General features: G+C 34.9%; 18 protein-coding genes and 1 long non-coding RNA gene across 26 annotated transcripts in view; 8 read left to right on the top strand and 11 right to left on the bottom strand.

Annotated features, from left to right (window-relative positions):
• Positions 1 to 3,432: 3,432 nt before the first annotated feature.
• Positions 3,433 to 16,529, bottom strand: LOC120338171 (aminopeptidase N-like). The gene is made up of 23 exons (XM_039406107.2): positions 16,397 to 16,529; positions 16,096 to 16,211; positions 15,158 to 15,321; positions 14,326 to 14,556; positions 13,446 to 13,602; positions 13,084 to 13,218; positions 12,755 to 12,881; positions 11,961 to 12,112; positions 11,433 to 11,546; positions 11,158 to 11,292; positions 10,233 to 10,298; positions 10,022 to 10,087; positions 9,548 to 9,711; positions 9,218 to 9,309; positions 8,929 to 9,050; positions 8,705 to 8,760; positions 8,352 to 8,499; positions 6,180 to 6,268; positions 5,714 to 5,824; positions 5,118 to 5,246; positions 4,614 to 4,787; positions 3,730 to 3,799; positions 3,433 to 3,567 (listed from the first exon to the last, which is right to left on the bottom strand). The coding sequence occupies exons 1-23, from the start codon at positions 16,461 to 16,463 to the stop codon at positions 3,433 to 3,435; spliced, it is 2,820 nt and encodes a 939-aa protein (XP_039262041.2). The 5' UTR covers positions 16,464 to 16,529.
• A 1,717-nt stretch (positions 16,530 to 18,246) lies between these two features.
• Positions 18,247 to 24,886, bottom strand: LOC120338170 (uncharacterized). 2 transcript variants are annotated; one of them, XM_078117440.1, is made up of 8 exons: positions 24,590 to 24,886; positions 24,378 to 24,442; positions 24,119 to 24,134; positions 22,528 to 22,608; positions 21,745 to 21,906; positions 21,432 to 21,549; positions 20,626 to 20,851; positions 18,247 to 20,040 (listed from the first exon to the last, which is right to left on the bottom strand). In XM_078117440.1, exons 1-8 carry the CDS (start codon positions 24,651 to 24,653, stop codon positions 19,846 to 19,848), a joined length of 927 nt encoding a protein of 308 aa, XP_077973566.1. In that variant the 5' UTR covers positions 24,654 to 24,886; the 3' UTR covers positions 18,247 to 19,845. The 2 variants fall into 2 exon arrangements, with proteins under 2 accessions (XP_077973566.1, XP_077973565.1); XM_078117439.1 differs by having other exon boundaries at positions 20,626 to 20,858; positions 21,430 to 21,549; positions 24,590 to 24,885.
• Positions 24,887 to 25,146: 260 nt separating this feature from the next.
• Positions 25,147 to 28,795, bottom strand: LOC120337894 (asialoglycoprotein receptor 2-like). Its single transcript, XM_039405796.2, has 6 exons — positions 28,499 to 28,795; positions 27,845 to 27,924; positions 27,745 to 27,760; positions 26,858 to 26,929; positions 26,569 to 26,737; positions 25,147 to 26,492 (listed from the first exon to the last, which is right to left on the bottom strand). The coding sequence occupies exons 1-6, from the start codon at positions 28,554 to 28,556 to the stop codon at positions 26,267 to 26,269; spliced, it is 621 nt and encodes a 206-aa protein (XP_039261730.2). The 5' UTR covers positions 28,557 to 28,795; the 3' UTR covers positions 25,147 to 26,266.
• A 2,035-nt stretch (positions 28,796 to 30,830) lies between these two features.
• On the bottom strand, positions 30,831 to 33,995 carry LOC120337865 (uncharacterized). Its single transcript, XM_039405766.2, has 4 exons — positions 33,626 to 33,995; positions 32,978 to 33,085; positions 31,756 to 31,982; positions 30,831 to 31,423 (listed from the first exon to the last, which is right to left on the bottom strand). The coding sequence occupies exons 1-4, from the start codon at positions 33,978 to 33,980 to the stop codon at positions 31,232 to 31,234; spliced, it is 882 nt and encodes a 293-aa protein (XP_039261700.2). The 5' UTR covers positions 33,981 to 33,995; the 3' UTR covers positions 30,831 to 31,231.
• Positions 33,996 to 40,643: 6,648 nt separating this feature from the next.
• Positions 40,644 to 51,117, top strand: LOC120337477 (uncharacterized). Its single transcript, XM_039405259.2, has 7 exons — positions 40,644 to 40,960; positions 41,961 to 42,046; positions 44,236 to 44,251; positions 45,237 to 45,398; positions 47,540 to 48,031; positions 48,268 to 48,479; positions 48,827 to 51,117. The coding sequence occupies exons 1-7, from the start codon at positions 40,897 to 40,899 to the stop codon at positions 48,998 to 49,000; spliced, it is 1,206 nt and encodes a 401-aa protein (XP_039261193.2). The 5' UTR covers positions 40,644 to 40,896; the 3' UTR covers positions 49,001 to 51,117.
• LOC120337476 (N-acetylgalactosamine-6-sulfatase-like) lies at positions 49,328 to 60,068 on the bottom strand. The gene is made up of 14 exons (XM_039405258.2): positions 59,881 to 60,068; positions 59,418 to 59,541; positions 58,849 to 58,923; positions 58,249 to 58,351; positions 57,582 to 57,725; positions 56,908 to 56,974; positions 56,218 to 56,345; positions 55,579 to 55,715; positions 54,315 to 54,421; positions 53,728 to 53,864; positions 52,752 to 52,857; positions 52,549 to 52,670; positions 49,880 to 49,994; positions 49,328 to 49,467 (listed from the first exon to the last, which is right to left on the bottom strand). The coding sequence occupies exons 1-14, from the start codon at positions 59,977 to 59,979 to the stop codon at positions 49,381 to 49,383; spliced, it is 1,551 nt and encodes a 516-aa protein (XP_039261192.2). The 5' UTR covers positions 59,980 to 60,068; the 3' UTR covers positions 49,328 to 49,380.
• Positions 60,069 to 62,478: 2,410 nt separating this feature from the next.
• LOC120337475 (all-trans-retinol 13,14-reductase-like) lies at positions 62,479 to 73,735 on the top strand. 2 transcript variants are annotated; one of them, XM_039405255.2, is made up of 12 exons: positions 62,481 to 62,966; positions 63,197 to 63,325; positions 64,021 to 64,136; positions 65,200 to 65,303; positions 65,829 to 65,929; positions 66,290 to 66,484; positions 67,049 to 67,168; positions 68,414 to 68,549; positions 68,953 to 69,068; positions 69,636 to 69,802; positions 70,708 to 70,867; positions 72,005 to 73,735. In XM_039405255.2, exons 1-12 carry the CDS (start codon positions 62,615 to 62,617, stop codon positions 72,151 to 72,153), a joined length of 1,845 nt encoding a protein of 614 aa, XP_039261189.2. In that variant the 5' UTR covers positions 62,481 to 62,614; the 3' UTR covers positions 72,154 to 73,735. The 2 variants fall into 2 exon arrangements, with proteins under 2 accessions (XP_039261191.2, XP_039261189.2); XM_039405257.2 differs by lacking the exon at positions 63,197 to 63,325 and having other exon boundaries at positions 62,479 to 62,966.
• Positions 73,736 to 77,072: 3,337 nt separating this feature from the next.
• LOC120338092 (NFX1-type zinc finger-containing protein 1-like) lies at positions 77,073 to 106,564 on the top strand. Its single transcript, XM_039406027.2, has 35 exons — positions 77,073 to 77,278; positions 77,514 to 77,603; positions 77,820 to 77,933; positions 78,066 to 78,209; positions 79,459 to 79,604; positions 79,695 to 79,842; positions 82,027 to 82,123; positions 82,547 to 82,683; positions 82,992 to 83,147; positions 83,310 to 83,395; positions 84,024 to 84,110; positions 84,403 to 84,515; positions 85,383 to 85,521; positions 90,729 to 90,824; positions 91,488 to 91,607; positions 92,098 to 92,293; positions 92,800 to 93,062; positions 93,726 to 93,863; positions 93,954 to 94,034; positions 94,410 to 94,493; positions 94,835 to 94,927; positions 95,851 to 96,025; positions 97,515 to 98,322; positions 98,640 to 98,729; positions 98,865 to 99,018; positions 99,171 to 99,358; positions 99,478 to 99,556; positions 99,860 to 99,999; positions 100,081 to 100,469; positions 101,126 to 101,293; positions 102,176 to 102,326; positions 102,861 to 102,999; positions 103,712 to 103,871; positions 104,324 to 104,447; positions 105,298 to 106,564. The coding sequence occupies exons 1-35, from the start codon at positions 77,163 to 77,165 to the stop codon at positions 105,433 to 105,435; spliced, it is 5,547 nt and encodes a 1,848-aa protein (XP_039261961.2). The 5' UTR covers positions 77,073 to 77,162; the 3' UTR covers positions 105,436 to 106,564.
• Positions 106,565 to 108,041: 1,477 nt separating this feature from the next.
• LOC120338040 (glucose dehydrogenase [FAD, quinone]-like) lies at positions 108,042 to 118,236 on the top strand. 2 transcript variants are annotated; one of them, XM_078117342.1, is made up of 14 exons: positions 108,042 to 108,428; positions 108,789 to 108,995; positions 111,701 to 111,761; positions 112,138 to 112,279; positions 113,345 to 113,624; positions 113,986 to 114,106; positions 114,225 to 114,450; positions 114,565 to 114,663; positions 115,445 to 115,563; positions 116,331 to 116,379; positions 116,724 to 116,868; positions 117,069 to 117,177; positions 117,641 to 117,760; positions 117,968 to 118,236. In XM_078117342.1, the coding sequence occupies exons 2-14, from the start codon at positions 108,947 to 108,949 to the stop codon at positions 118,110 to 118,112; spliced, it is 1,665 nt and encodes a 554-aa protein (XP_077973468.1). In that variant the 5' UTR covers positions 108,042 to 108,428; positions 108,789 to 108,946; the 3' UTR covers positions 118,113 to 118,236. The 2 variants fall into 2 exon arrangements, with proteins under 2 accessions (XP_077973468.1, XP_077973467.1); XM_078117341.1 differs by lacking the exons at positions 108,042 to 108,428; positions 108,789 to 108,995 and adding an exon at positions 109,206 to 110,748.
• Positions 118,237 to 125,114: 6,878 nt separating this feature from the next.
• Positions 125,115 to 133,196, top strand: LOC120338041 (oxygen-dependent choline dehydrogenase-like). 2 transcript variants are annotated; one of them, XM_078117343.1, is made up of 13 exons: positions 125,115 to 125,239; positions 125,429 to 125,489; positions 125,656 to 125,799; positions 126,443 to 126,722; positions 127,529 to 127,649; positions 128,074 to 128,290; positions 128,565 to 128,663; positions 129,176 to 129,294; positions 130,100 to 130,148; positions 130,341 to 130,485; positions 131,568 to 131,676; positions 132,391 to 132,510; positions 132,934 to 133,196. In XM_078117343.1, exons 4-13 carry the CDS (start codon positions 126,452 to 126,454, stop codon positions 133,076 to 133,078), a joined length of 1,395 nt encoding a protein of 464 aa, XP_077973469.1. In that variant the 5' UTR covers positions 125,115 to 125,239; positions 125,429 to 125,489; positions 125,656 to 125,799; positions 126,443 to 126,451; the 3' UTR covers positions 133,079 to 133,196. The 2 variants fall into 2 exon arrangements, with proteins under 2 accessions (XP_077973469.1, XP_039261901.2); XM_039405967.2 differs by having other exon boundaries at positions 128,065 to 128,290; positions 132,934 to 133,195.
• Positions 133,197 to 137,353: 4,157 nt separating this feature from the next.
• LOC120338169 (oxygen-dependent choline dehydrogenase-like) lies at positions 137,354 to 160,716 on the bottom strand. Its single transcript, XM_078116834.1, has 2 exons — positions 160,642 to 160,716; positions 137,354 to 137,524 (listed from the first exon to the last, which is right to left on the bottom strand). Exons 1-2 carry the CDS (start codon positions 160,686 to 160,688, stop codon positions 137,380 to 137,382), a joined length of 192 nt encoding a protein of 63 aa, XP_077972960.1. The 5' UTR covers positions 160,689 to 160,716; the 3' UTR covers positions 137,354 to 137,379.
• Positions 137,756 to 142,605, bottom strand: LOC144428198 (choline dehydrogenase, mitochondrial-like). The gene is made up of 9 exons (XM_078117093.1): positions 142,473 to 142,605; positions 142,043 to 142,163; positions 141,414 to 141,639; positions 141,029 to 141,127; positions 140,416 to 140,534; positions 139,609 to 139,657; positions 139,269 to 139,413; positions 138,278 to 138,386; positions 137,756 to 137,870 (listed from the first exon to the last, which is right to left on the bottom strand). Exons 2-9 carry the CDS (start codon positions 142,153 to 142,155, stop codon positions 137,756 to 137,758), a joined length of 975 nt encoding a protein of 324 aa, XP_077973219.1. The 5' UTR covers positions 142,156 to 142,163; positions 142,473 to 142,605.
• On the bottom strand, positions 142,471 to 143,866 carry LOC144428287 (oxygen-dependent choline dehydrogenase-like). Its single transcript, XM_078117294.1, has 4 exons — positions 143,695 to 143,866; positions 143,432 to 143,492; positions 143,132 to 143,273; positions 142,471 to 142,752 (listed from the first exon to the last, which is right to left on the bottom strand). Exons 1-4 carry the CDS (start codon positions 143,801 to 143,803, stop codon positions 142,555 to 142,557), a joined length of 510 nt encoding a protein of 169 aa, XP_077973420.1. The 5' UTR covers positions 143,804 to 143,866; the 3' UTR covers positions 142,471 to 142,554.
• Positions 160,717 to 177,594: 16,878 nt separating the features above from the next.
• Positions 177,595 to 178,882, top strand: LOC120337630 (uncharacterized). The gene is made up of 2 exons (XM_078116651.1): positions 177,595 to 177,604; positions 178,032 to 178,882. The coding sequence occupies exons 1-2, from the start codon at positions 177,595 to 177,597 to the stop codon at positions 178,880 to 178,882; spliced, it is 861 nt and encodes a 286-aa protein (XP_077972777.1).
• A 13,807-nt stretch (positions 178,883 to 192,689) lies between these two features.
• Positions 192,690 to 200,076, top strand: LOC120337898 (glucose dehydrogenase [FAD, quinone]-like). Its single transcript, XM_039405801.2, has 13 exons — positions 192,690 to 192,892; positions 193,108 to 193,168; positions 193,540 to 193,681; positions 194,505 to 194,784; positions 195,080 to 195,200; positions 195,623 to 195,848; positions 196,361 to 196,459; positions 196,997 to 197,115; positions 197,767 to 197,815; positions 198,030 to 198,174; positions 199,209 to 199,317; positions 199,488 to 199,607; positions 199,839 to 200,076. The coding sequence occupies exons 1-13, from the start codon at positions 192,784 to 192,786 to the stop codon at positions 199,981 to 199,983; spliced, it is 1,725 nt and encodes a 574-aa protein (XP_039261735.2). The 5' UTR covers positions 192,690 to 192,783; the 3' UTR covers positions 199,984 to 200,076.
• Positions 200,077 to 207,277: 7,201 nt separating this feature from the next.
• LOC120338168 (uncharacterized) lies at positions 207,278 to 208,126 on the bottom strand. Its single transcript, XM_039406104.2, has one exon. The coding sequence runs from the start codon at positions 208,124 to 208,126 to the stop codon at positions 207,278 to 207,280; it is 849 nt and encodes a 282-aa protein (XP_039262038.2).
• A 4,959-nt stretch (positions 208,127 to 213,085) lies between these two features.
• On the bottom strand, positions 213,086 to 216,753 carry LOC120338199 (alcohol dehydrogenase [acceptor]-like). 4 transcript variants are annotated; one of them, XM_078117366.1, is made up of 5 exons: positions 215,558 to 216,753; positions 215,200 to 215,283; positions 214,971 to 215,112; positions 214,275 to 214,553; positions 213,086 to 213,665 (listed from the first exon to the last, which is right to left on the bottom strand). In XM_078117366.1, exons 3-4 carry the CDS (start codon positions 214,995 to 214,997, stop codon positions 214,344 to 214,346), a joined length of 237 nt encoding a protein of 78 aa, XP_077973492.1. In that variant the 5' UTR covers positions 214,998 to 215,112; positions 215,200 to 215,283; positions 215,558 to 216,753; the 3' UTR covers positions 213,086 to 213,665; positions 214,275 to 214,343. The 4 variants fall into 4 exon arrangements, with proteins under 4 accessions (XP_077973492.1, XP_077973495.1, XP_077973494.1 ...); XM_078117369.1 differs by having other exon boundaries at positions 215,006 to 215,112; XM_078117367.1 differs by lacking the exon at positions 213,086 to 213,665 and adding an exon at positions 213,679 to 213,855.
• Positions 216,754 to 217,509: 756 nt separating this feature from the next.
• On the bottom strand, positions 217,510 to 229,230 carry LOC120338198 (glucose dehydrogenase [FAD, quinone]-like). The gene is made up of 14 exons (XM_039406145.2): positions 229,212 to 229,230; positions 228,280 to 228,409; positions 227,962 to 228,022; positions 226,688 to 226,829; positions 225,789 to 226,068; positions 225,487 to 225,607; positions 223,955 to 224,180; positions 220,464 to 220,562; positions 220,029 to 220,150; positions 219,140 to 219,188; positions 218,716 to 218,860; positions 218,445 to 218,553; positions 218,089 to 218,208; positions 217,510 to 217,815 (listed from the first exon to the last, which is right to left on the bottom strand). The coding sequence occupies exons 2-14, from the start codon at positions 228,398 to 228,400 to the stop codon at positions 217,671 to 217,673; spliced, it is 1,740 nt and encodes a 579-aa protein (XP_039262079.2). The 5' UTR covers positions 228,401 to 228,409; positions 229,212 to 229,230; the 3' UTR covers positions 217,510 to 217,670.
• A 2,910-nt stretch (positions 229,231 to 232,140) lies between these two features.
• The window catches only part of LOC144428048 (uncharacterized), a 2,597-nt gene continuing 157 nt past the window's right edge, over positions 232,141 to 234,580 (top strand). Inside the window, exons 1-2 of the long non-coding RNA XR_013478021.1 lie at positions 232,141 to 232,262; positions 234,400 to 234,580. The exon at positions 234,400 to 234,580 is cut by the window's right edge and continues 157 nt beyond it. This is a non-coding gene — a long non-coding RNA (uncharacterized LOC144428048). The remainder of the gene's footprint in view (positions 232,263 to 234,399) is intronic.

Here is a 234,580-nt window from a genome sequence, read left to right as displayed (position 1 = left end):
TACATAGGAATCATTTGGTTATAATATTGTTGTCTTTGTTGCTGTTCTTGTTGGCTTGTTTCTTCTTATTGTTATGAAACAATCGCTTCTCTCATTAACTACTGGAACAATTGCTTTGAAGTTTTCAGTGATTAAAGATTGCAATTTTTGCTAAAAAGCTAATATTTATTTATATCAAAAATCTCTGTGGGCTCTATGAGATTCATTTTTTGTGTGTGCGATGACGTCATCAAAAATTGCGCACTCTGTGAAGATTGGCGTCGATTTGGCTTTCGTAGCCATATATTTGAGCATCGCCTTTTTGCTCATATGATCTTGCTTTCTATTATCTAAAATTACTGGTAATGAAAGTACCGACAACGAGAACAGTCAGTTCGGTACTTTGACGTCACTCCGTTACAAAAGTGCTCACAGGTAAAATAACACACATCGTCCTTTCTGAGTTCCCTCTGCATCTTAGTAATTTGAGAATTTCATTGAAGAACATTGCAAATCTCCAATTAAATAAATCCACAGTACTCATTTTTTAAAACCCCTTTCATATATCTTTGGAATATTTAGTTATACGTATTGGACATGTACCGATACCGCTCATTTCGGTGATACCGATACCAACGAAAAACGGCTGACGGCCGATTTGCCGAGAAGTCGATAATTTATAATTAACACCTCAAGTGTACGGGACAGACAGACGGGATAAAACAGTTGCCTGAAATCAATATTTTCAGTGCCTATTATTTCAGCTTGAATAGCTAATATTCTAGGGCAGCGGTCATCAAACTACGGCCCGCGGGCCAGATTCGGCCCTTGGCGTCATTTCATCTGGCCCGCGATAATACGAAAATAGGGCGAAATATTTTTCCGAAGGATTTTTCCCCGAGCATAGCCGTACTTGTTTATTTGTAACAATAGTCAATCAGCAAGATGCAAAATGTGACGTAACCATCCGCATCCGTTCAGACCTTTTTGTCACTCAGATCTACAATCGTGGTTTTAAACAATACCTGGTTTTCGCGATTTAGAATGCTATTTGTTAGCTTTTGGTTGTGTTTCGGAAATTGAAGTATGAATCAAATAAGTCAATCATCATTTTGCCTTCGTAGGAGTTGCTGTTTAATTGCAGAAATCAAAAATTAGTCTATAAATAGCTGTGATAAAATAGGCTAAAATTTTCTACTGGTACGCAACGTTTTCAGCGAAAGATGCACTCGCACACTCGTGGCTCATGCTTTCGGCGTAACTGTTGCTGTGTACGTTTCTCGTGCTAAAATGAACGTCGAACGTGCATTTTGTGCTTATAATACTGTAATTTCAGGTACTGCTCCAATTTCACAAGTCACATTAAATTTTGTACCGCTCAAATGCGAATATTTATTTTTTGCTAACAGCTAACCTCAAAATAGTTGTCTAAAAATCTTGTATATTTGGTTTGCTATGATGTTCTTGTTCTATATTCTGCGGTATATATATATATATATATATATATATACCGCAGAATATATATATATATATATATATATATATATATATATATATATATATAGAGAATTTAATATTTAAGACTTCAGAAATGTAGAATTTATATTTTTGAATAAAGTGAATGGATTTCCCAACTTTTGTAAATTCAATTTATTGTAATGCATTGACAAAAATATTTGTCTGGCGCGACAGTTTGAGACCTCTTTTCTAGGAGATGAGAAATTTATGTTCGTGATCCAGGTGCATTAATAGCATCACAACTATAAGAGTTTATTGAAATATCAATTGCATCGTAAACTGCTACGTAACATTTTATGGGTCTCAACACTGTCAAAAAAAATTAAAACTATGCTCATTTCAGCAGACGTTTCGTCGTGCACCGGCGATCAATTAGAAAACTCATAGCGGATTGGCTATACTAGTAAAATGAAAGATTTTTCTACTCGCGTTTCTACTTCCCGCTTCTACTCGCGAGCTCAGAGTTATCGAGGCAGATACTGCGAACATGATCCCACCACGCAAAATAGATTTCAACAGCCGTAGACTACTTATCTTTTGAAACATTATGGATACCTCTATTTGTACCTACATTTCCTCTGTCTTGCGGAAAACTCTTGGTCATGGTAAGGCTATGGATAAAAACAGCAAGGATATGGATATGGTATACATGAATAAAAACAGCAAGGGCGTTGCCAGAGTGAACTTCCTATGGTTGCATTTATATGCTTCGTCATACTCTTTGCTGTGCATGGTCTGTGGTTCCTCAACTGCCTAGCCCTAGATAGACGCATAAATATATCAGTAAAAAGCAGCTGCTTACGCACCTGCCAAGCGGAGGACACATGCCCAGAAGCATGCAGAAACCAAGGTTAGAAGTGATTGTAATGGATCTCCCATAACTCATCACATTTGTGCATATGCTTTAGGATTTAAATCCAATTACGAATGCACAAATTGAACACCGACCAAAGTGGTCGCTGAATCTTATCTATTACGATAGTCGGCCACGCACAATAATATATCAATATAATATTCCCCAAATTATGCCTTAATGAGCCATAGGTTGCCAATCCTTGGGATAAATATATGTTCTTCCTTGCGATAGAAATCTAGGCATCAACTGAAGAAGAAAAACATCTATCATTCTATATGACAGTGTTGGAAAAAAACTAGGAAGGAAAAAAGCAGCTAATCTCTCAATCTATACCAGACCCACCGTCAACTGTCATCAAATGTGTCGACGGTTTAACAAACCTGCCGGTACCGGAATAGAACAACTTCCAAGTAGGCCTGAGCATTCCGAATCGAATAATAATTTATTCGAATCAGTTGATTCGAAAATTTCGAATTGCTGCCATCTGTTTTTGTTCTCCAAAGATCGAGGCGAATCCCTCATTTTTTTGTTAAAGCCATATTTTTAAAATGCAAAGTGTCATGTGACTCCTTACTTCAGAATGATGTAGGCTATTGACATGTTTTTTGTTGTTTGTGAATACGAAGCGAACTGTCAAGGTGACGGATTCTATGATTTCAGTAATTTATGATTCCGGAGTACTATTATCAATCTTCCAAGTATTCAAGATTCGAATAAAATGTTTGATTTGATCCTGAAATCACCTGGTATTCGAGAATGCCTAGCCCTACTATAAACACAAAAATGCACTCACGTTAAACGCTCGTTGCGCAACATTGCTATACAAATATCACTAAAAATTCTCGACCGAAAAAAGGGATTCGCATTTGGGAGCAGCTTATCCGAACATCAAGCTAGTTAAAAAATTGCCAAAATTACCACGACATTGGCTTGGCTGTTGGATGTCAAACAGTGATAATTAAGAAATATACACATACACAAGGCTGTGACCAGTGATTTATTCGGCCCTGTTTTCACTCCTATATTTAAAATATACAACTTATTTGCAATCCAACAATTTATTTTATCACAAAAATGTTTCACATCAACCAGTTTTTCAAATCTTCTTCGTTTAGTTCCAACCATTTCAAACTTTTTTCTGCATTCTTGATTGCTCCTTTAACACCTGGCTGTCTTGATTTTCCATTTTCTCCACGCTTTTTCAGATCAGTCAGCTTGTGACAAAAATAGAAACATAAAAATTAATTTGCTAAAGTGAAAAAGCGTTTTTTTGTGAATTTCCAGATTGGAAAAAAACTAATAGATTTTTTGAGCTAAATCAGATCAACATTGAACAAGACCATTCGTTTTAATCGATAAGTTCAGGATTCACTCACCAACTTTATATCATCTTTGCTAGAAAAGGTATTTGTCAAATACTCAAAAAATGGATGAGAAAATTGAATCCTGAAACAATACAAACATATTGTTATGCAGGTTACTAATTTAAATAAAAAACAGCACAAGACAACAACAAGAGATTGTCGCGATCAAATTCCAAATCTGACGAGTGGTGATCGCTTTTTACAAAGCATGACTTTTAGCAAATTTTTTTTATATTATATGTTATATAATATATTACACTCATATATGCTCAAAATATCGTCGTTGCACTTCAGAGTAGTGTCTCAACCTAGAAGTCTAAGCTCGCGAGCGTTTTAAAGGTTAACTTGTAGAATATTGTTTTGATTCAACTTATATCTTTACGCATTTTATTCATAATTTAATCTGACCTTCAAATTTCTGCTTTTCTAGCGACCACCCTGTATAAATATATATATTCTGGACTGTTCATGAATAGGAGACAGGGCAATTGGTCGCATATTCTTGACATCAAAAAAGTGATTCCGATCCCCAACAAATATTCTCTGTTCGGTCTGGGAGATCCAACATCTCTCCACAATATGATGCAATTTTTATAAGTATTGGTCAAAAGAGCGAAGCATCAGCGTCGTACATAAATAAAGTTTCCACTCATTTCATTTTTTACTAATGCGACGGCCTGGCGCCTACTGCGTTAAAAAGTCAGCATCGATGAGTGGAAATCACGAGGGTTAAACTCCATCACTTCTTGCTAATAAGTTAAGTTTATCTATATGTAGAACCGCAAAACTTTACGCCATTTCTGTCGGCATTGTTTCTCCACCACTGCAAAGCAACTCTTAAAAGGTTTGTTCTAAACAAGCGTGAAGATTAAAAGTGATCTCTATTATTTAATTACCCCTTCATTTCTATTACATATTTCCATACAATACGTCTACCGTATTCGTTTTTCATGACAAATTCCACACATGTTGACCAAGCTTCATCACGTTCAACTATCGCATTTTCCGCCAAACATCTGGCAAGCAATATCCACAATTTTGTCTCATCTTCAACGCAAGACAATCCAAATCTAAGTAAATGGACGTTGATTGTCGTTTATTTTTTTATTGCTAAATTATTGGAATAATTTGTAGAATTCAGGATTTTTAATCAAATCCTTATCACTATTGTGCTTACAATATCCAGCAACAAAAATCACAGTTACAGTCCATAAAAGACTTTTATAGTGCAGTTTAGATTTTCATCAATTAATATCGATGTTGCGATATCTGTTACTAGGATATGAACTTCAAAATGGCCAATATTCAGTCGATTTTGGCTTGTATAAGTACACTAATTCTGTTAACAACTGTGATATAAATAGATGTTATAGCTCAATGCTCCAGAGTACATTCAATACCTTAATTTTCTTTGCTCTTCTTTATCCAGTGTGCTAATGTGTTCTTTCATTGCAAAATTCCATTCATCCCATCCCCCGTTTCGCAAAGCTGTGCAGTATACCTCTTCTCTGTTGTTCATTGAAATGGCCCTTTTTTCATTGTACCATAGTTACGGAAGATCATAAATACTTTGCTGTCCCGATGGACAGGCGAGCCTAGGTATGCCGGCGTCACGTTTCAGTGGCGCTTAGGCAGAGCTTTGATTGCAGTAAATTAATGAAAACACCTCACACGAAATTATGTAATAAAATCAGCGCGGAGAAGTTTGGGAAAAACAACACCCAATTCTACTTCATTTGAAATTGGATTCTAACTGCGACTCCAGATTTAAAAATTCGGTACTCCTGAAGTATGCGCACCAAGATGTCGCACAACCTGAACCCTAACCTGGTACACAACCTGAGTTCAGGTGTGCGCCATCTTGGTGCGCATACTTCAGGAAGTCCGAAAATTTGTACATATGCTTTTGAAACCATGCCATAAAGACTCACAAAGACTGATCTTATCAAATATATAGTTTAACTTGGTTTTACGACATACAACTTTACGAAGGTACCTTTTCTCCTCCGGATTCTTCATCCAAGATGCATAGAGTCGTTTTGCGTTTTCGATGCAGAATTCACTTCCATAGTAACACGCTGTATGAGTCGCAAGTTGAATGGTTAAACTGTTTAGAAACAAAATGAGAAATAATAAATTAAACAGTGATTACCTCGTTATGATTACGCCCTTTAACTTGAATTGGAATTCATAATTTGAATTGAGACCAGTTGATAAAAAAAAGGGCAATAAATATTTTTTAAATTAACCCCCCAAAAATCAGAACCCATAAATACTCTTCTCCGGTAGTCCCTACTTAAGCTTAGAATAGTCACAGTTGAGACACTTTTTGGATCCATTTTTATACCGTAAAGATAGTGTATAACAGCAGCCGCTACCGGACGAACAATTACTCAGATTAGCTATGTGTAAGTTACTATGGAAGTATTTTCAAATTATCAAGTCAATATCTTCCACCCTACCTGTCAAACAGATCGGAATCTTCCATAGAAGAATCATCCATAAAGCCATATTCTTTGTATAATGGCAATACCAACTTTGCCACATATTTCTGAATAAAAAATAAAAAATTGATATAAACAAATATGAATAAGGAATAAGGAACTTAAAATTATTGCTTGGATATCAAGGAAAGAACAACGCATGAACATACCGAAAAAAGGGTACTCCTGAAGTATGCGCACCAAGATGTCGCACAACCTGAACTCTAACATGGTACACACCCTGAGTTCAGGTTGTGCGCCATCTTGGTGCTAATACTTCAGGACATTGGTTCTCAAACTGGGGTCCGCGGTCGCTTAGGGGTCCGTGAAGCGGAGGGGACCGCGAGACAACTTTAACCTCGGCACAGGAGCACTTTGATTTAAGGAGAAATTTTGATGTCATGTTTTCACAGTGTTTCTACGCAGCACGTCACGTTATACTGACGACATTATTACGTAACAAACGTTGGTTAACGTGCCAAGTACGGCAACTAAGATCGTATTGTTTATGGAAGGCGTGTGCATCTGATTGTAAATTTTTTCAGGTTTATTTAAAAATGCCCTCCTGGCCGTAAAAAATAGATTTTGATATAATGATTCATATGTGAGATTAGGTTTTGCTGTGATAGTTCTGGAGGAAAAGAAAAACCACGGTGGCACCGTCCTATCCCGATGTCGCTAAAATGGTACTAAAATGCTCATTTCATTTGCACCAACTTACGAATGTGAGGCAGCTTTTTCCACGTTACTCGCTATTAATAAAATATGTTGAAACAGAATGGACGTGGGACATGATATGAGAGTTGCATTGTACAAAATAGAAAACCAAAGTAGAAGAACTAGTCGAAGCCAATCAGGCGCACCCTTCACATTGAACCGTTTTAATGTCATTCAATAGATGAATGCTTGATATACCGCGTTGGTATTTGCTTTCATTTCTTTAGTGGAGCGCGAGTCCTCAGAAAAATTGCAAGGGGACCGTTATGCATGATTTTTTGAAAAGTTTGAGAACCAGTAATTAATTTATCAAAATAAAATACAGCGCAACAGACGAAGGTATAAATGGACAGAATCAAAATTACTTCCATTTATTCCAAAAATATCTGTGGGCTCTATGTGATTCGTTTTCTACTTCGACGTTTTGTGTGATGACGTCATCAAAATTAATAATCGCGCGCCGTGGTTCCGTGATTATATCTCAATGATTGTTACATCGAGAATCGCATTCACTTGATTTTTGTATTGACTTAAACATTGCGTCTGTTTAACTTGTGTAGTAATTTATTTGTTATTGTTGACGCCGTAATTTCCCTTGATTGACAGTGTGCTTCTACACACTTTGTTACGAAACAATTGAGAGAGTCTTCGTGGCAATTGCTTGCCCAACCATGTCTCGCTTAGACATGGATAGTTTCGGTAATTTGCTTTAGATGGCGCTTTACTTTTGCAGAGAATGGCGCTCGTTTCGTTGTAATTTGTAAATAAGTTAAACTTGTTCAGCGACCTTGGCTTTCTGTTTTGACTGTAGGACGATTAAATAATGTAGATTATGGCTGCCCACATAGGCCTATCTTAGGGATATTTTATGAGCATTAAATGGCCTTTTGTGATTGATTTTACAGTTATAGTTTATTTAATTGATTTGTTCGGATTTCATTGACGAATGATTTCATGTTCAACTTATGATAATTTAAGCCTGGAATAGCAGACAAATTCGGTATGTTATAATTTGTAACTCTTTCTGATTTGAAGACTGCAAGTTATTCAATAGTAATTTGGTTCGACTTAATAATTAACTATGTTTGATAATTATGTTCATAAATTTGAGTAGGCTTTCTAAAGGCCGAATTGTGTATGATTAATTATTTATTGCAAGTATTTTGTATTGATTTGGTTTTACGTTTGTATTAAGATAACCGTGTCAACTGTATACTTCGAGTTGTGTGTTTTTCTGGATTGAGGATACGAACTTGGGGCTTGAAAGACCGCGTTATTGAACTGTTAATAAATATCTAGTGTGCAGTCGGTGTCGTCCAGGTCACAAAGAACGGCTGTTACAATGATCTTGTGGTCAGGTTATCGGTACTGTAATGGCCTTCGTGTACATTGAAGCATTGCGCCTATGTTTTTTATACAACAGTAAACACTGACCCTGAACTGTTGGTATAAAGAAGATTTGAACAATTTTTTGTCGAGGTGCTCTATACTTGAAGTAAATATTTTCCAAGGTAAATATTCTGTCTCGTTCAGCAAGTACTCAGATAATTTGAGAGGTATCGTTACATTCAATCGTCCGCTTCTGCAAATGAAAGAATTCGTAAGTTGAAACAGCAATATAATTCTATCTAATTTACAAGTAAAATTTGTACGAAGACGCAGAATACGATATCATATTTGAACAATAGCATTTTCACTCTCTATTGTTACATCAACATGTATTTTAGGCGACAATGATGAAAAACAATTAAAAATGTTTTTGAGAAAATTAAAAAAAAATATACCACCTTGCCATTGCAAATGAATCGCTGATGAGCTGTCCACGATTTTCCACTGGTATTTCCTGAAAACAATTGAAAATAACTGCTTTGTAAGGATCTTCTCAAAGAAAGGCCACGTACAATCATTGTGAAGTAAGCGAATTAAACCCACCTCAGAGCAAAGTTTAGAAAGACCATAGACGTGTCATGAGCTACTTAAACGAATAAGGCTGACAATTCTTGTTCCTTACCTCGAATTTGTCAGACTTGAGATATTGTATAATTTTGTTCCAGGTGTCTTCGTCATAATTAACTCTGTAAAATCCAGTTGCATCAGCGTTCACCAATATTAAATCTTTTTCGTTGATTGTAACTGAAAGGCATTAATATTTATGAAAACCAGTTTTGGGTTTTGAAGTTATTTAATTACTTCTAAAATAATGACATTGTAAACTCAAATTGAACCTCGCATCTTTACTGAACCAACCAGTTTAAAGCCAATTATAAAGTATATATATAAAAAAGAAGTAGTTAACTTACATTTATCGTTAGGTAACATCCACGACAATTTGTTGGACTTAGAATTATTACCATTCATAACTTTGTACATGACAGGAACATACCAACTGTTTCTGAAACAAAAAGTGAATGCTAAATGAATATATATACAACAATTAACAACGATAAGTCCTCATGTAGTAGATTATCGTAGATATTTCCAGTAGTCAGAGAAATCAAGTGAAATTCAGTCATGACGCAGGTAAAGACTTTGGGATATTTCCGCAAATATTGGTGAAACGTTTAGGTTTATTTTCTTTTTAAGTTATTTTGACTTGTTGCTACTTTTGTCATATTAATTCAATTCTATACTTATCGTATGAAGATTCCTCATCTCTCAAGAATCTTTCTTGCGTTATTGAATACACATCGTTTTCCCTTTTAACATTCAAAACGGGATATCCAGCTTGTGTAGTCCACGGTGTCAACATTTCTGATATGGATGCCGGATACGAATTTTCTGTTTTGTTAATAGCCTGATAAAATAATTCCAATAAACTGAATTCAAATTTCACGAAACTGATGTCGGTCATAAATGAAAATATAACTTATAATATTTAGAATAATTAACAAAGAAGTTAGGAATCTGGTATTTTTCAACGCGGCTTTAATTAAACGGAAAAAGTATATATATTGAACCTTCAAATTGCTTAATACTTGAATTTTCTTCGCAATTATTTCTACAGGTTTTCAGGTCTCAGTCTCAATTAATTTGAAAATCAAACCTGACGAAATCAATATTCATTGTTAGAATACGTTATAGATTTTAACTCGAAACGATCTTACATTCTCCCAATATTTGAACAGTGTGTCTGTCGTAGTTGTGTTGTAAGAAAGATCTTTCAAGTACGCCTGCCAGAAAAAAAAGAAAATTTCACGCTATTTCAACTTTAAATTATGAAAACAATATTATGTGATAAAAACTTATCGCCATATGCAAACTTTGAATTTTTTTTCAAAAAGTGCTAGAAACTCGAGTGGAAATTGCTAGGCTTACTTTAAGTCCATTCATAAATACTTCATCGCCGAGAAAAGCGTTGATCATGCGTAACATACACCCACCCTGAAAAGTAGAAGGATAATTTAAGCGAAAGCAACAGTGTATTTGACAATTACCACTGTATTATACATGAACTTCTAATAACTCGAAAGTCTCCAAACCAGCTATCGATGAGTGCTTCTAAAGCTTTATGCAACTCTTATTCATCAATTAAATACTAATGAAAATAATATTTGTTCCAATTTTTATTCACGTATAAAAAGCAAAAGGTTTGCCAATACCATTTATAAATTTGGAAAATATGAGTGGTATAGATAGCTATGATTTAGTGTCTTCAATATAAAAATTAGTATTTTGCACTACGCTCTGGTGAGGACATTTAACTTTGTATAATTCTATATATATATCAATGAGAGTAACAGTTAAGGTTAACTCTATCTTGAGATTCTGGTGAGTCACAGGTATAACAAGATTACATGTAACTATATATAATCAAAATTCCCTATTCCGCATAAAAGATTAACATCACACTTTCACAAATTTTATTCTGCAACGTTTCGTCCGCCCAAAATCAGACAAAGAGTTCGTGAATATTCTTTTCTTATCTTTGTTAAAAACGGCTTGGGTTAGAAAGTCTGACTTTGGTTAGACGAAAACATTACAGAATGTAACGTTAGTTTATGGAAGTGTGATGCAAAACCTTTCAACCATTCAATATAGCAGTTTTAATTCTTTCTGCAGTAACCTTGCAATCAGAACGTACAACCCCACCAGATCCTGATCATACAGCACATGAGAACTGTTTTAATTTAACAATTTTGGGACTTTCGATAAAAATTAGGTTTTGTTTTTACGCAAAAAAACATCAGCTAAACAACATTCGCGAATTCGAATGGGCATGTAATAGTAACTGCATACAAACTTTTTTGTAAACAATGGAGTCAAACATATTGAATATTGCATCTGGTCTTTCTTCTTCATGTATTATAGGGTGTGACAAGTTAGTGTCATCCGCGTCCATTGCTTGATAAAAAATTTCCAGGAAAAATAATTGTTTCTTGAAATGAAAAAAAAATATTATTTGATGAAAGTACAAAAGTAGTTATATAGGTTGCGTCAAAAATCCAACTAGGTTTAATGAAAAAAATAAAAAGACGTTTATTGCTAGTTTTTCTAATTTTTTAATCACAAACTCACCGAGTTCCATGTTGGATAAACAGATTCTGCCCCAGAATATGAAAAATATGTTGCAAATCCTTCGTTCAACCAAATATCGTTCCAGAACGTCGGGGTGACCAAGTTGCCAAACCACTTTATATAAATATAATTTGTATTATTGAAAAACTTTTCGGGTAGTTGTTTCCATCTAGCTCTTTTCTTTATAACCTCAAGTCTCATTGCCTCGAGTCGGGACAAATGTATTACATCTGCATCTTGTTTATGTGATACATTACTCGGAATTGAACTAATATCATTTAAAAAATAAGTCAGTTACACATGTTAGTGTATCCGCTGTTGGTCGCGTTTTGAAAGTGCTGTAACCAATGTACATGTGCAATTACGGGTTGCGTCAACAATCAAAAAACTTCTTTTAAGTAGGCCTTGCTTATTAACAAACTGTAATTCTGCATTATCGTCCACTTTTTTGTATTTGTGACTATAATTTATTTATAACTATACCTTATATAGTACAAACATTACATACGAAAAAAAACATATACTTACCATGTGTACGAGTTCATGTGAAATAGTATTGACACTTTCAAGTTTATCACGAATAGTCGAATTGTCGTCAACCAAAAGGAACTTCTTTTTATACATTACCAATCCCCAATTTTCCATCGCCCCAAATACAAGTTGTGGCACGACGATTTGATCTGAAATATAATTTAAACCTGGTTGTATTTTGACTTGGATGCAAATAATCTGAAGATGACAGGAGGCGATGAGAGTCTCTAAGATAGTGACTTCTCTCTAACCTTTAAATATTTATTCCAACCTTATATGGCTCGTGACTCCCTGCTCATCAATCCAAAATACGAGCGAAGCACGCTTTGTACATTCTGAACATTTCCGATTCTTGGTAATTTTGGAAATTTAGATATATTTATTGCGTCTACAATACGTTTATGACAACTATCTCGCATATTACCGCTATAAGTAGACTAGGTTCGACAGTTGTCCGCAGGCGAGATGGCTCAATTAGAATCGGATGGCCTGACAACCAAACATAGTGGACAAAATTCGGTAATGAGAATAGGAAGACGCGGAAATTGTTCATGAAGAGAAAAGTATGCAAATGGGTTTGCATTAAAAGAAATTTTGTTGCGCCTAGTATTGTGGCCCCCTAACACTGCTCTGTAGCCTCTTTAAACTTCACAGAGCAATTATAAAATCATCACAAACAAAATTTCAGATCTTATGACTCTAGACTGCTCATGTACTCATGTATATTACAACATTGGTGTTCACAATGTAATGTATATGATAATGCAACTTTTTAATCAACATAAGGTAACCTGCTTTGGTTAATGGATATTTAACACCGAAGAAATCTTGGAAATGGTCTAATATAATTGGTGCAGTCTTGGTGGCGTAATCTGCTGTGCCATTTGCAATCCACTCTTTTGGTGCGAAGGTGCGTACCTTTGTGTAAATAAATGCGGAATTGAGAAATTTACAAAAGTATCACTCGGTCGGTTTGTAAACACTGTAGAAAACTATGAACTATGAACCGGCCAATAATGAATGCACTTTTCATCCTACTTGCAGATGCTATACCTTATTTTAATTGCAACAACCCCAAAATAGATAACAACATATCATACACACATGAAAAATTATGTACCTTAATCCCTGTTGCGCTGGAGCTTTCCGCAAATGAGTAATCATCACATATCGCAAATGCCAAAATGTAAGTAGCCATCGGGAAAGTCTCTTCAAATGTTGTTGAATTCCATAACACGCCATCAATTTCTTTAGTCTTGTTAAAATGAGATGAGAAATTACGGATAAAAATATAAAAAATAAGACTATCAATTTTAGTTTAGCAATAAAAGCATATCAAGGGTATAAGGGTATATATTGCGTGTTATGCTTGTGCATAAAAACAATTCACTAATTTTTTTTTTTATTTTTCTGAAAAATTAGATGCTATGCTTATGTTCTGCAGCTTTTGTGTTATTTTAACTTGAAATAAATTCATTTTACCGTGTGTTTCTTCGCCGGCATGTTTGAGATTGCGAGACGATTTTCAACAGGTCTAAACCATATTGTTATTGTAAAATTGGCTTTAAATCCAGGTTCATCAAAACAAGGAAATACTTTTCTTGCACCAGTTGGCTGCATGTGACTTGAAAGTATTGTCCTGTTTAAATAAACATAGTTGTAACGACCCTCAAGTTATCTTATTGCTGTTCATAAGGGACAACCATGTGAGAATGTTTTCTCAACTTGCATACCAATATGCTATTTCTTTCTAATACCCTCACTCAATATTCCATACTGGTAGCCCAATAGGCTTTTTTGGTTTAGGCCAGTGGTTCCCAAAAAGGGGGGGGGGGGGGGGGGTTAGCTAAGTGCGTCTTGAAAATTAACAGAATTGTGTTAAACATGACTAATATATAATTGAATATTTTACACATTTCATGTAGTATTGATGCATTATTATTTCTTAAATGCTGTGCACATGAACACTACTAGTTGCAATTTAGCCATCTGCAGTTTATTTATTCATTGAACCTAGTTGAACGCGTATTTGAGTGTAAGAAAAATCAGGCAAAGATTAAGAAAAAGAAGTTGACATTGCTTTTATTCGTTAGGTTTACATGTTTACAAACTTTAATGACATACATATTAACGATCACAAAATTGAGTTTAATTTAAAAGCCGCATTTTTTCTCGTGCGCCATGAGTTTTCCCTTTCCCCAAAAAGTTTGGAACCGCTGGTAGTAGGCTATGGTATTACGCAAAATTTGGTTTTCCAATTTTGACTTCCAATGACTTCCAATTTTCTGGTTCCAAATTAAATTGGAAAAATCGGGAAAAAATGATTTGCACACAGTGATATTTAATGGATAAGTCTTCTCACCTGGTTTCTCCTGTTTCCATTTCAAAAGTGCTTCGATATAATCCCCATAAATTATGTGACAGGGACGTGACATATTGTAAAATAGAAAGTGTGTAATATTTTCCTCCATCGCACTTCTCTTTTGATTCAAATATAACATATTCATGTAATTCATAAAATGTCACGTTGGTTATTTCGACATCGCAATTTCCAGTCTTCAACGATACTTTTGATGAGTCGAATTTGATATATCTTGAAAATTAGAAGCACACGACTTCAAGGAATAACAGAAAATTCAGTCCAGTGACAGCATTCAGAAATGTTAGCAATTCAATAAAAATAGCATCTGCCGTTCAGCGTTAAATGCGTTATCTCAGTAAAAAATTCTTTAATTTTAAATTAGCAGAAATTAATTCAGTCCACCTACCACTTAATATCATTTGTCATAAATGTTTTCTATTGAGTTAATGAAAGACGTAACAAATTTATGTTATTTTGATTTATTCTTTAGGTCAAACATGCTTACATTTATGCGCAACGAGGTCGAGGTCATACACATGTGTGTGAGTGGGATGTAAAAAAAACTTAAAAAATAAAATAAAAAATATATAAAGTAATAGTGACATCTTTCAGTTGCTGAAATAAACAATTATATTCTAATAGCAACAGCAACTTTCGGAAGCGATTCGTCTCAACACACCGGGTCCCATAAGATATTATAAAAAAAAAAGAAACCTGATCGAGTAGCGAAAAAGGTTTTAAAAGTAGCCGATTTTTTTCGATTTTGAATATCTGATAATCAGTTCCCCATAAACCCTGGCAGAAATGAAAGTAAATATTAAGCATAACTCACTTGGAATGCAACAAAGTATACTTCGTTGGGATTTTGCAGAGGTAAGTAACGTCCATTGATCCATACAAAGCATTGCTTGTTGCATCATCCAGAATCGGTCTCAAGTTGATATCGTAAGAATTTGGAATAAGATTATTAGGAAGGCGGATATCTGTCCACGGTTTCTGTTGTTACATACAAAGCGAAGTGTTAAATAAAGCATTTTATAATGTATTGAAATTACCGTTTAACCGACTGATATTAATGAGGAATAAATTTGTTTTCAATTGGGGAAGAGGAAATATTGCTACGTTTCTCAGGTGGGACCAGAAGCTTTTTGAGATTTTAGTAAATAATATTACACATTGGCATGCATGCAACGAGCATCCGCACCATCCATTATTAGACTGATATTAATATTGCATTTGTCTTTCGTTGTATTGAGGGTGATTGTCACGTTATATTTGTCTTGGTATTTTATAATGTATTTGTAAACAAGACGTCCACCTCTCACGATGTTGACTTGCTCGCTTAGTTGGGCTAACAAGAAAGCAATTTTGGGTGAGTTTTGGATATCTGCTTACAAATTATATCCAATCATCCCATGCAAGAGCCACAAAAAACCTAGCCATTTCCATGGCTCTATGAACACGGATTTTCCGCTCCGACTGAAATTAAAATCAAAAAAGAGAGCGACGGAACCTTGTTACCATTATTCTCAAAACAGACACACACATCGCATTAACATTTGCAGAATAAACTTGTTTAAAGCTAACTTCAGTTTTTTACAAGCGTGCCGCAAAATGTTATTTTTATTTGCCTAATATACCGAGAGCAAAAAAAGTTTGAGGACCACTGAAATATTGTTTACATATATAATTTATATAATTATAAGATAGCCCTATAGGTAACTGCGTGAAATATTGAAAGCAGGTGAAACCTTAAAAGTAAGATATCACCTTTGGTTCATCCTCGCGTGGCCTTTCTTCATCGATTACCTTAGAGTTGTTTGAGCCACCAGACGGAACACTTGCATTATCACATATATACCACATCAGCATACCTATGAGTAAGCCTTTTGACAAAAGAAAGAGAGATTACGGAAAACCATGAGACATTAGCGTTAAAAAGACAATGTTTGTTAACTGAGCGTTTTTTTTATACAAAAGTCTGTGTATTTATTTAACATTTACATTGGATATAGATCATAAATGAATATTTAATTATATAAACGTAATATTTTTCTCAAAATATACCTACCTTGTATAATGAAGAGAAACAAAACAAAGGTACAAAGCAGAGCTGCTGAACATCGACTAATATGCATTTTGATATTATAACAATATCAGTCAAACACCGAACAGAACAATTATAACTTAAATTGTTTCTAAACTATTTGTAAAATAAAACCGACGTCATCATAAAACTAACGAATAAGTAAAAAGGCCGATTGTCTAACGAAATGTTTCAATATGTCATATAATATAAGTATCCTATGAAATAAATTATCTTTATAATGAAATACTGAGCCTTATAGTTTCTGAAGAAATTTTGAAGTATCAAAAAATAGCATCTTGGGAAGCTTGAAATCGATCAGTACAATATTCAAACAGCACAACAACGGATACATAACAATTTCACAACACTGTATGTACATTTCGTACCCAACAACATTCTCTATCTGCCGAGGTCGTTCCAAATACCCGGCAGATTACGGTATATCAGGAGATCTCACGTCGAAAGTGTAATTGTTTCCACCCTGATCATTTGTGATCACGACTAGGATGCCTTTTAATGCTACAATACGACAAACTTGGTATACGCTTTGTATTTCATTTACGCTCATATTTCCCTTGATATGATGGATAATGTAAATTCGAAGAAAACAATTGTATCTTGAATACTGTATTTCCATTCCTAATTAATACATGATTTTACTGCTAATATATTATTTGTCTATGATCACAATCTCTATAAATTACACTTTTCTTTACTAAAATATAAGCATACAACGGGTACAATTCGTCTTTCAATCAAGACCAGCTGTCTGCATACGATGTCAATTAGCATCTGACGTAACCTCACAAAAGCTGTGAATATTATGCATACAGTCGTGAAACTATTTCATTTAATCTGAAAGTAATTCGATAAATAATTCCAAAAGATATTTTTACAAATTATGAATATGAATTCATATTTAATTTGCAATTTGAAACTTTAACAAAATTTACGTTTTTTGTCATGTTATCAAAAAGTTACATCGCCTTTACTACTCATTTGTAACAGTGATATACAGTTAGGAGATTTGTCAAAATCAAAAATGATTGTATCCGACAATACTCCCACACGCGTGAAAGCTATTTATGCTTAGTGTTCGCATTCATTGAGTTTGACACATTGATATCAGTCTGAACAAGCCCATCTTCTATCTGAATCAAAACCTGAATCAATACTAATTACGCTTGGATAATTGTAAGCGAAAGGGTGACTAGGCCCGGTTCAGCTGGGCCAGTACCGATTTTGACACGCTGTCCCGCCGTAACGTCATGCCCCGGTCATGCAGTATGGCCGTCATGAGTTTTTTGTTTATTATTACTATACAATTACGAGCACTTTTCCTTGATTTGAGTTTTACCAATATTCATATAAGTTGAATATTACTAATCCTCTGAATCGAACCAAGGTTTATCCAATCCGCACTGTCCCGATTTTTTGTTTCATATGGTAAGCCTAAACTATGAATATTTATTTCAATTATTTTTTGAAATCTTAAAACGCCTTGCCTAGTGTATAACGCCGGTATAAATAATATCAATCACAATTACATTCCTTTCAAAGTTGGGCCAGCTCGTTTACATAGATGCTTTGTCCCTAGAGAAAATCTTCACGTGTGAATTCCTGATAGGCAAAGTGACGTAAGTACCACGGAATTTGATACTGACCGCCTATCTAGGATTAATATGTATATTGAAGCGCATATGAACTATTAGCATACTGCATTATCTTCTCACAATTAAAGTTTTGATTTGTTTTCTCTCAAAAAAATTCTGAAAATATTCAATAAATGATTATCGCGTCTTCTATCGAGCAAAAGAAAAATCATTCAAACGTTGTTTGTTTATTGGTTTATTAAATAACACAAAGAAAATCTGTAGTAGTGGAGTCATTTCTAAGACAAAAAAGCTTTGACGTTGTGATAATTGACTGTAGGAGTATTTTTGCAACAATATCAGTTATTGCAGAGCAAGTTGCTAACCAGTCAAAAAATTTATGTTGACTTAAGAATGTGGTGTATTTATTCGGGAAGACATTCTATGTATAAGCGTTAAATGTTTGTTTTGCATCTCGTTTTTTTCCAAATTCAGTTCGTCGACATTGCCACAGGCTTATAGCCTCTTTGCTGGCTTTGTGTCACAGTCAGAAATAGAGGACTCTAATCGAGGGATAGAATGCAAGACAGTTTTCTAGCGGTAATTTACAGCATAGTTTATGTAAGGTCTCTTTACAAATTTGCGTTCAGAGTCTAGTCTAGGTTCCAAAATTATTATAATAAGTATTATAAATATAACAAGTACTATTTATTATTGTTATTCGAGCAAAGAACGTTTCACATATTTGCAAACATAAAGTCTTGTGTAATAACTAAATCAAGCAAAACTGCTATTTCTTAATTAAACATAAATAATTTAATTAAATTACAATATATAAGAACAATCAAATATGGAATAAAATCGTCTTGAATTTCAGTCAGTAGCCAAATTACTGTGAAAGCTGCAACAGAATGAACAAAAATTGAGAAACAAAAAATTGTTGCATAATTTTAATGTTACAAATTTAATTTGTTATATTGATTTAAAAGTCTACTAAAATTAGGATATTATTTATTTGATATCAAGAAACGCAATAAGCTATTTTGATTCAGATTTATAGAAATACACTAAAAATTATAGCTAAGCGCTCAAAATAAAACGTGTTAATTTTTGTTGCGGTAGTCCCGCTTCCCATTGTACCAATCAAATAGTAAGTTGCTACCGATTCCCTGGTAGTTTGATAAAGTGCAACAAAGGCGTGTAAGCTCTACAAATACTTTTGAAATTTTAAACAAATATTGTGAAAATAAATGAAAGCAACAAAATTGATAGGTAAAAATAATATACAATTACTCGTTTTAATACAATGTATTGATATAAATTTAACAAACAATTACAAACATATTGATATTATATACCATCCGTCATTGACCGAATAAGAATTGGTTTGGACCACTCGTTGAATGTAGCTGGAACTAGTATACTCATAAAAGTTAAAAATATAATGATTGAGTTTGTACATCATATAAAAAAGAATATTGTTTTCAAAAACAGACAACAGATGAGTCAAATAGGTTTGTTTATACTATTGTAATATATGTATCTAACATATATATTCAACTCTTATTTGTATATTTATTTGGAAACGTTAATTCGTACTTTGTCCTTGAATGTCTATGAATTTTATAAAATTTGAAGTAAATTTTGCACTCATGATAAGATTTAGCAACATTCCAAAATCTTTCACTGTTTGATTCTGTATATACTCAGTCCAAGTTATTTAAAAGTTCCACTACCACTGCATTGAGGATACCTTATATCACGAGAAAAACAAGCGTTTTCCCCGTGTGGTTGTTAAAATGGTACTGTTTTTAATAACAACGTCCATTTCTATTTTTCTTAATTCTGCTTCTCACAAAGAGCTCCATCATAATTGTGGTCTGGTTGTATGTTCACAAGGCCGTCGTATTTCCAGATACCGCTGTATCGAAAAGCCAAGTTGGTAAATACGTTTTCATTGTTAGGATAATCATTTGGATACCAAGTTATCGACCAACTTGTGATCTCACCCGAACGAAAGTATGCTGTTGAATTCTATAAAAAGAATAACAGTTTTTCTGATCGGAGCACGAAATCGGTGTGACTGAGATAAACGGTTGCTATTGCGACATCGCCCGGGGACATTTTTGAGTCCGACCCTAGGTGTTTTCTATATAATGATTGTACGTGGTAAGTAGCCTAGATTTGATGGGATATCAGTGACTGCTTGTACAGGGCCTTGTTTGGAGCGAAATACGCAAATAATATATATATATGTTTATTAATTTTACTCTTTTACTAGTCAATTGATATCCAATAAAAATGGATGATATGGATGTTATATGATACCTGTCTACCGTCATGTTCAAAAAACATTTGAAATGTCATCTCAATGAAAAGAGATACTTTATGCAGTGTCAGTCAGGTTTAACGCGTGAACATAAGTAAAGCGACCAAGTTTCAATTTTTTCGTGTATCTTTAAATATGGAATCTTCAGTAATACTATTTAATGATAAATAAATAACTAGTTATGAAGGAGCATTGTTGAATGTATTATTGATATTTCACCCCCATTATTGACAAAATATTATGTGAACAATTGGATCAACTAAACAAGCTGTAAGATAAAGTTTAAAAACCTCTGGTGTTATAGTCATCCCAGTCCATAGGTTAAATTCTTTTTTGTCCTGCGTTTTTGAATAATTTTTGATAAGTTCAAAATAGCATTCATCGTAAATATTTGCAAGACTCCAATTCGATTCGAGCTGTTGACACATTACCCCTGCATGGTCATATGTTATATTTTGACGTTCAGAAATAATCGCTCGGAAACATGTTCCGTTTAAACATGCATCGCCTGAACTGAAATCGCCTGTAAATGTATAAAAATAGAACGAAGTTTGGAATGAAGTTTAAAATGTGACCGAGAAACAATATCATATTAAAGTTTACTGTTGTCGAGTTTCTAAAAAACAAAGCGTGTTTGATAACGTATACGTTTGCGCAGGTGATCGAATATGCAAGCAAACATACAGGAAAGAGGGGATTTATAACGCTTAGAATAAACTAATGCAGAAGATAATTTAGTTTTGCGAAAACCCACTTTTTGCAAAAATACAATTTTGAGAGAAATGGCTTTTGTGGGATTAGGCTTGTAGGATATTAAACAAAATGAATTTGCATCGGCCAAACATATATAATTATGCTTCGTTGCAAAGTAGGTTCTCGCGAAAACAGAATTTCCGAATTTCCTTTTTTATAGTTATCCCACATTTTTGTTTCGGTAAATGGCAATTAGCAAGATTGGTAATCAAGCAAGTTGGTAATCAACACCAACTGTTTTATTACGTCAAAATTTAAATTTATAGAGCAATGACAAGATGTAATACCGTATGAATTGCCTTTCAAAAAAAAAAAGTTATTGTAACTGAATGTAATCTTACTGGTTGTGGGTGAGGGTGAAGACAGTTCGGGATATTTTTCAGCACATGAAAGTGTTTTAGTAGTTTGTGTAGAAGGCGTCGTTGTTTCAGCACGAGTTGTTACACCATATGTTGTGGAATCTAAATGCAGAGTTTGATGCATAGATTGTGACTCCACAAAACAAATACATTTTTTTCAAAAAGGAAATAATTTTAGCTTTGAAATCAAAACTACATTGATTTCTCTATCAAATTGACTCAATGGTTATAAGCATTATATTGAATACATCCGAATATATACATTTCTTATGCTACAGAAAACAAAAGGATAGTTACCTTGATTGGTTTCACTAGACGTAAGCGTTTGAGTAGATTGGGTGGCACTACTACCAGCTTGTGTGCGTGTGTTGTGAGTAGGAACTACTGTTGATTGTTTAGTGACCATATTTCCTTCTGACATTAGACTATTGATGACGGTTGTAGCAATTGATACAGTACCTGTATTGAAGTGAGAGAAACGTTAAAATTATGCAATAGACGTATACATATTTTTGCACAATCAAAATGCAAGCAGCAATCAATTGATAACGGAACAACAACCTTTTTTTATTTATTTATCGAGGATATAGAACCTGATCATGTGCAAACATATTTGGGCGGTTTTTCTCGGAAACGACAATCTACTGTAGAATCGACCAAAATTTAGTTCTCAATTTGATGAATGCATGCTATAAAGTTGTATAAACCATTATATATGAGAAATTTTGAAATCCATTTAATTCGTTCATTACTCCAGACAGCTAAGATCCATATCAAATAACCCAAAAAATAAATAAATTCGAGCGCTAGCAAAGGCAAAATGAAAATAGCACAGTAAACATAAATATCACAGTAAAACACCGCAATATCGGCAAAATAATTATTAATTAGAATAATATTTAAATTAATTTAATACTCTTGGGCAAAGGTCGAAAGCCACCGACTTGGAGTATAGTATAGTATTCTACAGGTTTCCATTGATTGATTTTATCGCGCCAAAATCAAAACCAAACAACTACATCTTTCCAATTTTAGTTGATTTCACAGTGTTTTATATACTATAAATAACAATATAATTACTCGTAGAATCACAACCGGTTGCTTCTTTAGATAACTGTTTCAACAAAAGCTCTTGTAACTCCGCATTGTCTCGTATTTTCTCTGAAAGTTAACAACAGATCAATGCTCAAATATATGGACACGAAAGCCAAAACTAAGTAGTAAGGGCATGGAATCTGTTATAGTAGACTACAGGTGCTGACTGACCATCAGATCGCTAACGAGAAGGCGGAACCGCCACAATTAGCGCAATTTCGAATTTTGATGACGTAATCGCACAAAAAAAATATAAACAAATCCCTTAGACCAGGGGTCGATAAACTGCGGCCCGAAAACTATTTTTTTGCGGTCCTCGAACGACCCAACTTTTAATGCATAAAACAAAAATGAATCCTAAAATTATAATTGCCTTCGCACGAATTTATGGGGTATCAAGTACTGCTGTACGACGCTTGTTTTGTAGTGAGGAGCGTCAGTTCTCTGCCTTTTCCTGGTGAACGCCCCATCGTTCGTTTTACTATAAGGTAAGTTTATGTTGATTTTTGAAATATAAAAATGAATGGGAGATGGAGGAGAGTTTGCGACCAGGGCCGAACATTCGAAAGTGCTTGGACGGAATGATATTTTTCATTCTTGCGCATTTCAAAACCAGTTTGCCATGTCAGCATCGCAGTTATTAGGGGATTAAACGTCATTATGGAACGTGTCTTGCGAATACGAAATTCGACCACGAGACCCGGGGTTGCGCCAATACTCATCCGTGCTACAGTAGAAAACGTGTGATGTGCTCGTTCGGAGACACATATTTCTGTGAGCAGTTTTATATAAAGTACGTTACACAAAAATAAATTTTGTACTCGCTTGTCAGATCGTCATTTGGTCGACGTATTCGGGGCCAACAAAAGTACCATTTGATTTTAACGCTTTGGCCATGACACAGAAACAACATCATCCTTCACATTGATAAGAAGTGAATAAAAAAAGTAATGTTTGATGATATATCGAAAAAGACCACATACACGTCGCATTGCGGAAGGGTTTTAACACAGCAAAGAAGGTGCGACTGCGGCGATTGTTCGTAGGCGGAAATTAATGCGGCCCGCAAGTACATGAAATTTTTCGACCATTGCTTCAGACACTTAAACCCACAAAAATTTTTGAAATTAAAAAAAATACCCTTATATCAAAAATACAATCTTTAAACCTCTGAAAATTCCAATGCAATTGGTCAAGTAAATAATGAGAAAAGCGATTTTTTCATAACAACAATAAAAATAAAAAAAATTTAACAACAACAACATAATAACAAAATGATTCGTATGTCCCAAAAGTCTCAAAAGTCTAATCATTTTTATTTGAAACGCATTCACAAGTTTTAATTTCAAAAACGCAAATAAATCTATCTCCATCCATCGGCATCCTCAGATTGAAGCGGTACGTGGTATTTGATTCGGATTTGATGCTTTCAATATCCAAGCATATATGATTATTTTCATTTCCCTACCTTGAACTTGTACTGTTTGATCGCGCGAGTAGACTACATGCTATCAATATTAATAGTATATTTTAAACCAAAATTTATTCAACATAATCTACTCACACATATACTTACGTTCTAATTCCTCAGGCTGTAAAACAAATGTAAAATATCTTTTATCAAAAATAGAAAATAAAAGAACATAATTTCTGCTACAAATTTAATTGAGATTTTTTGGGGGTTCCCATTTATTCATATTATTCAAGATATTCTGCAAACTTGTTTATCAAAGTGTCAGTCATTGATGTTATTAGAAATATAGAATATCGGAAGACCTTGATCTATTTAAGAATTGATATCTTTATATTCGTTACATCTAAAATTATTAACACACCGATGAAAAGTTGATTTCAAACGTCTTGCTGTCTTCTTCCTCAATGGATAATTCAGTGCTGCCGTCTAAAAAAACATATATAATGTTTGTTTTAACATAATTCTAATTTTGAGAAGTATTGTCAGTTGTTGAAGGCTGCCTTGCTACACAATACAGTGAGACCGAGCATTGATATTTTTAAGAAAGGAGAAATTAATAAAAGGGGTTCTTACCATCGCAGCTTTTTGTAAGTTGTAAAACTAGGAAAAACAACGATAGTTCGATGGCTATCTTCATGATGTTTTCCGTTTTCTACATCTTCAATTCAACGACAACATCAAAAATATACTAACATCGTCAAAAGTCTGTATTGATTTGCAGTTAGCGATGACAAAGTTGGAACTAGACTGCTGTTTCGACCTGATAAACAAACTGCCTTGTGCCTAAATTGCGCTAATACATTCATTCAAGTCGGAACAACAATATGGCATCAACAACGCCAGTCTCTACCTGATTGACTATTCACAGTATCTCACTTATGGATATTTAAATGTATGGTGTATTGGTCTGAGTAGTGGCCAGGGATAAATTACATTCTCATTCTTGATATATGCATGGCCATGGTTAGCTTTAAAACGCTCAAAATGCTCAAAATAGTTCAATGAGGAAGCTATGACGAATCTCTACCTACGCCTGCTCGTTAAGCGAACGTCCGCATTGTCCTGCATTGACTGCCATAAACTTCCGCATGACTTGGAAGTATTTAGAAGAACTCGAACAAAATACTAAATTTACGATAATTAAATATTAGTTTATTTATTTTTTATAATTGATAAAAGTGAAATTACAATTGAATACGATGTAAACACAGACAATAAAATGATAGCAAAGTTTTATAAAAGCTTGATAAAACATAAAGGCAACGTGGGCTTAAAAATAATTGTAGAATCAATTTTTGTGCGCGACTCGGTAAACGAAATAAAGTATAATAACATTTACAGCGTCGTCCACTCACGTCTTCATTGATTTTCCTCAGCATAGCAGAATCTACGTTTAGTTATTTTGTTAAAATCACCAATCATTCATAATTCAAAAAGAAAACTGCTAACGATCTTTAAAATTACGATTTGCTGTTACACAGATTACAACCAATACAGACTTGGTCCAGATTTTATTGAAGCGAGTATGCGACGAATTCGAGCTTTGAATAAAATGAAAAACTAGCCCAACTAAGATTAATACCGAGATAATAGGCGGGAACGAAAAGTATTCTAACTTTACGATAATTTACTCCAAATCTGATATTTTGTTTTATGACCGAACATATAACATATTGTTTGTGTTATGATTGTTTTTATAAATATTAAGATTGAGAATGACGCTTGATTTCTTTACTGTAGTCTTATTAAAATGATATAGAATAGTTTTAATAGTGTCATGTAATTCAGCGTACCAACAGATGTCACCAAGACACTTTTGTAACCCCCCCAAAGTTGCAAAAACAATACCCTATTGTGAGTATTTTAGCCTCTGGCGTAGCATTTTGATCCTAAACAGGGCATGCTTTTCCGGGTTCAAGCATCGATGTGCATCGATTTTGCATTCTAATTTGTGTACATGAGTCAATCAAGGAACAAAGCCATTATCGTTGGATATATAGAGTCATTTCATCAGATAAATGTGTTATGCATTGACAAAATACGTTCAGACAAAAATACCTATTTAAAATATATCAAATGAAACTCTTCTGAAAACCGTTAGAACCAAAAATTAATTTCACAAAAATTAAGAATGAAAGCAGAATCAAAACATTCATATTTGAAATGTAAATTGGTAATTTCTTTAGTTATAACGTAACAATAAAATACAACAAAATTGCATTCATGTGTTTTCTCGGTCATTTGTAAATGTTAGCATTGATCAGTTATCTTCTTTTCGCATATAAAAGAAAAATTATGCGGAGGATTATCAGAAGGATAATCATGAATTGTCCAATTGTTTTTAGGGAAAACAACCGCACATTTCTCGTTATTATTCTCTGGCTGGTTTGTACCCCAATTAGTGTTATTAGCAGTAGAATTGACTCCATCCGCCCAACGCCAAAATCCATTCAATTCGTCTAAACCAATCCACAAGCTAAAAGTAATAAAATATTTATTCTCTTCCATTAGGATTTTATCTAAATATTTTTTCAATTTATTTCTACACTTACGAATGTGCATCTCCAATCTTTGTAAAATTGAGCACAGTTTTATTGCGAATGTAACCAGATACTAAATTTCGGCTCATATTATGGCAGTACTCTTTCGATTGTTTGTACGTCATGCTTTTATTGATGAAAAGAAGTTGGCCAACATTTTCCTCTGGTGACGTTGGTTTCTCTGAAACGGTTGTAATATAGCTGGAATTTCGGTGGAAAACACAATATTCTAATCATATAGACTTAGTTGGCTCATTACTATTACAATATCCCTATTCCTTTTTATCTGAAAAATGATTACCTGCTTCGTTCAATAGCTGTCTTTTAATCTGCTCAGCAAGACGGTCTTGGAAATTTTTGTCCTCAAGTTTGTCTGCGAATGCAAAATCACAAACAAAAAATGATCAAAAATGTTGACAGCATTTATATGTATACGAGCTAATTTAAATATTCAAAGATACTTTATTACGATATAACCGTTATTACGTCACAATGGTTATAAAGCAATTTCGCGTGATCTTATCCCGGTATCGCTCAAAATTATTCACGAATCGAGATAGTACATGATTGCTCTTTTGCGAGAGATATGCGCAGCGTGGTTAGGACATGTGGAAGTATTGTAGAAAACCCGATTCCGTTACCAAACGTCATCTATGTGACAAATTTTCAGTGATCGATGTACAAATTCTACTCCGAAATATCATAAAGAAAAACGGCATCATCTGTGCACTTGTTGGATGACATTGAATATATATACGATTTTGCAATAAAATCGTGAACAATATATTTCGATTGTAGACTGATTCTGAATTTATCATTGTAAATTTTTATAATCAGCAATCATTGTACTTAATTATTTAAATTACAGATTTTCGGGTCCTTACCAATACAGTTAGTGATATTCTTCTGAAACAAACGCCACAGGAGATAAATTTGCGATGACGTAATCATTTTTGAAGAAATTGTACAGTATAAAAATGATTTGTACCCGAGATGTCAGTTAACGGTTAAAATAAATCGTAACCGTTAACCATCTAAAATCGGTTAACCGGTTAACAATTTCCAGCCTTATCAGTAATATTTCTGCAACGAAATAAGCGTCATTTTCTAGTTGATTGGTCACATATTAATTTATAGTCAACATTCAAAACGATTCGATATCCAGTTATCTAAAAAGTTGTTACTCACTTTTCAAATCTTGTACCTGCAAAAATAAAATAAAAATATTCACATTTTTTATGATATTTTTGTTGCAATTTTAACCGTAAATGCTGAGTGATATACACACCGAGTTGAATGACAGAGAGATGCATTCGTCTTTTTCCGAGGAACATTGAGATTTGCTTGAAATGCTTGATCGAATTTCAACTGATATATAATCCAAAAATCAATACATTTAATCATTCACATTTAATTTATTAATGACAAAAATAAATCCAGATTGTATTAATATATTATACGTAATCGTACAGAAAGTGGGCATTATCGATCGATTCGCTAAATGTTGTTGAAGTTGTTTTTTTTTTGGAAAAAATCGTACCGGATAAAAATCGGTTTGAGAGTTTCAGTAAATAACAGTGGAAGAAGTAGTTAAATGGTTATTATATTTATTTAATATTTTACAAATCATTTCGGAGTTATACGGGTTTGATATTTCTTCAAAAATATTGTTTATTTTGAACATATTGCCCCACCACGCGGCAGTACGTCAAAATAGTACAACAAAGCCGGTGCTTGCCGCTACGGCTTCAGCGGTATCGATGCAAATTGTCACGGAGTGATCGTGAATTTTTATTCGAAGAAGTCGAATTATCAGATTTCTGTGTATGCCACGTAGACTAGTGCGGTTATTTAGCAGCATGACATGCAGTCAAATGGATGCAAATCTCTATAATGAAAGCTAGCTTGAATGCTGAAAATGATTAAATTTTAAATTACTCACTTTGACATATTCCTATTCCAAAGAAAAGCAGCAAAATATAAAGTAACACAGTCGCCATTGTGCAGATATGGTTACTTCACCTTGAGAGTACGATTTATAGCTGCTCTAATTCTAATTCCATACGACCAAAAAACATCTGTCTTTGTTTTCTTGTAAAGTTGACCGTTTACATTTTATAATATACTGTCTTTGTTTTTCTGTAAAGTTGATTATTTACATTTCAGTATATACAAAATCGTAAATACTGGGTATAATTCTGAAATATCAAACTATACTAATATTGCAATCCTTCGTAATAGTACTGAAAATGTTTAATTTTAACATTGAAATGCCAGTTTGCAGCTAATCAATTTTTCAAAACGCCCACCAGGCACGTCTACCGCCTCACATTACAAAATAAGCACTAGAAACAGCGGTTTTATACAAAGCTAAATCAGTAATGATACAATGCAATTCAATGACTACAACGAATGACATCCTGAATGCTAACGTAAGGATAATTGGTCATTCTTCAAGAGACAAATACGCGTTTGTGTGCTGCGTTGCATACATAACAGTGATCAATCATGTATAGGCGGAAAATTTTCCCCGCAATGCATTTCCATATTGCACTCTACATATTTAAAATGCCTTCAATGAGTGTTGTGATATTTTGATCACACACTAATATCATTTCACAACTAGAATAATTGTAATGATATTTATAGTGTGAGTCTTTACACAATTTAATTGTCTGGTTTAATTAGGCTGCCTATCAAATGCTAATTAATGGATACTTGCTACTATTAAAAGCACTGTTTTATTGACGAAAATCTTGCCGGATAAAAGCCATCCGATATGACTTTTTCTGATTATTATCTGATGAAGCTATCTTCCAAATATCAGTTCGCCAACTCTCCGGCCCGCGGAGCAATATAATCCGGCCCGCGACGCTTCACTGAATTATATTAACAAAACAGCTGTATTGACGATTATATTCTTTACTTCACAGAATTCGTTTTGAGACACTAAATTATACTATAACCTAATAGGTATATAATTCACAATCCCTCGTTTAATAAACCTATAATTGATTATAGTTAGAGAAATGGCAACAGACTGAAAAAAGTTGATACTGAGTGCAAATCGTTTAACGACGCAGAAAATATTCAAATGATCAGTCTTCGCACACTGCTTAAAATTCAACTGAAATCTGTGTGAAAAAATGTGATTCAATAGCCATTTCTTCGGTTTTTAATTTTCTAAAAATATGTGCGGCCCGCCAATGACTTGCAACCTTTAATTTTGGCCCGCGAATGACAAAAGTTTGCCGACCCCTGCGCTAGACTATATTATTCATTATCGATGTATATTTTGATTTAATGGACAGTTCGATATTTCGAAAAGTTTCAATAGTGTATAAATTAAGATGACAAATATAGTACTTCGAATAAACAAGCTGATACTTTGTCAAATCAATGTCATCACCCCAATAATTCCATGCGATTACAAAAATCTCTGTTGTTCTGAAATATCGAGTATATATCGGCAATCCGGCGCTCCAGAAGTGTGTGTACCAATATGGAGGTAACTAATCTTGTTCGCCTACATTTTTTCCTGGAGATGGAGATTACGACAAATTACAACCAAATTGTAATGAAAGGCTAATGAAATCAAGGATTACCAGTGGATGGATTTAGCGGGTGCTCCCGAACCCATTCTTCGAATGTCTTAGTACCGGTTATTGTGTCTTAGGGTTTTGTCTTAAGGGTAGACATTAAAAGACCATATAGCAAATGGGCAAAGTGACCCGCAGCTAAGGACTTACGTTATATTTGGCCAAGTTATGCATTGTATGTATATATGTAAAGCGCGCGTTGGTAATGCATCTTACGTAATGAGATATATACGTACATTTTCTTGAATGAGGTAACTTGGCTTATCCGTCTACTCGTGAAACCAATCTATTCTACATTTTCTTCAATATATATATTTTACGGTTAGCCCCAATATTGAATTAATTTTGCCTCCCTGCAGGAGTAGGGACACGATATACAACCTTTATCACTCATCTATGACTGCCTGAATCTAACCCCATTAGCCTTTCAATTGATAACTTTCATTTTTGCCCCTTCTCATAGCTTTTGCAGCTGAGCTTACAAAAATCGGATCTGTTTTTGCTCAGTTTTCAGTATTCAGAACTATGTCTATTGTGAAATTCTTGATTTAACAGATATCCGACATTGATTTGACTCGATGAAGAAGATCATGTTTGAACTTAACTAAAACAACTAACAACACCTAAAAAGTTACACGTGCTAACATCCATAGACTACTATATTATGTGATTTGACTTATATTTTCCGAATATGATAATTTAAATTGGGAATTTGCTAAAAGAAATCGTATGAAATATAATTTTGCTTTATATCATTTGAGGTTTCTGGTCGAGATATAAAACATATTGAATATTAAACCAATAAAAGAAAGAGAGATGTTGATAATGGATAAACAGTTGTCGGACAGATATTCAACTGACAGTGAGATTACAAAAATTGATTTTAGTTTAATTCATTAGAAATTAAACCTGATATTTCTTTGGGTCATGTTATATAAATTGGTTCGATGGCACAAAAATCACGAATAAATTTACTGATTCCGATCATATACGAATTCATTTTCACACTACTGTAGGTTTGAATTTAGTTTTTTGATTTGAAGTTAATTATCTGTGCTTTGCAAAACCGTGTCAACCTATAGTTCGCATAAAGCACCGCTTAGGTGTGACCCAGCGTGAACGTTGATTATGCCTTGATCCTCTTCATTATTTCTTGCAATACGTAGAGCCATGCTTTCTTCATTCGATTCAGATGATGGGAAGGATGGATGCCAGGTTACTTCAGAAAAATCTATTGGCGCATTGGATTCAGATCGGACTTCATTTGTCTGCGTACATAAATTTTAACATTATGTGTCATGCAAATCAACACGTGATTATTCTGGTTGAATCGTCTATATTTTGTCTTCCAGATATATAGTGTAAAAAGCTAGAAATGGCCCTGTAAAAAATGCCTCTTGGAAAATATAAACGCTGTGTTTGCTTAAATCACACGGATTCAAAATTCCCTTTTATATGAACTAAATTTTGTGAATATAAACCTTATCACTTTAAAAGATTGATTCCCCAACAATATTGCTAGCTTTCGTATTGAGTATTATATCATAGAAGAACAGTCCTGAGTGGAAGTACCCAATCGCCCATGAAGTGCATATCATACCTTTGGATCAAACTTCATTCCCAGCCATACATCGCCGTCCATCTGGTTCAAAAACATTTGAAGCCGTAAATATTCTTCAATCTTGATGTAATGTTCTTCGGTATATATGTTTGCCAGATCCCAACCAATGTTTCCACAAATTGTTCTCGCATTAGCTTGTGTGATATCCTTGGATTCTTTCCAGACAACGTGGAAACATTTTCCAGAGTATTTAACGTCACATTTACCTGAATGTTTTATCAGTAAAAAGTTACGAGATAAGAATTGAAAATAGGAAATGAGAGCAAAAACAATTTTCGAAAGGTTTTTTAGAAAAGAAAGAAAACTACAAGTGTAATAATTTAATGAAGAATGATATGTAGTTTTCGCAAAATATAAGTTTTGGATTGTGTCACTTTGACATCGTGGTCGAAGTGATTACTTCAGCCCAACACCAATTATTTCTAATTGTCCAAGCAAACTAATTTTAAAACTTCATTTGTGTTAGTTCGTAGTATTGGGTATCAGTTTTCCCATTCATTTAGAAAATAATGACCCAACCCCAAGTTCGTTTTGTATAGCTTGCTCTGGAAACTTAAAAGAGTACAGTTAGGACAGTTACAAGCGACGCGTAAACGTATTAGATTTATAACAGTGGTGACCAACACGTCGATCGCGATCGTCTCGAGTAATCGATCGCGTTTGATGTTGAGTAAATTTATTAAAATACCACAAAAAAATTGCCTTGAACCAGTTTCATACAGCGCCTGTTGTGTGTTGTAAAACAGAAGGAATGCTGTACTGTACATGCGTAAACCATGATATTTTTTTTCTAATTCCATGGGAGCGAAAAATCGGACTTGACGGAAATTGTAAATTAGATAGGATATGCTACTGAAGTTTGATCAGTCATGTAACATTTATGGGTTGAAAATATTTATTTTCCGCTGTTTAAATAGTACACAGATACTTGGCAGAGTTTTATGAAGGAATTTTCTACGACCTAAAATTAGGCAGGCCTTAGATCTGAATTGTATGATTTGAATAAATCTAAAATGAATTATGAAAAACATATACTACGGGTACAATTACATTCGAATCGTTAAAACGTATAAAATAATCAAATGTTACAAAATGAGATGACGGCAAGATAGCTTTAGAAGCAAACGCCACAAGACGACGAAGATAATAGTAAATAGGACATATTCTGACATTTTATATATGTTTACAAGCAGCTACGAACCATCATGTGTAACTGATCGAAGAGTTTCCAACGATGATGAAAACGAATTCTTGATTTCTTCCAACTTAGAATCAAGTTCACACATTCTTGCGTTCAGTTGATCAAAAACTGTATAGAAAAGTTTATAGAAAAATTTACATATGGGCAAAGAAATAAGTTTCCGTAAAAGCGACGGGAATTAAGACATTGGTGATCGTCGATTCCCGCCATCTCATGTTCGTATTCGCTGTTCAACATGCAACCTAATAAATGGGCAGTCATCCTAATCTTTTGAAATTGTTACCTCTCAAATAGGTGAGTGAATATGACAGGTGAATATGACGAAATTAAATTTCGTTGTAAATAGGCAGTCAATTGATGCATAATATACTTTGCATTCAAGTTTTTATATTAAATACAAATTCTAATATTGGTTTAAAAACACATTCAACATTTAATGAGTATAAATGATAGATGCACTCGCACTCATTCATTTATTTAAACAGGACTGTACATTACATACGATTTATATTTTAGGTATTTAATGACTTTCAAATTCCCTACCCCAGTATAATACTGTATGAATATATATCCCAAAGGAGTTTAAATAGATGACATAGAAAATATTGCGTGTATTCTATACTCATGAATAGCCACATCTCTTCTTACAATTGTCAATATTAGTGCCCATTTCGCCGGCGTCATGCTCAGCTGTTTCAATGTCATCAAGGTCGCCTAGAACAGCAGGCAAATCATTAAGATCGGTGTTTGAAAGGTCTCCGAGATCATCTGAGAAATCATTCAGGTCCGGGAAAAGTACGTCTCCAGTATCTTGAAAATCGACTTCAAGATCGCCAAAGTCAATTTCTTCAAAGCTTGGGACATAATCAGTCACACAATCATCCCCAACACATGGCAACTCGTCATCTGTTTCAACAATATTTTCGCATTTACCTAGAGGAATAAAGCAGCCACAAACTATTAACAGGGTTAGCCACCTCATCATTAAACCTCTTACTTGCATCTGCAATTTTAGTAAGCAAATATTCATTAATAAACATGAAGTATATATATAAATAAATATGACTCAATGATGCTCCTGCCTATATTTGCCTCTTGTAATTTATTTCTTCGATTAATTATTTCAAGAACTATTTATTAGACCCATGAAACATTTGTAAAGAGATGAAGGAGGCAGAGCGGAGCGGAAGAATCTTAACTTGCGTCCACATAGTTGGAAGTCCAGTTCCGACGCACGTTTGGTTGCTACCTACGTTCACCGACTGACTCACAGTGTGATAAATGCAATCAAAACACGTCGCCAAAGTTCGTGTTGTATTTTTTTATAGCTTCCTTTCCTTTCCAGGTTTCTCACAGTTTATATTCACTACTTCTCTCTCTAATAGTATTAGCATTCGATCTTATCGTGAATTTATATAATTTATCTTTATCTTTAAGAGTTGTCTCTAAGCTGCATTGGGCTTTGAGAAATTGCAAATATTGAGAAACTTTTCTATTTCAGGTTTTTCGATCGACGCGCTCTATACTCCTATCTATATCCTGATCGCAGATTAGGTAAACAGGTCACATCTTACATATGAAGTAATACAATTCCAGTAAATTCACGTAAATATATCCGTTAATGTGGCAGTCTCAATGTATTAAAATAATATTTATTACTAAGCTTGGTCAGAAAATATATCGCCAGTCCGTGCTCAATTAGAATACACATAATAATAGATTAAATCGTTTTGATATGTCAGTGACCAAACTAAGTTTTTGACAGTATACCAACATGAAATGAACTATTTACTTATCAGTAACATAAATAACGGATTTGGATCGTCAGTCGCAAAATACAACCAATCAGTTGTTTCGATATAATTGTGCAAATATTTATTTAAATGTTTCGGATGTAACCGCACGGTCTGCAAAAATGTAAAATTTGTTTTATTATGTATGCGAAGTTGCTATTAATCTTACGACATGTTTTATAAAGAGGTATCAAATCTTTAAAGGAATGGGTATGCATCTTTGGAAAGCGTCCCGTATCAATGATACCTTATGAAAAACAGGTGAAAAAATTCGTCCGGTGATGTAATAAAATATCCACCATATCCGGAAAAAAATCATGGTAAATCGTACTTAACGTTGAACAAAGTAAAAACTTTTTTTTTCATAATTGTACCTTCGCTTGCAATAAATTACCGACTTAGTTTGGACACGTTTCTAATACCAATGTTTATCATATAAACATCGAGTTTTTATTATTATAAGGCCAAAATCTTTCAGTGCATCAAAAATGTCCAAAACTTGCCCACTTGTTCTGAGGTAAGGTAGAAATAGATTGTGTGAGCAAATGAAGTGGGATTTGTGTTCTGCACTAGCTTCGGGTAAATATAATACTTGAAGATCAGAAAAAAATGTGGGACACAACCTTTTTGAGAACCCAAAATCTCTGTCAGAGTGATCAAAAGAAAGGTGGCATATATTTTGTATTGCCATGGTAACACTTTATCTTGCTACCTATCGTAGGAAAATTAAAATAACCAAGTTTCTTACCGTGTTATACCTGAGCATTAACAATGGAATTGCGAAAATAGGCTATTTGCACAAACAGTGTGGAGCAAAAATCTGGAAAATAACACATTAGGTTGAATGATAACTGTTTACTACAAACTACGAATTTTGTTCGCACCACACCGCGTGTTTAGATTCGGCTTCGTATTGATTAACAAACTTCGCTGCAAAAGTATAGTTTCTTATGACTTAGGAATACGGGAGAGCAATGCTCAAATATATGGGACACAAGCGGCCAAAACGGAGTAGTATCAAATCTTTATGCAGGTAGTCTGGCCACTAGATCAATGTGATGTTATCACGGAACCACGTCACCGTGCGCAATTTTTAATTTTTATGACGTCGTCACAAGAAATTTCAAAATGAAAAAACGAATCCAATAGAGACCACAGATATATATGAAACAGGTAATAACCTTCTAACGACAACAACAAGCTTCGAACACGGAAATTTTCAAAGCAATTGGTTCAGTAGTTGAAGAGAAAAGCGATTTTTGCACAACAATAATATAATAACGAGAATATCGGTCGGAGACCGAAGACTTATCGATCGAAAGTTAGAGAACAGAAACAGAACAGAACAGAACAGAAAGTGCCAGAACAGAAACTGCGGTTTCGATTCATCCGCTCTTATTCCATAGCGACACCGTGTGCCCCATCACTAATTAATTAATAACTCGCTAGATATACGACATAATTCATCCAAAATCAATAGGCTTCGAGATATGATAAATGCACATGCAAAATTTGGAACAGATTCAACCTCGCTTTCGTGAGATATCGCGTGCATCTAACAGACAAACAGACAGACAGACAAATACTTATCAGCATACTTATCTGGATCGATAAGTAATAAACGATCCATAGGTCTACTTGTCCAGAAACGCCATCTTACCAAACTAAAATTGTGAGTAATATTATTGATACCTGTCGTATTTACATTTCTTTTGAAGAAAAAATATGTTACAGACAAAACTTCCAATGTATATTAACATGAGAATATTTTCAACTGAGTCGATATTTCCAACACCAGAAACTTTTAAGCAAGGTAATGAGATTTCAGCAATAATCCAAGCATGGATACATAAAACGAATGTTTGTCACCAAATATTTGTCACAGGCACCCTACAAACTGAAGTACATTTGAATTTGCTGTAACACGAAAAAATCACTATCAGAGATATAACAAATCAGATGGAAGAATGCAACCAGTCATTAGTCACTTTCAAATACGAAAGATGGAAGACACCGGGTAAAAAAAAAAGACTTTTCACATGTTAAGGTATATTATTAGCAATAAAAATAAAAACAGTGTTTATTATGAAATAAATTTGGTCACTGAGATGTAGGTAGCAGTGTACAGTTTGAAGTAAAACTTCTACAATGACATTAGTAATCATTGTCTGGGTAAACATACCACCCATCATGATTTTGAAAATTGGAATAACCAAATTTGAAGACCTCATAATAAAGAAAAGCGCTTAATTTTGGTTACAAATGAAACTAACCATCTTAGGCCATTTGGGATTACAAGAATTCAGCAAACCAGCATGATCAATCTGAAAGATTTGTCAGTCAAAATCTTGTCATATTCGCCCTAAAAACTTGGGCAAATTAAAATTTGTAAAACGCTTCATTCATCATCCAGATTCAAAGTTATAAGAGAAGGCACCGACATTCAACTATAATGTAAAATTCAGCTAGTTAAAATGAAAGAATGTTTTTAATTGATCACCTCATTACCGGATTACGTCACTATATTTTTTACCAGTATTAGTCAAACAAATATTGCCTAATAATGATTGCGATGCTGTGTTCTATCTCCCTTCCAGGGCCCAACCGATTCTCAGAACCCGCAACCCCCTCCCAACCCTTGTATGTGTGTTATGTTTCATGTTTCGATGAAGGTTGAAACTGCCAACGATGAAAAATCTGCAGAAAAGTAAAAAACGGGAGATGACATGAAGTGTATATAGAAGCATTGACAATCATAAATAAACAGCATCTGATTTGTACTCAATAAAGGTCAAATTCCAAATCACTTTATTTCGTTCTCAGAATCTTCAACTTAACAGAGTAATGGTAACAATAATTGGTAAATGAAAAACAATAAAGCGTTTTTGATGATGCTATATTTTCAATACCAAATCGTCATTAATTGAAACTCAAAACTAGTAGAATTTAGTTCTATAACAGAATGTTAACTAGCGTTGCTTTCTTTATGTCAAATTATTCAATTGAGTTATAGCACAGTGTAGACGGAAATTATTATGTCATTGGGTATGGTATGAACTATAAAAAAGTCTATATTTATGTGACTTTATATTAGACTTTGCTCTCATGGTTGCAAAGTTGGGACATTTATCGAGAACATCTTAGCTCTCATCGATTATTATTTTTGCTTTCATAGGGTCACGTTGAACAGAAACACCGACGGCACGGTATTTTCTTTTGCAAATGTATTTGAAACAGACGCCGACGGTACGGTATTCTCGTTTGCAAATGTATAATAAAGAGTTTCTCAAAATGATTGAAATCGCGGTGTCGTCATGGCGTTTTTAGAGCACAAAATATTATATTCCAGAAATTTTGAGAAAAAATATGACCTAACTTTACCGCAAACGCTTTTTGAAGAGCGATAAAATCGATGAGATGTTCGAGATGATAACAAATTCTCAATATGTGAAGAAACTTAATTCTAAATAGTCGGGTTCAAACGACTAAAATCTCACTGGCTCCGAAATTTAGTAAGGCATGGATAATATTCGAGTGCTAAAATACTATCTGCATTCGGAAATGGTAATTCAAGTAGTCTTATTGATAAAACAATTGCAACAACAATTGCAAACAATTTTCTCAAAATGATTGAAATCGCGGTGTCGTGATGGCATATTTAGAGCACAAAATATTTTATTCCAGAAACTCTAAGAAAAAATATGACCTAACTTTACCGCACACGCTTTTTGACGAGCGATAAAATCGATGAGATGTTCGAGATGATAACAAATTCTTAATATGTAAAGAAACTTAATTCTGGATAGTCGGGTTCAAACGACTGAAATCCCACTGGCTCCGAAATTTGGTAAGGCATGGATAATATTAGAGTGCTAAAATACTATCTGCAATCGGAAATGGTAATTCAAGTAGTCTTATTGATAAAACAATTGAATTCAATCATACCCCCTCAACAGTATATATAGAAGTTACGGCAAAATGCTACTCAAACATTTTTAACAGTATTGAAGTTAAACCTCGAAAACAAACGTTGTGGGAGTTATATGTTAATCAAGATCTTGAATATAACCTAAAGCAGGAATCTACAACCTCGGCACTCGTGCCAAGCACGAGAAGTGATTTTATACGTGAATGTCCTCAGGTCTGGTTTTATATAAATTTTTCATCGGCAGGCAAACGTATATCTTGACATTGAAATGAACAAATTGACACACTAGAAAACATAATTGCCAACCTTTTCCTTGAGCTAGAGCAGATTAACTGTGAAGATTGATGGATAAAATTATTCATTCATAATTAGAGTGGTTTATAAGCACCCAAGAAAAGGGAAACTATTTCAAATGTTTCAATTTCAAATTTGAACATGGACAAAAGATTTATTTTTTTTTCTTTTTAGAGCTTGGAACATTGACCCATTAAGTCACACAACAGATTCAGTCACTATGAAGAGAATCTGCACTTGGTATTTTTAATGCCATCACTGTATTATAGATATCATACTTTGAACATTCGCGTTTGATGTGAATTCAGACAACGAGCTCAGTTCATTCCCTAGATCTATTTTTCACATCACTTCCTCAAAATCATTGAATGTGATTCGATTGTTTTCAATGACATCATCTCGAAACAATATAAAATGGAGCGATTCTAACGGCTGTATCCTGTGAATCATGAGCCGCGAAAACATCAGAGGCTCATTACATTCAAAATCGGCACTTCCGTGATACGTAAAATTCCAGTACTTCGACTGCCTTTTACAATAAAAAAAATGAAGAAATCCTAATCATGAATTTTTTTGAATGTTGTTGCAAATATGATAGAACGTGTTTAAAAAATAATTCTGAATGATAAAAATATTAAAGTGTTTTTAATTGTGTACGGGCCATAGTGTCCGTGTTTATATAGAGTATGTATTTTTCATGTTTATGCTGTTTCATCGGGTCTGTGTATTGTGTTGACATCCGAATTTGTATCTGCTATCTGCGAAAGAAGATATATTTTGTGCTCCCTTCTTCTGAAGGTCGGCGTTTCCAGTTATGGCTCTTCTGCCATTGTATGTGTAGAGTTGCCTTGTCAATAAATGACCAACCCGGAATCTCTTCTGATTTAACAACCACAGTAGCAAAAATCTAGTTGAGACGATAGCATAAAATAAAACGAGGCGAGTCATATCGGCAGTAGTAATGGCAGGGTTTGTTCGGTTGTTGATTTGATATGATAACGTCATACACGGAAGCTGTAGATGAGCACTTCTACCCTCTCTACCTATGAGTGCATTGTTTCCCAAATCCAATTCCAGTACAAATAAATCAATGATATTGCGAAAAATATTGAAACCGTTTTACTCATTCTAGTGAGCGCCCGTCGATAATGAAATTAGATAAAATAAACTAATATTAAAAGTACCACGGGACCACGGGTCGAAAAAAAGATAGAAACCCTGCAGTGACTATTTTTTAAAAACTATGCGCACCACCAATCTGACAAAAGTTAAATAATGAGGTAAGGAGCAGCGTATTGAGGCAAATTTTGACAGCTTGAAATATATGTAAAACACTAAAGAGATAATCGAGATTTAACTCTTGTGTTCACCTAGCAAATCTGTAGGTCAGGACGGGGTTCTTGGTTCGTAAATTTCAAATGAGCAAACACACGATGTTTTGAGATATCATTTCTTAGTACAGCAGCTAGTTGCACGCCACCAAGTTAATTTTGTGTTTTAAGAATATTTACGAAACCTAATTTTGAATTATTGTATTGCTATATTATATTGCATACCCCATATAGTCTGCATATATGTGCGTATCAGACAGGATGCAGGATGACAAACTATGATGCACTTCCTTTTAGTGTTAATGGACCATACGATAGTCAACATGCCATTTACAAAGTTTCCGAGAAGCTATTCAAATTTATACTTTCAACACGCAACTACATTCTGTTGGTTACTAGCAACTCGTATTATTATTATGCTTCGCTGTATTAGTATGTGAATGGCAGTACTTTAAGTGGTCAGTGGGGTGACATTTCCAATGAAAATAGCTCAATTACATGTGTTATTTTCAATCTCTGTTACGCAGAACGTAGAAAGGTAAGATTACTGGGAAAGCTAAGGACGGTATCACCATGAAATTGTCTATTTCTTTGTGCTTGGTGATCGCATGTCTGGCTTGTTTAATCGAATTTCAAGGTATGTTATGCATTCTGTTTTGAGTAAATCTTTTCCAACTAGACAGTAAGCTTGTATTGAGCCAGCGAAATTTTGGTTCTGAGTATTATTCTAGAACATCAATTTCGTAACACAGAAATTCACATACCAAAGGTTATTCGAGCATTTATCTTGATTATTTATTTACCTTTAGTTCGGTATAACATTTGGTATAAATTAGTCGAGAAGCGTTAAACTAGGGTTTCAAAATTGGCAGATTCCAGCTCTTTTTTATTTTTTTCCACATGACAAGTTAATAAATGTTTGATATATCCGATTTATTTGGTTATGATATAAAACAGTGCCGTCAATTGTGAACTCGGCCTTGACACGAAAGATTAGCAAATGTATGCTAAATCTGGAAATAGTATAGTGAAATATATTCTACTATCAACATGTGTACTATTGTCAATACCATTTCTGAAAACACATCGTAATAACAAACATGCCATAGTCATCATACCCAAACGAGTAAATAGTAAAATTCCTAATTGTATAATTTAAATTAATTTATTACTGAATTCGGATTATTATAACCGCACATTTTGAAATGAACGTAGGTGATTCCAGAATACCAATTAGGTGTTATGGTAATCAAATTTGGCACGAATAAAAATTCGTACAGTGTTTGTAAAAACAGTGTTGATTGTAAAATAATATTTCTTTGTTGAAATTAATCGAAAATATACAAAAAATTTTTATAACTTTTTCATCACGAATCGATTCACTCTTTTCAGTGTCTTGAGTCATCTTCAAAAAAGAACTCGACTCGAAATGGACTCAATTACCGTCAGAAAGACTTCATCTGTAGATTCAAATGCTTGGACTAAGTCCCCTAACACGTTGATAATTTAACTAAATAAAATCATTTTTTTTTTGGCTTTCTTGGACCAGACAGATTTCAATTTATTTGTGAAGAAAGGTTCACGTTTACACTTATCAAGAACTTTGCACTTACCGTAATGTGTTTTATTTTAAATAGAAACGTCGTTATGCTTGGGAAATTCGTGTGCGGCTCAGAAAAAAGCAACTGAAAATGAATTAGAATTGGTCTTCAATTTCCATAACGTAAGTCGTAAGCAATCAACTTTATTTCACGTTCGCTATGGGAGGAGATTTAAAATAAAACAGCGTTTAATTTTGGCTTAAACACTAAATTTTTTTTTACTTTTTCATTCTTGCTTTTTTCTCTAATAACGAAAAATTACGATCATATTAAAAATTCCTTTGTAAATTTGTGAACATTTTACATAAAAAAATATCCACTTATTTATTTAATATTGAAAATTCAATAAAAAGCTAATAGAGCAGTGGTTCCCAACCACCGTGATTTCGGTGTGCCGCGGAGAGATTTTATTTTTTACTTTTTTTATCAATTCCCAATCCCTTGAATCCCGAAAGAATTACCCCACAGCTCTTGCTAACAAACAGAAACGACAAATTTGAGGAGTCGTATTTGGGTATTGTTTCAATTCCAAGTTTTGCGTAAAGCGCGCCAAAACCATTTTGTAAAATTGAAAATGTCAAACAAGATAACAAATTATTGTGCGAAATTTTACCCAAATTTTACCAAGGAATTAATATTTGACTAATAGCATTGCCATTATTGCCGATTTGTTGAACTATTATTGACACTCAAAAAAACATTCAGGATTCACGCAATGCCTTGTCGGTTTTTATTCACTATTCAATACGAAAATAAAACAGGCACAATAGAAAAGTAAAATAATAAGAGAGTCAACTACCTTCGTCATAGATATTCGCATTTCGGCGTCAGAATCGGTAATATTGTTAGCTTAAAATTGGTACAGGTAATTTACAAACGGTGGGGTGAAAGATCAAAGCTGTCGCAAAAGATAAAAATTGGAATTAAACCCTGAATTCACACCTTATTAGCTGTCTTTAACATAATATGTCGCCGATATTAATTAAAGCGTAGTTCTCTCAGAAATATAAAGCCAAACTTCGACGTTCGCCGTTGTGTAATAATTGGTCATTGTAAAAAAGAGGACGGGCGGAAATAGCTTTCCAATGTTAGAAAGTCTAGCGTTCTGGATGCTTGTTGTTTATATATACTAAAAATACCCGAAATACAAAAATTCGTTAAAAATATTCGAATTATTCGATTCGATAAAAATATTCTATTTTGCCCTTCCTTACGATCTTTAATCACGCCAGTAATCTGGCGAAACGCGTAGTATTCCAAACACTGTTGCAATGAAACTTAATAAAACCTTCATTAAATTTAATAAATCGCACTACTTTACGAAAGCGTGGTAGAATTACGATGACGATTATTTCATATTTCGAACATAAAAACGGTAACATTTTTAGAATAGTTTCTGCGGTCTAAAAAGTCGAATAAGCGTTTCGACATAGTAAATGCTATGACCATCGCCATAAATATATGCTGGGAGTCTGGGACTAGGGCTGGGCATTTTCGAATACCTTGTGATTTCAGAATCGAATCGAATAATATATTTCGAATCGAATCGAATCTCGAATACTTGAAAATATATAATTGTAAGCGATTTTATTATAGTAATTGGTCCTCTCAACAAATGAATTGCCGAAGACATAGAATAAATCACCCAAATAGATTACTGAGCGCTCACACAGAATAACAAACACGTTTTATCAATAACTCACTACAGAAAATAGTCATATGTCAGAATTTCGTTGAAAAAATACGACTTCAATGAAAAAAAAATTGGGGAATTCACCTCGACCATTAGCGGAAGGATAAAAACAAGATGGCGGCGATTCGAAATTTAGCTTTGAACCGATTCGAATAATTTACTATTCGATTCGATTCGAATATTCGATTCGAAATGCCCAGCCCTATCTGGGACCTTGCACAAAATTCATAACGTGGAAAAATACATCCAGCGGTTTATAACAACTTTAAACCTATAGTGCCTAGTCCTACTGACATTCACTATTATTACTCCATTCCTGTTCTTAAATGTTGTATTAACATGAATAAAATTGCCTTTATCTGATCTTCTTTGTACTATTTCAAAGCAAACTGTCTTTATGAGTAAAAATGTTCATGTTTTGTGATAGGTGTGCCGCGAATATTTGAAGCGCTCAATAGTGTACCGCGATTTAAAAAAAGTTGGGAACCACTGTAATAAAGAAAAGCGTATTCCCGATAATATTGGAAAATTATTTCTTTAACAAGCTAGAAGAAAGAATAGTGCACTGAATACAAGATTAATAGTTTTATATTTATTTTTATCTGTTCAACATTTCAGCTCGACGAACTAAGAAGTAAGTGACGCTAATATGCTGGGTAATTGGAAATGAACTAATAATGAATGTGCATGGAATGGTGCCTTGCTGTTTATAAGTTTTGCTGTGCAAACCAAATTCTATGGTTTTCTATACTTTATAGCAGGGTTGTGCAGCCTGCGGCCCGCGGACCAAATGCGGCCCTCAAAGAAAAATTGTGTGGCCCGCGAAACAAGTTATTAATTTAGTTCAATCTGGTAAGTGCGATTGATTTCAAGCCTATACCCGACTTCTATTTATTATCTATGCCCATTACGTTACAATGCCCTAACAGCTAGCTTGGACGAAGTGAACAACGTATATCACAAGATCAATTACCAAAATATTTGTTTCTGCAACTACTAGAAAGACACAGGTGCGCCCGCGGTTTCACCCAGTTATTTATATCTGGCCCTCCTGTATTAAAGGTATCTGTCTTGTATCACCCCTGCTTTATAGGACCAAGTAATTTCTTGGTTTATATCAAAAATTGTTTGTTTCAATTATGCTTGCTGGGCAGTTTCCTTTCAATTGTCTATGACGTATTCTTACTTTGTCGTTATATTTTGAAAGCCTCAGTTTCTCTTTTTGTCTATTATTTTATTCAAATTTCGTTCTAAATATTGGAGCCACAACCTTATGATGACTAGTTTAGGTTCCTTGGTTCCTATCGATTGCAATGAAATATAGTATAATAATGTATATAATGTACAGTATAATAAACTGTGTTTAAAATATTTATGATTTTTTGCACGAAGAAATGAGATTATTTTCATAGGTTTAACATTCTATTTGATAATCTATTTTCACAATATGAAAATTATTGGAATAATTCTGGAAAACATCAGATAATGTCTTAAGAACCTTCAGAGGTGCACTTCGAAAAACTTCCAAACTGATAAATTGATGATGTGTGTTATTATTTAATTTTCACGCACTTGTTTCACCTCGCCGACAATGCTATCTAATGTTTATATATTTGCAGAAGCACTAGAAGAAAGTCCTGATATTCGAAAACTTTTGGAGCAGCAAGAAATCAATAGCAACCAATTTGAAATACAATCGACAATAGTTGATGGGGATGCATGCTCATCTGAAACATCAATAGAGTCGACTTTATCCACTACCACTGTCGTGACTGACTTTGGTGAGTTTTGAATCTATTTGCAAGCGTAGGGTAACGCTCGCTATACTTCCAAATTCTTTATAATATCGCAGTGAATGGCGTCGAAGTTATTGTATATAGGCACGTTACAGAAATTAGCTTTCATTGGACCTCAAATGTACATATATATGTACTGTTTTGTTATTATGTTGGGGTTCGTATTTCTTTTCCTCTTGTTAGATATCCAAAATTCCACAACGTACCTTTTTTGTACCGAACGAAAGCTGTTATTGCTAATTGATAACGCATGTGACACATCCACTCCACCGCCCACCCATATTTCTACACCAATCAACATTTCATTATCGTTATTACCTTCATGCTATCAGCTATCAGTCATGAATGTGACCTGATCGCAGTGAGTTAATATGAATCAATTATTTTTATAAATTTCCGCTTAAGGGACAACGTGTGTAATCTCATACGTTAAATGTAGCTTTATTTTAGTGATAGGACGTGCCGTGCATGTGCAATCATAATAGAATCGTCTTTTTGCGAGCTGCATAAGTAACCCTCAGAAACAACATGGCAAAACGATTCATCAATTATATTATGGGGCAAGGGTGTCAAACTCATGGGTTTGCGAGGGTCGCATTGCATTTCGAGAATTGTGCAAAGGGCCGCAAACAGTATTTGATATATATTGATAATGTATACTTAAAAAATATTTTTAGATAAGGTGTAGTTTGTGACATATATTGTGATGCAATTAAACAGCCGAATGAAGTTTTGTTATTTTCTTCAATTTCAAATGCCATTTACATATTCATTTTTGCATTTCACTGTTATTGCAATTTACTGTATTTATTACAAAAAAATCATAAATTTTTATGTACAACTATCAAAAACATTTTTGGACAAACTTTTGATAAGGAAATAATAATACATACACTAAAATGACTAAATCTAAATATATAGACCTAAAATTTACAAAAATACTACAAAATAAACTCAACGTATTTTTATTACATATGTCCTGACGTTTGGCATCTATTTTATGCCACCAGCTTACTAATATCAGGCTGAAATGATTTTACAGTAACAACTCTAATTAACGAGGTCACATGATCAGTTAATCTGAATCGTTGAAAATGTTTGATTAATTTCAGTGAAGCAAAAATATTACGTTTATCATTCCATGTATAGATCAGTAAACAAACAAATGACTGACTTTTCGGACCAGACATTTCGTGACAGTTCCTACCATTACGTGGCATAGGACCGCTTGAGTTATCAATGATATATATTGATTTTTAGTAATTGGGTAGTTGTATAAATATATTAATATACAAACAAATAAAAATTTTCTGTTCGAAGTTGATCTTTAAATTTGTCATATATATTGACTGCTGAGCTTATTCTGATAATGTTTACTTATATTGTATTCTTTCATTGTACTGATGGAAATGTGACAAATTGAACAATGTGCTTAAGAATTTTGAATAGATGCACAAATTTTGCAACTCCCATTTTTCTTCCAAAATGCCACCCTCTTCATGTACTTTGCGTTTCATTTAATCACTAAACTTTTTTTTTAAGTATTCCTCTGCTAGCTTGAGGTGTATTCATAATTGGGTCAAAATACGAACAAAATTTTTTTTTTAAACCTTCAAAAGGTTTAATAAATGTATTACATTTAGATGAAAAAAAATATGACGACTATTGTTTAGCGTTCGAGGGCCGCATTGGAAGTTCTCTGAGGTCGCATGCGGCCGCGAGTTTGACAGCCCTGTTGAAGGGAGAGAATGACTCTATACGCGCATTCACTCACGTGTTATTGAGTTGACACACGTTTGATTGAGCATAACTCCGATCTGAACTACTCAAAAGTCAATGAGCACACAATGTAACCTACTGAACGCCAAATGTTCGCATGTTGTTAAGTTGCACAACCGAATTGATCCAAATACACTCAAAACCTCAACCCAGGTATATCTGATGAATCCAAATTTCTAACTAACAAAGAACGATGAAGACGAGCAACACTGAGTTACGAAGATTGTAGGTTATTATTATATAGACATTAGCCTTGCTATACGTATCGTCTTCTTTTGCTTAAATACGCCGGAAAGATGCAATCGACAATTAAGAATTGGTTTTAATAACATTGAATTATATTTTAGACCAATCGTCTGATGCAACTACAAAAGTTCAAACCACACAATTTGAACATACGCCAACTCCAAAAACACCACCGGAACATTCTGCTACTGAATCAACTAGAGATCCACAGCATGCATCAACAGACGAACCAACAATATCCACGGACTTAATAAATGCAACCCTCCACCTGGCGACAATGGCGGATAAAGCATCCCCAGAATCTCAGAGTCCCTCGGCTGCGCCTATTACTGCCCTAAACTTCCCTGTGACTGACGAATCCATGCAATTCTCAACGGCAGTCCAATCCGGGTCCAGCACAGAACATGCAATGGCTTCCAATCCCGACTATTCAAACGAGTTAACCCCCAATAAAGGATCAGGAATCACAACACAATATACAACAGCAGACATATCGACTACTATTGTTTCACCGAGAGATACTTCCACACCCATGGTGGAAACAACTTCAGACCCATGCACGGCACAGCAAACAACGGCTAACCCCACTAATGGTAAATCTATGTTCTAGCTTCAGTTATGATTTTATCAATTGGCAGAAAACATATATCAATTCGATTCAAGTTGAAAATTTTCTTGAGGGCAAAGAAGGGTTGGGCAATGGACAATAGCCAAAAATGTATAAGTTGTTCCCATACCATTCAAAATAATAGCAGATTGTCAGTTAATATAGTATATAATACATACTATGAAATTTTCCCTCATTATATTATTATAACATGCATTTCAGAAACATGTCCCATTTTTTATGGCGGAAAATGCTACACTGTTGTCACATGGAATGGAACAAAAAAAATTGAAGACGCAAAGACACAATGCACACCAGCAGATATATGCGACTACTGTCATTTCAAGGAAGTTACCCAATATTTAGGAAAAGATTTATACGAAAAGAATTCGAAAAGTATAGAAATATGGACTGGAATGACGGCAAACAGTTCAGTAAGTAACCAATATGTTCACATTAATTCCTTTGTGCTAAAAATGCACGGACTTAGAAATCCTTCACTGGTAGGGGAAAACCGTTCAAATTCTGCAGTGGTACAAAAAATGACAACAAACAACTGAAACAAGACAAAATTAGTCAGAAATTTCAATTGATGTTCAAACACGCTACTATTCAGCGTGACTGCCACTATGGCGAATCCACAAATGGAGCAAGTTGTCACTGCTTAACCAAAGGTTTAAAAGGATTTTATATTTTTTTCGCTTAGTTCCTGCCTGGAGAAAATTAAAATATGAAAATATGGAAAACAAATCCAATGATCTTTATTTAACTGCATTCTCAGGAGAAGAAAATGTATCTATCGTCGGGAGAGGAAGTCACATTACCATCTATCAAGCTGAAATGGTCTGGTGGTGAATATGTTGCTATAAGAGGTACAGTCGGTGGGGATAATTACCTTTTCGTCTCATTAGGACCCGCTGGAAAGAAGGGAGTTTTGTGTAACGCTACAGATTAATAAATCTTCACATGACACAAGTTTTTGAATTGGTTTGAATTGGAATTGCAAAACGAATAATTACAATGTCTATAGTTTCAAACAGAATATCAATAGAATAGAAATATCAATCTGAAAATAAATAGCTGTTGAGGGTGACAGGGTGGAGGGGATGTTCGAATGGCTAATGTGTTCAATCATATTGGAAGTATATTATACTTATAAATTAACAAAATAGCTTCAAAAAAACTAAGTCACTGTAATGAAAAAAAATTACCACTGATTGAGAAAACATATTTTCTAAATAAAAAAGAGACCTATGAAATAATTGTGTCTTTCAACATCAGTTGAAAAATTATTGCACTTGAATATATATTATGCTGATAATGTTTGATGTAGAGTTAATGATTCCAAACACATTTGAAAGGTTCAGAAGGAGGTCCTTCGAGACATTTATTCAACTTATCACATCCCTTCGGTGCCCAATTCTGAAAAAAAATGTCATCTGAATTTAAATCGTAATTTAGTATTCAACTTCAATATTTCTATAGCATTCGATTGCCTCATCATACATAACCTTTCTGAAAATCAAAAACACTTGACAATATTTGCAGATAGTGAATGAAAATGTTTTCATTTAAATTCATCTGGTTCCAAAACTTCCAAATTGAGATAGAGACGAGAAATACAAAATTGTTTATGAAATTGGGAGATGGCTGTACAGCCAAGAGCCATGCCGATTTTGGAACAACCTTATCTGTTACGTCAATTTTTATCAAATATTATATAAGTCACTATAAAATGACAAATTTTGAAACACTAGTAATAGTATTAATTTCGAATTTACTTTGAAATAAATTTGTTTCAAATATCAAAATTACCTGTGAATTATCCACTTACCATTATGCCATTATCGCACATATCTAATACAGCATCTCCTGGTATTAAATTTTGTTCATGTTTCATCACTTCATTTTTAATTAATTTCATTGCGGCTTCGTATTCAGAATTAAACCTGAATATATTCGGGAAAAAAAAAAAATTTATTAAAAAGATATGTTTGATGATTTTTTTCAAATAGTTTTGCGAATTCGCTGCCATGTTTTTTTATTACATTGAGGCCTGATCGCCCAGTATTTAATGATTTGGGACTAAATTTATAGTTGGTCGAGGTTTATGTCCCACACCATCTTCATCAGTGGTTCTGAAACAGTTGGGCGCGCCCCACAAGGGGGGCATAGACAATTTCTTGAGGGGCGTGAAGCTAATTAAAAATAAAAATATTTGTTAGACTTGGTCTTGCTCGCCTTATTATGGATATTTACATTTATTTATTGTTTAGAGATTACAATTCCATCCATATATTTTCAGCGTGTTTTTCAATACAACATAAATTTTTAGCTAGGTATTTTTGTGGTAGGGCGCAAGACTTGACAAATTCTAAAAAGGGGGCACGGCCTAATGAGCTTGAGGACCACTGATCTACATCTTACTCAAGAAAATAAATTGAATTGAGTTTACGAAAGAAAACATCTTGAAAAAAATTTCAATGAGATGAATCTTGATTTAAGATACAAAACTTTTTTTGACAATTACTTTCATTTTTTTTTTCCTAAAACATAACTATTTCAAAATGTATTTTTTTTACTTCCATTTTTTTCATTAATTTGCTTATTAATTATGTATATAAAGTAAGAGTAAGTATCTAAGGGTTATTTAAATGCTTTTTGATTGCTTCTTTGTTTTAATTTGTGTGTCCTAATAAAATTTGCCTAAGTGGATTCATAAGGTTTTCGAAGATTGAATCAGCGTCAGATACTTAAGATATCAAAATTTGAGCTCGGCAAACTATTAACTATTTTTTCATTCATCTGTCTGTTATTTAAGAAAGCCTAAATTCTGATTATGACTCCAACCTCAGAATGTTCAAATTTTATCCCAATTTACAAAAGTATGAAAAAAATGAGACTCCTGCACCAACAAAAAGCCAGACCTTTGCCTGACTGTGCAGCCGTACATTATTGTTAAACTGCAAGAATTATGCTGTAATCAGTTTTAAGCTGATGTTTTTGTGTTTTTTCACTGTATAATTAATTCTGTTCTCCACATGAAATAAAGCAGATATATATAAAAATCAGGGCAATAAATAATGGTGTAAAGTTAAGAGGGTGGGGCTATACACTGTAATCTTGATTAGTCTATTCCAGTGGTTCCCAACCGCCGGTCCGCGGACCGGTGCCGGTCCGCAAAGCTTTTTTGCTGGTCCGCGAGAAATTTCGTTGTTTTTATGCCGTCTCAATCGCTTTACCGAAGACGAGTTCACGTTAGTTTATTACGCAATTTCTCTTCCGCCGTCATATTGGCGACTTCTTTCACGACATCTTGGCGCCGAGTAGGCTAATCACACTTTTCGCTTTTTTGGCTCCGATTCATCGCGAATGCGCGGCATCAAATCTCGCAAGATTCAGAAACCTAAAAATCGGCACGCGTACTTTTTCTGTTCAGCATGCTTTTCCTAATTAACATTACCATCCATATAAAACGTTATGCATATTTCTTTGTTTAAACCCGAAAACAGTTAAACACAGTATAATATTCCAGTAAGATATGTAGGCCTACTTGTTCCGACCCTGTAGGTGGTCACAAGACGCGCAAAAAAGCACGGGCCGCTGGGATCTTTTCCAGTATTTTGAGCAGGCACAGTTGGATTTTGAGGCTGGTGCCAAGTTACCGACGACTTTGTCATTGTGATGTAAATTCAATTCGTTTGATGCGTCGATCAACTGCAGTGGCATTTACATGTTTTTCATGTGAGATGTTGTATGTGTGCCTTTCTTACATTCATAATGGGTGCCCAGCGCTGCATTTCATTACGCAAATATATTCATGTTTTACCCATTTCAATTTTTGGCCGGCACATTATATGATATTTTTAAGTGTGCCTTTTTTCATCTAAAAGCATACTGAGTGCCCGACATTGCATTATATTACGCAAATATATGTTATTCTTTTCTGTTCCGGTCTTTTCAATTATTTGCCGGTCCGCGAGTACATTTAATTCAATTTTACCGGTCCGCCAGGGTAGATAGGTTGGGAACCACTGGTCTATTCAATATCGATGTGGATATAAATAAACATTTGTTTGCACATGTAAGCCGTAAAATCAAATTTACATGCGAGGTATAAGCGATTCGCAACAGTTAGCGGCGCTCCAGAAATATATGTACCAATATGGAGGTAACTAATTTTGTTCGCTGATTTTACATCAAGTTGTGTAAAGGGACTGAAACCTGTGGACAGCGGGTATATTCACTTGGCTAACACAGACAGTCCCGAAATCGTAATAGAACTTAAATAAGGAAAATCAGAATTAAACTATGGCCTAATCCTAACCTGGTACATATACTTTGAGAGTACTCAGTTAGCGAATAGTAGGGCATGTGTAGGGAGGTATCAATTAAATATTGATTGGACACCATTGACAATGTTAGTGAATACACTAAAGGAATTTTACAGTGAATAATGGATGAGACATAGTCAAATTACATAAATTACCATATTCCACTTACTTCATTGGACATTTTTCACCAGGATCACGTCCCAAATGAAACATAACGGGCTGGGCTGTGTAATTCATTTGATCATGAGTTGTAATATTCGGTACATTTTCACCTCTGCAAAATTCATAACCCTGGAAATCCAGAAATAGATGAATCCATATCTAAGATAATCAACAAATTTACAAAGAAACAAGCTAATTTGAACCGCTTACATGCGTTTTGTACTCTTCCCATGAATTGGTCCAAGTCCAATAATGTGCTTTGTAAAGTCCAAACCTTACAGCAAACAATGTATTGCCACGGTAATGAAAGATAGGTCTGTGATAATAAAACTTAATTTTGTGATTTCTTATTGCATAGTTTTTAAAGTAGTAATGTCAAGGGTTTATTTTAGTATGATAAAATTGAATCAATCATTTGTAAATATGGTACTAATTTTCAATAAATAAAAAAGGGAATTTTGCTTTTATTCAATTTAAATTCATCAACATATATGTTATATTCCGAGTTTGTTCAGCTGACTGTTAATATGAAAAAATTTGGGCTTTGGGTTCGACAGGCTTCAAGTTTGATAATAATGTGCAAGAGAATTGCTGGACTCTTCGATGCTGTAGGGTTGATTCACGTAGTGGTTACGACTTCCCCCACCATCAAGTCCACGCATCAGAAACAATTAACTGGTCAACTATCCCCATATCTGACATGGGACCGGTAACAGGATGAGAGGATGTGGTTCGCCATATCATTAAACTTTCCTCTCCTGGGGATAAATATGAAATGTTATCCTATTCTGAAAAACCATATCTTGTGTACATTTTCAGTTAAATTATAGAAGTGATATAAATATCACTTTTCGACATATACCTATTTTAGTGAAATGTGTGGGAAAGCTCCTCAGCTCCTATCGTTGCACAACTATATCAACAAGAAAAAATATCAACAAACAATATCTGGGATTTTTAAAATTGAATATTTCAGCATAGTAGCATACAAAACGCATGCTTCAAATATTAGATATTTTTTATTGGTATGAATAAAAAGTCAAACATATTGAACAAATATTTAAACATTTGTGTACAAAGCTCACATGATCTAAATTTTCCAATCAAGACTTGTTAATATCTAAGTAAACCAATGAACAGATGGATAAATATTCACTTGAAATGATAATGTTTGTTCACAAGTTACCTGTTAAAAGGCTCGCCATTATACAAAACACTTCTTAGACTAATTCCATCATATAATCTATCCGTGGGAGGTGATACCCCAGCTAAATCAGCGGCTGTTGCAAACCAATCCATGAGACTACCAAGTTGGTGGCTAATCTGAAATACAAACAATCTTAACAATTAGTAGAAATAAAACAACGGAAAATCTTGGAAATGGATTGGAAAAACTTAACTTTTGCAGGGTAATTGTAATTCACTATTTTTTCCATGCTCCCGAACAAAGATGACAGACACTGTAACATAGTATGTATATAACAGGTTACGGTTAGGCCATGATTTTATTTAAATTTTCCTTATTTTAGTTCTATTACGAGTTAGGGGACTAGCCAAGTGACTCCCGTATTAGTTGTACCTGAAATTATGGCCTAACCCTAACCTGGTACAATACTACGTTCCGGTGTCCACTATCTTGGATCACACTCTTCGGGAGTACCCTTTTTTTCTAAGTGGTATGATAATACAACAATTAGCTTTACATTTATATATTAATGTTTGGATATAAAGTTCAGGCAATTTCCAGAGAATTTAAAAATATAGTTTACACACCTGTCCTGGCTTGACAAATCCTGGTCCCCATGCAATAGTTGGCTCTCTAACGCCTCCCTCAAATGTAGTTTGTTTTCCACATAAAAATGGTCCGTTGCTACCATCAACTGCAATTTTAAAATAGGTTTTTAATTTCCAATCATTGTATTAGTTATAGGAATAAATTATGGTCCTAACTTCAGTTTACATTGAATGGACATATAAAACAGGATTCTCAGTTCACTAAAAATTCTCCAGAAATTTTAAAACGAAAACCATAAATTATATTTAAGATTCTGATACCCATGGATTTTGCAGATGAGGGTTGTTTGTTGAAAAAGTGAATCAAATGAATATTGTAACAAATAATACTTCAGTTTTGTAAGTGAGATAACTGTAAGTTCAAACTTCTTTTCAAATTTTGTCAGGATAAAAAAATAGACAGGCAAGTCATAACGCTGTTGAGTGAAACAACATAAATATCCCATGTGTTGACCCATATTACGGTATGAATCCTCTCCATGCCATAGTTCTGAACGATACTCTGCACTGGCAAGGACTTTTATATAAAGTTTTAGAATTCTAGATTGATAAGTGATATACAGGATGACCAAAAAAAAAACCCTGTTCATTTAAAACGGTGGGACGCGCAGACAATTATTTTATAGGGCTGGTGAAGCTGATTGAAAATAAAAATATTTGATAGATTTGATCTTGCTCGCCTTATTTTGGATATTTACATTTCTTTATTGTTTATATTTGTTTACACGTATTTTCAACATTTTTTTTTTGAATAAAACATACTTCCGCCTTATTCCCTGGTATTTGTAGCTTATTGTTAGCTAGGTATTATTGAGGTGGGGCGCAACTCTTGACAAATTTTTAAAAGGGGACACGGTTTAAAAAGTGTGAGAACCAATGATTTAGAACAGGGGTGGGCAACATACGGCCCGCGGGCCGAGTCCGGCCCGCTGACTGTACATCAGTACATTATGATATTACATTAAACACACTTTCAGCACATTATGATAAATTCATTATGTGTTTTTTGGTCTCTATTTTTTGTAAAGTGTAAACTTCACTTTGAACGCGATTTATAACTTTTTTCTTGCATTAGCGAATAGATATGGGATTAAGATATTGGATACTACTCATGTTCTAATCTGGCCCACCGAGGACTTCATTTTCCCACATCCGGACCGCCAACTAGAGAAGTTGCCCACCCCTGATTTAGAACATTTAGTATGGTTTCCATTTTCTGGGTCACCCTGTGATATACTCTTACCACATGAGCTACTCAGCATTGCGGCACCATTATCGGATGAAAAAAAGACGAGAGTGTTTTGGTCCAAATTCAATTCTTTCAACAAATTAAGTATTGATCCTACACCATAATCCAGCTCCATAACTGCATCGCCATATCTTTAAAAAACAAAACTCGTTAAAATGAGTGATAGAATGCAGTGCGTACCATATTAGGATTGCCGGAATGATATATTATCCATTTTTAGTTTTTCTTTCCATATATGACAGTTTTCAAGGCTTCTACTCCAAGCAAGGCGCTATATAAGCAAAGACTGATATGTTAAAAAATTTTAGTTATTGATGAGACTCTAAACGTTTTGGTGCTACAACATAGGAATAGATGACCATGATGTCATGAAGTAAAATCCCTGTGCCTTTACAAAAAATACAAGCTTCAGTGATAGACATGGATCGAATGCCATAATTTATACTTCATGATGTTTCCCTAATCTGAGTCAGATTTGTCAACAGTTATTTATTGAAACAATAATCCTATATATGTTTCAAAAGGCAATGAAGCAAACTCAAGGGTATCTCAACATCATCGAAAAGAATTTGATTTCAATTTTTTGTGATTGAAATAGTATTATTCATATAGCCTGAAGTCAAAATAACTTACGCTCCTCTCTGACTTTTTCCACGAAACTTCTCAGATGAATATACTGGATCATGAGTTGAGTCAGGAGCCCAGTATAGAAAAAATGGAGAATCAGCTTGATGCATTCGAGAAATAAATTCTTTCGCTTTCTGTAAATGAGGAGAGAAAAATGTATAAAAGGTATAAATCGTAAGAGCATACCCATGTTGCATTATTTCCATTTGAAGCAGTGGTCCGCAAACTGCGGCCAGTGAACCCAACAACCACAATGTTATTGATTTTTTTTTATGAATAAAATTTGGCATTAAAACATCTGGGAAACATAGGAAAGTTGGCAAAAAATCCAAAGTGCGCCCCCTACCCTATCGAAAATATGTATATTTGGCCCACTAGTAACTAAAGTTTGCCGCCTGATTTAAAGGAATGATCCTTTTGTGATATGAGATATTCGCTTGATATCTGAAGAAAACTGAAGCAAAAGAATCCTATATACTTAGATATTTACATATGAATTGGTGATTGAAACACCAAGAGTAAGTTTCTCTTCCATTATATAAAATTACTAGTAGTATTTTACCTTTTATATTTCTATTGATAAATTTGTGAGAGAAATTGTATACATACAACAAAGCATTCCTGTTATTGACTATCACATCACATACTAAATATGTGACATTCTAAAATAACTTCGGCTGTGATAAAGATACTCACTTCAATCAAGAAATGAGTATAATTAGATAAATCTTTGTTTCTATCAATAACAAAATCTTCATAATATCTGTGAAATTAAAACATAAAGTAATGGTAAAAATCTATGCTAAATTCGCAATTGGTGTCTTCATTAGGTACACAAAATTCAATAGTGTGTCTCTCTTTAGTAAGAGGAATCATTGTATAAGTATACTTGATAATGATTTACAATATATACGGTATCTTTTCTTCACTGTTATGTTTATAAGAAGGAATCGCAAAACTCCCTCTGCCACAGTGTGCTTCTCATTTGTCATGAGAAAAGGCCTTCACTAGGTATCATTTTAGTGACTACATTAATCTAAAATTAATTAACTTTAATTTGTTTGATTCTTTGACTGTAATGCATTTAGTTTTTTACTTTTCTCTGTTGGTCCTTTATTATTAAATTAAGTGAATAAAAATAATTGACAAAAAACCATTGAAAGCGAACTATATTTCTTTTAATTGAAGAGCAGGGGATCGAAAATGTGGGTGGAGAGAGTCTTTGAAAGGTGACTACGTATTTTCGAATTTGAACCAGTGGTATTTACCGTATAACCAACATAAATATACTGAAGAAAAATAGGTAGATAGATGAAAAGGTTAACATTTTATGTCATATTTTAGATTTTGTGAGCTTTGCTGAAAACTACCTTCCAATCATGTCTTCATTGTCATATACAGGTATATTTGGAGTGGAAACATCATCATAGGGCCCAAAATGACAGTTTGGTGCCCCAAACCATTCATCAAATCCATGTTTCAACGGAAGATATTGTTCTTGATGACCCAAATGCCTGAACAGAATAAGATTTATAATAAATGTTCAAAAATCATATCAAAACTGCTTACGATCTAGTATTCAAGGTTATAATTATGACAAATTAGTTTACTTTTCAGGAAGATATGTAAATGAATGCAATTTGTTAGTATTACGGTATGAATGAAATCGGGATAACTCATGGATGAAGGACATTTATTTAACTATAAACCATCATATTCATAGTAAAAAACGGTGACCGTACATTTGAACCCACGTACATTTGAACACATGTGTATATCCACGGGTTCAATCTATATGCGGGTGCTAAAACCCATGGGTTAGGGTTAGTATGGGATTAACTATCCGTGAAACAAAAAAAATTCCATCGGTGCAATACCATACAGGTGCAATTGTCATGGGTTCAAATGTACGTGGGTTCAAATGTAATGGAACCTAAAAAACATTCATAACAAATAGCCAACCTGGCAAAAATCAATTTGAAGTTTACAAGTTGGGCATTCTATTCTAACCAATTTTCTGATATACTTCAGACTTACCATTTTCCAATTAGTTTGGTATAATATCCTGCTTGTTTTAATAATTCTGGCAACAATACTTCTGAATCTGAGATTCCACCAACTATGTTTTGAGGTGTATAACCTAAGTAAAGCAATAAAATAAGTAAATAAATAGTATGCTAGTCAAGAAATTGTAATCCATTCATCTGTACCAAATAATAACATGACATAAAATTTTTCACTTAGATATTCAAGTGTTTATACTTGGATGTAATAGAAAATTTTCTATAATTTTGAATGAGTTGAAAATGTGAAAATACACATAATTTATTTCTTGTCATATTGGCACTATTCAAGAGCCACACACTAACACAAATGTATTTCTGTAATGCTTCGGCAACTTTCTTGAATTCCCAATTTCCCATGCTGAGTGAATGTCTTGTAGGTTATTATATTTTTATTTTGCACTATGGTCGAGTTCAAAATAAATTATCTTTCTATCTGTAACTTCTCAGAAAATTGCCATAATTTTAAACTCTGAAACGAACAGAAAAATTTGTTTCAATCGAAATTCTATAATTCTACCGAAACATTTTTCACATCATGCCAAATGAATCAGAAAACCTTTTTCTCACTCACCGTTATGTCCATGATAAGTGCTTGTATAAAATCCATTTCTTATCGGCAACCTACCCGTCAACATTGCTGCTCTGGCTGAAATGGAATATACCTAATTCAAGTCACAAGACATGCAAAATAACACACTAAAACTGCATTTATCATCAGAAAAATGTAGGCTTAAAGTTTCATTAAAAAAATATTAGTAAGGTTACATATAACCAGGGATGGCCAAAACTGAACATTACAATGTGCCAATTACATTCTGAGGAAATATTTTTTGATATCGAATACATTCTGAACTGGGGGCGAGCGCATGTGAACAAAAATTCGTAAATCTCTATAGTTTTTTACCAGTTGAGATATTGTATGTTATTATCTGCATGTATGATGGCAAAAATCATTAATTTTTAAATAAGAATATTCTATATGAATCCTAAATTTAAAATTTCACTAGATCGAATATAATGAATTTTAAATGTATGCAAATATTCGAGTCGTTTTGGACAACATTTTGTTTTTAAATTTTGTGAGCATATGACAACAGCCGTAATCCAACAAAGTTATCATTTACGCAATGTTTTACTCACATGGTGAACATAGAGGATTAGCACTATAGAAATCAGTAAACAACATTCCTTCTGCAGACATTTTGTCTAAATTTGGAGTTTCTTTTGCTGGGTGTCCAAATATACCAAGATCGCCCCATCCCATCTGCAACAAAAAATAAGTTTATTTCGACTTGTACATAGATAACAGAAATGGAATTTCAAGTCCTGGAAATAAGAACCGAAACTCTGACAGATAAAGATGTACATACTTTCAATGTTAAAATCAATATCAGAGGTAATAATGACACAATATCACAAAGTATCATTTTCTCATAAGAACTCATAAATTCACAACAAAAGTGAAATTGACATAAAAAACTGCAATTTTTATTTGCTATTTGTATATAGAGAAATTATGAAAGCGACAAATTTGCTAATTTGAAAAATACTACAATTAACGGGTACTCAAATTTGATTACACTTGGACAACATGGAAACTCACATCATCCATTAACATGAATATAATATTAGGTTTCTGTTGGTTGAGAGCGAACACACTTTGGAATAAGACCAGCATCAGACAAAAAAAATTTGTCGCCATTTCCTTGAGAAGCCAGAATTCCAATTAAATTTTTATGAGTAATATAGTGTGGCCTATTTAAAAAGCAATTCACAATTTCAAACAGAGATATATCTGTATATACAAGAACATGATTTAGAAATATAATTTAAGCACTGCATAGACTTATCAAAAAAAAGTACTATCCTGTTAATATAAAACTGTTTTGGTATATTGATTAGCACAGTATTTATCAAACAAAATCAATCGAAGGAGATATAAATCGTAGTTGTTATATTATTACTAAGTACGGGGGGGGGGGGGGGGTACAGCAGTGTAAAAATGGTTGAAATGTGAAAATTAAAAATAATTGGCGAATATGGCGAAGTTGAAAATAAATTATTTTATCTAAATCTCAGCTATTCACAGAGTGCGTGGGAGAAAGAGTGTTTCTCTTTCTACCTGCATTAGGACACTCTTACATCAGTACATCCAGACATCTGTCTGTTAGTACATCGCAGCAGTCATTTACAAACTTTTTGACCTTCTACTCAACTCTATTTTTATAATCAAGTCCATTTCTCTACGCCTGTACGCTGTTCTGTTACCGTATGCCGTTTACATTTTCGCATTTGTTCAATCCTGCAATCACTAAATTTCAGAAATTCTGGAAACTTATTTTACAAACGACAAGGATTTTGACATGAGCAATCGTCAGATCCTATATTCCAGTATTCTGATTGAACTGATGAGATTTTCAGGATATTACTAATCTCTCTTGATTTTAATAAAACTTGTTTGAATGTAAGCTTGTCAGGCGTCTTCTGTGACTTCATGTTGGGCAGTTGGATGTAGACACGGTGCCTGCCGCATTCGTTGACCGACCTCCCATGTTATTGTAGATATCGGGGATTTACCAGTTTACCACCGTGAGTCAGCAAGTGCGAGGGATTTCCCCTTACTGCCATTGGGTGTTCGCACTTGACAAATCCATCCTGACATTAGGTACCGGTACTGCATTGCCATTGCTTGTATCTGTTTGTTAGTGATCGGCGGAGTACCGGTAGAGGACGCTAGCGTTCTGAAAATACACGCGATCAAAATTCAGTTTGCACGCCGGAAAATTCGTAATTATTCACGATCGAAAAGGAGTTATGACTGTCTATTACCACAAACAGATTTAAAAGACGAGCGCCTTTAGCCTTTGTGCTTGTCTCGATCACGCCAAAACCCAGATGCCAATTAACAGCTAAACACTTTTTTCTCAAAACGTGAAGATGTTTTTTAAAGAAAGAAAATTTCATCTATACTTGGTTATTGTTGTTCATTTATTATTTTATTAACTTTCTGATGGCGTAGTACCAAGGACAGAAGGATGTCCAAAACAATCTGAATACCAGAATACCGGTACATTCAGACATTCGAGATTCTTTATTTATATTTGATATAGTGAATATCTCAATTTAGGAATAATTGTGGCGTCTGACAGGTAGATCGAAACGTACGTTATCTCAATTAGTAAGAAACAACACAGAGGAAACTTTGACCTTTAGAATATATTTGCATTGTTTGAGATATGATGAAGATATAGTTTTTATGTAATTTCACACGTAAATTTGTCCGCAATTTAGAACGTATTCGATATTTCATAATCGATATTTCAAAAAAATATTTTTTCAGAATGTATTCAAAATGGTAAAATATTTGGTTTCGGCCATCCCTGCATAGTAAATATATTATTGTTCATCGAACTGTGTGGCTTCTGTAATGCTGTATTGTTTGATATAATTAATGTTTGTGTAGAATAGTCCAGCCATATTCCAAAACTTTTATTTCACATTACCCCAAAATGACCTTTGGTGTCGTTTCTACAGTTCTCAGTGAAAAATTGAATATTGACTCTGGTATTATTCAATTTTGGCCAACCTTTAGTGCACCTCAGCAGAAAGTACCCATTTTTAACAATGAATTGATTCTGAAATCTAAGTCAGGTGTGTGCAACCTGCAGGCCGTGGGCTAAATGTGTGCGGGCCGTGAAACGAGTTTTTAATTTAGTTTAACTTGGTATGTAAGAGTAATTCCAATTTCTTCTCGTTGCAAAGTCTACCTATACCCTATAGTGGTGGTAACATAAAAGTTATATTGGGGATATTGAAATAAGGATGGCGAAATATGGTCGATACAGTATATTAAAGGCTGCACACCCATGTTCTAAGTGCATTTAAAGAAGTAGCCAAATGCATCCTAGGTGTTTTGTGACGAATTGTCATGGAAATATAGCTATTTCAAAAATACATGGAAACGTTAATAAGTTGCGTTTGTTACATCATAGTAAAACATATATATATTGACAAATTATATTTATTGAAAGTTGGATGTATCGTCAAAAAGGTATAAACCACAGAAAGAATATTTTCATTCTCATTCTTGTCTGTGCGATTTATTTGCCAACAATGTTAATGATTACTCACAGAGTAGAGATGTGAAATATTCTATTTACTCACACTTCTGATTGCTTAATAGATAATTATATTCAATTATTTACAGGATTTTCTGTTTTGTCATGTTAGTTGTGCTTTCCTGCCCTATACTGTTGACAAGCTGCTAGTCATTTCATTGCTGATATAATCGAAACTTGAAACTTGCTTCTTAGTGTGGAATTACGGAATAAATTCAGATGGCATTTGGTATTGGAGAAACTATTATTGCTATCTTTGTAATTGCTTTTCTTTACTCATTGAAAGTATGGAAGAACTTCGCTAAAAATCCATTTTGTGATGACTCCGTTCGTTCCCCCAATCCAGTGGTTATTGATCAATCAAAAAGAGACAAGGTCCTGAAAGTTGGATTCAAAGTTGAAAAAATTCCCACGGATCCAGATGCAATCATTATTGGTAGCGGAATGGGAGGTCTGATGTGTGGTGCTTGTTTATCAAGGGCAGGAAAAAAGGTTTTGGTACTTGAACAACATGACAGAGCTGGTGGAAGCACTCATACTTATGAAGAAAAAGGATTTGAATTTGATGTTGGTAAGATGGTGATAATTTTAATGTGCATGTGATTCGAAAATTTTTTTTATTACATCAACGAACGGAGATGCAATGTAGAGTTGGTGTGATCAAAAAATTGATTTTGACAGAGTTCAATTTGAAATTCAGATAATCAAAACATGATATTGATATATTCTATATTTATATTTTATATCTTCCTGTATCTTTTTCCTTTTGTTCTTATGGTCATTCAATTTGTTGTTTATAAGGTCTTCATTATGTCGGAGAAATGTATGATGGATCGATGAATCATACTTTATTTGATGTAATGACAGATGGGCAGCTTGTATGGGAGATGACCGACAAAGAATTTGATACAATCATGTTGAAAATGAAAGGTGGTTGTATTTTATAAGTGGCCAATATTTTGTTGTGGCATGACTATTCTTGAGTACAAAAAAAAACATTCAAAAGATATTTCAGTGGAACACTGCTTTTTTTTACACGTCTTGGCTAGCTCAATGGTTCCCAAAACTTTTCAAACTTGATTTTTGAGCAAAGGATTGATTTTTTGCAATGCACTCAAAATCATCTTATTACGCACTGTGTTGTGACACACAATGTGATAACTCCTGGGGTAGCTATTTCTCATGTATGACAGTGTTAAATTAACGAAGTTCAATTTTTTTAATCATTTTTTTTTAATAGAGTTTACTTCTTTTTAAGAAAACCTAAAACTTAAATTAAGTATTACTACCATCCTGCCGTATGTCCGTTTTTTTATCTTTTATTTTCAAAAAACTATTCAAGTTATCCCCTATGAGTTTCCTTTTATTTTACACATTTATTTAATGATATCAAATAACTTTTGGCACTATATGTTTGGGTAGGGTCTTTTCAGTCTTTTCAGATACAATGATGCCATTACCTAATTAAATTAAGATATCAGTACATAACTGACGAAGCTATTTTTCTGCGCATTGTAGATCACAATATGTAGTTTTGCAGCATACCGAATTTTTACAAATTTTTTTGATTTTTCACAAATAATAGTATTACAGCACTATGTTTTATTTATTTATTTTTTTTACAGATGGGACGTCAAAAGCATTCAAGATGAAAGCCGGAGAAGGTGAATATGAACAAAATTTGATAAACCAATTTCCAAAAGAAGAAAAAGCAATTACTGAGTTTGTGAAATTGATTAATGTGAGATTTTACAACATTTGTATTCAATGTAATGCTGTTCAACCCCTAGTCAGAATAGAACTTTAGCTATAACCAGCTTTTTATTGAGGATGTACCCAGTAAGTTACGTTTAACTATAAAGATATGGCCATTTCAAAAGTTTTTTAATCTGAAATATTTTTTGCAGTCCTCATTGAGAAATTGACTGGGACACAGTCACAGTTACTATTCTCGTTTTGGTAGGATAGTGACGATTTAAAGGTGGCTGGCATAGTTGAAATGGAAATATGAAAATCATTAATAATATTTTGACAATTCCTAGTTAAGATGTCTAAATTTTGTAAGGAATATGTAATAAACTTGCACAATTTTTTCTAAGCGAAGTGGGTCTGCCGAAAATGCTCATGACTGTTTCAGTGCTTTTGTAGAGCTTCGTTTGATTCAAGCCTTATACAGGATTTATTCATTGTTATTGTTTTTTATTGATTCAAAACCAAATCAAAGAAAATCAAACAGAAAGCGTTTTACGATTGCTTTTATATATTGCATTATTGTTTGAATAATTATGATACTAAAACAAAGGATGGCTTTCATTACTGTTAGACAATTGTCACGAACATTTTTGGTTCATTAACGCCAGAAAATCTGTAATTACTCTCGATCGAAATGGAGTCCATTAGCGCCTTTAGCCTTTGGGCTTGTCTCGATCACGCCAAAACCCAGATGCCAATTAACAGCTAAACGTGCTTTCCTTAAAACGTTGGGATGTTTTTGAAATGAAGAAAATTTCATGTATATTTGATTATTGTTGTTCATTTATTATCTTATGAACTCTCTGATGGCGTAGTACCAAGGATGTCCAAAACAATCTGAATACCGGTACATTCAGACATTCAAGATTCATTATTTATATTCGATATACCGGTAGTAAATATCTCAATTTAGGAAAAATTGTGGCGTCTGGGAGGTAGATCGAAACATCCGTTATCTCAATTAGTAAGAAACAACACAGAGAAAACATTGCATTCAACATTTTTGGTTCTTTAATGAAAAATCATTAATTATTATAATTTTTTTTTACCAGCAAAGTTCTGATTCTGTTGTTGGATATGCTCTAATGAAAATGCTTCCCATATGGTTATTGAACTTTCTCATGAAAACAGGGCTGTATAATTTACTTTATAGTAGGTAAGTAACACATTGAACTGTAAAATATGTGCAAGAAATTGATATGACAGCATAATCATGCCATTTTGTATAGTAAACTTATAGTAAGTTTGGTGATCCAGTTACATGGAAAAGCTATGTCAAAAACTCTGAACCATTTTGTTGATTGGCTAGATAGGTCAGATTTAGTATTTTCTGAATCAAATGGACTTATGCTGTTAGAGGATACCAAAATACCTGGAGGACATTGACCTATCAAGTCCATTGACTAACTATTATTTTGTGGTTACAAGGAATTCAATAGTCATTTAAATCTAGATATTTACCCACAAAATTCGAACCAGCAATCCCCATTTTTTATCAAGGTGTGATGGTAAGATACTAGTCTTAACCCAAATAATGATTGATGAACTCTAGGATTTAGTAAAATCTCTCATGTATAGCCCTCATTTTCAGAAGATTAACTCCGAATCTTGAATCTGATATGCTCATGACCATTCCTAATACCAACTAATAGTATTAGGTTGTCAACATTATATTTTTCAGATATGACAAAATGACTAAAACCAGTGCCAAGCAAATATTGGATGAGTTGACTGACAATGAAGAATTGAAAGGAGTACTTGGATATGCATTTGGTGATTATGGTGAGTCAAAAAAAATCTGTTTTTTTATGTTTATTGTTGCTGCTTTGCATAGAAATTTTTTAATACAAAGATTAATTGTACTATACACTCTGAATGAGCCCCTGTACAAGTGGTAATCACTGATATGATATTTTGTGCAATTGCGAATTTTCCAATTTTTATGTTGCACGTGATCTGATCAAGAATAAATATTCAATGTTTAATAACTGAAAATATTATTTTAGAATAGTAAATTATTCGATGTCCAAAATAACTACCAACTTCAATAACTAGTACTACATGTTGTCTAGAAAATTCAGTTTTATAATGAGTTTCACACCTCACCTTGTATAAAGATTTATAACTTTAATCATTTTTCAGGTACATTTCCTTCTGATGCTCCATTTTTAATGCATGGAATATTGATGAAACATTTTTATAACGGTGCTTACTATCCAAGAGGTGGTTCCAGTGAATTAGCTTTCAATATGATACCTGGAATTGTACGGAGTGGTGGAGCAGTTTTGGTTCGTGCACCTGTCAGTAAAATTATATTCGAAAATGGACGAGCAACTGGTAAGACAAAATGAAAAGTCAATTTATTGTCAATTATATTTAAGTGTTTTATGATGTATAATATGTCACAGATTATGGGAGTTTAACAAATTCGCTAAGTCAACTGGTTATTTGTTTTTATGATGGAATAAGCCATAACTGGATAGGAGGATAGGATAGGATTCACATATTTATCTCGAGGAAGTCGATAAGACATCAAAAGATGAACCACGGCCTTTCGTCTGGTTACCAGTCCACGTTAAGTATGGGATTAGTTGGCCAGTTTGGTTCAGATGCATGGACGAAGTCGTAACAGACCAGTGGTAAAGTGAACCATCAATTCTCTCGTAAAAAATATTATCCCCACAGGATTCAAACCTGCGAACCCATGAAGGGTAATCAGAGATGCGGTGGCAAGCGTATTCCTAATGCTTAGCATGATGCGCCACACCGTCGATCCCAGTAATGTTCCGTATGATTACCACACATTCCCAACTGTTATTTGGTGATTTCTCTTGTTGTCATGAAAGAGGCTTTGTAGTGTTGACTAAGTTTATGATCATTCTGTCATTATTTTTCTAACAGGTGTTTGTGTGTCGAAGAATGGAATTGATCATGAAATTAAATCTCAAATTGTGGTTTCAACTGCTGGTGTTTTCAACACATATCAAAACCTGATACCGAAAGATATACTTGTGAAATATGGTTAGTTGAATTGGAGATATAGCTATTTAAATTCAAGGATGCCAAAATTGAAGAATTTATAAGGAATGTTTGAAATTTTATATTTATCACATTCTAAAGTAGCGTTTTCAAACTTTTTTCATCATGGCCAAATTTTTTTGTGACCCCTAGAAACTAAATTGAAAAGTTAGTTAAAATTTAATAGTACAAAGAATATTCAAAATAATAATAATGAAATTTACAATACCCATAATGAGACCGATATGCTTAATGAGACCGAATCTTAGCATAAGGTCTATTTTGACATTGTAACTGGTTCCAAATCTTTCAAATTTGATCGATATTTTGTTTCAACATAAGTCAGTATGGAAAAAGATTTTACCACGAACCGTAACTCACTGTGGGTCAGGCCCCCAGTTCGGAGAGGTCAATAGATATTAAACAAATAAATATCAGAAAGACATTATTGTACATACAATAGTTGCAATAGTAATGCAGAAACACTGAAAATAAATAAATAATTTTTTTCATGCGATGAATTTAAATGTATTTCACTCTAAACAATGCTTTGCACAAGCTGCAATGAGCTTCTTCAATTTGGAAGGACCGGAACTTTTCCAGTTTGTCATTGTCCCGTACTAATATGAAACTTATACTATGCGTGACTATGAGCGTCGAATGTCACAGATGGTAGATGCTCATGTACTTGCCACCTTTTCGAGCGACAATGAGGTGTCAACCAAATACCAGTGCTGGTTCGCGATTTTGGAAGATTCTGAAAGTTTTTTGAATCATCGTCCTCAAGATAAATCTGAGGGAAGTTTCTGCTTGGTCTGCACCCTGCTTACAGATCTGCTGTGGTTACACTATTTATATATATTGTCTTGTCTTATAAACTCCCCTGTATAAACAGTTTTGTATACTCCACCCTTACCACTTTCTCCACACCAAACGACCCATTGCCCCACCTTGCACAACTGTCTATATAAGGGACCATACTATACATATTTAATCTAATGTTTTTTGTTTTATATTTGTTAAAAAGGGTGCATGCCGCACATTTGTGTTTTAGGCCAGTACGGTCTTTTGCATGCATCCCGTCTTACATAATAGTAATCGTTCATTTATTTTTTTATCACTATTACGAGACGAATTAACATACATACATACATACTCTCTGCTATGATATTACAACAATGAATGAAATTCTAACTTTCCTCATAACAAACATAATAGTATTATCACTATTTTTCATGATATTTTAAGGTGTGGAAAACATATGTGATAAATTTGATAGAGGGTTGGCTTGCTTTCAAACACTCGTTGGATTGAAAGGAACGACAGAAGAATTGGGATTGAAACGTTGTAACTACTGGATGTATGGCGATGTGAATGGGGAAAAGTACGCTATTTTTTGATTGTTGAATAAGCAGATAAAATGGATTTATCAGACGCATAGACTTGATGGTGGAGGAAGCTGTAACAAACCAGCGGCTACGTGAACCACTCTACGATGGTGAGGGGTTCAGCATCCTCTTGTGCATAATTATCCACCACACAGGATTCGAACCCACGCAGTGTAATCAGATGTGCATTGGCAAGCATATTCCTAATGTGCAGTCAGCACTATGTCAATTTGAGTGAATCAATTCTGTAAAAGTTGCTATCTCATTGTACATCATTATTTATAGTTTCTCGTAGCCTAAAAAGTATTCTCTGATTACACTAGTTCAAAAAAACCTATTCATCTAGTATTTCACAGTTGCACTTGGTAAGCCCTGCAATTAATTGTCTTACTTCTAAAGGGCAATGAGAGAATACTTGTCTATGCCACGTGAAGATGCAGCAAATGCTGATTTACCAATCGCTTTTGTTTCATTTCCTTCTGCTAAAGATTCTACGTGGAAAATGAGGCATCCAGGTATTACAAGTTTACTACAAATGTTTGTTTTTGTTGTGCAATGAAGTTGAAAGAATGAATATTATTTATAGCAGATTTTGGCGATTTGTACTTTTGTACATTTTTTTTATGAGATATTTTGATGTTTGACTCAAGCAAGGCTGCAGGTACTGCGACTGTACAGGATATTGTAAAAATGTATTACTAATCTCAATAATCTGGTGAATACTTTAAAGAGAGAAAAAATTGGCAAAAAATAGATATCTGGAGCTTGAGTGGAAATAAGTGTAGCCGATTTCATTGTGTGTGTGCGTAAGAACATTTCCCCAAGCCTACAAACCACCTAGAAACAAAGCTGATATAGCGTTTTTCTGAGCTCTTTCTTTTTTTTCATGGGAACCTTGTGATTTTTTCTTTTGCTTTTTCCAACTTTTCGCTCTTTTCATTGAATATTTAACTCATGAAGGAATTTATACCATGGAATAAAGAACCAAAACTATTGGATAGTAGCAAATCTAATATTTTAACAAACACTAATATAATTTGCCATATCTAACTTGTTGTTTATTGGTTTCATTATTTTTTAAGGGAAATCTGTTTGTGTTATTGTTACACTTTTGAACTGGGAGTGGTTTGAAGAATGGGAAAATGAGAGAGTCATGAAACGAGGTAACGTTTATAATGATTTGAAAAAATCATTCCAAGATCAAGTTTGGAAAAAAGTTTTGGAGATCTATCCACAACTAGAAGATAAGGTAAGATTTGAATTTCTTTTGAAAAGTATTTTCAATCAAAAGTTTATACAAAATTGAAAACTTCCACGCATGTACTTTGGTGGTGGGTTAATCAATTTAAGGTTTTAAAAAAGGTTTTTTGCACAGTACATGTGACTGTGGTGTAAGAGTACTTTTTCTTTATTAAATTGATATTATTATATTATTCTACTCCCCTAGTCTTGTATGAGTAGTTAATGGTTCCATTACATTTGAACCCACGTACATTTGAACCCATGGCAATTGCACCTGTATGCTATTGCACCTATGGAATTTTTTTTATTTTTCGGATAGTTGAACCCACACTAACCCTAACCCATGGGTTTTAGCACCCGCATATAGATTGAACCCGTGGATATACACATGGGTTCCAATGTACGAGGGTTCAAATGTACGGTCACCGTAGTTAATACTCACTTTAGGCGCTGTATGGGCCAGATGAATAACGACTATTAGACTGGAGCAATGATTAGTTGCAAGCTGTTATTGCCCGACAAAGCTTGGGTGAGAGGATTCTTTTTCATGCAATGAAAGATAAAATCCTATCTCTCAAGAAACAGTTGCCATTTGTCTCATTTTTAAATGGGATAGACATTTTATATGTTAACTCTGAGAAGTCTTCGTGATGTTGAGAAAACCTTTGAGCAAATTAGTTTTCAGCTATTTACAGCAAATAATATATTTTAATTTTCTTTTCAAAGTTGAATAATGCAAACTATTCTGCCCAATGAATGTGATAAATTGACGAATGCTTGTTACAAAGAGTCAAATGTAGTAATTTATAAAGCCACAATATTGGAGAAAAGTTTAGAAGCAAAATTCTCTAACAATAAAGGCTGTATTTCAGCTGTTAACTATGTCCATAATGACTTTATTGATTGTTTTAGGTAGAATACATTGATAGTGGAACTCCACTCAGTCATAAATATTATCTTGGATCTCCTAAAGGTGATATTTACGGAATAGATCACACAATGAAAAGATTTCAGACAGAATTAGGAATAGGTTTACGTCCTGAGACAGAGATACCTGGATTGTATTTGTCAGGTAAGACAAACTAGGATAATGTATGATAACTCATAGTTACTTATTATTGCAGGACGTATAGGATTAACTATGACAATTATTCATTTTGTTACAAAAACTATACCTTTGGACGGTGTATTTTGGTCATTGTTTTGTGTTTCCCGATATGTTCCTATATTACCCTCACAGTTGTGGCAGTCTCAATAGCCAATCTCTATTTAATTTACTTTATATTAACAAAAATTTTAAGCAGAAATATTTATCCTAGTCATCATGCCCCCTTGATATTGACTTTGTTTATCTAAATAGAATTATTAGTTTCAAAACTTACTCAAATCATTCTCTCAGCTCGAGTTGGGCTCGAGCCGATAATTATTGAAGACTGGAGTCATCTAAATTAAATGAATCACCACCAGTAGACCTAACTCAGTGATTGACTCAGGTTAGACTCATACTTGGATGTGTTCATTCACAATTTGTTGCCAGGAACTCCCACTCAACACTGCTTTGTAAATTATGAATAACATGTATAAACAACAATCTGAATCATCAGACATTCTGGACATTCATTGAGCTTTAATTCATTAATACATGGTTATTTCTAGTCATGTATAAACAACAATCTGAATCATCAGACATTCTGGACATTCATTGAGCTTTAATTCATTAATACATGGTTATTTCTAGTAATATCCTATCTCCAATAATTCGATGTTAGTTGGCTGATTCGCAAAATTTGTATGATAGGCCTACTTCCTACCAATAACAGAAATTTTGAAAATCTAGAATTTTCAATCTGGTATTATTATAGAATCTTGGGCGTTACTGCTCAATAACCAGTTTTGGTGTGCCATGGCCTTCCCTTCCCCATTAAAACTGTAAATATCATTTTCTCGTAATTTGTGTGCGATTTTTTTTACCGGCTGGAAAAAATAAACTTGATGATGATCTGATTTTTAACAAGAAAAATGCCTTATTTTGTTTGTATTAAATTTTTCTGAATATTTTATGTTTTGATTCCCAATTTGATATGTAATGGACAAGCAGTGGTAGTTTGCCATATACCTTAACTTCATATTTAAATCTTTTATTCTCAATTTAATATATTAAGCTCTAGCTAGAGGGTAAAGGTTAAAGTATGATACAATTTGATAACAGGTCAAGATACATTTACTTGTGGAATAATGGGAGCTGCTACATCTGGTATTGTAACCTCTGGAGCAATACTCGGAAGAAATCATTTTCTAGATTTATATGGGTTAATGGCTCGGAGAAAAATAATCCAGTTTTTGAAGAAACTGAAGTAGTTTTGTATCTGTCTTTATAGTTGTAAATTAATACGTACTGTGTAATTCAGTTTCTATAATGTGAAAGAGATTTAGTCGTAAAAGTGCCAGACATTATTTTATGCAGGGTAGCTAACATTTCAATGTCAATCGTGGAAAAAACAAATTTCAACATTGCTATTTTTTATTTTGAACGTTGTGATTTGATGTGTAACATGGATAAAAAATATTGCTTCTGAATAAATGCATTACATACTTCATTTTTTTTATCTTACCTAATCTCTTACGGTACAGTGCATTGTATGTATTTTTGTCCCATTATTCTTTTACTGAATGTGCACAGCATATGACAGTGTACACTAGCCAAATTTGAATAAGTGTTCCTCAATTGAATTGTTATTTTTTATCTCGGTACATGCACCCTCATGTTTATGACGTGCATATTTCCCAAGGTGCTCATTAAACTGAATCATACTCCTTATTTCATCCCAATTTACTATAGATTAGGTAAGCATTTGTTTCGTTTCAAAAAGTTGTTCATAAACTGCAATTTATGAATTGCTATATTTTTTTGAACAAGGTCTTCATATATATAGAGAGAATTTTAATTTTGTACAAACTGTTGGAGGATTTCAATATTGAATAATTCCAATTGATCCGTTAAGCATTAAAGTGTTGTTCTGTGATTTGAAATATAGTAAGGTTTCAATGTCCAAATACCGTGTTTTTCACGAAAATAAGACCTAGCCTGAATTTTAAAAATGATTTTTTATAAGCCCTTTTCTTAAAATAAAACCTACCGTAGTCCATAGCGCGAAATTTTTTTTAATAAAAAAAGTTTATTTATAATTGAATGGATATCTTTTTCATCATTTGTATATTTGAAATTTCATAATTCTCTACTTTGCAATTTTGTTTTTAATAAATGAAAATAAAAGACAGCTCTCAAAATAAGCCCTACTGCTATTTTTCGAAATTTTTTTTAAATAAGACCCAGTCTCATTTCTGAGGAAACACGGTATTAAATATTGCCTGAAGTAGCTGAAAATCCTTCAATAAAACTTTTTATGCAATGTTAATTTTAAATTTTGCTTAAACCAATTGATTTGGAAATTCTTGTAAATCATATCAGTGCCAATATATTAATAATATGAATTATTATTTATTCCTCATATTTTAATTTATTTCTTTAGATATGTACTAAATTTATCATATGGAACAGTTACTACTAAAAGTGTTATATTATCATCATATTGCCATAAACTGCATGATTTGTTTTTTCCCTACTTAGTGATAGATACATAACATATTGCAAGTTAATAATATGCAATTACTCTTATTTCAAACATTTTTTGCAACATATAAATGGTACTTAGACTAGTCATATTAGCATAGTGTTTAACCTCGTTCTTCAACGCCAAATTTTATAGAAATTGGTACTGTTTTTGTATAATATTCTTTATTGGTATTGTTGTTTTGATTTTTCTCTTGATTTATGTGTTATTGGTTGTATTCATATCTTGATTATCGTGTTAACAATTCTGAATCTATAAGTACATTTATTAAAATCGTAGTGAATATAGCATGTCAAAATTTTGTTGTAATATAACATTGTGTATCTGTTCGAATTGTTACCTCTGAAATATTAGTTGCAGAGAGTAATGGATGTTTCCCCGGCCTTTGACCCCCGGACAATTCTTTTCATTCTGAAAATCTATGCCTGAAAATTTGTCTGAGTAACAAAGGTGTCTGAGCGACAGCTAAAACGTCTATTGTTAAGTCACATTTTGCACCTTGCTTATTAGACAATGTTACGGAGGTAAACAAGGAAGTCGATGCTCGAGGAAACAACCATAATGTGATAAACGCAGGACAAGAAATCTTGTCACGCGATATCCCAGCTTCGAGCCTGCTGATTAGTATACTTAGTGGCAAGCAATATTATTCAAAAAATTAATAATGTTAGTCAAATTGCCTCAATTAATGGTAGTATTCACCAAAATATAATATAGGGCGAATTTAATCACCTTGGCTAAGTGGTCGACCAACGTGGACACGATGGTATTAGAATAAGTTTATTTTAATTGCATGAAGGGGTGGGCCAGACCACGTCACACACCAAAACTAGGCCAAATTAGAGTCCAAATTATTTCCAATATTATTAATCAGTATAAGTAATTATATTAGAAATTAATCAATTGTGGATTGTAGGTTCTCGAAGGTTCAGGCAAGGTTTTCCCCAGTTATATTCATGGATTTTAGACAAGGAAGTATAATTGAGGTTGTCGATTAAGAGAGTCAGTTCGAATTCATCATGGATGATTCGTCTACTGTACGTCACCATAATATTAGTCAAAGGTGCTCCTACCGATGTGTGATTGAAACTGCATTACCTCATGTAATGAGACATTAGAGGTAGAATTCTGGTTTAATATTTTAGACCGCTTGGTTTTAGTCACATCGACTTATCACTGCGTCGCATATCAGTCCGTCATTTATGTGTTATCCAGATTTGAGTGTTACATAGATCGGATCAATCTTAGTTTGTCATCAATTTTTCACTTAAATAGAGTCAACTTTCGTATGAAGGTAACAAAACCACCGAATATAAGACAGCAATCGAAATAGATGTTATGGAATTGTGCCGATACATGCAATAACAGTATATTAAGTAGGGTTGCCTTAGTCCGCTGTGATCTGTATGGTCGCAGTGGGGCCCGCGCTAATTCTACGTATAAATTATTAGATAGCGTAAGGAAAATTCCAATCCAATATTTAAAAGTTAATACCGCTGTAGCAAAATTCATGAGCAGAGGCTTTTAAATTAAGCTATAATAAACATGAGAAAGAAGTAAATTGTGTCAACAAACATTTAATTTCGGTATACTCATACAAAAGTTAGAAGAGGTCCGTGGCTGATCAATAATAGTAGCCGATCATATTATATAGATTATGTGCACGCAAGGCTCGTAAAGTTACTTCGATCGATATTTTGCTCTTAGGCAAAAGGTAATAACACGAAAAAGCTTAATTGTTAGTTAATATGCGTTTCTCCACAAAAATGTACCCCGCGCAATCAGTTCCACATCGGGCCCCGAAACACGGAGGTCATGATGTGAAAATTATGGAATGTTGATGTTGTTCATTCATGTACATCTCATACACACTAGAATGCCCGTGAACATCAATCGTTACAATTGGTTTGAACGGCTTTTTTATGAGAAACGCTCTCTTGCAAGTGGCGATTATGTGTATAAGGGAGTGGCATAGTGATCGCTTTGCTCTTAGGATCAATGTTAAGGTGGAATATCGTGGGAATTTTTGACGAATTTGATCCATATACTTTTCAGGATTTTTGACGCCTACTATTCGCATAAAAACTGCTTCAACAAATGCCGGCCGAGTAAGTTATTTAGTTCTAGTTTCTCGTCGTGGTCCTAGTTTCATAAAGATTAAAACAATGTTGTAACGTAAAACAGAAATGCATAAGCATAGATGCCATCGACCGGTACACTTCGAACTGATCATTTGTGAAACGAGGTTGAATTGGAAAGAAGATGAAATTCCCAGTTCAATCCTGTGTAATTTCCAGGATGTAAGAAACGTTTAGACCCCTCCGAAAATATAAAGTTGGTCCTGGCATATTAGGGATGCCCTTACAGAGCCATGTTTGGAGTGGAATGTTGAAACTGCCCATTTAAGCTCAATCCAATGTTTATAACGTAGGACATATTGACATGAGTGATTTACATACAGATAGAAAATTGTAGACTCCACGCCGATAAATATCGAATAGATCACGGTGACAGAATAAAGAAGAAGAATTAAAGGATTAAAGGAGCTGGGGTAGATGCGAAAATCGCGGCTGTATTTTTCTAGACATTTTTAGACAATTTTGTCTCAGCTCAGAAAGAACCAAAACTAATAACAAACTTTCATGTTTACATAACTTTGTTCTGGACGGGTCATACTTAGCAACATTGTAACAACTAAGTTGCTATGTGGTCAATCGCTATAACGAATATATTTTATCGTATTTCATTGATTTCTGAAAAAGAAGGCAGAAAACAGAATAACCGATCAGCAGCAGACTCTATTTATGTTGTAGTATTAGGAGTTGATACAATATTATAATTTCGAGCACATGGTGAGTTTATAGCTTTTCGAATCCATATGCCGAGCTTGGTTAAACATTGAAAAGGTGTGTCGAAATCTATTACGTCATACAGCGATGCCCTGGCATCGAAACTTTGGTTTCACCTGCGTTGTTCTCCGATTTCAGTCAGACCTGGTCGATCGATGTCGTGTGTGGACACGCACAACTGAACTTGCACTAGTATGTTTCAGCAGACGCAGGGGAGATTTGTATTTATTGATTAGTGAGTCATCGATAAAGAGTCTTAGTAAGAATTTTAACGGAATTTATGTATATATTCATATGTATACGATATGTAATGGTCTTACGCTCTTTCTCTTTCCGCTTAGAGATCAATTTATGCCGAAAACAATTTCATATGACTTGAAAGATATTATTCCAGAAAGGGCGTACATTTTCAACTTCGACCATGCTAATTTTCATAATATATACCCACGGTATTTAAAATAAAGCGCGTACCGTATTTTACGGACTGTAAGGCTTATAAAGCAAGAATATGTCAATATATTTATTGGATTGAGTTTTTAGCTTACAAAGCACGCCAGGCTATAAGGCGCGATGTGCTTTATTACGTCAGACAGCAGTTTGTTTATTGAGCAATAATAACGGTTCTGGTTTGAAATGTGAGTATAGCTTAGTGATCTAGCTCTATACCACTACCTGACCCACACATTATGCTTAGAGGTACGATCGATTTTTTTGGGGGGGGGGGGGAAGAAGTAAATTTTAATAACTCATGTAGTTTTTTGATATGATATAATATGATATGAACAATTTGTTTTTATTTTTCTGTGATACTTAACGACTCCTAACAGTAAGAAGAGTAAAAGGAACCATACATTGTGTTATTGCAAGATAAGGAACCTTGTTTCAAATGGATGACTATGGATATTATGAACTAAATTATTCAACGGGTGTACAAGAATCGCACACTGTGCGGTCTTCTACTTCAAATAGGAGTAGAAATCGTACACGTCGTACACCGACCAGGTAAACGTTATTTCATATTTTAACACGACGTGTCACTTTCTGACTAACCGTGAACATTGTCGACGTGAACTACGTCTTGTGTGTGGAGCATTTAATAAGTTTAGCAAACAAGTATAAAACCAATGGTATACATAAAACCCGACGATGATCATATCGAATCCCACCGGGAAACAAAAAAAACTTTGAAATACAATTTTTTAATTGATCACAATTGAAGTTTAACTTCTCTTTCTAGAGTACCGACATCAGCTGTTCCTCGTGTAGGATTTCAAATACATAGTGGAGGGACTTCGCACAGGGCAGGTTCGGTACCACCTAACATGAGGTATATTTTGTGGCTCATTTGTTTAGCTAGATTTGAAAAAGGGGGCTTCCAAACACGATCACAAATGTATTCGACTAATACCTATCCATGATAAAACCATTTCCGGATTGCAACTTTATGCTAAAAACACCACCGCTGTATCATTTCATTGGTTTCATATATCGTTAAACTCACTTTAAACTAACATCCACACTACTCCATGTATATTCATTTCAGAATGTCGGGAATGAACAACCAGTTTGCAAAAAGCACAAGACAAACAAACGCAAATCCTTTCAGAGCAACTCACCATTATCCGGGCATGCAGACTGCAGGCAATTCGCGACCAAAGTTAGTACTTCCATATAAATTTTGTTGAAGAAGAATGAAGATGTGGTGTTTGTCTCAATATTAAATCGGAGATAATAAGTTCTTGTTAATGTTATTCCCAAAAACACCTTTGCCATTTGTTATTCAATTCAGTACATCGGATTTGAGTGGCAAATTTGCAAAGAGTGTCAGCATGGGACCAAGGACAAACCACCCTAGATCAAGAACACCTTCGGTTCCCAGACATCCACAAACACAGACGGCGTTCCGCAATCAAAATCAAAAATCAAGTACAAAGTTAGTACATAGGCGGTTTAATTTTTAATCACATGTGTGCGTGCCTTGAAATACGTTTGAAACTGATGTTTTATTATCGTTTTATCAACATTAATTAACCCCATAACTTAAGTAAATAACTTCTACCAAACGTCGTGTAGTCATATTAGAAAGATATTACATATCGTCACGCTAATAACCGAATTGTGTAGGTCATTTTTGGCGGTTTTGAGTTTATCATAAAATAGGTATTTATGTAATGCACCTGTCTGTTAGCTCAGATTTTATTTTAGGAATTCCGAAATCCATAAAAATAGAGATTTTGTATGATATGCAAATTTATTCAATTGTTTCGTCATAATGAATTATCATGGTTAACGCAGGACTATTGTGACGTCACAGAGGCAAAAATAACCTCGGCGAAGGATTTTCGAGTTTTCGCATCTCAGATTCTGACTTTGCGCTTATAAATTTCAATTTATACTACAGTATAGGAAGGCGTACACTTGTGATATTCACTGTCTGAGTCCAATTCACCTTGGTTGGCTTTTATACAAGGGTACATTGCTGTTTTATTCTTTATATTTAACTTTAGTCTTATTTCGGTGGATGTGCAAAGCGTGTTATATTGATGAAATATATATTTTTAAACATAAAAAATAATGTAATTGAAACAGATTAGCTATTTTGGGGATTAGACATCGTATATACTAAGAATTACATTCGTTTTTGGTTTGTTTGGTTTTTAGGACTGGTACATATAGTCAAGTTGCAAAATTGCGTATGTCCTCTAGTCATAGACACCTTTCTGCCTAAGTCACAGTGCGCCATTATGACGTGACATGACTGCGTCATACAAATTAACTTAAATCCGGCTACGATGAAAAAATTGAACTATGGCAAATTATTGACTCTCAATGGCATAGCAATATCATTAGGAATTTTTTTACGTTTTTATCAAAACTGCTAAAAATGACCTACGCAATTCGGTTATTAGCGTGACTATATAATAATAATTTTTTGATAAGAATTTTGCTAAAAGTGCTAGTTTGCATGCTCGTATTTGATGGGTCTATTTCGAACCCAAGAATGCAAGGCCCGATAAGCCAGCTAGACGTAATACAATTTTATATGCTATACGCTTCATTTTGGGATTAAGTATGCTAACTTAGCTTCACTACTTTTTAGGATCTTGTGTATATGTGTAAGTATATAAATTTATTAATATATTGCATAATAATCATTCTCTTTCATGATGAACTGACTATAGTCGAGATGGAAACGCCAGACCTCGTTTTATTGGTTATAAAAAGTTGGAGAGAATGCTCGAAACTTTTGAACCGCGGGAGATAGTTCTCTCTCTTGCCTTGGATTCTTCCGAATTAGAAGAATTACTCTCAAGTCAAATGGGGAATGGTAAGCTTTTACTTGCAAAAAGTGAATTTGTAATGAGTGCATTTGCAAATATTTTTACAGTGTCAAATACAAATTTTTTATGACTTTCAGGAATGATTCAAATGATATTAAAGGTTTGTGGGAAAATGTCGGAAACGGATGATCTTAGGGAGCACGTAACAAAAATATTGAATTTGTTGGCGAAACATCAATTTTTGACAAAAGCATACACGTTTATTCACGGATTTCTCAAAGAAAGGTAAAATAGCGTAGACTAGATTCACTAGATTACGCCGACTCAAATTTAAAAATTTCAGTATTTCCTCTTTCCTAAATCTCGTATTTCCCAGCGAACGACACCGAAACCTATTTCACGGTCGGTTGAACATATTTATTCAATGACATGGCTAACTTCATATGATTGTAATATAATTGTTTGAAATTGAATAATATTTAATTAGGAATTAGCTGAACCCCGTGACTAGTGCTAATTTCATCAGCAATTCTCGTATACTCGGTAAATATGTATAATTGACTAATTGTATGTGACTTTTTTAATGTAATGAATTCTCTCAACACATGAATTACTGGAACCATAGATTACATCATTCAGACAGTTTGCTGAGCATCCACGCAAAATAAACAAAAAACATGCTTTATCAATATCTTAGGAGGAAAACAGAATTGCATTAAAAAAGGGCTTCAATAAAAAAAAATGCGAAACTGGCCTTGACATGCCCAGTCATACCCGTGATATAGCATTCAATCCCTTTACGCATTTTCGGGTGGAAATTAAGGTTAGGGCATAATTTTATCCCGATTTACCTTATCTTGGTTCTATTACGAGTTCGAGGACTGTCTGTGTTAGCCAAGTAAATATACCTCATGCCCAGGTTTCAGTTCCTTTATACAACTTGATGTAAAGTGGGCGAACAAAATTAGTTACCTCCATATATTGATACACACATTTCTGGAGCCGAAATTAATATATATATATTAATATATCATACCTTGGCCGCGTGGGCAATTTATCGTTTTATAGATATTTGATATAAAAAAAAAGTAAATGTAATAATGTAAATATAATATAGTTGATGTAAATACCATTGTCGAATTTTAAAATCGGTTCGCGGCCGAGTTGAATATTTTGGAAATACCAGGATTGTTAACATACAAATAATGCAATGTAAAGGATTCATCATTCTGTTGCTGCCAATCATGCATGAATCGTAATACACACATTTGTTATTTGCAATACCAGTAATCCAGCTATTCCGATCAAAAGCTTTGTTTCACCATCGCGTTGGCCTATATGATTAATTCCCCAAATACTGTGATATTTGTTTTGAAATTACCCACTTAATTAGGCAACGTTAAGAACTGTATACACACGGTGAATCACTATGATTTGAACTTGATCGTGATGATGTATTATTATGTGAAGCAATATATCAATTTGAGATGAAAGTAAAGTCGCAATAATACGAGATTGATCGTCCGATGATAAAACGCTTTTAACCCTTACCTTCTTATGCCACACTTTGGGAATTTACATCAACTTCTAACAGAAAAAAATCATAGCTACTTTTTAACTGTTTGTTAGTAATAATATGTTTAAAAAATTTGCAGACAATTCCAATTTCGTTGACCGACATGAGTCGCAAGTTGGTCTTACATGATAATTCATTGTCTTGTATGACGAACATCATGACGCGGAGACTCGGTTGTCGGGCATCGTGCTGAGACTTATGGGCACGCCTGCTATCGCACCTCTATTAAACTCAGCCGGTTCACAAGGTTCAAAACCCGTAAATAATAATCGATTCTGGTTGCTGGTCTTCTCACAGTAGTAGTCTGGTTCGCATAACCGCTGTCAAATACGGCTTCCATCTCCATCAATTCTGAGTCTAAAATATATAACTGGATAACTATTCCCGTACCGGTACTTGATTGGTAACCGGTCGAGCGCCGATTTCTCATACTGACAATACAGAAATTTTTTATTTTTTGAAACATGAAAGGTAAAGGCTAAGAAATATTATTTGTTAGTGAATATTTGAGCTGGAAGTTTGTAAAAAATATTTTGGACGGTGTTGTCGACTTTTTTCAAAAATAGAATATCGTGTTGAATAAAATAACAGCCAATAAAACATATAATTATCCGTACGTGAGGATACCAGTATATTTTTGAGATTAATATCTTTCAAAATCAATTTATTTGTGAACCTGCGTCGGTATCCCAAATGGCTTTACCGCAAGAAAAACTTTAAAACTTTTACATGCCGGAGAGACCGCATGCGTTTTCTACGTTTTATAAATATTTCGAGTACGCAAAGAAATAACCTCGACCCATATAGATATTCTCGGCCCGGAATATTGAAATTGGTCTCACCTGACCTCATTAGAACATATTTTAATCAAATATGTACAATTAATATTACAGCAGCAGAGGTGAAGATAACAGAATGATACATTTGCAAAATTGTCTGCGTTTGATGGCAAATTTTTTGACTGTTTTACCAGCATCTACAGAGGATGAGGTGAGTGAATTTTAGTGGAGTAAATAATAAGAGTATGGAAAAAATAAATAAATTAAAGCCCATCTACTACTCTATTTGTGTGATGTGATAGTGGCTATTTTGGGAAAAATTGTAGGACTTCAAATAAATGGGCTGATATTTGTTACTATTTTTCACATTATTATTTGTATACCACTGCTAATTAGCGTATTGAACAGTGTAGCAATATTATAAAGCTTGCTTGCTTATAACTCGATTGGATAAGTTGAAGAATACATCTTTACCCTCCGGAACCATCATATTCCAACTTTCTTACCTCCGAGACCACTAACTTATAGTATAACCGTAACGGATGAGAGCCTACGATGTTTCATATCATTGCAACGCCTTGTCAACTTTCCTTTCTCAAAATGTAGCTGAATTTTTATTCGTATTTTTGTACAGGTCGGATTAGCTCTCACAATTCTTGACATAGTTATAGACAGATTGGGTTTGGCAGTTATTAAAGAAGATGAATATTATAAGGAAGTAAAAACTCTTCTCAAGAATATACAAGAAAAAGAAACTATCAAAGTAGAAAGGTTGATATTTACCGCAGATATCGGTTACTTGTAGTTTGCTCATGTTTTTTATCCGATTCTCAACTGTTAGTAATGAAGTACTATATTTTAAGAGGATCGGAGATTTTCCATTTCAGCATTGCCTACTCAATTTATTATCCCGGGTGGACACAAGATTTTCAATATGCGATGCCATCAGTTAAGCCAGACACTTTTATAACAACCACTAGGTTTAGGCAAGGCATTATTAGTATTAGACGACATTTTCTTTTTATTCCTACGTACGATAAAGGTTTTATATGTAAACAGCAATGCTTGATATTTTTTAGATCTACACGGAAACGGGAAATGCAATTGGACGATGCCCATTTATTGGCCCCGCCAGACGATTTTCGGCATATCCCTGTGATACCGAGACCGGAAGATTTGCGAGAAGATGCAGAACCTTTCGTCCGATGTAATTTGATTGGTGGAGCTTATCAAGAGTAAGTTAATGCAGGCTCATTTGAAAAATTGGGAAACTGGGGGACTGCATTGCCTTGTTTGGTGCTTTAAATCTTGTGTCAATTTGAATCTCAGTTTGAATGATTATTGAGATCCATTATGAGACTGTTAAAAAAGTTGTGAAACTCTTTGTATATATTTAGCATGGATCACTATTTGGATGTTCAATACAGACTTCTGCGAGAAGATTACATTAGACCACTTCGAGAAGGAATCGCACTGATATCGGGTAAAGGTTTTCATATGTAACTTCGTTGTGCTTCAAAATTCAGTTTTTGCGACCTGGAAATTTGTATAATGAGCAAAGCTAACATTCCATTTGGTTACTCTTTCAATGGTTCGTTCGACTTATACTGGATGGGTGGAATCTGGTATTCTTTGAACATTTTGACACATATGAACTGAAAGTACTTTAGTATATACAGTACTAAAGTAATAAATTCCAAGGTTTATTGAACGCAAAGTGTACCTATTGATCATCCTGATATCGTGTCGTTGTTGTTGTTGTTATTGCTTCTTTTCTTGTTGTTATGGAAATTTTTTAAGATCAATTTCTTTAAAATTTTCAGTTGTTAAAAGATTGTATATTTCGCTATAAGGCTATTACTTTTATTTATTTTAAATATTTCTCTGGGCCCTATGGGATTCATTTTTTGTGTGCGATGACTCCATCAAAATTGAGAACATTGGCACCCTGTGGCGATTCCGCCTTCATTTTGATTGTGCGGTTTAGTGTGAAAAATTGCATACCTGTACTACTTCGTTTTGGTCTTCGTGTTCATGTTCGTAAATAAAGTCATACCGATACATATCGTGACTCTGTGCAACTTATTAACATATTATTTGTTTTATTTCAGAAAATTTAGCTGTTGGAGGTGGTAGTAATCGTAACGTTAAAGTATACACCGACGTTAAAATTGAATTTGTGAAACCTTCAAGAAAAGGTAAGCTTAGTCTTCTTCAGTCTCATTAGTCTCTGTTGCAATGAACAAATAACTATCGTCATTTATTTACTGAGGAAAATATTTAATTTAGGACAACACCACGACATAAGGTCACATATTGGGGTTGGGTATGTCGAAAACTTTTGTAAGCTGTGATCCCATGCGTTACTTCCAAATAGCGCGCTATTCTCGGAAAGTGTGAAACTCCAAATGTAGAGCATAAAAGTCGATTCAGTCCATTGGAACCTCATGGAACGCTAAATTTTTTAAATTGTTACGTCATTTTATGTAGGAGTTCTTCATCGTCTCCACTTCAGTACAGAATCACTACAGAAAATAAGATGGAGAAACACAAAAAGGTTACTTCAGGGAAATTTACTGTGTCTTTCATACGATAATTTCAAGGTATTTTGTCCTTATTCATGGCGGTCGTATTTTTTTATGTTCGTACTTTGTTTTGTGAGATGTGTAAATATTACATAATCTATGTAACTATTTGTTCTACGACAAAAATGTATGAGAAATGATTAAACAAATCGTTGTATTAACCTAAATTCTGTTATAAACGCAATAGTCCGTTGTTGAGACTTTCAGTGTACTAGAGCTGTACGGTAGTCGAAATCCTATATTTCATTCTATTCATCGTACAACAACCAATCCATATTGCCATAAAATAACAAATTCGTTAAACGAAGTTCCAGTCAGATATGTTATGGATGTTTTGTGGATTTTAAACAAAGTGAAGCTACACCTATCTCGTTGTTAAAAAAATTCGTATTACGTTCTTTTTTCACAATGAACTACACCTAAAAAACCTATCTCAAACCTATCTTTCTTTCATTCATATTTATATGTTTTGGCAAATATTACTAATGTGTCTTTTGGTAGGTTAATACCAGTGGGCCTGTTCACGACTGTTTATAATATAGAGACATTTTTAGCTTTTTCTTTGTTTTTTTCGTTTTGCTATCAATTTTGGAATTGAATGATAAAGTATGAGCGTTTTATATAAACCTTGCTCAGTTTTACAATATTAAACTATCGTTAAGCAAATTATTATTAACATTAGGCGACCAGGGCAGAGTCTCTAGTTGGGTCAGCAGCTGGGTATGATGCTAAGCTTGGCTGCAAAAGTAACCCTTATTTGAAATTGAATTTTTAAAGCACTGGGGAAAAAGTCAAGAATAAAAGATCTAAAAGATGTCTCAATTTTATCCGTTTTTAAAAGCCGGAAGATACCAACACAAAACTACTTGTTATAACCGTTTTTAGGATCACATATTATTTGCCGTTGTGGCTGATAGAAATCCAGAAGATCTTGAACAAGGATATATATGGGTTGAATTTGTTCGAGAAGATAAAAAACAGGATGAAGCATCTCAACTAGATCATGGCTTGGAAATGGAATCAGGTTTCGATTGTGTATTTAAATCACGCATTCACAAAATATTAGGTCGAGTCATCCATCAGTATGCCATATCTTATATATACGTTCATCAAATAAATATTGTATTACAACCAGTGTTCACTATTAGCGCACTTTTTTGCGAAAATTGCGAAGCACTTTCGCAACTTTTTTTAGGGACTGCGAAATAGCACTTTTTTCCGATTTTGAAGAGAAATAGCACTTTTTTCCGATTTTGAATGGAATAAAAATTCAAAGTTAACAAATATTTTCGAGTATTAAGTTGACAAATAAGTAACATACTAGTACTTTTGTAACTCAGTTCTGCATATCATAACGATATTTACCGGAATTCTAACCTATGAGATGCAGACATAGCTTTTGCATTAACGGCAAAATTCTTGTTTATAATATGATTATTATACAAGCACACCCGATTCCGCTTCTCCGGCAAAAAACGCTCTCGGGGCATTTCTTTGAACAGAGTGGTCATGTGACTATCAATGATATCGATGAATTCAAAATGACTATAAAAGTGTTAGTAACGTGTTATAGTCACTTTGGATGAATTGTGACCGAACTGCACGATTTTCAAATCAGACGAAACTTTTAGCAGCATGTCACAGATTTGCAAATTCAACAAATTCACAAAATACCATTAAGTGTTGCCATTTTATTGTAATCACAATGTTGAAAGGACGTGGCATTTTCCGGAATTTTGCGATATTTACACAACTATTTCTCATTGATATGCGAGGACGGGTGGGCAAAATTCAATATTTTTTTGAATCGAATATTTTTAAGGAGTACCAAATAAACATGGTGAAAACATTAAAAAATCTGCAACAAAGCCTTTTTACTGGTTAATTCCGTTGTAATCGCTAAATGTTCTTGTCACCGATTGTTTTGGCGGCGATATCCAGGTTTTGGGTAATCTATATTCCCGCCCTCTCTTTTTTACAAATATGAATTCTTGTGGGTCGGCGGACATCGAAGTTTTATATTTCGGGTTTACCCGTTCGTTCACATCGGCAACAGATGTTGAAGACATTGAGGACTCAAATTAACATTTGCGTTGGCTTTAATATTACCTATCAAGATTTGTAAATTTACCGTCCCAATTTTATGCGAATGGTAATATTATTGTCCATACCGTGATGCAGAAATTTTATAAAGACGATAATTAACTTTCTCCTGTATTTCTATGGTGATAAACTTCGCAAATCTGAAATTGTGCCAATCCTGAATATTGGTTTGAAATAGTGATCGAATAATTCGGCTATAAAGGCATTTCTGCGTGGTCATAAGACGAGATGACGTTAATGAACAGCACTTCTTTTACAGGATATTTTACGTATGCGACTTAATGCTGAAAAGATTGGGCTCGAGTGCTTTTTTTTTCGAGTGCTCGAGTGCTTAATAGAGGTCAGGCGCTAATTGTAACTAATTCCCTCAAGTTTCAACGTGTTTTCAACGAAACAATACCCCGGCGACAATTATAGCTAAAATGTTACCGAGCAATTCACAATTTTATTTATGGAATTTGCAAATTCACCAGTTTCTTGACGATTTTGATATTGTCACGCCCTAATTATTAGTGCAAAAAATACTCCCCTTATTCCGCGGCGGTTTGACGGGTTCTTTGTTCCATTCTTCAGAAAGTTCTGGCACGGGGGATATAGAATACTGAATCCGGAGGGTTGAATCCCTGTCCACTTACTGGTGATTTTCCGTTTTAAAATGCGTGAAACATTCTTTTTTTTTTCAAATTAAATGACGTTTCGCGGGCTAGAGTTCTCCCCGAAAATGATGTGTTCCAGACGTTAGTTAGACGATAGATAAAACATTAGATTAATAATTTTTGTGACGCCCCGTTTTCGAAAATACAAAGTTATATCGCAAAAAATGCGTTATGATATATTTGGAATGAAACATTATTTACGGTTAATTCAGATCATATTTTACTCTCCATGACACCCGGTATCCGAAAATACAGTTGTATCTCGAAAAATGTGTTTTGTTACATTTAAAATAAAACATTTTTGCGATTAATTTAGATCATATTTTACTTTTCACTACACCCGTTTCCGAAAATACAAGGTTATATCGCGAAAATGTGTTTTGTTGCATTTAAAGTAAAACATTTTTGCGATTAATTTAGATCAAATTTTACCGTTCACGGCAACCCGTTTCCGAAAATACAGAGTTATATCACAAAATAATGCGTTTTGTTTCATTTATTTTGCATTCCCAATAAAATACATATTTTCCCTAATTAAGGTCGTCGATGAATCTGTTCCTGTCGTTCAAGCTCGACACACGTTTGGAATAGTGTGGGGGACGTTATTTGTATAACGATAATAACTGAAAATTAAGATTTTATAATAGAAGTGAATTTGTCTCAAGATGGTATTTTACGATTCCTGCCCACAGAAAATAAACACGCTGACAGGCTTGGTTATAATTGATATTCGTTTAATTTATTTTACACTATTAATAAACGCGCCACACCAATTGCGACCATATAAATTGCAGTCGCATCGGTATGGACTGTATGTTTTTGGCGCTCTCACATTAATAATAATTTTCAACAAAACAATACCCCGACGGTCATTAAAGCTGAATTCGTTACCGAATAATTCACAATTTTATTTACGGAATTTGCAATTTCAAGATCTCACTTGACGATTTTGATGATGTGACTGATTAAATGCCTCAAAATACAACAAATGTAATCATTTTCGACGATAACAGGCGCAACAATTCGTAAACGAGCCGTTATAACGAAATTCGCGATTGATTTTACCTCTCTCTTGTTTACAATTTTAACATCCTGCCGGCCATGTATGGTCGAATAAAATGTTCACATATTCGAAACATGACTTGGCCAAGGATGGAAGGGATCACTAAAGAGCTAATAGAAAGTACATACGCGAGGGTATGATATTAATATCGAGAATATTTGTGAGCATATCACAGGACGGAAATATTTTGCACCCGGCTGTTTGTTGACAGAACAACGATACGCTAAAGTTAATTGATCGAATACAGGGAAGTATTTATTTATCATTTCACTTGCGAACATCGAGGTTTTGGCGGAATTGTACGATCATGTTGTCTTTCTTAAATAATAACTTTTTCAATAAATGTTCATTTTACTATTGCGTCTTTATTATATGTCGGGTTTTCATTTATTTTAAATTCGAAATTGTCCGAAATACTCCAACAGGTGTTTAGGTACAATAATAATAGTACTTACCAGGGAAGTTTAATACACACGATGTGTAAAGGGCGTCGTAACTCCCGTTTATTAATTATAATTTTTTTTACATTTTGCTTAAAAAACAACGGCAGTCATCTCACGTAACTCTTGCGACCAAATCTTTTTTGTTTTGTATGGCATCGTCATGGCGACGAATTTATTGCCGACTGAATTTTAATTGTGTTTTAGGATAAGTTATTTTCTGTTTGTTGGTTTCTAAACTTTACAAACTTGGGTAGCAATTACTATTAATGTGAGATTTGTGCATATGAAGATTGAATATCGTGACTGGATGTCCGATATCTGAGAATGCGTAATTTTCTTTCAACATTAATTTTCAGGATATCAGCGTTCATGTGGTCAAATAAAAATTATTTATCAAATGGATTGGCACTTCGAGACACTCTCAAAATTATTTGGGATTCACTATCATATCATTCGTTTATTTTTTATATTCATGTTTTTCTCAAGAATCACCCTTGTTATATTTAGTGTACCTTCGCAAAAGAAAACTCTTTGGTGTCATCGTTCCTATTAGTGTAATTGAAATATATGGAAACCTCACAAGTGGCGTTGTGATGCGAATATTTAATACTAGGTCAGCAGCATTACAAAGAGTGCTATTTATGAATGCTGAAAGTACATGACATTACTAAACATTTTGCCAATATATGATGTTTTCTGCTCGATTCAAACTAACTCGCACGCAAACCAAGGCATTTTGACATTTAAAAATTACTTGTCTTTGGGTAAGCTCTGAAATAGTATAATATAAATGTAAATGAGAAATTAGGTCACGCTAGCTCATGAAACGGGAGGATTTTCAAAGTGATCTTGTGTAATATTTGGGAGAAAAAAGTTTGAAAAGAAAGTAGGTCAACCTATCTCCTAAAACAGGGGAGTATCCTGCGTAATATTTCGGAGGGAAGATAGGTTAACCTATCTTTTAAAACAGCGGTTGGCGGCGACTTTCAAAGTGGTTCAAAATCACAAATTAATAATTATCAGATTAAGTTTAGGGATAAATCGAAAAGTTGAATTTCCAGCGCACCTAACCCTAATTAGTTGATTGCTATTTATATTTGGGGGGGGGGGGGATTATTTTGCACGGGATTTGTATAAACGATCCACCCTGTAACTAATATGGTTTCCAGCCTGCCTCGTGTCTGTTAGATGGAAGGAGTAACAAATGTGAAAGTCTTTGCTGTTTACGCGAGTAAGCAACTGACACGGTGATACATTGCATGAGAGTTTTGTCCGCGGCAGGTGTTAGCAGATGTCAGCAGATGTCATTTCGTTGCCGATTCGCTTGTTTTAATTAAACATGAATTCGCTTAAAGGAAACTCGGTTAACGAAAAGGCTCTTCTCTTTAATTCATAATATTAACCGGAGGAGCGCTTTTTCGAGTATCTATGCCGTTTTAAATGGGTTATATGAAAGGCTAGGGCACCTAACTTGTTAAAATCGGCAAAAGCACTTTCGCACTTTTTTTTTCGACTGCGAAGCACTTTCGCACTCATAATTTGCTTAGAGTTAACACTGATTACAACTTACCAGACCATCTTGAGAAGCGTGGCCACTCGAATTTACTCGAAGTCATAGGCAGGCTTTACATGCATGAACATCCTATGGGATGGGACAGCACACAGCAGTATTTCAGATGGGATAGTAGTCTTTTCCGTGGTATCTAACTCTAGTCTTCATACTATTTTTGGCCTTTAAATGTATTTTAGTCTCATTTTTCACATACCTACATCAATTATTTATTTTGTGGTAAGACACCGGCATGGTTGTCTATGGGAATTGGATTTCCGTGGAAATTCCTGGGCCTGTCCATGTGAAACGTCCCATGAGATGGTATGGGACGGGTATAAATTGCTATTGGATGAGATGGGCCAGAAAAAGCCTGCTTTCACGTCATCGTGTTTTTCATCGAACTTTTAATTTCAGAGATTGGATCTCGCATTGATTTTCATCTGCATCATACAATGGTCGAGTCCGAAGCTTATTTTGAGGCATATAAGCATGTTCTTGAAGCTTTAAAAGGTATTTGCTTTTACTTGTAGGTCAAGGTTTTCCAGTCGGGTTTGCTTAGTGTAGTGTAGCAATTGTTACACTACAAACACACACACACTTTCAACAAGCACGGGGTTTTCTAAACGATTTGTAACAATTTATAAACAGGAAGGTTGTTTTTTTATATTTCAACGAATTTTTCTCATTGTTTGTTTATGTGGTACGTTTCGAGAAATACTCTTTTCCTGTATTGTGTTTCCTGTTTCAATAATACCAGGGATGGCAAACCGCTACCCGGCAGTGAAGTCAAACACATTCAAATTTTAGTGTCTACACATTATCTCGGATCGCTGACAGAAATAAAAAAAAGTATTTTTAGTTGAATAAAATTACGTTATATATTAACGCTCAGGACACAGCGCAATTATTGGACACGTAGTGGACATAACGATCGTTTCAAAATTTTGTTGTTATTGTTATTATTTGTCTCCGTCAACACGTTTTAAAGAAATCGCTTTTCTCTTCGAATACTGAACCAATTGCTTTGAAATTTTCAGTGGTTAAAGATAAAATTTTTCTCCAGAAGGCTATTCCTTTTTTTCTCGCTATGACGTCATCAAAATTATGTGACTCTACGTGTCCATATATTTGAGCATAGCTCTCTTGTTAACAACACCATTAAAATTTTAACAGAAATGCGTCGCATTCCACTGGAGAGATACATAGTCAAGTGCTCAAGCGATGTACACGCTCCAGAATATTTAAGACCATCAGTAGCTGGAAAAAACGTTTCATATGGAATACAAGTGACAGGTGCATTACATAACGATTTATTTGGAGAAAACGAACATTGCTTGGTTTAATATTTTGTACAAATATACTGCCGTAAGATTTAGGGAGAATGAGAAAAAGAAGCGCCAGAAGCTTCAACTATTTTTATTAATCACAACACTAGATCGTCATTACTTATCGATCTCGATCGGTAAGTATAGGTTGATAGGTATTTGTCTGTTGAACACTTTCGTATGTTACGCGATATCTCACGAAAGCGAAGTCCAAATTTTGCATGTGCATTCATCATATCTCGGACCAGAAGCCTATTGATATTGGATGAATTATGTCGTATAATTAGCGAGTTAATATTTATTTATTGATGAGACACACGGTGTCGCTATTGAGTCAGAGCGAAGGGAACATGTGGAAGATCGATATGTCGGCGGTCTCCAATCGCTATCTAGTTTCTATTCCTTACAATTTATTGACATAGCTGACTACAATTAGTTTTGAATTTTTTAATACTCAGCTGGTACAGCTAGTGTAAGAGTTTTGGACGAGAAATGGCCAACATCTGAACAATTGTCACTTGACGGAACACAAAAGGAGGCATTAAAACTCGCTCTGACAAAAGAACTCGCAATTATTCAAGGACCTCCGGGTACAGGAAAAACCCACGTTGGTCTGGAAATTATGAAAGTCCTGTTGACAAACAAATCAAAATGGTAAGATGAGTATATTTTATATTTATATGAGTTAGATAAATCGATTGGAACTCATGATTTCAAAACTCATAGAATGATTTTGGCAGTTCGTTATATTTTTACACCTAACCCTAACCGGAAGGATTGCATCGTACTGATATAGCCAGTAATGACGGATAATTATTAAAATAAATAAAAGAGCAATGCGCAAATATATGGACACGAAAGCCAAAAAGAAGGAGTAGTTCTCACAGCACCTTACCTATTCCACTGTACGGTACGGTCAAATATATTTATTAATTTTGAAGAGGTCATCACACAAAATTTCGAAGTGAAAAAAAAATCACATATATAGTTTCGACATAAATAAAAATAATAAACTTTTATTGAAAAATAAAATGTTCAATCCTGAAATTTTCAAAGCAATTGGTAGTAAATGAGAAAGAAAAGGGCAAATTAACAAATGCACATTCCAGAAGTAATCCATCTGGTAATTAAAGCGACTTCTCTCTTTTTTATCATGAAAGGTGTCACGGTCGTTCTATGTTGAGAAAACCAAAAGAGTCAAAAATAAACTCACCAATATTAGTTGTCTGTTACACAAACCATGCGCTTGATCAATTTGTGGAAGGAATTGCTAAGTTCTGTGGTGGAACGAAGAGTATCATTCGCGTTGGAGGAAGATGTGCAAACGAAGCTATAAAGCAATTCTCCCTAAGAAGTGCAAGAGATAGAAAAAAAGCAAAAGGGAGGAAGGGGATGGTAGGCGCTGCCATAGGAAAAGTATTCAGTAAGTGGAATATCTTAGACTTAGAGTGTCTATCATTCTTATTTATGTATCACAATAGACTAGAGGATTATTATTATTTTGTAATATTCATTGTCATCGTCTACTCTATAAACCCAAGTAATTTGTGGTACCATTTGGTCTGAATTATTTTTGTGGGAGTTGTTTTGAACGGTCTGAAGAAAGCAAAAATACACTAAATAACTTGAATTATGTGATACAGTATTTGTTATATATTTATGCATTTGCATACTTTTTGTAAACCATTTGTTTTCATTTTTTGGTGTTGGTATATTTAAATGGTCGCATTCTGAGAGATTCTCAAACAATGAACGAATTTTATTTGACTATTTGGCACATGGGTATAATCTTCTCCTGGATTACTCTAATAGTTCTGTAAATACCATTGACATCTTCTTGAATAAAAAATTGCCTGAATCAAATTAAATCACAATAAAATTCGATTTCAAAATCAAAAAGCTAAAAACTTTTCGAACTTTAAATCAAGCAACATATCCCTGACCTATTTAAAATTGTTGTACTACAATTGCGTGTATATTTTGAGTGTGGAAAAAGGTTAGCAAAAATCAAAAAATGAACTTACTTAGTTCACGAACAAACTGCTGTCTTAATTTGCATATCACTTTTTATATATCTTAATCACAGGACAAATGAAAGAGTTTGAAGAAACATTTCAGGACAATATCAACCGACTCGAATACTCACTTCGTGTTGTTCTTAATCTCGACTCGTTGAAACAAGTTGACGACAATAGACATCTCAGACAGTTGCAACCAAATTCATGTAAGCATTGCATTTAATAGCTATTTTGTGGTTAAACTCCTTATTCATTTTCTTCAAACTAAAAAAAATTATTTGCTGTATTTATTATAGACGAAGGACTCCTACACTGGCTAGGAGTAGACATTGCACCACCCGAAAAGCAAAATTCTGGAAATAGAGCTAGAACTACAGGTATGTTAGTACAGATTCAAATAATTTTATGATCATTTTTGTCTTGATAGTTGTATAATAATTGTTTCAATGAAGAATAACACCATCATGAAACACAATATAGATAGCATAAACAATATAGATAAAAAATTGTTTTTTTTGTTTACTGTGAAAATTTTGTGTCGTTAAAATTAATATTTTGGACAAAATTCGATTAATTCATGAACATTCTACAAAAAAATAGAAGCACCCACTATGCAACGCGTAATTGAAATTTAGTTACCTTTGATTAATTTCTAACTTTGCTGAGTGCCTTCAAATACGAACGTCAAGTTTTGAATACTATAATAGTATAGTATATATTTTCTGTCATTGTCAATTTGAGTTACATTTTAGGGGAAGAGAATTTTGAAATGATGGAGGAAGCTGACGTAGAAGAGGAAGCAGATTACGAGCTTGATCGACGAATATTAGAAGAAGGCATGTTTATATTTTAACTAAATGGCTAAATAATTTGAATTTTTTGTTATCCCTGGTATGTCAGTGACCATTAGTGACTTCGAAATGACTGTTTTTCACATCGTTTGTAAGTATTTTTTAAACCCTTTCACAGGAAAATATTTATACCAAGAGTGAAGAATCGTCAAAATTCTCAATTTACAAAGTTTTTTTTTTCAAATATGAATCTGCAACAATAAATGAGCAAAATGTATTTCACATGATTATAGTTTCCCACTCTAATTATCAGCATCTTATTCAAATAGATCTGTAGTTAAACTGTAAATGTAATAATAGTTGTTGTAATCTTTTCTTTGGTTTAGATTACATGGATGATTATATGGAAACAAAGAGAAAGAAACAACAGAAAAATGCATATGCAAGTATGGATTCTGCAAAGTTCGAATCTCTCAAAGGTAGGCTAAGAATTTTGAAATATTAAAAAAGTATGGAATGTGCGAAATTATTCAGTCGTTATTTGGGATATCAGGAGAACTTAAATATAGCAATATTCAGAATTAGGAGATAGACGGACAGACAGATAGAAATTTATTCACCATCCAGTCATTAGCTAACAGATCAAAAAAAAAAAACACACAAATAGTAACACTCAATTAGTAAAAGAAAAGAATCGACTAACATGAATTCAAATATCTTCCATAATTATCTAAATTCAAATGGACTCATATCATGATTTTGTTGTAAGATGAATGCATATAGAATATTTGAAATCGAATTAATTGCAAAGTAGAATTGGGAATTCTTAAAACATTTTGGATATGTTCCTTTTTAATGGCCACGCCGTATTTTAGACATCTGGCACACTCAAATAAATCTTGTCATGGAATTATTTGTCCTAATCACTTTTTTCCAGTTATGAAATACTGCTGATACCGACTAAAGACTAAAAATAGGCTGCGTCATAATAGGGAGTATTTTTATACATTTTTCTCCAATTTCACTACGCGTTCATAACGTGTGTGTCACAATGTTTTGGCGTGAAATTTTGCATTCATAAACACCTGTGTTTGCTTTTTATGAGGTACAACAACGTTTATAATCTGGTCAAATAATAAATTTCTTAGTTGACATTGACTTCATATTATTACCAAAAATATTATCGAATTAGCTGAAAATTTGCTGTCAAAGATAGTTTCAAAATGTGTACACGTTAAATAAGTATTTTGACATATTCAGCTATACAGCAAAAATATAAATTATAGGAATTGATTTAATTGAGATCATTGCAAGTAGTCCTTCTATCTAATATAGACTCGATGTTATGAAATGCTTTTTAGACAAGGGCAGTATACAGATTGAAAGTTATGTTGTATTACAGCATTCATTCCCACAGTTGATGAAAATGGATTTCAGCTTCCTAGCGAAGTTGTGAAGAAAGCAGTTAAAAACTTGAAGGAAGCGCAATCGAAAACCTCGATTATGTCTGATGCGGAGGTTTTTTCCGTCAGAGATATTTATCAATTAAAACTGCACGATAAGTGGAGATTATACAGGTTTGTATTTCCATGAAATACATCGTTTTATATTGTTTTAATATTCTACAGTTTCAAATATACTTGTATTTAAATAGCATGATGGCTTTTGCTCTAGAACAGGGGTGTGCAACCTTTTTCGCAGGCGGGCCAAATATCAATAACTGGGTGAAACCGCGGGCCGCACCTTCACTTAACATGGGCTTTCTATTAGTTGCATGCACAAAATAGAGTCTTTTTGTTATTGAACTCATGTCGTCATCATAAAAGGTTCTTGCAGGAATAATGAGTTAAAACGCATAAATTTCTTAAAACTATAATTCAAATATATTGTCACACCCAATTTAAACAAAATCAATGAGAAATTTGCTGCAGGATTCTTTTCCCAACTACTTTTATCCAAATTTGCTTAAAAGGAAGTGCTAGCAATTCGATATAACGTCCATTTTAGTAAAAAATATGTAACCCAAAAGTGCCATGTTTGAAGCCATGACTTTTTTCAAATGTGGAAAGTTATCTTGGTTGAGATGTTCTCGGTATAATACGCCAAGATTCATTTACAAATACTTTGCTGTCAAATCTTATTCTAGATTAGATTTAAACAAAATTAACTGATAGGCTACCAAAACTCATTTAGCTTTTGTATCTCATTTTTCTCTTAATATTGAATTTTTTCAAACTGCTTTCCAGTTGACTAATCTTCAATTGCCCGTTGTAATAAATTCATTAGCGTCTGCTCCGTATTTTCATTTAAATGTTCGCTGCTCGGCAAGTGACAGCTTTGTGAATCGTGTTGTTCGCTTCGATGTTAGGACGTTGTAAAGTCATAGACATAGATAATAAATTGGACTCAAATATAATCTTTGCAGCGCAAAGGGAAACAGATCAAACTAAATTAAAAAATAGTTTAGCTGGCCACACACCCTTCAAAATTTGCACTTCTCCGCTGGCCGCACGATTTCCCCCTCGCGGGCCGCATTTGGCCCGCGGGCAGCACTTTGCACACCTCTGCTCTAGAATATGCGATTTCAAATATTTCTATCATCACATTGATATTTGAGTTATCATTGTTCTTAAATTATTAAACAATTTGTCCCCAAATAAAAACAAAACAAAATATGGCTAATACATAAAATATCAAGTTTCGTGCTAATGTCAACAAGTAGATCAGGGGGTGCAACCAGCGGCTGCAGGCAAAATTAGGGCCCAAAACGAAAAGTTGTGTCGTAGGCGGTGCCAATTTTGAATGGTGTCATGAAAAAGTTTTCAAGTTAGTTAAATGAATAGTACATGTAAATAATTCTAATTCCTTAGCGCTGCAAAAGCTTGTGTGAAGCGAACAACGCACATCATATAATATCAATAACCAAAATTTGTGTGCCTACAACTTCTAGGAAGCCTATGTTAAAAGTGCGGCTGCAGTTTCATCCAGTTAGTTGTATCTTGCCCTTCTGTTTTAATTTTTGAAGGTTGCACACACGCAATGTAGATTATTACGATTATATTGCAGAACCTGGGCAAGTCGTTGGCGTGACAACTATAGAAAAGATTCACACAATGGCTTGGAGGAATATGCAAGATTGTTGCGAGAATTAAAAGACTTGAGAGATCTTGAAGATGGAGAAATTTTGAAAGAAGCTGATGTTATCGCCATCACAACAACAGGAGCAGCAAAATATCGCAATATGATTCAGAAACTCGACTGCAAGATTGTGGTGATCGAAGAAGCGGCAGAAGTTTTGGAAGCTCATATAGTAACGACAATGCCAAAAGCCACTAATCATTTGATTCTCATTGGTGATCATCAACAATTGAGACCTTCGCCAACTGTTTACGAACTTGCCAAAAAATACAGTCTCGATACTTCACTTTTTGAAAGATTGGTGAAAACAAATATTCCGTTTGTCACGTTATCCTTGCAGCATCGTATGCGTCCTTCTATTGCTGACCTTATTCGGCCGGAGATTTATAAATCACTCAGCGACCATGAAAGCGTTTTCGGACGTGCCCAGATAGACGGAGTGGAAAAATCACTTTATTTCATTTCCCATCAGGTACCTGAAGAAAGCGTTCAAGATGGTAAAAGCAAGAAAAATCTACACGAAGCGAAGTTTTTGTCAAAACTTTGTGAATATCTTTTGCTACAAGGATACAAACCAGAGCAGATTACAATTTTAACGATGTACACTGGTCAGCTTTTTGCGTTTCGCAACTCCATGTCTTCAAAAAGTCGCGGAGTACGAGTAACTGCTGTGGATAATTTTCAAGGAGAAGAAAATGACATCATTTTGCTGTCTTTAGTACGGAGCAACTTTGAGGTAAAACGTCCTGTACGCTATGACGCAATATGCCATAACTTTACACGGATACTTAGTGATTAATTGTGATATTTCGGCTCTTCGTATCTCAATTAGAAAATATTTGACCCCCTCGTAAATCATGTTTAGTCAACTCTGCCTGGAATGTTAACTGCGCGAATAATTGATTTTGCTTTTAGGCGATTTTATCTCCCTCTGAGAATAGTATACAAATCCTATTTTAATATTCAAGTTCATACGCTATTTTATTAGAACTACCTGTAATAATTGTAACATAATTGAACTGAATATTGATCAATTTCTTTTTTATATTTCAGGGCAAAATTGGATTTCTCAGCATTGATAATAGAATATGTGTTGCTTTATCTCGAGCAAGAAATGCATTGTATTGCATAGGAAATATGACGGTAGGTACTGCAAACTAAATCAGCAATTGTGAAATATTCTGTATTTTATCATTGCTGTGATCATATCACAATCAGCAACTAATCTGGTGATACTTCTTAACTCCATTATTCAGGGGTACAAATTTGTATTTCCAGTTATTAAAAGCCAAGAGTGGAATGTGGAATAATATAGTGACTAAGCTAATGAAAAATAACAATGTTGGTGAAAGCTTGAGACTGCAGTGTCAAAATCATCCTGATCGATATACAGTAGTTCGTGCTGCAGAAGATTTCCTGCAGGTTGCTGAAGGCAAGTTGAGTTTACTTTAAGCGTGTATGTGCATAAGCCTTTATTTCCCTTTTTTGTCTTCACATGGCTCTGCAACCGTTTTAGAATGTTACGTGCAATACTTAGACCACGTACTAATTCCATTACTTTTCTTACAAAAAATATAATACTAGGTGGATGCACACTCTCTTGTACATACCAACTTCCATGTGGTCATGTGTGTCCAAGACGATGTCATCCAGGTGATCATTCCGATGCCAAATGCATGAAAAAGTGTACAAAAACAGTTTGTGATCTGGGTCACAAGTGCAAGAAGAAATGCTTTCAAGATTGTGGAAAATGCATGGAATTAATTTTGAAGGTAATTTACTGATATAATAGTATAGTGTAATAAAATTGTTATATATGTTTACAATGTCACATTAACTACCATATGTATACTATTAGAAAGAGGACATCATTACATAAATTCTCATTCAGGATTTACCGTGTGGACATCAAACAAAGGCTCAATGTTATTTGCCTGCTGAGAGGGTAGTGTGCAGAGTAAAGATAACGGGTATGTGTTTATATGAAATGTTCGAAGTTCGGCATGAATTTAAAAAAAAATTTATTTGTGTTATTTCTGATTTGTTTCAAATTTACTAAATATAATTTTAGATGAGAAAACAGTCATTTGCGATAAATTCCGTTTGTGAAATTTTTATAAATAGGTAATGATTATGATGATATTGGTATTACTTTTTATTATTAATACAGCGTTAAACTATTTAATTATGGTTAGTTCCTTAGAAATTTTTCTAGTATTCCTCTTAAATTTCGGAAAGCAATGTTGCATCAATATATTAAAATATTATTTTAGAAAAACTTTCATGTGGACATGAAATCACAGTGGATTGTCATCTTGCTGGAACCAAGAGTGTGGCTGATTGCAATGAAAAATGTTCCACGTTTTTACCTTGCGGCCATTTTTGTGGTGGCACTTGTTTCAAATGCTTTCAGGTATTTTACCTTCAATTTTTGTTTTCGGATTACTTTCGTGATAGCGCTTCTTACTTTGAAATTTTACTCATCTACTTCCAGGGTCGACTTCATATTCCATGTCAACAAAAATGTAGTAAAATGCTTTGGTGCGAACATAAATGTACTTCTTTATGTTCACCCTCTTGTCTACCTTGTATATTCCCATGCACTAATTATTGTGATCATGCGGCATGCAAATTGTCGTGCAGTCAGCCATGTATTCCATGTCAAGAACCGTGCACCTGGGAATGCCAGCATTACAAATGCCGACATTTGTGCGGCGAACTATGCGATCGACCACGATGCAATATGCCTTGTGAAAAGAAACTTAAATGTGGCCATGATTGCATTGGAATATGTGGAGAAAAATGCATTGACGTGTGCAAGTTTTGTAATGAAAAGAAATACAAAAATCTTCTACCAGCGTCAGATGGGGACGTTGAACCAAGGTAGAGTGAATTTGAATGTATGTTTCCAAGCTCCAAACTTCTTATGAAATCTGCAACACGTAGAATAAACACATCAGGCATATTGATATTTAATGCATATATATGTGAGACCTATCTCATACGTCATCTTTGACACCATCGAATGTACAGCAAAGAAGAAACTTTACGACCAATAAATAATCCTCTTAGTGTTGCGGAAAATGGTATATAGGTACAGAAAAGCTTCTTATTTAGTCAATTGCCTTCGATACAATTGTTTTTCTATTTATTCTTTCATAGAAATGGATGATTCAGAAGTGTTTGAATTATTTTTGCTTTCAAATCTTGTTATTCTCAAAGTGGGGGCTAAAGAGTGAAAATTGCCTAAACCAGTGGTTCTCAACCTTTCTCTTTCGTGGCCCACTTTCGTTGCACTCATGCAGAGGAAAAACTAAAAATTACTTCAGCAAAAATAAACACTTCCACTTTATAATTAAAATGAGCATCGCCACTCGACTACAATCAAATTTGAAAATTACTCTAGCAAATTTCAATAGATTTGTGATCCACCTGAAAAATATTCTGCGGACCAACCGTGGGCCATGACCATGAGATTCGGTGTCCTTAACCATATATTGTGATTCATAGTTTTTTTACAAAAGATGATTTTTACCCAGATTCGTGGAACTTGATGGATGTGGCCACATTTTTAACGTTCATTATCTTGACAATTTGATGGATTCGTTCGACGAAGCATTCCCGATAAAACATAAAAAATGTCCAAAATGCTCTAAAGCAATCCGTTGGAACCAAAGATATGGGAACGTTATCAAGAGGAAGTTAAGGTAACTGTTTTGCGACTTTGATCAATACATAACATTGTGGGATTGACACTTCTTCAAAGACGATTATCGTTGTACGACAGTATTTTACTCCATGTAGTAATCTGCTTGGCAAAGGTATATTATGTCATATTTTTGTAATAATTTTGAAATGTGCTACTCATTTTTGTGTCTCAAATTAAACCTTTTGCCCAGATTAATAAAATTAACGATAAGTAATATTATTATTGAAAAATTTAAAAGAAATTTGCAAGAATTAGGAGCATTCTTTATCAATTTCCAGTCATCGTAATTGCTGCTTATAACTGTTTTTGTTTTAACACGCTTAGTTTGATATGGCACAAAGGCACCGACGACCAATTTTAATCATCAGAATAATACCTGATTAAAACGAAATTTAAAATATAACAATCAAATAGACACCCATATCTGGATAAGTAGAAATGTTTACTCCGAATGCATTTTTATTCTCTTTCATATCATATACGTATGTTACTTCCTTTCATACCGTGTTTTGCAAGAGCGTTACCAGCCCAGAATTGGGGGGCGACCGATTTTTTTCATACAATGACATAGTACGACTCCTACTCGTGTTTTTTGCTCCAAACAAAGCTAGACAAAAGCAGCCACTCCCACTGATATCTAATATTATCTCAGAGAGTCTCTCCAGACTTACTTCGCAGTTGAACAACGCATTTTTATTTACTCGGTTGGTCCATTTGGTGACAGTATTTTTGATAGCAAGCCAGTAAACGACCGGTTTTCAGTAAATCGTTCAAGAATAAAGCAAAATGGTGTGGAAAAAGGCGTATGTCTCACTGCAAATACCGCGAAATTGCTTTTTAAAATAGATATATTTTATCACTCTACCTATATTTCTTACAGAGACATTAACGCAGTGAAAGCTAAAATCAAAGAATCTGGTGCTGTTGATCCAAGCAAGTTGCATTTATTGAAAGTTAATTCTGTACAACAGTCCACGAAAATTACTTCAGCATTTCCGTTTCTTGGTCAAGCATTGGCAAAATCTATAAAGGTATTTCGATATTTATTGAATAAGCAAGCTCTGTGGTTTTGAGTGATTCGTATTCTATGAGACGCAAAACTATATCTCCATACGACATAAACAGGAAAGAGGTGCTGAAATATATGGGCACGAAAGCCCAAACGTTGTAGTACGGGTATGCAATCTATCACAGTAGCCGATACCGCAGTCTTAACGACTTTGCCTGACCGCCACAGGGTGCGCAATTTTCAATTTTGATGACGTCATCGCACACAAAAAGACGAGTCCACAGAAATTTTGAAATAGATAAAAGTAATAGCATCTAGCAAAAAATACAATCGTTAAACTCTGGAAAGTTCAAAGCAATCGGTCTTGTAATCAATGAGAAAAGCGATTTGTTTCATACGCTAACAATAGGAATGCAGAATGACAAAACAATCGGATCCATTAGGTGTCCCTGTCGGCGCTATCCCGATATCGATTCACGTCTTCACCTGTTCCAGATTGATTTTCTTCTTTGTATAATTCCCGACACTTAAGTCTTCCATTTCAAATAAATAACAGAATAGTTTGGATCATCCAATAAACAACATCTTGTTGATACTTGAAAGGAAATTAAACAATCTCGAAATTTTATCGATTTTAAAAACATTTTTGACCAAAGAAGTGAAAGGAACGGAAAATACAAGTAAACAAATGAAAGGTAAGAATCATCGTGCAAATATATTTTTTATCATTTAGTTAATTATAGTTGTTACATATATTTATTTTTGGTAGAAAATAGTCACAAAATGTATCTTACAAATTTCACAATTGGTATAGTTATATAGGCGCTCCGGAAGTATTCGTACCAAGATGACGCACAACCTGAACTTTGACTTGATACACATACTACGTTTAGGTTGTGCGCCATCTTAGTACTAATACTTTGGGAGCACCGTTATATAAATCTTCCTCGACCGTTTGCACGTCACGTTATTTTGTCCATCCAAATTCTTTCATCAGGCCGACATAGTTACACCGATTTTCTGAATACGATTCAATTCAAAATGCAAAAATCATGTGGTATATTTCATAAAATCGTTTTAACATGATATTAGTTGGATATATGAACCAGCAAAATCCAATCAATTGAATTTAAATCTAATTCAAGGATGTTAATATTTATTAACAGTGTTTTTTAGGTAGAAAATATCAGAAATAACTATTTTCCCAAAGTTTCATAGATCCATATTATTTATTCGAAAGAAAATATGGTTACAAAATAAAATTATCAGTACGTAAGTTTTTGTGTACAATGTACTTAGGAAATATAGAATCTATATAACTGCAATATGCTTGAGACACGTAGTCTGCGTATGACTTACGCAAAGCTAAGATGAAATCCCGCTAATTATATAATGAATTTCTCGAAGACATCGAGCAAGACATCAAGAATATAGCAAACTGGATTATATTGCCTCGCTCAACTTGGTCAAGTCACGAATCAGAAAATCTTGACGCCGAGTTGAAAAGGATTGAATTGAGTGTTCGTTTCCTGAAAATATACGGTGAAATCAAGGGCGAAGTTTTAAGGTGAGTTGTATTTATAAAATACAGCAACTTTTGAATGCGTTTTCTGAGTAAAAAAGCAGTAAATTCTAGAAATACTTAGACTTACAACTGATCATATTTTGAGCCGAATGCAGAGCCGTGAAGTGGAGAATCGCAGTTAGCCAGTTTTTTGTTGGGATCGGAGCCAGTGTCGTATTTTTGAACTATCCGGAGACAAATTCTGAATTCACTGGAGTCGGAATTGCAGACTTTTAAGGATGATAAAACACATCAACACTTCCTGCAAAACTCCAGAATCATTAGCTTACTAATATAACGGTTCTTGTCAACTTCGCTGTGGCATTCTTGCAAATCCTAGCAGGAAACACAGAATTTATCACAAATTACTGACGTACCGTAAATGGAATCCTGCAAAATGTATTGTTGTCAGATTGGCCATAATTTAACAACGGTGTTTGGATTTATGTTTTCAGTGACAAACCGACAATAGCTAGTGTTTTGAGACGAGCTAAATCACAATTGTTCGATATCGCCGAAAGCATGACTAAAGCAAGACGGGATGCAATCGATGGTCTCATCCACAAAATGAACATATATGTGAGTATCATCGGACATTTATAATATAATTTTTCTTATTTTAGTTTTATTACGAGTTCTGGAACTAGCCAAGTGACTCCCGTAGTATTTGTACCTGAAATTATGGCCTAACCTTAACCTGATACATATTCTACGTTTCGGTGTCCGCATCTTGATTCACATACATCGGGAGTACCGTCTGTCGCCCATCGTTGTCAAGCGTTCTTATTTTTTTTTTAAAGTTGCCTCTGCTAGGGGCCAACGTTGTCATGCATAATCTTACGCGTACAAACGGCGTTCCCTTGGTTTCTAATTTACTACTAATATATAATTGTTATGTTCTGCTACGTTGTGTACTTATATTATATCTGGCTACTTCTAATAGCACTGACTGATTTCCGCTTCAGTATGTTGTATTGCAGAAACTTGTATTTGTTAATCAAAACATTACACACAGATTATATTGGATACTAAAGCACACACGACGCCAGCTGAACATAAAAAACTGATAGTCAACTCTAAGATGACCTTTGACCCTAACTGATAGTTGCCATACATTACAATTATTGAGTGCAATAGGTTTAATTTATAAATGGTATTATATAAATTCACCTTACTGTAAGTTCAACCACAAGTAATGGAATTATCATAATGATAATGAGAGAAGATAGAAATCGAATACTAAAATTCGTTTTTACGTGTAGAAAGTAATTAAAATAGAGAATGCTGCTTCTCTGTTGAGAACGCACGTTCAAGTATTATCATTTTAATTGCTTCTTTAATTTTTTTTTTGCATTTTAATTATTTTTTATTCCGTTTTTATTTTATATATTTTTTATTTGTTTATAAAACTTTTTGTTGTTATATTCAGTTGAAGATATCTGATGATTCCCTGTCAGATATTTCACGTCTGAATGAAGATTCAATGTTTGAAGCTACAGAACAGAATGTTCATAATGAATGGTTTCGAACATTAGACGGAGATGTCGGTTTCTCGTTACTACTGTAATTTACAAATCCATAACATACTGACCAGACTTAAAGAAAGAAAACTGTGTCTAAATCATAACAAAAATGATTTACTACTAATGATTTTGATTGTTGTCAGTAATAATGACTTAAGGCAGAATTTTCAATATATTTTCTAAGAGTTATTTTGAACTGTATATTTAACGATATTTCAATAAATCTATGTATTTATATATATAAATATGCATGCAAATATTAGTGCCGATTTTAAAAGATAAAATTTGTCTCAGTCGGTGAAAGTATACAACTGCGATGTGTAATTATTTTAACCTATCGATATCATGACGCATATCGCATTGTAATTGATGGTGCGGTTAATTGCTTAAATGTGGTAAAAACGTCATAAAAATAAAGTTGATTTTTAGCGTATTTACGACATTTTTATTCAAAAAAAAATGGTATTGCTACATGGCGATTTTCATGTAAAAATGGTATTGATAATCAATTAATCAGATGTAAAAATTTTATAAATCAATTAATATTTATTATTCAATATCATGATTAAATTCATTTACATTTATTCGTTCACCAGATATCACTAATATTTAACACCATAGGCGCAGTCACCCAACATCCCCCAATCCAAAATTTTCAGCATGTTTTTAACGCAATTTTCCAACACCATTTTGCTATATTCTTGAACTATTTACCAAAAACTGAAAGTTTCTTTGATTGCTATCAAAAATTCCTTCACCAAATGAACCAAACGTCACAGATGGAAATGTGCGCATACATATCTTGGATAACTTCGATATCGAAGTACATCTGTGAAACGATTCTTTAAGTTATTGTTAAATATCAGTGGCTACTTTAATCTGGCTTTGTTTAGAGCAAAAGACACGAGTGAGCGTCGTTTTACGTTATTATACATAAAAAAACAGCTGGGCTGGCTACGCACTCATTCAACACTGTAATTATGGAAATAAAACTAAACACCATAGAAATTCGCGTGATCAATTTTGAGGTAGGAGTGAAAAATGTACCCATGTTAAATATTGTGTTAGTGGCATCGTAGAGATTTAGGTATCACTGTATTTAAGTGTGATTTCGTTTATCCTTCTTATACATGTAACTTCTTCTGCTTTCTTCAATAAATTCAATCAAACTAATTTGTTTCAATAAATATTGTGTTTGATTTGCATTTTGAGGGGCGATAACATTGATCCCACAGATTTTTAAAATAAATAGAAGCAATAGTTTTCTAATATGGCTGGGCATTTTCGAATACCCGACGATTTCAGAATCAAATCGGATATTGTTTTCGAATCTCAAATACTGAAAAGATATTCCATTCCATGTGATTTTTTATTGTGATGGGTCAACCAGACCAGATAAATTAATGAAAACATGGAATCCATCACTCAGACAATTTGCTGAGTGTTCGCACACAATAAGAAACTTATTCCAATAATAACTAATTAGGAAGGGTAGTGTCCTATGCCCGAATTGTATTTCCAAAATATGGCTTCACTGCGAAAATTGAGGAACTTACCTCAACCTTTGGCGACCAAATATAAAACAAGATGGTGGCGATTCGAAATTTTCGTTTGAATATATTCGATTAGATGTGCCTAGCCCAACCTTCTAGCGACTACAACAGGCTTAGATCAGTAGTTCAAGAGAAAATCGTCTTTTTCACAACAACAACAAAATAATAAAACAAAAATAATCCACGGGTCCATTTCGTATCCAATATTAAACATCGTTACCATAGAATAGTGAAGGCAACATTATGAAGTCAATATGGTACATGCGTGGTGTCATTTCAATACATTTTTATCACGTGAATTTCAGTCTAGAAATTCAAGCCATCATTTCGTGTTGAGTAATATGTTTTGGGAAACAAATTCGTAAATATGTCTTACTATGAAAGCGAAGATAAGGCTCAAATAAGAAGGAATACAATTCCCAAGGTACAATATCTACCTGTACCGTCACTGTAAATGCATCAGTTTTGGTAGCATTAAACGTTTCAATGATCGTTTGCAAAGTTCGATTTCGACGTGGAAATCAATTATCATCCATCGACCCGAGTGCAAATTGCTCCAGGTGCGTTTTTGTTGTGATGTGTGGGTGATTTAGCAGGTAAGCCCAACATGCACCATTGAAGCAAACAGGGAAAATCCAAATCAAATACGTATAATATGGTCTTTTATACAGGCAGTTGTGCAAGTGGGGAGGGTGGGTGTGATAACAGAGGTAAGGGTGGAGTATACAAAGATGTTTGTACAAAGGAGTTTGTAAGACGAAACAACGTCTATAAATAGAGACACAACACAACATGAAGCGCACTGCATGTAAATATAGTAATAAAATTAAGAATTTGGATGTTAGTACAACAACATTGAGTGATGATACCGCATATTATAAATTGGGGGAATGGTCAAGTTTAAAGGGTGTGTATATATATGATATGCACCACTCGAGGGTGATAGTGTCAGTGGCGTAGCATCCACCCCCGCAACCCCCGCGGTCGCGGGGGGCCCACAGCGAAAAGGGGCCCCAAGCGGTTAAAATTTAGAAATTTAAGCCGCAAAACCAAAAGCTGCATTGCAAAAGCAGTAATGCATATCTTATAATGTCGATGTTAGTTTTGCTCAAATCGTTTTGTTACGTAACAATGCCGGAGGCGTCGATTTTCGGCGTCGTGTGGTTTGCTCGCACCGGCCACCGGCACAATTACGAAGGCTGTCAGATTGATGTCGAAAGCAAAACCTCTTAGTGGCGCACAAAAATGAAGAATAAAGCGCAGAAGAGATTGAACGTATGAAAAAAATTAAAGTAACCAAAATAAACGAAATATTTAAACCAAAATTGAAACAATTAAGCTTGGGAATACCGAACGTAACTGAGGAGGAATTAAGCCTAGCACCGGTGGTATCGGTAGAAAACCAGATGCGTGTTCAATCTCCAAAAGTGAAGGCGCCGGCGCGAATGAATTTTCTTCCAAAACTTACATGACAATTATAACAGGTAAGCTACTGATTTTTGAAGCAAATTGAAACAATTGATATGACGAAGAGGTTTAATGGGTTGCTAACACGAAAGCGCAAATTTTAGGTTACCATAGCCTTTTTATAGCGACATGTTATGCTTTTTGACGAAATAAAAAAAAACTTTGTTTTAGCTTATGTCCGAGAGTTTTAGGGTCATTTCCACAAAATAATTTTGCGGGGGGGGGGGGGGGGGCGAGAGTCTTGCTACGCCACTGGATAGTGTTATAAGTGGTCTATAGTAGATGTTTTGGCGAGAATGTGACCCGACATGTTATGGTGAAATGTGATATTGGCTAATGCTATGTGACAAATTCATCAAATTACTATGGCCTTACAGGTACTGGCAAGTTACTGTACCGTATATGAATATCGCGGAATCGATATTTTTTTATTTTGCCCTGATAAAAGAGAAGTGACTCGGATCACTTGGTATTTCAATTCATGTTGAAAGTGAATGAAGAGGAATAGATCATTGCCACAGGACATGGAAAGGCTATGGCAGTCCATGTAGGCTACCGTTATTTGTACCCCGATTCAGTTGCTGGTAAGGTAACGCATATCATTTTGGGAAGTTTTTTATGGGAAATGTTTGACTGGGTGACCGTGCATTTGAACCCACGTACGTTTGAACTCATACATTTGCACCCGTATATCCGCTGGTTCAATCTATATGAGGGTGCTAAAATCCAGGGTTAGTATGGGTTCAAATATCCGTAAAAAAATTCTATAGGTGCAATTGTCGTGGATTCAAATTAAGGGTTCAAATGTAAGTGGGTTCAAATGTAATGAAACCGTTTGACTGCGGTACAGTACCTGATCCGGTAACACAGAAGTGACTCGGATCACGTGATATTTCAATTGGTGTTTAAACATAATCAAGAAGAATGGATCATTGTCACAGGACCTGAAAAAGCTATGACAGTCCCTGTACTGTCACGGTACCTCGATACATGTACTGGTAAGTCACCGCATATGATTTTTAGGGAATTGCTTCGCGTGTCCATATATTTGAGCATTGCTCTCTTGTTTCAGAAATGGAATGTTAATTTTATTTATCAGTAATGTTTCATTTATCAGTAATTTGGCCTCGTACCCTATCACACTAGAGACAATTATGGTGTCGGGTTTCCTGGTGCCATACCGTTTTACTACGAATTTGAATTTCTTGTTTTCAAATTCAATTCACTGTCCAATCTACTTGCGTGATAAGCGTACACAAACTGCCTTTGACTAAAATTCACGTAATTCAAAAATTCTTTAATCGCGTCATAATACATTTTACATAACGTGAATGGCATAATATTATGACACCATTATCAATTTTCAAGGCGGCACTGTTAAAAAGTGCCTCAAAAATGGTATAGCCTAGCCTAGGGCTATCGCATCGTCTAAATCCGACCCTGATTGCAGTGGAAGGGTCTTATTACAACAACTAAATAGCAATAATGAAAACTTGAGAGCTGTTCACCGTTGGCGCTGACAGAGGCAGCTAATATGGAGAGAACACATTTTGTAATATCGTTTCAATAATCCTTCCCCCTGATGAAATTTGAATGGGAATAGTAATCGCGATGAGGGGGATTCTTTGGCACTAATGGCTATCACGCACACTAGATAAAAAAAATCTGATCAAATGAAATGGGAGGAACTTGTAACGCAAATGCGGATTTCAAATTGCGCTCAGTGATAGTTGTCGTGATGTCCCATCAGTGTAAAAACTAGTCGGTATCAGGAAGTCTTGCATGTTTTGTCGACTTATATTGACGGTATTTCGAGTAGTGTCGAAACATATGATCTAATGGTCTTTAGCGAAATTTTTTTTCTTTTAAATGTAAGATAAAATTGTCCATTTTTATAATGTGTATAAAAGCGATCGCAACAAATTAGCAAAACAAAGATCGGATTACGGTTGCTGAATTTTGTTTCACTGAAAGTTGGGAAGCTTCAGGCTACATTTTGTTATATATAGTAGTCATGCGTATATAGGTTTTGAACCGCAAGTGTTTTATCATCTATGTCTATGTCGTTATGAGAGAAAAATTCACTGACCAATGTTCAAATACAGTAGCATATGAAATAGTCAAATCATATTTGTTCCTGAGATTTCTGTTTGCTAAGTTGAATAAAGAGATATTGTTCGTGATACTAAATATTTTAAAGCACAGAAAAGTTAATCTTAACATGAGAAATGAGTTTCCTGCCTAACCTCTTCTTAATTTTGTCTGTTCTACTGATTGGCCTAAATTTCGATCCCATTGTGCGACAGGAGCCTGATGCCGTATACGATTTTATTGTCGGTAAGTACCTAGTGTTCCAACAACAAGATATTTTTTTTTATAGGGCAGGGCTATTCAACTATTTTTAGCGAAGATCCGCATACAAAACTTCAAAATTATTTGGGTCCGGTCTTTTCAGAATTTTTATTTAGGCATCCTTAAACGGAGGCGCAGTTCTTACCACTTCATCGCAGCTCCTGCCACGAACGAACCACCGCAGCTCTTGCCATGATTTTATAGCGCTATTCAGTAATCAGTATTAACGGTATATTCACAAATTAATGTACCAGATTTTAATTGATTATGTGAAATTCTATCTACTTAAATCCTAACTCCAAATCCATCAAAACTGTATTCATAAGAAAAACGTTCCAACACACCCAATATTTGTCACCATAAGGGGCAGCCCTGTCTTTACGGCTTACCTGCCGTGGTTACGGCAGCAAAATTTTACCTGCCATTGGTTTTCAATTTGCTGCGCGGTAACGGCAGCTGGTCATTGGTTTGTGGCGGCTAAAAAGTCAGTCGCCATAGGTTTGGCCGTAGCGGCCATGGTATGGAAATACCGCCATGGTTTTGTGGCAGCTGCAGACGCCACAGAATACTTAAAACTGCACTTGCTTAAACGCACACTTCCTCGACCGGCTAATGATTATTAGCTAATCGAAATTGCTTATTATGGTGTGATAGTTCTTTTCATATATATTCAAAACTATAAAAGTCATTTTATAAAAGAAAACTTCAAAAGTGGGGCTTATGATCTAAAATAAAGAATTGGGTGCGGTCCAAATCTCGTACTCGAAAGGTCCGGATTCGAACCGCGGTCCGCCAGTTGAGTAGCCCTGCTATAGGGAATCGAGCTCCTTCAAATTATTCACCTACAAATCTTACAAAGTAGATATTTATATATAAATAAAATTCTTCAATATACATTGATTATAATGATTAAATCGAATCTATTTTCATGTTTTAGTTGGATCTGGGCCTGGAGGAGCAACAGTGGCTAGTAGATTATCAGAGATCCCAGATGTGAAGTAAGTGGTTATTTATCATCATTTATTTCTCATATTTTCATCGACCCGATTGATACATGTCGCAATTTAGAACACGCATCCCGAAAGAAATAGATCTAATGATTCGTACTTAGTCCGTGATGTCGACTCTGTCATCATTGTCCACCAAAATTATTGGCTCCTGTCAAATATATCAATTGTCAGCAATGTCGAATGTTGTTTATACACTGAATAACAGATCAAGATATTAAACATTTCTGCGTATATCAGGATTCGACAAATAATTCACAATCTATTGCCGACTGAGTCGATATATTAGACATTGCCGATAGAGTCGTCTTGAGTGAGTTAGCGAACCTTACTTATTAATAAGGTAATTAACTTTGAACCTTTTCAGAATTTTACTGCTGGAAGCTGGTGAAAGCGATTTAAATGATCCGCGAATACAAATCCCAGCACGAGCGAATGAACTCGACCAAACTGATATAGACTGGAAATATGAAACCGAAGCAATCTCACGACCACCATTTTCTGACCGGGTAAGTTTCTGCTGAAATAGCTTGAACGCCAACGAAATTATTTAATCAGGACATAATCAGAAGTTGGTTATGCATCTGGAATTTTAATTTGGAACTGCCGAATTCAGACGAAATGGCTATCCAGAATTATCTAAACGATATATACTACCAAGACGCTGAAAAAATTTGTTGTGTTTTATTGAATACATAACTGATTTTGTAGAAATATTTGAAGATAGAGCAATGCTCAAAAATATAAACATGAAGGCCAAAACGCAATAGTACGAATCCCATAAAAACCAAAGAAATTTTAAAAATAAATATATATAAGTAATACAATACTAAATAAATATAACACAATCATTAAACCAATGAAAATTTCAAAGCAATTGGTCGAATAGTTGAAGAGAAAAGCTATTGTTTCATAACAATAAGAAGAAAAAAAGCAAACAAGAACAACAGCAACATAATAAACAAACCGACCCATGGCCATAGGTCCATTTCGTGTCCAAAAATATGTAATTATCATAAAATAGTCATCATCGATTATTTGCTAATTTGCTATCGGCTTATTTATAGTATTTTATACCATTTATTTATGAATGTAAAGACGCGAACAAGTAAACAGATGCGTTATCTCCGACAATTGTTTATTTCTAGTGCATGCCTTTGGTATACGCTTTCGTTTACTATAGTCGTTTGCGGTCATTTGAAATATATATATATAGAATACTTGCTTAAGATGTGCATAGAAAACGTCCTGCAGTCGAGACACAAACGCGAGCAGACGTGTGTTGAAACGATAAGTGTAACTAAAAGGCTATGATTTTGCTGCCTTGTACACATATACTTTATCTTTAAGGACGCGTAGGCGCTGAACTAAAAAAATTAACAGGGCATATCTGCTGAATTGAGAATGTCATATTATCGAATATTGAAACAAATATGACGATATCTATACATATATACGTGAGGCATTTTATGACTCAATCGGGTGAGCTGTGTTTGTCTTGATATACTTGCGAAAAAATATTTTTATTTTTTTGAATACTCCATTTTCTTTCATCTGTCAGATTTTTTTTATAGAGTTTTCAAATGCCAAGAGGAAAAACCCTTGGAGGTACGAGTTCAATAAACTACAACGTCTATATGAGAGGTTCACCGCATGATTTTGATTCCTGGAAAGACTCGGGAGCTGTGGGATGGGGATGGAGTAATGTTGAACCTTATTTTCGTAAAGTGGAAAACGCAACAATGGATGGAATGTCAGCTAAACTAGGAAGAAATGGAAATTTAAAATTATCTAGAAATCACAATAAGCCATCCGTAGCCTGGACTTTTATAAAAAACGCGGCTTCCGAACTAGGTGAGGTGCTGAAGTATGACTCAAAGAAGTGATATTCTATTATTAATATTAGCAACTTCAATTGAATTTCGGCTAAAATCATTCGTTAAAATTGATATTTATCGATTAAAAAATCTGTACAAATAATTGGAACTGGAATTAATTGACAGAGCAGAGCAAAAAAAATACTTCGGTAGAGAGGAACACCTTTGTCCGAAATATTTCTGACATAATGTGTCGCCATATATTTGCACAAATTAGCAAAATTTTGAGTGAATGCTATGCAACTAGGCATTGAAGTGGATTTTCTTTTGCATCAAACATTTCCAATGTTTTCAAATGTATAGCAAGCGATTACGAAAAAGGTTTCTCATTTTCGAAGGTATAAAAACAACTGATTACAATGATGATATGTTGGGAATCAGTCCAGTAACATTCACGATACACGAAGGAATAAGACAGAATTCGATGACTGCATATATACGGCCAATACATAAAGAGCGGTAATGTTTCTTTTTGTCATATATATATAGGAACTATTAGGTAACACTTCGCTCCACTCTATGCATAACTAAAAAAAATGAATTGCGTTGCCTTACATCACATCTCTCTCTGTTCCAGGCAAAACAGACTACACATTGTAACAGGGGCTCTAGTTTCGAAAGTTCTGATAGACAATGATTCTCCATTCGGTCCTAAAGCATATGGGGTTGAGTATTTGAAAAACGGCAAATATCACACCGTACGAGCCCGCAAAGAAGTTATAATTTCAGCTGGAGCGATAGGAACGCCGCAAATTCTACTTTTGTCCGGCATTGGCCCAAAAAACGACTTACAGGATCTAGAAGTAAGTGTTTTTTTATTATACCATAACATCATTACCAAACTTGTATTTATGTGAACTGCCTGATTTTTACTATTTTCCATATTAGTAATCAGTAATTAATGTTTTTGTTCACAGATTCCAGTGATCAAGGACCTACCGGGAGTTGGTTCGAACTTGGAAAATCATTTGTCAATTAATGCTAACTTTATGACGAATCTAACCAATCCACCACCGGTTTGCTCATAATAAAATGTTCTGAATATAATCCTTTAAATTTTATTAAATCACAATTAAATAAGAAAAATGCGCATATACAACATCTTGAAAACATTTCTCACAACAACAGCAATTTAGCTAAATGATCCATATGTCCACTTTGTGTCCGATAAAATAATGGTAATATAACGTAGTGGTGAACGAGATACTGAGTAAATATAAAAATGAAATAACAAGAGAGCAATGGTCAAATATACGAAGGCCGAAACGAAGCAACATTCAATATTTTACATTACCAGACCACCAGCTGACCACCAGATCGCTGAAGTGCGATCACGGCACTGTGCGCAATTTTTGATTTTGATGACGCCATCACACACAAAATTTAAAGCGAAAAACGAGTCCCGTAGAGCCCACAGAAATTTTTGAAATTAACTGAAGAGATAGCTTTCTAGCGACAACGATAATCTTTAACCACCGAAAATTCCAAAGCAAATGGTCCAGTAACCAATGAGAAAATCGATTTTTCACAACAAGAGGAAAAATACGAAATGACAAAATAGTTCATAGATCGACTTCGTGTTCAATAATAGGAAAAAACGATCCATAGGTTCACTTTGTGTCCAATTATTGTTTTTGTTGCGTTTAATTTCCACTATAAATTGTTGATGAACCTGTGATAAATTGCATCTCCTACAAATATATATTTAGACTGGTACCTAAGCGGATAGAATATTACCAGTACAAAATAAAAGTACTGTACGTAAGTAAGTTTATCCCTTTCATTTCCAATTATCAGGAGATGAAACCTGTTGTGCAATATATACTGAACGGCAACGGATCTATGAGTATGTTTCCATACTCCGCTGTTTTTGTAAAACTACCCCTGAATGACACGTCCACAAGCTTAAATGCAAGGTTAGTTGACAAATTTTGAAACATTGGAACTGGGCTCAATTGAACAGAAGGCATCTCAAATTTTGTACAACTTCAGAAAATCGTTACGGTCAAAAATACATTTTTACTTAATATAAAGCTCGTTTGCAAGATATACTAACTCATATAGGTAGAATTGTATGTATACATAGTACATACATATACATCGAGCATAGCTGGCATATACGGTGAGGTAGTGAAAGTTGTTCTCACATTTTTAGAGCGCGGTGTAATTTTACTAAGCGGCTGTTGAAAGCCTACGAGAGTTTACAATAAATCGGATTAAACGCATGTAATACGCAGCTTAAGCCTTAAGATAGTTGACATGAATCAAATTTAAAACTCAACAAATGTTGCCTCTCGTTCGTTTATTTCTCCCAGTCTCTTATAGGTGTTTATTTTTGCAATGCGAGTATATCAATTCAAATTTAGACGTGATTGTGGTGTTATAGAATATACCTAATATGATTTGATTCGGTGTAGGCTACATCAATACTGTATCACTTGATCGCGTATGTATATAAATGTGTGTTTGGCTACAAGTATTTGCAACGGCATTTGTATATGACGAAGAATACAAATGAATGTTTGTCAGCTTCATATGATATCCTTACACGACATTTATTGTTGGTGAATACATAATATTAAACGACATCATTCTAAACAGTTCTATACATAACCGATTTCAGTACCGGCAATTTTAATCGAAACAGTCAGAATACCATTATTCGGTCTCAATTATATTTCAGAAGACGTCTGTTCCCTGATATCCTGCTTTTTGTTCAAGAAAGTCCAGCGGTTAGTAAATTTGAAAAGCTCATGTTATTAAAAATCAAAGTAGTGTCGAAATCGTAGGTAAGCCTATTTCCATACATTCACAATAAAATATGGTTAAATTCAGTTATTCACAGAGAAATGAACAATTCATTAAATAGTGATCGCCACACGACGTTGCGACTCTTGGATTTTTAGAGAATGTGTCAAACTCAATATCCATTATAGACGTGATAGGCTGTTAAGGGATTTTTCTGGAACATCTTGTTCAACAAGACGAGAGATTATGGCAATTCGAGTATATTTGTTATACACAATTGTATGATATATATTCCTTCTTCAAACTATGACATACCCATATATTTCAGTTACCAACTCTTCTCTACCTTGCCATGTTATTGCATCCTAAATCAAAAGGCAAGGTCACATTGCGATCGAAAGATATACAGGATTATCCAGTCATCAGCCCAAACTATTTGGAGCATGGAGATGATTTGCAAGTTCTCAAAGAAGGTAATACGAATAAATTTAATCTAAAGTACTAATATTTCCATATCTAATGAAAACCAATTTCATTTAATCTAGGGGAAAATTATTTCAAAATTCAAGTAAAAACGACTGCTTTTATGAACAGCTATTTCACCCCTTTGCACCGCTTCAAGTCTAACCAAGATGTATTTGTAATGTATTTTTCCGTTATTAACCACCACTAGCCTATCGTTTGATGGAAAAATTCGAGAGGACGGCTGCATTTCAAAAAGCAGGAGCTCGAGTGATGATGCCTTCCATCTGCAATGTAACCGAAAACAAATATGCTCCAAGGTACGAGTATTATTTTGAGTCTCTTATTCGGAATTTTCAATGTTTTATGATGGTAAGTTTGATGTTAACTGTGTAACGAAATATTTAGATATGTGTTTATCTGTTCAGTTTGCTTGTATAAAACCCTCTCTAAAGCAGGGCTAAATGCTGATTGGCGGGCGGCCAAAATTAGAAGCGGACGGATATTCGCGGGCCAAGAGGTGGGTACGCCGGCAAGTTGGCGATCCCAGTACCGGTATCCATAATTGAGATACCGTATAATTGGACTGCTATGAATAATAAACTGTGATAATAACGTAACAATTGTCGGTATCTATAATGTAAAAAGAAAAAACATGAAGTGTTAAACTATTTCACTCAAGTTTGGAGGGCCATATTAAATCGTTACGCGGGCCGTGATTGGCCCACTGGCCGGGGTTTCGGAATATCTGCTCTAAAGTATGTTTTTATTTCTGTATTACAGAAGTGACCGTTTTTATAATTGCCTTATTTGGGAAACAAGTGGCTCCGAGCATCACCAATGTTGCACTGCCAAAATGGGATCGAGCTCTGATGAATATGCTGTGGTGGATTCGAAACTGAGGTAAAATTCACGACAAATCTTTCATTTGCTCATGCATCATGAAATGTATACCATAGCAGATATATTAAATGCATAAAATGGCTCAATTATAATATCAACGAAAACTGTTTAAAATGTTTAATGAATACGTAACCATGACCACACGAAATACCTGACTCGTATGAAATCCACTAATTCCTTTGCCTTAAAGTAAATATGTTGTTTCAGAGTTATTGGTGTTAAAGGTCTCCGCGTGGTTGATGCTTCAGTGTTTCCACATCAAACATCGTCAAATACTCAGGCATCGGTGTATATGGTCGCTGAAAAGGCAGCAGATTTGATAAAACAGACATGGCAACTTCGAACACTTTAACAACATATTTACGAATACTATACTTTAGTTTGTATATACACTTATTCCTGCTTATGCGACTAGCATCAGAGTAGGCAATCAATTTGCTTTTTAAAAAATCTAAAAATCAAAAACGAAAATTCGACATTACTTGTTTTAGTGCAATGAGTTGGGTCGGTATATTGATTGACACTTTCTCTGTTGGTAAGAATCGAATTAATTGGATTTCTACGGGACCAAGTAGCAAGTACTATCGATCCTTATTTGCCCTTGCACCGGTGGATCCATATACTGTATGTTCTTATAATGCAAGAATGCTTTAGCGAGGATGAAAATTACTATTCAAGTGATTCAAGGGTCTCACTACAAACCAGCACAATATAATCTTGTAAACAAATTCCTCCGAACAACTTGCTCAGACAACATAATTCAGTTGAATTACAAACGCTATAGAAATATTTTTCACTTATTCCGCTGCAGCGATTGAGATGTGTGAGAATTTCAAAGTGTTTCTCTCAAAAAAATACGATAATTGATCGGCAAACGATAGCCTCGTGTGTTGCCGGTATTGTATAACTCCATCTACCCGTGTGACTAGAGCGAGGAGTGAATCGGTGCAAACCTTTATGCCGCGAGATAAAAAAAAATACAATACTGGGTGCTTACCAGTGCTGAACCAGTTAAGCAATATAAGTACGTGCTTGAGGCACCAAGGAAGAGGGATACCACAGAAAATTTCATGAACGATTTTTCAATGGTGTCTCGGTGTTAAAAAAAAAAATTTGATTTGGTCAGACGACAGAGACCTCAATATCAGCCCGGTTGAAATAAAATTTCAATCGATGTTTGTAAGTATGAGACCTGTTCCAAAAAATCCTGCAAATTTTTCGATCGATTGGACGATATCTATTTCAACAAAGTATCAAACCTTGATTGATGAAAAGTTGGTAATCAAAATACCAGGCCTATAAACAATTTCATGTCGCCATCGGAAAGAAATTTGTTTAGTCAGTCTAATGTCACGGCACGTCACTGCCAAGTGATGGTGCAATAATGATATAAATGGCAAAATATTCGAGACGGAATATCCAGCTTTATGGCACCAAAATACCAGTAATAGTCTGATATTGGCCTTAACCATCTTCAACTACTGAAAATTTGAAAATGTATATTTCATTAGTTTCAGAGAAATGCGTTTTTGTAAACATCAACAACAATTTAGCAAAACTAATCACGATGTGTGCATTTCGTGTCCTACAAAGAATCGTCATTGTACGATGATAAACAACACGGAAGGAAAGATTTAAAATCGTCATTGGAAGTTGGTAAAAATGATTGAAAAAGGTTTCCTTTATGCTGATTTTTGACGTGTGATATTCTTAAGAATATAGTCATCACGAACCCTCAAATTTATATTTTATATCGTTAGAAAGTTCCCTCTCTTTGTTCAAGTCAAATTTTTGAAATATTGTTGCTTACAATAGGTAATGTTCGAGTCTTGGGATTTAGTTTGAGTGTGTCAGATGCAAAATTAGAATTGTTAAGGACCTACGCGATCCATTACTTGAAAATTCGAAATGTTTAGATCAAGATCGTCCAACCCATGGCCCGTCTTAGGTTTCCGAGTGGCCCGCGCGGTATTATTCGAAGCCCAATGCCGTTTAGTAATCTAGGCCTCCTAGTTGGCGGTGAACGACAAGCTTCGTCAACACAATGATGAAGTTGAAAGGCTGTGAATAATCTTTAACCTAATGAAGCTATGCTCTATAGATATTCGAAATGTTCTTGCCAATACCTTTGTTACAGGCGCAAACAGGAATGGTTTACTGACTTTTTTCAGGCTATTATCTTTGCGATATGTCGGAGTATCGTTTAGTTTCACCCCCATAAACTGCTGGACGCTATTTGTTTGGAATTAGTTTGGCGCATATTTGGGAATTCTGACATCCTTAGCTTGGCAGCATTTAATGGTCTCGTCCGTTTGGTCATCTTTAACCCTGAAACAAAATATGCTTATCAAGATTATTACTTATCGATCTTTAGATCGGTAAGTATGTCGATAGATATTTGTCTGTCTGTTTGTCTGTCTGTTAGATGCACGCGATATCTCACGAAGGCGTGGTTGAATCTGCTATTGATTTTGGATGAATTATGTCGTATAATTAGCGAGGTATTAATTAATTAGTGATGGGACACGCGGTGTCACTATAGAGTCATGAATCGAAACCGCAGTTTCGATCGATAAGTCTTCGGTCTCCGACCGATATTCTCGTTTAACAGTTTTACAGTAATAATTAATGATTTTTTATTTGAAAAGAGACAAAAAATATACACATATTGATATATCCATAATTAAAAACGAATCTAGGAATTATCCTGTTTTTACTATTTGGGATTGTTTTTCGCGTAGACACGTTTATTTCAAAAATGAAATGATAATTTTATGCATCAGTAATTCGGCGATTTTGATGATGTCGGGTTTTGTGGTGCCATGACGTTTTATTACGATTTTGAATTTTTTGTTTCTCAAATTCAATCTACTGGTGTGATTAGCGTACATATCCTGTCTTTGACTAAAATTTCTTGCAATTCAAAAAATAATTTATTGCGTCATAACACATTTTTCATAACGTGAATGGCATATTATGACACCATTGTCCATGACGCCACCATGGCGTCACTGTTTAACTCTTTGAACTCGTTCGCAATTGGGCGTTAGCAGCTTGAGATCAGATTATACCATTAATTCATTAATAGTATTATATTGTTGGCGGCGGATAAAAGCTCTATATTTGAAGCTCTATCTTGACGGAACATAGAAGGCCATCATATATACCTTTATTATCTGAACATGGGACGAAAATGATTGGCCAAACTAAAAAATCTGATCACCACGTGTTTATGGGGTTCCACCGGATACATCAAGGCTAATTTTTCACTGTTGGATATCATCAAAATTACAAACAACTTTCATCAACGAGAACTTGGGAGACATGATGGCACCGGTAACTCACCTGATCGAGAATTTCGTCAGATTCTGAAGTAAATGGTATAAACCGAATGAATTGAACGTTCGGCATGATGTTTACAGGCCACAAAGGCCAGTGGAATGGTGTTTGCCGAAAGGTACATAGGATGGCAAAAAAGGCAACCCCAATACTCCCAACAAAGATTTGCCGAGGCACAGCAAAATGGTGTTTAAATGTGCTCATTGCGACGTTTTCCCCTGTATAAAAGATGAAGACGTAAATCATTGGTATGATTGGCGCAATGAGGTTCAGTATTGTTGTTGAACAATTTATTTCATCATTCCTTAGACATCCGCATTTTTGTTATTCATGTTTTTCATATTTTTTTTTGATAATAACACTACATATTGTTTGTTTTTGTTCAGACAAATTTTGAGCTGAGGTGCTATATGTAAATTCCTTTCCATATTCTTTACGAGTGCGAAACGTCACTGCATAACGCATAATTGCGTAACATCGTTGTTTAGGTCAAGTTGACGCAATGGTTATTTGGTGTCGAGGTAAATATTGAATGAAATGCTTATAAAATGTGAATGGTGCATCATAAATTCAATCTGGTAGTACCACTAGAAATGTATCTATAATCTCTACAAACGCTGTCGAAAATGTAATAGGTTATATTGATAACAAAACGAATAAATTGATTGAATTTGGGACCATTTAAAAAAAAATCATGTTTTTCAATTTTACCAATTTCCATAAGATAACCGCAACATGCTATTTTAATTTTAAAATTATAATTTGTCTTCAAGATTATCTTTCACATGATGTAAAACTTGTCTTAATATAATTTAGGGTTCGTGTGATACGAAGTTTCAAGTTGCATTCCTCGTACGTGATGCCGAAGTCGCAAAAACGCCTTCAGGGTTTAGAAGACGTTCTCGGGAAAGCCGCAAAAGCGACTTATAGGGTTCAAAGAGTTAAATGTGCTTTGAAAATGACATAGCCTATCCTAGGGCTATCGCATCGTCTAAATCCGACCCTGATTTTGGTAGTAGGGTCATATTACGGCAGCTAAATAGCAATAATGAGAAGTCGAGAGTGGTTTATCGTTGGCGCTGACAGAGGCAGCTAATATGGAGAGAACACATTTTGTGATGTCGTTTCCATCAATCCTTCATGGCTGAGGCAATTTATATTGAGTAGTACACACAATGAGGCATTTGACCCCAATAGCTACCAGGAAAACCAGATAAGAGAAAAATCTAATCAATTAAAATGGGAGGAACTTGTAACGCAAATTTGGATTTTAAATTGCGCTCAGTGATAGCTGTGGTGATGTCCCTTGGTGGTGATGTAAATCTTGGAGGTTTTGTCGAAATATTAATGACGGTATTTCACGTGCTGGCGCAAAGTATTCTCCAATGGGTTTTAGCTTCTTCTTCTTCTCTATCTTTAAATGTGAGATCGTCCATTTATATAATGTGCATAAAAGCGATCGCAACGAATTAGCAAAACAATTGATCGTTTGTACGAGGTACGACACGTAGGATTACGGTTGCCGAATTTCGCCTCACTGAAAGTTGGGAAGTTTCAGCAAGTGTTATCAACGATTTTTCTGTCGTTATCAGAGCTGAATTCACTGATCAATGTTCAAATAGGGTAGCATGGAATAGACAAATCATATTTTGGTCCTGAGATTTCTGTTTGCAGAGTTGAATGATCAGATATCGATAATTTGGATCACTTAATGTAGATTTTAGATGCAATATCATTATCCTTGCCTCCAATAATTCAAGTACCTGGCGTACGTTAGTCTTATGTCTAATTTGGAAAGTGGTTTCAGTCGGAAATTATAATATTTAAAAAAAAATTGTCATAACCTGTAAATGGGAACAGAGGATGATCAGTCGCAAACGGCAAATAACACCCGAAGAGCCCTTTTTGCCCAAACTATTGCGCAAGTAATTTGGGTAAATGTTGACTTATTTCACTTCTACAGAGCAAGGTTCATTGTTGGGCAGAGATAATAATTTTACATTATTGCTTAAAAACTCACGTGACGTCGACCCCAGATTTACCTTACGAACTGCAATACATGGAGTATTTGAATTTTGACGTGTGAGACATTGATTTGTCTGACCGTCGTATATTGCAAAGATGCTGTAGCCAGATTGAAGATGACTATTCAAGAGATCCAAGTCTTACTGCACAGTGCACACCAGCACAAATTTAATCCTGTAACCAAATTTCTCCAACAAACTTGCTCAGACATCATAATTCAGTTGAATTACAAACGGTATAGCATATTTTTCATTTATTCCGCTGTAGCAAACAACGTTACGATAGGCTGTATATATGTAGCATACAGGATTGTGATATATGAGAATTTAAAAATGTTTTTCTCAGAAAAGACGTTAATTGATCGGCGAACGATAGACTCGTGTGTTGCCGGTATTGTATAAATTCACCTGCCCGTGTGACCAGAACGAGGAATGAATCAAGATACAAACTTCAATACTGGGTCGTCTCGACTCGTCTGGGTGCTACATTAAGCAATACATGCTTAGGGCACCAAGAGGATGCACCACAGAAATTTCCATAGACAATTTCTCAATGGTGCCTCAGTGTTTAATGAAACTATTCGAGTTGGTCAGGCGACACAGACCTCGGTATTGGTCCGGTTGAAATGAAATTCATATCGATGCTTGTATGAGACCTGTTCCAAAAACACATGCAAATTTTTCGGCCGATATCTATTTTAATAAAGTATCAGACCTTGATTGATAAAAAGTTGGGAATCAAAATACCAGGCGCATAAACAATTTTATGTCGCCATCGGAAAGAAGTCTGTTTAGTGAGTCTAATGCCACGATACGTCACTGCCAAGTGTTGGTGAAATATTCATACAAATGGCAAAATATTGAGGGCGGAATATCGAGCTTTATGGCGCCAAAGTCGGTGGTTCGTAACAAAATCCTTGCTTTGCTAAGATTTGGAGAATGGGGAATAGTGCCGTACTTGGTGTTATATTATAGTAGTGACTCGGATCGTTAGTGTTACTACAGTTGTGAGTCGTACCATCTTGCAATTTCAATTCACGCTGTCATAAGACAGGAACTTCTGAAGATAGGTCAATTCCGGTACCGTAACACAGCGCCGTGACACCGAACTAACTCGTAACTGTCTCGTAATAATCTTCAAGCGGCTTCAACCATTTTAACTACTGAAAATTGTTTGAAGATTGTTATCAGGATCCTTTTAAATTTATATTTTATATATATCATTAGAATGTTTCCTCTCATCATTCACGACAAATTTTTGTAATATTGTAGCATACAATAAGTCATGTTCGAGTCTTGGGATTTAGTTTGAGTGTGTCAGATGCAAAATTAGAATTGTTAAGGGCCTACGTCCTACGCGATCCTCTACTTGAAAATTCGAAATGTTTAGATGACAGAGTTGCAAGCGACAACTACCTACCATTAAAGAGATTTTATGTCCTAACTATTCCGCAAGTAATTTGAGTAAAAAATGATTTACTTTAGTGTCATACACTCCTCGACTTCATTTTATTAAATTCCACTGTTACATAGATATATATACTATATAGTTTTCAAGCGTAATATTCCGACAACGCAAAACCAGGTGGTTCAGTGGTCCGACCAACAAATGCAAATAAAATAATATATATCAGCAGAATCAAAGCAAGAACGTTTTGGATTAAATATGTCCACGATGTCCATAAAGTCTTAAAATTTTTGCAAAGGGAATTTATCGATAGCATAACATTGTTTTGGTCCTCACAGATGTAAATGAAGTAAAAATACACACAACTACTGATTAAAAACAGCAAACCTGGTTAAGATATATTGAGAACTGACTATACATAACAAAATCGAAATTGCAAACAATGTAAAGGGATTTTATAGATTTCGGTGTTTAAAACTTGTGGCGCGTGACACATATTGATTTTGTAAGACGATCAACGGTGCTGTGAGTCAAAAAAATACAAATTAACGATGCTAATATTGTTTAGGTATAGAATATAATAAAGTTAATCATAACAAATGAGTTTCCTGCGCAACGTCTTCTTAAGCTTGCTTGTTTTTCTGATCGACGAAACTTTTGATCCCATTGTGCGACAGGAGCCTGATGCGGTATATGATTTTATTGTAGGTGAGTAGTATCTATACTTAACATAATACTATATATATTTTGATATTTTTACTACCTCCATGGTATTATAGAGTTTTCCCTGTGACGGTCAAAAAACGGTGGATATATCTAGAATAATATGGATACAATAAAATAATCAATGTACATTGATTATAAAAGTCGAATCTGAGCTATTTCAAATATTTTCAGTTGGATCTGGGCCTGGAGGAGCAACAGTGGCTAGTAGATTATCAGATATCCAAGATGTGAAGTAAGTAGTTTGGGTAGCTCGGTGACTTGTTAGTTTTATTCACGGTTTATTGATATATTTATTGTGCATTATCGAACACGAATCCCTTGATGATTTCTGGCGCTGTGGACAAATGGAAATACAGAAGTTCTTACTTTTCGAAATAAATACTTCAGAATATTTTCAGAGTTTTACTGCTGGAAGCTGGAGAAAGCGATTTAATTAAGATCCGCGAATACAGATTCCAGCACGAGCGTTTGAACTTGACCAAACTGATATAGACTGGCAATATGAGACCGAAGCAATCTCACGACCACCATTTACTGACAGGGTGGGTTTTTAATCTTTGATACTTGAAGCGATAGGCAATAATACCGAGCCACTTGGTATATTTCTTGCCTATTATTGAATTAATAAATACTTTAATGCCAAAGAGTGATTTGTAGAAGAAATTGAAATGTAATAATCAGAGTAATGCGATACTCACATAATTTTTACTAGCGGACTTACTTAGAGCAATTACATTTTGATCAGCAACGATTACTTTTCAACTTCCCGATGAATGAAAATATCGTGATGTTTGATAATGAAACAATTATTATTTCATGATTATGTGTCCATAAATTTAAATAATAAGAGCAATGCTCAAATACAAGAAGGCCAAAATGAAGTAGCGTGAAATCTTTTACACATTTAAAGTACCGGTAACCTGACCGCGAGGTCGCTTCGACGAATTTCATATGGCATGAAGCCCAGAAATTATTGAAATGAATAAAATAACCTGAGTAATAAATACAATTTATAATTGAAAATTCCAAAGGAATTGGTATACAGTAATTTAAGAGAAAAGATATTTATTCACATCAAAAAATGAAATTGTATGACACCATCGATTGGTCATGCTTTGGCATTTTAGTGGTTAAATATCACATTGCCCAAATTCCGAATTAACTTCTGATTTTAATGCTTTGTAGATTTTTCCAATGATACGAGGAAAGACCCTAGGAGGTACAAGTTCAATAAACTACCTATCCTATGTCAGGGGTTCACCCCATGATTTTAAATCCTGGGAAGACTCGGGAGCTGTGGGATGGGGATGGAGTAATGTTGAACCTTATTTTCGTAAAGTGGAAAACGCAACAATGGATGGAATGTCTGCTAAACTAGGAAGAAATGGAAATTTAAAATTATCTAGAAATCACAATGAACCATCGAAAGCCTGGAAGTTGATCAAAAACGCAGCTTCCGAGCTGGGTAAGATAATGACCAGCTCTGAAAGTATTATTGAACACGTTAGTGGACATAACGATCGTTTTGTTATTATGTTGTTGGACACGTTAGTTAGTTGTTATGTTGTTCTTGTTCATTGACACAGAATGGGACACCTAGTGGAAATCTTAAAAAAACGCTTTTCTATTTACCAATTTTTTCAAAATTTTTATTGGTCAAGGATGGAATTTTTCTCTAGAAGGCTATTGCTTTTATTTATTTCAAATATTTCTGTTAGCTCTGTGGGACTTGGTGTTATATTACAGTCGCTATAGTGACTCGGATCGTTGGTGTTGCTACAGTTGTTAGTCGGACCATCTTGCAATTTCAATTCTGTCATATAACAGGAACTTCTAAAGATAGGGCAATTCCGGTACCGTAACACAGCGCGGTGACACTGAACTAACTCGTAACTGTCTCGTAAAAGCGGTTATAACTGATGTCTTTAAAGGTTGGTTGTCTTGTAATCAGTAAACGTGTTCATATATTTGAGCATAGCTCTTTTGTTTAAAATGATATCATACTTGTTTGCTCAGCGACTCGCAAAGCCAGGTTAAATACCGAATATTTATGCCACTATGTACCGGAAGCATCTCAAAAATGTTTTTATTTTCATTATTTTACAAGCCATAGAAAGTAAATTTATTTTTAAAATAATGTGCCTGGAGCCGTTTTTGTCCTTTCGGCCAACATAATTCATAAATTGGCTGATATATGCTTCTGCTTCACAAAATTATATACTTTTTTTTCAATCTTCATTACGGTATTATGACAAAGGTTTTATTTTGAAGGTATAAAAACAACCGACTACAATGATGATATGCTTGGACTCAGCCCCGTAACATTCACTGTACATGAAGGAATTAGACAGAATTCTGTAGCTGCTTATTTACGGCCAATACAGAAAAAACGGTAACGGTAGAACGATGGAGTTAATATATACACATCGTTTTCCGCTAAGCCCTTATTTATTCAGATATTATATAGGTTTCAAAAGACTTTGTCAAAACGTCGGCGAGTATCAAGATGATACCATGTTTTATTGAATTTGTGAAAATGTATCTTTATACGTGTGCTCCTACCACAGAAATTAAAAAAAGGTTCTCTTGTCGTCATAACCACAACAATTCTTTTTATATTAAAAAAAATCATCTTTTTTGATTAACACCTCGTTATTAGGTATTTTTGATTTATCGTATTTTACGAACGTAATACTTTAATAATATGGATCATATATTCTAATATGCCCGGATTGATATTGGCAATGGACAAATTTAATTTTGTCATCTAATACTAGTCTCAATATTTTATTTCATCCTTGCTTCAGACAGGACAGACTACACATTGTAACAGGGGCTCTAGTTTCGAAAGTTCTGATAGACAATGATTCTCGATTCGGTTCTAAAGCATATGGAGTTGAGTATTTGAAGGATGGAAAATATCACACCGTACGAGCCCGCAAAGAAGTTATAATTTCAGCTGGAGTGATAGGAACGCCTCAAATTCTACTCTTGTCCGGAATTGGTCGTAAAAAAGATTTGCAAAGTCTAGGAGTAAGTGTTGTTGTAGTAAGCAATAAAGATATAACCCCTTTATAGTGATAGTGTCAATAGTTTTGCTTATTGAAAATTGAAATTTATATTTTTGAAACTATCGATGCACAATCGCAATTGTCCCTCGCTCTAACGATTCGTGAGACTGTATTGGACAACGTGGTGAACTGTCCATATGGCTAGACTAGAATATGTCAGGTTTTAAATTGAAAAAAAAACATAAAATTTTATTGTTCAACATTATACATATCAACAATGAACATTTTGTTCACAGATCCAAGTGATTGTGGACTTACCGGGAGTTGGGTCGAACTTGGAAGATCATTTGTTAATTGATGCTATCTTTATGACGAATCTAACCAATCCACCTTCGGTTTGTACATGTTTTAAGTATGTATATTAGATTTTATCAAAGCGAAAGAGCAATGCCCAAATTTATGAACAAGAAGGTACCGACTTTAGCTGCTGAGTACCGAGTTTGGTAAAAAGACCAGGAGAAAAACATAACCAAAAAAATGTTCCCGAACGTCATAAAGAGAATGTTCTCATGAATGGGAAAAGTAGCAACATTTTGGCTGAAATATGAGGTTTCATAAAACTCCCTTACGAAATTTGAAAAAACAGCAAAAGCTTTTTAGTAGCTTCACACGTCTTTAGGCACTAAAAATATAAAATCGAAATTAGCTGCAAGAAAAGAATTTTTTTCAATACAACAACATCAACAATTTTAATTTGGTCCATATGTAACACTTCGTGTACAATCAAATAATGTTGTAAAATGGCGTTAAACTGACTGCTGAGCATACTGTATTAGGGACAAAAATTATTTGTATTGCTGTGTATTGCTTTGTATGAATTTTACATCAGTACATTTTCAATTCTCAGGAAAAAAATCCGAAAGTACAATATATACTCAACGGAAACGGACCTATGAGTATGTCCCCAAAAACCGCCGTTTTTGTAAAACTACCCCCGAAAGGCACGTCGTCAAGTTCAAATGAAAGGTTAGTTAATCGTAGTTTTGAAAACATTACAAATGTGTTTATCCAAATATCAAATTAAGTTGTCGTTCAACGTAAGAAAATTGTTATAACTCATTATAGAGCCCTGCTCTGTGTGCCAAGTTACTCTGTTTTGCGTGTCTTCTCTTTCAGGGGTCAATTATAGCAATACTTTACATTGTTTGTGTTACAAAATTTCTATACGTTGGCAAGTTGAACAAATCGAATCAAGGTGTCCATAAATCCCTTTTACAATTTCAATTTTGTTATGAAGTCGTTTCTCAATATATCTTTAACCAGGCCAAAACAATATAATGGTATCGATAAATTCCATTCGCAATTCAAGGTATTTTTTATTTATATGGAATATGGACACTGTATTGTTCCGAGTAACGAGTAAACAAAAATACGCTCACAACAATAATGCAAGTATCGGGATTGAATGACAAACTAAAACTATACCAAAACAATTTACTGTACAGAGTCGGAGACTAACTCTTGACAGCGGAGATCACCTGATTAGACTTTTTTGCATGACGTAAAACGCTTGCATGGAACGATTGTTAGGAAATGAGTCGGACAACGACCTTGTTCCAGTGCATTAAATATTATACTGTTAACTATCTATGGTTGAAGGTACTGAGTGGTTAATGGTTCTGAAATCCACGGAAACAAGCTATACTCGAATATGCTTTATGTTTATAATACTGAAATCCACGGAAACAAAATATCTTCAAATCTATGCGCCTTTTACATGCTGCAGCACTAGTATTCTGAAGTGTAACCGTTTCTGTCATTTATTTTTTAGACGACGATCATTTCCAGATATTCTTTTGTTTTTGCAAGAAAATCCAGCGGTGAGTAATTAAAATATTGCAATTCCGAATAATCCTCAACACCTATCGTCACAAAGCACTAAGACTCTAGGATTTTAATATTTGTGGTAAATGTTTAGAATCAACCATAATAGGTAAGTTGATCAATGAGATTTGGTAAACTTTCAGCGGGTATGCGATCAAGGCAATGTTAAAAAAATTTAATATTTTCAGTTACCAACGCTTCTATATCTTGGTATGATGTTGCATCCTAAATCAAAAGGAAATGTTAAGTTGCGATCGAAAGATATCGAGGATCATCCTGTGATCAACCCAAACTATTTAGAGCATGAAGATGATTTTCAAGTTCTTAGGAAAGGTGCGGTGATTTGTATTAATTTAAATATTGGACACGGAGTGGTTCTATGAATCTTTTTGGTATTATGGATACTTGTATTTATTTCAAAAAAATTTGTGGGCTCTGTTGCAGTGATTCTCAATCTTTTTCCAAGCGACCCAAATTTTGTAAAGAATTTTTAGTAAAATCTCGCAACCCAAACTCATGCGCAAATACGAAACAGCATGTTTTGCTTCCAAGGACGCAAATTTAATTTACTAATACAGAAAAAACAATCAATTTTACATAAAATTTATATGTATTCTTATTATTTATTCAATTTATCGATTCTAAATCATCAAAATTAAACTTGCGCACCCTGTGGCGTTTCGGCGTTCGCGATCTGGTTGTCAGGTGAAGTCGTGAAGACTGGGGTACCGACTATCGGTAGTCTACTGTAAAATATTATATACCCGTACTACGTCGTTTTGAACTTCGTGTGAATATATCTGAACATTGCTGTCTTGTTTGTTTGTGTGGAACTCATCTTATTTGGCAATCTATTAATTGGATGAAATGGATCTGCAAATCATTTCGTAATCTGTTGTTGTTGGTCTTCATGTGGACATTGGACCTATTAGAAATATATTTATATGGCAATCGCTATACCGCTGGTCGGTCACGGCTTCCTTCGCCACCAAGTCCATGCTTCCAAAAACTAACAATATAACTAATCTCATACCCGACTTGGAATGGTAACCGGACGAGAGGCCGTGGTTCGCCATATGGATAAGCCGTCTTATCGGCTTTCCGCTCTCCCGGGATAAATATGTAAATCCTATCCTATAGCTGAACTGAAGTTTGCTGACATCGCGGCAGTCGTTCGGCTTTTGTGTTCATATATATATTTAATAATTTTTTTGTTTTTTTGGTTCGGACTATAAACCTTAAGTGGACTTAGTAATCACAATTAAATTTGAATTGAAATACTGTATTCAATTTTGGATTTGAACACTTTTAATCCAAATCAGTTTTATTTTTTTTTATTTGTCAACAAGCAACTGAAAACTACATTTTCCATTGTTCTAATCTTAATGTATAACAAATTATTTCTATGTTGCCAGTCTATCGGTTGATGGAAAAATTCGAAAAGTCGGCAGCATTTGAAAAAGCCGGAGCTCAAGTAATGATGCCTGCCATCTGTAATAGAACACAAAACAAAGATGCTCCAAGGTACGTATAATAATTCAGTCTCCTCTCGCACGTCATTATTACTTATCGATCTTAAGATCGGTAAGTATATTGATAGGTATTTGTATGTATGTATGTCTGTCTGTCTGTGTGTCTGTCTGTTAGATGCACGCGATATCTCACGAAAGCGAGATTGAATCTGCTCCAGATTTTGCATGTGCATTCATCTTATCTCGGACCAGAAGCCTATTGATTTTGGGCGAATTATGTCGTATAATTAGCGAGTTATCAATCAATTATTGATATAGTGATCTAGATTTTTGAAACCCGCCGAGTTTGTGTGTGCGATGCGCAGTGCGCAAGTTACAAGAGCGGATGAATCGAAACTGCAGTTTCTGTTTTGGGGGATCCCCTAACTATCGATCGATAAGTCTTCGGTTTCCAACCGATATTCTCGTTTATCATATTGATGCGTATACTTCACACATTTATTCTTCGTTTCTAACAGCGAAGTTACGTTTTGACGTTGAAATTTATTTTCATATTTATTCGTCAATAAGCCTATATCAGAGCCTGTAATTCACGCAATGAAGAAGTATGGAGACGAAATTGCCATACATACGAATGTACAAGTCCACCATCTTTCGGCATACTATCTGGTACCCAGTGCAATTAAAATTAAAATATAAATAATTTGGCAACATTTGTCGAGACAATTTTTTATAGCGATAAATACTTTTTTTTAACCTATAACAGGAATGACAATTTTTATAATTGCCTGATATGGGAAACAAGCAGATCAGCAAATCACCACTGTTGCACTGCTAAAATGGGATCTCGAGACGATAAATATGCTGTAGTGGATCCACAACTGAGGTAAACGTTACGACTAATTTCAGTATATAAGACGAACGAACAGTATACACGATAAATTGACAAAACGCGAAAAAATTTATCATTAAATACTATGAAGCAAATTACCAGTTAGGCCCAGTGGTGGGATTCAATTTTTATGTCAGCCGGTTCCATCACAAAACTCATTTTTTTCACCTGGTTCTGTTACAAAAGGTCATTGAAGGTAACCAGTAATGCTAACCGGTTCGCTGATCTGATATAATTACGTGAGACGGTTCTATAGAACCGGTGCGAACCGGCTGAATCCCACTACTGGTTAGGCCTATATAAAACGTCCACAGAAGACTGATTAGATTGGTGGATATACCGTGACCACTTGAAAAATCGTAGAATAATATGAAATTCATAAATTTCTTTGCCTTATAAGTCAATATGTTGTTTCAGAGTGATTGGTGTTAAAGCTCTCCGCGTGGTTGATGCTTCAGTGTTTCCACATCAAACATCGTCAAATACTCAGGCATCAGTGTATATGGTCGCTGAAAAGGCAGCAGATTTGATAAAACAGACATGGCAACTTCGAGCACTTTAGCATCATATTTTGAAATACTATTGTATATAACAGCATTAATTCCTGCTAATACGACTTGTATTAGAGTGAGCAATAAATTTGCTTTGAAAAAAAGATTTCTCATTATTCGAGAACGTGTGTTATATATACCTATGTTAATAAAGACTACAATTTATTGAACGGCGATATAAATCGTTTAACGGCAAATACCGACTTGGGGAGATAAATTGCGATTTCTTGCTATACGCTCGCACATGATTCCGTTAGTATAATATATGGGAGCCATATATTTCCCAGAACAAGATGAAACAAGTGAAGATGAAAATGGGGCGTCTGGAGGTTGGTAAAAAGCGAAAGATATGAGTTTTATTCATTGGATTTCTACTGACCAAATACTTATCGTCTCCCATTTGCCTTTGCACCGGTGGATCCATATACGAGTATTTGCGTATAATGCAAGGATGCTGTAGCGAGGAGGGTGAAGATGACTATTCAAGTGATTCAGGAGTCTTACTGCAAATCAGCACAAATTTAATCATGTAACCAAATTCCTCCGACAAACTTGGACAGACAACATAATTCAGTTGAATTACAAACACTGTAGAAATATTTTTTATTTATTTCGCTGCCACGAATAGCGTTATGGTGGACTGTGTATAGCCTACAGGATTGCGATGTATGAGAATTTAAAAATGTTTCTTTCGGAAAAAGGTTAGTTGATCGGCGAACCATAGACTGGTGTGTTGTCGGTATTGTATAACTTCATCTGCCCCTGTGACTAGAACAAGGAGTGGATCTGTGCAAACCTTTATGTCGCGAGATTCGAAATACACAATCCAATACTGGGGGGTACCACTGCTGGATTAACCATCAAGCAATATTAACACGTGCTTAGGGCACACCAAGGGGAAGGGTGTACCACAGAAGTTTTCATAGACGATTTGTCAATGATGCCTCAGTATTTAATGAAACAATTCATGTTGGTCATACAACACAGACCTCAATATTTGGTCCGGTTACAAAAAATTTCTTGTTTTCTTGTTGTTTCTATCGATGTTTGTAGGCATGAGAACTGTTCCAAAAAACATGCAGATTAATCGTAACTTGGCCCTCAATTAGTCATGAATACTCAACACTAATTCAATTTCAGATAACATAGAATACCAGTTTCATAATTATTATTTTTCAAATATAAAGAACCAAAATCGTTGGCACTGCCAATCTACGTGCCACGCCACTCTGCAGACAAAAGCATGCGTGATGAAGTGTCCGATTATATCTAATTTTGATTAGGATTTTTTCGATCTTGTTAAATCGTCAAACTTGATCTGTTATTGCAGCGTTGATTCCGCTCTATTGCAGTCGATCGGTTATTTTCCAGATTGTTCTTGAAAAATCCCAAGATCTGCAATAGAATCCCTAGGATATGCATTTATTTTAGTAGAATGAAAAAATGATTGATTATACATTGCTATGTTTCTATTTCATCAGAATCTGAGAGAAGGTGTGGTCTCAACAGAGTTTTAGAATGGATAGAAAAGTACACCACAAGCGCGATTTACTGCGTTTCCTCTTTAGTGCCTGCGGTACGGTCACGAGGCTCTTGATACAGAATTTATATGGTGTTTTTTATTTTATTTTCAGTTTGTATGATAATGTTTTAATCGGTAAAATAGCATAACGCCGCCAAAATTTCACTATATTTTGTAAGATGTTTTGTGAATTTAGAAACCGTATACCAGAGATAAGACGGTCAGTTAGCACAATAGATAGAAAGGATCATGTTGATGAACCTTTTACCAGTCGTGGTATCTCCTATACTGACAGTCAGAAATTTGGTTTGCAGATTCACTCCTTAAATTATCTTACGCATCTTATCGCCGATGATTGTATAACGCATTTTTCTTGAAAAAAGTAAACTAAAGTGAACAATGATTAAAAACAGGATATCATATTATTTTCCCGAATAACCATAAGACAGTTAAAGCAGCAAACACGATAGTCCCAGATGAACGACTTTTATTCAGGCATGAATACGCCTGCTTCGAAACAGCGCATTATGTATAATGTGATATGATAATTAGAATCGTCGTGGGTTGCCAGGCGAGACGTTGTTAATTGAGTAGGTTTCTGATCAGCCCGGTCTTCGTCAGTCGCGGTGGCGCAGGGAAAGCGTGGAGACGTTGTTGAACATCAGGCCAGGTATGAGGATCGGTTCGAACCCCATGGGATAGACCGAATAGATAAGGACTAACAGACAAGTCAGGTGGTCGCGAGAAGAAAGAGAGCCGGCGGGCAGGGGAGGGAGCGAGAGCAGCAAGCAGTCGAGGGAAAATAAAAATGGTGCGGTGAATCGGTGATACTATAATAGAGGTAAATTACCAAGAGGATCTAGGGAGGAAAAGAAGCAAAGCAGGCTGATACTGAAAATAGTGGAAACCAAAAGAGTCTGGAAGAAAAGGAAGCAGGAAGAGCAGCAAGCAGACAAGGGAAAAAATAATGATACTGACCCGCAAGCAAAATGAGTCAAAAAATTGTTAAGCCAATGAGGCCAAGTTCCAGTTTTGGGGAATTGTTTATATTATCCATCCACATACCAGCACCTCACAATATGGGCAAACTTCACCGCAGGCTACTTACTAGCCAGCCCACAGGCTCTGTTTGTGAGAAAATGTGAGGCCTCTGTTACTACTATACTTCCAGTGGAGCTCGTTATGCATTCGTTTTATATATTTTATGTTCGAACCTTCGCATAGTCTTTCGGATGTCATTATATATAAAAATGGGATAAAGGCTGGGCTGTCTTAGGGGATTTAGAACATTTTTGATGCCTATTAAATTGAATCATCATTGAAGTTCATGCTGAAGAGTATGTAAAAAACTTACATCTACACCTAGACAACAACTCACCTGTTGCTAAAGCTGATTGCTGGCATAGTTGTTTCGGCATACTTTGATTTTACGGTACGTTTCAAATAAAACAGCAAAGAGGTTTGTCTTGACGATTGCTGAAACCACACATCGGGCGGGGTATACTCGATATTCCATTCATATTCTACTTCTAAGTTCAAATCAAAATTAGTGTAAGTTCGCTGATATGCATAAATAAGGGCATTTTCCTCAATTTGAATTTAGGGCAGTAGAATGGATACACCTAGTTTAGAACTGAGTTGTTTTAATTGCCGATAATGCTTACGCTCAGGGCTCTTGAAATGCATGATTCCGACCCTCCGGTTGCGAAAGGTTTCATTGGAGGTTGCGGTATGTTTCAAGAACTTTATTGGAGTATTGATATTAATACATTTTAAACAAATGAGAAAACAGATCCTGACTTGACGTGACAAAGCTGAACGTTACAGGCATGAGTGGGATTATAAAATTTTATTTAGAGAAACAAATAAGTAGGGGAAGGTGGGCCACGGTGGGACATGGAGCACAGTGGAAAATCAGCTCTCACACTCGTACTATATCCGGAATCCATTTTTCTTCTTTCTACTTTAGCTTTTCCAGCGTGACAAACCAACGTCTGTTAATTTTCAGCTTTAGCCCACTGTAAAATATGCATAACGTTGGCGAGTGGACGTGCCTTACTAATCTCTCCGTGGGATAGTCTGAAATATTTGTTTCCTATGGGGAACAATGGACCGGGGTTCAGTGAGACATGCTCCACTGGGCACAATTCGGCAGTGTTTGATCCATTAAGTGCTTAGAGGCCTAGAGTTGCGTTATGTTTTGAGTAGTATTATGGTATTTTTCGACCCATGGCCCAATATGGAATATATATTCGAGAATCAAAAATATTTTCCAATTCAGATTCAAAAAAAGAAGTCTTTTAATTTGTTTACGGTAATGTTTGGAAAAATATCTGGAATATTTTGGTTGAACATTGATTTCAAAAATATTAAATCTCCGGATTTGAAGTCCCCCCGTTCTTTAGATGATAATGCTGATTCTTTGCTCATTTTTAAGGGCATACTTCGTTGAATTTAATAGAATACCCCATTGTGCCCCAGGGTCTGTCTGGATGTGCCCCACAAGTGTGGGATACAGTGGGACACTTAACAAACATGTTTTAAAGCATTTTGGTGGAAAGATGTGTGTCGCAATAGGAAATTTCTTAGTCGGTAAATAAAAACTACATTTACCCCTCTCTGCGTTAGTCCCGCAAAGTGAAATGAATGCGCAAAATAAACAGCTCAAAATATGCAAAAGAAAAAAGTGTCCCAACCTTCCCCATTTTCCCCTGCGCTTTTTTGAAAAAGGTCAACATAATAAAAACACACTTGTCATTCGGGATGCAATTGTATTTGAAAAATATGATGTTAAATTGTTCGAAGTCGCCATGTCTGTTTTATCAAATGTGCTGCTTTTTCAGCGACCATATACACTGATGCCTGAATATTTGACGATGTTTGGTGAGGAAACACTGAAGCATCGACCACGCGGAGACCTTCAACACCAATCACTCTGAAACAAGATATTGACTTATAAGACAGAGGTATTGCTGGATTTCATGTGATTCTAAGGTATTTCAAGTGGTCATGGATACGTATTCACCTTTCACATCACGATTCTGTTTTATTAGCTTGTAATTTGGCAATTTGCCCTATGTTATGAATGATACTTTTTATGCGTTTTATCTATTTGTCGTGTATTACGCTGTTCGTCATCATTCTGAAATTAGTCGTGAAGCTTACCTCAGTTGTGGACTACAGCATATTTATCAGAGCGGGAACCCATTTTAGCTGTGCAACATTGATGATATCCTGATCTGCTTGTTTTCCATATCAGGCAATTATAAAAATTGTCACTCCTGTTATAGATTAAAGAAAAGTTTATTATCGCTATAAAAAATTGTCTCGACAAATGTAATCAAATTATTAATCTTTTATATTTTAATTTTATTACCACTGGGTACCAGATATTATGCCAAAAGATGGTAGACTTGTACATTCGTATGTATATATATATGGCAGTTTCGTATCCATTTCGTACTTCTTCATTGCGCGAATTACAGGCTTTGATAAATAAATATGAAAATAAATTTAAACGTCAAAACGCAACTTCGCCCTTAGACACGGAGACTAAATGTGTAAAGTAAACAATCCCAAAGTCTGTGGCCATATACTGCTATAATGTAGCGGCTATAAGAACGGTACCAACTCATCAATATAATAAATAATAAAGTGCCGAGAGGAGACTGAAAAATATGAATCGTACCTTGGAACATCTTTGTTTTGTGTTCTATTACAGATGGCAGGCATCATTACTTGAGTTCCGGCTTTTTCAAATGCTGCCGACTTTTCGAATTTTTCCATCAAACGATAGACTGGCAACAGTGAAATAATTTATTATACACATTTCTTAATAAAGATTAGAACGATAGAAAAGAATAAAAAAAATAAAACTCATTTGCGCTCAAGTTAAATTAAAAGTGTTCAAATGCAAAATTAAATTACAGTATTTCAATCCAAATTTATTTGCGATTAAATCCACTAAAGTGATTAGATAATGAAACAAAGGAGCAATTCTCGATGGGCACGAAAGCCAAACGACTGCCGCGATATCAGCAAACTTCAATCCAACTGTAATAGAGTGTGACGGATGCCATATAAAGATATTTCTAAGTCCAACGTCTACATGAAGAACAACAACAACAGTTTACGAATATGATTTGTAAATTCATTTCGTGTCCAATAAATAGATTGTCAATTAAGATGACACAAACAAACAAGACAGCAATGCTCAAATATATTCACACGGCCAAAACGAACTAGTACGGGTATATAATATTTTATAGTAGACTACCGGTAGTCAGTACCACAGTCTTCACAACTTCGCTTGACAACCAGATCGCGAACGCGGAACCGCCACACGGTGCACAGTTTCAATTTTGATGACTCGGAAGCGATAAATTGAATAAATAATAAGGATATATATTAATGTTATGTAAAATTGATTGTTTTTTCTGTATTAGTAATTTAAATTTGCGGTCATGGAAGCAAAACATGCCATGCCGTTTAGTATTTGCGCATATCTTTTGGGTTGCGAGATTTTACGAATTTTTTTTGTTACAAAATTTTCACCTTATAATTGTTAATAAGAATAAAGTAATTTTTTCATAAAACAACAAAAATAATTCTGACAACAACGACAACAATATAATACCAAAAAGATTTGTAGGTCCACTCCGTGCCACAAATCACCTTACCTTCCGTAAGAACTTGTAAATCATCTTCATGTTCTAAATAGTTTGGATTGATCACAGGATGATCCTCGATTTCCCTAGATCGCAATTTTACATTTCCTTTTGATTTAGGATGCAACAACATACCAACATATAGAAGCGTTGGTAACTGAAAATGTAACGGCATAATGCAGATGTTTTAATATTGTCTCGATCGCATATCCGCTGGAAATTTACGAAGTCAGTTTACCTATTATGGTTGATTCTAAACATTTACCACAAATACTAAAATCCTAGAGTCTTAGTGCTTTATGACGATAGGTGTTTGAGGTTTTTTTAGAATTGCAACATTTTAATTACTCACCGCCGGATTTTCTTGCAAAAACAAAAGAATATCTGGAAATGGTCGTCGTCTGAAAAATAAATGACAGAATCGGTTACACTTCAGAATACTGGTGCTGCAGCATGTAAAAGGTGCATAGAGAATATTTGAAGATAGTTTATTTCCGTGGATTTCAGTGCCATTAACCACTCAATGCCCTCAACCACGGATAACTAACAGTATAATATAGATTTCACTGAAACAAGGTCGATTTCCGACTCATTTCTTAACAATCGTTTCATGCAAGCGTTTTACGTCATGCAAAAAAGTCCAATCAGGTTATCTCCGCTGTCAAGAGTTGGCTCTGTATATTGTTTTGGTATAGTTTTTATTTGACATTCAATCGCGATACTTGCAATATTGTTGTGTATTTCCGCTATTTACTTGTTACTCGGAGTAATACAGTGTCCATAATCTTGAAAAAAAAAATTAAAATTGCGAAGAGAATTTATCGATATATACCATTATATATATATTGTTTTGGCATGGTGAAGATATATTGGGACTTCATAACAAAATTGATATTGTAAAGAAAATTTATGGACACCTTGATTTGATTGTTTACTTGACAACATATATATACATATACATTAGGTAACACAAGCAATGTGAAGTATGCTATATTAACCTATATTGACCTGAAAGAGAAGACACACAAAGTCGAGAACCTTGGCATACAGTGCGGGGCTCTATAATGAATTATAAAAATGTTCTTACTTTGAACGACAACTTAATTTGTTAATTGGATAAGCACATTCGTAATGTTTTTAAAAACTACGATTTACTAACCTTTCATTTGAACTTGTCGACGTGCCTTTGGGGGGTAGTTTTACAAAAACAGCGGTGTATGGAAACATACTTATAGGTCCGTTTCCGTTAAGTATATATTGTACCTTCGGATTTTTTTCCTGAGAATTAGAAATGCACTGATGTAAGATTCTTGATTCTAATATTATGCATCAACAATTTATAACAAAAATTACTCATAGCAATACAAATTTAGCGACATTTTACAAGACTATTTGATTGTACATAAAGTGTTACATAGGAACTGTTTTAATAAATTAAAATTGTTGGTGTTGTTGTTGTTATATTAAAAAATTCTTTTCTTGCAACTAATTTTGATTTTAAATTTTCAGTGCCCAAAGACGTGTGGAGCTACTAGAAAGCCTTTTTTTTCAAATTTCGTAGGGAGTTTTATGAAACCTCATATTTCAGCCAAAATTTTACTAATTTTTCCATTCATGAGAGCACTCTTTTATGACGATTGTGGAAATTTTTTCGGTCATGCTGGTCTTTTTAACAAATTCTGTACTTAGCAGCTACATTCTTGTCAATGAATTTGGACATTGCACTTTCGATTTGATAAAATCTAATATATATACTTAAAACATGTACAAACCGAATGTGGATTGGTTAGATTCGTCCTAAAGATAGCATCAATTGATAAATGGTCTTGCAAGTTCGACCCAACTCCCGGCAAGTCCATGATCACCGGAATCTGCGAACAAAATATAAATTGCTGATATATATAATGACGAACAATAAGATGTTATGTTTTTGTTTCAAACCTGTCATATTCTAGTCTAAATCTTATTTAAACCTAGGACAGTTTACCACGTTGTCCAATACAGTCTCACGAATCGTTAGATCTGGTAAAAGAGACTATCGATGTCGCAATTGTGCATCGATAGCTTCAAAAATCTAAATTTAAATTTTATTACGCAAAACTTTTACCACCATAAATATAAAAGAGGTGTACCTTCATTGCTTACAACAACACTTACTCCTAGACTTTGCAAGTCGTTTTTAGGACCAATCCCAGACAAAAGTAGAATTTGAGGCGTTCCTATCGCTCCAGCTGAAATTATAACTTCTTTGCGGGCTCGTACGATGTGATATTTTCCATTCTTCAAATACTCAACTCCATATGCTTTAGGACCGAATCGAGAATCATTGTCTATTAGAACTTTCGAAACTAAAGCCCCTGTTACAATGTGTAGTCTGTCTTGTCTGAAACACGGATAAAGAAAAATATTAAAACTAATATAGGCTGACGAAATTAAATATGCTTATTAGTAATGTCAATTACAGGCCTATCAGAATTATCAATCCTTATTTTTGAATCATACGATGAATCAAAAATTCTTAACTGGAAGTGTTAATCAAAACCAAAAAGATAATTTTTTTGAATAATTAATAGAATTATTATAATTATGACGACATAATCTCACTATAGAACCTATTTTATTTCTGGTGTAGAAACACATCTAAATAAACATTTTCACAACTTAAATAAAACGTGTTATTATCTTGAGACTCGCCGACTTTTTGTCAAAATCTTCTAAACTTTGTTTGATAACAAGTGAATAAGGACTTACAGCAATGATGAGTAACATAATGATTTTATCGTTACCGTTTTTTGTGTATTGGCCGTAAATAAGCAGCTACAGAATTCTGTCTAATTCCTTCATGTACAGTGAATGTTACGGGGCTGAGTCCCAGCATATCATCACTGTAATCGCTCATTTTTATACCTTTATAATGAAAACATTGTCATAATATCGTCCTACACGATTTAAAACCAAATTTCAAAGGAATTATGCAGTGACGCAGAAGCATATGTCAGTCAATTTATAAATTATGTCAATGGTCGAAAATAGTGCTCGGCGTAAATAAGGATTATTTTAAAATATATTTTTCGTACAAAAAGACATTTTACGCTCCTTAAAATAAGATGCTTGGGGGCATACCTATTTTGCTACTTAAGCCGGCTTCAAATGCCGGCCTGAGCAAACAATTATGATATCACATTTAAATCATGCTTTCAGCGCTAATTATCTCACCGAGTTCGGAAGCTGCGTTTTTAATCAACGTCCATGCTTTTGGCGGTTCATTGTGATTTCTGGATAATTTTAAATTTCCATTTTATCCTAGTTTAGCAGACATTCCAACCATTGTTGCATTTTCCACTTTACGAAAATAAGGTTCAACATTACTCCATCCCCATCCTGCAGCTCCCGAGTCTTCCCAGGAATTAAAATCATGCGGTGAACCTCTCATATAGACGTTGTAGTTTATTGAACTCGTACCTCCTAGGGTCTTTCCTCGTGGCATTGGAAAAATCTACAAATCATTAAATTCAGCAGTTTTGTACATGTTCACTAAATTTAGACGGATAAAATAACTAGATAGAAATTACTTATAGTTTCCTCTTATGGACACATAATCATGAAATATTAATTGTTTCAATATTAAACATCACAATATTTTCATTCATCGGGAATTTGAAAAATAATCGTTGCTAATCGAAAAGTAATTGCTTTAAACAGTGCTCGCTAGTAACAACTATATGAGTGTCGCATTACTCTAATTATTACATTTTAATTTTGTCCTACGTAATCACTCTTTGGCAATGAGGTATATAATATATTCAATAATAGGCAAAAAATCTGCCAAGTGGCTCTGTAGTGAATCTATCTCGCTTTAAGTTTCAAACGCCTACCCTGTCAGTGAATGGTGGTCGTGAGATTGCTTCGGTTTCATATTTCCAGTCTATATCAGTTTGGTCAAGTTCATACGCCCGAGTTGGGATCTGTATTTGCGGATCTTTTAAATCGCTTTCTCCAGCTTCCAGCAGTAAAATTCTGAATTTTTTTTGGAAAAGTGAGAACTACTGTATTTTTATTTGTCCACATCGCCCGAAATCATCAACGGGATGCGTGTTCGGTAATGCACAATAAATATATCAATAAACCAAAAAATGAATAAAACTGAAAGTCATCGATCTACCCCAACTACTTACTTCACATCTGGGATCTCTGATAATCTACTAGCCACTGTTGCTCCTCCAGGTCCAGATCCAACTAAATATATAAAAACAACTTCGATTTGACCATTATTATCAATGAATATTGATAGATTGGATGTAAATATTTAGATTATTCTAATTATTTGGTTGATAAATCCACCGTTTTTTGACCGTCATAGTGAAAACTCTATATTACCATGGAGGTAGAAAGGAGCAAAATATAGTATTGTATTATGCTACGTATAGATACGACTTACCGACAATAAAATCGTATACGGCATCAGGCTCCTGTCGTACAATGGGATCGAAAGTTTGACCGATCAGTGAAACAAGCAAGCTTACGAAGACGTTGCGCAGGAAACTCATTTGTTATGATTAACTTTGTTATATCCTATATCTAAATATTATTATCTGATCGACTCCAACCAATCTTCGTCAAATGCGAATCGTGCACGGTATATACAATGAGTTAGCAATGAATAAAATGTACCAGTAAAATGTTTGGCCCTGGGCTATAAAACTCACTTATTTCTAATTATGTAAGTTTGACTTCATTTCCTATATAATATTAATTCAAAAAACATTAACTACAATGCTAAGTTTTAAAAAAAACTTTTCAAATAATCAAACTACCCCTAAATTACTACGATATTAATGTTCATCGAGTCGTCAATATGTATTTTTTTTTTACTTACAGAACCGCTGATGGCTTTACAAAATCAATATGTGTCACGCGACACAAATTTTAAACACCGGAATCCACAAAGTTCCTTTACAGTTTCGAATTTGTTATGAAGTCAGTTCTCAATATATCTTAACCAGGTTTGTTGTATTTTAATCAGTAATTGTAAGTAAGTATTTATGTCTGTGAGGGCCAAAACAATGTTATGTTAATGATGAATTCCGTTTTAAAAATGGACAACCTCTATATATTTGATCCAAAACGTTCTTGCTTCGATTCTGCTGATATATATTATTTTTTGTGCATTTGTTGGTAGGCACTGAACCGCATGTTTTTTTGTTGAATCCAATAAAATGAAGTCGAGGAGTGTGTGACAGTAAAGTGAATCAGCTTTCACTCAAATTACTTGCGTAATAGTTAGGCCATAACATTTCTTCAAGGGGTAGGTAGTTGTCGCTCTATCATCTAAAAACATTTTGAATTGTAATAGCGTAGGTCCCTAACAATTCTAATTTTTTATCTGGCACACTCAAACTAAATCCCAAGACTTGAACATGACCTATTGTGTGCTACAATATTCCAAAAAAAAAATTCGTGAATGATGAGTGGAAACATTCTCATAATATAAAATCTAATTTTAAAGGATCCTGATAACAATCTTCTTAAGAATATCACATGTCAAAAATCAGCATAAAGGAAAACTCTTTCAATTATTTTTACCAACTTCCAGTGACGATTTCAATTCTTTCCCTACGTTTTGTTTATCATCGTTGTACACGAAATGCACACATCGTGAATAGTTTTGCTAAATTGTTGTTGATGTTTACAAAAACGCATTTCTTCGAAACTGATGAAATGATTTTCAAATTTTCAGTAGTTAAAATGGTTGAGGGCACTAGAAGACTATTGCATTATTTGGCGCCACGAAGCTTGATATTTCGCCCTGAATATTTTGCCATTTATATGAATATTGCACCTAAACTTGAAAGTGACGTGCCGTGACATTAGACTCACTAAACAGACTTGGTTTCGATACCGACATGAAATTGTTTATAGGCCTGATATTTGGATTCCCAACTTTTTATCAATTGAGATTTGATACTTTGTTAAAATAGATATCGTATCATGACTAAATTTGTTTTGTTTCGCTGAAAATATATGAAAGAAAACTTAGATACTTTTGAGGGCATGTTCGAGCATATTTTTATAGAGTTGGGGAAATTATTACGAGTGTCTTTTCTACGCTAATTATTTTGTAACATGGGTCACCAAACTTTTTTCATGAAGGGTAATGGGTTATAATGTAATAGGTTATAATAAAAAGAAACAAGAAGTCCGTTTGGTGGCGGAAAGACATAGCCGCAAACGGTCATGTAAATGTGTGATGACAAGGCGTGAATTTAATTCAGTCTTCATTACAGGTCCTGTTCGGTTCCTCGATGCTCTTTTAAATTTACTCAATCATGCATTTGGCAGTTCCTCAATTAATAAACTTCTCCCTCAGAGAAGAAGTTTCCTACATGACCAGACCATATAGCTGCGACAGCACGAATATGGCTTACCTTACACCATAGTGTGCAGTTGCACGCAACGTGCAGCACGATGGAAAATAGTTACGAACGACGCCACTTTCCATTAGATGATTCGATCTTGCCGAATTGAACACGGAATGGACCTGTGGATCGTTTTGTTAATATGTTGTTTTTGGTGGTAATTTTTGGTATTTTTTTCTTGTTGTCGTGACAAATCGTTTTTCTTTATAACTACTGGATCAATCGCCAAAAATTTTCAGTGGTTAAAATTGCTGACGCTAGGTGGCTATTACATTTGTTTATTCTGAAATTTCCGATCTGATATTTTGTTCAAAATTAGGCTGTTTTATTTCTATTAATGGGAACACGGTTTTTATTCCGCCAAGCCTTTTGATTTTGCAAAGCCGATTCTGGATCAACAGACGTATCTTGGTTACAGCCAGGGATGGACTAACCATTTAAGCAAAATAAGCACGTGCTTAGGGCACCACAGAAATCATAGGCGAATTTTCAATGACTTCTCGATAAAAATTACTGTGTCAGATATTTTTCTTGTTTTTGCTGTATTGATTTGATCTTCACTTGAATCGAATCCAACTGGTTTATCAAAATAGGGTAAATAGTCTATCAAAGATTTTCCATTTCCACAACCGGCATTCATGACGAAATTGAACTTTTTCGTCTTTTCATTTCCTTCAATTTTTCTGAGACGACTCAGAACATATTTTGCTATATATGGTGGAAATTTCGGATTTGCAAGATATGCATTTGCTGCCTCGTCACTCAACCAATCCTCCATCCCTGCTGCTACAATGTAAAACCAAAACGAAATGTCAAGAAATATTTATATTTAGCCCACGGTATAAAGGAAATAGGTCAGCACGTCATAGTCAAGTTTGGCACGATTGTGATGACGAGTAAAATATTGATCCAAGAATATGTGCTATAGCCAGAATTAACTGTTCTTAAAAAAGCGGTAATTCATTTTCCATAACCTATAATTTTATATGATTAGAACCATGTGTGTTTGGTAGGATCATACTCACAGAATTAATTATTCTGTGACAATAAAGCCGTAGTTTTAAATTAAAAAGGGCAATCATTTTGAACAACCTATTAACCCGAACGTTGAAATAATCTTTGAATACGGTGTGATAAGTAGGCCTACTACACTGTACGTCCATGGGTTTGTCCGGCTTTTCCTGTCTGTGTCGTTTTCTGTCGATTCGGCAAAACAGAAATTTCCTAAATCACTTTATCTCCGTAGCTGTGTTTCTCTTTAAAGTACCGATAACGGGCGGGCGTAAATAGGGAGTGCTTCATGACACCAGCCAGTTATGATTACAAGGGAGTTTTTAAAAAGAATATGACAAATAACAGCTGCCAGTACAAAGACAATTAAATACCATGATTGGCAGACCCTTTTCATCGAGTACATAATAAAATATATCATATCAAATATAGGTTAATACAAATATTTGAGAAGACTCTCGCGAAAAATAAGAAGACTACAGAAAAAAAAAATAAGCTTACTTGCCCAATAAGATGTGCCCCTCCCCCGAACCCGAAATTAGGTCTAGAAAAGCAACTTATTAGCCTGGAAATACGGTATGTACATAAACTTAGATCTACATCTAGAAAGGTCCAATATTAGGGAGAGGGAATATATGCTAACAATATAGGCATCATAGAAAAATAAAAATCGAATGCGGATTTTATTAGCCTGGGATGGCTATGTCTGATAACTATGTGTTTGCACAATAAAAGTGTTTGTTTTGTATTGCACTGTTTACCTATTTTTGGCACTATTGTGGCCCGCGAACAATGAAAAAATAAATTTGTGGCCCGCGGAGTCGACAACCTTGGGCCACCCTGGTCTAAACAAAGAGTATGGGTTGACACAGGGTGATCCTTGATATCCTCCGATCGCAACTTGACATTCTTGATTTAGGATGCAACAATATACCAACATATAGTACCGTTGCTAACTAAAAATATATTGGCATAATGCTGCCATAGTTGTTTCGACATAATTTGATTTTACAGTACGTTTCAATGCAACAGCAAAATGGTTTGTCGGGACGATTGCTAAAAACACCCTTTGGACGGAGTATGAACAATATTCCATTCATATTCTACCTCTCAGTTCAAATTAAAATTAGTGTAAGTTCGCCGATATGCATACCTAAAGCGTTTTTCTTTCCGGTAAAAATAAGTAAACATTGTAGATCAGCTTTGTACCTTATCGTATTTTTTTTGCAGTCATCAGATTTCATAACTTACTTATTCTGTTTCTGTGAAATGGAAAAATCAGCAATTTTTTTTTATCAGTTTTGTGTTGATGTCTTGTTGTCCTTGTTGAGTTTCCTTGTTTACATTATCTCACTTACAATATTTTCTTAAAACAATTAAACATGATTTCATTCTGAATAAATATTACTTTTTTCACCTCATTAGTTAATCAGTTATTACCAGCTTTGTAGCTCATGTAAAATGTTTGTGTAGCGCCTGTGGATCCTCATTGTAAATATCTGAGCGACACAATTTAGCACAACGATGCGTATGTTGTTCTTGTTTAATAGCGGTGTTTTGGTTTGTTTGAACAATTTAAAGTTTCAACATAAAATCAAAATTTGAACAAGGTTTTTATTTTTGTGCAAGGTAGGACCCAGCTATAAATACTATGATTGAAGTATATTTTTGTGTGAATAAACTGGACCAAATCCTGCAATGAATTCATCAAGATATGATTGAGATAATAAAACAGAGAAAAGAAAATTTAATAATTTTGAGATCAAATGCGCTTTAGGTAATTATGTTTCAACAGCTGTAAATTCATTTTAATGTGTTTCTGTTACCGTATTAAAAATGCATAAAATTTAGTTGGATTCTACTTGCGTCATAGACTTAGATTACGGGGAAATATTTGGTGTTAACCAAGTGAATCGGAGTACACGGTCGTATTATTAAAACAGCGACCTCATTACTTACCTTACTCCTTACTGTATCATAGGGCTAAACATATTGGAACGAACGCTGGGACTGTGGTCGCGTAAAGATTTTCCGGGGTCGCCTAATTTTTGTCAAACATGCGCACCCAAGTGACTATGATTTGAAGTTGGAGAGTGAAATTTGTGCTGTTCGGCAGGCACTGGAAAGATGACCAACTTCGGAAAATATAGTCTTATTTTTAGCTTAATCTCGACCATTTATATATATCATTCATATGATACTTAACCTTCCCAGCTGGTGGGCAGGTATCGGTATTAGTAAATGCAATTGAGTGAGAGCGTTACGAGCGCCAATAATATTTCCCTTTTCATGGTATTTTTAAATATCTTACATCCGAATGGGTAGTTGATCGTAGTCATTATCTTTTCATTCATAGGTGGTCATCTTAGGGGTCGGTCGACCTTGACCTTGGAAGTCTTGCCCGTCCCCTTCCGTATATATTTTTGTGCTTATAGTTGTTTGTTTATGCCTTATGCTTATTGTATTATGTACTTGTATCGGAAATAAATCATCATCTATCATGGTTAATTTGAGTAATGATTAATGAGTAATGGTTAGGAGTTAAAATTGTGAATCTTAAATATAATAGCCTGGAGAGGTAGTTGACTTTGCTGACCGCCTGGTCACATCACACCCTCCTGTCTATACCAAACTAAACAATTACTTTGTATTATTTTTATTATTACGATGACTATTATTTTAGTTTGGTTGACGAAAAAATAAATTTCTCTCTCTTTCTCTCTCTCTCAGAAACTGCAGGCTTAACTGGTGCGCGAACCGGATTTTTGCCAAGATAAATTATGTTGGTTTGTTCTTTTGTACCAGTGTACTTGGCGATTGGCCCTTAAATAGGTGTTTGACAAGTATGGTATTGATTGTAGTTACACTTCAGGTTTCGATAATTTGTGAAATTGGTTTGTTAAATCGCGCACGTGTCTGGACGTGTTTTGTCCACATCGACCTATTGCAATATTACGTATTTCAACGTTTTATACTTACATAATTTCGAAGAGTTTTGAGCAGATAAACACAAAACAACAACAAGTTCTAGTATAATAAAACGTACTTAAATGATGAAATTCCGTACACGCTTTTTTCTATTTTACTTTCATGCTCTGTTCTACTTTTAAATTAATAATCGAGAAATCTGTAATAAGGTAACATTGAACTAAATATAAAAAAGACACTGTTGGAATATACAAAATGAGATTTTAAATTTATGTATATTTAGAAGCAATCTCACTATTTCCCAAGTATCGTACGCTTCCTTACAATTTATCACATTTTATCAAGTTCCTCTATGTTTTGCCAAAGAACCGTATAATTCTGATCTAGGACATTTTTCTACCGTGGTTTACATATGATGCCATGTGTTATCAAATTTTCGAGGTTACCCCGTTTTCCAACGCATCGCCCGACTATTATATATTTTCTGAGACAATGTTAACCGTCAACGTCTACTTGTAGTCGATATACCGGTACATTGTTCTAAATGAGATAATCAAACTGATATATATACTGATTTTTAAAGTTGCTAAACATTTCTGGTTTTGGGGTCGCGAGTATCTGTAGGCTATAATTTTATGAAAATTGGGGTCACGAAAAAAAGTTTGGAACCACTGCATTAAATGATGTAGCATGTCTGTGAAGAAATTTAATCACACGTAACTGGAAGGAAGATATTCACATATTCAGATTATTAACATCTTGTACTGACCATATTATTCACTAATCATTACTGAAATGATTGTTCAGTTTCACAGATGTTGCATTTTTGTGTACCATTATACATCACCAAATCAGGTGCACCCAGAATCAATCTTTTTTTTTAGTTTCTTGTTCAAAATATTGTTTGAAATAAGTACATTTATTAAGTATAAGTAAGTCCATCAAAATAATATAGAAGGGAAAACCCTAATTCTAAAAAAAATGTGGCAACTTATTGTTTTGTAGCGCCATCTCGAGGCAATGTTGTTCCCGTATGAAAGCGTTCACCTGTGTTCGATTCTTAAATTTAATTAATACAGCTATTGCAAGGTAGCCGCTAACAAGTAGACCGAATGGTTATTTCGCGGTCATCCTTTCCGTTCTGGACAAGGCATGTATATATTTTCAATTTTGCTCCAATTTTTTTGAGCCCGTTTGCCTGTACGGCTAATAAAAATGTATTTGATTGATTGATTGAAATGTTGTGTTAAAGAAACGCGTATCTAGACGAACTACATTTGATTCTTATAATAAATCGTTAACGATATTTAAATAAAACTATTTTGCGCTATTTAGTTCGTCTAGATACGCGTTTCTTCATTACAACAAAAAACTCAAAAATATTAGGATACAAAATATTGGTTTTCTAGGTGCGACTGATTGGGTGATGTACAATAGTGCATTAAAACGCAACATCGGCGTAAATAAACAATCATTTCATTATTGATTGGGTGAATAATAAGGCCAGTAAAAGGTGTTAATCACTTGATTGTGTCTTTTCTTCCTTCCAGTTGCATGTGATAAAATTCCTTCGCAAATATGTTATATATATATATATAATATATACCATTGATGCATATGATCATATAATAGTCAACATCAATGATATATGACGTTGTACTGTACAGTTCAACCGTATGAGAATCTGGACATCCCAGCGTCCGCTACATAATGTTTGGGCGTATTATTCAATAAAAAGTGAGGTGAGTGAGGAGCTCCTTGTTTAATTATACGACGTGTACTCTGATACCGTTGGTAAACTCCCAATATGTCGCGGTAATCTAAATCTATGACGCAAGTGAAATACAACTAGATTCTATGAATTTTTAATGCGGTAACAGAAACACATTAAAATTAATTTATAGATGTAAGAACATAATTACCTGAAGCGCATTTCTTCTCGGAATGATTAAATTTTTTATTCTCCGTTTATTAATCTAATCATATCTTGATGATTATATTGCAGGATTTGGTTCAGTTTATTTGCACGAAAATATACTTCAATGATATATGTATTTCTGACTAGGTCCCGCCTTGATATAAATAAAAACCTTGTTCAAATTTTGATTTTTTGTTACAAATTTAAAATGTCCAAACAATCTCAAACACCGTTATTAAACAAAAAAAGCATACGCATCGTTTTGCTAAATTGAGTCGCTTGGATATTCAATATGAGGCTTCATAGGCGCCACACATATTTGACATGAGCTGATTTGACTGATAATTGATTCACTAATGAAGTGAAAAAAATAATGTTTATTCAGATTGAAATTTACGTTTAATTGTTTAAAAAAAATATTGCAATTGAAAGAAAAAACAAAGAAGTTTAACAAGAACAGAAAGACATAAACATGAAACTGATAAAAAAGTTTGGTAATATTTGCATTTCACCGAAACAGAATAACTAAGTTAGGAAATATGATGACTTAGAAAAACGAGAAATGTGCTAAACTACAAAATTGATCAACAGAATTTGCTTATATATACAAATGTTATATACAGAATATGTTTTGAAGTGAGCAGATTTCCAAAAGCGAACAGAAGCGAAACTTCATTGCTCAATAGGCGGGCCTTTAACACCTCATAAATAAATCAACTGTTCAGGTTGTCTGATACAAAACAATGTTTTTGATTGTAATCTTGAGATAGTTCATAATTCAGAAACCAGTTCTTTCATCCCGTCACTTTCAACATTTTCACTCAATGGAACCACGCGATCTGGTTTTCGCCACGGTAACAATATGAATCTCCAATTTGGAAAGTAGAAAACGGTTGAAAGAATTTTGACTGTGAGGTTGGCAGTAAGAACTGCTTGTGAGTCATATTCCACTGTATTCAGGGATAGTATTATGATTGCAGAAAATATTGTAACTGCGAGAAATGCAATAGATACACGAATGGAGCGCTTTATTAAAGAAATGCTTTGAACTCTAGCACCGTAACTTTCTTTTTCAGTATTTTCATCTCTTCTGTGCTTTATCAGTGGATAGGTAAACAAAGCTAGAAAAACGAGATTCTCCATAATTCGTACAGTCAAAGGACTGAGCAAAATTTGAACAGGTTTCGAGGGCACGCGGATTTTCGAGCATTCCTTGGATATTTTTAGTAATCTATAACCAGAAATTGGATATAATGGGATAAAAAGTACACTGGCCTTGCTCAGGAACTGCATTATCCCATTTGTTAACTGTCTAATGAAAGGATTGCTATATACAGTTCGTTGGGTACACCACATCGAAAATACAGACGTCATATTGGTCAAAATGGAAAAACTAATGTAAATATATTCAGGAATCCAGCAATTTTTCCATCGAAAATAATTAAACAGACTTAGGACTGAACTTACTATAAACATGACAGACTGAAAAACAATTGCCATGAAAATAAAAATTCTTGCTCGCTTATTCCAGTCTGTTAAACTGATGTTGTTCATTGCTTCTAAGCGATGTCGTTCCTGATTCCTTGTGTAGAATCGCGTGAATACGAAAAAAAAGTAACAGCACGCGATAAGCGATATCATCTCCATTGACAGACTAGTGAATAATTTCCAAGGATTCCGGTCACTATATTGAACATTGTTAGGCTCTGTTACGGACATTTCTGTCGTCATATTCTCCGTCGTGTTGAACTTAAAAATGTTACTCAAGTTCTGTCTTTCCATTTCCAAATTGCTTGAACCACTATAAATTCCAAAAAAGTTGCTGCCAATGTCAATATCGTAGAAATAATTTTTCTCTATAGATCTATATCTTAGTGCTGAACAGAAACCTTTTCCGCAAATGATACAATACCACATTAACTCAAACCCACTGCGATTTGCAGTAGGGTTCTTATGTTTATTTGATGAGTCTAATAGTGAGAAATATGTAATTGTTTGCGGATTAGTATTTTTTTTAACAGATGCAAATATCTTGGAGGTGAATTCTTCTTACATTTTCAATCAATAGGAATGCAAACTAAAATATTAATCAGTTTTCTATTGCCCGATATTGATAATTTTAATGCGGAATGATCATTCACACTGTAGTCAACGTATTCCATTGTGTCTAAATTTGATGATTATCTATCTCACTTCATATATATAGAGAAAGTACTCTCAATCTTTCCTTATAACATAAACCGGGGAAGTAAGTTTAGAAATATAAAAACTCAAAAAAAAAAAAAAATAAGAAATGTGATCAATACAATAATCAAAAAACTTTGCTTATTTATCAAATTAATATCTACAGAATACTTTGTGAAATTTATTTTCAAAACCTCATAAAACGAAACCTCATTCCAGAATAAGCGTGGAATGGTATAAACATTGTGTCCACTGTTAAAAATTTTTCTTTGAAATATAATTTTGAGATTACGCACAATTCAGAGACCAGTGCCTCCCCTCCATTCGATCACTTTGATCGGTTTCACATATTGGTATGTTTATGTATATTCTTGAACCGACAGCTAAAACGAATCGTTTCTAGTGCAAGTAGAATACATTGATACAATGGAAGTCGCAAAGTATCTGCTATAACTGATTAACTAATGAGGTGAAGAAAGTAATATTTATTCAGAATGTGATTTACGTTTATTTGTTGGAAGAAAATATTGCAAGTGAGAGAGTAAACAAAAAACAAAACAAAAAAATACGATGAAGTACAAAATTGATCTACAGAATATTTAGAGGAATTCAAATAATTATGACTTTCACTAGTTTTTAATGTCAACCTCACAGTCAAAATTTTTTTAACCGTTCTCTACTTTTCAAATTGAAGATTGATAATGTTACCGCGGCGAATACCAGATATGGTGGTTCCATTATGTGAAAATGTTGCAATGTGATGGGATGGATAAACTGATTTCTGAATTTTGAGGTGTCTCAAGATAGCAATTTAAAAACAATGTTTTTTTTTTCGGAAAACTTAAATAGTTGATTTATTCATAATATTCAAAGCAACGCCTATTTAAATGAAGTTTCGCTTCGGTTAGCTTTTGAAAATCTTTTGGAATATTTTGTGAAGCACATTTCCAAAAGTCTTGCTGTTCTTGTAAGGTTTCTTCGTTTATTCTAACAATTAAATGTAAATCACAATCTTAATAATATATATTACTTTCTTCGACTCATTAGTGAATCAGTTATAATCAGCTCTGTAGCTTTTGTAAAATGTTTGTGTAGCGTATGTAAAACCTCATAGTGAATAATTAAACGATACTTTTAGTTTTAAGTAGTCCGCATACGGCTTCATATTCCTTTTTACACAGTAATTCCATATATCGGAGATGTAGGTGAGCCTAATTTTTGAACAGTAAATTAAAAAAAAAATAAAGCTCGATCAAATGAAATCTTATGACTAAATCTTCAATTGATGATCAGAGATCAAACTATAGAGCACTACTAAAATAAATGATTAGAAAGGTCAAATGTCATACGGAAGTGGGTTAATACGTCTTAGAAACATGTTCCTTGAAACGGCAAAATTGCATATAGAATATCTTACAGGGTCTTACAGAAATCAAAGAATATTTAATTAAAATTAAAGTAACAGTCGTCTATGGCAGGGGTGGGAAGGTTTTGCGATAAGGGGCCAAAAATTTCGACCCTGGCGGGCCATGTCAGTGTGATGTAAAAAGTTACATTTTATGGACAATATTTACGGTGTTTGAAAAGGAAACGTGGAAAACAATAATTTTCGTGTCAAAACTGAATTTAATGGCAATATCACCAAATTCACTGGGCTATTTTTTAGCTAAAAAAATCCACCAAATTGGTTCTATTTTGGTTGTGGCAGCATCAGGCGGGCCAGATTGAATTACCTAACGGGCCATATTTTAGCCGCGAGCAGGAGTGTGCCTATGTCTGGTATATGGTTTTCAATTACTGTAAATTTGAAATCATTTTGTTTTACACTTAGGTAGTTGGTCAGAAATGCAATTTTTCCAACAACCAAAGAAGAACGTGAAGAAGAAAAGGGTTTTAATGGACGTTTCAACGTGTACCCATGAAACGGCAAAATTTTGAAAAAAATATCGGGTCCCATAGGAATCAGAGTATATTTGGAAACTGTAAAAGTAACAGTCTCCTACAGGCTTCAACCATCTATAAAGCACTAAAAATGTAAAATCGAATGATTCATTATTTGCTGAGTAAAGCGATTTATTTTTAAAAGCATCTCTAGAAACAAGAACAAAAGAGCAATTCAGTAAAACAATGCGTTTGTAATTCGTGTTCAATATCAATGTTTGGGGCTTGTTTAAACAATTTAAATTTTTAACATAAAATCGTTTCATAGGTTTCGCCAGCATAATAATATTAAAATATAAAAACGGATTAATTCATCGTATCGGAAAAGATTAAGCTGTTGTCATCAAACAAACATGAAAATAATGAAACAACAGAAATGATGACACGATTCAGAGTAATTAGAGAGCAACAAATGTTATTGTTATTATCTGCATAGGTAAAATGTTTTCCAAATCTTCCACCTTACATTCTTTTTCAAAAATGAAAGGCGCTCCAAGATGGCGCACAACCAGAACCCTAACCTGGTACAACCACAATGTTCAGATTTTGCGTCATCTTTGTGCACATACTTCTGGAGGTCCAAATGAAATATTAACGACTGGGAACTAATTATACCAAGACAAAATTTGCTAACTGCTCCGGTGTTGGCAGATACTTTGTCACATTTATTGTATCAATGTATTTTACTTGCACAATATACGATTCTAGAACATACATGAACATACCAACATGTGAATCTGATGAACGTGATGGAATGGAGGCACTGGTTTCTGAATCGTGAATAATCTCAAAATCACAATTAAAATGAAATTTTTTAACAGTAGACCCCATGTTCAGATCATTCCACGGCTATTCTGCAATGAAGTTTCGCTTCTGTAAGTTTTTGAAATAAATTTTATAAAGTATTCTGTGGATGTCTCTTTTATAAATAAATAAGCAAAGTTTATTTACGTCTGTGAGGGCCAAAACAATGTTATGTTATTGATGAATTCCGTTTTAAAAATAGACAACTTCTATATATTTGATCCAAAACGTTCTTGATTCGATTCTGCTGATATATATTATTTTGTGTGCATTTGTTGGTAGGCCCCTGAACCGCTTGGTTTTTTGTTGAATTCAATAAAATGAAGTCGAGGAGTGTGTGACAGTAAAGTGAATCAGCTTTCACTCAAATTATTTGCGTAATAGTAAGGCCATAACATTTCTTCAAGGGGTAGGTAGTTGTCGCTTACAACTCTATCATCTAAAAACATTTTGAATTTTCAAGTAATAGCGCAGGTCCCTAACAATTCTAATAATGTCAAAAATCAGCATAAAGGAAAACTTTTTCAATTATTTTTACCAACTTTCAGTAACGATTTTAATTCTTTCCCTACGTTTTGTTTATCATCGTTGTACACGAAATGCACACATCGTGATTAGTTTTGCTAAATTGTTGCTGATGTTTACAAAAACGCATTTCTTCGAAACTGATGAAATAATCATTTTCAAATTTTTAGTAGTTAAAGATGGTTGAGGGCACTAGAAGACTATTGCTGTTATTTTGCGCCACGAATCTTGATATTCCGCCCTGAATATTTTGCCATTTATATGAATATTGCACCTAAACTTGACAGTGACGTGCCGTGACATTAGACTCACTAAACAGACTTCTTTTCGATACCGACATGAAATTGTTTATAGGCCTGATATTTGGATTCCCAACTTTTTATCAATCGAGATTTGATACTTTGTTAAAATAGATATCGTATCATGACTAAATTTGTTTTGTTTCGCTGAAAATATATGAAAGAAAACTTAGATACTTTTGAGAGCATATTTTCATAGAGTTGGGGAAATTATTATGAGTGTCGTTTCTACGCTAATCATTCTGTAACATGGGTCACCAAACTTTTTTCATGAAGGGTAATGGGTTATAATGTAATAGGTTATAATAAAAAGAAACAAGAAGTCCGTTTGGTGGCGGAAAGACATAGCCGCAAACGGTCATATAAATGTGTGATGACAAGGCGTGAATTTAATTCAGTCTTCATTACAGGTCTTGTTCGGTTCCTCGATGCTCTTTTAAATTTACTCTATCATGCATTTGGCAGTTCCTCAATTAATAAACTTCTCCCTCAGAGTAGAAGTTTCCTACATGACCAGACCATATAGCTGCGACAGCACGAATATGGCTTACCTTACACCATAGTGTGCAGTTGCACGCAACGTGCAGCACGATGGAAAATAGTTACGAACGACGCCACTTTCCATTAGATGATTCGATCTTGCCGAATTGAACACGGAATGGACCTGTGGATCGTTTTGTTAATATGTTGTGTTTGGTGGTAATTTTTGGTATTTTTTTCTTGTTGTCGTGACAAATCGTTTTTCTTTATAACTACTGGATCAATCGCTAAAAATTTTCAGTGGGTAAAATTGCTGACGCTAGGTGGCTATTACATTTGTTTATTCTGAAATTTCCGATCTGATATTTTGTTCAAAATTAGGCTGTTTTATTTCTATTAATGGGAACACGGTTTTTATTCCGCCAAGCCTTTCGATTTTGCAAAGCCGATTCTGGATCAACAGACGTATCTTGGTTACAGCCAGGGATGGACTAACCATTTAAGCAAAATAAGCACGTGCTTAGGGCACCACAGAAATCATAGGCGAATTTTCAATGACTCCTCGATAAAAATTACTGTGTCAGATATTTTTTTTGCTTTTGCTGTATTGATTTGATCTTCACTTGAATCGAATCCAACTGGATTATCAAAATAGGGTAAATAGTCTATCAAAGATTTTCCATTTCCACAACCGGCATTCATGACGAAATTGAACTTTTTCGTCTTTCCATTTCCTTCAATTTTTCTGAGACGACTCAGAACATATTTTGCTATATATGGTGGAAATTTCGGATTTGCAAGATATGCATTTGCTGCCTCGTCACTCAACCAATCCTCCATCCTTGCTGCTACAATGTAAAACCAAAACGAAATGTCAAGAAATATTTATATTTAGCCCACGGTATAAAGGAAATAGGTCAGCACGTCATAGTCAAGTTTGACACGATTGTGATGACGAGTAAAATATTGATCCAAGAATATGTGCTATAGCCAGAATTAACTGTTCGTAAAAATGCGGTAATTCATTTTCCATAACCTATAATTTTATATGATTAGAACCATGTGTTTGGTAGGATCATACTCACAGAATTAATTATTCTGTGACAATAAAGCCGTAGTTTTAAGTTAAAAAGGGGCAATCATTTTGAACAACCTATTAACCCGAACGTTGAAAAAATCTTTGAACACGGTGTGATAAGTAGGCCTACTACACTGTACGTCCATGGGTTTGTCTGTCTTTTCCTGTCTGTGTCGTTTTCTGTCGATTCGGCAAAACAGAAGGGTCCTAAATCACTTTATCTCCGTGGCTGTGTTTCTCTTTAAAGTACCGATAACGGGCGGGCGTAAATAGGGAGTGCTTCATGACACCAGCCAGTTATGATTACAAGGGAGTTTTTAAAAAGAATATGACAAATAACAGCTGCCAGTACAAAGTCAATTAAATACCATGATTGGCAGACCTTTTTCATCGAGTACATAATAAAATAAATCATTCCAAATATAAGGTTAATACAAATGTTTGAGAAGACTCCTGCGAAAAATAAGCGGACTAAAGAAAAAAAAAATAAGCTTACTTGCCCAATAAGATGTGCCCCACCCCCGAATCCAAAATTGGGTCTAGAAAAGCGACTCATTAGCCGGGAAATACGGTATGTACATAAACTTAGATCTACATCTAGAGAGGTCCAATATTAGGGAGAGGGAATATATGCTAACAATATAGGCATCATAAAAAAAATCGAATGCGGATTCTATTAGCCTGGGATGGATATGTCTGATAACTATGTGTTTGCACAATAAAAGTGTTTGTTTTGTATTGCACTGTTTACCTATTCTTGGCACTATTGTGGCCCGCGCACAATGAAAAAAATAAATTTGTGGCCCGCGGAGTCGACAACCTTGGACCACCCTGGTCTAAACAAAGAGTATGGGTTGATCACAGGGTGATCCTTGATATCCCCCGATCGCAACTTGACACTCTTGATTTAGGATTCAACAATATACCAACATATAGAACCGTTGCTAACTAAAAATATATTGGCATAATGCTGCCATAGTTGTTTCGACATAATTTGATTTTACAGTACGTTTCAATGCAACAGCAAAATGGTTTGTCGGGACGATTGCTAAAAACACCCTTTGGACGGAGTATGAACAATATTCCATTCATATTCTACCTCTCAGTTCAAATCAAAATTAGTGATAATACTAGTGAAGTTCGCTGATATGCATACATAAAGCATTTTTCCTTCCGGTCGGTCGCAAAAGGGCTCAATGGCGAATGCGGTGTGTTTCAAGAACTTTCTTAGAGTATTGACAAGTAAACATTTCAAAAGAGGAGAAAACCATATCCTGACTTGACGTGACGAAGCTGAATGATACATACACTCATGTGTGGGTTGAGAAAATTTTATTAAAAGAAACAAAGAAGTACCCTTTTTGAAAAAGGTCAACATAAGAAAAACAGACTAGTTAGTCGGGATGAAATTGTATTTAACAAATATGATGCTAAAACTGTTCGAAGTTGCCATGTTTGTTTTATGTAATCGGCTGCTTTTTCAGCGACCATATACACTGATGCCTGAGTATTTGACGATGTTTGATGTGGAAACACTGAAGCATCAACCACGCGGAGACCTTGAACACCAATCACTCTGAAACAACCAAGATATTTACTTATGAGGCAAAGGGATTCATGTGATTCAAGTATTTCAAGTGGTAATGGTCACTTATCCACCAATCCCATCACGCTTCTGCGGACATTTTATATACGCCTAACTGGCGGTTTGTCCCATGTTATGAACGATACTTTTACGCGTTTCATCAATTTATTGTGTATACTGTTCGTTTATCATACTGAAATTAGTCATAAAGTTTACCTCAGTTGTGGATCCACCACGGCATATTTATCATAGCGGGATTCCATTTTAGCTGTGCAACATTGATGATTTCCTGATATGACTGTTTCCCATATTAGGCAATTATAAAAATTGTCATCCCTGTTTTAAACATAAAAAACATGCTGCGGATAAAATAATTATCACCATGAAAAATTCATCCATACTTCCACACATTTTGCGAATTACAGGCTCTGAGGGGACTAGATTAACCAACAAACCAATAATATATAATAAATGGCAATGTGCGAGCTGATCCTCCAAATATGAAGCGTACCTTGGAGCATATTTGTTTTCTGTTCTATTACAGATGGCAGGCATCATTACTTGAGCTCCGGCATTTTGAAATGCTGCCGACTTTTCGAATTCTTCCATCAAGCGATAGGCTGGTGACAGAGAGACAAATTTATTTACGATGACTATCTACACTAAAGTGTTCAGTCGGAAACAAAGAAGATTTGATCATCTCAAATGTATTTGTATAGATGGACACAAAAACCAAATGACTGCAGCGATTTCAGCAAACTTCTAGCCAGCTGTTAATGAAGTGTGTCTGCCGGATGCCATATAACGATTTTTCCAAGTCCAACGTCCTCATCCAAAACGACAACAACAATTTACCAAAATGATTTGTAAATCCATTTCGTGTTCAACAAGTAGATTGTCAAATTAGATGAAATCCACCCAAAAAAACACGACAACAATGCTAAAATATATGGACACAAAAACCAAAACGAAGTAGTGCGGGTATCTAATTTTTTACGGTTGATTACCAGTACCACAGTCTTCACGACTTCGCCTGACCACCAGATCGCAACAATCGCAAACGCAGAACCGCCACAAGGTGCGCAAATTTTAATTTTGATGACGTCATCACATACAAAACAACGAATCCCATATAGCAGTTTTCCCAGCCTATGGGACATGACCCAGAGCTGGACCAATAGAAAATTATTTGGGGTCGATCATAACCTAAAAGTTATTGATTTTCTCTCCTAGTAAATTTCATTGTTCATACGAGTGTTTTTTTGAGATTGCTATGATTCTTGTAAGTTTAATCCAAAGTGTGTTTGATTATTCTCGATGGAAAAATTGCTGGAATCTTGAAGGTATTCACAATAGTTTTATAATTTTGACCAATTTGACGTCCAGGGGTTCGATGTGGTGTACCCAACGAACTGTATACAGCAATCATTTCAATAAACTGCTAACAAATGGAGTAATGCAGTTCCTGAGTAAGGCCAGTGTATTATTTATCCTATTATACCCAGTTTCTATTTATGGATTACTAAAAATATCCAACCAATGCTCGAACATCCTCGTGCCATCGAAACCTGTTCCAATTTTGCTCAGTCCCTTGACTGTACGACTTATGGAAAATCTTGTATTTCTGGCTTTATTTACCTATCCACTGATAAAGCACAGAAGAGATGAAAATACTGAAAACGAAAGTTACGGTGCTAGAGCTTATAGCATTACTTTAAGAAAGCGCTCCATCCGTGCACCAACTACATTTCTTGTGGTTACAATATTTTCTGCAATCATCCTACTTTCCATGAATACGGAGGAATATTATTTTCAAGCAGTTTTTAATGTCAACCTCACAGTCAAAGCTCTCCTTAACCGTTCTCTACTTTCCTAATTGGAGATTTATATTGTTACCGTGGCAAAAACCAGATCGGGTGGTTTCATCAAGTGAAAATGTGGAAAGTGATGGGATGGAAGAACTGGTTTCTGAATTTTGAACTAACTCAAGATGGCAAGCAAATACATTGTTTCGTAACAGAAAACTTAAACAGTTGATTTATTTATATCATTCAAAGCCACGCCTATTTAGCAATGAAGTTTTGCTTTTGTTAACTTTTGAAAATCTACTTTTCTACAATAATTGTGTGTATAACATTTGTAAAAATAAGTAAACATTGTATTTTTTTTTCAGTCATCAGATTTCCTAACTTACTTATTCTGTTTCTGTGAAATGGAAAAATCAGCAATTTTCTTTTATCAGTTTTGTGTTGATGTCTTGTTGTCCTTGTTGAGTTTCCTTGTTCACACTATCTCACTTACAATATTTTCTACAAACAATTAAACATGATTTCATTCTGAATAAATATTACTTTTTTCACCTCATTAGTTAATCAGTTATTACCAGCTTTGTAGCTCATGTAAATTGTTTGTGTAGCGCCTGTGGATCCTCATTGTAAATATCTGAGCGACACAATTTAGCACAACGATGCGTATGTTGTTCTTGTTTAATAGCGGTGTTTTGGTTTGTTTGAACAATTTAAAGTTTCAACATAAAATCAAAATTTGAACAAGGTTTTTATTTATGTGCAAGGTAGGACCCAGCTATAAATACTATGATTGAAGTATATTTTTGTGTGAATAAACTGGACCAAATCCTGCAATATATTCATCAAGATATGATTGAGATAATAAAACAGAGAAAAGAAAATTTAATCATTTTGAGATCAAATGCGCTTTAGGTAATTATGTTTCAACAGCTGTAAATTCATTTTAATGTGTTTCTGTTACCGCATTAAAAATGCATAAAATTTAGTTGGATTCTACTTGCGTCATAGACTTAGATTACGGGGACATATTTGGTGTTAACCAAGTGTATCGGAGTACACGGTCGTATTATTAAAACAGCGACCTCATTACTTACCTTACTCCTTACTGTATCATAGGGCTAAACATATTGGAACGAACGCTGGGACTGTGGTCGCGTAAAGATTTTCCGGGGTCGCCTAATTTCTGTCAAACACGCGCACACAAGTGACTATGATTTGAAAGTTGGAGAGTGAAATTTGTGCTGTTCGGCAGGCACTGGAAAAATGTCCAACTTCGGACAAAATAGTCTTTTTTTTACCTTAAACTCGACCATTTATTGTCCAAACGTCCAAAAAATTTGTCGGTATATCATTAATATGATACTTAACCTTCCCAGCTGGTGGGCAGGTATCGGTATTAGTAGATGCAATTGAGTGAGAGCGTTACGAGCGCCAATAATATTTCCCTTTTCATGGTATTTTTAATTATGTTACATCCGAATGGGTAGTTGACCGTAGTCATTATCTTTTCATTCATAGGTGGTCATCTTAGGGGTCGGTCGACCTTGACATTGGAAGTCTTGCCCGTCCCCTTCCGTATATATTTTTGTGCTTATAGTTGTTTGTTTATGCCTTATGCTTATTGTATTATGTACTTGTATCGGAAATAAATCATCATCTATCATGGTTAATTTGATTAATGAGTAATGGTTAGGAGGTAAAATTGTGAATCTTAAATATAATAGCCTGGAGAGGTAGTTGACTTTGCTGACCGCCTGGTCACATCACACCCTCCTGTCTATACCAAACTAATTAATTCCTTTGTATTATTTTCATTATTACGATGACTATTATTTTAGTTTGGTTGACAAAAAAATAAATTTCTCTCTCTCTCTCAGAAACTGCGCGAACCGGATTTTTGCCAAGATAAATTATGGTATTGATTGTATATACACTTCAGGTTAATTTGTGAAATTGGTTTGTTAAATAGAGCACGTGTCTGGACGTGTTTTGTCCACATCGACCTATTGCAATATCACGTATTTCAACGTTTTATACTTACATAATTTCGAAGAGTTTTGAGCAGTTAAACACAAAACAACAACAAGTTCTAGTATAATAAAACGTACTTAAATGATGAAATTCCGTACACGCTTTTTTCTATTTTACTTTCATGCTCTGTCCTACTTTTGAATTAATAATGGAGAAATCTGTAATAAGTTAACATTGAACTAAATATAAAAAAGACACTGTTGGAATATCCAGAATGAGATTTTAAATTTATGTATATTTAGAAGCAATCTCACTATTTCCCAAGTATCGTACGCTTCCTTAAAATTTATCACATTTTTTCAAGTTCCTCTATGTTTCGCCAAAGAACCGTTATAATTCTGATTTAGGACATTTTTCTACCGTGGTTTACATATGATGCCATGTGTTATCAAATTTTCGAGGTTACCCCGTTTTCCAACGCATTGCCCGACTATTATATATTTTCTGAGACAATGTTAACCGTCAACGTCTACTTGTAGTCGATATACCGGTACATTGTTCTAAATGAGATAATCAAACTGATATACTGATTTTTAAAGTTGCTAAACATTTCTGGTTCTGGGGTCGCGAGTATCTGTAGGCTATAATTTTAGGAAAATTGGGGTCGCGAAAAAAAAGTTTGGAACCACTGCATTAAATGATGTAGCATGTCTGTGAAGAAATTTAATCACACGTAACTGGAAGAAAGATATTCACATATTCAGATTATTAACATCTTGTACTGACCATATTATTCACCAATCATTACTGAAATGATTGTTCAGTTTCACAGATGTTGCGTTTTTGTGTACCATTGTACATCACCCAATCAGGTGCACCCAGAATCAATATTTTTTTTAGTTTCTTGTTCAAAATATTGTTTGAAATAAGTACATTTATTAAGTATAAGTAAGTCCATCATAATAATATAGAGGGGAAATCCCTAATTCTAAAAAAAAAAAATGTGGCAACTTATTGCTTTGTAGCGCCTTCTCGAGGCAATGTTTTTCCCGTATGAAAGCGTTCACCTGTGTTCGATTCTTAAATTTAATTAATACAGCTATTGCAAGGTAGCCGCTAACAAGTAGACCGAATGGTTATTTCGCGGTCATCCTTCCCGTTCTGGACAAGGCATGTATATATTTTCAATTTTGCTTCAATTTTTTTGAGCCCGTTTGCCTGTACGGCTAATAAAAATGTATTTGATTGATTGATTGAAATGTTGTGTTAAAGAAACGCGTATCTGGACGAACTACATTTGATTCTTATAATAAATCGTTAACGATATTTAAATAAAACTATTTTGCGCTCTTTAGTTCGTCTAGATACGCGTTTCTTCATTACAACAAAAAACTCAAAAATATTAGGATACAAAATATAGGTTTTCTAGGTGCGACTGATTGGGTGATGTACAATAGTGCACCAAAACGCAGCATCGGCGTAAATAAACAATCATTTCATTATTGATTGGGTGAATAATAAGGCCAGTAAAAGGTGTTAATCACTTGATTGTGTGTTTGCTTCCTTCCAGTTGCATGTGATAAAATTCCTTCGCAAATATGTTATATATACCATTGATGCATATGATCATATAATAGTCAACATCAATGATATATGACGTTGTACTGTACAGTTCAACCGTATGAGAATCTGGACATGCCAGCGTCCGCTACATAATGTTTAGGCGTATTATTCAATAAAAAGTGAGGTGAGTGAGGAGCTCCTTGTTTAATTATACGACGTGTACTCTGATACCGTTGGTAAACTCCCAATATGTCGCGGTAATCTAAATCTATGACGCAAATGAAATACAACTAGATTCTATGAATTTTTAATGCGGTAACAGAAACACATTAAAATTAATTTATAGATGTAGGAACATAATTACCTGAAGCGCATTTCTTCTCGGAATGATTAAATTTTTTATTCTCTGTTTAATAATCTAATCATATCTTGATGATTATATTGCAGGATTTGGTTCGGTTTATTTGCACGAAAATATACTTCAATGATATAAGTATTTCTGACTAGATCCCGCCTTGATATAAATAAAAACCTTGTTCAAATTTCGATTTTATGTTAAAAATTTAAATTGTCCAACAATCTCAAACACCGTTATTAAACAAAAAAAGCATACGCATCGTTTTGCTAAATTGAGTCGCTTGGATATTCAATATGAGGCTTCATAGGCGCCACACACATTTGACATGAGCTGATTTGACTGATGATTGATTCACTAATGAAGTGAAAAAAATAATGTTTATTCGTATTGAAATTTACGTTTAATTGTTTGAAAAAAATATTGCAATTGAAAGAAAAAACAAAGAAGTTTAACAAGAACAGAAAGACATAAACATGAAACTGATAAAAAAGTTTGGTAATATTTGCATTTCACCGAAATAGAATAACTAAGTTAGGAAATATGATGACTTAGAAAAACGAGAAATGTGCTAAACTACAAAATTGATCAACAGAATTTGCTTATATATACAAATGTTATATACAGAATATGTTTTGAAGTGAGCAGATTTCCAAAAGCGAACAGAAGCGAAACTTCATTGCTCAATAGGCGGGGCTTTAACACGTCATAAATAAATCAACTGTTCAGGTTGTCTGATACAAAACAATGTTTTTGATTGTAATCTTGAGATAGTTCATAATTCAGAAACCAGTTCTTTCATCCCGTCACTTTCAACATTTTCACTTAATGGAACCACGCGATCTGGTTTTCGCCACGGTAACAATATGAATCTCCAATTTGGAAAGTAGAAAACGGTTGAAAGAATTTTGACTGTGAGGTTGGCAGTAAGAACTGCTTGTGAGTCATATTCCACTGTATTCAGGGATAGTATTATGATTGCAGAAAATATTGTAACTGCGAGAAATGCAATAGATACACGAATGGAGCGCTTTATTAAAGAAATGCTTTGAACTCTAGCACCGTAACTTTCTTTTTCAGTATTTTCGTCTCTTCTGTGCTTTATCAGTGGATAGGTAAACAAAGCTAGAAAAACGAGATTCTCCATAATTCGTACAGTCAAAGGACTGAGCAAAATTTGAACAGGTTTCGAGGACACGCGGATTTTCGAGCATTCCTTGGATATTTTTAGTAATCTATAACCAGAAATTGGGTATAATGGGATAAAAAGTACACTGGCCTTGCTCAGGAACTGCATTATCCCATTTGTTAACTGTCTAATGAAAGGATTGCTATATACAGTTCGTTGGGTACACCACATCGAAAATATAGACGTCGTATTGGTCAAAATGGAAAAACTAATGTAAATATATTCAGGAATCCAGCAATTTTTCCATCGAAAATAATTAAACAGACTTAGGACTGAACTTACTATAATCATGACAGACTGAAAAACAATTGCCATGAAAATAAAAATTCTTGCTCGCTTATTCCAGTCTGTTAAACTGATGTTGTTCATTGCTTCTAAGCGATGTCGTTCCTGATTCCTTGTGTAGAATCGCGTGAATACGAAAAAAAGTAACAGCACGCGATAAGCGATATCATCTCCATTGACAGACTAGTGAATAATTTCCAAGGATTCCGGTCACTATATTGAACATTGTTAGGCTCTGTGACGGACATTTCTGTCGTCATATTCTCCGTCGTGTTGAACTTAAAAATGTTACTCAAGTTCTGTCTTTCCATTTCCAAATTGCTTGAACCACTATAAATTCCAAAAAAGTTGCTGCCAATGTCAATATCGTAGAAATAATTTTTCTCTATAGATCTATATCTTAGTGCTGAACAGAAACCTTTTCCGCAAATGATACAATACCACATTAACTCAAACCCACTGCGATTTGCAGTAGGGTTCTTATGTTTATTTGATGAGTCTAATAGTGAGAAATATGTAATTGTTTGCGGATTAGTATTTTTTTTTAACAGATGCAAATATCTTAGAGGTGAATACTTCTTAAATTTTCAATCAATAGGAATGCAAACTAAAATATTAATCAGTTTTCTATTGCCCGATATTGATAATTTTAATGCGGAATGATCATTCACACTGTAGTCAACGTATTCCATTGTGTCTAAATTTGGTGATTATCTCACTTCATATATATAGACAAAGTACTCTCAATCTTTCCTTATAACATAAACCGGGGAAGTAAGTTTAGAAATATAAAAACTCAAAAAAAAAAATAAGAAATGTGATCAATACAATGATCAAAAAAATTTGCTTATTTATCAAAGTAATATCTACAGAATACTTTGTGAAATTTATTTTCAAAACCTCAAAAAATGAAACCTCATTCCAGAATAAGCGTGGAATGGTATAAACATTGTGTCCACTGTTAAAAAATTTTCTTTGAAATATGATTTTGAGATTACGCACAATTCAGAGACCAGTGCCTCCATTCGATCACTTTGATCGGTTTCACATATTGGTATGTTTATGTATATTCTTGAATCGACAGCTAAAACGAATCGTTTCTAGTGCAAGTAGAATACATTGATACAATGGAAGTCGCAAAGTATCTGCTATAACTGATTAACTAATGAGGTGAAGAAAGTAATATTTATTCAGATTGTGATTTACGTTTGTTTGTTGGAAGAAAATATTGCAAGTGAGAGAGTAAACAAAAAACAAAACAAAAAAATACGATAAAGTACAAAATTGATCTACAGAATATTTAGAGAATTCAAATAATTATGACTTTCACTAGTTTTTAATGTCAACCTCACAGTCAAAATTTTTTTAACCGTTCTCTACTTTTCAAATTGAAGATTGATAATGTTACCGCGGCGAATACCAGATATGGTGGTTCCATTATGTGAAAATGTTGCAATGTGATGGGATGGATAAACTGATTTCTGAATTTGGAGGTCTCAAGATAGCCATTTAAAAACAATGTTTTTTTTTCGGAAAACTTAAATAGTTGATTTATTCATAATATTCAAAGCAACGCCTATTTAAATGAAGTTTCGCTTCGGTTAGCTTTTGGAAATCTTTTGGAATATTTTGTGAAGCACATTTCCAAAAGTCTTGCTGTTCTTGTAAGGTTTCTTCGTTTATTCTCTCACTTGCAATATTTTCTTCAAACAATTAAATGTAAATCACAATCTTAATAATATATATTACTTTTTTCGACTCATTAGTGAATCAGTTATAATCAGCTCTGTAGCTTTTGTAAAATGTTTGTGTAGCGTATGTAAAGCCTCATAGTGAATAATTAAACGATACTTTTAAGTAGTCCGCATACGGCTTCATATTCCTTTTTACACAGTAATTCCATATATCGGAGATGTAGGTGAGCCTAATTTTTGAACAGTAAATTTAAAAAAAAATGAAGCTCGATTAAATGAAATCTTATGATTAAATCTTCAATTGGTGATCAAAGATCAAACTATAGAGCACTACTAAAATAAATGATTAGAAAGGTCAAATGTCATACGGAAGTGGGTTAATACGTCTTAGAAACATGTTCCTTGAAACAGCAAAATTGCATATAGAATATCTTACAGGGTCTTACAGAAATCAAAGAATATTTAATAAAAATTAAAGTAACAGTCGTCTATTGCAGGGTTGGGAAGGTTTTGCGATAAGGGGCCAAAAATTTCGACCCTGGCGGGCCATGTCAGTGTGATGTAAAAAGTTACATTTTATGGACAATATTTACGGTGTTTGAAAAGGAAACGTAGAAAACAATAATTTTCGTGTCAAAACTGAATTTAATCGCAATATCACCAAATTCACTGGGCTATTTTTTAGCTAAAAAAATCCAAATTGGTTTTATTTTGGTTGTGGCAGCATCAGGCGGGCCAGATTGAATTACCTAACAGGCCATATTTTGCCCGCGAGCAGAAGTGTGCCTATGTTTGGTATATGGTTTTCAATTACTGTAAATTTGAAATCATTTTGTTTTACACTTAGGTAGTTGGTCAGAAATGCAATTTTTCCAACACCCAAAGAAGAACGTGAAGAAGAAAAGGGATTTAATGGACGTATCAACGTGTACCCATGAAACGGCAAAATTTTGAAAAAAATATCGGGTCCCATAGGAATCAGAGTATATTTGGAAACTGTAAAAGTAACAGTCTCCTACAGGCTTCAACCATCTATAAAGCACTAAAAATGTAAAATCGAATGATTCATTATTTGCTGAGTAAAGCGATTTATTTTTAAAAGCATCTCTAGAAACAAGAACAAAAGAGCAATTCAGTAAAACAATGCGTATGTAATTCGTGTTCAATATCAATGTTTGGGGCTTGTTTAAACAATTTAAATTTTCAACATAAAATCGTTTCATAGGTTTCGCCAGCATAATAATATTAAAATATAAAAACGGATTAATCCATCGTATCGGAAAAGATTAAGCTGTTGTTATCAAACAAGCATGAAAATAATGAAACAACAGAAATGATGACACGATTCAGAGTAATTAGAGAGCTACAAATGTTATTGTTATTATCTGCATAGGTAAAATGTTTTCCAAATCTTCCACCTTACATTCTTTTTCAAAAATGAAAGGCGCTCCAAGATGGCGCACAACCAGAACCCTAACCTGGTACAACCACAATGTTCAGATTTTGCGTCATCTTTGTGCACATACTTCTGGAGGTCCAAATGAAATATTAACGACTGGGAACTAATTATACCAAGACAAAATTTGCTAACTGCTCCGGTGTTGGCAGATACTTTGTCACATTTATTGTATCAATGTATTTTACTTGCACAATATACGATTCTATAACATACATGAACATACCAACATGTGAATCTGATGAACGTGATGGAATGGAGGCACTGGTTTCTGAATCGTGAATAATCTCAAAATCACAATTAAAATGAAATTTTCTAACAGTAGACATGTTCAGATCATTCCACGGCTATTCTGCAATGAAGTTTCGCTTCTGTAAGTTTTTGAAATAAATTTTATAAAGTATTCTGTGGATGTCTCTTTTATAAATAAGCAAAGTTTATTTACGTCTGTGAGGGCCAAAACAATGTTATGTTCTTGATGAATTTCGTTTTAAAAATGGACAACCTCTATATATTTGATCCAAAAGTTCTTGCTTCGATTCTGCTGATATATATTATTTTGTGTGCATTTGTTGGTAGGCCCCTGAACCGCTTGGTTTTTTGTTGAATTCAATAAAATGAAGTCGAGGAGTGTGTGACAGTAAAGTGAATCAGCTTTCACTCAAATTACTTGCGTAATAGTTAGACCATAACATTTCTTCAAGGGGTAGGTAGTTGTCGCTTACAACTCTATCATCTAAAAACATTTTGAATTTTCAAGTAATAGCGTAGGTCCCTAACAATTCTAATTTTTTTATCTGGCACACTCAAACTAAATCCCAGGACTTGAACATGACCTATTGTGTGCTACAATATTCCAAAACATTCTCATAATATAAAATCTAATTTTAAAGGATCCTGATAACAATCTTCTTAAAAGAATATCACATGTCAAAAATCAGCATAAAGGAAAACTTTTTCCATTATTTTTACCAACTTCCAGTGACGATTTTAATTCTTTCTCTACGTTTTGTTTATCATCGTTGTACACGAAATGCACACATCGTGATAAGTTTTGCTAAATTGTTGTTGGTGTTTACAAAAACGCATTTCTTCGAAACTGATGAAATAATCATTTTCAAATTTCCAGTAGTTAAAAAAGGTTGAGGACACTAGAAGACTATTGCTGTTAGTTTGCGCCACAAAGCTTGATATTCCGCCCTGATTATTTTGCCATTTATATGAATATTGCACCTAAACTTGGCAGTGACGTGCCATGACATAGACTCACTAAACAGACTTCTTTTCGATACCGACATGAAATTGTTTATAGGCCTGATATTTGGATTCCCTACTTTTTATCAATCGAGATTTGATATTTTGTTAAAATAGATATCGTATCATGACTAAATTTGTTTTGTTTCGCTGAAAATATATGTAGGAAAAAAAACTTAGATACTTTTGAGGGCATGTTCGAGCATATTTTTATAGAGTTAGGAAAATTATTATGAGTGTCTTTTCTACGCTAATTATTCTGCAACATGGGTCACCAAACTTTTTTCATGAAGGGTCGGATGAATAAGAGGATTTTCGTGCTTTTTCAGTGGCGGAGCCATGGAGTTTTCGGAAGACTAAAACTGTCGCTAACAATGTGTTTTCATGGGGCTAAATATTAACGCTTTGTTATATAGATGTGAATCGCAAAAATATCGTGTTATGCTTAGTCACCTAATAAGAGAACGATACCGTACGCTCTGAAAATAAAAAACACAATTTTCATTCAACTATTATCCGATGATGAAATAAAATATAATGTTTGTTCACTCAATTTCCTACTTAAAACAATTAGATTTATCAGGATTGCGGTTGGTATAAAAGCGTGATAAATTAACGTCGTCGCGCGTTTACTTTAAATGCAATTGCTGTGCAATTTTAGAAGTTAGATTATCGGTCGTGAACGTATATTTTACGTAACAAAAGTTAATATCCGCTGAAAAAGTCAGCTCTTTTAACAAAGGAATTTTTAACCGCTCCCTTCGAGCGACATGGCTGTGCCTTGGACTAGATTCATGCACTATACAGGACTGTATCAACTATTTATAAAAAAAAAAAAGCACGTGCTTAGGGCACCCATGGAAACGGGGCACCACAGAAATTTTCTTTGGCTCCTCATTGTCCAATGAAATAATTCAAATTGGCGAATCGGACTGCAATATTGGCCCGAAAGTAAATGTTTTGCCTATTTTTCGTTTTCAAATGCCATCTTACTGCTGTTTCAACAGTATTTAACATTTAAACGTTTCACGACTGACGCTTTTTAACCTATTGCCATTATAAATGCTATTTTATATTTTAACGCTATATTATATGCTATTTTGTATATACGCGTGAAACTCGAATTTAATAAAAGAGTGTGTGACGCTGCAGTAAATCACCCTTTTCCTAAACTATTTGTAGAATAGATAAAATAAAAAATCTCCCCGAAAGATAGTTGTCGATTTTTACTCTATCATCAAGGTATTTTGATTTTTCAAGTATTGGGTATCGTGGTTCAAAACAATTTTCGTTTTCAATCTAATGAAATAAAACAAACAAAAACTAAATCTCTACACTCATACATAACCCATCGTAATTTATGCTATTTTATTTTAAAAATTCGTCGCATAACTGAACGAAATTTTCTAACAATAGTGTTGAAGTTTAGAGCTAGACAATTCTGATAATATCAAACGTCAAAGAGTAGCCTAGGGGTTAATCTCTATCGCGAATTGTGTTTGTAATCGTGACATTATTATTTAGTCTGTGGACATCTTTTTACCAGGTCAGCAATCTCACAAGCATCAGTTACCTTATCTATGTCTTCTCCCCACTGTAAAAAAATAGTACTATACCGACACGAACATCCCAAATTCGAGAATTCGAATTAGCAATCTGGGGATAGTCATCGGTAGTACAGAATAGACCAGTGGTAGGCAACGTTTTCTATCAAGTGTGCCAAATTTAAAATTGAATGTCAAATACTACGTTTGCGTGTCAATGGAAAAATACTATATATAAATAGTCCTGACGACAATGTAAATAAGGCATGCAGCAAATATTTCACATAATATTTTATTTCATCATTGAATAATAGTTGAATGAAATTGTGTTTTTTAGTTCCTGCGCGTACGGTATCGTTCTCGTGTTTCACAAGGCATGCAGCAAATATTTCAGCACGTCGAAGTCCAGCTAAGCAGGATTGTGATAAGATGTAATATTGATTCAGGAATATGTATCTTTATATGTATCTTTTCGTGCGTTGTCCTATTAACCCTTTTGATTCCCACTAGTAGTTTCTCGAGGTAGTTTGAGCCCTTGAGCCATTTACTCGGATTATCTTGTTTGTATTGCACCTTTTCTCCGCCACTTGCCTCCACAAACTCACGCTCGGCGATGAGCTTTGTCCAACTTAGATGCCATATATATATATTAGTGTATACCGCTTGCCTTAGTTATCCCAATTTTATTTTGCAGTTATTGTGCACTTTTTCACGGTTTGTTGGTTCGTCCATTTCCTTCTTTTTTATCTGATATTTTTTCAAACTTTTCCATATTATTGATTCAGAATTTCACCCCGGTTGATAGAAAAATGCGAGCGGTAATTATAATTCAGTTAGATTTTTTCATGTTTAGAACCCATCGCCGAGTTTGCCAGCCCCTCGCCACTACTTAATATTTGTTATTTTTGCTTACGATTTTCTTTCCTATATTCTTTGAGGGGGGCTGGCTCAGTTAGATAAGCCGTACTCATTCTTTATATTGACTTGTTATTCTTTACATGTTCAATTTAATTTTTGTTAAGATTAAATTCTTATTTGTATTTATTTATAAATACCGTTTTTGCCCCCCTGCGCGGGGGAGGCCAGGGTTACTAGCAAATGTACATGTTATTGAATAAAAGTGCATAAAAACAAAAAATTGATCCAGGAATATATGTTATCACTTTTCGTGCCACGGAAGTATATGTATGTCATTCGGCACATAGCGTTCAGTAGCACAGACTTATTAATCTACACGTCTTTTAAATAAGAAAATTTAAAATATAGATGAAGTTCAGGGTGACCGTACATTTGAACCCACGTACATTTGAACCCATGCGTATATCCACGGGTTCAATCTATATGCGGGTGCTACAACCCATGGGTTAGGGTTAGTATGGGTTTAACTATCCGTGAAACAAAAAAAATTTCATAGGTGCAATAGCATACAGGTTCAAATGTACGTGGGTTCAAATGTAATGGAACCGAAGTTCAGACATTCGCTCGCAGCCGATTTTCTGCCCCTTCTCTCTCTTGTTACGTTGGCGAGCATGCCGTAATGAATGAATCGCCTCATTCGAATTTAACTGCGATAAAGCGAAAGTCTGGCATTTACTAAACTATCAATTGATCTTGCACGATTAATGTACATATTAATTAACGACAGATACCGGGGGAATAATTGTGTTGAGACAGATTGAAGCCATCGCATCTGATTTCAACTCCTTGAAGTAAAATTACTGGAGGGTGCGAGAGATCAACTCATCCAACATGGCTGATTCGTAAATGCACAATAAACCGCATAATTACTCAGTAGACAGACGAAATCTCCTCACATGATATGTCACAACCGGTTAACAAAAATTAGAAATTTTACATATTTAGCGGCATAACTTGTTTGATTCTAGACAATGCGCCATAATCGAATATATCGAACACGAACCGTTTTAGTACAATTAGTTTTCCTTAATTCCTTCATTCATGTCCTACAACTACGTCGCACCAGTGAAGTTTTAACAGTCGGGAGCTTTCTCCGACTATGAACCCTTCATTGACCGTACCTAGCTACAATAACTTTTTTAGGAAACGGCTGAGATATCAAACTAAGCAAATCTGTTGTTGACACTTATCTTCAATTTCCTTCAGAAAAAAAACAATGATGAGTAATCATAGTTAATCAATCCAGTTATGAAATGAAAGCTATAATGCAATCGATTATAATTAATGTTCTATCTATGCTATGAGAATAAGATGTGATGATTTTTATTTTGGTTTATGATAACATTCAGTGCGTGTGTACTTCTGCTATCACAGTACTACGTAAATTGCAATATATTTCTTTATACAAAAATATCAAAAACATTGACACTGTGAAACGCAATTTCAAATCCACATCTTAGATATCATCAGCATTTACTAGTTTTCTTCAAGTTTTTTCCTATTGTGTTTACTAGTATTTATATGTTAAATGACGTCATGTGATATTGTTTGGTACTTTGGCATTGAGGACACTGGGGGCGCTGTAACACTGTCGTTTGGGCGTGGCCTGTTAGAGTGTGCTGTGGGTTGGCAGGGTGCAGTTGTCTGAGTGTGGTTGTTTCGGTTGGATTTTGGGTGTTTTGTGTTTCTGAGAGTGCCTCTGGTCTCTGGTGGGTTATCGGGGGTGCTTGTTTGTGGTTTTGTGACTGTTGGATTGGATGTTTTTGTGCTGGACAGTGAGCTGATGTTGGGACCATGTTGCTGTTTGCGGGCAGTGCCATTGCAGTTCATTTCATGTGCACATATAGAATTGTTTATGGTCTTTTAAAATGCCTGTCATAAGTTATTTTCGGCTTGAATTGCAAATTGTAGTAGCTAGTTTAGTGTACCGGATTCTAGGAGTCATTAGGCTTCTATTAAGACTGTCTTTGATTTCAGGGGCCGCCAGTGTTTTTATCGTGTATATGGTTTTTCTTGCGTTGTGCTGCCTGGTATGGTTATTTTGATTGTATGCTTTCCGCTGCTTTGGAGTATTTAGTTGTATTAGGATTGATAATTAATAAATAGAACAAAATAGTATAAATTGAAGTGAATACTGAAAGGAAACTTAACGTCAGATTATATTGGAAGATATTCTGAACTTGGATAATTATTTCATAGACTGCCGGTACGCTACACTAGATTTGATTTTTCATCAAATAATTTGTTATATTTTCTGTATGTGGGAAATACCAGTAGTAACTTTTCAATTCCTTCAGTGTCACATCGTGATCAACTGTAATATCGTCAGTTCTCTTCTTACCAAAATTTGTAATTTGATTATAAATGTTCTGATATCGATTGAACGATTTCGCTGTAGGGTGGTGGATTTCTTTTAAATACTCGTGTGATTTGTTTCGATAATTGAGACGAAATTGAGATTCGTCTTCAAGTTCTGATTTGTCTTTCATCGGATAACGTACAAGCGGTTTAGAAAATGTACGGTTTTCAAAGGCACACAATCCGGTATGTTGTCAGTTTCATGTAATGTAAAGCTCCAACGGTCAGCAACAGATCCCCAGAGTTATCTGATGCTGGTAATACGTCCTCTCGTAAACAAGGAAAGTTACTCCGTTAGATTTTACTCTTTCTTTTGCTCTATCAATTAGATCTTCACTTGCATCAAATCCAACTGCTTTATCAAAATAGGGTAAATAATCTAACAAAGATATTTCATTTATCCATGACAGGATTAAACTTTTTCGTCTTTTCATTTCCTTCAATTTTTCTGTAACGACTCAGAACATGTTTTGTTATATGTGGTAGAAAATTCGGAATTGCAAGATATGCATTTGCTGTCTCGTCACTCAACTAATCTTCCATCTCTGCTGCTACAATGTAAAATCAAAACGAAATGTCAAGAAATATTTATATTTAGCCCAGCACGGTATAAAGGAAACAGGTCAGCACGTCATAGTTTGACATTTCAGGCCCGGCCGAACGTAATGATTAACAATATAGGCCCGACCCGACCCGAACGCAATGCTTGATATTTCAGGCCCGACCCGAAATGTCGGGTCGGGCTGGTGCTCGGGCTCCAGATCTTAGCTCTAAATGATACCACGTAAGAAGCCATCCCTGGAGGCATAACAGTCGTGTCAACTTTCCTATATAAAGCGACATATATTTTAAATTATTATTCACTGGTTTGATCAGGTAACTATATTCTTCTGTGTGTCGTCGTAATACAACAAGGAAAAAGGTTGGTGAATTTGTTATTTATTCGTTGTCTGCTGGGGTAAGCTCTGCCATAACTGAGTCAGAGGGAATTCGTTTGCTCGGTTAAATTCTAGTTAACCGAGAGTTTGGGCTTTTAACTAAGCTCTATTTAGAATTGCTTTTAAGATAACAATCATCCTACACTCTTGGATCAACATTTCACTCTTCATCACAATCGTGTCAAGCTAGACTATGGCGTGCTGACTTTTTTCTGCCTGGTTTTTGAGACTATTAATCTTTATTGACATTTTTATTTCAAATTTTTTCAACAGAGATAGAGGATTGGTTGGGCGACGAGGCAGCAAATGGATATCTTGCAATTCCGAATTTTCCACCACATATAGCAAAATATGTTCCGAGTCGTCTCAGAAAAATTGAAGGAAATGAAAAAACGAGAAAGTTCAATTTTGTCATGGATGCCGGTTGTGGTAATGGGATATCTTTGATAGACTATTTACCCTATTTTGATAAAGAGGTTGGATTTGATGCAAGTCAAGATCAAATTGATAGAGCAAAAGAAAGGGTAAACTCTGACGCAGTAACTTTTCTTGTTGGACGAGAGTACGCATTTCCAGCATCAGATAACTCTGTGGATCTGTTGCTGACCGTTGGAGCTTTACATTACATGAAACTGACATCATTTTTGGGCGAATGTGAGAGAATTTTAAAAAATACCGGAATGTGTGCCATTTATTACCGTACATTTTCTAAACTGCTTGTACATTATCCGATGAAGGACAAATCACAACTTGCAGACGGATCTCAATTTCTTCTCGATTATCGAAACAAATTACACGAGTATTTCAAGGAGATCCAGCACCCCACAGCGGAATCGTTTAATCGATATCAGAACATTTATGATCAAATTACAGGTTTTCGTAAAGAGAGAACTGACGATGTTACAGTTGATTACGATATGACACTGAAGGAATTGAAAAGCTTCTTCTGCTGTATTCCAACACACAGAAAATATAACAAATTATTTGATGAAAAATCAAATCCAGTAGACACGATGGGGGAAAACTTGAAGAAACTTGTAAATGCTGATGATATCAAAGATGAGGATTTGAAATTGCGTTTCACAGTGTCAATGTTTTTCATATTTTTATATAAAGAAATATAATGCAATTTCCGTAGTACTGTGATAGCAGAGGTGCGCACGCATTGAATGCTGTCATGAACAAAAACATCACATCTTATTTTCATAGCATAGAACAATAATTATAGGCCTAACCGGTTGCAATATAGCTTGTTATTTCATAACTGGATTTCTGATTACTCATCATTGTTTTTTTCTAAGGGAAATTAAAAATAAGTGTCAACAACGGATTTGCTCGTTTTAATATTTCTGCCGTTTCCTAAAACAGCTAGGCAATTGTAGCTAGGTAAACGGTAAATAAAGGGTTCAAATTTGGGGAAAGCCCTATTTTCCGTCACCTCGCCATTTACACATCCGCTTGTTTGATTTTTTACTGATGCGACTTAAATTTAAGGCCTGAATGACTGAATGAAAACTAATTTTACTAAAACTGTTCGTGTTTACTGTTTGTTTAATCAAACTCGGTATGTTCCCAAACTAAACAGTGGTTCCCAAACTTTTTTGACCATCGCCCCGCTACAGTAGTTTATACAACTTCATCGCCCCTAAATAGGGGTGAAATAGTGTAAAATCCACGATTAAAGCAGATAGAATGGAAGAGCGACAAAATACGGTCCTTACTCAGCGACAGCAAAAGCAAAGAAGAGCGAAAGCTGCGAACTGTAGCCAGTTCACATATACAGTGGAGGTTTGAGTCGAGTAACAGAATCTAACTATAGGCCGAATTATGAATCATACTCCACACACCTATGCATATGCAATACTAGACAAGAAATATAAATAAAATATAAAACAATAAAAAATAGGACAATCCAGTCCCGCCACAATACACCCCTTTTCATTAGAGAAAATTCAGAAAAAATTTACTCTCAAAAAAAAATAAAAACATCCCCTAAGAAAGGTATTAACACAGTAGGTATACAAAACTCGTAAAAACACAATGTGTACGTCCATCGGCAGGTATTAGCAAAATTTGAAACACAGTGGAACGAAATATTAAACAGTAGAAAGCATTCCTGAAAGTATGACAAATATAAAGCATACTATTTACAAAATACACAATAAAAATACAAAAAATTCCCAACTACAAAATTAAATAAACCCTATCTAAAAACACTAACTAGTCCCACCTAAATATATACATTATAGCACAATTCCCAATGTAATTCAAAACAAAATGTTACAGAGCGTAAATCAAATTTGAAAATCATCCAAGTAGGCAGGTCTACGCCTTGTCCTACCGGAACGAGTAACAACCTGATTTTCATCAGACCCCCCTACGGGCAAATCTAAATTAACTTCTGGCTCAACATCAACAGGAATAGCAACGTCCTGCTCATCATCATTAGAAACAGCTATATTGTCTGGGAAATCAGCTTTAATAACAGGCACTCTGTCACAATCTTCCCTCAAATATAAACGAAGATGATCGACACGAGCTATTCTACAATTACCAGTGTTAACATTCTTATTACGATATACAAAATGAGGAAAACAATTTAACACTTCAAAAGGGCCTATCCAACCAGTCGAAAGTTTTCTATTCTTAGGAGGATAAAAATACCACACAAGATCATCAACATTAAAAGATAAAGGCTTAACAGTTACATTAAAATTACGTTCTTGTCGAACAGCAGATTTACCTAACTGTTCTCTAGCAAATTCAAAAGCTTCAGATGTAGCATTATCAAACCCTTCAACAAATTCATCATAACACTTAGGGACATTATGATCAGAAGGTTTACCAAAAAGTAAATCAGTCGGCAATGAAATTTCACGTCCCAACATTAAACGATTCGGAGTAAAACCTGTACTTTCATGTACAGTAGATCTATAAGCCATTAAAAGATAAGGAATGTGTTCATCCCAGTCTGTGCGACTAGAATCCACAAATGCTTTAAGCATTTGCTGCAAGGTCTTATTCATTCTTTCACATAGACCATCCGACCTAGGATGATAAGGAGTCGTACGAGTTCTATCAATTTCAAATAAGGAACACATATGCTTAAACAAATGAGATTCAAAATTAACCCCTTGGTCACAATGAATAATTCTAGGAGTACCGAATCTACTAAAAAATTCCGTTACATCGGCTGTTGTACTGGCCTTTTGATTAGGCAAAGGATAAGCCTCAACCCATTTAGTAAAATAGTCTGTGACCACTAAAAGATGTTCATTGCCCCTTTCAGTTTTAGGTACGAGACCCACAAAATCGAGACTAATTTTGAGAAGCGGCTCAGTGCAAATCATTTTACACATTTCTGCACGTCGTTTCCCATGAGGGGTTTTGGTAGCAGTGCAAGCTTTACAATAACGACACCAAGAAGATACGTGACTGTGCATTCTAGGCCAATAAAATCGTTCCCTCAATTTTTTATAAGTTCGTTCTTTACCCAAATGTCCACCAGTACGCAACTCATGGAGTTGTCGGTACATTTCGCGACGCAAAACTAAAGGCAACACAATTAGAAAAATGGATTTTTCTACAGGAAACTCTCGATGAAGCACTCCATCGATGACTCTCAATATTTTCCACTGAGTGCACAGGATTCGAACTTCTCTGGAGAAAAACAAGAGTTATGCAGCTGGAGGTGGTTGATCCAACGTTTCCTTCATTGTCAGTACTTTAGAGATGTTATCGTCCTTCATCTGCATCTCACGCATATCGGTCGATGAATACGAAGCGAGCCATTCCATAAAATTACCATGACTCGGCTGCAAAGCAGCAACTTTGACAGATTCCAATTCACACGGCTGATCACCATTCCCACAACTAGTGCATGATTCACGCTTACATCGACGACGAATACGACTCAAACCATCAGCATTGCCATGTTTGGAACCAGCACGATGTTCAGCTGTAAAATCACAAGTGTCCAGAACTGATATCCAACGAGCTACAATGCCTTCCGGATCTTAAAAATTCAAAAGCCAACGTAATGAGGCATGGTCAGTTTTCAGTTTGAAATGTCGACCCCACAGGAAGTGACGAAAATGTTTGACCCCCCACTGCAACGCAAAAAGTTCTCGATACGTTGCACAATATCTCTTCTGTGCCTTGTTAAGGGTACGCTGGCATATGCAATGACTTTTTCCTCGCCATTCTAAATTTGACTTAAAATTGCGCCAGCTCCAAAACCAGAACAATCAGTATCTAAAATGAATTTGTCTCCATCTTCCTGTGGAAATGATAAAACAGGAGCACGAACTAAAAGTTCTTTCAAGCGAAGAAAAGCGACATCACACAGCTTTGTCTATGCAAATTCTACTTTTTTCCTCGTCAGATGAACAAGAGGATGTGCAATGGTAGAGAAATCTTCAACAAATTGTCTGTAATAATTACAAAATCCAAGAAATGACTGCAATTCTTTGACATTAGCAGGCTTGGGCCAATCACGAACAGCAGCAATTTTTCTATCGCTACAGCTTACACCCTATTCATATATTACATGTCCCAAATATTCCACTTTACGACGAAAAAGTTTACACTTCTCCGGCTTGAATTTAAGTCCAGCAGCACGAATTCTTACAAAAACTTCACGTAAGCTGCTCATGACCAGATCAAAGTTTTCTCCATAGGACAAATATCATCCAAGAATGCAAGACAAATTTTCCATAGAATTCCAGCCAAAATTTTGTATATTAAAAGCTGGAAGCAAGATGGCGCTTTGGCCAGACCGAAGGCAAGAACACGGAATTGAAAATAATTATTTCCTGGCAAGCTGAATGCTGTTTTTTCTCGATCTTTTGGGTCAAGTTCTACTTAACAGTACCCACTCGCGAAGTCCAACGATGAAAACCACTTTGCTTTACCCAATGAATCCAAAATATCATCAATTCTTGGCAAACTGTAGGCATCTTTGATGGTTACCAGATTAACTTTTCGAAAATCGATACAAAAACGACAACTTCCGTCTTTCTTGGGAACGAGAACAATAGGCGAATTATAGGGACTTTCACTCGGTTCTATTAAACCTTGATCAAGCATGCTCTACACTTGTTTCTCTGCGATTTCTCTTTTCGCCCATCCCATACGTAGCGGTGGAACTTTGATTGGTTCAGATGTTGACGTTTTAATCTTATGTTTGTCTACAGAAGTTCGTCCCAGTTTGCCATCAGGACCAGCAAAAACATCCTGAAATTCGACGAGCAAATCACGAACACTTTGACGTTGTTCAACCGTTAAATCTTCTGGATCGTCGACAAGCTTCTTTAAATGTTCAGGTAGTTCCCTGGTGTCCATGACATCACCAGGCACCACTTGTTCCAGAGAAGAGACAGTCGGGTTTTCTCTTGGGCATAGTAAACAGATAAGGAAACCGCAGGTATTTCTATCGCTTCCTTGCTAACATTGACCACCACGAGAGGCACTAGAGAGCATGAGGCGTTCACCGCTCCGGGAAATAAAAATAAACCACGATGGCCATACTCGCTCTCAAACACACGCAGCCTCTGCCACAGCTATGACGTCACTATTGGGTTTCCATGGGCAATTCAAACGACCATAAATCACCATCTCACTCTCTCTGGGAACAGTCACACATTTATCTACAACAATTCTACAACTAGGAACAGACGAGACAGGCTTAGTCAGGGAAACAGTTTCACCATCAATCTCCATTTGACCTACAGACATATGCAAAACACAGTCATGCTCTTGGAAATAATCCATACCAAGCAAACCATAGGGGGCACCAAGATCAGCAATAATCACTCTCTGAACAGCACACACAGAATCAATACAAATTTTCAAGTCAATCATACCACGAGCTTTCAGAAAAGCACCATTACCAGTTTGAAAACAAACATCACAAGGAGACAAATCACACTCCTTCCCACCAAGAGAACAAACGAGAATATCGGTTAGAAACCGAAGACTTATCGATCGATAGTTAGGGGATCCCCCAAAACAGAAACTGCAGTTTCGATTCATCCGCTCTTGTAACTTGCGCACTGCGCATCGCACACACACACTCGGCGGGTTTCAAAATTCTCTCGCTTTACAAAAATCTAGATCACTATATCAATAATTGATTGATAACTCGCTAATTATACGACATAATTCGCCCAAAATCAATAGGATTCTGGTCCGAGATAAGATGAATGCACATGCAAAATCTGGAGCAGATTCAATCCCGCTTTCGTGAGATATCGCGTGCATCTAACAGACACACACACACACAGACAGACAGACATACAGACAGACATACAAATACCTATCAATATACTTACCGATCTTAAGATCGATAAGTAATAATCTATAAGCGTAGCAGCACTACCAGAATCAATAGGAAAACGTACAGTAATGCCAGTCACATCAACCATAGCATACCACAGTGGCGGCGCGTGGTCATTTTGACAACCGGGGCAAGCTACTGCGGGACCAAGTCACCCCCATCTACGGGGACAGGATGAGCGCTGTAAGTTCTCCCATCATTTTATGAGTATAAAAACCATTCCATCGGTAACAACCAATCGGCAAAAGCGACAATTTTTAACGATAAGAAAGTGTCTTTAAAACCGTTCCAAGTCAAGGGATTAATAAGTATATACATAGTTTATTTTGAAACCTCTTTCAAAAGGAAAGGCAATATTTACCCAGATAAATACAATGACATATTAACAGAAACCTCGGGAAAGCAAACAAAACCTAAAATAAGGTTTAAAACGTTATTATGAAGAAAGGAAAGTTGATGCAAAGATATATATGCTGCTAGACTTCTACTGCTTGAACATATATGCAACACGCCGCGGTTTCTTGGAAGCAAAATGCTCAATAACGCGCTGATTAAAGTCATGCGTCCCAGAAATAACGTCTCTGTGAATGGATAAAACAGCCAAGGAATTTAATCTATCTTGCTTCATTGTGTTTCTGAGATACGTTTTAATACGCTTCAGCGTGCTGAATGTTCGCTCTGCGTCGGCGGAAGAAATAGGCGTCGTCAAAATGATGTTCAGAAATTTTGCAGACGCCGCAAAGGTAGTTACTAGAGTGTTATCTATGAGGAAACCATAGAGCGCGCAAGTTGATGTGATGTTCAAAAAAGTTTGATTGGTGTATATACATCGCAATTCATTTTCCAATTTACCCACGTTTATCATGGGGTAAAATTTGGAGACAGTAGCCAACAAATGGATGGGAAATTGACGTGCAAATTTTGAAAAATTTTTGGGGTTTATCAAAGAGAACGCGGCAAGGTGTTCAGTGCGCAGACGATCGCCTATTTGATTCACCAGAATGTCACAGCATTCCTTTGCAGACAAAATCAAACGCTGCGTTGTTTGCCCGCGGCGTAAAGAAGCACTTCATGTGTCGTCGTATTTTATTGTTTCCCGGATACGAGATACAGCATCGCAGAAGTCTGAAATACACGACTGCACAGACGCTCCATCCATTAGCCTTGACTGCAATGCGCCGTATAATACATCCACGTGATGGAATATTGTGGAGAAAAAAACGAGAAAAAATGAAAACTCACCATCTTCTAGCAGACGCTTTAGACCTGTCGCCTCCCTCACAGAGCGTTCGTCCCAAACCGGAGAGCTCTGAATGCCATTGAAACACTCAATGAGCTCAGACCTAGTTTCGGACACGCCCTGCACCACGCGTGATTGGAAGTTCCAACGTGTTGGTGCACAAGCTGGGAGACGGCGGCTACATATCTGGCGAAGGAGGTCAGAGCGCTTCGGCGAAACGGAAAAAAATGAAGAAAACCCCGAAACATTTGCAAAAAATATACGGACGAGAGGGGTATCAAGACACATATTTTTAATAACGAGGTTAAAATGGTGTGCATCACAATGTAAAAAATGCGCATGAGGAAAATCTTCTTTTATATAAACTTGAACACATGTTTCGACCCACTCATGACTGCCGCGCCGTCATAAGTTTGAGCTATCAATTTTGACTTCGCGTTGTAAGGCTGTAACACTTTTTTCAGTACAGCCGATATCCCGCAAGCCGTGCGATCAACGATTGGTACAAAGCTGTGAAATCTCTCGGTAGGTTTACCATCTTTCACAAACCGAAAAATCACAGCCAGTTGGGAAACGCACGTGATGTCAGTTGTCTCGTCAGACTGAATCGAAAAGACCTGGCAATTCTCAATTTCCAGAGCCAAATGTTGTAAATAAATTTTATACATTGAGTCGAGCAAATCATTTTGGATATCCTTAGATGTCCCTTTCGAAACAGTTGCGGCATCAAGATGATCTCTCAATACTGTATCTAGGGATGCGGTGTATTCCACCATATCCAAAAATACCCCTCTATTAGAAGAGCCAGCCCGTTCATCGTGCCCACGGAGGGACAGCTCGTGACAAACAATGAACTTCAAAACATCTATCAATCTACCGAGAACATGGCGGTTTTTCTCGACGTTTTGGTTGTGCCGACGAATAGAAACCGCGCGTCCTTCATCCAACTGTGCTGCAATATTAACATTTCCAAATGTTCGGTATTTTACTGCATTGTCCAGATGCTCCATAGAAGATTGATGATCCCTGGCACGCTCGGAAAGATGTTTAAGATCTCTAAAACCAAATTTACACCAACGTGAGTCACGGGCGGTGGCAAAAAGTAGGCAATAAAAACAAAAAAGTGCATTTTTGTCCTCGCTGTAACACAACCATTCGTGTTTTTTATACCAAGTTTCTGCGCAGAATGTACGCCGACGCTTTCCTCCGTCATGGGATTGTTCCAGTGAACAATTTTTCGGTTGATAAGGCCCAACAAGACGTTGTACCTCTAATTTTTGTTCCAGCGGTAGCTGCAAAATCGGAGTGCGAAGTAGTGCATCAACCTTATTTATTATGAGGTCTAAGGCTAAGAAATGCGAAGCCGGAAAGAAGTGAGGAGCTCAGAAGGAATGTGGAAAATCGAAAGCAAATGGACTAAAGGTCTCTAACTGATTCAAATAGCGAAACAAGCGACAAAAACGAAGGCGAGGAAACTATCAACTCTTCAAGCAACCAACGAACGAGAAGGAATGCGTGAATATGTCAACACGTTGTTGTAAGAAACGTCGGCATTGTGTCGTCATAATTTCGGGGCTAGTCCCGATCGGCCCCGATGATTTAGTAAAAGAAACAGAAAACAAACGAGACAAACGCGGCGAGTGGAAGATAAAAGAGAGAATACGATATACAATGAGCAACCAGGGGCAAAATCGGCGTCACCCCGTCGACGTTCGGCGAAGGCTTTGCGAGCAAAAAATGAACCATGTCGGAAGAATATGGCTAGTGTAGACAGTCTGTGCAACCGATATTGAGGTATTTTTCGAATATTTTTTATTATACCGAAAAAACAACAATCAATATTCTTGGGAGCAGGGTGAAACACGGGAATATTCCCACCGTCACGAGGAGTTTGGCCATTCCCACCCCAGGCAGAATTGGAGGTATTCCGTTGAGAAAAATTTCCTACAGGGCCACCAGCCGTTTGCTGAGAAGGCTGCGAATTCTGTGGAACATAATATCGATCACACTGGGAAGCTATATGACCCCTGCCATGACATCTCTGGCACAGGTTCTCCGGGCAAATCTTACGTATGTTACCCTTGGCACCACACCCATAACAAGTAATACCTTCATTCCTACGCCCACCCTTCTGACGGGAAAATCGGGGTTGATGACCTTTGTCAAACATGACACGAAACAGTCAAGCATCTCCCTAATATCATTCCGCAGCTTACTAAAGTCAGATTCACACACAACATCATCACAGTCAGAATTATTCACAACAGCTATCATGGGCTTACTAGCACGATTACGACTAGGTGCACTGTGCGTAGCATCAATAGAATGACAAACATCAGCCAGAGTAATTAATTCATCCAAACTCTGAGTTTGCCTGATGGTCAAAGTCTTACACATCTCGAAATCAGGAAAACCTGAAATGAAACGCTGCTTAATCAGATTCTCACAAGCAATAACATCCAAAGAAGGATAAGCCTTCCTTGACCATGCGCGAAGGGAAGTGGCATATTCCGTTGGCGTCTCAGTGGCCAACTTCTTCCTGTTATTAAACAGAGTAGCAAAGTATGACTCCTTACCCTCTGGATAATAACGCTTTTTCAAGTGATTCACTGCAACACTCAAACTGTGTCTATTTGGAAGGGATAATTCATTCAACAAGGACAAAGCCTTCCCACGCATACATGCAGCAAAATGAACACCAGCAATTTTATCAGTCCATCCATTACAGGTAGTAATGGATGAAAAATGACACAAATAATCATACAAAGACATACCATCACCATTAAAAGTATCAGGCTGGATATCCACTCTCATACTATTATTCATACCAAAAGGAACTGCCTTGCAATCAGCAACGTTACCATTCACACTTGCATGCATAGGTGTAGACTGGTCAACCACACACTCATCAGCAAAATTCAATTTTTTAATAGCACCGGTACCATTCATCAAACATTCATTATCAGGGCAGTCTGGTTCACGATTCCTATCAACACTCTTAGGCGCTTCAGGGGTTTTTAAAATAGGTTTAGGAATAAATGATGGCACCTCACTCTCAGCCATGACCTCGTCAATGCTCTCCAGACGGCATATCACCCGTTCGAGTACCGGTACTTCCTTCATGCCAAAATCGCTTTCTTCAAGTTGTATAACACTGGTCTTGACTACTTTCAGTTGAGACAAAGCATCTTGCAGTTGTCTAGCCAGTTCTTTATTCTCACCTTCCAGTGATTTATTTTTATCTTCAATTTCTTTATTCGCCATTTGTATTTCTTTATTCACCATTTGTATTTCTTTATTCGTGTTTTTAATTTCTTTGTTTTCGGTTTCCATTTCGACAATTATATCCCACATTTTGTTGCGTTCAAGGTCGCAATTCTTTCTTCGGTGTGACATCATGAACTTTTAATCAAAAAATCGTATGATTTTTCAATCCTGGCTCTTGCTCGTCAATTTGCAAAGGTACGACTTAACCGGAATACCGGTAGATGCTCGCCACTAATATAGTCTAGTAATAATTAGTTCAGAAGATCCCGTGTGCTGCAAAGACACACAAATAGGTTCGAAGATGCGAAAATAGATTCGAATAGGTTCACGATGCAAACGAAAGACTTTATTAAAATAGTGTAAAATCCACGATTAAAGCAGATAGAATGGAAGAGCGACAAAATATGGTCCTTACTCAGCGACAGCAAAAGCAAAGGAGAGCGAACGCTGCGAACTGCAGTCAGTTCACATATACAGTGGTGGTTGGAGTCGAGTAACAGGATCTAACTATAGGCCGACTTAGGGATCAGACTCCACACACCAATGCATATGCAATACTAGACAAGAAATATAAATAAAATATAAAACAATAAAAAATAGGACAATCCAGTCCCGCCACACATTGCAATATTTTCGAATATTGACTGCGCTATTGAACAACCCCTGCCCTCAGCATCAACTTTTCTTCGTGTTTCCATTTGTCTAATTATAATTCGTAATTAATTATAATAACGATCGTTTCAAAATTTTGTTGGTATTGTTATTTTCTTTCGTCATTATCATTAAAAAATCGCTTCTCTTCGACTACTGTACCAATTGCTTTGAAATTTTCAGTGGTTAAAGATAAAATTTTTCTCCAGAAGGCTATTACTTTTTTTTTCGCTATGACGTCATCAAAATTATTGCCATTGGGTGGCGCAACGTGTCTATATATTTGAGCATAGCTCCCTTGTTAAATTGTAGGCTCGTTAAACGAGTAACTGTTTAATAGAATTTTTAGAATATAATAAAATTTAGTCTAAACGTGTCTCACGATAAATTCTGTTACGTAAAAAAATGTAATTTACACCTCGAGCGTTGATTATAAATAAAAAAACTTTCATCGTCAAAACCGCCTGTTTTTTTTTTCCGGGCATAGACTTCCTTGTTTACTTCGTGACATTGGCCAATCAGCAAGATGCAAATCCCCCTTTCACATCCGCTCAGACACACTCACTCAGATAGATTTTCAGGCGTGGTCGTGAACATTACCTCATTTTCGCGTTTTTGAATTATATTCGTTAGTTTTTAGTTGTTTTTCGGAAATTTAAATATAAATCAAATAAGTCAATGATTACTTTGCCTTCCCATGAGTTTCAGTTTGAATACAGTAATCAAAAATTAGTGTAGAACAAGCTGTGATATACTAGGCTAAAATTCTTTATCGGTACTTTTAAAAAACAGATTGTTGAATGGTGTGTATTAGAATGATAGTTTGAAACAAATACCCCATTCTACAGGCAACAACTCGCGAAACCACTCTTCAAATAAGCACCGAAAATTTTGAAATAGTAAAGTATGAGAAGACTTTGTACGCCCACTTTGAGAATCACTGCTCTAAAAGGTCACAATGTCCTCCTTTTTCGAGGGATTGAATATTCAAAATTCTTTTATGACATATTCAACATTGTTTGATGGGTTAAGAAAAGTTAAAGTAAGTAATGCATTGAGATACCATATATATATATATATGTCGATAAATACCTTAATAAACCAAAATGACAAACCCTGGGGTTTTAAGTTATTGCGTGCGCAACACCTCATTTCTAATCTACTAAAAAATTCAGAAATTGTAGCTCATTTTACGAACTGGTTGAATGAAGGAAATAAGTGTATATAAATCGATATAGGATCAAGATGTTTTTAGAATCAACTAAAAACTAACGAATAGCATTCAAAATTGCCAAAGCGAGGTAATGTTTACAACCACGACTGAAAATTAGTCCGAGTGATAAAAGTGTTTGAGCGGATACAAAAGGTTTATTGTTACGTTACTTTTTGCATCTCGCTGATTGGCTAATGTTACGAAATAAATGAGGAAGTCGATGCTCGGGGAAACATACCCCGGAAAATGTTGTTGTTTTTCGTGTGATTGTGGGCCAGATGAAAGGACGCCACGGACCGGATCTGGCCCGCGGGCCGTAGTTTGGTGACCCCTCGTATAAAGCATGGGGATATTATATGTAATTAATTACTAGTGTCAAATTTTGGATATGAAATCACTTTATTTAATCGAATAAAAATGAACTACAATAATAAAATTAAATGAATATCACAAGACTGGCACGACTAAAGAAAATAGATATTGCGAAAGTCTTTTCTAGAACACAACCCCGTGACCATAATTAAAACGAGAGAAAATGTTTCACAGCAACCTCCAGCAAAGAGGTGATTTATGCGGCACGGGGTGTCGTAACATTTATTCCAGAAATGTTGAAATAATAAAAACAAAAAATTACTGTACATTCGGTGTGAAGCATGTGGTTGTGTTTGTTTTAGATTATTGTTTCGTCATTATCATTTTTCGTTATTTTTACGTCAATATTGTTCGATTGCATGTTGGTATTTGCGTTTTATTTCGTTTTAAACGCGATGCTTGCAGCCTAGAAGTCAAAATCGGATGTGGTACAATTATAGGAGTCGTGCGTGAACAACGGATCATGGTTTTGTCTGTTGTAATGACAGAGCTGTATGTACACTCTGCTGTAAATGTGGTTTGCAGTATTAAACGTCACTTTAAAATCAAACACAAAAAATTATTCAGAGATGATTCTGAGAAGCATGGAGATAGTTCCTCGTTACGAAAAACGAAGTAGCTTATAAGAAAGCAATTCTCAGTAAATATCAAACCATGTAAAGTAGCTAAAAGGTTGCAGTTTGTATCTCCAAGCGCGTGAAGCCGTTTACCGATAGTGATTTGATTGAACAAGTATAAATCAATTGTCCCAAAGTTTTTTCCTAAGATTTGCCAAATAAAAATGTCATTTCTCAAGGATTGAAAATGTGTCTGCACGAACGGTGGAACCGTCTCATGGCTGATAAATCTTAAGCACGTGTACAATTAAAAGTCACAAATTACAAGCCAAACATCAAATCTTTGAGAGGGGGAAAGCAAGGACAGGAATGAATATATGCATCGTCAGGTATTATATATATTACATAATTATATATATACAGCATTTTTTCATTGGCACGCAAACGTATATTTTGACATTGAATTTTAAAAATTTGCACACTCGAAAGAAAACGTTGACGATCACTCGTCCATTCTGTACTGCCGGTGACTATCGCCAGATTGATAATTTGGGTTCACAAATTTGAGATGTTCGTGTTCGTGCGATAGCACGGTTTTCACGTTGGGACGAGAACGTACATATGTTGGCAGTTGCTTGAGAGATTGCGGAACCGATAAAAAATAACACAGGCTGAACAATCATCTCACGATGACAAATACAACCAGTTGGCGAAAGAGTTTACCCTTAGGCTACTATTCGATATTCCTGAAAGATCAGGATTGTCTAAATTTTAATATTTTATCAGAAAGCTTTCTATCGTTTTGCATGACAAATTTAAAAAAGGCATGGGTTATAATAATCATGTATAAGTGTTTCGATTTAGTTTGAGTTTTTCCTATTTAAAAAGGTTCGAAACGAGAATTGTTCAGAACCACGCGATTTATTACTTTAAAATTTGAAATGCTTAGATGATAGAGTGAAAATCGAGAAACTCTTTAAGAGCTTTTTTGTTCTAACTACTCCACAAAAATTTCAATTAAAAGTTGATTTACTGCATTACCACACACTCTTCGACGCCATTTTATAAAATTCCACTGTTACACGGAGATAAGAAATAGTTTTGTAAGTGTAATATTCCGACAAAGAGAAAGCAGGGGGTTCAGGGGGCGGATAACACATACACATAGAATAAAAACACACAACAGAATCAACGCAAGAGGTTTTTGAGCAGAATTTGTAACGCGGTGCTGTCACTCAAAAATACAAACTGTCGATATACGGAGACTGATACAATAACACAACTGGGTATTTCGCGCAGGTTCATAGTAATGCTTCAGTTTCACGAGCGATGAAATTTGTGATGCTAAATTTATTTGGTACAGAAATCCATAAGGTTAATCGTAACAAATGAGTTTCTTACGCAACGTCTTCCTAAGCTTGCTCGTTTTCTTGTTCGGCCAAACTTTTGATCCCATTGTGCGACAGGAGCCTGATGCCGTTTATGATTTCATTGTCGGTAAGTAGTGACGATACGTCACACAATACTATATTTTGTCATGTTTTGCTACCCCCATGGTATTATATGAGTTTTCACCTAGACGAGCAAAAACGGTGGATATAGAGTTCCATCGGTGGATATATCAACGAAATAGTTAAAATAATATAGATATATATAATATATCAATGTACATTAATTATAATGGTCGAATCTGACCTATTTTAATATTTTAGTTGGATCTGGGCCTGGAGGGGCAACAGTGGCCAGTAGATTATCAGAAATCCCAGATGTGAAGTAAGTATTTTGGTTGGTTCCATTACATTTGAACCCACGTACATTTGAACCCATGACAATTGCACCTGCATACTATTGCACCTATGGAATTTTTTTGTTTTACGGATATTTGAACCCATACTAACCCTAACCCATGGGTTTTAGCACCCGCATATAGATTGAACCCGCGGATATACACATGGGTTCAAATGTACGTGGGTTCAAATGTACGGTCGCCATTTTGGTTAGATCGGCAGTTTCAAATTTTATTTGATTTTACGTTCATTGATATATATATTAATTGTAAGTTGTCGAACACACATCCCGCTGATGATTTCGGGCGATGTGGACAAATAAAAATACAATAATACTTTTCGAAATATTCACTTCAGAATTTTAATGCTGGAAGCCGGAGAAAGCGATTTGAAAGATCCACGAATACAAATTCCAACTCGAGCGAATGAACTTGACAAAACTGATATAGACTGGAAATATGAAACCGAAGCAATCTCACGACCACCATTTACTGACCGGGTGGGCTTTTAATCCTTGAAATTTGAAGCGATACACCTCTACTGCCGAGCCACTTGACTTATTTCTATTGCCTAATATTGAACGCCTTATTGCAAAGTGTGATTCTGTAGAAAAAATAATAATTGGAGTATTACGATAAATAATCATATGGAATTGTTGCTAACGGTTTTATTTACAGCCATTAAACTATTACTTTTCAAATGAAATGTATCAGGATGTTTAATATAGATACAATTATTATTTCATGATTAGGTAGGTGTGTATAACTTTGATTAATAAAAGAGACCAATGCTCATACTTCCGACGGCCAAAACGAAGCAGCATCAAATCTTTTACAATACCGGTAGTGTGAACACGAGATCGCTGAAATGCGATCAGGAAGCAAATTTAATTTAATTTTGATGACGTCATCACACAAATTTTAAAGTGGAAAAAAAATTCCATAAAACCGAAAGCAATTTTTGAAAAAATGGCCTTCTAGTGACGAACACAATCTTCAATAACCGAAAATTTCAAAGCAGTTGTCAGGTAGTTGAAGAGAAAAGCGATTTCTAACAAAAACATAATAACAAAACGATCCATAGGTCCATTTTGTGTCCAACAAGAAGGGCAAGGATAAATGCATTTTTAGGGAAGTCATGTTTTCCGTGAGTCGCAAATTCTTAGTTTATTCCATTTTATCCGAAAGACTTCAAAAAGTCTCGGAAAATGACCGTGCTATGGGTAAAGAGGAAACCATGAAGTAATATATATCTCTTCATCGACGATATCACCGTCTAATTTAGTGAACATGTACATAACTACTAAATTTAATGATTTTCAGATTTTTTCAATGCCAAGAGGAAAAACCCTAGGAGGTACGAGTTCAATAAACTACAACGTCTATATGAGAGGTTCACCGCATGATTTTAATTCCTGGGAAGACTCGGGAGCTGCAGGATGGGGATGGAGTAATGTTGAACCTTATTTTCGTAAAGTGGAAAACGCAACAATGGATGGAATGTCTGCTAAACTAGGAAGAAATGGAAATTTAAAATTATCCAGAAATCACGATGAACCATCGAAAGCATGGACGTTGATTAAAAACGCAGCTTCCGAACTCGGTAAGATAATTAGCGTTGAAAGCATGATTTGAATGTGATATCATAATTGGTTGCTCAGGCCGGCATTTGAAGCCGGCTTAGCAAAATAGGTATGCCCCCAAGCATCTTATTTCAATGAGGCGTAAAATGTTTTTTTGTACAAAAAATATATTTTAAAATAATTCTTATTACGCCGAGATCTATTTCATAATTAACATATAAATTGACTGACATATGTTTCTGCATCACTGCATTATTCCTTTGAAATTTTGTTTTAAATCGTATAGATATTATGACAATTCTTTTATTTTAAAAGGTATAAAAACGAGCGATTACAGTGATGATATGCTGGGACTCAGCCCAGTAACATTCACTGTACATGAAGGAATTAGACAGAATTCTGTAGCTGCTTATTTACGGCCAATACACAAAAAAAGGTAACGATAAAATTCTTTTTTTACCCACTGTTTCTACATGTAAGTCCTTATTCAGTTGTTATAATAAAAAGTTTAAAAGACTTTGACAAAAAGTCGGCCACTTTCAAGACAATACCATGTTTTATTGAATTTGTGAAAATGTTTATTTATGTGTGTTTCTACGCCAGAAATAAAATAGGTTCTATCATGAGTGATATTAAAATAGGTTCTATAGTGAGATTATTTCGTAATAACTACAATAATTCTATTATTTACTCAAAATAATTATCTTTTTGGTTTTAATTAACACTTTCTATTAGGTAAATTTGATTCATCGTATTCTACGAGCATAATGGTTCAAAAAAATGGATCATTGATTCCGATATGCCCGGAATTGACATTGGTAATATGAGTATCAATATTTTACTCCATCCCCGTTTCAGGCGAGACAGACTACACATTGTAACAGGGGCTTTAGTTTCGGAAGTTCTAATAGACAATGGTCCTCGATTCGGTCCTAAAGCATATGGAGTTAAGTATTTAAAGAACGGCAAATATCACACCGTACGAGCCCGCAAAGAAGTTATAATTTCAGCTGGAGCGATAGGAACGCCGCAAATTCTACTTTTGTCCGGAATTGGACCCAAAAAAGACTTGCAAAGTCTGGGTGTAAGTGTTGTTGTAAGGCTTACAATGTAAGCCAGGGTGGTCCAAGATTCTCAGCTCCGCGGGCCACAAAATTACTTTTGCATTGTTCGCGGGCCACAATAGTGCTACGAACTCGCTCATTCAACTTCGCTAGTTGCCTTAGCAAGCCATAACACTAGTCAATTCAGTGACATTTTTGATGGGACAATATATCAACAGATTTTTTGGTCAATTTTATGACAATACAACACGAAATGCGACCACCCTAAGTAAGCAATAGAAGCATAAAACTTTTATAGACATTGTGTCAAAAATTTGCACATCAAAATTGAAACTTAGAATTTTGAAACAATTGGTGCACAACCCCGATGAATCAATGGTCCCTGTTTATTGGTCTAACGATTCGTGAGACCCTATTGGACAACGTGGCAAACTGTCTCAAGACTAGAATATGCCATTTTTTTTATCCAAAACAATATACCTTTTTATTGTTCGGCATTATACATATCAGCAATTAATATTTTTGTTCACAGATACCAGTGATCGTTGACTTACCGGGAGTTGGGTCGAACTTGGAAGATCATTTATCGATTACTGCCCGTTTTATGACGAATCTAACCAATCCACCTCCGGTTTGTACATCAAATGTTTTAACTATATATATTAGGTTTTATCAAAGCATATGAGCTATGCCCAAATGCATGGTAAATAAAGTACCAATTAGCCTTTGGCTGCTACGCAGTGGGTTGAAAGTTGAGATGACGTCATAATACGTCCCATACGCCAGAAAAATGTTCTTGTGAATTGAAAAAGTTGCAAAGTTTTTGCTGAAACATGAGTTTTCATAAAACTCAATTCGAAAAACTACAAACAATAGTTTTCTAGTGGCTTCAACCGTCTTTACACTCTAAAAATTAAAATCCAATTAGTTGCAAGGCCAGAAGTTTTTCACTATAACAACAGTTTCAATTTGATAAATGATTGATATGTAACACTTCGTGTCCAATCAAATAATGTTGTAAAATGGCGAATGACTACTGAGCTAAGTACACTGTATTAAAGATAAAATTTATATGTATTGCTAAGAGTAATTTTTGTTATAATTTTTCATGAATATGTATAAAATAGTAGAAGCAAGAATTCCATATCAGTTCATTTCTAATTCTCAGGAAAAAAATCCGAAGGTGCAATATATAGTCAACGGAAACGGACCTATGAGTATGAGCCCATACATCGCTGTTTTTAAAAAACTACCTCTGAAAGGCACGTCGACGGGTTCAAATGGAGGGTTAGTTGTTCGTAGTTTTTGAAAACATTAAAAATATGCCTATTCGAATATGTCATTCAAATTGTCGCACCAAGTACGAAATCGATATAACTCACTATAGCGTCTCGCACTGGACGCCAAAGTGGTCTACTTTGCCTGTTCTCTTTTTCAGAGTCCAATATAGCATACATTATTTGTGTTACCATATGTCTGTATGTTAGCAGGATGAACAATTGAATTCATTATTTTGAGTATCAAGTAAGAATACACTTACAACCACAATGCAAGTATCGGGATTGAATGCCAAATTAAAACTACATCAAAACAGTATTCAGAGACCAACTCTTGGAAGCGCAGGAGATCGCGTGATTAGACTTTCGCATGATGTAGAACCCTTTTATAAAAAGCTTGTCCGGAAATGAGTCGGACATGGGACATCGACCTTGTTTCAGCATACTTAACATAATATGTTGCTAGCGTTCAGTGGTTGATGGTATTGAAATCCACAGCAATTAATCATCTTCAATTGTACTCCATGCTCTGTTTATCTGCTGCAACGGTACTACTCTGAAGTTTATTACGCACACCAGTTTTCAGCAACGGCATGGAGCAGAATTGAAAGAAATGTTATTTTTCAGTGCATTTGTAACCCATTCTGTCATTTATTTTCAGACGACGACCGTTTCCAGATATTCTCCTGTTTTTGCAAGAAAATCCGGCGGTGAGTAACTGGAATGTTTCAATTCGAAAAAAAAAAAAATTCAAACACATATTTTCATAAAACCACACGACTCTAGGTTTTTGTGGCAAGGTTTAAAATCAACCATATTATGTAAGCTGTTAAAAGAGATTTTGTGAGCGACATCGTAAGCCTAGAAGCCGACATGCGATCAAGACGGTATTAAAATATCTGCAATATGCCAATATATTTTCAGTTACCAACGCTTCTATATGCTGGTATGTTGTTGCATCCTAAATCAAGAGGGAATGTTAAGTTGCGATCAAAAGATATCAAGGATCATCCTGTGATCAACCCAAAATATTTAGAACATGAAGATGATTTACAAGTTCTTACGGAAGGTAGGGTGAATTGTATTAATTCAATTATTGGACACGAAATGGACCTATATAGATCGTTCTGATATTATGTTGTTGTCGTTGTTTGTTAAAACCTTTTTTCTTGTTTCTGTTGTTATGAAAAAATCACTTTTCATTAGAAGGCTATTACTTTTATTTATTTTAATAATTTCTATGGCCTCCATGGTAGTGGTTCCCAACCTTATTTTTAAGCAACTCAAATTTGGTAACGAATAAATTTCGTAAAAATTGCGCAACCCAAGGGTATGCAAAAATACTAAATGACATGTTTCGCCTTGCTTAAAAGACTACTACAGAAAAAACAATCATTCTAAATAAAAATTGACTTTCTCTTTATTTAGGTATTTCATTTTGATATTATTATTTGTTTGCCATCAGCGATTTTTTGAAATCGTGACTTCTCTTTACTTGAGCAAAATAGACGCTCCCCAAGTTTTTACGCTGGAATACTTCCCACAGATACAATGAGTTGTTAAATTTACTAGGAGAGAAAATCAATAACTTTTACGCTATGATCGACCTCAAATAATTTTCTATTTATTGGCCCAGCTTTGGGTCACGTCCCATAGGCTGGGAAAACTTCTATATGGGATTCGTTGTTTTGTATGTGATGACGTCATCAAAATTTGTGCACCTTGTGGCGGTTCTGCGTTTGCGATTGTCAACCGTATAAAAAATTGTCTTGTTTTTTGGGGTGGATTTCATCTAATTTGACAATCTACTTGTTGAACACGAAATGGATTTACAAATCATTTTGGTAAATTGTTGTTGTCGTTTTGGATGAGGACGTTGGACTTGGAAAAATCGTTATATGGCATCCGGCAGACACACTTCATTAACAGCTGGCTAGAAGTTTGCTGAAATCGCTGCAGTCATTTGGTTTTTGTGCCATCTATACAAATATATACATTTGAGAATTGATTTCTGTCTAATCACTGATCAAATCTTCTTTGTTTCCGACTGAATGCTTTTAGTGTAGATAGTCATCGTAAATAAACTTGTCTCCCTGTCACCAGCCTATCGCTTGATGGAAGAATTCGAAAAGTCGGCGGCATTTCAAAAAGCCGGAGCTCAAGTAATGATCCCTGCCATTTGTAATAGAACAGAAAACAAAGATGCTCCAAGGTACGCTTCATATTTTGAAGATCCGCTCGCACATTGCCATTTATTATATTGATTTGTTTGTTAATCTAGTCCCCTCATAGCCTGTAATTCGCGAGATGTGTGGAAGTATGGATGAATTTTTCATGGTGATAATTATTTTAACCGTAGCATGTTTTTTATGTCTAAAACAGGAATGACAATTTTTATAATTGTCTGATATGGGAAACAACCATATCAGGACATCATCAATGTTGCACTGCTAAAATGGGATCCCGCTCTGATAAATATGCCGTGGTGGATCCGCAACTGAGGTAAACTTTATGACTAATTTCAGTATGATGAACGAACAGTATACACAATAAATTGATGAAACGCGTAAAAGTATCGTTCATAACATGGGACAACCCGCCAAAAATACCAGTTAGGCGTATATAAAATATCCGCAGAAGCGTGATGGGATTGGTGGATAAGTGACCATTACCACTTGAAATACTTGAATCACATGAATCCCTTTGCCTTATAAGTAAATATGTTGTTTTCAGAGTGATTGGTATTCATGATCTCCGCGTGGTTGATGCTTCAGTGTTTCCACATCAAACATCGTCAAATACTCAGGCATCAGTGTATATGGTCGCTGAAAAAGCAGCCGATTACATAAAACAGACATGGCAACATCGAACAGCTTAGCATCATAATTGCTAAATACAATTGCATCCCGACTAACTAATGTGTTTTTATTATGTTGACCTTTTTCAAAAAGGGTACTTCTTTGTTTCTTTGAATAAAATGTTCTCAATCCACACATGAGTGTATCATTCAGCTTCGTCACGTCAAGTCAGGATATGGTTTCTCCTCTTTTGAAATGTTTACTTGTCAATACTCTAATGAAGTTCTTGAAACATAGAGGTAGAATATGAATGAAATATTGTTTATACCCCGTCCAAAGGGTGTTTTTAACAATCGTCCCGACAAACCATTTTGCTGTTGCATTGAAACGTACTGTAAAATCAAATTATGTCGAAACAACTATGACAGCATTACGCCAATATACTTTTAGTTAGCAACGGTTCTATATGTTGGTATGTTGTTGCATCCTAAATCAAGAATGTCAAGTTGCGATCGGAGGATATCAAGGATCACCCTGTGTTTGAAATTTAGAGCATAAAGCTGATCTACATTTGTTTAAGGAAGATAAGGTGTTTTGTATTAATGTAATTATTGGACCCAGTGGCGTAGCAAGACTCTCGTGCCCAAGCCCCCCGCGAAAATATTTCGTGGAAATGACCCTAAAAACTCTCGGACATAAGCTAAAATGCAATGGTAAAAGGCAATGATAATCTAAAATTTGCCGTTTATTTTGGTTACTTAAATTTTTTTCATACGTTCCTCCTCTTCTGCCCTTTTTCTGCGTTTCTGTGTGCCACTGAGAGGTTTTGCTTTCGACATAATTCTGACAGCCTTCGTAATTTTACCGGTGCGATCAAACCACAAGACGCCGAAAATCGACGACTTCCTAGCATAGTTACGTAACAAAACGATTTGAGCAGAACTAACATCATAGTTATAAGATGTGCATTACTGGTTTTGCAATGCAGCTTTTGGTTTTGCGGCTTAAATTTCTAATTTCTAACCGCTTGGGCTCTTTTGCGTTGTGGCGGGGGTGGTACGCCACTGATAAGAGGTAATGAATTGAGTTCTTATATGACAAAGAAGAACCGTTCCGCGAACGATGTAATATTTATCTCAGTTCAGAATATCTTCCAATATGATCTGACGTCAAGTTTCCTCTCAATATTCACTTCAATGAAACGGTTAATACAACCAAATACTCCAAAGAAACGGCACACAACAAAAACAACAATACCAGGCAGTAAAATGTAAGAAATCAATATACACCATAAAAACACTAAACTAGCTACCGCTAGTTTACCCGAAAATATACCTGGGTCTAATTTCAATTTTCTTTCGAAAAATAACACTAGGGCTTATTTTTGGGGAATGTCCTATATTTTCATTTATTAAAAACAAAATTGCAAAGTAGAGAATTACGAGAGTTTGATATACAAAATAAGAAAACTGATATCCATTCACTTTTAAATAACACATTTGTATTCAAAATAACTGCAAAGCATAGATTATCAATCATTTAAAACGTGTAAGAGAGATTTCTTGCTATCGCCTGGGTCAAAAAAAAAAAATTCGCGTTATTGACTAGGTTTTATTTTAGGGGGAGGGCTTATATTGAAATTATTTTTAAGATTCAGGCTAGGTTTTATTTTCGGGGTAGGTCTTATTTAGGGAAACACGGTACTTACAATTTGCAAAGCAGGCTGAAAATTAACTTATGAGGGGCATTTTAAAAGACGATAAACAATTCTATATGTGCACAACATTTGAACAGTAGGCCTACTGATGATAGCTAATTCCATGACAACAACCTAAAACACAACGCTAAATAAACTATGACGGCACTACACTTACACAAAAACATCAGCCCGCTGCCCAGCACAAAAACATCCACCAACCCCAATTCAACAGTCACAAAACCACAAACAAACATCCCCGATCACCCACCGGAGACCAGTGACACTCCCACAGACACAAAACACTCAAAATCCAACCAAAAACACCCACACTGTACCGGTACCAACCACAGCACACGCTAACATGCCACACCCAGAAGACAGACCGACAGTGTTATAGCGCCCCCAGTGTATTCAACGCCAAAATACCAAATATGGAAACAATATCACATGACATCATTTAACAGATAAAATAAGGGTCGTCACACTAGTCAGTCAGTTACCATAGTACTAGTAAGTCAGTTATCATATCCATGTAGCTATTTCACTGTTCAGCTTCGTGCAAGATACTGTAGGCGTAGGGTACTCTATGGTTTTCGGTGAAGTGATGATATTTAATGTCGTTTTATTCTAAGTGTCCATATATTTAAGCATAAATTTCTTATTAATACTGTTTATATGCGGATATCGTTTTGCTAACAGCTAATCTCACGTAGTTGTCTGGAAATCTTGTACATTTGTTTTGCTATGATGTTCTTGATTTATATTCTGCGATATGGAATTCAATATTCAAGACTTAAGAAATGCAGAATTTATATTGTTGAAAAAATTGAATGGATTTCTCAACTTTTGGGAATTTATTGTGGTGCATTGACAAAAATATTTGTCTGGCCCGTTTCAATGCAGTTTGAGTCATACCTGGCCCGCGGTGAAAAAAGTTTGGTGACCCCTGCTTCATACTATAAAAGTTCCAAATATATCTAATTAAACCAACTTTGGATGTCTATCCCGACCAATTTTCTGGCATCTGACTTCTCCCACAGGTCGCTTTCTTATTTCTGTGTTTTTAGTGTGAACATCTTTGTCATAAGCTCTAAAATTATGTCATTTGTGAGTTATGTTTCATGTTTGTTTTTATTTATTTAGTTAATATTTGGAATGATGGTCATATAACTAGTTTAAATTGTGTGTAACTGTCGGAATGAACTGATCCACTGATGTCTAATACTACTGCAATAAAGTTGAATGGTCTATTTGGTATCGGACTTTCGGAGTGTTTCTGGTGTTACTCCACTGACGCGCACATTGAATCACACAATACCACTCCATGTCCATATTGCTAGTTAGGTGATAGTACCGGTTAATATATACGATTGTCGACTCCTGGAATGGACGATTAATTGATACGCCTTATGATCTTCATTGCGATTTTCAACATTACAAACAGAATACTGTATACTCTATAGCAGTGGTTCTCAACCTTTTTTCAGTTCGCGGACCGGTAAAATTTTAAAACAAATTTCGCGGACCGGCGGATCTACAAAAATGTCATGAACACAAAATATAATCAAAAGAATGCAATTACGACAAAAGTAGACGGTACAAAAGAAGACAATTCAATTTGATGAGAAATTTACTGCTGTCTTTTAATGTTATACGTGTTAAACGCAGTTATAATAAAATTTCTGCAAGGCGAAGTAGAGCACTGACTTGTTTGACTCCAGTAAAATATACTATCAAACCTCGCTAAATTATAGGCCTACTGTCAAACCTACTATATGCTATCAAACTCCTCCGTTATGACGTTGGCCATCTTTATGACGCCATAGACTTAGCCAATTAGTATATATGCTCATTGACTTAACGAACCTCCAGCCGTTAAGGGCTTGAAATAAGCAGATTAGAATATATTTGGTGGACCGGCAGCAAGGTTGCCGTGGACCGGCAGTTGAGAACCACTGCTTTATAGGTCTGTTCTAATTAACATTACGCAGATAGCGAAAGATACAAATCATATCAACATAAGAAATAAACCGTAAAAACAATATTTCGCATTTCAGCGATTCAAATATATATCAGCTGAAAAAGTCAGCTCTTCTATAAAAGGAATTTTTGACCACCTCCCCTCGAGCGGTATGACTGAACCCTGGACTGGATATCTGCTCCATACCAATGTATATCTCCATATCAATGAATAAAACAATGTGCAAGTTTATAAAAAAAATTTTCAATTTTACAATTTTGTTATGTATTTTATACAGCTTATTAGTAATGTTATAGGATATGGTCTTTGTTCACTTCCACGATATATGAAAGTGAAAAACAACGGTGGTAAAGGTGCTTGCGTCATGAGTCGAGCCTAAAAACAATTGTAATGTCTACGTCAGGGGTCGGCAACCTACAGCCCGCGGGCCGTAACCGGTTAGTGTCGAAAGTTCTGTTTCTATAAATAATATTACCTTTGTTTTAAATGCACAACCACATAAACTGAAAAAAGTGTAATTGTAATATTTCTGTTCACTATGTTATGTACATACTGTATTCATTTCATTTTCCTGACTTTTACGCTGAATTTCCAAGTATAAAATTACTGTTTAATTTGTGTTTTTGTGCTAACGATGTTAATTTGTAAATTCAATGCTCAAAAATTAATACGTTCAATATCTTCCATAAAATAAATGCAACTTCTTAGGCTGTTCTTCGTTGTAAACTGCTTGTATCAGGAATTCTAATTTTGGTCAGACAAAACGTTACAGAAATACATTTGTGTTAGTGTGCAGCAGGGCTCTTGAATTGCATAGTTCTTAAGCTGGGTTGTTGTAAAGCTATGGTTATAGCAATAACCCTCATAAATTTACCCCGATTTCAGTTGAAATTTATAAAAAAAAATTGATTATTTCCACAATTGCAATTATAAGTTTTGTTAAATTCAATTTCAAGTTTTAATAGCCTTTCGTTGCCATTCGATGTAACAATAAATTTCATTTTCAGTAAAATTCTAATAACGTAAATTCGTAATATCCTGGTAAAGACTAATTGTCCACGTAAAACAATTTTTTAATTCTCATATTTGGAGTCAGTACGTGACCAGGAACACGTTCACATCGCTATTACTTGACAACAAGAAGTTAGTTGCAAGTAATAAGTTTTATTAAATCACTTGTCATAATGTTTGAATATAGGAAATCCAAAAATTGTCCAGAAACCGGAATGGCGCGTTTTTCTTTCACTGTTAATGTAAAAATCTGTTTCTTGAACATATTTTGATTGCTCTGTAGAAACCTATATATTCTGCTATGTTCTTAATGTTAGTCAGATTAGATTTGATCTAATTGTGTGTGCGTTGTATTGTATGTATATTGTCGGAATTGAAACAAAACTCATAAGGTGTTTCAATCGGCCATTCTCTGCTGCCGGCGTCAATAGTCAGGTTGACAAACCTAGGGCCAGGGGTGGGATTCAGCCGGTTCGCACCGGTTCTATAGAAACGTCTCACGGAATTTTACGAGATCAGCAAACTGGTAGGAAAATTTGATGTAAAACTGAAAATGTTTAATTTCAGCAAACTTTTTTTTTCTCAAAAAAAATTTCTTGTGTTCATTTTTATTATAGAATAACAGCATTTTTTATTAAATATCAATATTCAAGCATGTGTTTTCAGTAGATCATACATACACCTTCAGGTTTTTAAGTACATTATCAACAAGTATACAATATATACAGCAATATAAACAATCCTCAACACCATCAATAATTTCGATGCTAATTTTGACACAATGATACTCACCTAACCATTATTTTATTAAAAATAATCATTTTATTTGCCAGAAAAAATATGACGTTTTGGAACAGAACTGGCTGAAAAATATGTCCTTTGTGATGGAACCGGCTAGCAAAAAATTTGAATCCCACCACTGCGTCAAAAGCCTTGCCAGGACAAAACCCTTGCCAGTCTAAACTCTTGTATGACGCAATGAATCAACCAGTCAACAAACAATTAATGTGTAGTGGTAACTAATCTCTACATGTTTATTGATTTACTGAGAACCCCCTTATATTTTCTCATCAGGATTGTGGAGCATGCTGTAATGCGTTCAGTATGTTCATTTTCATATAAAACTAAAGATTTATTCAGTTATCAGAAGTGCGCTACAAAACTCATTTTCACGACCGGTAAGGATCTTCAAATGTTTAATAATAAACTTAGCCGACTTAGAATATTTTATCCAATAATAACTAAAAAAGACGATGGAAAGGCAGGACAGGGTTATATAACATCATGTAATACAATCAGGATCGGTTCTAGGAAGTGCGGGGCCCAAATAGAAATATGATGGCGGGGCTTCTACTCTTCATAGTAATATTTATGTGTGTTTATATTTCATAAAAGCCATTCAAGCTAACTGTATAGGAATATATAATTATAGTACATATTCCAGTACTTTTCGCCTTTTAATTTCTTTCAATTTTCTAAGACGACTCAGAACGTATTTTTCTATATGCGGTGGAAATTTTGTATTTTCAAGATATGCATTGGCTACCTCGTCACATAACCAAACATCCATACCTGTTGAAACAATTTGACATGAGAAAAAAAAATCCAATGAAAGATTTAACGTTTCACAAGGCATTCAGGAAATATTTCAGCACGTCGAAGTCAAGCTAAACACGATTGTGATTAGGAGTAAAATATTGATCCAGGAATATATGTTATCACTTTTCGTGTCACGGAAGTATATGTATATATGTCATTCTGCACACAGCGTTCAGTAGCACGGACTTATTAAATCTGCACGTCTCTCAAAAAAGAAAAAGTGAAAATATAGATGGGTAGGTATTCGCTCGCAGCCGATTTCTTTTAACTTTTCTCTCTTTTGTTACGAAGGTGAGGGTGGGGGGGGGGGGGGCATGACGCAATGAATGAATCGCCTCATTCGAATTTTACTGCGATGAAACGAAAGTCAGAAATTTATGGCATTTGCTTAACTATCAATATTGACGGTAGATAACGGGGGAAAAATTGTGTTGAGACAGATTGACGCCATCACTCAACTTCTTCAAGCAAAATGACTGAAGGGTGCGGGAGATCAGCTCATCCAACATGGCTAATTCGTAAATGCACGGTAAACCGCATAATTACTCAGTAGACAAACGAAATCTCCTCACACGATATGTTACAACCGGTTAACAAAAATTATATATTTTACATATTAGCGGCATACCGATTTTAATTGTAGACAATGCATCATAAACGAATATATCAAAACAAACACGAACCCTTTTAGTACAATTAGTTTTAATTCATTCTTTCATTTAGGCGCTACTACGTCGCATCAGTAAAGTACCGAACAGGAGGGACATATTTGTGAATGGCGAGGTGATGCAAAATAGAGCTTTCCCCGACTTTGAACTCTTTATTTACCGTTTACCTAGCCACAATAGCCTAGCTTTTTTAAGAAACGGCTAAGATATCAAATTAAGCAAATCTGTTGTTGACACTTATCTTTAATTTCCTTCAAAAAAAAAATGATGACTATCACAAACCCAGTTATGAAATAACAAGCTATAATACAACCGATTATAATTAATGTTCTATCTATGCAATGAGAATAAGATGTGATGATTTTTGTTTATGATATTGCGTGTGCACTTCTGCTATCACAGTATTGGAAATTGCATTATGTTTCTTTATACAAAAATATGAAAAACATTGACACAGTTAAACGCAATTTCAAATCCTCATCTTTGATATCATCAGCATTTACAAGTTTCTTCAAGTTTTCTCCCATCGTGTTTGTTGGACTTGATTTTTCATCAAATAACTTGTTATATTTTCTGTATGTGGGAAAACACCAGAAGTAACTTTTCAATTCCTTCAGTGTCATATCGTAATCAACTGTAACATCGTCAGTTCTCTCTTTACCAAAACCTGTAATTTGATCATAAATGTTCTGATATCGATTAAACGATTCCGCTGTAGGGTGGTGGATTTCTTTTAAATACTCATGTAATTTGTTTCGATAATCGAGAAGAAATTGAGATCCGTCTGCATGTTGTGATTTGTTCTTCATCGGATAATGTACAAGCAGTTTAGAAAGTGTACGATAATAAATGGCACACATTCCGGTATTTTTTAAAATTCTTTTACATTCGCCTAAAAATGTTGTCAGTTTCATGTAATGTAAAGCTCCAACGGTCAGCAACAGATCCACAGAGTTATCTGGTGCAGGCAATGCGTCCTCTCGTCCAACAAGAAAAGTTACTGCGTCAGATTTTACCCTTTCATTTGCCCTATCAATTTGATCTTCACTTGCATCAAATCCAACTGATTTATCAAAATAGGGTAAATAGTTCATCAAAGATATCCCATTACCACAACCGGCATCCATAACAAAATTGAACTTTTTCGTCTTTTCATTTCCTTCAATTTTTCTGAGACGACTGATAACATATTTTGTTATATGTGGTGGAAAATTCAGAATTGCAAGATATGCATTTGCTGCCTCGTCACCAAACCAATCCTCCATCCCCGCTGCTACAATTTGAAACCATGAAGAAATGTCCAAAAAGATTTTTCTTTTCCCGTGCCATACAGGAAATAGGCCTGCACGTCATAGACAAGTTTGACACGATCGTGACGCAGAGTAAAATATTGATCCAAGAATAATGCTATAGCCTACTGCAGGGGTTCTCAAACTTTCGGTGTTGTGGAGCCCTTGAAAAAGTTGACTATCATTCACGGTGACACAAAATAAATGTTAAAATTGTTACTTTCCGATGAATATTCCTGAGTAGGTTAAACGTACTTTACTTAATTTAAATGCTGAACCTTTTTTCAATAGGGTTAATACAAGTCCTAAATAAATCTAAATTTCAAAGATAAATTATATATATATATACAAAAGCTGTAAATTTGACATAATATTAATAAATTAGGGGTTGAATCTTTTCCCTTTTGACATCTTTGGAAGACTTAAAAGGCCGCTAATACCGTGCGAGGGCATTTTGTTACAATCGCCGATTGTTTTCGTCAGCATGGCGTGAGTTTAAACCTTAATAAACATCATCACGCCGGTGTTTATTCCACCCGGCATCAAAAATTTTCTTCGGGAAATACATGTATTGTTCCACAATGACGACAATAGTTGCTTTTTTGTTCTCGTGGAGAATTATGGATTCAATGTGAAAAACATGTTATCATATTATGTTCATCGGCGACGAAATGCTAAAAATAATAATTGATAAAGAGGTAAATCCGCAACTCAAATTTCTTGATTGAAAAGCGACTTTCTAAAGTATTAAAACTTAAAATGGAAGATCACACTAAGAGTTTGGTTGCAGCAGACTCATGTCAGATTAAAAACGCTTTTATAGACATTGTGAACCACAAAATTTGGTGTTATGTTAGGTTTTCTTTGATTATTCATCGTGTAGTAATTGCGAAATCGAAACACAGTCGATTGTGCGCGCGATGTACCTTTTTTTCCATTTTGAAACTACCGACGGAGCCGCACGCAGTCAAATGTACGCGCGATGTACCTTTTTTCCCATTCTGAAACTACCGACGGAGCCGCATGCAATAAAATAAATTTCAATCGTTCGTATTTCGCCCAGACCTTGGGATTTTTTAAACGGCGATATCCTGCTTAAAAATAATCTCGAGTGCGAAAGAACAATTCAAGTTTGACAAATCCAAGATCGCAAAAATACGACTCCAATTTAATCATAGTTGGCAGTTTTTATGTTATTGGACACGTTTAGTGGACATAACGATCGTTTTGTTGTTATGTTGTTCTTGTTGTTCTTTGACACTTTTTGGACACCTATTGGAAATATTAAAAAAACCGCTTTTCTCTTTGATCACTAGACCAATTGCTTTGAAATTTTTAGTGGTTAGATAAAAAAATTTCCCAGAAGGCTATTACTTTTATTCATTTTAAATATTTCTGTTAGCTCTGTGAGATTTGTTTTTGTTTGCTATGACGTCATTAAACGTTCAGCGGTCATCGGACGCCATTTTGTGTCCTACTGTACTGCTTCGCTGGGTGTGAATGTATTTGTAGACTGTGATTTGACGGTACGGTAAACCGTACTGTACTGCGAAAAGACGTGTCCATATATTTGGGCGTAGCTCTCTTGTTTTAGAATAGTATTCTTTCATTTTATTAATCCTAATAGTAATCTCAAATCAAACGTGAGTAAAAATGAGAACAATCAAATTATAACGACAAGACATGGATTGAATATTTTACGCAACAGAAATCTCATTTGTTTTTTTTAATCGCGAAGAATGTTGCGCGGAAATTTCCGATTTCAATTCTGAACCCCCCCTCTTAAGAATCCTGGCTGCGCTCCTGCTTATAAATAATGTCATTTTTTAATTCCGCCTCTTTGCCATATTTCGAGGCTATATTGTTGTCAAATTTTATCAAAGCTGTTATTGCTTCTTTGAACAGTTACAAAATTAGCCGAGTCATTATTTTGCAAAGTAATCGAAGAGCTCGCTGAGCCCCTGGGTTTCTCTCGCGGAGCCCCGGGGCTCCGTACGGATCACTTTGAGAACCTATGACCTACTGGATCTCTTTAACCTTTTTGTAATAATGTACATTTACTACTATCGTGTTTTCCGGAAAATAAGACAGTGTCTTATCTCAATTTTCTCCCGAAAAATAACACTAGGGCTTATTTTGGGGGGGTGTCTTTAATTTTCACTTAGAGCAATATGAGATATTCAAATATACAAAATAGGAAAACCTATATCCATTTACTTATAAATAACACGTTTTTATCATTTTAAGGGGAGGGCTTATATTAAAATCATTTTCAAAATTCATGCTAGGTTTTATTTTCAAGGTAGTACTATTTTTCGGGGAAACACGGTACAGTACTGTTGGCATTACGATAACTGTAACTACCTATCGTTCTCGGGACTGGTTGATGAGAATATGGACACGAAAGTCAAATGACTGTGTCAAAGAGCCAAGCTTCAGCTGAAATTACTAGGCTTACATACAATTATTTGGTCCATGCTACGCCAAGTTCAAATAGTGAAATACTAACATGATCGTGTTCGCTAAAAAATGGAAAAAGTGCAATATGTGAGCAATTTGTTCGATTTTGTAGCAATATGGGGCGAAAATGCTTGTGTTCCTGTCATTTTTAAGACCATATTTGTTTTTCCCAATATGCATTGATTAACTTTAATTCTAAATAGTTTTGCGAATGTGACTGACTGACACCACCTGGCACATGAACTTTCGATATTTATATGTACATTTGGAGCAGGCCTGGTGCTATCGTCAAAGAACAAGCAAGTCCCTCCAAGTTGGGATTCCGGACCCAGCAAAATAAAAACTGGATGGCGCTAAGTCAGCTCTGCGGTTCGTCACTGCTGTCACATGGCCAACGCTTGAAAATAGAGTTTTTTTACTAAATTAAAGTCACAAAACGTCTCTAGAAATGAGGAGTTACTTGACGCGAGTTGAGGTACGAAGTTAGATGAAAAGCGCGACTCATGGGCTTGGTCTTGTCTGCACAAGACAATCGATTCTTCTTGTGCCGATCACAAGACGTCATTCCCATATTGGCATCGTCTTGAAGTTTATAGATACAACATTGAAATTCCGTGATTTGATTTTGTTAAATAAAAATAAGAAATACGAGACGTATTTGGAAATTCAATCGGTTTTGGATTGAAATAGAAATACGTTTTCTCAGATTCTATGTAGCCAATACTTTGGTATAATTCATCTCAAACTTGCAGGTGTACCACTCAATGATGTTCTTGTAAAAAGACTCAAGTACGGGAACGTACTCAAAGGTCCTTCTCCACTGAGTACATATTCCAACAAAGGACTTTTTTCCGTGTAAATTAAGGTTGAGGATTTATTGTTTCATTAATTAAACTGATTTTATTGCCTTGTACACTTATTAGGCTCTCGTGTGTCTTTAAGCTTGAAAGACCGACAGCGTGTGATTATTGCAATATAAAGAGACAAATATTCTTTTTCAACTATTCATTTCCATAATATTATGTCCTTATTTGAACAAGAAAATCTAAAATTAATATTGGTAATTTTTTATAGTATACTAATTGCGGTGGATTGGTTAGATTTGACATAAAGTTAAATGTGTTCAGCCAATGGTCTTTCAGTTTCGATCCAACTCCAGGCAAGTCTTTTCTTACTGGTATCTGTGAATAAATGCAGAGTGACTCAAAAAATGGAACCCATAAATTCCTTAATTATTTTTACGAAAATAAAGTAATTTTCTTTTAATTTATTTTGTCTACACTTGAACTATTGTTTGTGTATGATTGTACTGCAAAAAAGTTATGTTCCTTCTAGAACAGTGGTTCTTGAACTCTTTCATCCGCGCCCTCTTTTTAGAATTTGTCAAGTCTCGCGCCCCACAAAAATTACTAGCTAACAATGAGCTACAAATAACAGGTGTAAGGCGAAAGTATGTTTTAATAAAAAAAACGTTTGTAATACGTTGATGAAACGTAAATATCCCAAATAAAGGAGTGTTAATATCCAAAATAGGGCGGGCAAGTTCAAATCAAACACATATTTATATTTGTAATTAGCTTCACCCCCCTCAGAAAAGTGTCTACGCCCCTTTGTGGGGGCACTTAGCGCCGTTTGAGAACCACTGCTCTAGAATATGTTCTAAAATGCCGATCTTGGCGTTATAGACATATTTGCATCCGTTGCGAAAATTGTATTGCATGTTATTAACTTGAAGTTGTAGGCGCAATATAATAATGCGAATAAGTCAATCACTTAATCGCCCTTGTCCGTACGATACCAGCCCCTAACTTTTGCAAATCTTTCTTCGGCCCTATTCCGGATAAAGACGAATTGGCGGCGTCTCCATTGCACCAGCTAAAATTATGACTTCTTTGCGTGCTTGCACGGTGTGATATATTCCGCTTTTCAAATACTCGACTCCGTACGCTTTGGGTCCAAACTATTCATTGTTTATTAGAATTTTGTAACCAGTGCTCCTGTGAGAACATGGAGTCTATCCTTTCTGTGACATAGACAATTCAATGACATATGGTTAGCCACAAATTGGTTATTTTAACAATAATTTTACTAAGCGAACTTTTACTCTTATCTCAATAAAATTGTGGTAAATTACGAAAATCTGGTTCATACGAGTTTACAGAAAATGAAACAGCCAAACAAATTTTACTACAGCATAATCAAATAATAACCCCCAGGCCACGCCACCATGACTGGTCAGTTTCAAAATAATTTTTCCAATTTCACACTTGGTTGTTACATTTTCATACATTGTTAATTTACATCTAGATCGTCGATTTCTTGCTATTAACACGTAACACTTTGGCTGTAAAGGCTATACCAGTGATCCTCTTTCGTGGCCCATTAATTTTTTATGCGGGAGATAAAATGAAAGAAAAGCCAAAAACTATGTTCGCAGAGATAGACACTTTCACTTCACTAATTAGTGTGAATCAGAGTGAAAATTACCCCTCAGTAGCAAAATACAGCATCATCATTCATTGCCACTACAATCAAAATTTAACTATAGTAAGTATAGTAACACAAATGAAACTGTATTTATCAATAACTCTAGCAATATTTAATAGGTTTGGGGCCCACCTGAAAGTGTTGCTGCGGTGCAGCAATATCCATAGCAGAAACAGCTCGCCCTAAACAGTTGACCTTACAGTTATTGAAGCATATTCAAAAATGCTTAGTGAATAGATGCAGTTAAGGCGCGACCGCGTTGTAACGACTTAGGGAAACCATATCAAAACAGCGCAAACCACAATCCAAGAACAATATTGACTAGATACGATAGTAGGCTACGTGGTGTAATATGATACCGGCGTCTATCGGTTCAATACATTTCAGAATACGTATTTATCGACGCGCGGGATATATATCCGCATTTGAACTTATTATAGAATACATTTCTTTATGTATTGGCCTAATATAATGTGCAATCACAGAATTCTGTCGTATCCGTTGATATATTGATAATAGCATCGGACTGATCCCTCCATCTATTCAGTATAATCTGTTGTTTTGAAACCTTTTGAAATACATGGAAAGAGAATTAAATCATATAAGTTAGAATTTGCATGCGAATTTACACTTTGAAGTTTAATTTTATCGCCCCATTTATTGATAGTTGCGTTGGAACAAAATTGAAAGCAACAATTCTTTATATATCGTCAGTCCAGTAGATGATATACTGCATAGCAAACCTTTATTTCAATCGCCTTAAAATATAAAAAAATTTTAAAAATTGAATGATATTTCAAAATTGAATATCGAGGACATGGGGCGCTAGGCTTCATCAGCTTGCCTTTCCTATTGGTAAATCTGACCTTCCCGTTAGCAGATTCTACGCCTGCCAATAAAACGACAATAAAAACTGGGCGCTGGATTGCTTCAAGCACAATGATTTATAATATATATATTAAGAAATTTATTTGGCCCTGCAAACAACTTATACCCATTGTGATGAAAAGGGCTCTATTTTCTTAGTTGAATTGATCCTAATGGCTACAATATCAACACCTCGGATGCTACATTATCTCAATGATCGTGACCTTACTTTGCATCAAGGGTTGGTTACTTTGCTATTTTTTTTTTCGCTAATAATCACCAAACGTCCTGCAATTCCATTCGTACTCACCGATTTCATTAGCTTCGTCGGAAAAGAAGGTCCATTTCTTTGAAGGTTTATTGAAACCTTTGGTTAATTTCAGATTTCCATTTTTTCAAGTTTGGCAGACATCTCATTTGTAGTTTCATTTTCTACTTTACGAAAATAATTTTCAACATTTTTCCATCCCCATCCTTCCGCTCCCGAGTCTTCCCAGGAATCATAATCATGTGGAGAGCCTCTGACATATGCGCTGTAATTTATAGAGCTGCTTCCTCCTAGAGTTTTTCCTCGTGTTAGCGATAAAACCTACAGAAAAAAAAAGAAATGTGCTCTGGAAAAGATTCTTAGAAATAGAAAATTATTTTTTGCAAGATTCAAATTGAAAATTTTATTACAATATTTCTTCTAGGGAATAGACTGTTCAATATTTACGGAATATAGTTTCACGACGCAGGCACATATCATAATAATAGATTTTGCTAAAATTATCTATAAATATTGAGCGGAATGTGAAAAAAAATCAGCGCAAAAAGTGGGACAATTTCGTTTGCTAAAATATTTATAAACATCGCCGATTATGAGATTGACTTGAACGCGCCGACCACTGTAAAATCGACGTATTGTTAGAGCACGTATTATTTCTTGGCATAAGTTCAATATCCACTCCAAAAGTAATTGTATTCTAACGGAACTTTTAGACATGTCAAATAGTAAATCACTCACACGATCAGAAAATGATTTGCGTGTCATGGTCTCACTTTTATATTGCCAGTCGACATTTGTTTAATGAAGACCGTATACTTGTGACGGTAGTTTTATTTGTGTGTCATTCAAGTCGCTTTCTCCTGCTTCCAGCAATAGAATTCTAAAAGAGGAACAAGAGTTTGTCTACAGTTTTCTTTCTTCGAAATATTTTTCTTCAACATAAGTCTTAAGTGCAAATTGAAGATACATAATGACATATAACCGAATTACTTCATATTTTGCATCTCTGATAATCGACTTGCTACAGTTGCCCCGCCAGGTCCAGATCCAACTAAAATTATAAAGTTTACAGTTTTTAAAAATGAAACAAAAGTTAAAAAAAAGATCAGTGCGTTGTAAACACTTATCCGCTATTCGAGGTCCAATTTATATTGGACAGAAACACACCAGGAAACTTGACAGACAAGACAAAATGTTCATCTGATACTAAGTATTGAATATATATATTTATATCATAAAATTTTGAATGATATCCGACCCTGATTAGATAAAAATTTATATATATATAAGAATAAGATAAAAAGCTAGTTCCGTTTAGTACATACCAACAATAAAATTGTAAACATCTTCTGGTTCTTGTCTCACAATGGGATCCAATTTACGTTGACTCAACAAATAACTCAGGAATAAATTCCGTAAAAAAACTTATTTTCCCGATTCATCATTATTTACGTTTGCTGCTGTTATATTTTGAAGATTGCGTTTTGCAACATTATATATATATTACCATAAGTCCAATACCCTTAACTTTCATACATGTCTCATATACCAGGTTTATAGCAGGCATAGCCAGTTATTTGGTATGTAAGTCAAAAAGATGAAAGTATAGAAAGACTTCTTGTCGTGCTCTGGCTTTGGTTTTGAAAAATAAGATTTTTTGGGGGAGTTCGAAATTAAAAGAGTATTTGTTGCAATGAACAAACAATAAAGCATCTCTAATGAACAAATTATGGAAGAAAACCTATTCTTTTATTTTTTGAGTCGACACCTCATATTAGGCTACTGGACGAAAACGTAACTGAAACGTAGTTACACAGTGGTAAAAAGGCCAGGAGTCCGCTAACGAAAAAACTATTACGATGTTATCGAACTTACTTTCACTGTACAAAACAAGCAAACGGGAATAATCAGCATGTAAAAAAAGTCGATTTGCCTCGTTTAAATTTTCTCCTACTACAATTGAAATATTGCGATTTCGCAACATTATATACAGATCAGTTTCTGTACAATAATTTTTACTTTACGTCATCCGTGTATCATATTCAGGTAAATATCTCACCCCGAATTGCTTAAATGCGCCTATATTGCCCAATAATAATACAGAAAGAATGTTAAAATAGCCTTAAGCTATTCGGTATTCGCTGCATTTTTGCTTGGTAAGAATCATAATGACCCTAAACTTTATAATGCTTTGGGACATTGAAATATCGTGAATTAATCAGAACCACGTTGTTTTTTACGCTCGCAACAAGTTGTTTTGACTTCTCAAGCGTAGAGACACTTTGGTAACTAATAGTAGTTGAAAGCACAAATAAAATGCTAGCGCGGCAATCAGTCGCCGAACTTGGGCCACTGTTTTAAATTACAAGATATATCGTTCAGGGCCTTAGGTGGAATTGCAGGAACGGCTGGTGACCGATAACAGAACTTATTATGGTCCATTCCATATATATTATAAAACTCATCTTAGAGTCAAATTTGAAAATTTTCAGTCAAGTTACTTCAACCAGAGATAACATTCTGCTGAAATAAGCTATGTAGCCTACTGCTGATTCCAAAATTATCAACTAAAATTGAAATACTTGATGTCTTTTTTTGAATTCGCAGATGAACGCCACAATACTGGAATATCGTCCTAAGCAACAAGTTTGCCCGTAATTCTGTCATATCCATGCAGGTAGGCAGGCTATAATCCCATATACCTTGGGTCAATTTTGCCGCTTTGCGAATGATAGTCAAAGTATGATATATTACTTTATTGAAAAAGTCAGCGGAGATTCCAGTGCTGTCATTCTATACTAAAATCTTTTCTAACAGTACTGTAATTTTGATTTTTTTAGATGGAATCAGCGACGCCACGACTAGGCTTGCTTGGATTGCTTGCTTTTTTTCGGCTACCCGAGAGAAAAGAAACTCTACTGTGAATCCAAAATATAAGCAAAAGCGCAATGCTCAAGTATATGGACATGGACACAAAAGCCAAAACAAAGAAGGATCAAACCTAATACAATACCGGTAGTCTGACAACTAAACCGCTAAAATGCGATCACTAATCGATAGACTTTTAGTGACAACAACAAGATTTGACCACTTAAAATGTCAAAGCAATTGGCCCAGTAGTTTTTTTCTCATCAACAACATAATAATAAAACGATTCATAGGTCCACATCGTGTCCTAATATGATCGAATGCCTTGAAAGGAAATGCTTTATCGACCTTCAACAACTTTCTCGCATATTTTCTCCAAATGTGCATAAACAAGCTCCTGACGTCTCGATTCTTGTTAGCCTCAGCGTAAATATTGAGCCTGAATTTTTTATTTTCAGCAAAAATCAGGACATAATTGGGGTTAAACACCGAGACTAGAACAAGAAATGTTGTATGTGGACATTTTATGGACTGCGGTAAACAACTAACAACCACGTAAAACTGGTGTCATTAGACTTTTGATGTTTGCCAAGTTTCTTTTATCATATCTGCTGCTTTTTCACCGATCATATACACCGTGGCTTGAGTATTCGACGATATTTGATGTGGAAACACGGAAGCATCAACCACACGAAGACCTTTGATACCAATCACTCTATAACAAATATACTCAATCAGAAATATATTGCACGTCGCAGCTGAAGCACCAAAGCTTGAAGATGAACACATATTGCTAGGTTGTCAGTTTTATAAACAAATGATAAATTCACTTGGTAATTTTATTGAGTTCGCCTATTTTCAAAACTCTTTTTACAAATTCAATATTTATATATTTAAAACATACTGAAGATGAAGGTAATTTCAATATTCTTTGAAGCTATGATTTATACCTAAAAATCATCGAAATACGTATTTTTGATAAGCATACCTCAGGTGTGAATCAACGACAGAATATTTATCAGAGCGCGAACCCATTTTAGCAGTGCAACATGGATGAAATCCTGTACCACTTCTCTCCCATATAAGACAATTATAAAACTTATCACTCCTGAAAATACAATATAAAATATTGGACCAATTGGAATAACATTTGGACATGGCATAATCCAGTTTTGTAATTCATTTACGCAATATCACTGATGCAACAAACGATCCGTCTTTCTTAAGAACGCTGTTTTTGCCGAAGCATTTTACTTTAGTGTTTAGTGTTGCACAAAAAACAACTCATCATCAATGGGATCAAAATATAATTTTTTTTATATTATTGCAAAAAAAATCATAAACCTTGGGGGATTCCCATATATCGATCCATTGCAGTTGGCAGGCATAACCATTTTAGCTCCAGCTCTTTGAAAGGAAGATGATTTCTCAAGCTTCTCAATCAAACGAAATCCTGTTGTGGTAATGTGAAATCTTATTTTAAGTATGAATTACCATTATTATAAAACAAACATACGAGAACTCTATTTTCTAAATATCATTTAATCGTGGTATTAATGTGTAGTATGAAAATATAAATGAGGCAATTAATTGAAAAAATTATAAAATTCCCTACCTTCTGTAAGGACTCGTACATCATCTTCATGGCCAAAAAAGTTTGCGTTGATTACTGGATAATCCCGTATATCTTTTGAACTCAATTTTATTGTTCCCTTCGATTTAGGATGCAACAGCTGAGCGAATATGCTCATACTTGGTAACTGGGAATGTAGAGGAGTGATATGTATATTGATGTAAAGCAAAAGGACTAATAAAATTTTCCAGCAAATTTACTCAACGTCAATCTCCCCCCAAATTTTTTGTACTTGAAAACGTCTCGTTGTTTTAAAAGCGGATTAAATTAACTTTAGACTTCCGATAACAACGATTAATCATCATAGAAATTTTCTATTTTTTCCTGGCAACTTTGCATTAGCCAGGAAAAAAACATTAAAAAACAATCATATTATTTGGAATATTCTTGCTTTAAAAATACGAACCGTTGGACGTTCTCTCAGGTACAGCTGGATTTCAGGAAACGGTCGTCTTCTAAAGAAATAAACAATAAAAACGACTACGGAGAGAAAGTATATATTAAATTGATAGAGACAAAAGTAAACTAACGAATTCGGCCAAAAAGCATACGCAAGGAACATCTGAATTGCGAGCCAAAATTGGTTTTTTTAACAAAAAACTGAAAGTTACTGCTTTTAGTCTCTATTAAATTTTATATTTGTATTTGTGAGTTTTTCTCAATAGTAATTGTGTATGTGGAACGAAGGGTGCTCCGGAAGTATGTGCACCAAGATGACGCACAACCTGAAGCCTAACCTAGTACACATACTATGTTCAGGTCGTGCGCCATCTTGGTGCACATACTTCGGGAGCACCGAACGAAGCACAGCGTGAAAACTTGGCAGCTATTGTTTTGCTTTGGTAAATCCACGATTTCAAAAACTCGCCCATGGCATATAAGCGCAGCTTTCCCACTTTGAGTTTATTTTGGAGAAAATAAATTTTATGTAAAAATGGTTGCTTCATATTAGTCAGTTCATTCTGTAGCAATATAAGGCATAAGCATTTCATAACGCCCAGTATTTGAGCATATCCTTGGGTAGCGAGATTTTTAAAAATTTTGGGCCGCTTGAAAAAAGGTTGGGAACCACTGCTGTATTTCATTCACCCCATTCTATCATTTTCGATTCTATAGTCAATTCAACAAATATCAGTCGTTGATATAAAATGAGTTTTATTCGTGGATCGATACGGGGTGATTTCACTTTCATTTGTTTTCCAAATTAGCTGAATTGGATAAAGTCATTTTTATTATATATAAATTTATCAACATAAGTGATTTTTTTTCCTTCTTCAAAAAAATGGAGGCCTCACCTTGAACTCAAACTTGTTGGTGTGCCACTCAATCGTGTTTTCCTGAAGATGGTTATAACATGTTGGTCCATGCCCATAAGACCGGTTCCGTTGAGTATATACTGCATCATTGGATTCCCTACCTAATGGCATCAATTTGAAAATTGAAAGTTGCATACATACTCATGGAACGAAAACGTTTAAAAATTATCTATCCGTCTAGCGAATTATTAGTTAATTAATAAATAGAAAAACGTTCGCTACAATTGAGCTGTAGTGTTTTACAGTGAGTTTGGGTGTGTTGAACTGCAAGCTTAGATCAAATCAAGATGATGTCAATTAATCTTTCAAATATCACTCTAGAATGAATTCAAAGTAAAATTTGGATGGCTTTAAATGTGAGTTAATTATTACTCTGTTGTATATTCGTTACCGCGATCTATCCAATATACTAACCGGTTGAGGATTTGTTAAATTGGTCATGAAGTCTACCGGATTGAACCAATGATCCTGCAAATTTGATCCAACTCCAGGTAAGTTCTTTATTACAGGAATCTGTTTATTGAACACGTGATTAAAGTAATATGATACAATTAAGCAACGGCTATTTTTTAGAGCTATTACGTGACCCATGAACAGACAATACTTCGACTTGCAGTGGGGATATTAGCATTGTGAAATACAGTGGCGGCGCGTGGTCATTTTGACAACCGGGGCAAGCTACTGCGGGACCAAGTCACCCCCATCTACGGGGACAGGATGAGCGCTGTAAGTTCTCCCATCATTTTATGAGTATAAAAACCATTCCATCGGTAACAACCAATCGGCAAAAGCGACAATTTTTAACGATAAGAAAGTGTCTTTAAAACCGGTCCAAGTCAAGGGATTAATAAATATAGACATAGTTTATTTTGAAACCTCTTTCAAAAGGAAAGGCAATATTTACCCAGATAAATACAATGACATATTAACAGAAACTTCGGGAAAGCAGACAAAACCTAAAATAAGGTTTAAAACGTTACTATGAAGAAAGGAAAGTTAATGCAAAGATAAGGACATGCGTCGCTTACTCATAGATATATATGCTGCTAGACTTCTACTGCTTGAACATATATGCAACACGCCGCGGTTTCTTGGAAGCAAAATGCTCAATAACGCGCTGATTAAAGTCTTGCATCCCTAAAAATAACGTCTCTGTGAATGGGTAAAACAGCCAAGGAATTTAATCTATCTTGCTCCATTGTGTTTCTGAGATACGTTTTAATACGCTTCAGCGTGCTGAATGTTCGCTCTGCGTCGGCGGAAGCAATAGGCGTCGTCAAAATGATGTCCAGAAATTTTGCAGACGCCGCAAAGGTAGTTACTAGAGTGTTATCTATGAGGAACCCATAGAGCGCGCAAGTTGATGTGATGTTCAAAAAAATTTGATTGGTGTATATACATCGCAATTCATTTTCCAATTTACCCACGTTTATCATGGGGTAAAATTTGGAGACAGTAGCCAACAAATGGATGGGAAATTGACGTGCAAATTTTGAAAAATTTTTGGGGTTCATCAAAGAGAACGCGACAAAGTGTTCAGTGCGCAGACGATCGCCTATTTGATTCCCCAGAATGTCACAGCATTCCTTTGCAGACAAAATCAAACGCTGCGTTGTTTGCCCGCGGCGTAAAGAAGCACTCCATGTGTCGTCGTATTTTATTGTTTCCCTGATACGAGATACAGCATCGCAGAAGTCTGAAATACACGACTGCACAGACGCTTCATCCATTAGCCTTGACTGCAATGCGCCGTATAATACATCCACGTGATAGAATATTGTGGAGAAAAAAGCGAAAAAAAATGAAAACTCAACATCTTCTAGCCGACGCTTTAGACCTGCTGCCTCCCTCACAGAGCGTTCGTCCCAAAACGAAGAGCTCTGAATGCCATTGGAACACTCAATAAGCTCAGACCTAATTTCGGACACGCCCTGCACCACGCGTGATTGGAAGTTCCAACGTGTTGGTGCACAAGCTGGGAGACGGCGGCTACATATCTGGCGAAGAGATGCTTCGGCGAAACGGAAAAAAATGAAGAAAACCCCGAAACATTTGCAAAAAATATACGGACGAGAGGGGTATCAAGACACATATTTTTAATAACGAGGTTAAATTGGTGTGCATAACAATGTAAAAAATGCGCATGAGGAAAATCTTCTTTTATATAAACTTGAACACCATGTTTCGACCCACTCATGACTGCCGCGCCGTCATAAGTTTGAGCTATCAATTTTGACTTCGCGTTGTAAGGCTGTAACACTTCTTTCAGTACAGCCGATATCCCGCAAGCCGTGCGATCAACGATTGGTACAAAGCTGTGAAATCTCTCGGTAGGTTTACCATCTTTCACAAACCGAAAAATCACAACCAGTTGGGAAACGCACGTGATGTCAGTTGTCTCGTCAGACTGAATCGAAAGGAACTGGCAATTCTCAATTTCCAGAGCCAAATGTTGTAAATAAATTTTATACATTGAGTCGAGCAAATCATTTTGGATATCCTTAGATGTCCCTTTCGAAACAGTTGCGGCATCAAGATGATCTCTCAATACTGTATCTAGGGATGCGGTGTATTCCACCATATCCAAAAATAACCCTCTATTAGAAGAGCCAGCCCGTTCATCGTGCCCACGGAGGGACAGCTCGTGACAACCAATGAACTTCAAAACATCTATCAATCAACCGAGAACATGGCGGTTTTTCTCGACGTTTCGGTTGTGCCGACGAATAGAAACCGCGCGTCCTTCATCCAACTGTGCTGCAATATCAACATTTCCGAATGTTCGGTATTTTACTGCATTGTCCAGATGCTCCATAGAAGATTGATGATCCCTGGCACGCTCGGAAAGATGTTTAAGATCTCTAAAACCAAATTTACACCAACGTGAGTCACGGGCGGTAGAAAAAAGTAGGCGATAAAAACAAAAAAGTGCATTTTTGTCCTCGCTGTAACACAACCATTCGTGTTTTTTATACCAAGTTTCTGCGCAGAATGTACGCCGACGCTTTCCTACGTCATGGGATTGTTCCAGTGAACAATTTTTTGGTTGATAAGGCCCAAGACGTTGTACCTCTAATTTTTGTTCCAGCGGCAGCTGCGAAAACGGAGTGCGAAGTAGTGCATCAACCTAAGGCTAAGAAATGCGAAGCCGGAAAGAAGTGAGGAGCTCAAAAGGAATGTGGAAAATCGAAAGCAAATGGACTAAAGGTCTCTAACTGATTCAAATAGCGAAACAAGTGACAAAAACGAAGGCGAGGAAACTATCAACTCTTCAAGCAACCAACGAACGAGAAGGAATGCGTGAATATGTCAACACGTTGTTGTAAGAAACGTCGGTATTGTGTCGTCATAATTTCGGGGCTAGCCCCGATCGGCCCCGATGATTTAGTAAAAGAAACAGAAAACAAACGAGACAAACGCGGCGAGTGGAAGATAAAAGAGAGAATACGATACACAATGAGCAATCGGGGCAAAATCGGCGTCGCCCCGTCGACGTTCGGCGAAGGCTTTGCGAGCGAAAAATGAACCATGTCGGGAGAATATGGCTAGTGTAGACAGTCTGTGCAACCGATATTGAGGTATTTTTTGAATATTTTTTATTATACCGAAAAAACAACCGGGGCATTGCCCCGGTTGGCCCTATTGACGCGACGCCACTGGTGAAATACATTTTCAATATTACTGGCTATAAAAATATAACCATACAGGATGTGCAGGTAACTGATATATATAAGAATCATGTTGTGCCCACGTACAGACAGCTAATATTGTGTACCCAACTGCCGGAATATCACACCATAATTTTTCAAATAATTACATTACACCATATAAAATAATCTCTTAGGTGGATTTGATGAAAGTGGAGAATAATGATTAAAGCAATCACTTCTTGTAATCATACTTACACCAAGATTTTGTAAGTCCTCTTGCGGACCTATTCCGGACAAAAGTAGAATCTGTGGTGTTCCTATTACACCAGCTGAAATGATAACTTCTTTGTTTGCTTGTACGGTATGATATTTTCCATTTTTCAAGTACTCAACACCATATGCTCTGGCTACGGATTCAGATTTTGTATCTATTAAAATTTTTGATACAAGAGCTCCTGTGACGATATGAAGTCGGTCTTTCCTTTGGAATGAAATTTAAATCAAGTTAGCGGACCACAAAGGTTTCCCCGAGCATCACCTTTCTTATTTACTTCGTGACATTGGCCAGCCAGCAAGATACAAAAGTGACGTAACAATGCCCACTTTTGCTCGGTATTCGGTTGGTTTCGTGGTCGTAAACATTACCTCGTTTTCGCGTTTTTTTAATTCTATTTGTTAGTTTCCGTTGCGTTTCGGAAATTCAAATATAAATCAGATAATCCAATGATCACTTTGTGTTCTTAGGAGTTTCAATTTAATTACAGTGATCAAATATTAGTGGAGAAATAACTGTGATAGGCTAAAATTCTTAACCGGTGTTTTTAAATAACGGATTGTTGAATGCGCTGAATTAGAATGATGGTTTGAAACAATACCAACAGGCGCCAACTCGCGAAACCACTCCTAAAAATAAGCCCCGAAAATTTTGCAATGGTTAAGTCAAAGTGACTATATAACCAAAGTGTTATAGTCACTTTGGGTTAAGTATAGGAAGAATTTTTTGGGGGTCAAAGGTCGGGGAAAGGTCTATTATTTATGAATATGTACAACAGTAAATAAATAATACGATATATTCGACCGGAAGACAGACTATTTTGCTCAATATAAATATACATAGAAGCCATCATTTGTGAAAATTAATTTTAACTCAAAATGGCGAATTCTCGTCATGTATTTTATCACTGATTTATTGTTCAAGTCTTGTGCACGGTTAGTGGAACAATCATTTTTCAAGTATGAGGGCACGACATTTTGCTCTTGTGGTCGGTTTTGTGTTTCACTTTTTTGAACGACCAACAGGTATTCCCAATTTGTGTCATCTAACAAATTGAACTCTCTCTCCTTTACAGGGCTCTGAATTTTGAGTTTGACTTGTTTTTATTCATATTGATCTCGGTACCGAAACTCAAAAAGCAATAAATTTACTAAGAAGTCTTAATGGAGAAATAATGAAGTTCTTCAAACGTCTAAAAATATTTGAGAATAAAATTGAATTCTTGTAACGTCTTCTGAAGAAGCCGGACTAGGAGTCAAAATATTTGTCAACCCGGTGTTGGAAGTCGGGAGTCGTTTTTGGAATAACTTGTAGATTGGAAATTGGAATCGAATGTAAATATTCCCCACAGCCGAAGCAGAGAATTGTATTTTACATAATTGGTAGAAAACGAATTGCCATAAACATGATAATGTTGTTGCAACTTCACAGATATTTCGAACAAATCTATATTCATCGTTTTATGGCCATGGATCATATAATCCATATTTATCTCAAGAAATTAACATATTACCGTTGATATTGTATTGGACGAATGTAGGCCGTCACTGAATTCTGCTTGATTCCTTTGTATGACGTAAATGTCATTGGACTGATTCCTTCCATGTCATCAATATTGTTAGTTGGTTTTATACCTTTATAAGAAAAAAGGAAAGAAATTACTCGCAAAACAAGATACAAAAAATGCCTGTCCATCTATGTCATTCTTTATAAAAAGTAAACTACATTAAGCATTTATACATGAACGTCTGTGTGAATGCGGGGTAGAACAAAGAATAGAACAAATTACACAATCAAAGTGGTACTCATTCTAACCTATTTCGGCTGCTGCTTCTGTAAATAAATTCCAAGCTATTGATGGTTTAATGTGGTTTCTGGATAATTTTAAATTTCCATTTTTCCCTAATTTAGCTGACATTCCTTTCATTGTTGCGTTTTCCACTTTACGAAAATAAGGTTCAACATTATTCCATCCCCATCCTGCAGCTCCCGAGTCTTCCCAGGAATCAAAATCATGCTGTGAACCCCTGATATAGGCACCGTAATTGATGGAACTGCTTCCCCCTAGAGTTTTTCCTCGTGGAATCGAAAAAGTCTACGAAGTAAAAAGGGAAATGCATCTGTACCAAGAAAAACTCGAAATTTTTCTTGTTTATTTTGTTAACAATATGAACAAAAGCAAGAGAGTAAAGCTGAAATTTAGCAAATTTTTGAGCAACATATCGATTTTTGCGAGAAGGCAATCTCACACAGCGATCTGATGTTTTGCGAATTTGGGAGTTTTATAATGATGTGGGATATTGTTACCGGTATTGCGAAAAATTTGACGCTACAGTTGTGGCTCGAATCTTTTGGTATTTTGATTCCCATTCAGACTGAACGTATGAATCCTCATCTTCACATGACCTGTGAAAGATATGGTACCGGTATCCTGTTAGTTTACAAAATTTGATTATTAGTCGGTATATTAACAAAACATTTATTGAATGACAATTGAGCAAACCCGTCTGTTCTAGAAGTCACTTCAAACCTTAAAATTTTATACGGAATCCTATTTTAGCTCGCACGACGATGATTTCATGGATTTATGTTTACACTACTCTGCCAAGATCATATATATGTTGTATATTTACCTCGGGTTTTTAGTCTTAAATTACTCACCCTATAACTTTCAATACCACAAAATAGGGTTAATTTCATATTCAAAACTATACCCGATCAACAAATGGATATCGTGACACTTTCTCAGTTTCATATTTCCAGTCTATATCTGTTTTAGCAAGTTCACGCGCTCGGGTTGTCACTTTTATACGTGGATCTTTCAAATCACTTTCACCTGCTTCCAGCAACAAAATTCTGGAAAAATTGATTTTTTTAAATATTTGAATTAAAAAGATCATTTTCATTCGGCATCCTACATCTTCCCTTTCTATATTTCCAAAAAATAGAAATGGTGAAATTGATGTGGGCTTGTTGTTGGAAAGTGACCAGTCGTAATAGGCCGCCTGGTACTGGTAGATTGTTTAGTGAGATAATATTGCGTGTAAGTGTATAATTGCAATAGACCAGGGGTGACCACACCGCGGCTCGCGAGCCTCATGCGGCTCGCCAGACTTTTTGTGCGGCTCTCCTCGCTAACATAAATTATTATCCACATTTTAACTAAAAGAAAAACGTTAATGTAAACTCTTTTATTTATTAAAAAGCCGTAAATAAGTTTTCGTCAATGATTAGGATAAATTATGTTTTAGTATGAAAATCGCTGTAGCGTTGAATTTAAGTCAGTCAAGTCAGCAAATCTTTCGTCACAATGGTCTATGTTTATTGATGCGTCGGCGGTATTGCAGCTTGATTGCGGTTAGTCAGTCTTAGTATGAAAATCGCTGTAGCGTTGAATTTAAGTCAGTCAAGTCAGCAAATCTTTCATCACAATGGTCTATGTTTATTGATGCGTCGGCGGTATTGCAGCTTGATTGCGGTTAGTCAGTCTAAGTTACTGTGCGATATGTCTTCAAATAAAAAACGAAAGTACGAAGATGAAAACAGAGTTGTCAAGTCAGAATGGGAAGAACGTACGAATTTACCATTCAGGAGAATAAACTTTGTGCTTAATCTGTCATAAGCTACTAAGTCAGAATAAAGTCAGCAATTCAAACGGCACCATGAAACGAATCATGAAAACTTCTTACGAGACTACTCTCGTAAATCAGCTATAAGGAAACACAAATTAAATAAGCCCAAATTGTGCATATAATTGAGTATAGCTGCCTTGTTTTTCTATTTATTGTTATTAGACTCTTGTGTGAATTTCTTTTCCGTTCATGGTATTTTGATAATATTGATAAATTCACGAATTTTGCGGCTCGTTTAAAGTTCTGACTTGCAGCATGCGGCTCTTATACTAAGAATTGTAGACTATATAACACGAACACGACAGAGCGAAACACAAATGTTTGAAAAACAAGCGTCAATATAGCTATAGACTCACTTTGCATCTGGCATTTCTGATAATCTACTTGCTACAGTTGCCCCTCCAGGTCCAGATCCAACTGTAAGTTTATAAATAAACGTGGAATTGTGGTTGACATTTTTTATTCAGTAGAATTTTTTATTACCTCTGGTAGGTACATCGTTTCGCATTTATATAATATAACTATATCGCTATTAAATTATTATAATATATCCCCGACAATAAAAAAATGGCTAATTTGATATGAATAAAATTAAATTGAATAAAAATGGAAAATTCGAAAAATATTACAATATAAATGGAATGAAAATTATGTAAAAGCATGCTTTCACTCACCCACAATAAAATCGTAAGAAACGTCAGCTTTTTTTCTCACAATGGGGTCCAATTCTCGTTCATCCAACAAAATAAGCAAACCCATCAATAACTTACGAAGGTAACTCATTTTGAAAGTCATATAGATCCGCTAATATGAAGAATAAAACGATAATATGTTTTCTCGAATTATATTATCTTGATTAATAAAAAAAAAATACTTTTTTGTGTCGAAATCCTTCCTACGCCAAATAAATATAACAGCGTACAATATAATTATAAAATATGCAGTCCAGCTCTTTTACAGAAATTATTCCTATAATATCAACTCTGACGACTATAACTTGTTGAGCATGACTAATGTTACAATATGCCCGAAGATAGACTGATAGAATATAAAAAAGCCTTCTGGTTAGAGGAATCATGGATCTGATAATAATCCTAATTGCGCGCCTCGTGCACAGCCCAAATATTTTCTTATATAAAATACAAGTATAAATAAACGCATACATACAATACATGCTAGTTTTATCATCGCTGCCTTTTTCGTTATGGACAGCTCATATTTAAAGTTATAGATTGTCAATTGAAATCGAACTTGGACCGTATAAAATATCCAATCATAACATATAGCGTCGACTAATTTAATTTTGAATGATAATAACTATAGTATCTATCAATGTACTGAATCGCAAAAAAGATTTCGTGATTCTAAAAAAAAGATATTTTGCTATTTATTATTATGATAATTATCGAAAACCACATTAACCTTTTGTTGATAAATAAAATACTTCAGGCTTATTTACTAGGCAACTAAATATTGCTTATCGTTTGCATACAAAATAAATCAATAACCAAAAATGGCTCGCTATGCTAACTAATTTCATTCCCGACATGGACTGGTAACCGGACGAGAAGTCGTGGTTTGTCATATAAATAAGCCGCCCTGTTACCTTTCTCTCCTCGGGATAAATATGCAAATCTTGTCCTTTCTTTGTGAAATTTTTTTAAACAGGCACGAAACTAGAAAGAATGTAATATATACACTACGTTTTAGTAGGTTTCTTGTAAAAACAATTTTTCGCATTTCTCTTCTCTGTTGGATGTTAAATTGTTACTTATCGATCTGTAAGTATGTTGATAGGTATTTGTCTGTTAGACACTTTCGTATGTTACGCGATATCTCACGAAAGCGAGGTTGAATCTGCTCCAATTTTTTTGCACGTGCATCCATCATATCTCGGGCCAAAAGCCTATTAATTTTGGATGAATTATGTCGTATAATTAGCGTTATTAATTAATTAGCGATGGGACACGCGGTGTCGCTATTCAGTCAGAGCGAAGGATACACGCCGCTAGATCCATAGGTCGGCGGTCTCCGATCGCTATCTTGTTTTTACTTTTTGCTGGATTTTAGTACGCATTCTCAGATGAATTATTGGCTTTCATTTCCAGAGTTTTTTTTTCCCAACCCATTCGTGATTGTAATAGCAAACGATATCGCAATTATCAGTACAGCCTATCTAAGTGGTTCCCGAACTTTTTAGAGTTGCGACCGAAATTTTTATTTTTTGTCCTACTCGAAATATGCTAAATGGTTAATTTATTCATTTATTATTATGAATTAGTATTATATTTTAACGCTATTTAAGATTAAAATTCAGCAATAACTTCAAACCTTTTTTAATTTTGAAATTGGTCCTCACCAGACTAAGCCTTGATTTGTGTTTAAATGTTGGTTTACTTCCTCGTGGTTCTTTAAGTGCCCATAATTTCAATTACATTTAGTTACCCATCATTTTCGTAAATGCAATAATAAAATTTTTTTTTTTTCAATTACATCTGAAATGAGCTCCACTGATATTTGTGGTTCGAATCTTCCCATCATTACTTCTACGGCTAAATGCAAATTGAATGTTTATGCATTGTTACGTCATACTTGATTTGAAATTTCAAATTCATTTAGCAAATTTATTTCTTGCTATTGTTGTAAACTGCTTGTCTGAGGAAGTCTGACTCTGGTCGGACGAAACGTTACAGAAATACATTTGTGTTAGTGTGCAGCTGGACTCTTTAATTGAATAAAAACAATGGCAATTGCTATTCTTGCTTTAGTTGAAATATGTGTCTGGGGAAGTTTGACCTTGGTCAGACGAAACGTTACACTATATATTTGTGTTAGTGTGCAGCAAGATTATTTATTGAAAAACAATGGATTTCGGTTTTTATATAATTTTTGTTCCTTTGAGAAGATCTTAAAAAGGAAACTTTTACAGATTGGAATTTAAATCCAATTTAATTTCTTTGTTTTTTTGAAGATTTACATATTCGACTCGCCATTGATCCTAATAACCAGTATAACGAGAATATCGGTCAGAGACTGAAGACTTATCGATCGAAAGTTAGGGGATTCCCCCAAAACAGCGGTATTACTCCATAGTGACACCTTGTGTCCCATCACTAATTAATTAATAACTCGCTAATTATACTACATAATTCATCCAAAATCAATAGGATTCTGGTACGACATATGATGAATGCACATGCAAAATCTGGAGCAGGTTCAATCTCGTTTTCGTGAGATATCGCGTGCATCTAACAGACAGACAGACAAATACCTATCAACATACTTACCGATTAAAATCGATAAGTTTTTAATCAAAGCTTTCTACATTCATTCACGACCCACTACGATTCCTTTTGCGACCCACCTTACCTCTCCCGGTTATAAATTGCAAATATTTTTGAATCCTGCATCTATTTAGCTTGTACGCACTTGGCCGCTGGTTTACAGCAAAATGATGCATATGTACATATGCATGTCCATATATTTTCACTTGACTTGAACCACATTTATATAGATGTTGACATTTTCAACAAACATTTTTAGCTTTAGGCGTTACATTCATAACCTGTAATAATTATACCGACATTATTACCATCAGAAAATACGCGCATTTTATTACGATATAATGCGTTACATTTCATCAAAGTTTACATACAATGATAGACAAAAATTACAACATAAAATTTAATTTCTTCTGACAGTTTCATTTTTATACTGAAATCATCTATAGTACAACACCAATAATTAACTTTAATTTACCTATGACATATGGAGGGACCAAGTGATAGGTCGAACCCATAGCACGTTTTATCAGTGATTTTAGCTCAAAACATACATTTGAACCATTGATCATGCTTGTTTTTGAAAAAAGGTTTGCAAAAATTTCCAAACTACAAATTATCGGAATTAATTTCTGGGTTGGATTTCAATCGGACATCTACGAAATTACATAGCAATTAAAATTTTCCCACACAAAAATTAAAAATTCTAATTTCTTCGTAACATTTTTACAATTTTGACGGTGCTATACAAAATACTGATGAAGCTACAGTGGGACAGTGTTGTTTGTATTTGATTTATGTATTATCTATTGATCAACATTAATCTTAGGTATTATTTTGAAAGGAAATAGTAAAAAAGGATGTTGTTTTTATAGATTGACTGCTTTTCTTCTACTAAATTGTGAGATGGCCCTTTAAATTGTTTAAAACATGGCTTAAACAAACTTTTTTGACGTTATTTGTTTCGAGTCCTATCACAAGACAGCAATATCAGAAAGAAAACATAAATTTACTTTTTGTATAAGTCGTTATTAAAGCGTATTTGTTGGAGGTAACACGTTGTGTCGTTAGGTCAACAATAGGCAACTCGTCTGTTGCTTTGCATGAATCGTGCTTCAAACTGGCGCGATAATTCTGTTGTGCCGCGTTTTGCTAATATTGATAATTATACAAAATGACTTGACTCTGATAATTTGCTTCGTTGTTTACTTGTTCATGTATGTTTATGTCATATATTTCAGCAATATCGTGTATAAATCACTTCATTATTTGTTTTATTTAACAAGCAATAATTATGAAAACAAATATGAGTTTATATTACATTTTAATTTTGTTGTTTATAAATACTTATCAAATGAATCTTGTGCAATCCGAAGGTAAGTCGATAATTCATGATAAGTCATCGATTTTCTGAAAATGTTGATGGTTTCGGAATGCTAGTGATAACAAGAGAGCGATTCACAAATACCTGGCCACGAAAACCAAAACGAGGTAAAATGGGTATGGAATCTGTCACAGTAGACTACCAGTACGACAGTCATCGCAAACAAAAACGAATCCTATAAAGCGCACAGAAATCTTTGAAAATAATAAAAGTAATAGCCTTCCTGTAGGAAATACAATCATTAATCACTGAAAATTTCAATTGGTCAAGTAGTTGAAGAGAAAAGCAATTTTTTCAACAACAACGAGAATTCTATAAGCAACAACATAATAGGAAAATGATCTGTATGTCCACTTCTCGTGTCCAATAAGGTATAGGACAAGGGTGGCCAACACGTTGATCGCGATCGACTGGTCGATTTTTAAAGTTGACGTGAGTTTTCAAGGTTATACAAACTCATTTATTCGATCGCATTTCAATTTTCGCAACGTGGTTTCATCGCAGCTGGGTCGTTCACGTAATGGCTTATCGGTTGCGTCTTACTGTGCCAACCATTGAACTACAGCTTGGGAAGGTGTGCATGAGCCTCTATCGATATTTGTGGCGTTTTGAAAGATTTATTGCAAATAAGAAGCGCTTGACAAGTTTTTACATCCATTTTTCTTCAACCTATTTAATACAAAAAAATCAAATAGTACAGCCATTTTGAACAAAACAGGCAAAAAAACTTGATTTAAAAAATTGTTTTAAAACAATTCTTTTCGAACGTATCCCTATCGATCACCAAGCCTCGAGTAGTCGATCGCGTTTGATGTTGAGTGAATTTAATAACATACCCCCCTGAATCGCCTTGAACCAGTTTTATGCAGCGCCAGCGCCTTTAGTGTGTTTTGAAACAAGACATACATAGTTCTGTACATGCGCAAAATACGATATATATATATATATATACTTACAGTATTTGAGTCTGTGAAAGCCCGATAGACGGAAAGAGCATGTTATTTATTACGTAACAAATTAAATATTTCGCCGCTGAAATAGTTTAGAAATGAACTTGGCGAATATCGTGTGTCTTGGCTGAGAAACGATCTTACGATACCGTCTGCAGTATGCAAACGTTATTGCCTTACTCCAAGAGTAGTATGATAAATTGTATTTGTAAAGGTAACAGTGGCATCAGAATGTTCCAAGCGAGCGATTAACAATCGCACTTAGGAGGAAATTGTAAATTAGATACTGAAGTTTGTTCAGTCATGTGACATTTATGGTTTGAGATTATTTATTTCTCGCTGTTCGGATATAATAGATACTTTGGGCAGGCCTTAGAACTGAATTGCATGATTCGAATAAATCTTAAATAACGATGAAAATTTACTCCGGGTACAATTACGGTTCTAGGAAAATTTGTCGTGAGAAATCTCGCCGCTGGAAATTTCGCCGCATAGGAAAAATCGCCTTATTTAAAAAAGATTCGGTATTTAAGACCTAACCCTATGAACCCAACTGCTTTTATAACAAATACTTGTTTTGCAGCAAAATGTTCTCTATTATGCGCGAAATTTCCAACTGCAAACTTCCTGCGGCGAATTTTCCGGACACGTACAATTACATAATCCAACTAACAAATTAAATGGAACATAAAAAATACAAATTTGTTGGCGATTCCATATACACCCACAGAGCCGAGTTTATTGGTAGCGGCGGAATTTTTTATATGCACGTGTGTAGTTATCTGCATATTCAGTACTCATTTTTTTTTATGTGTGACTTTATTACCGATCAGTTGATCGCAAGCTATTTTGAAGATTTTAGTCGATCGCGGTCGAAAGCAGGTTGGCCACCCGTGGTATATGGGGTAATGATATTGGACACGAAATGTCCATATCCATGGTTCCATGGAACGTTTTGATACAGCGTTGCTGAAGTTGTCGTCGTTTGTTGTGATTTTTCTTATTCGGTGGTCAGCCACATTTCCATGTGAGTCATATGGGCTCACGGTGCAGGTACTGTGGTTATTGGATCTCTGGTATTATATATATATTTTAGCATTGCTCTCTTGTTTTAGTTTTGCTCATTTCTTACCCATAAATTTAGTTTTTATATCACTCAAACTTGACATTTATTTTTAGGTCTTCATCATTCACCAAATCTCATTTCACATTTGAATGTATCGTGCGCATTGCCAGCTATTGTTGATGTTGATGATTCCATTGCATGTTATTCTGGATTCATGTTAGAGAACTTCAAGGAAACTGCCTGCGTTTTTATTCCTGGATTTCGAACAATGCCTGAATTAAAGAAAAGATCAAT

This window comes from Styela clava, chromosome 10 (assembly GCF_964204865.1).
Source record: "Styela clava chromosome 10, kaStyClav1.hap1.2, whole genome shotgun sequence".
NCBI lineage: Eukaryota > Metazoa > Chordata > Ascidiacea > Stolidobranchia > Styelidae > Styela > Styela clava.
The sequence above is the reverse complement of the archived record's forward strand: the minus strand, read 5'-3'. Positions and strand labels throughout refer to the sequence as shown.

Coding starts and splice junctions, on each gene's coding strand:
- LOC120338171 (XM_039406107.2), bottom strand. CDS start 16,463: ATGCATATTAGTCGATGTTCAGCAGCTCTGCTTTGTACCTTTGTTTTG. Junction 8,761..8,928: donor TCAAGTCTGACAAATTCGAG/GTAAGGAACAAG, acceptor AATTGTTTTCAG/GAAATACCAGTGGAAAATCG. Junction 4,788..5,117: donor GAAGAGCAAAGAAAATTAAG/GTATTGAATGTA, acceptor CCATTTACTTAG/ATTTGGATTGTCTTGCGTTG.
- LOC120338170 (XM_078117439.1), bottom strand. CDS start 24,653: ATGAAGATAGCCATCGAACTATCGTTGTTTTTCCTAGTTTTACAACTT. Junction 24,443..24,589: donor ACTTACAAAAAGCTGCGATG/GTAAGAACCCCT, acceptor ATGTTTTTTTAG/ACGGCAGCACTGAATTATCC. Junction 20,859..21,429: donor TTCACCCTCACCCACAACCA/GTAAGATTACAT, acceptor ATACATTTACAG/GCGATTTCAGTTCAGGCGAT.
- LOC120337894 (XM_039405796.2), bottom strand. CDS start 28,556: ATGGCGACTGTGTTACTTTATATTTTGCTGCTTTTCTTTGGAATAGGA. Junction 26,738..26,857: donor ACAGCTATTGAACGAAGCAG/GTAATCATTTTT, acceptor CAACCGTTTCAG/AGAAACCAACGTCACCAGAG. Junction 26,493..26,568: donor AAGATTGGAGATGCACATTC/GTAAGTGTAGAA, acceptor TATTACTTTTAG/CTTGTGGATTGGTTTAGACG.
- LOC120337865 (XM_039405766.2), bottom strand. CDS start 33,980: ATGCAAGTAAGAGGTTTAATGATGAGGTGGCTAACCCTGTTAATAGTT. Junction 31,983..32,977: donor TCGATCAGTTACACATGATG/GTTCGTAGCTGC, acceptor TAAAACATTCAG/GTAAATGTGACGTTAAATAC. Junction 31,424..31,755: donor GAATGAAGTTTGATCCAAAG/GTATGATATGCA, acceptor TTATGTACGCAG/ACAAATGAAGTCCGATCTGA.
- LOC120337477 (XM_039405259.2), top strand. CDS start 40,897: ATGAAATTGTCTATTTCTTTGTGCTTGGTGATCGCATGTCTGGCTTGT. Junction 45,399..47,539: donor CACTGTCGTGACTGACTTTG/GTGAGTTTTGAA, acceptor ATTATATTTTAG/ACCAATCGTCTGATGCAACT. Junction 48,480..48,826: donor GAATGACGGCAAACAGTTCA/GTAAGTAACCAA, acceptor CTGCATTCTCAG/GAGAAGAAAATGTATCTATC.
- LOC120337476 (XM_039405258.2), bottom strand. CDS start 59,979: ATGGCGACAAATTTTTTTTGTCTGATGCTGGTCTTATTCCAAAGTGTG. Junction 56,975..57,581: donor AATGAAGACATGATTGGAAG/GTAGTTTTCAGC, acceptor TTAATTTCACAG/ATATTATGAAGATTTTGTTA. Junction 55,716..56,217: donor GGAAAAAGTCAGAGAGGAGC/GTAAGTTATTTT, acceptor TGTTTTTTAAAG/ATATGGCGATGCAGTTATGG.
- LOC120337475 (XM_039405255.2), top strand. CDS start 62,615: ATGGCATTTGGTATTGGAGAAACTATTATTGCTATCTTTGTAATTGCT. Junction 64,137..65,199: donor AGTTTGTGAAATTGATTAAT/GTGAGATTTTAC, acceptor TTTTTTTACCAG/CAAAGTTCTGATTCTGTTGT. Junction 65,930..66,289: donor ATATGCATTTGGTGATTATG/GTGAGTCAAAAA, acceptor ATCATTTTTCAG/GTACATTTCCTTCTGATGCT.
- LOC120338092 (XM_039406027.2), top strand. CDS start 77,163: ATGGATGACTATGGATATTATGAACTAAATTATTCAACGGGTGTACAA. Junction 77,934..78,065: donor GCAGGCAATTCGCGACCAAA/GTTAGTACTTCC, acceptor TATTCAATTCAG/TACATCGGATTTGAGTGGCA. Junction 96,026..97,514: donor GATAAGTGGAGATTATACAG/GTTTGTATTTCC, acceptor ATTATATTGCAG/AACCTGGGCAAGTCGTTGGC.
- LOC120338040 (XM_078117341.1), top strand. CDS start 110,640: ATGAGTTTCCTGCCTAACCTCTTCTTAATTTTGTCTGTTCTACTGATT. Junction 114,451..114,564: donor ACGACTTACAGGATCTAGAA/GTAAGTGTTTTT, acceptor TTTTGTTCACAG/ATTCCAGTGATCAAGGACCT. Junction 116,380..116,723: donor TTGTTCAAGAAAGTCCAGCG/GTTAGTAAATTT, acceptor CATATATTTCAG/TTACCAACTCTTCTCTACCT.
- LOC120338041 (XM_039405967.2), top strand. CDS start 126,452: ATGATACGAGGAAAGACCCTAGGAGGTACAAGTTCAATAAACTACCTA. Junction 130,149..130,340: donor TTTTGCAAGAAAATCCAGCG/GTGAGTAATTAA, acceptor TAATATTTTCAG/TTACCAACGCTTCTATATCT. Junction 131,677..132,390: donor CAAAACAAAGATGCTCCAAG/GTACGTATAATA, acceptor AACCTATAACAG/GAATGACAATTTTTATAATT.
- LOC144428198 (XM_078117093.1), bottom strand. CDS start 142,155: ATGAGCGATTACAGTGATGATATGCTGGGACTCAGCCCCGTAACATTC. Junction 141,128..141,413: donor ACGACTTGCAAAGTCTAGGA/GTAAGTGTTGTT, acceptor TTTTGTTCGCAG/ATTCCGGTGATCATGGACTT. Junction 139,414..139,608: donor TTTTGCAAGAAAATCCGGCG/GTGAGTAATTAA, acceptor TTACATTTTCAG/TTACCAACGCTTCTATATGT.
- LOC144428287 (XM_078117294.1), bottom strand. CDS start 143,803: ATGAGTTTCCTGCGCAACGTCTTCGTAAGCTTGCTTGTTTCACTGATC. Junction 143,493..143,694: donor CGTATACGATTTTATTGTCG/GTAAGTCGTATC, acceptor TTATATATTTAG/TTGGATCTGGACCTGGAGGA. Junction 142,753..143,131: donor GACCACCATTCACTGACAGG/GTAGGCGTTTGA, acceptor AATGATTTGTAG/ATTTTTCCAATGCCACGAGG.
- LOC120338169 (XM_078116834.1), bottom strand. CDS start 160,688: ATGGAATCCCGCTATGATAAATATGCCGTGGTGGATCCACAACTGAG. Junction 137,525..160,641: donor GTGGTGGATCCACAACTGAG/GTAAACTTTATG, acceptor ATCTTGTTTCAG/AGTGATTGGTGTTGAAGGTC.
- LOC120337898 (XM_039405801.2), top strand. CDS start 192,784: ATGAGTTTCTTACGCAACGTCTTCCTAAGCTTGCTCGTTTTCTTGTTC. Junction 193,682..194,504: donor GACCACCATTTACTGACCGG/GTGGGCTTTTAA, acceptor AATGATTTTCAG/ATTTTTTCAATGCCAAGAGG. Junction 197,116..197,766: donor TCGACGGGTTCAAATGGAGG/GTTAGTTGTTCG, acceptor ATTTATTTTCAG/ACGACGACCGTTTCCAGATA.
- LOC120338168 (XM_039406104.2), bottom strand. CDS start 208,126: ATGGAGGATTGGTTTGGTGACGAGGCAGCAAATGCATATCTTGCAATT.
- LOC120338199 (XM_078117366.1), bottom strand. CDS start 214,997: ATGACACGCAAATCATTTTCTGATCGT. Junction 214,554..214,970: donor GCAAATCATTTTCTGATCGT/GTGAGTGATTTA, acceptor TTTTTTCTGTAG/GTTTTATCGCTAACACGAGG.
- LOC120338198 (XM_039406145.2), bottom strand. CDS start 228,400: ATGACTTTCAAAATGAGTTACCTTCGTAAGTTATTGATGGGTTTGCTT. Junction 228,023..228,279: donor TTCTTACGATTTTATTGTGG/GTGAGTGAAAGC, acceptor ATAAACTTACAG/TTGGATCTGGACCTGGAGGG. Junction 217,816..218,088: donor GTCGTTGATTCACACCTGAG/GTATGCTTATCA, acceptor TATTTGTTATAG/AGTGATTGGTATCAAAGGTC.